This window comes from Coloeus monedula, assembly GCF_965178545.1.
Source record: "Coloeus monedula genome assembly, chromosome: 21".
Taxonomy (NCBI): domain Eukaryota; kingdom Metazoa; phylum Chordata; class Aves; order Passeriformes; family Corvidae; genus Coloeus; species Coloeus monedula.
The window spans coordinates 9,890,774-10,119,622 of NC_138801.1; the positions used below are offsets into that span (position 1 = coordinate 9,890,774).

Consider the following 228,849-nt stretch of genomic DNA (forward strand, 5'->3'; position numbering starts at 1 on the left):
TCCTTTTGAAAGAGCCCGATTTGGAAAAAATCAATTCTTGGCAGGGCAAACCCTCCTTCCAAGCATTGCTTGGCTTCTACCAGAGCCCCTGCCCCCGGGCAGCATGGGAAAGGTTAGGGATCCTTTCCATAGAACTCCCCTTAAGCAAAAGGAATCATTTTTCCAATTGTTTCCAGCACTGCCAAGTGGAGGAAAACCCCGGGCAGAGCTGCCCAAGGCACAGCCACACCAGGGAGGGACAGACAGATCCCTGAGCTCGTGGGATTCCCATGTCTGGGAATACCCAGGTCAGGTGTCGCTCAGTTTTGCTGGAGGAGCAAGGAGGGTCCAGCTCCCCTCCACAGACAGGGACACAGTGGGATGTCCTGGACAGTTGGTGTCTGCCAGGGCTCGTGCATTTGATAAAAATAGGTTTTTTTGATCATGCCTTTCCCTGTCACTACAGCCCCACTTCAGGCTCTGTGGCCCTTAAGCCACCAGGGCACTGACCCACATTCCATCAGGGGGCAAAGGACACAAACGGATCTCATTTTGAATAAGCAATGCTTAACTTTCTGCTCATTCCTCAGCATGTTCTTTAACAGCCACACTTCCATCCCTGCCCCAATCCATCCAGAATGGGCACAGACACCATTTTCCTAAAGGAAAATTCACAGCATGGGACAGGGACAAATCAAACCAGCACCAGAGTTTGCAGACAACTGGGTCTTTTATTAAAGTATTTAAAGTGCTACAAAAAACTGAAGGAGCCTGTTAAGTGGCAACTTCCTTTTCTGCAGTCTTAGCTCTGTAGGAAGAAGCAGACACAGCTCATTAGTGGAGTCTGTCAGTAATTAAACGTGATACAGCAATTTCATTTAGAGCTGGGCACTTACAGCCGGGCACTCGATGGCACCACTGTTGATGTCATCGATGATGTCGTGGGGGTGTCTCCCATCAATGCTGCAGCCCACGGACTGGGCAGTGCCAAGGATCTCCTTGATGGTCCCTGCAGCAGGGAGATGCAGCTGGTCAGTGCTTTACCACAGGAAAACATCCAAGGAACTTACCTGGAGCAACCTGGGCTAATGAAAGGTGTCCCTGCCCATGGCAAGGGGTGGAACTGAATGAGCTTTAAGGTCCCTTCCAACCCAAACCAGTCTGGATTCTGACACAGAGAACTCCTCACAGCTCTCAGCTGTCCCTTTTCCCTCTGGGGTTTGCAGGCTGGAGCCTCAGGGCTCACCAGGGAACATCAAGTCACGTACCCAGATCTCACACCCTGGATTCCCCCAGGAACACAATGGAGAGTGCTCCCTGTGCCTCTCCCCTCCCCAAGTGTTGAGGCTGCCTGTTCCCAACTCAGCTGTGAGCCCTCCCTCCTGGGATCCGCAGCAGGCAGAAGGAGCATTCCCTGAATCCCACCGCCAGGACTCACCCGAGAGCTCCCGGGCCAGGGAGCGGTGCCGCATCTGCCGCGCAATGTTCACGATCTCGTCGAAGGTGACGCTGCCGCTGTGCTTAACTGTGAAGGGAACAGCAGCACTGAGGCCACCTGGGCACTGCCAGCTCCTGGCTTCCTCTGGGAGCACCATTCCCAGCACTCGGACCACGTGGAGAGCTGGGAGTTTGCAGCTCCAGCAGGGCTGCTGTCAGTGCTGCAGCTCCCGGACTGCGGCACCGAATTATCCCCAACTCCTCTTTCTAAGCTGGAATTCTGCCAGCTCCCCTCTGGCTGTACCAGGCCCTGTGCTACAGCACAGCTACAGCTGCCTGTTCTACACCAGCTTTGCCCAAAGCAGCTGGGGCTGTCCCTGGATCCCTGGCAGTGTCCAAGGCCAGGCTGGACACTGGGGCTTGGAGCAGCCTGGGACAGTGGAAGGTGTCCCTGCCCATGGCAGAGGTAGAACTGATGAGCTTTAAGGTCCCTTCCAACCCAAACCAGTCCAAGATTCCGTAATCTCCTAAAACACAGAGCTCTGCTGATGTGCCATCTGTTGGTACCCTGGCACTGCAGGAATGGGGATGCCCAAAACCAGCCTCGTGTCCCCCATTTGCCAGTTTATGCTGAATAATCCCAGGGGAAGCTACTGGTATTTCCCCTCTTTTAGCCCCAAAACATTCAGAACCAGAGCCAAGGGAACACTTACTGTTCTTCTGCTTCTTCCTGTCACGAGGTGGCTCCTTCAGAGCTTTGATAATCAGAGCAGAGGCAGAAGGAACAACCTCTATCTAAATGGAAAGAGATTAATTTCCCCCCTATTCTACACGGAATTCTACTGCTAACAAACATAATCAAGCAGTCAATTATCTCAGCAAAGGTAATTCCCTCATGCTCCAGGTTTTTTTTTGTGCTGTAGGAATCTGTTCCCAGGTTTTCGGCACAGGCCTCCCCACATGCAGGAGAGGACTGCTTCCTGCCTGGGGCTTCCTCTCAGCTCACCACTGGAATGTACCAGCCACGGGCATCAGAACAGGTACGGTGGCAGGTGGCTACAGGAATTGGCAACATTTCAATTTATTTATTTCTGTGCTGCTTTAAGTAACGGGTTGTTTTTTTTTTTTTTTTTGCTGGTTGGAGGTTCTGTAGAAAGAACAATTCATCTGCAACAGGATCAAAGTTGAATTTTGGTACATGAGGATCATTTCTCAGGATCCTCCAGCCTGGCAAAGCCCCAGGCTCCACACACATCCCCCCCACCCACGTTTTAAGGTCTTCTCAGAAGACCCCCACACACCCCCTGTGTGGCACTCATTTTATCCACCTCGGAAGGATGAAGGGCTGAGTGGACCCTGCCGGGATCCCGGCTGGTGGCTGGAGCAGGCGGAGCTCGGGTGGGCTCCACGCCTGCAGCACCGGCCGGGCCCTGCGGCGTGCGGTACCTGCGCTTGCCTGTTCTGGATCGTCAGCTTCACCGTGATCCGCAGCCCCTTCCAGTCGCCCGTGGCCTTGGCGATGTCATCGCCCACCTTCTTGGGGGACTGAGGGACAACACGTGGAGGTCACAAAGGGCTCGGGTTAAAGCCGAGGGCCCCAGCGCTGCCCCGGCTTCTTCTCCGTGTGTGCTACTGCTGAACACCTTTACTCCAGGATAGAGCAGCACCGCCCCGGTGCTCCCCAAGGCACGCTTCCCACCACCTTCGGAACGCATTTTATCCCTCCTCCCCCCCCAGGACACGCTGAATTTCCCCCGGGATTCACTCATTCCCCTCAAGCAGGACATGCTTCCCACTCTGCTCGGGACATGTTTCATCCCTCTCCTCCCAGGCCACGCTCGCCCCCGACCTCCCACCTCTCTGCCCTCGCTCCCCCAAAACCCCGTCTCCGGTACGTACCAACCCCAGGGGTCCGATCTTGGGGGCCAGCGCGGACGTGGCTCCGACCTCGCCGCCGGTGCAGCGCAGGTAAACTGCGGGGACAGCGCCGCGTCAGCCGAGCCCCGCGGCCCCCGCCCCCCTCCCGCGCCCGCTGCCCGCTACGTACCGACTTTGATCTCGTTGGGGTCGAACTTGGGGGGCATCGCGACGGCGGATGGAGGCGGATGGAGGCGGATGGAGGCGGATGGAGGCGGATGGAGGCGGATGGAGGCCGGTGCCGAAACCGAGGCCTTCCGGGACAGCGAAAAAGGCGGGGATGGCGGCGTGGGCCCAAGATATACTGCCGAGATCTCGCGAGAGGACAGGCAAGTATAAATGAGGGCCGAGATCTCGCGAGAGGCGAAGAGCGGGCTGTGATGGGATATCTATCTATCTATCTATCTATCTATCTATCTATCTATCTATCTATCTATCTTTCTCTTCTTTCTCTTCTTTCTCTTCTTTCTCTTCTTTCTCTTCTTTCTCTTCTTCCTCTTCTCTCTCTTCTTTCACCTATCCCTGTTGCAAAATGTGGAAGGGTGGTTGGGCACTGAAGCGGCTGCCCAGGGCACTGGAGGAGCCCCCATCCGTGGAGGTGTCCAAGGAAGGCCTGGCCGTGGCGCTCCGTGGTCTGGGATGGGGACAAGGCGGGGATCAGTCACAGGCTGGACTCGGTGATCCCAGAGGAATCTTTCCCGACCCAAACAATTCTGGGATCCTGTGGCCGGCGGGGCGGTCCTCCAGCCGCATGGGGGCGCATGAACGCGGAGGGCAGAGCTCTGTGGTCGGGGGGGGACGCTCTGGCCGCGCCTCTCGCTGGTGCCGGTGGTCACGTGACGCGGCGGTGAGGCAGCGATGGCGGCGGCGAGCGGTGAGCGGGGCTGGGGAGGGAGGATTTGCTGTGGGACCCGCTGTGGGACACTGGGGCTGCCCCGGGCCGGCCCCGGCCACCGCGGCTCGGGGGTGCTCCTTTGAAAGGCTCGGACGCAGGCGGTGCCCGGAGCTGCGCCGTGTTCGCCGCGGAGCAGGCGCTGCCCTCGCTCACTGTCGCTGCTCTCCCCAGGTGTCGGGCCGGTGCCCGAGCGCTGCGAGCCAAAATCCCGGCAGGGTCGACTCAGTCCTTCATCCTTCCGAGTTTCTGGGCCCCCGTGCACAGAACGGCGCTGTTCTGGATGAGGGAAGGGTAAAGAAGACGAGGAGCTTGGAAGCTGTGTGACCCTGGGAGGGGGACCCTGCGGGACCTCCAGAGAGACGAAGAAGAGAATAGTGATGATGAGGGAAGGGAAGGACTGAGAGTCAGAGCTGGACTGGTGAAGACGAGCGGAGATTTGGTGTTGCCAGGGGAGGCCCCGGGCAGGCTCAGGCTGTGGCAGGGGCGGCAGCTCCAGCACAAAGAGCAAACGATGCAGGACAGCGAGTTCCAGAGCTGCAGTTCAGCTGTTGTCTCCTCTGTGGCTTGTTCCAGTGCCTGCAGGGCTGCCTACTGATAACCTGTCAGAGAGCCAGAGCAGCCTGTGGGTGTCCTCTGTCCCCCAGGGCCAGGCAGCCTCTTCAGGAGCCCACCCACATCCAGACCCTGGCTCGCTGCTCCCTCACTGTGCTCCCGAGTGTGTTTTCCCAGACTAAATAAAACATCTCTTCTTTCCACACCCCCATCGTATCTTGTTGCAGTGCCCAGATGCATTTACAGCCCAGGATTTTTTGAAAACTGGGGCTTCTTCCAGAGCTGTGTTGCTGCATTTTAATTACATTTGTTTGTAAAATGAGGGGGTTGGGTTTGTTTTGCTGACATCCCTCCAACAGCTGCAGGCTGGGAAGCACCCAGAGGACATTCCTGTGCCCTTCCCCACCCCGAGTGTGTGGCTGCTCCTCAGGCAGAGCTGGTGCCTGCAGAGAGCAGTGGGGGTGCAGGGCTTGGTGTCCATGGGGTGCAGGGTTTGGTGTCCATGGGGTGCAGGGTTTGGTGTCCATGGGTGCTCACTGCCTGCAGGGTGGGTGCTGGCCCCGGCACTTACAGACAGTTCTTTCAGTAACTGAATAAATAAAAATTACGTCATGCAATGGTCACATGCCAAGGGCCTTTCTCATTTCTGGCTGCTGAGTTTGATGTGTCTTCACTAATTTCCACTTTTGAAAGCTGTTCAATCTATTTAGCAAATGGATCCTTCATCTTCCAACCCCTGGTAGGATTCTTTTCCTGTTCACTGTCTGCCCTTCAGCCTTCATGTCTTTATCCATTTTCTTGGGTGAAAACTGATGATTTCCCTCTGTCCCCACGGCCAATGAGATCTGGCTGGAATAGAGAAAGGTGAGGTGGGACAAGGGGATGCAGAAGTGCTCAGCAAAGAGGTGAACATGGCCATCAGCTGAAGGATACCTTGCTGCAAGCACCTTGTCCTTCAGCTTTCTCATCTTTAAATCTCCTTTTGTTTCTGCCTCTGATGTCTTGCCCTTGATTACTCTCCTGCATTTCCCTGCTGTAGCTCCTGACAGACTCTTTCCCTTCTTGCTCAATCCTTTGAGTTCTGGCTCTTACCTCCCCTCCTGGGAGCTGGGTCTGAGGAGCATTTCAATGACCTGAACTGCCTGAGAAGACAGAAATGGGGATGGCAGGGAAAGAGGCCATGGAATGGTTGGAGATGAGTTTGTAGCCACCTCCTGCTGTGGCCCATGGCTTGTTGCAGTGAGTGGTGTGAGAGCAGGACAGTGACTCAGGATGTCTCTGCCTCCTTGTTCCTGGAGTGAAAGGAAGAGGGATGAATGAGACTTGGAGGAATTAGACTGAATTATTTTACTTTTACAGTGAGGATTTATCTCCATAAAGATTTTACAGCGTTTTTGGCAGAGCTCTCCCTGCTCAGGGAACACCCCTGGCTGGATCCTGTGGGTACCTGCTTTTCAGGAGAGTTTGAAGCCACTTTGCAGACACAGAGCTGGCAGAGAACCAGCATTTTGTGTCCAACACCTGAGCTCCTCTGAGCCCTGAGTTAACTGTTCTGTAGCTGTGCCAGTTACTGCTCCACTGGTGAAGTAGAGGTTCTCTTGTGCTGATTTTTAAATTGCTTAGGAAAACAGTGTTTAAAAAAGTCACTGCAAGTGTTTAAGATGTTATTTCCTGTTCAGGGCTCACTGTTGCCCTCCTGCCCTTCTCTCATCTTCTCCCAGTCTTATCTCCAAGCCAGATCCCTGTGTCAGGTCCCTCTGGGAGCTCCTGTTCACCTGCAACCCCAGCTCAGGCTCTTTCTGCATTGCCCATTTGTGCCCCCTGCTCTTATGCAGCCACAGATAAACCCCTTTTTCTCCTTGATTTCACTGCTCCACTGGCCCCATCTCTTTTCCAGCATCCTCACTGGTACCATTACCAGCTGCTCTCCCCGTTCCTTGTCCAGTCACAGCTTTCTGCCTTTCCCTCAAAACCTGCCAGCAGCTCCTTTTTTCTCCCCTGCTGGGTAAGAGCCCTGTCCCAGAGCTGCCTGGTGTCTGTACCTTTCCACCCACCTGCACTCCTGATTCCACCAGGCATCTTCCTGCACCCACTCTTTCCTCCCTCAGGTTCAACTTCTCTTCCCTTGACACTTGAACCAGCTGGAATCCTTGCTCTCAGTTCTTTATTGTTGTGCCAGAATTGACTGTGAGTTTAAATAGTTTGGGTTTTATCCCTGGTGCTTGATCTCTTGATACAGCTTTCTAATTCCTGGAGTGGACCCTGCATTTCTCTGATCCCTCAGTAACCTTTCTCTGTGCCTATTCCAGGGCTGACCCAGACAACCACAGCAGGGCTTGAGTGGCTCATGTTTGTACTTCCCTCTGCTGGAACCTGCCTGTGTGATGCAGCTAAACAAAGACAATTGCTGACACAATTATTTTCATTTAATCTTCTCCCCTGCCACTTACTAGGTCCCAGTTCTGCAGCCCAGGCTCCCCAGCAAACACAGACCCCAGGGTTCCTCAGCCTTTCTCTGCACTGACCATCCGTGCCCCTGGACAGAGCCAGAGTCAGGACTGAAGATGCCTCTCTTCTCCAGGAAGAAGAAACCCAGCGATGATGCCCGGAAGCGCCTTGAGTACCAGATGTGCCTGGTAAGCACTGCCAGGGTCATTTCTGTCCTGTCTGTCCAAAGCAGCCACAGGTTTACAGTTGGCTTCTGGCAGAAATCTGCTTTTGGGTCGCTTCACCTTCTCTACTGTGGGAGCTCTGGAGCAGTGCTGGCACAGGGAATCTCCCGAGGAAGGGAGGAGAGGCTGAGGGAGCAGGGGGGGCTCAGCCTGGAGAAAAGGAGGCTCAGGGGGGAACTTCTGGCTCTGCACAACTCCCTGACAGGAGGGGGCAGCCTTAAAGCCCATCCAGTGCCACCCCCTGCCACGGGCAGGGACACCTTCCACTGTCCCAGGCTGCTCCAAGCCCCATCAGCTTCCAGGGATGGGGAGTCAACGACCTCTCTGGGCAAGATGCAGCAAGAGGTGCTGTATTTTTGCATGGTCTGATTCTCTGGATGTGTATCTTCCCAGGCAAAAGAAGCTGGTGCTGATGACACCCTTGACATATCCAAATGTGAGCTCTCCGAGGTATGTCCTCTACAACTCCAGTCTTCACTCACTGCTCTGATTCTCTGTCTGCTTCTTGGTGCCAACTGGCATATTTAGTCTTGTGCATGTGAGCCTTAAAGCAGAAATTGTTGCTGGTCCACCTCTTCCTCTGAGCTCTGGCTTTTAGCAGGGGGCTTCTGCTCTATTTTTTTGGTGGGAGTTTGCCTGTCCTGCCTGATGCTTCAACACCATTTCTGTCCTGGGAATCTTTTAGTTTGACAAGCTGAGGAGGGCAGGGTGGTCTCATACCCTCCACCAGTACCCTGTTTGACCCTAGTTTGGGACCTCATGGCTTAATTTTGCTGGTCCTGAGGGAATTGGTTTGCCAAAGGCTGAGTATTTCTAATCTTAGAACTACACAGTCTGCCACCCGTGGTTATTTTTCTGTGTAAATGAAAATCCCAATCCTGCTTCCAAGCTGCTGATTAAGGAAGGAAATCTCACTCCCACTTTGGCTTCTTTTATGGCAGCCAACTAAATGAGAAACAATCCATCTGCTGGTGTGTGGGCAGGCAGTGACAGAGTGCCAGGCACCCAGACACAGCTTTTCCTGCTGCCAGCCCGGCCAGCCTCAGGCAGAAACCCATTTCTATTTCACTTTCAGTTTTTATTTCTTGTCTCATGCTTCTACAATGTCGATCCTGAATACAGGATGCCCTTGCCAAGCAGGCTGTTGTGGGGAAGATTTGGGACCATCCATAAAACTCTGTCTTGCTGTTTGATTTTAGCCACTGTTGTTTCAATAAATGAAGTGAGACATCAGTTTGGTTTTAAAATTAACCATGGACAGGAATTTGGCTGCTGCTGGGAAGGTCACAGTGCCCAGCTGTGCCTGGCAGGGGCTGAACTGGCGTCTCCTTTTTTGTGCCTGCCCCTCTCCTGGCACATCAGGGACACTCTGTCCTGCCTGGTGCTCACCTTTCTCTCTCAGCACACTGCAGCGTGGTTGTGAGGTTGCCAAACCACAGAATGCATTTCTGTGATGACTAAACTGAACCTCTGCCTGAACTCATCTGCACAATGAATATTAAATCACACAAGGCTTGAACTCCTGCCTAAGCCTCAGCCTGTTCTGTGGCACTGTTGTGTCATGGAGAGCCACTGGAAGCTGTTTAAATGGAAGCTCCCTGGGAAATACTGGGCCAAAATCAGGGGGCAGTAATTTTAACATCACTTTTATATTCAGTCAAGTTGTTCACACTTCACAGGCAGGAACAGTAAATTTATATATTTATAAATTTATATATCTATTTATAAATTTATATATCTATTTATAAATTTATATATAATTTACAGTACAGTGTAGAACTTCTTACAAGAGAAGTCTGACATGACTTTTTTAATTGCTTTTAGGTTCCTTATGGGGCCTTTGCAACTTGCAAGGTCTTGCAAAAAAAGGTAATGTTGCAATCAGAAATTATTAAATAATTCTGTTATTATGCTTGAGTATTATTGTTGTGTTTGAAATGACTGTGTGTGGTTGTTTTATGTGTGATGCTACACAGAGAGCAGTTTGAGTTGGATGAATCCTGTCTGTGTTCTTTAAAGTTAACTTTTGCCAGGAAAGATGAGGTGGTTGTTCCTGTCCTAGCCTATCTAAGGGCATTTCTCATGTGAGGAACTGGGCTCTGGTTTAGATCTCATGTAAAATGTCTGACCTCTCTGACAATCCATTTCCTACTTTAATATTTTATATGATGCTGAATAAGATATTGAGCTCTTATACAGCCTCCCCAGTTCAACCTCAACAGAAGTGCTTGTTCTGGTGTCTCTTGTGTTCATGTGTCAATGAGATTTTTCCCCCCCAGGTGCTGATTATTCATACAAATAATCTGACATCTTTAGTTCCAAAGTCCTGCAGCCTCCTGAGTCTCATAACTGTGAAGGTAATTGTGATTCTTAACAGCCTAGTTTGTTTGTTACTGATGCTTGCATTTCCAAAAGACCTCCAAGAATTAAGTACCCACGTCCCCTGAAAAGCTTGAGCTGCTCTTCAAAGCCCCATTGGAAGCAAAGTAATTTTCACTGTGAGGTAATTCATGACTCTTGTTGCCAACCTTGTTTGCTTTTCCAGGTTCTAGACCTGCATGACAACCAGCTGGCATCACTTCCTGCTGATATTGGTCAGCTGGCAGCTCTCCAGGTAAAAGATGTGCAGCTGCATCCCAGGTGTCTGTACAGGGCATGTTTGGGGTCAGCAGGGATGTGGGGTTACTGCTGCTTGGTTTATAATTAATCACAACGTCCATGATGCTGCCATTTTGTCAGATCTATCACATCAACCTGACTGTTGCTGTTGAGCTGGCTGGTTGGAGAAAGAGCAGGAAAAGAGGAGGAAAGGAGCAGGAGAGTAGCAGGAAAAGCCAGGCTTGGTTATGTTCTCCAAGCTTGGTGCAGCCCAAGTGGCTCCCATGGCCAAGCAAGCAGAGTCTGTTGATTTCCTCAAACATTCAGCTTTCGCCATTGTCCCTGGTGTGGTTATGTTGAGAACCCAGAGCGGTGTCTAAGGGCACACTCAGGGTCTCTCTGCTCAGGAGGCAGCTTTAGGCTCAGCCTGTGGGAGCTGGAGTTGGGGAGTGCTGCCCTGGATACTCCAATTCCCAGTTCCTGCATCTGGATTCAGCACCAGATGTTGGTGGTGAGCAGGGTTTCTCACTGCCCCTGGTAGCCTGGCATACCCTTCATCCAGGGCTAGTGGAAAATACATTTTTTTAACTGAGAAAGTATTGCCTAAACCAATTTCAAGTTGTCCTTCTGGGCCTGAAAGTCCCAGCAGCACAGATGTGTAGAAGACATGAGACTTGGATGAATATCTTGAATATCTTTTCTGTTAATACCTTAGGTCCTAAACCTTGAAAGGAATCTTTTAAAAAGCCTTCCACAATCTATAGGAGACCTCACCCAGCTCCAGGTCCTCAATGTGAAAGGTATGGAATGGGATTGCTCTGAGCAAAGCACATTTATTATCTGGGTTGTGTTGAGCTGCATTAGCAATTATTCCTTTCAACCAAGGCAAGCACCACATGGTTTACACTCTGAGGAAGAACACAAGGAAGGTTTGAATTCAAATAGTTGGTAAGGCAGAAGAAATCATCTAAGCAGAAAATGTGTCAGCCTCAAGCCCTCCAGTAAAGTAAGCAGAGCACTCAGCCAGATAAATCAAATCCCAGCTGGGTCCCCAACACCCAGAGCTGGGTCCTGTGAGTCTGTGCATCGCCACCAGGTTGGCACAGCCCAAGCACAAGGGTCACACCTCTTTTCCAGAGTCTTGGGCATTTTCCAGCTAGGCAGTGCCATAAATCTGTGAGAAAAAGGAGATTTAGTTACGTAGAGCTGTTGGTGAAACGGGGAAGGGAATGGAGGGTGAGGAACTTGGAAGGGCAGCTGGGCTCTGAGCCCTGGGTGTGCAGTCCCACTCAGTCCCCTTCCTCCCATCCCTGGGACTTTATACCAGAGGGGAGAAGACTCCATGGTACAAATACTCACCTCATAGAGAGCACAGATCCAGGCTGCAGCAGTGACCTCAGCTGTGAAGGAGATTTGCATCCCAAATTGCCCTTTGCAGTGGGCAGTGACATCCTCTGAGTCCTTGTGTGACCTGGGACAGCCCCGTCCCTGTGGAAATGAGCCGTACATGTGGTTGTGGATTGGTGTTGGAGCAGATGAGCTTGCTGGCTCCTGTCTTGGCAAGGTTCCATGGTTTTAACTGGCTTTTCTGTCTCTGAAGGGAACAAGCTGAGGGAGCTGCCCGGGAGCATGAGCGGCCTGCGGAGCCTGCGGGCTCTGGATGTCAGTGGGAACGTGCTGCAGGAGCTGCCGCGGGTGCTGGCCCACGTCCGCACCCTGCAGGTACCCAGCCCTGGCTCCATCCCTTCCCAGCCTGCTTCCCTCAGCTGGGCATAAACCCAGCCCAGGAGGGGAATGTTTAGGGTCTGGGCAGGATGCATTGCAGGGAATTGTAACAGGGCTGTTCACACTGTCCAAAATAACTTTTGTGTACCTGCTCTGGTCTTTTCTGATCATTTTTACCATTTAATCTGATCACTTTGCCAATTAATTCTGATAATTTTGTCATTTAATCATGACAAAAGTGATCCCCAGGGAGTGAACCCCTGGATTTTACCTGCCAGGGCTGTCTCTGAGAGCACAAACTGTGCCTCTGTCACCCTGAAAGATCTCCAGCTTGTTGTCAGCTTCCATGGGTTTATGGCTCCCTGAAATGCACATTCAGGATGGGAAAAGCATCAAGATTTTTATGGGTATGTTGCCTTCTGGCTGCCAAACCTGTCAGTACTAAATGGTGCAAGTGTGAGGCAACAGGGCTGCCTCAGACACCAGCAGGAAGGTGTGAACAAATGCTCTCTCCTGTCTCACACACAACATCGGGCTTCACTTCTCTTGTGGACAGCCCAAGTTGAGGGATCTGTGCAGCTTTGCCCCCTGTGCTTGATAAAGTGGTTCTTTTCCAGGCCTTCCTGCTATGTCCTTCCCTACAAAAGGCAACATTAGGTCCTTTTGGTGGCCACAGGAGGACAAAAACACTGGCTCTTCCCTTCATTCTTTATGGGACTCCTCTCCATGCCCTTGTATCATCCCCCCTTCCATGCCGAAGGGCTCCAGCTCCCTGACATGGAATAGGGAATGTCTGTAGCTGAGAAGTGCTGGGACCTCTGGTACCTAAACATGGAGTGCCAATGTCTGCATGAGGGGAATGTGCCAGTGAGTGGCCAGCTCAGAAGCTCCCAAATAAGGGACAGTGGAGTCACCTGTGAAAGGTGCCAGACACCCAGCAGGGATTCCATACAGCCTCGTATTTATGTCAGCATTTAGGGTAACATTAAGTAAAATTTTGGAGAGCTGCAAGGAGAACTACAGCTGGGCTCTGTCTGGGCCATCAGAATAACCTGGAGCTCTGTGTGTTCTCTTTTGCAGACGCTGACCCTGGATGCCTCTTCCATGACCTACCCATCCCCTGAGATCTGCAGCGCGGGTACAGAGGCCATCCAGCAGTTCCTCTGCAAGGGTGAGCCAGGAGCATCTGTGGTGTGCTCAGGGATGGCACTTCTGAAGGACAGGCATTGTGTGGGCTCTGCTTGGCATGGCTGCTGATGCCCTGCACTCCTGGTTACCTGTCTTTGTTGGCAAACAGCACAACACGAGTCCTTCCCTGAGCCCTGCCACAATAAAATCTAGAATGGTTTGTTAAAAATCAGAGTGGCTGGGTCAGGCTGTCTCAGTGACCGTAGGAAGTCAGTGCATCTCCTGTGTTATTTGGATTTTCTCCTGGGGGAAGTGTAGGCATTGTCCAGATGTCACTGCCTTGGGACAAGGAGAGAGACTCAGGAGTCACTTGAGGTCCTTTCTGCCCTCATTTTCTCTGAGGAAGGACCTGGGCCCTGCAGGGTGTTACGAGAATGGTGAAACCAGATGGAAAACTCAAATGACAAAGGAAATTTACTGGGAGTTTGTAGACACTGTGTTTACTACAGACAGGGAGCTTTGGTGGAGGTTTGATGCGGGGGAAGTGCCTTGCAAGGCATAGTCAGAACTTATTTTGGTCTGGGCAGTAACATCTGCAGGCCTGCAGAAGTCACCAAGCCTGTACCCATGTGCAGGGTGTGTTTCTGTCTCAGCAGGTCCTTGTCCTGGTGGGGATGGAGTGGCACCAGCTCCTCCCAGAGCTCCTTGTCCACCCTGCCTGAGCTGGAGTAGCCCTGCCGGGCACTCCTTGCTGTGTGGGCAGAGGGAGCACAGCTGGGAGCAGTCCCACACACCAGCCAGTCCTCAGCCATGCTGCCAAGGAGGTCTTTGATCCCCAAATATTCTTATTTCGTGTCTGGTGCCTTCCAGAGTGTGGAATTGCATACTACCCTCCCTCACAGTACCTGCTCCCCACGCTGGAGAGCAATGGAGGAGGAACTTCAGTGGATGGGGTGGACAGGACAGTGGAGAAGTACCTGGAGGAGGAGAGCAAGTGGCAGGTGAGGCTCCTCTGCACAAGAGGGTTTGGGATTTGTCTCTGTGTTCCATCACAGCACCTGGCACATGATCCCCCATCACCTTCCCCTCCATGAGATGTGTCTTTTGGGATCAAGGGAGCAGCCAGGCACAGTGTGTGCATGGGTGGCTCATCTCCTTCCTGAGCTGGGGCTGGTGTCGCCACGCTGACTCCTGGAAGACACAACCCAAGGAACTGTCTCCATCCTGAAAGCAATGATGGAGCCAAGGGATGGGGGTGAGGGTGAGACATGGAGTGTGCAGTGTGTGATGTGTATTTCTGGGGGACAGCAGCTGCAGAAGAACCTTGTGCTTCCCAGCCAAGTGCTAGACATGGGAAAGGGGAGGCTGGGCCAATAACTGCGTTAATTGTGCTAATTCCTGTGCTCTTTGGCAAGTGCAGAGTCAATGCCTGTGCCCCTGGAGAAGCCTGAGTGACTGGACTTTGGGCCTGTGTTCCTGTGCCTTTGGTTGATGTCTTCACTCAGGGGAAGATGTAATGAGGGCTAATAGCATCTACAAATAAAAGTCCTTCTGGGGGTAAATGTCTGCTTTGCTTATTTTTCAGAACAAATTCTTGGATTATGAGAAGAGGAAGGTAAGGATCAGCTCCTGCAAATGCTTTGTCTGCAGCATGGGTCTGCTTCTGGTTTTTGTTTTCCATCTTTTTACTTGGTTTTTCATTCCCCTCACCTGGCTGCACTTTCAGTTTGTTCATTTTGTTTCCCTGGTCTCTGTCTCTTCCCCTGTGCAAGACTCACTTTGAGATAACCAGCAGCTCCTGCCATGCAGTTCCCACTGCCTTTGGCTTGAGCTGCTCAGAGCTGGCTGCTTCCTTCAGACAAGGGAGTCCTGTGCCACGTGGAACTGAACCCAACCTGCATTTTGGGCTTCCCTCCACGTGTTTATATTGGCTGCTTTGGTATCAGTCGATGCCCAGGGACCTCAGCTTCACGACATGAAAGAGTTTGGAGACTGTGAAGAGAGCAGCAGCTTCTCCTTCCCAGTTTTTGGGTTCCTAAGGACTGAACGATTCCATCCCCTATGCAAGCCTCCTGTTTGCCATTTGGCTTCCCTTCCTCTCTGCAAGGAGGCTGCTGTGCCTTGCTTTACCTTTTTCCCCGAATATGTTCTTGCTTGGGAAGGAGATTCCTGTCATTAATCTTTCTCCTTATTCCTCTCAGGAAAAAAAAAAGCAGGAGAAGCTGGAATTTGAGCGGCGCCTGAACGTGGGGCAGCGAGAACAGGCCCTGCTCGTGCAGCAGCTCAACAGCCACAAGGATGAGATCCTGCAGACAGTGAGAGAGGTGGGTGTGCTGGGCAGGGCCCCTCCAGGGCATCCCCTGCCTTCCCCAAACCCAGCAGCTTCTCCTGGTTTCCCTGTGCTCTGGGCAGGAGCAGCAGAGGCTGGAGCAGGGTCTGTCGAAGCACCAGCGCTATTTGGAGGAGGAGAGGCTGAAGCTGCTGCAGCAGCTGAAGGACACAGAGCAGGGCATTGCCAGCCGGATCCAGAAGTTGCTGGAGGACAACCAAAGGTGGGGTCCCAGGGGGTCTTTCTCAGATTTTTTTTTTTTTGTCATGTTGTTTTGAGTGGTTCATTTCATCCCTGAATGTTTTGGACCTGGTCAGGATCAATGTCTGGAGGAGCTGCCTTAGCTCCTGGACTGCCAAAGACCCATTTAAAGCACATGGAATTTGCATCTTCAAAAAGCTGTTTCACACGTGTGATGTTGGGATTTTGCAGTGCTGTGGAACAAATTTGAATTCCTCATGGAAGGTGCAAATCTGAAGTGTTGAGGTGCCCCTGCCTGTGTCTGCTGGGTCTCCGTGTGGGCTGGTGCTGATGGGAGGTGCCCAGCCTGCTGAGAGCTGCTCTGCTGTGCATGACAGCAAAGTTGTTTTCTCTCAGGCACATGGGGGGATTGCTGGGGTTGTCCTGTGCAGGGCCAGGAGTTGGATGATCCTTGTGGGTCCCTTCCAAGTCAGGATATTCTGTGACTCTATGATTCTGCTCTCTGGGCAACCAGGATGTCCTGCTCAGCTTGATGAAAGCCTCTTGTTTTATCTTTTTTTTAGACAAAAACAAAGTTCAGACATTTTGAAGTCCTTGGAGAATGAGAGGTGAGTCTCCTTGAAACAAGATTGTCTGGAAAAGGGGCAAGAAGCTGGGAAGAGGGATGGGAGCTTCCTTTCAGAGTCAGCAGTCTTGAATCCACCCTAAGTCAGGAGAGGTTCATCTCATACCTGCAGCTGGCTCTGGTCACTGTTGGAGGCAAAACACTGGACTAGGTGTGCCTGGTCCTACCTAGTCTGGTACACCCAGCCATTGTCCCCGTGGTTTTGAGCAAAAATTATGTTGTCTCCCATAAAACTTAGAGGTTGCTCACCAAAAAATCACTGAGGCTTTGGTGTCTCTGATAAGCCCAGCTTTCCTGAGCAGGGTGAACCTGCCCAGCCTTGAGACCCTGAGCTGGGTGGGTGGAGGAGAAGGCCTTGTTTGAAGGAGTGGCTGAATTGTTGTTGTGTGTTGGCAGAATCAGGATGGAACAGCTGATGGCAATAACCCAGGAGGAGATGGAGCAGCTGCGCAGGCGGGAAGTGGCCTGTAAGTCCAGACAGGTCTTCCCCCAGAGGGTGCTGGGCACTGCCCAGGCTCCCCAGGGAATGGGCACGGCCCCGAGGCTGCCAGAGCTCCAGGAGCGTTTGGACAGCGCTGCCAGGGATGCCCAGGGTGGGGCTCTTGGGGGGTCTGTGCAGGGCCAGGGGCTGGACTCGGTGGGTCCCTTCCTACTTCCCAGGATATTCCGTGGTTCTGTGATCTCAGGGTTGGTAGACAGTGACTGGGTTCCTCTGAGCTCTGAAGAGGAGCAGGCACAGGCAGAGTGGAGTTTCCTGAGCTCTTTTCCCAGTGAAGAGCCACAGTTCTCAGGTGGATGGGTTGCTCTGGAATCAGTGAAATGGGAAGAGCAATGGGAGAGGAGTCACTGTTGGTTGCAGTGACTGCAGCAGCAGTGGTGGGTGAGTCCTGCTCTGCACACCCAAGCCAGGCAGGGACTGACAGCCCCTCTGTCCCCTCTGTCCCCAGCTGCCATGCAGCAGATGCTGGCTGAGACCTACAAGAACAAGCTCCTCCAAATGACCTCTGAGTCTCGTCGGCAGGACCTCGTCAGCCAGGCCTGCTCCAGGTGCAGGGGGGTGTCTGGGGCTGCTGGTGCTGGTGTTAAATCCCTTTCTTTCAGCACTGTAATTCCCCTAAGTACACCAGGAACTCCTGCAGCTGCTGGAATGCAGCAGGACAGTTGTAACAGCACAGGACAGTGCAAATTAAACTGTCAGACTCCCTTGAATGAGCTCCCTTCTAATGACCACAATATGCACGTTAATCACACTTGATGGGAGCTGTCACTTTTGTGCACTGTTTATTTTGCCTTATACATTCTGCTAAATATGGGATTAGACCAGCTGTCTTCCTGTTTCTTGAGGCACTCCAGTGCCAAACTGTGGCCCAGAGCTCCTTCCCTCCCCTCCCAGGCTGCCTCAAGGAGGCTGTGTGTGCACAAGTAGTACCTGTGTGTTGCTGCACATACTGAGAGCATCCTGGCTCACTGTTTACAACAAGGTGAGAAATTTTAATCTGGCAACATCTGACACTGACCAAAAACAGCCTTGTGACCCTGCTGAACAGGGGCCTGTGGTTCAGGTTTGGTTTGGGTGCAAGGAAGGTGTTAAATCCATGGCCTTCAGCTGTGTGGTGCCACGGCTCTTCCCCCTGGTCAGACAGAAATTTCTCCCCCTGCATTCCCCATTGCCTGCTTTTCCTCTGGTTTGCCTCAAGAGTCCCAGACCTGGCAGTAACTCCATGGCAAATCCATCTCCTTGCAGCCTAGCTGAGATGGATCAGAAGTTCCAGCAAATCCAGGCTTGGCAGCAGCTGGATCAGAACAAAGCTGTCAGTCAGATCTTGCAGCAGGTAGGCAAGGGAGTAAACTGCTCATGGGGGATTGAGGGAAAGAAGGATCCAGAGTGGCTCACAGGAGCAGCAGGGGCTGAGCTGGGCTGCATGCAGGAGTTATTTTATTGAACACTACATGCTAAACTTTGAGAATATCTGCTATTCTGGCAAACTAACTTGGGTGGCTGAAAGAAAATTACTTTTTATCTAGACAGCAAGTTTTCAGAGAAGACAGAAGCACAGACCAGGGGAAGCAAAACTGACACGATGATTAAGAGGGGACTTTGAGACAGAATTCCTGTCTTCTGGCAGATTTTCTGGGGGACTTGGGACAAGCATTTTCAAAGTTTGTTCTCAGAAGTGCTGGGCAGCTGTGCCCTGTTGCACAGCCTGGCTGCTCAGTGCTACTGAAGAGGAAAGGTGGAGTCACACAGAGCATTCCAGATGAATGTTTGAAGAACATTAATATTCCTCTGTGTGTCTCCAAGGTGGATTTTACCTGCTGGGCTTTCAGCTGTAGTTTCAGGACACTGTTGCTCAGAGCAAACACCAGTCAGGGACTTGTACCTGAGTCCCTGCAATGCAGCAGCTTCTTAGCCCATCACCAACCACCTCACTAAGCAGGATTTTGCCTGTCCCTTAGATTGAGATGCAGAAAGTTGCCTTTGAAGCTCTCCAGGTGAAGAAGGATCTTATGCACAGGCAGATCAGGAATCAGGTGAGTCAGCAACAGAGGAAAGAGCAACCAGCTGCTCAGCTCATCCTGCTGTTCAAGGAGACCCTGAGAGGAAGAACAAAGTGCTGTGAGCACAGAGCAGGGTCTGAGGCCATGGAGAGCTCTGGTGCTGCTGAGAGCTCTGGAACAGAGTTGGGCAGTGTTGGTTACACCCCAGTCTCCCAGCACCAAGGGAGGGAGTGTCAAAGCAGGTTTTAGATTCCTGGGGGTGGTGGCATCACCGTTGCTCCAGTCACCTCAGCACTGGTGGGTAAAGCACCGGAGGACAGACCTGTGCTGGCTCTGGGGGTGATCTGCAGTTGCACCTCTGATTTCCTTCAGGCCAGGTACTTGGCAGGGCTGCTGCTTCCACATGAGCCCGCTGCATCTCCATCCAGCACATCAGAGCTGCACCTTGAGCCATAAGTTCACCTTTTCTTTCCCATCCTCAGCCTGCCTTTCTGAGCTCCATTCTGCAGAAGGTGCAGTGATGTAGTCGGGGGAAGAGCAAGAGCTGGTGGAGAGAGTAGTGGTGGATGATGCAGGAAGGTGGGAATGTAGAGGTGGATGATGCAGGAAGATGGAAAAGTGGCAGTGGATGATGCAGGATGGTGGGAAGGTGGCAGTGCTGGATGCAGGAAGGTGGGGTGCTGGTTTCTGACACAGTGCTCCAGAATCTTCCCTGTCCTGATCTGACACAGCAGAAAGTCTCAGGTCAGGATTTGGTGGATAAACTTGAGGGCTTGGATATTCTGAGCCCCAGTGACAGTCTCTGCTGGCAGCCTGTGAACTGTCTGACAGCTCTCCATCATTGCCTGGGTTCACCCATAAGGGCCCTGCATTTTGCTCCCACTTGCTCTGTGAATGAAGGGAGTTTGTTCCTTGATGCCAAGGCTGGACCTTTCACCCTTGGGACCCCTCCTACTCTGTGCTGCACGGGCAGGGCAGGGGCAGAGCTCTGGGGTCAGCGGGAGCAGCGTGGCCTGGGGACAGTTGGTGGCCTGGCAGAGGAGTGAGCTGGGCTCTCATCTTGGCTTGGCTGTGGGACCTTGGGCAACTCACTTCACCTCTCTGTGTCTCAGTTGCCCCACCTGCAAGAGCAAGTGCTGTTCTGGGACTGCTGGAGTACCTGGAAACCAGGGCACTGTCCCAGGAATCTGGGGTTTGAGCCGTGGTGCTGGGAGGGCCTTGACTCTGCTTTCCAGAGTGGCTGCAAAAGGTTTGGGTGCACAAACTGATTGCAGTGAGGTTCTGGACTTGAACAGAAGGTGTTCAGAGTAGAGAGACAGTTGGAGAGCTGGGGACAGAGCTCCTCAGGCAAAGGAAGAGGGACCCTGAGCACAAACATCACCAAAGAGCACAAACAGCTCCTCCAAACCTCTGGGTGCTCTGCAGTGTTGCCCTTGCCAGGGCAGCAGTCAGACCTCATTTTAAAAGAGCATAAATTAAAGTCATTTTAAATGTCAGTAAAAAATGTTTCATCTTCTGTCTAGATTAAATTAATAGAAACAGAGTTATTGCAGCTGACACAGCTGGAGGTAAAGAGGCAAGAACTGGACACAGAGACGCTGCAGGTACGTGGGGCTCTGGGGCTGCCCCCCATCCTCTCTGCTCTGGGATTGCTTCCTTTGCTCCTGGCAGTTTCCAGATGGTTTTATGCTTAGTCAGAAGGTCCTTCTGCACAGGACACACCAACCCTCTGTGTCCTGGGAAAGTGGGACATCGCTGCTGGTCCTAAACATCCCCAGGCATTCTCAGAGGAGAGACAGAGGAGCCCTGATAGGGATGGGCAGTTCCAGGTGTGCTGGGTGGGGAAGGATTTTGCAACCCAGTTGTTGGCTGTCCCAAAACCACCTGCCTGCTGTGCCCTGCATGTCCTCTTACATTGTGTTGTGTTTTGGTTTTGACTTCATCAGCAGTCATGCATTGAGGAATACCAGGTTTAGCTTAAGCAGCTTGGCTTTAGATTTTATTTTGTGATGCTTTTGCACCAGTTGTTTTCTTCTGGTGCCATGTTCCAGGTCAGGTCAGCTGTTCAGTCAGCCCAAAATCAGTGACAAACCCCCAGAGCAGTGCTAAGTGCTGACTTGAGGCAGCAGTGCCTCCCAGCCCTGTCCTGGATCCTTCAGGTGTAAGGTTTGGGTTGTGCTACCTGAACTCACACAGCTCCTCTGTGTCACTCTGTGGTGTTGGAGGGCAGAGGGACTGCCCAGAGTTCATGGAGGGCAGACCAGATGTGACCCTGGTGAGCACAGGAGCTACAGGGCAGTGCAGGAAACAGGGCTCTGCCCAGGCACCCACCTGCAGCTTCAGCACCAGGAGCCAAGGAACGAGGAATGAACACCTGAATGTCTCTGGATGCCCCTGCCCTTGGTGCCCTGCAGCTCAAAGGGTCCCTGCTGGGGCTGGAGCAGCTTCCCCCTGTCATCAGTTGTCCCTGTCCCCTCCGTGGAGGTCCTGATGCTTCCTGCCTCTGTTCCTGTTAATCAGGGGCCTTGTCCCTGTGCAGGGTCCAGGTGCTGATCCCAGGCTGGATGGGGCTTGGAGCACCCTGGGATAGTGGGAAGTGTCCCTGCCCATGCCATGGAGTAGAACAAGATGAGCTTTAAGCTCCCTTCCAACCCAAACCAGTCTTAAGATTCCATGATTCTAAGGAGAGGGACCATGAATACTTCTGGCTGAACTTCTGATGGAGTGAGGAGGAGCTGCTGCAGCCAGGGTGGGCTGGGGCTGCTCAGAGTGGCACTGCAGGGCTGAAAGGAGTGGGTTCAGCTTGGCTCTGCCCTGCCAGCTGCTAGGAGAGGATCCGAGCTGTGGGGCACAGGGATTCCACAGCCACAGGGACTGGTTTGGGTCTGGCAGGGGCTCTGCTGGGAAGGGGACAGGGTGGCAGCAGTGTGGGGATGTGGCTGACAGAGCTCTCCTGTTGCAGGAGGCCGTCATGGAGCAGCGCCGGGTGCTCAGCTGCCTCCTGCAGCAGCTGCTCAAGGAGAAGAAGCAACGGGAGGAAGAACTGCAACAAATCCTGGTAATGAAGTCCCTCATGGAGTGCTGCCTGTGGATGAGGAAGCATTTGGCTTGGCTGCAGGGAAGAGTCCACAGCTCAGTGTGGGAGTGAAGGGGAGCAGAGCAGGGCTGTGTCCAGATCCAGAGGCAAATTTAACCCCGGAAAGTTCTGATGTCAACCTGGGGGCACAGCAGCGCTCTCTGGTGCAGCACGAGGCACCATCATCACCATCAGCGACCCTGCTGGAAAGGGAGTGGTCAGCAGGATGAGCACAAGGGATGGGAGTTGTGGTCTTGCAATCCTGAAGGTCTCCAGACTCTCCTGAGCCTCAGGAATCCAGGCCACAGGGTCTGGGGCAAAGGGGCAGGGGGAAGCACAGCCGTGCACTGGGTGGGAGGGGGGTCAAAGTGGGGCCAGCCTGCAGAAGCCAGAAATGCCTGTTTTACCCCCAGTACACTGCTCTGGCTGGGGGTTTCCTCCTGCACATCCATTCCTGAACCCCCCTGGCCACGTTCCCTCGGGCCGCTGAGTGAAGGAGTTTGTTTTTCAGCTGGAAATGGAGGCAAAGAGTGAAACCAAACAGGAGAACTACTGGCTGATCCAGTACCAGCGTCTGCTGAACCAGAAGCCCCTCTCCCTGAAGCTCCAGGTGCTGCTGCTGTTCCTGTTCCCACTGTGGCTCTGCTCTGCTGTGGGGGGAGCAAGGACAGCCCCCTGAGCTAAGGCTGGGAGCAGGGCACAGACCCATCACACAGATCCAATCCCAATGGATTGCCAAAGGGGAGGGGAGCTCCCCGGGGGCTGCAGCTCCTCCCGAGGGGCAGCTCCGATCTCTGCTCCTGGGCCAGGGACAGCACCCAGGGAGCGGCTGGAGCTGGGCCAGGGCAGGCTCAGGCTGAGAGCAGGGAAAGGTTCTTCCCCCAGAGGGTGCTGGGCACTGCCCAGGCTCCCCAGGGAATGGGCACGGCCCCGAGGCTGCCAGAGCTCCAGGAGCGTTTGGACAGCGCTCCCAGGGTGGGGCTGTTGGGGGGTCTGTGCAGGGCCAGGGGTTGGACTGGATGGTCCTGGTGGGCCCTTCCAGCTCAGGATATTCCATGATTCCCAGACCTCAACATTTTGAGCCGTGCTCATAAAACACCTGGGGCCAGAGCTGCTCCAGCTGCTGGGCTTCCAGGCTTTGGTGTGTTTGGGATGCAGAACACCTGGAGCAGGGCAGGGCAGGGATGAGCACACCCTGGCCTCAGGGGCACAGTCTGGGAGCTCATTCCATGTTTCGCAGGAGAAGGGTTTGGAGCAGCAGCTGGTGAACCTCCTGCTCGAGCTCTCTGCTGACCAGTACGTGCCAATCTTCGCTCACCACCGAATATCCTTGGAAATGCTCGGCACCATGAGTGCCAGTGACCTGGAAAAGGTACGAGACAGCAGAGCCACAGTGTGGGACAACAGCAGCAGGGATTGTCCCTGTCCCTGCCCCGAGCCCAGCTGTGCCTGGCGGGTCTGGCAGGACAAAGGTCTGGCTGGTGCTCTGCTGTGTCACCTCCCCACAGGGACAGGTGCCTGTGCTGCTCTGCCTGTCCCCATGGGCAGGGGCTCTCCCAGAGACTTGCAGGGTGAGCTGCAGCCTGGCTCCATCTTCCAACATCCTCCAGCTGCTCTTTGTGTAGAAATGGCACCGGGGAATTCCTGGTGTCTGGCAGAGGGGCTTTCCTTGGCATGGCCACATCTTGCCAGCAATGCCCAGGAGTCTTCAGTGTCCCCCTGGGGACATCAGCCCCCTGTCTCCTCTGGGGCCAACAGCCTCCTCTTGCCCCACAGCTCGGTGTGACAGAGGCTGGTCTGCAGCGTGCCATCCTCAGGCGGGCTCAGGAGATCCTGGCTGTGGCCGCGACCATCCCAGGTACCCCCAGTTAATTTCTGCCACAATTTTACACTCACAGCAGGCGCCTGAGCCTGGGGCAGGGAGCCCTGGGGGTCAGATACACTCTGTGGGTACAGTGTGAGGAGGGCAGGCAGGGCTGGGCCGGACCATGGGCAGCGGGCTCAGACCCGGCTGTGGTTGCAGAGCTGCGGAGGGAGGAGGACACCGCGGTCCCTGCGGCCCCAGAGCCCAGCGCTCCCCCGGAGGAGCCCGCGGGCCCCACGGCCCCTCCGCTGCCGTGGGACGAGAAGAAGTCGGAGTGCGTTGTGTGCATGGAGCAGGAGGTGAGACCCAGCTGGGGCTGGGGCTGGAGCAGGCGGCGGAGGGAGGGCGGGACCCAGCACACCCCCGGGTCTGTGTCCCCAGCCTGGCCCTGGCAGTGCTGGGTGCTCATCCCGGAGCTCCCGGCACCGCCGGACTCGGGCATCACGGCAGGGAGGGAGGGAAGGAAGGGCAGGGCAGGGAAGGGAAAGACAGGGCTCGCTGCGGGCTTGGGCAGGACCGCGCTGCGCTCCACCCACCGGCCATGGGAAGCGCTCCGGGGGCTGCTCAGTTCAGCCCCCCCGTGTCCTTCCCTGTGTCCCATCGCGCTCCTGCTCGGCACAGCCCAGGCCCTGCACACCCAGTGGGGACGGAGATCGGGGTGCGGGGCTCTGCCCCCCACGCTGAGATCCCCCCCCCGGCTGATCCCCAGCTCCCCCCGTGCTGGGACCAGCGTTCGGGGCCAGCAGCACTCTCCGTGTCCCCTCTCTGTCTCTTCCCCAGCCCCAGACGATTTTCCTGCCCTGTGGCCACGTCTGCTGCTGCCAGGGCTGCTGCGAGCGGCTGCACTCGTGTCCTCTGTGCCGCCGGGACATCGCGCAGCGCATTCGCATCTTCCAGAGCGCATAGGCCGGCCCGGAGGCACCGCCCGCGCTCCCGGGCTGTTCCCCGCTGCTGCTCACGCCCCTCTTGAGAGCCCCTCACCAGCCCGACCAGCACTGCCCTCCCCCTGCCCGGCCCCCCGGGAGCCTCGCATCCTCCCAGCTGGGGCTCATTTAATGAATCCCCTCCTCCTGCCTGCCTGCCCAGCATCCCCGTGCCTGGGAGCACTGGGTGACAAACTGGGAGCACCTGTGGCTCCCCCTCTCTTGCAGAGCTGTTTGCCTTCAGAAAGGGCCCGGGGAGTGCTTCCAGCAGTGGGGGAATTGCCCGTGGGAGTGCTCGACCAGGATGTGCTGTTCTTCGTGTGCTGACAGTGCCTTGCACCTCTGTCATGCCAAAGGTCTGGGGCTTCTGCTCTGGACACCCACAGGAGCGTGTCTGGGGCTTGCAGCCTCAGGCAGGGCAGTGCCAGGAGCTCCCCAGCCCCTAATTCCTGCTCCTGTGGGAGGGGAGAGTCTGCAACACCCCCAGGACTGGAGGGACCTGCCCTGGCCAGCGGAGCCCAGTGGGGTCCCTTGTCCAAAAATCAGGTAGGGAGCAGAAAGTGTTGCTGCCACTGGACAGCACTGACACAGGGCTGGGCCTGTGCCCAGCTCAGATCCACGGTGCCTCCATGCATTGGGGTGTGGGGCCTTCTCTGTTGTCATTAATTAGTAACAATTCCTGTCTGTCCCTCGGCTCTTGACCCTGAAATATAAAAATGCTGCTGTGACCCTGGTCCCACCACAGCCTTCCCCAGAAGCAGCCATTAAACTGCAGCTGGTTTCTGCTGGGAGTGTTTGCTGCCTCTTTCCTTCTGCAGGGGGGTGGCTGAAAGCTGGGGGTTGTGGAACAGTGACGGGGCCACCACGAGCCTGGCTGTCCCAGTGTCACCTCCTCCTTCTCATCTCCTCGTCAAACAGAGAAGAATTTGAGGCTCTGGGCCTTCTCCCAGGGTGTTGCTCACTGTGGAGCTGCCCCGGGGATGTCCAGGCAGACAGGAGACCTTGGACCCTGCGCTTGGGTTGCCTCACATGAGGTGCCCTGTGCAGAGAGCATCGCTGTGGGACACGTGTGTGGCCTCATGGAGGTGGCCTGTGCCCAGCACCCCGTGCCACCAGTGTCCTGGGGACGTGCCACAGCACCAGGCCCGGTGCCTCGGGAACATCCTGGGGCTGTTTCCAGCCTCTGTTTTCACGTTTTGCTGCTGCTGCACATCAGAGCAGGCAGGTCCTGTCTGGGGAAGGGCAAGGGGCTGTACCAGGAGCAGCCAGTGCTTGGGATGGAGGAGGGGAGCCCTGGCGGAGGTGCCTAAATGAGGCCAGGAAAGGTCGTGGAAAGGGTCACACACCCTCAATCCTCCCCGTTCCCCCTCGGCATTCCCTGGGATCGCGGAGGAGGAGGGAATCACAAGCCCTGGCCGGGGAGATGAGGCACGGCGAGGAGGAGGGAGAGTGGATCCAGCCCCCAAGGAGCCCCCCTGCGCCTCCCCCCTCCCCGGGGCAGTCAGGGACCACACGGGCACCACAGGGGAGCGGCCAGAGAGGGAGGAGAGTCCCAAGGGCTGCCCCGACACCTGGTCAGCAGCAGCGATGCTGCAACACCCCCTCCATCCCCTGTGCCCCGCTCCCATCCCACCGCCCCCGGCACCACCTCCCTCCCAGCCGGTGGCCGCCGGGCCGTGTTGGGGGTGGTAATGAGTGACAGGAGCTCAGGGCAAGGTCAGCTCGGGAACAGTGCCCGTAAAGAGGTGCCAGCGCTTCCCGGAGCGTCGGCAGTGCCGGGCTGTCCTTCCTGGCCAGGGCCACCTCCTGCACCGGGTGGCAAACAGACCCCAGGGCTGGTGGGAAATGGGTGCACGACGGGGCTGCTGTCCCCACTGCTGGCCTGGTCCTGAAGTAAATTAACTATAGAAACTGTGCTTGGGAAGTATTAAGAATATAATGGATTTGGAAAGGGAAAAGGGAAAGAGCAGCAGGTGTTTTAGGGGCAGCAGCCCTGCGATGGAGGAGGAGCGTTCCCTGTGCCGCTCCAGCGCCCGCCGGGCACCCTGAGGCCAGGCTGAAGTTCAGGGTGGGGCGGCCGCCCGGGCCCCTCTCCCCTCCCCGGGCTCGGCCATCGCCGCCCCCCGCCTTCAAAAGCGGCCGGGCCAGGCCGTGCCCGCGGAGCGCGATGGCAGCGGGGCCCGAGCCCGGCCGGGAGTGCGGCATCTGCTACGAGGCGTACTGGGGTGCCGGGGGGGGCCGCCAGCAGCTGCCCTGCCGCCACTCGCTGTGCCGCCGCTGCCTCCGCAGGCTCGTGTGTCGCGCTGCCAGCGTGGCCTTCGTCAGCTGCCCCTTCTGCAGGATGGTGACGCTGCTGCCCGAGCTGGCCCCGGCGGCTCCCGGGCTGACACCGGACCCGGGGACCCCGCGTGGGGAGCGGCAGGAGAACGGCGGCGGTGCCCCCCCGGACCCCGGCCAGGGCTCGTCGCGCTCCGTGGCCGCGGTGTGCTCGTCCCACGCTCCCGTGTTCACCGTGAGCAGCTCCGTGTCCCCCTGCGGCCTCCGCCGCGGCTCCGAGGCCCACCACGCCTTCGTGCTGGGGCTGCTGGGCCGGGGGCTGCTGCTGGACACGCAGCCCCCGCTGGCCTCCATGGAGAACCTGCGCCTCGGCTTCGCCGCCGGCATCCTCGTGCTCATCGTCTCCACCTTCTTCCTGCTCGTCTTCCTCAAGTAGGTCCGGATGGCGAAGGGGGGCTCCCATCCCACCCCACCCCACCCCAGCGGATGGACCCGGTCAGGGACATCTCGGGCCGTGGACACCTCGGTGGGCAGGGACACGGCCACGGCCAGGGCTCAGCACCGGCCTGGATGCAGCCCTGGGGCCCGCAGGACGCTCGGCTGCCCCGCACGAGAGCCCCCGGCCATCGGACTCTTTAAAAATTAACTTATTGCAGCGCTTCCCCCCCCCCCCCCGGGGTCCGGCTGTGCTCACGCTCCATCCCGCATGGCCCCGGCACAGCTCGGCGGGAGGCGCAGCCCGGGGCCAGCGTCGCTTCCCGGTGGCGCAGGCCCAGGGACCGGAACGCTCCCCGCCTGCGCCTCGGTGCAGCCCCGCCGGCAGCGAGGCCGGGCTCAGAGGGGACGGGAGGGTCCCGCAGTGCTGCCCTGGGGGCGAAGCTGTTCCAAGGCAACCCAGAGCCCTTTCCCGGGAGGAGGCAGCCGGGGACAGGCTCAGCCCCTCAGGGACACGAGACATTAAAGCCAGACATGGGCCCAGCTCCGTGTCCTGGTGGGGTTCTGTGGGTCCGTGAGCCTCGGCAGGCAGGGCAGGGGCTGAGCACCAGGGCCAGGATGGAGGAGGGGGTCCTCTCCTTCCCAGCCCCCAGCAACAGCCCCTGGGGCACAGCCTCAGCAAAGTCCTGCGTGATTCACCCACCTCTGGGTCAGAACTCCGCACCCGGGGACAGGCCAGACTAAAGTAAAGCCACTGCAAGCAAAAAATACAGGTTTAATTGCACTTTATTTTCCGAGAAGTGAAATGCGAATCCCTCAGGGTGTCTATGGGTAACGGGGAACAAGAAGTGGAACTTGTTAGTAGGAGCAGTGATGTCCCCTGGGACACTGATGGACGGGGCCAGAGGCCACTTCAGGGCCCTGACACTCAGAGCAGCACAAGGACCCTCAGAAAATCCAGTTTCAAACACCCTCATGTTCAGCACCGAGTAACTCCCAGGACAGCCCTGCTCAGGTCACCCTGCCTGGCAGCAGGGCACCTGTCACAGGCTTCAGTCTCTGCCCCACTTTCAGCTGCCTTTGGCAAGCTCTGGGACAGAGGGTGTGGCACAGGGACCTGCCACACACCCCAACAGGATCACCCAGTGCTCTTTTGGGTGTTTTCCTCCCAAGGAATCACCATTAGGGGAACACAAATCTAATTCCAATCAGAGATGGTAAAGACAGGTGTAGAAACTAAACCAGAGAATTAAGATAATTAGTTGAAGTTCTTTCCTTTTAGGAAGGGTTTAGACTTCTGGGGTGAAATTGTGTTAGTGCCCAGGAGTGGAGAATAAAAGTGCTGTGAGAACCCCAGGCTGTTTGCCCAGCTCTGTCCTCACTCCTTTCCCCTCCTGGTCCCCTCAGAGTGCAGGGTGACACCCCAAACTGCCCAGCCCAGCCCAGCCTGGGGCTTGTGTCCCACGCCCCTGTACAGTTTAACTTGGGCTGGGATGGTCACACCTTAGCAGCAGCAGAGCCAAAGGCAGGGGAGCAGAGCTGGGCTGAGGGGAAGGACTTCCCAAACAATCAGCACATCCCAGAGCTGCTGCTCCCACAGGGAAACACAGCCCAGCAAAAACCACCTCAGCTCTGAGCACCCGAGAGGAGCTGCCCCTGAGTGTCTGAGTAACACAGCAGGGATTGGGCTCCTTGCACCCAGCACAGCTGCTACAGCCCTGCCTTAACAGAGGCCCAGGGTCCAGCAGCACCCCAGGTCCAGCAGCACCTCTACCCCAGCTCTGAGTCGGTGCCCACCTGAACCACCTCAGCCCTCGGGGCTCCCCAGGCTGCTTGTGCAGAGCCAGGGGCTCACAAGAAACACCTGACTGGGAGTCCTGGGGGAATCTGCAGTAGCAGACAGAATCTCCCTATGGCTCAGACACAGTGGGGAAAGGGTGCCACGTCCCTGGGAGCCACCCTGGGGACTAAGAGAAATACTCCAAGGAGTTCTTCACTGGGGAAGGAGGTTTTAGATTCATTTTTTAACAGGCTGTTGCCACTGCAGGGTCCTGCCAGATTCACTCTACTGAAGCTCTTCATCAAGTTCCTATTTGCATAAAGTTTGAGGTTAATGAATCCAGGGCTCAGGGGAGGGGGACAGTGGTGGGATGTGCTGTGGGACTGGGTGGCTCCTGCACTCAGCCCAAGCCCAGAGTGTTTGGCAGCTCAGAGCAATGGGGTTGAGCACCCAGAGGTGCAAAAGGAGCCCCCCTGCTGCCAGCCCCCATCCATCTGCAGGACAAGAGCCCAGGAAGTCCCTGGTCATTCCCAATGTCCCACATGTGCAGCTTGCCAAGGGCTCAGAGCACAGGAAGAGGCCATGCCCAAAGGAGAGGGCTCAGCAGCCACATCTTCATCCCAGCCAGTCCAGGTCATCGTCATCATCGTCACCAAAGAGCGGCGCGGGAGGGGGACGCCCCTTCATGCTCTGCAAGCCACACCAGAGGGAAACTGCTCAGCCCCAGCAGCTTCCTGGGATGTCATAATCACAACACAAACTGCTCTGAAATCTCTGCCAGCTTTGAGGAGCTGGGAACAAGAAGCCTCATTACCCCAGCTTTTATTTCTCATGTGATGTCTTAAGTGTTTAGATTAGGTTTAGATTAGATACCAGGAAAAATTCTTGATGGAAAGGAATTTAAAGCATTGGCCCACTGCAAGCATTCAAAAGTGGGTGAATGTGGCACTTGAGGACATGGTTCAATGGTGAATGGTGCTACATGGATGGTTGGATGTGATCTTAAAGGTCTTTTCCAACCTTAAGGATTCTGTGGTTCTATGATTCCAGGAGCTGCTTACAGGCTGAAAGGGATTGGAGAGGGGCCAGACACAAAAACCCTTCAGTTAAACCTGGCAAGTCCCACTGATTTCATGCCAGCAGGAGTCTGCCACAACTCCCTCAGCCCAGCCAGCCCCGTCACCACCCCAGACACTCCTGATGTACACAGGGAATGGATGGGAAGCTCTGAGCTCAGCCAGGCCCCCAGTGCCACAGGGAGGATTTTACAGACAAGCTACAGACCCAGAACAAAGCCCCACATACCCAAATACCCAAATACATACCACTTCCTCCTCATCCTCCTCTTCAGAGGGAACTTGAGGCTTCAGCGGTTTAGGAGATGCCGTTTCAAAGAAGTTGTCATCCTCAAAGAGGCTGCAAGGAGATAAAGAATGAACAGCTCGCTCTCAGAGGATGGGATTTGCTTTTCCAAGTTCTGTCACAGAGAGATGGCAAAGCCCTGTCACTGGGGGAAACCTTTGTGGCAGGTACTGCTCAGCAGTGCAGGGCAATTCTGGGACCTGGCAGGCACCAGGAGCAGACTGTACAGGAACTGCACACTCCCCTGGGAATGTCCTCCACTGCCTCCCCCAGACACCAGGCTGCTCTGGGGCTGTTCCCAGTGGAATGTGCCCTGGGCAGCCTGGTCTGTGCCAGGTCCTGGCTGGTGCCACCCAGTGCCAGCACTATGAGGGGGCTGCAGCCCCCCAGCCTGTGCTGTCCTGCAGCAGGGGCACACCTGGCCCAGCCTCTGGGCCTGCTGCTGCCCCAGGCAGCCCAGCACCACCCCTCACCTGGAATCCGTGTGCCTGGGGCTGGAGCTCAGTTCCTGCAATCCTGGAGCTCCTCCCAGGACAGCTGAGCCTGGCTGTGCTGTGCTGGACACTGAGGCAGCTCCATCCCATGGATCTGTGCCACTCCCATTCTCCCCATTTAAGGGAGGAGGCTCTAAACCTCCCCCAGCCTCCTCTGCCTTCTGCTCCACAGCTGGATGTGCTGGAAGCATTGCCTCATCCACTGCTCCTGGCTTGGCTTCTGGAACAGAAGGTTCTGCAGCCTCTGCCTGCAAAGGCACTGCAGAGGGACCATGCTCTGGGTCAGCTTCCCTGATGGGAACACTCTCCAGCCTCTGCTGCAGCCCAGGAACAGCCTGTCCTGCAAGTACAGGCCCCTTCTCTGGATCCGGGCTGGATTCAGCTGTGGGAGGGAGATGCTCCTCTTGAACTTTCTCTTCTTCTGTGACCCCACTGCTCTGTGTCCCCTGCTCCTCCTCAGGAGCTCTGGGCCTGGCAGGGTGAGGAGCAGCCTGGCCTTCCTGCTCAGACTCCAGGGAGCCTCTGGCTGCTTCCCCAGGCTCAGCTGGTGGTGCAGTGCTCTGTGCTGGGCTGTGCTGCAGGGGCTCTTCGTGCTCAGTCTTTGCTCCAGGTGACCCCTCCTGTCTCCCTGCTCCTGTGCCAGATTCCCCATTTTCTCTGCCATGGTCTGGCTTCTCCTGCTGCCTGTTGAGCAGCTGCAGTGTCACAGTCTGGAAAAGGGAGTGAGAGAACACGGGTTATACCCTAAATACAAACCATCACAGATCCCTGCATCACCTCCTCCTACCAGGCTGCTTTGCCACCCACAACAAATTCTCCCTCAGTTATTTCAGTCTCACAGCACAGATTTGAGGTTTTAGCCCAAGGCTCTCTCTCTCTTCTCTGACCCCTGTCATACCTTGATAGTGTTCATGACAACCCCCAGGACTGTCCTGCCACTGTACATCTCATCCAGCTCAAATTCACCCCGAAGAGACTGAAATACACCATTCATTATCTTCTTGACCTGCAAAAGGGCAAGACAGGAAACAGATACAATTCATTGGCATGTGAACACTGCACTCAACATCAGGCACTTCTCCAGGGGAAGGAACAATAAATCCAAACACAAAAAGGTGTTTTTTCAAATAATCCACTTTTCAAACCAGAAATCCTCACAAGATCAGGCCACCTTAATTCAGAACCACTCCACGTGCACCAAACTCATCCCTCCAAACTAAGGCAGGCTGCACAAAGCCAAGGCAGACTGGCGCTGCTTTCTTACTTTAGTTTTTAAATCTAAACCTCAAATCTAGAGTTTTAACAACAACAGATAAAAGTCAGGCAACAAAGCGGGCAAGAGGAAGATGGAGAGGCTGTTTACAAGGGATGGAGGGACAGGACAAGGGGGAATGGCTTCCCACTGCCAGAGGGCAGGGTTAGCTGGGATCTTGGGAAGGAATTGTTCCCTGGGAGGGTGGGCAGGCCCTGGCACAGGGTGCCCAGAGCAGCTGTGGCTGCCCCTGGATCCCTGGCAGTGCCCAAGGCCAGGCTGGACATTGGGGCTTGGAGCAGCCTGGGACAGTGGGAGGTGTCCCTGCCCATGGCAGGGGTGGAATTGATGGGCTTTAAGGTCTCTTCCAACCCAAACCATCCTGTGTGACTGTAATTCTAGGTTAAGATCCCATCCTTTCTTCCTCTGTGGACTGTTACTACAAACACAGTGCTCTGTGGAGAAAATTCTATTTTTCCTTCTTATGTCAGTTCAAAAAGAAATAATTCAAGGTACATCCATTTGCTTAGGAAGGAAAAGTACTGAGGAGTCATCAAGCTCACTTGCTCAGTGAAGTCTGCAGGGGAAGATCCATCCTGATCCTGCTGCAGGTCTCGGATCCGTTCCTCGTAGCGAGCCTTCAGCAGCAGCACATCTGCCTGGAGGGCTGAGTACTGCCAAGGGAAACCCACCCTCCTCAGAGCAGCTCCTCACACCAGAGCCTCCCCTCGAGGGGTGAGCTGGGGAGGGTTCAAACTCTGAGTGGAGTTTTAAGCAGAGCTCTGATAGTGTCACAAAAGACTTGGCTGAAAGCAATGGCAGCAGAATAAGGACACCCAGCCCAGCCTGGGAGAGTCACAGTTGTGTCACCAGCTCCTCAAGTGCCAGCAAGAATGGAGGGGGGGGGGTGCAGCATCACTGAGATCCCAGTGAAATGAGGCCTGGGTCTCATTATTTGGCCTGTTCTGGTTTGCTGGAAACCCCATGCAATTGTCCTTCCCTACCATATTCTGAAACTCCCATCCTCATTACTCTGGACTAGCCTGAGGCTGGTGTTCCCTGCACTCCAGTTCCCATCCAGCTGCTGTTATTCCCTTACCTTCTCTTGGATAGGTTCCAGTTCCTCCAAACGTTGCTGAACCTCAGTCAATTTTTGCTCCTCTGCTTTTTTCGAGTGTTTGAGAGCCGTGAGCTGAAACACAAGAACCAGAGCAGGTACAGCCCCTGGCAGTGTCACCCACTCCAACCAGCCTCTGCTCACAAGCAGCTGCTCAGGACAGTGCAGACAAGTGGAAGTTGTAGCTGTTGCTGTAGTTCAGCCCTGTCAGCACCTTGGCTCTCCCTCCTCCATAAACCCACCAACCCAACAGAACAAGTGCACATTCCGATGGCTGAGATCAAACTCCACAACAGGCAAGAAATTAGAAAGTCAAGCCCCAGTAAGGTGGAGAAGACTGTTGGTAACAGCTACTGGTATTCAGTGCCCACTAGAGCAATGAAGAACAGCCCTTTACCTTCTCTTCCAGCTGGGCCACCTGGTGCTGCAGGGAGTCCCTCTGCTCACACAGCTCCTGGCACTGCCGGACGTGCTGCTCCTTGGCTGAGGCCAGGGCACGCTCACATTTGGCTTCACACTGGGACTCCAGCTCTGCCTGGATCAGTGACAGCTGTAAGAGACCACCAGGAACACACACACACGATCTGTGTTTGCACAAGAGGTGAAAGCCCGGGGCTGGACACCCACACAGAGTGCAGCACAGTGGCTGCCACCAGCTCCTGCCCACACCTCTCACTTCAGCTCCAGCCACAAACCCCAAGCTGGCCAGAAGGTCTGGTTAAGATTTCAGACCTCTTGGCATATTTCTAAACAACCTTTCACTCCTCAGAAGTCCCATATTCTTCTCTCTACTACAAGCTCAATCTGGTTCCTCTGCTTTCCTCAGTTTGACACTAACCCACAAATTCAAGCAAGTAACGCTTCCACTCTTCCCCTACTCGAGCCTCTTCACATTATTTCCCATGTGGAGGTTGCCACAAGCCCTCCAGACCTGGAGCAGCAGCTCCCCTGACTCCTCACCTGCTCTGCTGCTGCCTGGTCAGTCGAGGTCCGGGCCTTTTTCAGGAGCTGCCGGAGCTTGTCCAGCTCCTGCTGGTACGACCTGCGAATTTCTTCCATCTCTTCCTCTGCCTGAGCTCTCTCTGAGAGGGATTTCTTCTTCCTCTCTGCAAGATTCTGCAGGACAGAACATGACACAGAATAGGCCAGTCTGCACCAAAGCAGCTTCTCTCCCTCAAGCAGACAGAGCTGCTTTGGGCAGGGAACTTCATCACCTGAAATCAAGCTGAGGTTATCTCAGGGAAGGTCGACACATTACTGGGTAAGACGTTAAATAAATAAATAAAACCCACATAAGCACAAAGACCCACCAGCTTGCAGATGAGTCAAGCTTTACTTAACTTATATATTTAAAAGCAAGAACCTTTGGTTAGCCTTGGGTTAACCTTCAGTAAACAATTGAAACCTCCAGCTCTGCTGCTGGCACTGCACATACCCTTTCCAGAGTCTCCTTCTCCACTCTCAGGTCTGTCAGCTCTTCCTCCAGTGCTGCAATCTTCATATCCAGCTGTTTGCGGCTCTGCTTCTCGGCCTTGAACCTGCTCTGAGTGTCCTGAGAGGCTTCTTGGAGCTCTGCAAACAAACCCCCACAGTTCCCTGTGGCTTTGGGTGCAACTCCCACTGCAGGGGAGTACATTTTGGGGCTGATAGGGAGGAACAGCGTCTCCTACACAGTGCAGCCAACAACTCAGCTTGTGCCTGCAGTGGGGACTGGAATTTATCAAGAGCAGCCTGTTCCAATCCTTTACAACCATTTCTGTGAAGACATTTTCCCTAAGATCCAACCTAAATTTCCCCTGGCCCAGCCTGAGGCCGTTCCCTCTCCTCCTGTCCCTGTTCCCTGCGAGCAGAGCCCGACCCCCCCGGCTGCCCCCTCCTGTCAGGGACTTGTGCAGAGCCACAAGGTCCCCCCTGAGCCTCCTTTGCTCCAGCCTGAGCCCCTTTCCCAGCTCCCTCAGCCTCTCCTGGGGCTCCAGACCCTTCCCCAGCTCCATTCCCTTCCCTGGAGTTGCTCCAGCCCCTCAGTGACTTTCTTGTCATGAGGAGCCCAGAACTGACCCCAGGATTGAGGGTGGGGCCACACCCGTGCCCAGCACAGAGGAATGTGGCCATAAAACACCTCAGCTTTTAACTTTCCATCCACTGGGACATCTCTGGCTGCTCTACAGGATGTTGGACAGAAAAGCCAAGAGATTGTTCTACAAAAGGCATCCCTGTAACAGGATGATTTTGTTTGTAGAGTCACCCCACTTTGCCTTTAGTGGTGACAAGGATGCACATCCTTCAGACATTTCAGTGCATCCATATCCCTCTTCCATCCCCTGTGACTGATCCTAGTGAAAGCAGGAAGGTACCCCAAGAAGACAGGAAAAACCTATGACTGATAGAAGAGCCATGAAGGAGCTCTCAGGGGATGGGCAGGAGCAGCCTCACCTGCCACCTGTGCCTGCAGCTTGTTGAGCTGTGCCTCCTGTCTCTCTGCATCCTGCACAGCACAGGAGAGCTGCTTCCTCAGGTCCATCTCCTTCTTCTGGTGGGCAGTGAGCTCCAGCTGCAGCTGGGAAACCTGGGCTGTGGCAGCTGCCAGCTCCTCTGCAACTTTGGCCTGGAGCACAAAATGGAGCAGGGAAAAAAAGGGAAGTGTGAGGAAGCAGCAGAATTATTCTCTCAGGAAGAGCTGGAAAAGGGCTGGAGGCCCTATCAGGGAAGACATCTCCAAATTGAAAAGGCAGCAATGACTTTTTTGCCATGTCACTTTTGTCCAGACTGACCAGAAAGCTGCCCGAGGCCACCAACAACCTCATCACCACATCAGTTCAAGCCAGTGAGATTTCCTGGAAAGGTTAAAGGTGTTTAAGCCTGGTACCAGTGCCTGGTGGCTCTACTCAGTTTTAAGGCTATGAAAACATCTATTTGAGTAAAAAGCCTGGGCTCCAACATTTAATTGTCTTCCATAAGCTTACAAATCACTGAAGAGCCACTTAAAACACAGGCTTGTCCCAGCCAAAAGAGCACCTTGTCCCCAGAGCACACAGCACGAGGTCACCTCAGCTGCCCATGGGCAAGGCTGGCATTTCCCAGCAGTTCTCAGTCATTTGTGGACCTGTTTGGATTTAGGATTGCTGAGAGGCAGTGACTCAGCTAAAACCAGGCACTAGCACAGCTTGTTAGACACCTTGCAAACAACGTTAGCAGGGGCTCAAGGCATCAAGACCGACACAAAGTCCCGTTCCCAGTCTTGTTGAGTGACACACAAATTTCAGAGGATGCTCTGCAAAGACAGAACTTGCACAAGGAATCCCTGAACAGCTTCCACACCTCTGCCTGTTTTGAGATTCCCAACAGACTTTTCACATTCTTGTAACAGGTGAGTTCAGGGGAACTGGATTTTCTCTCTGCTTTATCCCCCCTAAAAGAACTCCCTCCACACTAGGACCAACACTTTGTGGCAGAGAAGAGGTGTGAGCAAAATTGTTCCAACTACGGTGAGAATGAGGATGTGCTGACCTGGAGGGCTGGGATACCACACCACTCATTCTAAAGAGGAGGCAGCATTTCAGAGAGTGGCCAAAACCAGATCTGCTTTCCTCTCGTGTTTCCATAAATGTCCCACTGCTCTACTAACCCCTGGCATGCTAAAACCAAACCCCATGGCATAGCTAAAGACACCTAAAGGTTATTTTAACCCTGGCCTCTGTCTTTAATGGCAAAGAAAGAAAACAAAAATAGGAAATCCTACAACAGGAAGTGTTACTAGACAGAAGTTTCTACAGAGGATGCTTCATGTCCACAGGTCAGCTCCAGCCTCCAGCTTTCAGGCACCAAGAATCCAGGGTGACCTGTACCTGCTCTGACAGTGATCCTGTTCTCCCATGGGGAGTGGAACAAGCAGCAATGTGAGAGAATTCTTGGAAAGGGCTCCCCAAGAAAGAGGGGGCCAGTGGGGAGACACTGCCAGTTACAAAGCCCTTTCCCCCCAGTGAAGGATCTGTGCTAATTCAAGCTCTGAGACAATTCTTTTCACGCCAATCAGTTTCTAGTTCAAGAGGAAGCTGGGCTGGCACTACCTAGGGCACAACCATCTACCACCTACACAGTCAGCAGACACTGCCTCACCTGGTCCCAGCCCCGATCCACTGGCAGCATGTGCTGGGAAGAGAAAGCAGTGACAGGAAACAGGAAGGGTTAAGAACACAACTTGAAAGGCAGAGGCATTCATCAGCAGAAAAGCAAAATGCTTCACAGCAGGAGCCTAAGGCATGCCAGAGAAGCCTTTAAATTACTCCAAGAACTGTAAAAGCTCAGACAGGAAAAGGGAGTGAAGCCTGATGTAAAAGAAAGACACTAAAGGTATCCTTAGGGTATGTCACACACCACAGGTGGGAGCAGTCCTGGGTGTGACCTGCACTGGAGAGGTGGGGAATTACTGATGGTACACAGAGCCTTCACCTAAAGCCTGTGGGCCAAGGATCCATAACCCAAAAGCAGTGAGTTACCAACACCTCAGTGATCCTGCCTACAACCAAATAAATGCTGGGTCCCTATCTGTGTGTGAACAGTGGATAAAACAGCTTCCAGTTCTCTTCCCTGGATTTGTCTGTCCCTGGGGATTCAGTGACTGCAGTCCCAGGGCAAGCTGGGTTAGATAAAGGGAAGAGGAAGGAATACCAGCCTTCATATTTACAGCCAATACTCTCCCAGAACCAGGGGAAATCTCCCAGTGCAAGTCAGGGCTTTGCTGGAACAGCCTGAAGCCTGCTCCTGTAACATCAACCCTGGGCAGCAACTGCTCAGTCAGTGGGGTCCTGCTGAAGATGAGGCCCAAGACACTCCTGAGGATCTTCTACCTCCACAACATGATTCCTCCCCAAGTTATTTACTGCACCAGCAGGATGCTGTCCTCACTGAGAAAGGAATTTAATTTCTTATTTCAGTCTGACTTATTCCTGGTTAGAATCTCTCACACTCCTACATATTATGGGTATACAACCTGGGCTGGGGGTGGAAAACCAGCCCCCTTCCCTGTCTGCTCTCACCACCATCAGCCATTCACTGCTCTGCTCTTTACCACACTTTGGAAAGCTGCAGTTTTGGTCAGTTTTAGGTGCACCAAGTTACGGTTCTCATGCAGAGGAAGCATTTGTCACCTCCCATTTGAACTGGAAAGAGACACATCTCAGCAGGAGAGCACAGTGCAAGGCTGAACTTGGTGTAATTTAAGAAGCCAGTGCTTGAGAAAGCAGAGCAGGCACCATGCAATGGCAGAGCCAGGGCAGCACACCTGGGCTAGGCTGGCCTGCAGGGATGGTTCAGGATATGCAGCCATGCATAAACACACTGCACTGGTTTAAAGCTATTTCCCAACAGTCCCTCTCCCAAAAGCACAACGTGCTACTGGGAGAAACAAACAGCTTTTGATTAGCATTAAAACAAGCACAAAAGTGCAATGAAGAAACTCCAGTAGGAAATAATTATTCTTCACTCTATGTCAGTTCAATAGGAGGAATTAAACTCTTCTGGAACTATCAGTGCAACTAAATAACTGAAGTATTTCCAGCTTAAAAGCCCTGTGATACACAATTCCTCAACACATTGGCCACATGCCTACTCAGTTAAAAAATAAATCAGTCACTTTCCTACAAGATAAGAACATTAAAGTTATGACGGCATGAAATGGTTATATCCTCTGTGATGCTTTTGTCATGAAAGCCATCAAAACATTCCATTTTTTTCTCAAAACAAAGTTCAGAACTGCAGTTGCTTTCTAAGAAAACTGCCTTGACTAACAAGGCTTCAGCATCTTTTAATGCAACAACCCTGGCTTTGTTCATGCCACCATTACCTTCTCCTGCTCTGCATGCAACACTCTTGCCTGTGTGCTCTCGTTTGTTGTCTGCAGGGAGTGGTTCCTCTGCTCCATCAGCAGGTTACTCTGCTCCACGTACCTGTGAACAGGGAGACCCCGTGAGCATTCCTGGGAACACAGGGCTTGGAGCCAAGGCCTCAGACAGAAAAGGGGACATTTCAAAGCACAGAAGCTCTCTGTGGAACTCATGGCAAGTCCCAGACAATTTTGCAGGATGTGCTGATCTCAGAGGGGTGGGAGAGCTGTGCCTGGCACAGCAGAGATTTTATCAGCTGGGGTAAGTGCTTTACCTCTCTGAAAACGTCTCATGTTCCAAGAGTTTTGATAACTTGGTATCAGCTGAACTTCACCAAGGATACCACATCCCCTACAATTTCTTCAACCTCACTAAAAAGCCAGCAAAATTAAAGCAACTCCCAGAAGCAGGGCAAGTGTGCTTGAGAACAGCATGAGGGATTTTGTTCCCCTTTTACACATTCATGTTTACTGTAAATCAGAGTTTTGGGGATAAGCCCTGCAAAGAGGGGGTGGGGGGAATCCCACACTTTTAATACCTTAGAAAAAAAATTTAAAATATCAGAATATGGCTCTCTCCTAACAAACACCCCTCAGTTATGCCCAAGTGTAAAATGGAGAGTCTGGAAATGCAGTGAGGTTCCCACCCCTTACCTCTGGTTGCGCTCAATCAACTCACTGATCTTCTCATTCTGCTCCTCAATCCGACTGCTCTTCTCAAATATCTCCTGCTTCAGTCTCTCATTCTCCTAAAGCACAGCTCAGCATGAGTATTCAGCTTACTCAGATTTCCTTGCAGCAGCTGTTAAACTTTTGTTTTGCACAGCTGCAGGACAATGGTGAGGCTTGTCCCTCCTGTGGTAACAGCCCAGGAAGGCACCGTGCCATGTTTAGCAGATCCTGGCACAGGACAGTGGCTGCCAAATCACATTCTAGAAAATATGGCGTCTGGTTGACTTTTTTACCCACAACCCCCAAGTTTTTAAATCTGCTGCTTAGAAAGGCTTCAAAGCATAAAAGTAAGTAGTGAATACCAGAAGCAGGTGGTTTTTACAACATGGTACTTCAGCTGTGAAGCTGTTTTGCAGGAGGCTGGGGGTTAAATCCATAACTGTTTGAGAAGTTGAACTTCTCCCACATGAACCTTTTGCCAAGGCCTATCAAATACCAACAAGTCCAGCTCAGAAAGTACCCAAACCCCAAAGTGTTGAGAAGAGCTTTTTGGAGGGGGAAAGAGGGCTGGGAATCATAAGTCTCATCCTCATTCTGGCCAAACGAAAACAGAACCCATGGGTGGATGGACATTTGCTCTCATTAGGGATAACACTCTGAGCCCCAGCTCCTGATGGAAGTGAGAGCTCACCTGGATGATGCGCTGGATATTGCTCATGATCATGGAGGCTTCCATGGTGACAGAGGAGATGCCAGGCAGCAGGGAGCTGTTAGCAGTGCTTTGCTTCTTCAGCTCCTCCACCTGCAGGGATAAGCCATTCTTAAGCCATTTGGAATGAATTTATGGATGCAGGTATGAGTCAGACATGTGCAAAGGGGCACTTCACTGTTCCTTCTGCTCAGCTGCAGGGAACAGGCTACTAAATCAAGCTAGACTCCTCCCAGGATAAGGAATCCCTCCAAACAATGCAGCACATGATATTCAAGACAGTAAGACAGCACCTTTCCCCAAGCCTAAGCTTGGCTTTTTCACAGTAGCTGAAATGCTGCCACTTCAACGTGATCATATTGGAATTTTGCTCATTTACTGTATCACTTAAACTTAATGCAGGCATTTAAACAGAGCCAACTGCTCTCAGCACACCTGGAGAGCAGGAAGGACAGGAGCAGGCCATACCTTGGCAGCCAGGTGATCCATTTTATCCACGACTTTGCTCACAGCCAGTCGGATTTCAGTGTTGTGCTGCCGAGCTTCTGTCATCAAAAAGGAAGTGACATCTCCAGGTGCTTGAAGGGAAAGGAGAGAGATTTATAGCAACAAGGGGAAATACCTGCACACAGACACAGCAAAAGCATGGCACCATGAAGCCTGCCACCAGGAAAGCCACTCTCTGCCCAGAAATAAAAGGGATGTGGTATTTGGAAAACTAATAATGTAGGTATTTCCCAAATAACCTCAGCAGGCAGGCTGATGAGTACAGAAAATTCTGGAGCCACGTGACAGCTCAGCTCAACAAGAGCAAAGCCCCCAGAGGAGCAGAGGTACAATCAAAGCAGAGGCACAATCAAACCACAGCAATGAAGGTCAGCTTCTGAAACTGCACTGAAAAAACAGGCTCAGCTACACTCAAGACTTCACCAACTGTGATGACTTCAACGGTTCTTTAAATGCCTTTAGTCCTTTCTGGCTTATGCCTTTTACACTTCAATTCTTTCCTTGGCTGGTAGGAGCTGGTTACTTTTACAGTTTTATTTATAACTGGAAACACCAGCTACCAAATTCCTTTAGTAATACCCAGTCTTGGGAAGACCCAGAAATTCCAGCCCCTTTCCCACTGCACAAATCTCCTTAAGGTAAGAAAGAGATGGATATTTATTGGGAAGTGTTTGCCCCTATTTGCTATTAAAAAATAAACATTTGTGAAACAGCAAAGTGCTACCACAGCTACTAAATCATCATCACCAACAGTTTTCTGCAGGAATTGTAGCCCTCTGAGAAGCAGAGGCTTCTTTTAAAACATACCTTGGTAAGGAGCAGGATACATCTGACCCACAGGCTGGAGCTGAGAAGCAGATGCAGCAGTTTGGGGGTAAGCAAATGCCACTCCTGGATATGCCTTGCAGGACAAGTTCAATAGGTTAGAATGTGTTTTGCTATGTCCCCATGTCCTCACAGTTTCACACTTTTTTTAAGCCCAAGAGCAAGGATGATGTTTGGAAAGAAAAAAAAACCCAAGAATTAAGGAGTTGGAAAATCAAAATACACAACAGTCATTGTGAAAGGAAAATAATACTCTTCTTTTGAGGCTTAGTTAGTTCCCATCTTCACTCAAATTTAAGCAAAACCATGTTACCCTACATTTGTGAGAGTCAGAGATCAGTACATGAACAGCACCCTCGGAAGTTATGCTAATTTGAACACAAGGTTATTGCCTAAAAAGGGCTCAAAAAGCACAACACAGTTTAATTGCAATTCTACTGCTCATTGCTCAAGTACTTGGAAGCTTTTATGGTATCCCGTACAAAACCAGGTATTAACAAAGCCTGGTTCATCCTTAGTTTAAGGAACATAAACAGAAAATAAGCCCTTTCTGAATGAATTTGATAGGCATGTGATGAAAACCTGAGAATGCCAAAGAGTCACAGGAAACAGCCTGGAATTCTCATCCTTATGTTAAAGTCCTTGCTCCAAGCAATGGAGAAGACACAGGAGAAAGGACAAAAGTGCCAATATTCTCCTTGATTCCATTTTGGTACCTGAAAGCCCTGTGCTCCTCCAGGCAGAGCTGAATGGGGCTGGATCGTTGCAGGAATTAAAGCAGCAGAAGATACTGAGGGTGCAGCACCAGATGCTTGAGGTACTGAAAAGGAAGAAATAAATTCAGCATGCCATAAAGCAGCTCGAAAGAATTTAATTCACCTAGTGTGAAATGGCAAAAAAAAAAAAATCACTAAATAGGCAAAAGTTTAACAAAAGCCTTTCTGCAACCTCATGAAATGAAATTCAGTCAAGAAAAGAGTAACCTTTCTTAGAAATCCCACTTCTAGCTACACTTAAACAACCTCTTTTCATTCAGCAGAGACAGCTCTGAAGTTTATTGACACAAGGTGACCGACTCCAAAGTCTGCTCAGCTGACCATCAGCTGATGTGACCATTCCATCATGGGAAGACACATCCAGCCCTGCACAGCTGCCAGCCCTCTGCTGCCCTTCACTTGGATTTCCATCATTCCTAAAAGCTGCTGTTCACTGGGAAAGGATTCATAGCATTCCATTTACATATCCCATGTCCTGCACATCTCAGTGCCCAGTGACAGAACAGCTCAGGCACAGTGGCTGCTTTTCCTCAAGCACAAGACCCCAGTGAAGAAACACTCCAAGGATTCAGTCTTGTGCTTCATAGATTAGTGGCTTGTGGATCAGCAAGCCTTATAAGCTTTCAGTTCATATTTCGGTTCCTGGAAGGAATCCTCCATTCCCACAGCCCTCATGGAGTGGAATGGGAGTGCAGCAGCTCCCCAGCACGTTACCTTGTGTGGACACTGTGGGCAGCACTGCCTGAGCTGGCTGGGAGGGTCTGGTTGAAGCCAGTGGCTGTGTTGTCCCTCTCAGAGTATTTGGATCCTAAAAAAATATTTCTGCATGTTACAAGATACACCAAAGAACAAGCCAACAGCCTGAGCCCAAGGTCACTTGAGACAAGGTGTTAACCCATGAACCCAAGTGGAACCTTTCTGACCCAGAACCAGAGCAGACTTTCCCTGGACAAGGGGAGAGTCACTGCTACAGATTCCACTTTAAGCAACCCCCAGTGTAGGAAAAGCAGTGCAAGAGTCACCCTGCTGTGACCAACTGGTACCTCTATTTCCGAGTCACTGGAGTCCAGCTGACTCCCTGCTGTCCCAGCAAGGAAAGGCAGCATGGGCTGTCCCATTTTGGCCATCCGAGAAATCAGCTTTGCCTTTGCTACATCGGGGTTCTAAAAGAAACATTTAGTTACCTTCCCTTTGTCTCAGCCCAGGCTTTTGAGGTATTACAAACACTTCTAAATCTCCGACTTCATTTTGACTCAATTTTTCAATGACTGGGTGAAAATCGACTCTTCAAGCACACAAGTAGCACCAGGATTTGCTAATCTGGCTTGTTTTAGATATCCTCCTTCTGGGATGACAGTGCTGTCATCACAGAGAAAAATCTATCCCTGCACAAAACACCAACAAGAAAATGTGTGAGTTCAGGAAGCTGCTTAGCAGCTTTTTCTGTCTGGAAGCACACACACAAAGTCTTCTCATGCAGCTATATAAACTTATCCTGAATGACCCAATTCCTTTGTCATCTATTTTAAATTTGTCCATTTATCTCAAAAGTAGCCTTGTGAACATCCACATGGTCAAAGTCGCTTTGCATTTAAGAGTGGCAACTGGGATTGAGATTCCTGTGGTCCTGGTAATCACAGAATCATTAAGGTTGGAAAAGACCCTTAAGGTCATAGAGTCCAAGCATTAATCATCAAGTCCAACCATTAATTCCTTCAAAACAAGGCCCTAAGCTGCTGTAAGGTGAACATTCCAGTGTCTTGCTTGCATGATGCTCACTTTATCTTCAGCAGTAGCCAATGCTAAGGTGAAAACAAATCAACTTCCCTACTCAGGCTTCAAATTAGGAAAAGCCAGCACTTACTGCGAGCTGCTCACTGATGGAGTTGGACTTGGCCCGAACAGCTGGCTCCCTGCAAAGCCAAACAGGTGTGGAGATTAACCAGGAGGAAATTCAGGAGCCAACATTCTGGATTAATAAATACCATTAAATACCCCTCTCCTTAGGAAAGCTGTTTTCTTACACCATGAGCATTTATTTTAGCCTACACTTCTGGGAGATTTTTGCAGTGTTATCCATAGATATGTTCAGGACATCACTGTGGCAACAGGGGACTATAGAAAGATGATTTTGTTAATTGCTGTAATGACCACATTCTGCTACAAACAATTTTAGCCAAGTCCAATAACAAACTATTTATGGCAACAAGAGCAGAACTTACTTGGACTCCCTAAAAAGGCTGGCTGACCCATTTAATTTAAGGAGCAGAACACAGCATTGTTAAGGTTGGGAAATACATCTAAGTTTGAATCACCAAACACTAACCCAGCACCAGCACATTCACCAGTAAACCCCATCCCCAAGTGCCACATTTGCATTTTTTGAAGCCTCCAGGGATGGTAACTCCACCCTGGGCAGCCTGTGCCAATTGCCTGACCACTCTGTCAGTGAAGGTTTTCCTAACATCCAACATAAACCTCCCCTGGAGTAACTTAAGAGGCGATTTCCTCTCCCCAGTCACTTGTTACCTGGGAAAAGAACCCGACCCCACCTGGCTACACCCTCTTTTCAGGGAGTTGTAGAGACTGAGAAGGTCCAAAGTGATGACAACAATGCCAGCTGAGATGAGACAGCTGTTAGAGCAGCACCCGCACAGCTCAATCCCATGGGATCTCAGGAATGCTGGAGAGGAATTACTTCCTTCACTGGAGCCCATTCCAGCTGCTTTAATCTGGAAGCCAGCACTCAAGCAGAAAATTCCAGCAAGTCCTGTTAGCAAGCACTGCTCTGCCACATGGAGGGCACTGAGCTGGCACACAGAGGCCCCACATTTGCCAAATGCTGTGTTAGTGCAGCACTGTGCTGATGGGCATCCCCACCCTTAACACAGAAAGCTGTTTAAACCATGCTGCTTCTTACCCAGGCTTTGGAGGGATGGTGGAGGGAGGCAGTAAACCCGTGTCTGAGGAGAAGCCATCTGAGCTGGGAACTGGAGAAGGTGCAGGGGAATCCCTCGAACTGACACTCAGCCCATCCGAAGCAGAGCACTCCTTTGCCAGCTTCACCTTAAAAAGCAGGTAGCAAAAAAACCATTGTTTTTCTGGGTTCCTGTAAAAATTTTCATCAATTTGTTTGTGATGCCACTCCCCGTGGAGCTCCTGCACTTCAAGGAAAAGCAGCCAATTCATTCAGAGCCGGAGAAGCTGAATCTTTACACCCTCTCATTCCTCCCACAGTATTTTTTTTTCCCAAGTGACTCACAAATGAGACAACTAAAAAGTCCCAAGACAGTTACAACAGACAAACAGCCTTGAGGGATTTTCTGGGTTTAGGGGTCTACTTTGGGTTTGTTTGTTTGTTTTAATTAAAGATATATATCTTGCTGAGGTTTCTAATAGCTTCTGAGCTGGAGTCCTCACACTGAGAGCTGGTTCCCACCTTGCAGTCACAAAAGAGATGTAAACCAAACATTTGGCAGGAAACACTCACCCGCCTGACTTCCACCTCAAACACCAACGTGGAGTCTGGAGGGACACGACCAGCCACGCCCTGAGCCCCGTAGGCCCAGGCTGGGGGAATGATGAGGAACCTTCGGCCCCCTTTCTTCATGCCCAGCATTCCTTCTTCCCAGCCCTTTGGTTTGCAGAGGCAACAGAAGAGAAAGCAACAGCTGGATCAGTGACATTAGTTTAGTTCAGAGAGATAGAGAGAGATCCTTGCAAAATCCTGTTTCTTTTCAGTGAGCAGCACTAAACCTTTGTCTTGCCACGAATCACGACAGCCAGTTGTAAATTCCAGTGTTAACTTAAGAATAAAGATGCAGCTTCACCACAGAGTTGTGGCCTCACTCAGCAGTCTGGGGAAGAACTGCGTTCCAAAGAGATCTGAATTGCTCTGGTTAGATTGACAAAGCACCTAAAGAAAATAGTTGTAACGAGGGACGTGAAGTCAGAGCAATGCAAACTTCCCAAGGGATGCCAGCACTGAACCAGATGGCTTTAACAGCCTGGCAAAATTAGTAAGATACAGGATAAAATAAATAAAATAGACCAGGATAAAATAAATAAAATAGACAAATAGCACATGTTCAATAAAGGACAACTTGTAACAGAGCATACATTAATTACTCAGGTCATGGAAGTGTCCTGAACAAAAGCATCTCTGGCTCAAACCCTGATTTTATGGGATAACATCACACCACCCAGACAAAAAATTAGTTCCTTTAGAAACAGAGTTCCCCAAGAACAAGGGAATGGACTAAGTGGCTTCCAGAAAAACAAAGACAATAAAACCCCAGCTCCTGAAAACAGGAAGTTTTCTTTTTCCCAGGGAGGACAACTCCTGTCTAACACTGGTGTTGAAAAGGAGACTGGGCTCTATTGCACAAACGAAGAAGGAAAAGCTTGAGTGAGTCACTGAGTGTTTGCTAATAAATGGAACAGAAATAGCACATATGAATCCTGAACAAGATCTGCAGTAATTCAAAGCTCTGAGACTTCAATTATTATAATGAAAGTGCCAGAAGTTGTACCTTGATGACCTTTCCAGATCCCAGCTTCAGCCGTAGGAGCTTGTCTTTGTTAACATTAGAGTCAAACACCTGGAGAGTTGAACAAGAACACAGAATACATGGACTTCCCAACTGTTTCAAGATTCTGAACACTACTTTACACATTCCATAAACTCCTAGAACCTCTGGTTAAATGCTATTTCCCATCCCACTAGTACCAAAATTAATTCTGAGCCATAAGACAGAGCTTTAGTCCACTTCCTCAAGTACAATTTCATGGAGTGAATGACAACTGGAGACTCAGATTTTAGACCTGCTTTAGGACAGGACTGGGCCAGCAAAACATAACATTAAATACTCGTGTGTGAGAGTGCCTAGGAAGTTTAAAAGTATTTCAGTCACCTCCCCTGAACAGTAATAGAAACATTAAGGTTGGAAAAGCCCTCTGATATTACCAAGCCAAACCATTCCCCCAGCACTGCCATACTCATCACCAAACCATGTCGCAAGCACCACATGCAGATGGTTCTTGAACACTTCCAGGGATGGTGACTCCCCTGCTGCCCTGGGCAGCCTGTGCCAATGCTCAACAACCCTTTCAGTGAGGAAATTTTTTTGTAATGTGCCAGAATCCCTTAATATTCTATAGGCAATACATATGACCCCACCTACAGTGCCATAAATGCCCAAAATACACCTTTAACATCAACACCAGTACTATGCCAGATGTGCAAGTTCCTTCCAAGGACTGTCCAACTCAGCATTAGGAGGTGGCAGAAATGTCTTTACCTGTCCAAGCCCGTTGTTCTGGAACAGCCACCCCGTGTAGGCAACCTCCAGGGAGTCTCCTCCTTCCACTCCCTGCCCTTCTCCAAGGAGGAGATCCTGGCAGAGGACTGAGTCCAGTGCTGGGGAGCTGTTGCATTTGGCAATGCACACCTGCAGAGGGAAAGCCTGGCAGTGTCTCTGGCCCTTAATGGACAAGTTCCACTCATTAATCTGATGCATTCCTTGCTGTGCTGATCGAGCCCCCATTAGAAATGCACTCCCAGGGCATTCCATGTTTCCTTGTGCTGAATTTTGCTGATTAAACACCCTCTGCTCTACAGTACTTGAGAACCAACAGGCTCCCTGCCTGGAAGAGATTTGTTTTAATGAACAAAACTCAGGGCAGGCTCCTCTCAGCTCTGTCTCCATCATAGTTATGCAGACACTCAAAGCTGAACTCCAATGAAAATAAAACTTGACTTGCCCCTGTTGTAAACAAGCCATCAAGAACTGCCTGGCCCAGAGGTGAGCAGTTACCTGCTTACTGAAATCCACTGCTGCCTTTTCTGACTCAAACATGATGGACCAGTTCTGCCTCTGATCATCATAGAACGTGCTGTAATTGTTGGGCTGAACCTGTGGGAAAGGAAATCAGTCCTATCTTAGGCATTAAGTGATGCATTCCACATCCCACATCCAAAAGCAGCTTAAAATAAGAGCTCCTGAAATTAAGCAGGAAGAACCCTGCTGTTCTACTGCCCAAGTTCAGAATTTGCTTTTATTTATGTGCTCATTATAATGGAAGAATTATTATAACTCAAATACTTGAGCAAATATTAAGTTCTTCCTAGATGCTGCAATTCACACAGGAAGGTGAAACATTCCAGAAACTTCCTTGAAGTCTGGTTCTTTAATATATACTGAGAATTTTTAAGTGTAAATAATTTACATTTCATAATTTATTCTATTTAGACTTCCAGAATCAATTGGAGAAGTCACTTCTTCCTCACTTCTAAAAACCCACGTCACCAGAAGTGACTACATAACCCATTAATTTTTCAAGAACGTGCTTATAGAACTAGAGAGCAAGGTCTAAGCTGGGACAGAAGTTTCATTATTTTGGAGTGAAATTTCTATCCATCATACCAAGAAATTTGAAGAAGAACAGCAAACCAGCACATCAATGTTCTGTAGAACTGGCAGAAACCAACTCCCTGAGAGATCCCATTTTAGGGCTTACAATGTTCCAGATTGTTCTCAACAGCAGGAAAATGCTGAGTGTCAATTTTCTGAGAGAAAACACTTCCTTGCTGTCATTTCCTCCTGCTTACTCAGTTGTATTCTCTCAGACACTTAATTAGAAATTCTCAGCAGAAGGAATTTTGCTGGTTTTATCCATCACAGGGCTGCAAACCCCAAAACACCTCTGTGAGCACAGGTAATCCTTTACCTCCTACAGGGGTTTTGGTTTGGAAATCTCCTGAGGAGGTGCTCTGCAAAAGGCAGCTCTCAGGGCCTCTTGTGCAATACATGAGAACAGTCACTGGGACACCTCCTGCTCGGTCACTCAGATGTTTGATCTCAAAGGTTACAAACCAAGGCTTCAGGAAGAATTTTAGAGCCAACCCTGTGTTTGCTGTGATCAACAAATGCTTTTCTAAGCCAGAGCCTCACCGTGAGCACGAAGCCTGGATGGATCCTTGCAGAGGTGATCTGTTGCTGCTGACTGATGTAAAGGAGGATCCTGTACTGGATTCCACAAGGAATTGGACAGGGAAAAAGAACAGAAACTCTAAATGCCTTCAATTCTAAGGTGCTTTGTCACACACAGAGCCTGAGGCTCGGTATTTATTTGTCAAATATACCACAGCAAAAATACTTAACAGAGTTTTGTGACACCTATTAAAACTGGCTTATTCTCAAGGGTTTTATTTAACTGCAGTAACCAAGCAAGTCAAACTCATTGGTTTGTAATAAGCAACATGCTTTAACTAATTCCACATTTTTCACAGTTCCAGTGGAAAAAGATGGTGCACTAACCCTCCCAGACACAGAACTCACTACACACGGCATAAAACCATCACAGAGTCATTCAGGTTGGAACAGACATCCAAAATCCTTCCCCCAGCACTTCCAAGGTTACCACTGACCCATGTCCCCAGGTACCACATCCACATGGCTTTTAAACCTTCCAGGGATGGGGACTCCACCACTGCCCTGGGCAGCTGTGCCAATGCCTGACCACGCTTTTGGGAAAGACATTTTCCCCAATATCCAGCCTCAAGATGTCTGTGTGTGTAATCTTTTTTCTTTGCATAAGCCCATTAACGTGTAACAGACTGAGTTGGAGGGAGCTTTCCTAGTACTAAACAACACAGATATGATATTTATTGACATATCTGGCTCTACTAAACACAATCTATTAAGGAAATGTGTTTTCCTTTGTGCACCTGCACTGCTGGCACAACGTGGCACAGCTCAGTGGTGAACTGGGAGTGACCCACTAACTGCTCCCAGCTGGATGTGATATCTCACAGCCTGAGGAAGGCTGCTTCAGCTTCCTCCTGCACTCCCTGTCCTCCCCAGCTCACCCAGAACAACACAGCTCAACACTTCCCAGATCACTGACTCAGGAATTTAGTTACCAAACTAAGATATATTTTATTCTTGCCAAATCAGAAGCAACTTAGTGAGACATGAATCAGGACTTGGGGAATATGAAACATCACAGATGCCAGCATCAAGGATGGATGAGAGTTTTCAAAGTAGCTTTCAAACACACCAATTTACTGGGCATACCAGTGAGCCCTCAGCATGAGAGTTAGAGAAGGAAGTGTTTCTCACCTCTTTGGCAGCGTGGTTCCCCACAACAGCTGCTCCATACTTGCCTTGCTTCAAGTACTGCCCATTTGTACTGGAAGATAAAGGAGACATTCAGCTGCAGAACTGTCCCTAACTCAGAATTCTTTAGAGTTCAGGTCCCTTTCCTCAGGCCTAAAATGTCAGGCAGCCTCGCTTAGCTTAGAGACATTCCTGCTTGCCCACAAGCAAGAGCACACACTGTGGAGTGAATTGAAAACTGCTCTCACAGGTCCAGGGCAGAAGAGTTCTTCCATGATGGCAGCATCAGACAGGCAGTTTTAGTGCTCTCACTCTGCTCATGCCTCAATTCTCAAATGCATGAGCCACAGGCCCCTAACAGAGCCACCTGAAGCAGTGCACATATCAGCCCAGCAGCCAGCAACAGCTCCCAGCAACAGCCAAACCCACAACTTGCTCTTTATGTCAGAACTGCCCTACCCAGAGCTGCAGCGCAGCAACTGAAACTGTTCTCGAGCAGAAGCTTCCACTTGCAGCATTTCTACCATGCAGGTATGTCTGAAAACAACTGTCTCTTCCCATTTAGCCAAAAAAAAAAAATCTCCCCTCTGGGATTAGGGACACAGAGTGCACCAGGTCAGCAGAAGTCACTTACTATCGATACGCGAGCACCGCGGTGGCCACCAACACCGAGGGGGCTCCTGAGGCTGCCGGGGCCACAGGCGCCTTCTGGGCCTGGCCTGCTGGGGACAGAGAGCAGAACATCTGTCAGAGGCACAGAACTGGCCAGTGGCACCACCACGACACATTCCTTCCCCAGAGAAAAAATAACTCCAGAAGGAAATTACAAAAAAACCCCAAAGACTTGTGTTCAAAAATTACCAAATCAAATTGAAAATGCAGGTGTAGGAGGGCGCTGGAGGACAACATCGCTGAGGAAAGCTCAGGGAATGATTTGTTCTGCTGCTCTTCACAAGGGGCCTTGTTCTCATCACACACATGTGCTGCTGAGTGTGTTCCCCACTCTCAAGCCCCGTTACTCACCAGCTGCTGTTTGACCCTTCTTGGGCTGCTTTGGCGCAGTGAACTGGAAGAATTCATTTCCCGGGCTTGAGACTGTTTGATCCAGGCCAAACAGGGAGGCTAATCTGGCTCTAGAAAGGGAAATAAAACCATTTAGCCTCATTTAAGACAGGCATTATAGATCATGAACACCCTTATTTAGAAGTTATATCAAAGTATTTACCATCACTTTGGAAGTTAACAAAGGGCTGCAGGTTAAGTTGCTCTATGCTAATTAACCATTTAACTTTGAATAGGAAGAACTTGTAGATAAAGAGGTTGGGAAAGTGGTACAATTGTGTTTCATTTCCTCAAAAATCGACTGAAGGTTTAAGAACTGAAACTACTCAGAAAAGAAGGTACTTTGAAGCAATGACTAGAACTAGCTTCACATAAAATAGTTGATTCTTAAAATACCGCCCCAAAAAATGTGACAGAGAAACTACACATTCAGCTCCTGAAGTTTTTTTTCTTTAATTGTCCAGGAAACACATTCTCCCATTAAGTTTTAAGAGGGCAGAAGCTCTCCCAGCTAAGGGCAGAGGGTTTAATGCTGGAGGTTATTCCTTCAGGATATGATGTTTGCAATTTCACTGCTTGAAGGCCAGTTAGGCTCAGCTATGCCTGGTATCACGGGACAAGGGAATAATTCAAACAAATGATGACACCACTGTCAGTGAGTCTGCTTTAAAAAATAACTAAACTTTCTAAAAAGAGGATTAGTTTATAAGAACTGCTAAAGAGAAGCTCCTGGAAGGGGGTGGGGAATACACAGAGCTGGAATCGCGGCTCTTGGAGCGGCAGCAAGTCAGCGATACAAGAACCTGGATGTGCTTACACACAGACACGATCCAAGCGGAGCCCTGGTGAAGAGCCTGGGAGGAGCCACCAGTGGTCGAACAGCCCCAAAGCGGCACTTCAGGGACCTTCCGCCCACTCCTTGTTGAAGTGAAAACACCGGGACCCCGGGGCGGTTCCGCCTCCCCCTGCGGGAGGAGCTCCCCGAGCAAAGCGGAGCCAGGGGTCCCCGGGCGGGGTCTCAAACCCCAGACCCCTGTCCCGGGCACACCGGAGGCCCCTCCGAGCCCCGCCGGCAGCCGGACCCCTCCCGGGCTGCCCCTACGCCGCTCCCACAGCGGGACAGGAGAGGGGCACTGCCCCGGCGGCACCCCCAGTCACAGGAGGGCAGCCCCGGCCGCGGGCCCGGCTGCACGGGAGGCGGCCTGCCCGCCCCTCACCGCCGCGGGCCTTCACCGGAGCCGGGGCCACGGCCCCGCGGCCTGCCAGGGCCGCCACGCCCTCCCGTTGGCGGGGAAGGGGTCCCGCCGCGCCCCGGGCGCTCACCCGCTGGCCGGGGACAGGAAATCGGCGTCGTCCTCCTCGGCCGCCGCGAACATCACCAGCGAGCACCGGGGCGGGCGGGCGGACGGGCGCTTCACGGCCCGGAGGCACCGGCACGGGGCGGGGGGCGGGGCTTCGTCACAGGGCAGCGTCTACGTCACAGGGGCGGGGCTTCAGCAGCACCGCGGGGAGCGGGGCCGGCGGGGCGGGGCCGTGGCTTGGCGGGAGCGAAGAGGCGGGGCTGGGGGCCCACGCGTGTGGGGCGGAGCCTTGGGGCTCTGGGTGGCTGCGGTAGGGGCGGGGCTGAGGGGTTGCTGAGGGGGCGTGGATTTGCCATAGCCGTGGGGCGGGGCGAAGGCGGCGGGGTCGTGGCGGGCTCGTGGCGGTCTCGCGGTGAGTGACGAGTGGGGTCGGGGGGGGGTTTCGTGCCCCCTTCCCCCCCCTAACCCGCCTGAGGGGGCCCCATGGCCGCCCCCCTCCCCTCAGGCCGGGACGCGGGACTTCGGGCCGGGGGCACCGGGGGGGCCCCAAGGGGATGGGCAGCCCTGGGACGTGGGGGTGGAGGTGAGGGGCGAGCTCGGTGTGGGTGCGGACAGCGCTGCCGGGGCTCCACGGGAGGCGCCCGGCCCGGCCCTGCGGTTCCCAAGGTGACAGCCGGGCCCCGCGGCCGCCGTGCTGCCCTTGCCGGGGCTCCGGGCTGAGCCAGAGGGCCGCGCATGGCTCCTCTGAGGGCCCTGCGGGTCCGTGGGGCGCTCGGGAGGGAATGTTGGGGACACCGGAGCGCTGCTGTGCTCCAGGTTTGGCTCTCGTGTCTCTGAGCTACCCAGGGACATCAGCAATGCGTTGTGTTCTTAACATCGGAGTCCTTGCGTGGTTAAATGTCTGAGCTGGCCCGCCGAAGCAGTTTTCCACGTTCGCCTTGTACCTTGAGAAACACACCTTTCTGTTAGTTTGTTTAATGAGGTTTTTGTGGTTTGTTGTGGTTTTTCTGTGTTTTTCCCCTCTTGGAAAAGTGGTATCTCTGTGTGCTTTGTGAGACCCACTGGCTTTAATTCCACCTTAGATCCAAGTGATGTTGAAATGCAGACAAACAATGCATGGGAGGTCAGAGTGGCAATAAGGGTTGAATAATTTCCTGGCTTTGAGTATTGGCACTGGTTAGAAATTTGTACTGTCAGTTACTTACTGGATGTTTGAGCAGGAAGTTGCCAGGTCTGTTGCAGAGCTGAGTTTGCAGTAACAGGGGAGGTTATTGCAACGATTGAGATATCAGTGATTCCATTTCTAAAGGGATAAGATAAAGGGGAGTGTTAAGCAGATGTATATTGTGGAATGTGTGATGAATGTAGAGTGAAACCTGGAAAAGGTCAGAATCTTATTTGTGTTTAAAAACTACAATAATTTGGTGTAAATTCGTGGTGGGAGCTGATTGTTCCAATCTTGGTAAGGCAAGTGGACATGAACTTCCTTCCAATGGGAAATGTGGTCGCTTGGATGAAGAGTTTGTTGCTTTGGCTCCTGTATTTTTATCAGGTTGATTGTCAAGATAGTTGTGTTTTTTAAATGGTGAAGACCCATGTGGCTAAGTCCTGGTGTGGCACTTCGGTTTAGGTTTTTTAGGTACAGGTATGCCAGAATATCCTGAGCTGGAAGGGACCCACCAGGACCATCAATCCTGGCCCTGCCCAGGACACCCCAGCAACCCCACCCTGGGCATCCCTGGCAGCGCTGTCCAAACGCTCCTGGAGCTCTGGCAGCCTCGGGGCTGTGCCCATTCCCTGGGGAGCCTGGGCAGTGCCCAGCACCCTCTGGAGGAAGAACCTTTCCCTGCTCTCAGCCTGGGATAACTTCAGGCCATTCCCTCAGGACCTGTCACAGAGCAAAGATCACAGCTGCCCCTTGGGAGGAGCTGCAACCCCTGGTGAGTTCTGACCTCAGTTTCCCCTTCAGGATGAACAATCCCAGTGCCCTCAGCTGCTCCTTGTGTGCCCTTTGACACTCTTCACCATCTTCCTAGCCCAATGTTAGATCTGTATATATTTCCTATTTTTTTTTCACTGGTATTCAGCACTGGCCAGTTTTAATGCCAGTGTAGTGGGGAAGAGGCTGTAGCAGCACATCCTGCAGCAGTCAGCAAGCATCGCATCTTAATCACTTGTCCTTTTTTAATTTAAGCTTTGTTCATAATTCTCATCTATATTTGAGTGTGCAGTGGGCTTGTGGTTCCACACAGTTCCCAGGCAGAGGCCAATTCTTCCTGTTGGTGCTCGAATCCCAAGCTCCAGAATGCTTACTAGTCCTGCTTCTTGTGCCCAGGTGGATGAAATGCTCCTCTCAAGTGTTTATTAAATTGGCTTTCAGTCTTTTTGATCTTAACTTGCCTCTGCTTGAGCCTGAGGTCAGCAAAGCTTTTGCAGGATTTTGCATGAGTAACCATATGGGATCTTATAGGGTAAGTTAGCATTCAAGTTAACAATCCCAAATCCTGTAATTTGTGATGTAATGTTTCCTGAGGCTTTCATCAGGCTTTGGACTCTGCATTTTTTTCCCCCTATCCTTCATTAAAAAGGGGGTACTGGGAATAATGTGTAAATGTTGCTGTTTAAATGAGAATTGGTTTTATAACTAAGGATTTGTTGGTGAAGCTCTGACTGCTCTGCTATACAATGTGAAACTAAAGTCATGCTTTTTGCTACAAACACAGCAATTGCTAGAATAAGCAGGTTTTTGCTTCTGCTCTCCTCCCCCCACCAAAAGCAAGGTAATAAAGAAAATATAAGTACTGGCAGGAGTTGCAGGCTCCCACACAACTTTGTGGTGAGAATGGAGAAATTTTCTACAACCGTTTCCTACTGAGATTTGGCTGCTTTTCATTTCATATCATATCAGATTTCTCATCTAGGCCAGGTTGTTAACTAAGCTGAGAGTTAGGATAATTTCTGCCAGTAGAGAGGAGGAATTAAATCACCTTTCCAAGTCACTTTTGCATGTTTGCTTTTTTATTTTAAAGGTATCATCCCTGCCACTGACTCAGACTTGCAGTGGTACAAGGACAAGGTTTGTGGGGTGGGTTTTTTTTGTTTTTTCTTTTGAAAAGAGGTTTGGGAGGATTTTTCACTTCTCCCTTTACAGTGTAACTTCAAGGTTTGGATTAGTGAGACACTCTATCCCTGAATGAAAGCTTAATGCCTGAGAAGGGAGGGCACTGAGAATAATCTTTTCCAGTTTTATATTACAAGTAAATGACAAAATCTACCACGTTCACACAGTGAGTTTTGAGCAGGGCCCTGAGGAGTTTCCTTTCAGCTGGCTTGTTTTCCAGCTAGGCATTAGGTCCAACACAGAACTTTTTGGTCTTTGAACTAAAATGTGCTATTTTCTCCTTTCTTTCTTGGTTTTTCTATTGGCTACGAAGACCCCTCTACCCAACAGAAAGCTGCCATGGTTCTGCAGACCTGCCTTCCCTGCCCTGGCCTGAAGGTCACCTGAAAGTTAGCAGGAGCCTGCAGCAGAATTTTGGGAAGTTGAGCTGAAGCACATTGTCAGCATGAACTTCTCCACAAGTCTGCCTGGAAATCACTGGGAGTCTTGGCAACTTTTTCTTAGGGAAGGATGAAAAAGACTCAATCTAGTTTATGTTGTTTTTCTCTGGGAAATCCAATCTTAGTTAATCAACTCCATTGCCTTTTGTTTCAATCTAATTTTCTGGAAATGTTCCCAATCAGGTCCTGAGGAACCAATGATTTTTTCATTAACCTTTTTCTTCATCTGAAAGCTGGAATCTGCTAATGCAACTGTGATTGCAGCCAGAACAACGGCTTTGCTTCCTGCACTTTTCCTCTCTGTGTATATAACCTTAGAAAATCATACACTTGCTGTATCACAGATGTAAATGTCATTTATCATCTGTTAAAAAGGTTGTACAAGCATATAATCTTTTCACTTTAATATTTATCTAAATGAATATAGCAGTGCATGGTAGCTCTAGAGCACAGGCCAAATGCTGTAAGTGACCAAGGCTCTTCTGTTCTCACTGCTTGCTCAGCATGTCCTGGTATGAAACTGGGAGAAAACTGGGAACAGAATACAGGTGTTCTGGTGTGGAACTCACAGTGAGTGCCCCAAGCTGAGACTTCATGAGAACCACTTCACTTCCATAAACCTTCTTTTCCCACACTTACTCATTAGTTATCATGGATTCAGATCTCATTCCTCTGATGAAGGTAGAGGAGCTTGGAATATGAGCTTTGTGATATATTTAGCTGATCTTCTTGCTAACCTGGGTAAAGAGGAACCCTGACAGTCTTGGCTGTTCTTCTTTTCTAAGCACTGCATCTGTTGGGGGAAGGAGTGTCTGGCAAATACACTTTCAGGCTTTTTTCACATTAAAGGTGATGTAATTGGACTTGCTCTGTAGGATTAAGAAGTGCTTTGAGGCCACCTGTGAGGTGCAGTGCAGCTAATGCAGTGCAGCTAATGCAGTGCAGCTAATGCTGTGAGCTCCAGAGAGCTGGGAAAAGCAGCTCTTGGAAAGGGATACGACTCCAGCCTCCTTAGGGAGAGGCTCCTCCCTGTGACCCAACCTGCTCCTTATCTGATGTCTTTAAATGGTGGCTGCACTCTGGGTGGGAGAACAGCAGCAGCTCGTGCCACCCTGGCTGCTCCTGGTGGGATCTTCCAGAGGCTGCACTGGGAGCCAGGGATCCCCTTACTCACTTGCTTTCCCCTTTAACCTTCCCTGCTCCGAAAGGCATTCTACTGAAGAGACTCAAACCACTCATTGGCACAGCTGCTCTGCATTTTCAGGCTTGCACCTTTGGCTCGGGAAGGAGAAACACTAACGAACGTGGAGCAGACTCAAAGGCAGTGCTCCCAGTGGGAGCCATCCCAGTTCACTCTCCTGCAGCCCTCGGGCAGTGACCGCAGCGCTGCCATCAGTGTGGCTCCGTGGGAGGGTATTTCCGATAGGTAAATCAGCCCTTGTACATCAAAGTGATAAGGGAAGTGGGAGCACAAGCTCCCGAGGAGCACACCCAGCCTCGGGATACTGTGCAAGTGAAATGCAATCAGTGTTGGTCTGGTTTTCTCAGCTCCCGTGTTTGTCTGAGCTCCTGGTCTAATGGATTTGACAAGAGACTGAGTCAGGATTTCTGGGTTCTCTGCCAGGACGGTTTTATACAAATCAACTTACCATTGGCTTTGATGCCCTTCATTAACTTGGGATAAGACATTATCTCACAAGGACGTGCTGAACTTTAGTGTTTAAGGTGGTGTCAGGTGAGACTGAAGTGTGCTGGAGGAGTATGTTATAGATACTGAAACCTGAACAGCTGGAAACAAAGCTAGTTGGGAGTTTTACAGCTGTCCTCATGTTCCTGTTACAGGCTTGCTTGTACTTGTAAAGCCATTTTTGTGCTCTTTTCATACAGGGCACAGAGCAGTGTCTGTGGGATCTCCTGCTGTATGGGTGGTAAAGCCTAATGCACTTACTCTGATTATTTTGCTTCTAGTTTAAAAAATCTCTTGGCAGCAGCATGACTTAACTTAATTTTCTGAATTCCTCCAGTGAAACCCTCCAGGACATCCTAAGAGCAGGATCCATGTGCACTGCTTGTCAGTTGATCCCGTTTTGTGTAACTCTTGCTTTTGATCTTGGTTGAAACCTCAGCCCCCACCACGAGGCCCCTTGTATTGCAGGGCACAGCACAGCTGTTCTTGCACTTTTTCTGCTTTGTCACTTTTTTTTCCATAGCAGTTGTTGGCTCCAGCCTTCCAAGCAGAGGGGTCCCAGTGCCAGCTACCCCGACAGGGTTTGTCTTGTACATGGTGTTGAAGAATTTCTGCACAATTGATGGTTTATCTGCCTTGTTATTTTTTTCTCATTTCCCAATGCTCCTAAAAACTGATAGCTTTGAAAACATCACATTTCTTCATTATGGGACAGATAGAATCACAGAATGGTTTGGGGTGGAATTACCTTAGAGCTCATTTTGTTCCACCCCTGCCATGGGCAGGGACACCTTCCACTGTCCCAGGCTGCTCCCAGCCCCAATGTCCAGCCTGGCCTTGGGCACTGCCAGGGATCCAGGGGCAGCCCCAGCTGCTCTGGGCACCCTGTGCCAGGGCCTGCCCACCCTGCCAGGGAACAATTCCTTCCTAATATTTTATCTAAACCTTCTCTCTTTCAGTTGAATACTAAAATACTTAAATACTAATGGCAAAATAAACTAAGCTTGCTTTGTTATCCAAAAACAAGCAAACCACTAATATATCTGATGGAGGTATGAATGTTTCAAATGTGTTTTGGTTAATGTGTTGGAAAGTAATCTCTGCAATGCACTTAATCAGATCAGGGAGTTCTAAAATCTCTTTGCATTTTTGCAAAGATCTCATGGGGGAGACTCAGGAGCTGCTTTTGCTACTCTGTGGATCTCTATGTGAGCATCCCAGTGCTCGGTCTGGTCCTAAGCTCATCTGAGCAGTAGTTAATGATTAGCCTTTGATAGAGATAATGATGTGCTTGTCAGCATTATGTGAGGGTTGAGAAACTTTGGTCAGTCTCAGACTTGTTGCCTCTCTGGAGAAAAAGGCTCTCCTGGAGTCGGTAGATGGAAAACCTGTCTCTGGAAGAGTAAGTACTCAGCATTTTTTAGCTCTGAATCATTTCTGCTGTGGATTAGCAGCTCTGTGGCCATCCAGGGGTTTGAAAATGATGAAAAAGGCAGCTCTTTCCCAGAGTGATTTTTTGTTACTCACAGAAAAATTGTTGATGGCTCTCGTTCCAACTTTCCATGCCCTACAGTCACTGCTCTTCCTGTCAGAAGAGTGTCACGAGGCCAAGGCTCTTCCAAAGATAAGTTCCTTTCCAGAGAATTGAGTTGATTGCTCTTTTCCTCTTCTTGATATTGGAGGTCTTCTACCTTGCTGAGATTGTATTTTCAGTGATTCAGTAATTTCAATAATAATTCTAATAGTTCAGTTGCATTTTCAAAAGGAGAATGTGCAGATGCTCTGTTCCATGGATTGAGGCTATGAATTTGTGCTCTGAACCCTTACAAGTATTTGCATCACTACCTGGAAGCTGTTTTATATGTCACTGTGCCATCCTATTGCTGTTTGCCAAGATCATGGATCAAGAGTAGGAAGGTGCCTCTGGTGATGGATATTTGGCCTTAACCATCTGCCAAAACAGAGGTCGACTTCCTGGGCTTAATTAAAAACCCACTGGAATGGATTTTGCTGCTGGTGACCTGAGTTCTACCTTGCATTTTACTCATGAGCAGCTTGAGGCTTCTGAAAACAAGTGTTTGGAGGCACAAAAGAATTTGATTCTTGGCTGTGGTAGAACAAGTTCTTGTGTTGAGGGACAGTCATGGATGGTGCTGCAAAATGAAATGAACACGCATCCGTATCTCCTCTGCAAGAAAAGGCATTTTTCCAAAAGTCAGTCTTGTGAACTCTTAGGATTTTAGTCAAAGCCTGCATTCCAGAGCTGACCCTGACATGCCAGAGCAGGAGCTGGAAATCCCAGGGTATCCCAGTAGGAGCTGACATCAACACGTCACTGTTGCGACAACGTTTGACACAGGCTGGAACACGGCAGCTCCAGGGAAGGGGAAGGGTTGAGTGGCCACCTTAAAACACTGTGTCTGCACATGGACACGCTTCTGAGGAGTAATTACAGACAAACAACTGCTTAAATATGAAAAGAAAGGAGTGAAGTGGAATTGCTCTGCAAGGACACTTTCCCATGTGGTGGAAGGTAGTAATGAGTGTGTGGCTGTCCTGGACATGGAAAAACGTGTGTGCATTGCTTAAACCAGTGTGTCTCATATACATGTGAAACAGCCTCCTAAAAATTAACCAGGAGTTCTGAAGTGTGGTTTTCTTGTTATTCAGAGTCTCAAAACACCTGAAAGCCAGTTCAGAACTTGTACAAGTGTTGCCTTTTCTGGGCTGAGTCTGATGATGATGTTGAAGAGCAGCCAGAGAGGGAGAATGAGCTGTGTGAAAATGGGCAAGTGGTGTGAGATGTGGGGATCTCCTGTGAATCACCTGTGCTGGACTCCCTTTTATGAGGCCTCTAATAAATCAGTGCCGTCCATTTATTACCCTCAGCTTTAGTTTTATCTGCATGGGACAAAGGTATTTATGCTGTTGCTAGACAACATTTATAATGAGATAATAGCAGATAACTCTTGTTCTCCACCTGTATTAAAGGCCACTAATGCACTTCTAGGACACACGGAATCACTTTTTCCCCTGAGGCCCTGCTTTCTTGGCAATGCACTTTTTGACTCTGGTTTCATTTTGTGTCTCCTGAGATTATTTTATAGTTTTACAGGGTTTAAGGCTTGAAGGCACCATAAAATCCATCTGGTCAGAGCTGTTTATGCTGTGTAGCCTGGTGTGTGTCCTTCCCACTCCAGCAAACCACGGAGCAATGGTTTATCAGGATTAACTTGCAGGTAGTTCCCTGTCTTGCATCCTGACATATCTGTCATTCCTTATAGATGGAATGCTTCTGCCTGTGGCTACTGAACACCCACAAACAATAGTCTGTGTCCTTACCCTGTGGACAGACACATTTTTGGCTTCTTTCCATAGGTGTACAGGTGGTGCAGGAGGTGTTGAACCTGCAGGAATCTGGGGGCTGAATTAGTGAGCACGATGAAGAATCTTGTATGCAAAAGGTGGTTTTCTTTTTTCATTTGAAGAGAAAACTCTCCCTTTATTTAAAAAGAGCTGTTATAGTAGAGGAATAAATGCTAGGAGCTGTTCTTGATCAGGGCATGTGAAATAGGAAGTGAAATTGTCCACTAGGCCTGGTTTTTCTAAGGCAGCAGAAGTTGCCTAATCTTACAGGATACACATCTTGCAAGATGGAGTTTTAAATATTAATATATTTTTATATTAAAAAGTTGTTGAAGAGTATCACAAGGTTCAGGACTCTGTCCCATTTGTTCTGAGCTTCCCCCGAGGCAGCAGGATGGTTCCTGCTCTCTGGCCATATGGATCACATCTGCCTGGTCACCATTCCTGTGTTTGGTTGTGTAACAGCTGAGCAAAAACCGCCACTGAGGATAAGGAAGTATCATCTGTTTATTCAGAACTACATAATCTTGGAAAATATGGGTCACATGGCCCTGCTTTTCTGTCTCCTCCTCCCAGTGCTGTCCTGTGTCTCCTCACTACTCAGCATCCTCAGTTGTCCTCAGCTGATGAGTGGGTGCTGAGAGTTCTAGCAGGAGCTTCCCAGGTGATTCCTGCCTGAGCACCACCCACCCTCCTGCTCCTCTATCCCAGCACGGCTCTTACACCCCTGCCCTTTGAGCCATTCTGCCTTACCTCTGCCTAAACTTCCTCCCTTCCTGCCAGGAAGGGAAGGCCCTCAGGTTTCTCCTCCCTGAGAGCTGAATCCCAGGGGCTTTGTGAGCTGGGTTTGTGTTCCTGTGTCATGCCTTCAATGACGTGAGGAAGAGAGGTGAAGCTCTGATGGTGTGGCCTGCTGGTCTGCAGACCTGGGGTGACTGCTTGCTTCAGAAGGCTCTCACATGCCCAGGGAGTGCTGAAGTGCTTCTGTAGATGCCTCCTGGGGATTGCCTTTGATGGAAACTTGTCAGTTCTAGCTCTGAATTCACGCTGGCATTGGCTATAAGGAATTTTGGTGTCTGCCATGCCTTTCCTCTGATGTTATCAGGCTTAGAGTCTGAGGTGTTCTGCTCTGCAGGATTGTTTTCAGCTGCCTTTCACTCCATTGGGCCTGTGGGTAGTGACATGGTGTGTGCTTCACTTAATGAAGTCCAGTGCATTGTCCTGTAAAGAACAATCTGTCCTGGGTTATTTTTTTTTCTTGTTCAAAGATTACAGATTTCCTGAGGTGTCTGCAGAAGCTGGGAGATTAGGAATGACCGTCCCCTTCTAGGGAAGCCTCTAACAGAGAGTTTGCTATGAAAATAAACTCCATCAAAGGGACATTATTGTAGCCATGCCGAGAGGAAGAGCTCTGGCCCCTCCTCAAGTAACAGGGATTGTGCTGAGTGACTGTGACCAGCTTTGCTTTAGTTGGACAGCTGAAAGATGCTTTGATTCAGAGCAGAGGACAGCACCTTAAGGATTGAACATATGCTGATACTTCGTCATTAATTAATGTATATAACTGCATCAAGCTGCCAAATGATGTGGTGCAGCTCCAGGAAGTTTGTGTGAGCCTGGAACTGGAGCCCACAGTCTGGAACCGGAGCAGTGTTTGGGGTTTTTGCCATGTCAGTGTGACAGCTCCATGTGGAGGGGGCAGCCTGAGCCTTGGGGAAACAGCAGCCCAATAAAGAGAGGGACAAATGTGTATTGGTACAAGAAACGCAAGGATTTTGTAAGAATAAAATAAGCACATGATGGCAGCCAGGAGGCCTGAAGGATGGGTGTTTGGAGGAGCACATACTGCAGGGTGTGATTGTCAGCCCCAGCCCTGTGATCTGGCTGTGAACCTCAGCTCAACTCTGGCTTAAGGTGTCACCCCCAAACCTCCCTGTGTGGGTGACATGGTTTTGCTTCATTCTTCTCCCACATCCTGCCTGTGGGGTTTGTCAGGATCACCTTAATAAGGGTCTGTCTCAGCCTGGGCAAATCCCATCAGCTGTGGGCACGGCTCATGGACAGCAGAGTGGTTTTGATGTGCCAAAACTTAGTCATTGCTTTCAGCATCCACAGCTGTGCTATAATGGTTCCAGGTGGGGTCCTCAGTGGAGGATCAGATCTCCTGTGTGGATTTCTCCCCTCACAAAACCTGAAAGCCCTGCATGTCATTGTAAAAGCCCATTCTTTGCTTGTGTTGTACATTCCAGCTGTGAGAGCTGGGCTCTGGGTGCTCCCAGCTTGGCTTCCTGTCCCTGCTGATGTCCCTGCTGACTGCTTCCATCCTGGTATGTCACAGGCTGCTCAGGCATTGTCCCCTTTTGACCCTGAACACAAGATGTTGTCTGCAGCCCTGCTCAGCTCTTTTTTGCCCATTCTCTGCTCCCCGCACTGCACCCTGTGGCGTCTCAGGCTGGACATCCTGCAGAGTGCCTGTCATCCTTCAGAACTTCTGAAACCCATGGCTGTGAAGAGCTCAGCCTGCTTACAGGTAGACATGGAGAATGTGCCCTGTGTCACACTGTGTTCCTGCCTGGCTCTGCTCGTCCAGCCTGAGTCCATTTTCAAGCTTCTGTGGTCAGGGACAAGCCCCAGGAAATGCAAACTTGTACAGCCTGACCCTCAGCGTGTATTGGAGGTGCTGAGCTGTGCCCTTCCCTTTCCCTTTATCCGAACCCCTTCTGGTGTGTTCAGCTTTTGGGAAGCCTTAAACTTCTGGGAAAAGCTTTAGGATGAGACTCTTAAGAGGTAGTGAGGCAGTACCAGGGCAAGCCACAGTTCTTCTGTGATCTCACAAACATTCCTTGAATTCTTAATATAGCTCTAAGAGTTCCTTCTTCAGGAATTGTGCAAGGGAAAAACAGAGGTGTGCAATTAAGTGTGCTGGGCACAGCACAGTCCCTCCCTGTGTCTCAGTGCCAGCCTGGGGTTGCTGAAGCTGCTTGGGAGAGTTCCAAGAGGAATTTTCACACTGGGAAACAGCAGTGTGTGTCTGTAACACGTGTTCTGCTGCATTACTGAAAAATGTAGTGTTTGTTCTCTGTGTCTTTTAAAGTGTGTCTTTATAACTGGCCCGGGGTGCTGGGTGCTCCTACAGCATGAACAGGTAGAATTGGTCTGTCCCACAGTGGTGCCTTTAAGCAGCTCTGGAGCTATGCCCGGGATCCTGGAAGAATCACAAGTCCACCCATTTGGAAAGGAAGCAGTTAAAGGAGAAAAGTTTGCCAGGAAATTGAATAAACTAGAAGCAGTACTTAGGTCTCCTGATGACGAGCTCAGTGGAGCCCACAGCTAGAGCCAGTGAACAGAGCTGCAGTGTCTGCAGGCTCCTGCTTCCCTCCCACTCCATTTACAGCACTGCTAAACAAAAAAAGGGATTGGGCTTGGGACCACAAGCTGGGAGCCAGTGGAGCTCGGTCTGCCAGGGGCACTGCTGTAAGTAGAGCACCAAGAACTCCTGGGTGCCTTTTCCATTCCTTCTGTGTTTTTGCTGTAGCATTCCTTTGTGTCACGCAGCACTGAGCCATGTGTGATGTGTAAGCAAGAGATTTTTGCTTTTCCAGCTGGCTGTTCGTAATTATTTTCCCTTCCCTTTCTCTCAGGAACTTTGATTTTAATTCTTAGTAAATATTACCAAGTCTTTCTGACTCCTTCAGAAGAGAGGGACCTCCTGACCCTGTTCTTGCTACCAGACATGTTGGTGGAGAGACGCTGGGTACAAATCACTCCAGCTGTGCTGAGAGGAGTTGGGAGGGTTCCGAGCAGGAGCCAGTCCTGTGCTGGCCACTGCAGCAGCACCCTCTCTGTGGGACAAATAACTGCTCTAAAGAAGACTGAAGAGGTGATTTTTAAGGCTCTGGTCCTTCTGGGCAGAGCCAGTGGAATTAGTTTTATTTCTTGTGTTTTCTGAACTGGCTTGGGAAAGATGAGGCACTGCTTAGAAGGGAAGAGTTGGTGCTGTAATGGGTATTGCTTTAGGGCTCCAGTGTTAATCCTGTTAGACTTCTGATTTGGAAAGGGGCATAATTCCCTTGGAGTGTGACTTTAAGGAAGATCTGTTTGACACTGAGCTGACTTTCTGGGAGCTTGGTAGATCCTTCCCATAGTGTGTCCTGTTTCTGCATTGAAAGGTGTATTTTCCTTGGGTGTTTGCCACAGGAAAAACTGTGATTTGCTGTGAAGCTGCAGGACTCTGGATGAACACAGCAGAAGCAATAGATTGGGAAGCTGTGGAGGGGCTTATGTGTAATGGCAGTGATCTTGTGGCTGAGACCTGCTTGAAAAGACTGCTTTGGCTTTGGCATCTCATCAGGTCCAGCTCCTTTACCTGCACTCATGTGTGCCCGGCCATCTCCTGCCTGTCCTCCCCTTCTCTGTGCCCTGGAGTTGCAAACGTGGCCTCCTGGTATGTGTGAGGTGAGGCAGCACCGGTTTTGTGTTGGTGGAGGGTGAAGGTGAGTCCTGGTGCTGACAGTGGCTGCTGTCAGATCCTGCTCCTGGCTGCACCTGTCCTGAGCCAGCCTGGTTTGCAGAGCTGCCACGGTGGCATTGCAGGGCTGGGACAGAAACCTCTGTGTGAGCAGGGCCTGCCTGAGGTCCTGCTTAAAGGAAGAGGAGTCCTGGGTGGAGCTCTGAGTCTTGCAGTTTTCCTTAAAAATCTGAGGGGTTGTGAAATGGAGGCTGTGGCTTCTCTCACCTGGGGTAACAGCACTGAGAGGGGAAAGAAAGAAGCCCTGGAGGAGAATGTCCTCATTCCTCTCTCCTGTTCCTCCTGTTTGTTTTCTTAGGCAGTAGGTTACTGCAGAGCACAAAGTATCACTCTGTGTGTGTGTGTCCCTTGTGACAGGGACACCCTGGGGTCTGTCCCCTTCAGGTGTTCAAAGTACCTGAGCCTGATGCAGCCACGGGCTGTGGCAGATCCCTCTCCAGGGCTCCATGCTCAGGAATCCACTGCAATGCCTCTCCCTCTCAGTGCAAACATCTGGAGCAAGCAGCAGCCAGAGATCAAGTCACCCATTCAGACAGAAATACCTGCTGAACGCTGGCTTTGTACAAGGCTAAACCTATTTAAAGAATTTACAGTAATAGAAACTGGGGGAGGGCTAGGGGGGCAGATTTTTTTCCTTCAGGTATGGAGTCAGTCTTGTTAAACCACCACCTTCTGGTGACACACAGAGCTCCACATCTCTGTCAGCTTGTTTCTTAGGAGTTGTGCGAGCCAGCCAGGGATTTGCTGCTTGGAATATTACACACCCATTAACCTATTGCTGCCCTATATATTGTTTTTTACCTCAAGGCATAGATAGAAATCTCCTAAGTTGTAAATCAGAGTCTGACTGTCCACTGGAACTGATTTCTTTTAAAACAGAAATTTATCCACTGTTTGTTACCTTCAGTGACACAAAACACAGCTGAAGTGGCTCAGATGAGCCACTGATTTCCTCTTAAGCTGCTTAATACCCTATCCTTTCAGGATCTCTTGAAATGTCCTTCAGTGTTGGGTAACTGCAGCAAGAGGTTGGATTTGGTGTTGGAGCACTGGGATAGCAGGGCAGGAAGGAGATACACAGGTGAGGGTTAAACTTGCCTGCCCAGCCACAGGCAGCCACTCCTGAACACCTGATTGTATTCTTTGTTCTTACAGAGTAAATATCCTGAGAACACAGCCACTGTTTCTCCCTTTCTGCAGACAAATGATGATGAGTGAGAAGGAAAGGAGTGAAAAGCTGACACAGCCCAGCCACGAAGGCAGTTTTTTCATCTGGTAACCAGCCAGGGCTTCTGTGGAGCGTTTCGGAACCTGCTGAGCTTGGCAGGAATGTGAAATCCTAAAAGGAATAAATAATCATTGGACAGTAGTCACTAGTGAGGATGTTGTATCCAAAGGAAAAGCAAAGGATCAGTCAACTGAGAGGAGAAGAGGGAGGAGACAGAGGGGCAGCTCTGATCTCTGCTCTGTGTTGAACAGGGACAGCACCCAGGGAGCGGCTGGAGCTGGGCCAGGGCAGGCTCAGGCTGAGAGCAGGGAAAGGTTCTTCCCCCAGAGGGTGCTGGGCACTGCCCAGGCTCCCCAGGGAATGGGCACGGCCCCGAGGCTGCCAGAGCTCCAGGAGCGTTTGGACAGCGCTGCCAGGGATGCCCAGGGTGGGGCTGCTGGGGGGTCTGTGCAGGGCCAGGGGTTGGACTGGATGGTCCTGGTGGGTCCCTCCAGCTCAGGATATTCCATGGTTCTATGATTCCAGGAGATTTTGGCTGGGGGAGAGGGGAAGTTCTTGTGTGATGTCTTTCCTTTGATCCTGTGCATAAAGCACTTGGGCTATTCTTCTTCCTTCCCTGATGCAAAAGACAATTTGATGTTTATGTGTCTTGGCAGAGGATTCCTTTCCCAAGTGTTTGTATTTTGGGACTGCAGTTCTGGAGCCTGGACGTTTCAGCTCTGGAACAGGATAATCTTCCAAGCTGTGCCATATGGAAATCACACTGGGCATTCTGCAGGTGTCCCTTGGTGAAGTGTTTCTGTGTCAGCTGAGCTGCTGCTTGCATTGGTCTCCTTTTTATCTCCCCATAAACATTTTTCTGGTCTCAATATTTAAGCACAAATCAGGGGCAAAGTGAGCTAAAAAATCTTAGCAGAAATGTGGACAGGGAATTCATTGTGCTTTAGCCAGTACCCTTAGATTCCATGACAAGTTATTTTCCAGGGGATTATTGTGAAGTCGTCTGATGCAATAAGGGATGGGGTACAAACTTCATCTGCACAGAGATGCAGAACATACCTGAGCTGTGGGTTCCTGGTGTCGCTAATCGGGCTTCCCTGCATTATTTAATTTCAGTGTTTGCAGGGTATTACTTCTGTCTTTCTCTTGAGTCCCTCCCCAGCACTGCTGACTTAGTTTCCTTATCTTTCCCAAATCTTTTAATTTCTCTCATTTCTCTCCTTAATTTAACCCTAAAGCCCTTAGATATCACCCCTGTCAGGGATGCTCCACGGGGCTGCACTGGCACTCATGTTCTGGGCTACCAGTGACCCCTGCTCAGGGTTGCTGTCACATTGACCCAGCTCCACCACCAGCTGCCTTTAGGGGTTTTATTTGCTATTTTCAGTTTTGAAAGCTCTTCTAGAGTGTCACTTCCTCTCTCCAATCTAAATACAGCCATGCCTCCCTGTTCAAACACCATGCTGCCTTTTGACTTAAAAAACTGAAAAAACACACTTGTAAACTCTTATGATGGTTTATGTGGAAGGAAGTAAGTCTCTCATTTCTTTCTAAACTTTAATTTGATAAAGTGTCCGAACTTTGCTTTTTATTTCACTTGGTTTTACTTTAGTGCAGGACTGAAGTGGGAGGGTACAGATTATTCCAGGCAGGGCCCAGCAGGACAGATGCTGTGCTTGCAGGACTGACTGGTATTCCCAGGTTATTTTCTCTCCCATTGCTGTTTCTACCTGATGATTTTCATTTCCCACCAGCAATTGCCAGGCAGTGCTGGGGCAGAGTGCAGCAGCCATGCCCACAGCTAACCATGGATTTTTATTTATTTATTTGTAGTGTGCCCAGACATCCCTGATTTGTGGTAACCAGATTAGGGATTGGGACTGGCAGTCTCTTGAGTGTTTCTCTCACTGTGGGTAATGTGATTAGAGGGGAGATGTGGCAATGTAAAGCTCATGGAAATGAAATTGGATTGCCTGTGGCTGTTGCAGACCTTTGCCTGGCAGTAGGTCTTGTACCAACTAACACAATTTCTGTGTTAAACATGTTCCAAATAAAATGCATAACTGTCAATTAAGAGAAACTCCATAATCTGATCTTTAGTATATGCAATTTAAAGTGGTGATTGTGATATTTTTGCCTCTTGCAAGACTGCACTTGGGAAGGGGCTCTGGTTTTTTCCTCATGTAGATAAGAAATGTTCCTTTATGCTGAGCACTTGTCCCCAGGCGCCACCTCAATCAAATTAGGCTGCAGAGGGACACACCTCCTTTAAACTGTCCTGCTGTGTGCTCTCTGTAGCCAGAGCAGGACCGTGAGGATGCTCCAGGAGTTCTCCAGAGGCAGCAGTTCTCAGTGGCCTGGAATATTTTCTCTTGCAGTAGCAGTAGAGAAACCACATTCTGTTTAGAAAAGGGCTTCATTTTTTGTTTGTTTTTCAGGGTCCCACTTTTCTATGTGCCTTTCTGAACCGCTCTGTCCTCAAGATGTCTCACCACATGAACAGCTCCATGCTGCCAACCTCGCATCCTCCTGAGCATCACCACTCCTCCAGCACAGCCCCAGGACACAGTCATGGACCTGACATGATGATGATGGTAAGTGGAGAAGTCAGGATTAACCAGAGAATTTTTCCTTGTCTGTGGTTCAGAGTAACTTGTCATCTTAAAGACTGTGCTCTTGAGAACTGGGAATTAACCTGAGCTTTGGAAGGTGGGAATACTTCCAGGTAAAACCCAGATCCCACTGTGGGTCTTCTGGAGTGAAGGAGCAGCATGAGGGGATACGGAGCAGGAAATGGATTTCAGAGCTGGAGATCCTTTGGCAAAATTGTCTTCTCTTGCAAAAGCCTTTCCAGCAGCCAGCCTGGTGTCTGCTTGACAGCCAACTAAGGGCAGAAATGCAAAGCAAGCATTCTCCTGCAGGAAGTGGATGAATGGAGTTCTCCAGGCTGGCAGTGAGAGCTGAGAGGATTGCCCAGCAGCGTGAGGGGCTCTGCTGAGCTCCCTCTGTGCCCTTCCCTCCTGAACTCTGAGAGCACGCTCGGTTTGGGGAGCAAAGCACTGCCAGGGCTCTTTGCCATGTTGGTATTAAGGCTGGACTGGTCCTGATCCCTGCTGCTGCAGCAGACTTTGATTCCAACAGGTTCAGACTTGTGCATTTGGCATCACTGGGGCTTTGCAGAGATCCTGGCCAGAGTTTCCATGGAGATGGCCATAGGATCAGTGTTTGTGTGTAGCCAGTTCTAGGAACTTTTTCAGCTTTTTCTCCTTTGCCTAAATACTTTTGGAGTGAGTTTCAGATTATTAAAACATGTCTGTTTCTGGTTAAATTTCAAAAGAAGGGGAGAGAGGGCACATTTCCATTTCAAATGAGAATGTTCTCAAGGAGTAGATTTTACAAACCTTCAGTTGGAGTTTGTGTGCCTGAGGAGAGAACCAAGAATCTCTGCTTCTACTTCTATTGCAACCAGTATCACAGCAGGAGAAGAGAGCACTAGAACAGCCTTGGTGGGCATGGCCCACGTGGAGCTCTCAGTCCAGCACTGCCACTGCTCTCCTTGTGAAGCTCTCCCCATCATCTCACAGCTCAGTATTGGCATCCCTGGGCCATTACTTTCCATGAAAATGTCATTTCTTTACACATGTCAAGTGTTCCCTGGATCGTTACAGGACCCTGCCTTGCCCTGCAGCTGAAAACTGTGAGTAATTGCACAAGATTTTGAATTCATACTGCAAATAAATCTGTCAGGGAAGGCAGTACATAGGTACAGCATCTTAGGTAACAGACTGAGCACATTTAATGTGTGTTTTCCCATTCCTCACTGGCACCAAGTAACAGGCTCAGGCTCAGCTGCAGTTCTTTGATTTATGTGGCTTTTGTTTTAAATATAAAGATGTTAAATTCATTGAAGAGATGAAATTACTCTCTAAAAGCTATTTTACAGTAATTTCTGCTCTGGGGAAAAATGAGTGTCTGCTGATTCTTATGGATGCTGAAATGAACCATAATTCTGAGCTTCAGCAAATAACCTTAATTAAGCAATGAGGGAAGTTCAAAGAGAAGTTCCTCTTGGTTGGTCAGTACTTGCCATGTGAAAACACTGTGCAGCTGTGCCCAAGACATGCCAAGCTGTATTTACCTAGATGGGAAGTTTGTATCACCTCCACTGGCCTGGGGATCATTGATGGCTCCCCTTCCCCTTCACTGTGCAGGCTCAGGAGCCCTTTTTTTCACCCATGGAAGCTGCAGTCCTGCTTTACCTCCTTGTGGTAGCTGTGTTTAGGCCTCTGTTTCCCTTAGGATATTGGGAATTCCATAGAGAGACAACCATGCTGGGTTGCACAGTGCAGGAGGGGAGCAGGGGACTTACCTGTACAGCCCTTACCTGCGTCCTACAAACAGAGTCAAAGTGGGGAAGGGAAAGTGCCCTGTCCCCAGTTCCTGAGGGGATGGAAGGCAAGGAGGAGCTCCATGAGGACATCCCCAATCCCTGACTGCTGCTGATGCTGAGGGGAAAAGGAGCTCCAAAAGCAAGGAGAAGGCACTTACCTGGAGTTCTGTGAAGGACAGGGCCTCCTGCCCAGGGCTGCCTGAAGGAGCTGGGAACTGGAACATCTCATCCCTGTCTCACCTGTGTGTGTTACACCAGATTTACTGGAGACTTTCTTGGTGTTTAGGTGGTGACCAAATAAACTCATCTGAGTTCTTGTTCTGATACAAACCCCATTGCTACACCTTGCTGTGAGCTCCATCTTGGGATGAGCTCTTCAGGCTCACTTTGGTGTTCTTTGTGTTTTGGGCAGGCCATGACTTTCCACTTCAGCTGTGAGAATGTGCCATTGCTGTTCTCTGGACTTACAATCAATTCTCCTGGAGGTTAGTAACACTGTCTTGTGCAGTCCAAACAAAAGGTGTACAGTTGGTGTTTCAGGATTCATAGTTCAGGAATTACCCTGTTCCTTGTGCTAAAAATACATGGACACGCTGTGTTGAATCCGGTTTAAATGGCATCTGTGGGGTGAAAGAAAAAAGATGTTTGTACAGTTCAAGAATTTGGTTTTGTTAGCAAAAGTGATTGCTGGTTCTGCTTTATGGGTCAAATTGCAGTGAGTGTCTGGCTAAAATTCCCATTTCCCACCTATCTATGCATGCACACAGAGCCATAGCCTATGCAGCACAGTGGGGCTGTTCAATCATGCAGTGACTCTGCTGACACATTTTCTTGCCCAGAGACAATAATGTTTCCTCTCTTGTCAGAAATGGCTGGTGCTTTTGTGGCCGTCTTCTTCCTGGCCATGTTTTATGAAGGCCTTAAGATTGCCCGGGAGTGTCTGCTCCGTAAATCCCAAGTCAGCATCCGCTATAACTCCATGCCAGTGCCAGGCCCCAATGGCACCATCCTGATGGAGACACACAAAACCGTGGGGTAAGGACTGCACTTCATTTTAAAGCAAAGCTCTGCAGGTGAAACTGGCACAGAAGAAACTTTGTGCAGCCAGTTTTGATCTCTGGAGGGTGTCCTGGTTCCAGACTGGGATGCTGTGTGGCACTGGAGGATGGGGGACACCTGGGCACCTTTGAGGATGGAGACAAAAGGAGGAAAGCAGCAAGGAGCCAGATGAGCTTGGGGTTTTTGTAATGCATGTGTTTGGGGGAGTTCTCAGGAACAGAGTTTGGGTGTTACATCCAGTGACCCCGACAGAAAACACTCAGGATCCTTTTGCTGACAGGTTGTCAAGGCCTCTGTGCAGAACAGGAGCCAGTCAGCTGTTGAATGAGGGGGTAAAAGAAGCTTGGTGGAGTCTGTTTCTCAGCTAAAAGTTGTGTCCTCCCAGCAAGCTCCGTGCTTGCTTTGCTCTGTGAGCAAAACCAGCTCCAGGTGCCAGCTGCATGCAGGAGTCCCTGCCCAGGCTGGTGTCACCTTCTCTGCCATCGCACACCCACCTTGCTGTCCTGGCAGCTTTCTCTTTGGGGATGTGCATTTCCCACCTGTCCTGTGTTTGCTGACTTGTTTGGGTTTGTGTTCCCAGCCAGCAGATGCTGAGCTTGCCCCACCTGCTGCAGACTGTGCTGCACATCATCCAGGTGGTGGTCAGCTACTTCCTCATGCTGATCTTCATGACCTACAACGGGTACCTCTGCATCGCCGTGGCAGCGGGAGCGGGCACCGGATACTTCTTCTTCAGCTGGAAAAAGGCCGTGGTGGTGGATATCACAGAGCACTGCCACTAACACTGGATGTGCCCACAGGCCTCTCTACCCCAATGCTCCCTGCAAGTGCAGCCAGCCCCGAGGACTGGAGCATTCCTAAGCTGCCAAGAGAATCATGATAAAGAAAATCAACTGGAGTTCACCACAAGTTCCTGGAGGGGTGCAGGGATGTGAGGAGCTGGGACACGCTGCTCCCCTTGACTCTTGAGAGCCCCTTCTTGGCCAGGATTTGCTTTATTTTTAGATTATGCTGTGATTGAAATTAGTTGGCTGACAGAACTGTAGAAATTATTGTTTTAAAAAGAAAACAAAACCATATTATTTTTAAATTGTAAATGCTCATCAGTGAGGGTTTAATGAACAGTAGGAAAAGATCAAAGTTGTCAATAATGTGTGAATGACTGTTATAATTTTGATTTTTTTCAATGTGTACATAATGCCAGGGGAGGAGATTGCCCTGGCATTGTGGCTTTTGGGGCCAATGACACATTTTGCTCTAGGACTCAGCCTCTGAGGAAGATTTGGTGCTGCACATCAGACACGCTCAGGTGTGTTCTGGTAAGGGAGGACTTTGACCCAAGGATGTGAGCTGTGTGCTTCAGGGGCTGGATGAACCTGCCCTCCAAGCCCACCAGAGGATGATGATGAGTGTTGTTAATCTGATGTATCCAGCAGCTTTACTCAGCCTCCGGGGAGAACACTCGAGTTTGGCTGCTTTCCCTTCCCAATTATGGAGCAGATGCAGGATAATAGTTCTGTATTTACAGGGCAAAAAGCTTCTAAATAAACCATTGAACCCACAGATACTTCATGTGGAACTGCACCTGGATGGAACTAGAGCTAAGCTTTGGGTTACTAGGACTGGCTCTGTAAATGAGGCAAGAGCTAAATAATGATTTCATGACACGAAAGTTAAACTGGCTGAAGAAGGTATTCCTAGATGGAGGTGAAGGGGGAAAACAACCATGTTCCTGTAAAGGAGAGATTTGGGGAAGAGGAGAAGGAAAATACAGGACTACAGCAGCCTTCAGTGTCTTCTCAGGTGAAATTTGGAGCAGTGTGGGCTGAAAAAAAGGTATTCCTGACCCAGATGACTCCTCTTTGTCTTAATAATCACAGTGTGCCCATGCTGGAGCTGCAGGTTCTCAGTGCCAGGGGGGGACAGGTGCTTTGGTGCAGTGAAGAACTCGGTCAGTGCTGTGGGCTCTGCCCGGTGCCCAGGCGGGACAGGCTGTGAGGGGGCAGAACCTGCCTGGTGCCAGGACAGGCTTGGGGAGCAGCTCTGGTGTAGCACCTGGATGTTAATAAAAGTTGTGCAGAGTGTGGTGCAGAGCTGGAGTCTTCCCTCTACCCAGTTTGCCCAGTTTGTGCCTGTAATTGGCTGGAAAAGAAGACAGTGGGAATTAGAGAAGGGCCCTGAGAACAGGCTCCACTTTCAGACTGGGGCTGATGTCTGGGACATGCCATGAGAACAGGGAATCCTGCTGGGATAAAGCCTCTGGGCACACACAGGAAGGTTTTTTCCTCTGGAGATGCTGCTGGTGGCTGCTGGCAGCAGCTGTGTGAGGAAAGCTGATCTTTGGAATGACATTTTTTAGCTCCTGAGCCTTCGAGGGTGAGGCCATCCCTGTGTACATGGGTGCTCCACAGTGCTGGTGCTGCTGTCCCTGCACAGAGCCCACCCTCCCACCCTAAGGAAATCCGGTACTGCTGCTACCAGGACTTGAATTGCACCTCCTGAAGTCAGCCCTCCTGGGCTGATGCCAAGTGTTTATTTGGACATCTTGTTTTCTCTGGACAGTGTAAATAGAGAATAAAAGGAGCTGAGTTAAAAGCAGGCTTAGGTTCCTAAATAGCTGCTTTCTGTAGCAAATTCGCATCTGCGTGAAGGAGGCAAAGTTATTTTCATGGAAAAGTTCTAGCCACCTCCTGCTGAGAGACAGGAAAAGTGCTTCCTTCCCCAGTCTGATCTTTGAAGGGAGTTCTGTCTGGGACAGAACCTACTGCTGCCCTCTCTGCACCTGTCACAAAGGTAAAACTCCTGTGCCCTCTAAGCAATCATGGGAGGGGAAACCTGACCCTCCCCATCCCTGGAGAGCTGGGAGGAATGTTAGTGTTGGACAAAGAAAATGGACAATCCCTTCCCACTCCTGCTGGAACTGAGAGGAAACCTGAGTGTTTGTCAGAGAAAACGAGCTGTTAAAAGCTGGAGATGGTGGTTGGTGGTGTGGGAGGTTTGCACTGCAGGGCTTGACCCTGAAGGAGCTCAGGGTGACATTGCCACTGCTGCCGCTGGTTTTTCTGGAAGGGGCTGGAATTGTTGCCATTACAATCACAGGTGGAGTGAGGAGTGGCTTTGTGTGGTGACACTGGTCACCTCATACACCTCTTGCTGTGTCTTTCTTTGAAACAGAAGCTGCTTGGCCTCACCTTGCTGTCACCTTTTAGCCATCTTTCTGTGTATCCAAGTGACCAGACTTGAATTCTCTGAGGGATGACTTGGGGATCAGGCTGTGGCTCGTGCAGTGTCAATCTGGTTCTTGTTAAGCTTTTCTGCCTCGTTCTACTTGTACCACCTGTGCCCCTGGAATTGTTTCCCCACCAGGATGAGCTCCCAAGGCTCATGTCCCGCCCATGCTCTTCCCAGAGAGGGCACACAGCTTTCTGCAGCATGCACTGGGAAGGGACACTGACCTAGCAGGGGTCACCTGGGCAGAAGTGTCTCAGGTGCCCCAGCTGCTCCCACAGCCTGCACGAGGGGTGCTTTGAGCACCCTGGACTGCCCAGGGAACGTCAGAAGGGAAGCGGCTGAGGAGAGCAGGGCGAGGCTGTGTCTCCTCTGCTCCTGAGCTCCCTGACGTGCAGCTGGGGAGGGGCATGTCCAGGCTGCTCCCTCCTGCCATGGCCCTGCTTTCCTCAGTTAATGGGACAATCCAGAGAAGCCACTGACCTCCCCGTGTCCCAGCCTCCCCCTTGCCACCCGGTGCCACCACGGTGCCTTCTCAGCCCGGGTTGCTGCGTGCTGTGGCAGAGCCTGAGCAAAGCCTGAGCTCCCTCTGGGTGGGATCGGCAGCTCTGGGGCAGCCCCAGCCCCTCTGCTGAATGTAAAGTTGTCCAGGTAACACGGGAAGGGGAGGGCTGGAAGGATTTCCAGACCTGGGTACATTAAATTCCTGTGTTGACACACATGTAGCATGCTTGGGTGTGCTGTCCTGCTTGGGGGTGACATCCTGTGCGTGTCTTTGTGTCCTGATGTTTGTTCTCCACATGCTGTGCCTCCGCATTGTCATCAAGGGGGGAGCACAGAGCATCCAGGCTGTGGCCCTCAGCAGGCTTTTGTTGCTTTTCTTTGAGTGCCTTTTGAGTTTGTCTGGAGCCAGTCCCACCCAATCCAGCAGGATTTCTAGTTTTGTTTACAGTGGACTGTCAGTTTTGTTTTTACTCTTGCTCTTTGTGGCTGTAACTTGTCTGATGTTACTGTGAAAATCAAGAATCTCGTGTACATAATTAACCAATAAAATAGATTGCATTTTACTGTGGTGGGGGTGTGTTTTGGGAACAAGCCTCAGTGCATCCCTCAGAGGGAGCAGCAGGGCCCAGTGTCCCTGTTCAGGTGCTCTGGGATGGGAGTGAGGAGCAGCATCCTCTGTGCCTCCCCAGCTTCCAGGAATGCACCCTGAAGCTCCTGGAATGGGAATGTGGGGATTCACTGAGAAGTTTCTGTTTGTTCCAGCCCAGTCACACTTTGCAGTATGGAATTGGTGCCTCCCAGATCTGCCTGCCCTGGAGCAGGAAGAGTTGGGGAGAGGAGTTTTAGGGAGCTGTAACAACCTCCTGAGCTGGGGCCTGCTGGGAATGCCAGAACAGCAGAGCTATCCCTGATCATTTTATGTTGTGTTAGACAGGAACAGCAGCTCTTTTCTAGGCCAGGCTGGGGCTCTTTCCAGTTGGAAAAGTTCGAAGTTCTTTACATTTTCCCAGCCTGACCTGAAATTTGATGCACCTACAACACAGGAAGCCTGAATTTGACTAACTCCAGTTTGGAGCATTGCTTGGAACACTGAAAAATCAGAACTGGTCATTGTGCTGAAGATGGCAGGAAACAGCCCTGGCCAGAGGCAGGGAGAACCTCCAGCTCCTGAATTCCCTGCAGGTGTCCTGGGCCTGCCCTGCTCCTTCCCCAGGCTGCAGGCAGCAGAGTTCCCTAAACACCAAGAAGCTGCTCAGGTTTTTAAGTTGCTTCCTTCAGCTCACCCCACTGTGTGCCAGACTCCTGGGTGGGCTCTGCCCCAAATCTCACCTCACCCTGCCCAGGCAGCTGATGAGGGTAAATCCAGGGACCTGCTGAAGAAATGAGTGTGCCCCCCTTGGCCTTTTCACATGACACTATCCATTGGGAACTATTTGGTGAGCTTTGATCTGAGCAGCAAACAGCCCTGAAGCTCCATTCCAAGGGTGACAAACCAGGGCAGCTGGGGTGACACTGAGCAGGGCTGAATGGAGGTAGAACAAGGAAGTATGAAGGAAAAGTGGCTCAGAAAATACAGGATATAATTCCACATCCATGTGCCCAGTACATCATCCAGGTCTGCAGCCATTCCCAGGGCCCAAACCACATCCCAGCTGTGACATGGACTGGGAAGCAGTTCTGGGACATATTTAGGACTGGGTGATTTAATAGATAGGGGATTCTTTCCTGGCCGCCTCAGGAAAGGACAGAGGCACCCAGAACCGTGGCACCTTTATCCCAAAACACTCATCAGGCACTTCCAGGACCTTCTCAGTGGGGTCACCAGCGGGTAGAGCTGGAGGTTCAGGTGGCCCCACTCCACTGTCTGGTTTAAAATCACGATCCCAGAGGATCCTCCTGCAGTGTTTTACCCCCCTGCTCAGAGGAGCAGGAGACGGGTGGTCCAGGTGTTCCCATCCCCACCTGGTCACTGCAGCCATTTATAGCAGCTCGTGGGATTATTGTTCTTTTCTTTAAAAAAAAAAAAAAAAAAAAAAAAAAAAAAAAAAGTATTTATTTAAACCAAAACACTCGGCCAAGGGGCGTTCACGGGCATGTTAACCAAGCTTAAAAACCAAAACTGTAACAGCTCAAAGGCGGAGCGGCGCGGCCCGTCCGGCTGAGCGGGGCCGGGGCTGGCGGGGTCCCGGGGCAGCCCCGTCAGAACTCGAAGGTGCCGAAGTGCGCGGTGCGGCCGCCGGCCTTGGGCTGCGGCTTGTACCCGATGCGGTCATTGATGAGCTGCTCGCGGCTCTTGTGCTCCGTGCCCAGCGCTCCGATCGCTGCCGCCTCCTCGCCGCCCGCCGCTGCCTCCGCCTCGTCCCGCTGCTTCCTGCGGCTCTGCGGGCGAACGCGCCGGTCAGGGCCGGGCGCGGGCCGAGCCTCCCGCGCCCGGCCCTGCGCGCACCTCCAGCTCCTTCCGGACGCTCTCGAACTCCTCGATGTCGTCCAGCTTCAGCTCCAGCCGCGTCGGCTTCCGACGGAGCATCGCGACCCGGGACACCGCGACCCGGGACACCGCGACCCGCGCCAGGCCCGAGCGCTCCCGCCCTCAGCGGGCCCCGCCCGCCCCGCCACACCTCCCGGCATGCTGCGCGCGTCCCGCCCCCAGGGGCACTGCATTTCCCGGCGCGCCCCGCGCACACCACTTCCCTCCCGCCACACCTCCCGGCGTGCCTTGCGTGTTCATCCCTTAAAGGGCGAGGCAGTTCCCGGCATGCCCTGCGCAACCCGCCCGCAGCCCGTCCGCCACGCCTCCCGGCATGCCCTGCGCGACCCGGAAGCGGCTGTGAGGTGCCGGAGCCCGAGCGCGGCGGGTCTCGTCCCGTTCACGTTCTCCAGTCTTGGTATCGGTTCCTGGTCTTGTTCCCGGTCCCGCTCCCGCCATGGCCACCGCGCGGGCACCGGCCGCGCGAGGCGGGGCCCGGCCCCCCGAGGTGAGTGGTGGGGGCGCCTCCGGGCCCGCCGGAGCGGGAGAGGCCGCGGGGGTCGCGGCTGCTGTTGCTGTGTGGGGTTTGCGATGCACCGGTGACGCCGGAGCCATTTAAAGGAGCCGGAACGCTCACGTGTTTTCCTGCATTTTTGCACAATCCTGATTGATTTCCCGGGAAGGTCGTGTGACGCCCTCCGGGGAGAGGGAGCCGGGCACCGTTCACTTTCCCCGGGCTTCCTGGGAGGCCGCCGGGAGCTGGAGCGTGGCATCGCTCCTGGCTGTGCTGGCGCTCAGCAGGAGGAGGAAAAGCTTCATGTTCTAAAGCTTTTTCAAAGAATAAATCTGTAGATAATAAATAATAGGAACACAGCACAGCCTGATTTAAGCGATTTAATGTGGCATTTTACTTCTGCACTTTGGCCTTCAGGCAGAAACCTCAATGTCCAGTGGCTGCCCCCTCCCTGGAAGTGTCCAAGGCCAGGCTGGATGGGGCTTGGAGCAACCTGGGACAGTGGAAGGTGTCCCTGCCCATGGCAGGGGATGGAATGGGATGGGCTTTAAGGTCCCTTCCAACCCAGTCCAGTCTGGGATTCTGAGAGGATCTTTGCATGGTGCACAGCTCAGCTCTGTGGCATGCCCAGGCTGTTTGTTGGCTCCTCTGTCCCCAAACACTCCAAACTGTGCCTCTCCCTGCAGCCCCCCAAGCCCAAGCCTGCAGAGGAGAGCGATGGACCCCCGGCCAAGCGGGCACCCATCTTCTACGGGAGCCTGGAGGAGAAGGAGCGGGAGCGCCTGGCCAAGGGCGAGTCGGGGCTGCTGGGCAAGGAAGGCATGAAGGCTGCCATGGAGGCTGGGAACATCAACATCAGCAGTGGTGAGGCTGTGGAACCACCCTTTGTTATCCCTCCCTGGAGGCAGGACACTTCCAGATGTCTCTCATTGCTCACTGGGCATCACCTCAAACCAGACCGGGATGGGCAGCTCCTTGGATCTTCCCACTTGAGAGGGATCCAGGGGCAGAGAGGTTCTGGAACAGCTGCCCGGGGAGGGGGTGGAGTGTCCCTCTCTTGAGACATCCCACACCCACCTGGACACGTTCCTGTGTCACCTGCTCTGGGTGGCCGTGCCGTGGTAGGGGGATGCACTGCGTGGTCCCCAGAGGTCCCTCCCAACCCCAGCTGTTGTGTGATCCGTGGTGGATGTGCTGTGCTCAGGGCTGTGTCTGTGTCCAGGGGAGGTGTTTGACCTCGAGGACCACATGAGCGAGCGCCAGGCCGAAGTGCTGGCAGAGTTCGAGCGCCGCAAGCGCGCCCGGCAGATCAACGTCTCCACCGACGACTCCGAGGTCAAGGCCTGCCTGAGGGCCCTGGGGGAGCCCATCACGCTCTTCGGAGAGGGGCCTGCGGAGCGCAGGGAGAGGTGCTGTGTCTGCAAACAGGGAATGGCCGCTTAGCAAATCCCTGAGCTTTTCCGGGGAGCTGGGGCGCAGCGAGTGCTGCTGGTCAGCAGTGCTGTGCCACAGGGCAGCTGGGAGAGCTGGGGGTGTTCAGTCTGGGGAAGAGAAGGCTCCAGAGAGACCTTAGAGCCCCTTCCAGGGCCTAAAGGGGCTCCAGGAGAGCTGGAGAGGGACTGGGGACAAGGGATGGAGGGACAGGACACAGGGAATGGCTTCCCACTGCCAGAGGGCAGGGCTGGATGGGATCTTGGGAAGGAATTGTTCCCTGGGAGGGTGGGCAGGCCCTGGCACAGGGTGCCCAGAGCAGCTGGGGCTGCCCCTGGATCCCTGGCAGTGCCCAAGGCCAGGCTGGACATTGGGGCTTGGAGCAGCCTGGGACAGTGGAAGGTGTCCCTGCCCATGGCAGGGGTGGCAACAGGATGGGCTTTAAGGTCCCTCCCAGCCCAGACCAGTCTGTATTTCTGTTCTAAGAACCCCAAGGTAGAGGGAATGTCACACTGGTATTTGTCAGGTGAGCTGAGAATTCACTGGCTAAATCCAGCTTCATGACTTTTTTCCAGGTTAAGGAACATCCTCTCCGTGGTCGGCACAGACGCGTTAAAAAAGACCAGGAAAGATGATGACAGGTCAAAAAAGTCCAAAGAAGAGGTAGGGGTGTCTGCTGTCCCCTCAGTGCTCAGGGAGGGATGGTATATCCAGGGCTGATATATCCAGGACTCCTGGCTTTGGCCAGCCTGTGGATTCTCGTGTCATCCCTTCAGGCTTTTTCTGTGTTGCCCATTTCAGCAAACCTGTGGCAATGTTTGGCCTCAGTGAGGAGCACTGAGTGTGGTTTTTTACTCCCAGACTGAGCTCTGTGCTGCACTCAGTGTGCAAACCAGGAGAGCAGGTGTGTGGGCTCTTATTCATTATAGCAAGTCCCTTACTTTTGTTCATGCTTGGGAAGAAAAAATATGTTCCTGCTGCTGCATCTGTTTCTGCCTTTGATTACTCTTTCTGCTGCTGTCTCTCTTCTGAGTCTATTTTTTCCTTATTATTTTTGAGTTGTGCTGTTAGAAATAATTTCTGCAGCTCTGGGCTTTCTGTTTACTGGGTGATGTGTAAACAAGGAGGGAGTTGCATGTCAGTGAATGCAGATGAGTCAGGGCTCAGCTGGAACACTGAGTGAAGTGGCAGCATGTCAGGATCGGATCTGTAGGGCAGAGAGTTTGGTTTATCTCTCTTAATCCCTTTTCCTGGGGCTTACAGTTGTGCAGAAGGCCCTTAAAAAGAGGCCAGAGCACAGCAGGGTTTGGGGGCAGGTGCTGGGAAGAGGCAGCTGAGGGGAATGAATGCAGGGGCAGCAGCACCAGAGCTTTTCCATCAGTTTTATTCCTTTTTTTTACAGTATCAGCAAACCTGGTACCACGAGGGCCCACGCAGTCTGAAAACAGCCAGGCTGTGGCTGGCCAACTACTCACTCCCCAGGTGAGAGAAAACAGCACAGAGGAGGAGGGAGATGCAGCCGTGTGTCAAATCCAAGTGCTGATCCCTCTGGGGGTAGCACAGGAAATCCAAGGAGTGGGGAGGCAAGTCCAGTGAGCCCAGAGCTCTCAGGGGCTGATCCAGCATTAGCCCAGTTTGGGGGAAGAGCAGGGAAAGGCCTGTTGCCAGCAGCAGGAAGGGGGAATGCTGGCAGTTGTCACTCCACCTTTGCTCTCCCCAGGGCAGCGAAGCGGCTGGAGGAGGCCCGGCTGCTCAAGGAGATTCCCGAGGCCACCAGGACATCCCAGAGGCAGGAACTGCACAAATCCCTGCGGGTAGGTTTGGCAGCTGCTCCACTGCTGTGTTCACAAGCAGTGTTTGGCTGATCCTCCAAAGAGCTCAGCAGGAATTCAGCTGCATGTGGTGCTGTCCAGATGCACATCAGTCTCTGCAATCTTGGGAGGTTCTGCTTTTCCTGTTTCCTTGTGTCTCTAAAGCATGCTCTGATTCCTTCAGAGTGATCCAGGGAGATGTATTTCGTTCTTGTGGGTGGCAGGAGGCAGAGGCATCCCTGCCTTGCCTTGGCACTCTCCTGTGAAGCTAAAGGAATGCATTCCTGGCTTTGGCATGGGTTTGGCTGGCTGGGAAGCCAGGGAATCCAAGGGAAATACCCAACTCTGGGTGCAGAATGTGGTTGGGATGACTCTGAGATGCCCTTTCCGAGCATGCTAAGCCAGATTCCCAGCTTAACCAAACAGAGAGGCTCAGGCACACCGTGTGCTCCCCCCTAATCCTGTTTACACCAGAGGCAGCAGCTGCCAGAGGATTTGCTTCTCCCCTCTGCCCTGTCTGTCTGGTTGGATTCTTTGGATGAGTTGTGGAAAGATGCCCAACTCCAGCCAGTTCTGTGTCAGAGCTGCAGCTGCAGAGCTCTGGGGCTGGGGGGGCCCATACCATGGGTGGCCCTGGGGGGCTGAGCTGTCACCTGAGGCTGTGCTGGGCCACCTGGGCCAGGCTGGCCCTGGAGTGGCTCTGAGGCAACTCCTCCCATTGAAAGTGACTTTCCAAAGGCCTCTGCCTCCTCCTGTGCACATTTGCCTCCCTCACCTCAGGCTTTGGCTGGGAATAGCTCTGGGCTGGTTGTACTTTAGTCATTTATTGATGGTTTTCTTTGGTTTTTTTGCAGTCCTTGAATAACTTCTGCAGTCAGATCGGGGACGATCGCCCACTGTCCTACTGCCACTTCAGCCCCAACTCCAAACTCCTGGCCACAGCCTGCTGGTGAGACAGCCTTGACAGCACCTGCTTTGGGGGCTGGGAGAGCACACCAGGGAAAGACAGGGATGTTACTGGAGGCTTGGGAATTGTGCTTCTTCCTACCCTGAGCTCTCATCACTCCATTTTAGAGCTGAGCAGAGGTTCATTGATCTGAGCTGGTTGCCCCAAATGTGTTGGTGTTTTAGCCAGTGCAGAACCTCGGGGTGGCTTTGCAGCTCTGTTTGATGAGTTCCTTGATGTTCCTTCTCCACTGACATCTATTCCTTGTCTTCCACAGGAGTGGGCTGTGCAAGCTCTGGTCCGTGCCCGACTGCAACCTGGTTCACACCTTACGAGGTAGCGAGCGGCTCTCACTGAGGCTTTTGGTTCTTTTGTTCCTCTCTGTGCTGAGCTCCCACATCTGAATTACTTTGTGACTCAAAATGTTGTGTTTGGGCAGATTTTTCTCTTGCTGAGGGCATCCCTTGGCTTGAGAGCATGGGAATGTGTCAGATAATGAGGGAGACCTGGCCTTTAGCTCCGACCTCAGCTCCCAGTTTGCTGTTTCTATTTCTGAACGGTTTTGTTTTGTTTCCAAACTTGGTTTAAGTACTTGAGTTACAAACAGCAGCAGTTTTGGGCAGGTCACTTGACAACAGTGAGGTTCTTTGAGCAGTGGTCACAACTTGGACTATATACAGATGGGAGGACAAATCTCTTTGATTTATATGTTGAGTTTTGTCTGCACTTTGAGAGTTCCAAACCTTGGTGTTGGTGTTGGATGCTCTGTGTTGGGTGCTCCTGGAAGTGCAGTTTGCCTGTGGATTACAGGGCAGTGTCACCCAGCACTGAGGGCACAGTGAAGGTGTCCGCTCACCTCACGCAGCAGTACCAAGGAAATGCTGCTTTTCTGAGGAACTGCCCAAGATCCCATGGCAGATTCTGAATTTTGGTTTTCCTTCCCCTTCAGGGCACAGCACCAATGTGGGGGCAGTCGTGTTCCACCCCAAGGCCACAGTGTCCCTGGACAAGAAGGACGTCAGCCTGGCCTCGTGTGCGGCCGATGGCTCCGTCAAACTCTGGAACCTGGAAAGGTCAGAACTGTTCCAGATGTGCACAGCTGCAGCATTGCTGTTCTGGGGTTTATTCCATGTTCCTCCAGACATTTACCATCCTCCTGCCAATATGAACTTTTGCTGTGGTTACCCCAGTGCAATCCCTGGCCTCAGTACGTGCCAGCCTCTTCAGCAGGGAGAGAGATCTCCCTGATTAGGGAGTCGAGGGAGATTGTCTGAAAGGGATTGAGGCAGAATTGCTGCTGGGCACTGCTGAACTGCTGGGGGTGATGGATGGAAGGTTTGGGGACTGTTTCATTCTAACATCTCACTTAGAAGAAAATTGCCCCTCTTGGATATTAAGAAATGAATTTGTGTGGTTGGGAAGCACCAGGATTTGGAGAGGGACTGACCAAATACACAACCAGGCAGAGAAACTTCTGCCTGTGCTGCAGACAAGCAGCTGTCACTGCACAGAGTAGCTGTGGCAGATGGGCAGCACCTCTCTCAGGCCTGGGAAGAGGAGACTGGTTCAGGTACTGAGCCCCAGCATCACCTGATTGAGGAGTGGAGCCTGCAGTGCTCCTGGGCAGGGCAGGCAGCTCCCAGAGCCCCAGCTGTTTATCCCTGGCTGAAAATCAGAGTTTCTAACAGCAAGAGGGCCCCTGTGCCAAGCAACAGGGGGGTTGTTAGGCTCATGTGACCACATCTCTTAATTAACCTGTTGGAAAGAAACTTCACTGCTGTTCAGGTCGTGTATGAAGGCTCCTGACCTGCTGCCTGTCATTCTGGGAGAATAAGTATTCCCTCCATCCTGTGTCCTTCAGAACAGCAGGATTTGCTGCAGTTCAGGATGTTTCTGTTCTCAGAAGAACTCCCTGCAGTACAGGTGGTCTCTGGTTTGTTTCTGTACTTCCAAAAGTGCTCATAACAAGGGCCTTGTTAATTTTCATTATTATTCATCATCCCAGAAGAGCTTTACAACCAACAGGAGTGTGGAGAAAGGGTTTCACTCTGAGCTTTAGGAGTGTGACCCAAAGGCAGAATTCAGAGCCAGTAGCTACAGCTCTGATGTTCCTTTCTGGTTTGATTTCATCAGCAGAGCTTTTGCTGCCATCACAATGTGTGGGCAAAGGCCTGGCTTGAGGCAGCCCCCTGTGGCCAGTGCCCAATGGTTTGTTGTGTGTTTCAGTGATGAGCCTGTGGCAGACATCGAGGGACACAGCATGAGAGTGGCCCGTGTGATGTGGCACCCGTCCGGGAGGTTCCTGGGCACCACCTGGTATGGACACCTGGGGAGTGGCTTTCAGAAGTGACCATGGGCTGCCCAGCTGGTGGCCCTGTGGTGCCAGGGCGTGTCCACATCAGGGCAGGGCTTGGCCATTCGTGACCACAGCTGGGCTGTTGCAGTGTCAGTGACAGCAGGTCACTGGGATTCCTTTCCCTGTTCCTGTGTGAGACACTGTTGGGCTCCAGCTGGCAGTAAAATACCCCCAGAGTTGGTGAAATACCCTGTTACTCTCCCTGGAGTTACATGGAGACCAGGGGAAACGGCCTCAAGTTACACCAGGGAGGGTTTAGGTTGGGTATTGGGAAAAAATGTCTTCACAGAAAGGGTGGTCAGGCACTGGAACAGGCTGCCCAGGGGTGGACTCACCATCCTGGGAGTGTTCAAAAAACATCCAGATTGCACTGGGGACATGGGCTAGTGGTGCTGGGTTAACACTTGGATTCAGTGTCTCGGAGGGCTTTTCCAACCTGAATGGCTCCGTGGTTTAACACGTGCTTTGTTCTTGCAGCTACGATCACTCGTGGCGCCTGTGGGACCTGGAGGCCCAGGAGGAGATCCTGCACCAGGAGGGGCACAGCAAGGGGGTCTACGACATCGCCTTCCACACCGACGGCTCCCTCGCCGGCACGGGGTGAGCTGCCCTTGGCTCAGGGTGGGGGGGAAACGTTACCAAGGGCTTGCTGTGACCAGAGATTTCTGCTGGGGGAATGGCCTCCCAGTGCCAGAGGGCAGGGATGGATGGGATATTGGGAAGGAATTGTTCCCTGGGAGGGTGGGCAGGCCCTGGCACAGGGTGCCCAGAGCAGCTGGGGCTGCCCCTGGATCCCTGGCAGTGCCCAAGGCCAGGCTGGACATTGGGGCTTGGAGCAGCCTGGCACAGTGGAAGCTGTCCCTGCCCATGGACTGAATGATCTGTAAGGTCCTTCCCAGCCCAACCCAGTGTGTGATCCTGTGATTCCAGAGGCCTGGATGCCTTTGGCCGGGTGTGGGATCTGCGCACGGGACGCTGTATCATGTTCCTGGAAGGGCACCTGAAGGAGATCTACGGGATCAACTTCTCCCCAAATGGGTAAGGAGGAAGCTGGCGTTGATGTGGGAGCTCTGGGTGCAAACCCCAGTCCCTAAACACTGCTCTCCCCTCCCTGGCAGGTACCACGTGGCCACGGGCAGTGGGGACAACACCTGCAAGGTGTGGGACCTGCGGCAGAGGAAGTGCATCTACACCATCCCTGCCCACCAGAACCTGGTCACTGGCGTCAGGTTCGAACGTGAGTCCCTGCTGCTCCCTGCCCCTCCAGCAGCTCAAACCCACACCTGCAGCTCGGGAAGGCCTGTGCTGGTGAGCAGAGATGTCCTGTTTTTATTTCCAAGTCTCACTTCTCCCCTTTTCTCCTCCTGTGCAGCCAACCACGGGAATTTCCTGCTCACAGGCGCCTACGACAACACGGCCAAGATCTGGACCCACCCTGGCTGGTCCCCGCTGAAGACGCTGGCGGGGCACGAGGGGAAGGTGATGGGCCTGGACATCTCCCTGGATGGGCAGCTCATTGCCACCTGCTCCTACGACAGAACCTTCAAGCTCTGGACAGCCGAGTAGCTCAGAGGGGCCAGTTGTGGACTGGGATGGGGACGTTAATGACTTCCAGTTGCTTTTTTATATTAAAGAAAAAAATAGGAATCAACAATTCCAATGTGTTACAGCAGCTGCAGTCATGGCTGCTCTGGAGTTTGGGTGTGTTTGAAGCACCAGTGTTGGCCAGGGCTTGGTTGGAGTCAAGTCTTGGGGGTTTTCCCAGTTTTTGGACTGTTTTTGTACTGCAGGTACCACTTTCTGCTGTAATTTTGATCCATGTACTTCCACCCTCCCTTGCAAGTTTGGCTCCCAGGTGTCCTTCAGACATTTGCGGTAACCAGCGAGCACCTCAGGTTTGGTGTGTGGGTCAGCCTCTGTCACTGCCCTTCTCACCTTCCTTTTTGGCAGGAGTGTGACTTCAAACTTGATTTGCATTTAGAGAAAGAGCTCAGAGGGAGAGGCAGTGGTGCCTTCCTGCCCCTGCCTGCACATGGATGTCTCTGGATGGAGATCTGCATCCCTCTGGATTCATTTACAGTAGATGTCCAAGGCCAGGGAATCTTCCAGGTACCACCTTGTGTCCTACTCCTTGAGCTGTCCCCTGGACGGGTGTTGCAAATCCATGTCAGCATCTCCTGTTCAGGGTTTGTTGTGTGAGGTCATTCAGTGTAGGATTGTCTTGTTCTGCCCTACCCTGGGGAGAGCTTTTGTACTTGTTTGCTCTTTAAACTGAGGTTTTACAAATGTTGTGCCCTGGAAAATCTAAACACGTTTTGAATGTGTATCCTGAGTTCTGGGTCTGACAAGGAATGGAGAAATTACAGGAATTCCACAATGCTCAGTTTGATTTCTGCTGGTGTAAGAAACAGCTGAGGAGGGGGTGAGGTCTCTGGGAAGAGGAGGCTGAGGGGAGGGAGACTTATCAGGGGCTACAACCCCTCCTGAGGGGCAGCTCCGCTCTCTGCTCTGTGGGCCAGGGACAGCACCCAGGGAGCGGCTGGAGCTGGGCCAGGGCAGGCTCAGGCTGAGAGCAGGGAAAGGTTCTTCCCCCAGAGGGTGCTGGGCACTGCCCAGGCTCCCCAGGGAATGGGCACGGCCCCGAGGCTGCCAGAGCTCCAGGAGCGTTTGGACAGCGCTGCCAGGGATGCCCAGGGTGGGGCTGTTGGGGGGTCTGGGCAGGGCCAGGGGCTGGGCTGGATGGTCCTGGACTTCTTGTGATTGGATGAAAACCTTCAGGAGTAAAGAGAAGGTGGATTCACCTCCCTGTTGTCAGCTGGAGAGCAGCTGTCTCTTCCTTGGGAATGTGAGCACAGTTCCTTCCAGGGAAAATACTGAGAGGCCAGCAACTAACAGAATTATTTAATGCAGTCTCTGGTCCAAGCCCAGGTCTGGCTGTGTGTGCTCAGCCTGATGCTCAGGTTCCTTGGTCCTGGCATCTCATCTCCTCCCTCTGGCCATCCCCTGCCTCTGGCTCTGCAAGGAGGCTTTGTAAGGAAAATGCAGGAGGCTCAGTCAGGAGCAAGAGCTTGGCCTGAAGGCTCCCAGGGTTTGGCTCTTCTTCTGGACAGCCCTGGTGCCTCCCTGCCACCCCCAAACCAACCAGCAGCTCCCCCAGCTCCTGCTCACACATCCCCACTCCACAGGCACGGAGTCCCTGCTGCCCGTGGTCGGGGAGCTCTTGGGGGTCACGTCCCCTCCTGGGACAGTCTCGGACAGGAGGTTCCAGTGCTCAGAACGCTGCCACCTCCTCCAGGGCCGGCTCTGCGCCGCCGCTGACGCGGAGCACGTGGATGCCGGAGTTGGAGCTGGCACAGAGCAGGGTGGAGCTGTCGCAGGCGGCCAGCGAGGCCAGCGGGCCCGAGCCCTCGAGGCGCAGCGTGGCCAGGCAGGCTGCAAGGGAAGGGACAAGGGAGGGACGCTGGGTTTGCTGAGATAAGGCAGGGCCACACCAATCTCCCACCTCCAGGCTCTCTTCACCTGAGGTGAGTGAGCTGCTGCCCTCACTGTCCTGGATCCACACATCCAATTGGGATGTGCCCCCTGGAGAAGAGGCCCTCACCCCTGTGCATTGCCCAGGCAGGCAGTGGCTGACAGGGATCCAGACTGGGGTCAGGCTCTGCCCCTTCCTGGGAGAGGAAGCAGGGCTGGCTGGACTTACAGCCCCCACTGCAGAGCTGCAGGGTGTGCCTGGAGCCATTCCCAACACACCTTTCTCTCCCAAAATTAAGTTTTCCTAAGGGCTGTGCTATGCTCACCATGCAGTTTTGATGAATCTCCAAAAGAGAAATAAGATTTACAATATCCAGTGTCACATGAGCCTTTCTGTTTGTGTCTGTTATTAAACCCCCTGAGCCAGTTTGTGAGACATCAGCCTGAGCTGCACTTGGCATGGCCCCACAGGCAGCTGCCCCTCCTGGTGCCCTGCACCCTTCCCAGAGCAGCTGGATTATGGCTCACCCAGCTGGGAAGGCAAGAGGATCAAAGCTGCTGCCAGCCCCACAGGCACCAGGCAAAGGAACAGGTAAGAGAACAGAAGGTCCTTCTCTGCAGGAGAGCCTCAGGTTTCTATTTTCATCCCATCTTAAGTAAGTTCCCTTGGAGAGGGGCTTAGCTCCAGGGAGTGTCTAATGCTGTGAACCTGAACAGCTTCCCAGGAGGTCTCTGCCTGCAGCACAAGGGTTCCTAAGAACCTGCTGCCATGGCAGGGCTTGGCAGGTAAACAAACACCTTTGTGTCCAGCTCAGAGAAGGACTCACCCTCACCACCAGGTTTAATCCCAAAATGCCCACGATTCCCCTTCAAGAGGACAATGAAAATGAGGGTGTTGGCTGACCAGCCCTCTGTCCTCCAACAAAAATTCTGCTCCTTACAACTTCCACCTGCAGAAATCTCTGGAGTTCCCCTGATCTTTTTTCTTTTTGTCATTTGTCCTTTCATGGCTTAACTTGGATGTATCTTTAAAAGCTGCTCTTCCTTTTAGCTGAGGGAGGTCCCCTGTCGCCTCTGACATGCAAGTCCTTCATGCTTTGGGGCATTTCTCCACCCCACCCTGCAGCTGGGTTGGAGTAAACTCCAGAGATTGCAGCAGTCACCCTGCCCATCACCACCAGGAGACAGAACTGAGGGAAGTGGATTTGTTATCCGAGAGAAAGGAACACGGAGTGGGCAGGAGCCTCCCCTACCTGCAGTGTCTTGGTCCCAGACCTTCACTGTGCTGTCGCTGGAGGATGTGGCAATGCTGGGGGCGAGTGCTGGGCCCCGGGGCAGGAAAACACACGAGGTGGTGGTCTGAAAATGCCCTTTGTACTCACACACTCGGCCCCTGGTCTGCCTCAGGTCCCAGAGCTGCAGGAAACAGGCACTGTTAGAGCCCAGCTCTGCCAGCATGGGACTGTTTTACCAGGACAGGAAGGTGGGTTGGGATAAAGAGCTCCTTGCCAATCTTCAGAGTACCCTGGCTACTGCCCTTGTTCCTGCTCGTGCTCACAGGCCTGGAGAACATCAATATCTGAAGGATTTTCACCACTGGTGACTGAGCACATGCCCACACCCATTAGAGCCAACAAGCTAAGACTATGCAGGCAGATAAGAAGTGTCCAGCCTGCTCCCATCCTCAGCCCTGCCCTCCCTGGGATGGGATAGTTTCATCCTCTTGAGCCCCACACAAAGGCATGAGAACCTGCAGGACTGAATCCCTGGTTTGGAAACACCTGGAACAAGGGGTCCCTCACAGGCTTTCTGCAAGAACCTTGTGCTCTTCAAAGCCCTCCATTGTTTTTTCCTTGTGTGTTTTGCTGAAATGAAATTCCAGACTGGTTTGGGGTGGAAGGGACCTTAAAGACCATCTCGTTTCAACTCCCTACCATGGGTATGGATGCCACTCACTAGATCAGGTTGCTCCAAGCCCCCATCCAACCTGGCCTTGGACATTTCCAGGGATGGGGCAGATCCCAGTGCTTTAATCAGGCACAATAACTGCTGATAATCTCTGAGCAGAACTTCCCAAAGGGACAGGCAGGAAGGCACCAAGCACTGGCCCTGGCTGGTGACACCAGCACAAGGCCAAGGCAGTGGGAGCACTCAGACCCTTGGAGCACTGATGTGCTGCTCTCCCCTGTCTGCCATGGACAGGGGAGGGAAAGGGAGCAGGAGCCCAGCTCTCGCTGCCCTGGCACTCACGGTGGCCTCGGCGCCGTGGCCGGCGCAGCCGCTGCTGCTGCTGAGGCAGTACCGCCCGTCCTGGCTCACGTCACAGCACGTCTGGATGTGCTGCTTGGCTGGGAACGTGTGTGCCACCTGCAGCTCCCGGCTGTCCCACACCCTGCAGGGAACAGCAGAGGCCAAGGATGCCCTGAGACATCATCACCACGATGGTTTCCCTCTGTGCCTCCCACACACCCCAGCTGTGCCCATGCGCTCTGGCTGCTCCCAAACTCTGTCTGCATCCCTGCATTTATCCATGCTGGATCACTCTCCAGCTTTCTTTTTCACAAATTCTCCTTTTCACCCAGGGCTGCTCCCAGCCCCTGTCCCTGGCTGGAGACTGCACTCCAAGGCCCAGGTGAGCTGGCAGGTGGCTTGTAGCTACACCAGCAGGGGTCATGACAACCAACCAAACAACAGCCTCACGTGCCTCAGGCTGCACCTCCCTTCTCTCTGGCCACAGGGAGAATTTACCTGGTGGTTTTATCCTCTGAGGTCTGGATGACATAACGCTCCCCAGGAACCCAGCACAGGTGTGTGACCTGTGGAGAGGGAAGGATGAGCGGGAGCCACCTGTGTGCACAGCCCAGGCTCTGTCTGCCTGAGGATAGAACCGCTGAGCTCCCATCCTCTCCCTCCCTGTGCTGGGAGCTGGAAATGTTGGATCAAGACATTTTCTGCTGCCCTGCCAGGTGCAGACCCAGTGGGGTTACTGGGGGTGATTCAGGTGGGGAGGTATTGGGATGGGATTTGAGGAACCAGCAGATCCTACCAGATTCCTGGAGATTGCAGCTCTGCCCAGACACTCCCCGGTCTCGGTGTCCCACTTGCACACGGTGTTGTCCCTGGAGCCCGTGCACAGCTGGGAGGCGTCTGCAACCACAAATCAACATCAGAAACAAGGCAGGAAACGTTGTCACTCAGTCCCTGGGGACTGGGAATGTGTTGTCCCTCACCTGGGCTCACAGCCAGTCCAGTAACAACCAGGTCATGTCCTGGGAAGTGTTGGCTTGGCTCCGAAGCCCCGTGAAGCTCCCACATCATCACTGTCTTGTCCCGGGATGCGCTGAAGACTCTGTTGGAGTCAAGGGCTGAGGTGACCTGCCAAGGACCAGAAGGAGAAGCTGCTCATCCTCCACCGAGCTCACAGGGAGAGCACAACTCTGCTGCTGTCCTGCCACAGCCCAAGACATGCAAGAATGTGTCTGGGGAGAGCCTGGCCTTCCACCTCTGTTCCTTGTTCCCTCAGAGCCAGGGGGCTCGATGGTGGATGGGTGCTCTGAGGTCTCGTTCTTAGAAACCATTCATTTTACAGGAAAAACTTCCCTACAAGCCCAAATGAACCCAGTGCAGAGTTGCTTTGAGCACTGGGGTGAACAAAGCTCCCTTTGTCCCTGCAGTACCCAGAGCCCAGGGGACCCACTGGGGCTGTCCCCAGTGGAGGTGCACTGGCCACACCATGCACAGCTACAGCCCCCCTGCACGTCTGCTCTCCCAGGAGCCTGCCTGGCTTTGTCATTCCAGTCCCAGAAAGGAAATTAAAGCCCTGATATTCCCAGAATAGTCCAGCTATGGCACATGGTATGGGTATTCCCAGAATGTATCAGCCAGGTATGGCTGATTTGTGGAATAATGTCAAGTCTAGCAGAATGAGACCTGAAGAAAAGTAAATGGCATCTCTACATCAAAAACTTGGCCTCATAATTCGTCCTGAGCTTTTGCTACACAGTGTCTTGGAGGGGAAGACAAGCTCACATCCAGACCTCCTGCAGCCCTGTTTAGTCTGGATGCACCACTCCGTGCTGCTTCCCAAAGGATCTGTTGGGACCTTGGGAAAAACCTGACGTGTTCTGATCACAGAATCATGAATCGTGAAGGTTGGAAAAGACCTTTAAGGTCATCAAGTCCAACTGCCCCCAGCTGGATACCAGAAATAGCCTGATCCCACCTTCTGTGTGGATGACAAACCAGTCCTGGCTCCCCAGCTCCTGAGGGAGACCCCGGCGCTCTCACCTTGGTGACCTCGCGCTCGTGGCCGATGAAGCGGCGCAGGGCAGCCCCAGACCTCCAGCTGGACACGGCCACGCTCTGCAGGGACAGGGACAGCGGTCAGCACGAGAGCAGGGTAGGGAGGATTTTTCACATCCTTGGTTACATCATACCAAGGTTCAGTCCACAGGACAGGGAACAGGTTCCTCTGGTTTGCAGCGCCTAGAGCTGTCCTTAAAGCCAAGTGATGTAAGAGTCAGTCCAGCGATCCCAAGCCTGGGTGGGAGCATTTGATGTGATATGAGCTCTGGAGAGGTTATAAAATTTGATTCCATGTGCTTCAGTGCGTGCCCTCACTCTAAGCTCATTTTTCCAGTCTAAATTCAGGGACCGACAGAGTCACCATCCACGGAAATGTTCAAAGCTCACATTTCACCCTTATTTTTGACCCATTGATACATTTTCCTGCCCCAGGGGATCCCTCACCTTATCCCTTCCTCCTGACACACACAGGTCTGGTCTGAGAGCAGCCACAGAGGTGACAGCGTCTGTGTGAGCAGGGCTGTGCTGCTGGGGGGCACCAGCGGGTCCCGTCTGTCCCACGGAGCCATCGGCCCTGCAGAGAACAGGGACAGCACCGGGGGCTGCAGGGGGCTGGGAGGCGAGGTCAGGGTGCCGTTCCCTGGCACCAGGGGCTGGGAGATGGCACCTCTGGCATCTTCTGACTTGACAACATCTGTCTTAGAAAGCCAGAGAGAGGCTGTGAGTGAGATGGAGCAGACACAACAAAGCAGTTTGGATATTTGGGCCAAAGAGCCACTCCCGGAGCTGTTCCCCTTCAGGTCTCTGCCTCAGCCATCACAGAGCACAACCACTGGCCATGGTTATGTGCTTGGCCACTCCTGTGAGCGACATTTGGGATATCAATCCCCCAGAGAAGCTGAGCAGACTTTAGAAGTGAGGGTTAGGAATAAAAACCTGATTCAAACATGCAATAATGAAACTAAACTCTTGTGCTTGCTATATTCTCTGCTCATATACGTTCTCTCTTCTCTCTCACACCTGGTTTATTAACAAGAACTGATCTCCCAGCGTTGCTTTACCTGTATTTGGTGGTGTGGAAGCTGATTTTACTCTGCAGTTTCCCCATAGCCCTGGCAACGAGCAGGCAGTGGTGGGTGTCACATCAGCACCGTGGGGACACGACCTGTGGGTGAGGGGACACGGCATCACCAGGGATCCAGAGGAGTTTCTGTTTATTACACAAACAGGATAAGGTGCTGGTGACATGTAATCCACATTAACTCCATCCAGAGTAAGAAGAAAACCTCGGGGAGGGGACATCCAGAGGTCCTGAGTGGAGCCTTTAGCTTAGAGCAGAGCCAGCAGCAGGGTGAGGTCACTGGGACCTCACACTGAGCTTAAAAATACCCCATCTTGGTGAGGCCACAACAGAGATGGAGCTGATGCCTGTCATTCTTTACACCTCCTCTTACTCCTGGATCTGGTCTGGACTTCCATATATCCTGGAGATCCCAGTTTTTGGATTGGTGAAGGCAAACACCTTCAGACTGGAGCTCGTACAGCAACTGCTGGGACCAAGTGCAGGCACAGGCAGCCCCCGCTCAGCTGAGACAGCCTGGCAATCCTTGAAGTGACCTTTCCACGAGCTGAGGAACACTTTGGGAAGAGTTTCCATGTCCAAACGCCAATTCCAACAAGGCAGGGCCGTGTGGATAACCCAGATGCATTCAGCAAACACTTGCTGGCCAGGCTGGGGCCAGGCTGCCCTGTCCCTTTCCAGAGGGGTCAGCACAGCCAGACCCTGTACCAGCATCCATCCAGGTGAGGAGCAGCATCTCTCCTTCCTGTCCTCACAGGTCACAGACAGAGCAGAAACCAGACTCAGTGACAGTGAATTGTCACAGGCAATAACTGGCTGCTGCTTAGCTCGAGGCACGCTAATTGGATTTAGTCTGCTGGCATCCCCATCTTCCGTGGCTGCAGCATTTTGCTAATCAAAATCAGGATAAAACCTCCACACCTTCTTTTTCCAGCAAAAAACTGCTTGAAGGCTCTGGCAGTGAAAAACAAATCCTGGAAGCACTGAGCAAAAGGGGTTGGGTTTCTACAGAATTCCCTTTCTAATTTTACCCTGCCAGCCTTTGTGATTAGCAATTAGTAATAGCCAGTTAATCTCCTGCTGTTCTATCCATGAGTTTGCATGTTCCAAAGATGTGAGGAATGACCAATCTCACAGCTGAGGGGCTGTGATAATTTGTGCCCCAATCGTTTCAGTCCATCAGGAATGTGATTTTTCTCTGACAGTGGGAGAACTCTGGAAGTTGCAAAGCAAGATTCTAGGAAAAGCTAAGGTGTGAGTTCTAATTCTGATGGTTACTGATTCCAGCCAGCAGTTAGTTAATGTTCATCCCTACCTGCACATTAGCTCACAGGCAGCTGCCAGAGGCCAAGGGAGGCTGCAGGGAAGGTGGGAGCTCTGTCCTGGGTCTCACTGGGTTCTCCTGCCTCTTCCCCACTGCAAGAAAGAGCAGATTTTTCTGCATCCTGGATGAGAACAGCACTCAGACAGGATGTTCATCCAAGGTTTTGCTGTCTGTATCCCAACACACGTTTATCCAGCACCTGCTCCACCAGAAAGCTCCAAAAACTCAGGGATCCTACAACAACTGATCCACATCAAGTTTCACTTCCAGCAGCCCCAGTTTCATGCTGGAGGATCCCCTTATCCTCCCGTCCCCGCAAATGCATTGCTTGACAGAAATCAAACACATTTTTTACTGAATTTGTTTTAAAAAATGAGCCACGCTGCTGCCTCCACCTGTACCGTGGGATAGGGAATATCAGCAACCACAGCAGCAGCACGGGGACCCCAGCAGAGCCACCCCATCCTCACAGGGGAATGAGCCTCCCTTCGAGGAGGGTGTTTGGCCAGCTTTGGAGAAAACTGGGGACATCCTGGATTCCTAGAGCTGGGGGTGAGCCTGTGGGGGTCAAATGGGAGCATCCCGAATCCCTATGGATGGGGGTGAGCCTGTGGGGGGCAATGGGAGCATCCCGGGTCCCTGCGGATGGGGGTGGCCGTGTGGGGGGCAATGGGAGCATCCCGGGTCCCTGCGGATGGGGGTGGCCGTGTGGGGGGCAATGGGAGCATCCTGAGGGAGCCCCTCAATTGCCGTGTGGGGCAGCCTGGCAGGGGCGAGGCGGGGCAGCCCTCGGGAAAGGTTTGTGAAGAACCGCGTCCCTGTGCGGGGGCAGCCCCGCGGCCCGGCCCGGCCCCGCCGCGCACTCACCGGCCCCGGAGCGTCCCGCCCGTGCCGCCGCCCGCTCCAGGCTCCCGCCGGGGCCGGGCCGGGGCGGAGCCGAGCCGGGAGCGCCGAGCGCGGCCGGGCGGAGCCGCCGCCGCCCCCGCGGCAGGTGCGGGCACAGCATGGCCCGGGCCGAGCGGCTGCGGGTGAGCGGCGTGGACCCCGGCCCGGCCCGGCGGCGGCTGAGGGGAGCCCGGGGCGGGCGGGGGCAGAGGGACCGCGTGGGTCTGGGGAGTTCCGGCGGGACGGGGGGTCCCGGGGGGTGTCCCGGAGGGTGTAAGGGCTCCTGGGTGGTTATGGGCGTCCCTGGGGGAATGTGGGGGTCCCTGGGGGTGTGTGGGGGTCCCTGCGGTGGTTTGGGGCCACAGGGGACCCTGGCGGGGTGTGGGGGTGCCTCGGGAGCTGTGGGACCCTGGGGGTCCCTGGCAGGGTGTGGGGTCCCTGGCAGAGCGTGTGGGGCCGTGGGGGTGGTTCCCACGGGGAGCTGGGTTCTCTGGGGAGCCCCTGGGAGATGTGGGCCCACCCAAGGATGGGGATGGGGGCTCTGCGAGGGGCTCCTGGCAGGTGTGAGGCCCTGGTGGGGTGTGGGGCTGTTCAGGGGTCCCCCCTGGGGAAGGGGCTCTCTGTGGGGTGGTGCAGGGGGAGCGGGGAGGTGTGGGTGTGGGATGGCTGCCGGGGGGCTCGGGGCCCCGTCCAGGCCCGCATCCCTCACCCCGCTGCTCCGTGTCCCAGAACAAGCTCGTGGAGCGGTGCGAGCGGCTCCAGCTGCAGAGCGCGGCCATCGCCCGGCACGTGGACGAGGTGCTGCCTGCCAAGGACCAAGGCGTCCTGGTGAGTCCCTAGGGCTGGCCCAGCCTGCTCCCTGCTCGCCATTCCCAGCAGGGATGTTCAGCTGCCGGGGGGGGGGGAATCATCGGGATGCGGCTGTGGAAATGGAGTGCCAGGGTGTGCCTGCAATTCCTGCTTCATTTGCCTGAAAAATGTGCACAGTCAATGGTGTGAGTGTACAGCAATCAAACATCCCACTAGGATCAGTGCCTTAGAATTCCTGGGTTTATTTGTTTCTTGCTGTCACTGAGGATGGGGACGAAGGACAGTGATGGAATCACAGAATCCCAGACTGGTTTGGGTTGGAAGGAACCTTAAAGACCACCTAGGTTCCAACCCCCTACCATGGGCAGGGACACTTCCCACTGTCTCAGGTTGATCCAAGTTCTATCCAGCCTGGCCTTGGACACTTCCAGGGATGGGGCAGCCACAGCTTCTCTGGGCACCCTGTGCCAGGGCCTTCCCACCCTCGCAGGGAAAATTTCTTCCCAATATCCCATCTAACCCTGCCCTCAGGCAGTGGGAAGCCATTCCCTGTGTCCTGTCCCAGGCTCTTGTCCCAGGTGTCTCTCCAGCTCTTCTGGATTCCCTTTAAGCACTGGAAGGGGCTCTAAATTCTCCCTGGAACCTTTTCTTCAGGCTGAACATCCCCAGCTGTCTCAGCCTGTTCTCATGTTTCTCACCAACAGTGAATCTATGGAGATTTGCTGAGGGACAGGACTCTGATCCCTCGCAGGTTGTCACTTAGGTACCGGGGCTGGCTGAGGAGGCAGTGGGCAGATTTGGGACTGGTATCATGCCAATTGCTGTGGCCTGGGCTCAGTTAACAGAGCAGCACTAATGCCTGAGCCCATGGAGAGCCAGCCAGAAGCAGCTGGGGCTCTTCTTGGGGCTGGAGCAGGGCTGATGCTCCTGCTGTGTCCTTGCCGTGGCAGAGCGCGGCCAGCGCGGCGCGGGAGCTGGTGATCCAGAGGCTGCTCTTCGTGGGGAAGGCCTGTGAGAATGAGGAGCAGCGGCTGCTGGAGAGGGTGCACGCCGAGGAGGAGCGGGCACACCAGAGCATCCTCACCCAGCAGGTGCACTGGACAGAGGCTCTGCACAAGCTGGGTGCCCTCCGCACCTACCTGGTGGACATGATCACCAGCCTGGATGACCGGGGCCTGCTGGTGAGTACTGTGAGTCAGGGAGCCCAGAACTGACCAGACTTTTTGTTATGGGATTTACATGTGGTGTTCAGCAGCTGCTGTGCTGACAGCAGGGAGGTGGAGGTGGACAGGACGTACATTTGCAGGTCTGGCTCAGGGAACCTCCTTGACCTGGTCCTGATAAGCCCCTGTGGTTTCCTGGTGATTCCCAGAGCATCTGCTCTGCCCGATCCTGCTCTTGCTTGCAGTGAGGTCCAGAACCACCCAGGCTCAGGTCTCCAAGCTGTGGGCTTGTAGCTGCCTTTAGGCTGGACAGCCAGAACAGCTCTGGGTTGAGAGCTGCTCTTGCAAGTGTTGATTGTGCTATCCATTTTCTAGTATTGTGTGCAGTTTTAATCAAAACTGACCCTTGGAAGCACCTGCAGCTCTGCTGGAAAGTCCCCATGTGTTGCCTGGCTTAGCTCTGTTAGGGATATTTGCCGTGCAAAGCAGCCTGTGCTTCCCCTTGCTCAGTTCCTTCTCTGGTTATTGAATCATCTGGGTTCACCCAAGTGATTCCTCTCATTTTAGATGTGAGCAGGTCTGCCTTGCACCACCATGCTCAGCCTCTGCTTCCCACGTGTAACTTTGTGAGGAGGGGAACAGCAGCTCAGCTTGGAAAACAGACCCAATCCCATGGAAAGAGGGCAGATGTTCCTTTGATGGGAAAGGCAGTTTCTGTCTCAGTGTGCTGGGCGGTAGCTGCACCATAAAGAGGAGAGGCTGGAGAGCAGGATCCATCAGCTGCCTGTGGCAGAGAACAGCCACACCCTCAGTTTCTTCTTTTGGAGGGGAGTTCGGGGATCATGTGTTCTCCCCCTTGGACTGTTGGTGTTGCTACTTTTGCCTGTCTGGAATCGACACATGCCATGCCACAGGGAAGCTGAAGGCATGCAAAGTGCTCAAAGTGGATTTGAGCAGGGATCAGGTATTTTCTTATCACTTTGCTGTATCTTGAGAATGCCTCATGCCCGGCAGGTACAGAAACAAGTGGGACTGACCGTGAGGTCACCTGACTCTTGGCTTAGTCCCTCTGCAGCCTCCCTCCTTTGCTGAAAGCCCTGGGGTTGTTTTCTGGGAGCGCAGGCTGTTCCTGCAGCCTGTCCTTGTGGGGTGGGGCAGAGAGGGGACAGCAGACAGTGCCCCAGCCACATGTGCAATGTATTGCCTTCAGCCATTCCCACTCATTTTCTGAGTCGGGAAGTGCTGCAGCTGAAGAAAACGGATGTTGGATGCTCCCGCTGCTCCCCAGGGCTGGTGTCGGGGTGAGGGGTGGCTTCTCTGGGTCAGGAAGGGGGAACACTGCTCCCTGGGTCCCAGGTTTGCTGTGTTTGGGGTGTCATCTGTGGGGATTTCAGCTGTGATGACTCTTTCTCTCCTTGTCCCCAGCATGCAGAACAAGAGATCTTCGAGAGGTCAGTACCCAGCTGCTCCTGGTCCTTTCCCTGACCCTGCTCCAAGCTTTGCCTGCTCCTGCTCCACACCTGCATCCTCACAGCTCCTGTGCTGTGTGCTGTGACTCAGGCACCCCATGACACCTCTTTTGTCCCTCGTGCTGCTTTTGCTGTGGACAAGGACAGAGCGAAGAGATGCCGGCGTGGTCTCTTGTCTCTGCTCCATGTGCTGCGCTGCACCTGGAGATGCTCCATGTGCTTTGCCAGAGCAGCAGCCCTTGCTTATGGGAGAACTCCTCCAGCTCCTTAGAAAACCACAGGACTTGCTGGGGGATGGAGCAGGCCTGTGCCAGGCTGTTGGCAGGAGGTGGGATGCTCTCTGCTCCATGCTAGGGGTGGCTGGCACAGCATCTCCCCAGCTCTGCATGGGCAGGGAGAGCCAGGTGCAGGTGTCAGCGTCCCCAACAGCCCCACTGGTGACACCGGGCTGCCCTTCCTGAGGAGGCACCTTGGTGGCTCTGTTTTTATTTTATCTATTTAATTTTATTTAAGGAATTGATTTCTGTGGCTGCTGCAAGGGTGCTGGCCCTGGCTGCACCGTGCTGCCCAGAGGGTCTGTGGGGGTATTTGTGCCTGTGGAGAGTATGGAATGTGCCACAACACATCCCCAGCAGCCTGTGCCACAGCCTGTCCTTGGAACCATCAGTTCTGTGGGTGGTGCAGGCCACAGGAGCCAGCAAACCCCTGGGTGAAACTTGGTGTCCTGGCTTGCGCTGTGCTCAGACTGTGGGGCTCTGGCAATAGAGGGAAATCAGATTCTCTCCCTGTTCATTGTGCTCCCCTGGTACCCTGGTGGCTGCTCTCAGACACATTTATTTACCCTGTGTCTGCTGAGTGAGGAGCTGTTGACTCAGGCTGCTGGGATGTGTTTTACAACACTGCAGCCCTTTCACGAGGAACTGTGAGCAAAGCCAACTGAAAGTATCGCTCAGGGTGAGAGCTGGCCCAGACACCCCTGCTGTGGTTTCTCTGCAGCCAGAGCTCCTCTTTAACCTCTGCCATACCTCCTTGTGATCTTTATAAACACCTCCCAGCACAATAAATCATTGTATTTTGAAACAACTCTTGTTTCCCTTTGCTAGGACAGAGGTGGCGGAGGGAATCTTGGAGCCACAGGAGTCCCTGAAGTTAAACTTTAATCAGACCTGTGTTCAGAGTCCACTGCTGCATCGACTGTGGGCCTCTGCTGTGCTCTGCAGCCTCGCAGGTCAGTGTCTCGCTCACATCTCACGTGCTCCAGGGATTCCTGCACCCTCGCTCGTGTGGTGCCCAAAGAAACACCCTCGTGCTGTGTCAAAACTCCCTCATGCTGTGTCCTGCCCCTCTGCTCTCCCAGCCCCTGCTTGTTTCTTGGAGCCCTCCATTCAGGGAGGTGGCAGCAGCAGCTGTGGGAGGTTTAGGGAAAGCAACAGCTCCAAGCAGGCTGTGGCTCAGGGAAGAACTGGAGTTTGAAAAGACTGTGTGTGTTTTATCAGCTCTGTGGCTTTAATGTTGTGTGGTTTCTTTTGCTGTTTCCTGGGTCTCTTGGTGACAGCAGTGAAGCTGATGCTGCTGGGGGAGTCTCTGTCACACAAATCTCCGTTCACAACGTTTAGCATCGGGCTGCCGGGGACTTTGAGAGGGTGATTTCATCTGTGAGGTGTCTGTGAGACCCTGACCAGTGCAGGGAGCAGTGAGTAGATGGAGCAGCTTTCTGATCACAAGCTGAGGTTGTGGCTGTGCACGAGCTGGTGGTTCTAGAGGTGTTTGTGCTCTGGCTCAGCTCTTGCTGTACAGCTGAGGCTGCACTGGAGGCATTTGCCAGGCCCCTGACAGGCTCTGGGACCGGTTTACCTGGTTGGTGCTGGCTGTGTTAAGCAGGGAAAGACATTTTTCTTCTGGCTATGATGTGCTTGGATGGTTGGTTGTGAAATGTTTGCTTTTACTCTGGCTTTCAGTCTGTTGTTAGAGTATTTCAATTGTATTTTTTGTTTCTCAGAGATGGCAACATCCTTCATAATTTGCCTTGTGAACAATCCCTAGGGTGGTTTTCCCAAAGCTTCTGTACAAACTTCTGATTTCTGCTCATCTTGCTGTGACTCTGATGAGTTGTTTCCAGTTTTCCCTGTTTCCAGGCCTCCCTCCAAGGTCTGCACTTCAGGCTTTTACTGCTCTCATGGTTTCAAGTGTTAGCTTGAGAATCTGTGCCTGCCAAGCACTACCATCATATGTTTCTTCTACTGCAAACTCTGGTGTTGCTCTCCCTTTGTGATTCACTTCCCTCTTTGGAATCTGTGAGTGCTGGCAGTCATGGAAGGTATCCCTACAGGGGGTTGGGACTCAGTGAGCTTTAAGGTCCCTTCCAACCCAAATCACTCTGTGATTCTATGCCACCCCTGCAGTGGTGCACTGACAGTGTCACACAGAATCCCAGAGCTGTTCAGGTTGGGAAAGACCTCTAAGACCATCAAATCCAACCTGTGATCACCACCTTGTCACCCAGCCCAGAGCATTGACTGCCACACCCAGTCATGGCTTGGACACCTCCAGGGGTGGTTATTCCACCACCTCCCTGGGCAGCCCTTTCCAGTATTTACCAGCCCATTCAGTGAAGAAATTCTTCCTGAAAGAATCAGTTGAGCAGGTTCTCAATGTTCAGAGCCATGGAGTCAAGCAGGAAGCCTTTCCATAATTTTCTTTGTTGTGACACGGAGATTTTCAGGATTCCTCTCCCAACAGCATCCTTGTGAAATGTAATGACTTTAAGGCATTTGATTCTTGTGGTGGGTGTGCTGCTGCACTTACTACACAGGAATTTCATTCTGTTTGGGTTTTTTGAGCGTGTGGTTACATTTCACGTGTCCTTACTGCATGCTGAGGATGCCTGGTGTATCCTTGTGGATCTCTGCAGTCCACAGTCTGCCCTGGACCAAGCCTTAGAGATTTATTATTAACTGCAGAGTGGTCTGAGCTTTCCTTAAGACACAGGAACGTTAAGTGTCACTCTGTGGTCCTTCTCCCAAAGGCAGGTGAGCAGGTGGCTGTCTTATTTATTTGCTTGAAAACACAAAATTCCAAGCCTTGATGGCTCGTTCCCTAACCTCTCAAAAACTTGGAAAGCAGTAGCAAAAAGGCCTCCATTTCACTCTCAAAAATAAATACGATTCCTTTGATGCCTTCACTTGGCATCCAGGCTTCTGCATCACTTCTGTTTGGGGTTGGCAGTTTCTTCCTTACACCACGAGATGATGTAAATCTCCTGGCACCGTTTTGGGAGGGATCTCGGTTCATGGGAAGTTGGATTTTTAAAAGCAGTCAGGTGTGCTGCAGCTCACACAAATGTGCTCCCCAGACCTGTTAACCATGGGAATTTATTGTCCCAGTATCCGTCGTGTCCAAGGCCACCCCGATGGATGCAGGACACAGAAAATAGACTTGGGGGCAAGATGAATTCCTGGTGGAATCATTCATCAGGATTGTATGTTAAAATCCAGATTTAGTCATGACAAAATACTTGTGTGAGGGGCAAAATCTGCTGATCTGAACTACTCTGCTGTTCCTCTGCCAGCACTTCCCCTCCCTCAGATGCTCCCCTGGAGCTGCAATTCCACAGCAAAGCAGCGTGGGTGTCACCAGGGTGGTGTTTCCCTGCATGGACCACCAGAATGCAGCCCTAGGTTAGCTGTGTGTTGCACAAGAGGAGGTTTAGTGCCCTCCTTCTGCCAGAGGAAGATAAAGTCTGGTGCTGCTCTGTTTTCTATGAATTCAGAGCAGCATTTGGCTTCCTGGAAAGCCGCCCTGCACCGAGCAGAGCAGCGTGGGCAGCCCCAGAACCCTGTGGAGAGCTCAGGTTTGGCTGCTGTGTGGGGAAATAAATCATCAGATGAATGAGGCTGGCAGCTCCTGCTGAAGGAAATGCTGGCTTCAGCTCCTCTTTGGGCTCACTCTTGCTTGCAATAACTCCTATTTAACATCCACAGGTGCATGGCACTGACTTGCAAAGGGGTAATTCAGCCTCAGTTCCTCTGCCACAGAGCACCTGGGCAGGTGCAGCCTGAGGCAGCCCTGGAGTGTTGCTGCTGCTGCTGGGTGCTGTTTGCTGTTAGAGGGATGCTGACCTGGGTCCTGGAGCAGCTTGGGCTCTGGGATGACCCTGTTCAGGTCATCCTTTGGTTCTTTAAGGGCTCATCCTGCTGTGTGCTGGATGCTGAGCAGAGGGTGTTGGGCAATGGCTGGTGCTGGCGTGACAGGGTAGAGCTGCTGACAGGGCTGGGAGAGCCGCTGACTCACCCACTCTATCCTTGTTTTCATGGTGGTTTAAAACCTAAAATTAATAAAGTGAGGGTGGGAGAAGGCAGGGCAAGGAGGGGCACCTGCTGGCAGGAACTGGGTCTCCTTGGGAGCAGTTGAGTCCACTGGGCATCAGCTTCATCCCTGCTTCACAAATTTAGGGAGTGAGGGACACACTTGAGCAGTTCCACAGTCTGAGACACTGAGGGGTCTCAGGGGGAAGCGTGCAGCCAGGGCAGGGCACCATGATCTTAGAGGTCTTTCCAACCTTAACAATCCTAGGATTCCATGATTTTGAAGTGGTGCAGACCCACAGTGGGTGCAGTGTCCTCTGGCCAACCTTGTTCACCCTGGGCTGCTGCTGGCGGGGTTTGTGCAGCTGGGTCCCCCCTTCTTTCACAGCAAAGCCAAATCTGGGAACAGCCATGCCACCTCCCCCCACTGCTGTTCCCAGCGCATCAGGGTGGGTTAATCAACACCTGGGGCTTTGTAGCAGGAAAGAGATTTCCCTGCCCAGCCCTCTCCAGTCCTGTTTTTCCAGCTTTGCAGGTTTTCTGCATGCAGCCCTCCCATTGTCGCCAGGCTCTTGGCTCCCCTGGCTGGGGGAGGAGTAGCCAGGTCCTGCTCACCCACTGAGAGGGTGGGAAAGGACACGAATTGAGATTTGGATCTCTCCCAAAAATGGGGTGCACCAAACCTGCTGAGTTCTGTTTTGTGGGGAGTCACACCAGGGTCAGACAAAGAGGAGCAGGGCTTCTAGTGCAAGGTGGAGAGGTGTCTGGTGAATGTGGGCTTTGGTGTCTCTGCCTTGTTCTGGCCCTGGCTGAGAGGAGAAGCTGTGGCACCCAGCCTGAGTCCCCAGCACTGTCACCCTGGGGAGCAGATGGGGTCCTAGGAGCGATGTGTGAGGAGAGGGTGGTTGCACTTATGTTCCTGATGGCCATGACTACCTCAGGTGGTTCAGGTGGTGGCCACCGAGTCAGTGCTCACCACGTGGCTTCTCTTGCAGGCTCACAGGAGATTCACATTGATGAGAAAACCCTGAGCCCCCACCTCAGCCTGTCAGAAGACAAGAGAACCCTGACCTTCAGCCCCAAGAAAGCAAAGGTGGACTCGGACTGCCCTGAGCGGTTTGACCACTGGCCCAACGCTTTGGCCACTGCACCTTTCCACTCGGGGGTCTGTGCCTGGAAGGTCAGCGTGGAGCAGAGCTGTGCCTACAAGCTGGGGGTTTGCTACAGCTCCGTGCCCAGGAAGGGCTCTGCCAACGAAGGCCGCCTGGGCTTCAACGCTGCCTCCTGGGTGTTCTCGCGCTACGACAAAGAATTCCGGTTCCTGCACGCGGGGCAGCCGCAGCCCGTGGAGCTGATCAAGGCCCCAGCAGAGATCGGGGTCCTGCTGGACTTTGCAGGGGGAGAGCTGCTCTTCTACGACCCCGACTCCTGCGCCATCCTCTTCTCCCACCGCCAGGCCTTCCCGGAGCCCGTCTACCCCGTCTTTGCCGTGGCACACCAGAGCATCTCGCTCGCCCCGTGAGCGGCCGTGTGTGACTATGTGTGCTCTGCACAGTGCCCAGGGGAAAGGAGCCTGGGCAGGGCTGTGGGCTGTGTACAGGGGCCTTCAGACAACACCTGCCTTCACACCACACCTGTTCCTCGCGTGTTTTCCGCAGCTTTCTTCCCCTCCCGGAGCCTAAACCCTGTGCTGGGGTGAAGGGTCTGGGAATGCCTGGCTGGGCCAGCTGCTCTTAGGTGAATGGTTTAATTTCCGCCCCACTAAAGGCAGCTTTCCAGCCTGCTGGTGGGCTGGAGAAAGGGGAGAAATAGTAAGAGGTATATATGGAGAAATGGCAGGGAGGAGGCCTGTGGAAAGGAACATACCGTGCTCTACAACTCCCTGAAAAGAGGGTGGAGCCAGGTGGGGGTCACGCAACAGTGAAAGGACAAGAGGAAATGGCTTCAAGTTGTGCCAGGAGAGGTTTAGGTTGGATAGTGGAGAAAATGTCTTCACTGAAAGGGTGGCCAGGCATTGGCACAGGCTGCCCAGGGCAGTGATGGAGTCACCGTCCCTGGAGGGGTTTAAAAGGTGGTGTGGATGTTGCACTTGGGGACGTGGTTTAATGGTGGCCTAGGCAGTGTTGGGGGAACAGCTGGACTCCATTTTAAAGGTCTTTTCCAGCTGAAATGATTCTGTGATTCTCTGATTGGGACACAGCTGGAGGCACTTTGGGGGGAGCTACCCCACTGCAGAGCTGGTACAGTGCAGGAGGCTGCCCCTGTGGGGGAACCACGCTGGGACTGGGGCACTGCTGAGGGGCTGTGGCCCTGTCTGAGCAGAGGAACAAGCAAAGAGAAGCAGAAAGAAACCAAACCTGAGTGTCCCAAGGGAGTGGGGTTTGAATGTAACATGGTGCAAACACGGGGAGCTGATGGCAGCAGGCAGGGAGGAAGGAGAGGTGTTGGCCTGGAGTTGAGCCAAAGAACGGGGTTTAAAATGGCCATCTTTATTTCTCACTACCCAAATCAGTAAAGTTTGTTAATTGGCAATTCATTAAGTGAAACTGCCCAACTCCAGACTGTTTTGCCCATAGCAGGAGACCTGCAGGCACCTCCTGCCTGCCCACTGCTGTTGGGAAGGGGGAGATGTTGGTGAGGTGGCAAAGCTGGGATACACTGAGGGGTGCAGGGCCTGGGCAGGGGTGTCCTGGGTGCTCTGTGTGGGCAAACCTTGCCTGGGACAGGGCCAGCACTTGCACTGGGGGATGCTTGAGCCCGAGAAGGGATAAACCTCAGTATTTGCCTCTGTCTCCTGCCAGAATGAGACTCTGGAGTAACCCACTTGCAGCCCCATTAGGGGAAGACACCATTGCTGACCCCCTTCTGTGGTGTTCTTAGAGCCATGAAACACATCAGCAGCACTGCTGGGTGTCAGAAATGTTTTATTGCATGAACACTCCTGCTCCACAGGCAGCTCGGACCTGCTTGCCGCTCTTCCCTGCCCATCTGGCAGCAAGAAATCCCGTGTCAGGACAGTTCAGCACTCGGCAGCAGCACTGGACCCCTCCGAACCGCAGCTACCCCTTCTCGATACGAGCCAGGAGGTGGCTGAGCGTGGGCAGGACGTGCTCGGGAGGCAGCTCTGGCCCCTCGCCCTGCCCGGCCGCCCGCAGCAGGAAGCTGTGCATGCCCGCGGCCCGGGCTGCCCGGTAATCGCGGCTGTAGTCATCCCCGATGTGCGCCGCCTGCTCCGGGCGGACCCCGCCGAGCCGCAGCGCCTGCTCGAAGATCCTCCCGTCCGGCTTGGCGAAGCCCGCGGCCTCGGAGGTGAGCACGAACTCGAAGTGGTGCCGCAGGTCGCACTGCGAGAGGATGACTTCCAGCCGGTTGTCGAAGTTGGAGACGACTCCCATGCGGAAGCCGAGCTCGCGGCACCGGCTCAGGGTCTCGGCGGCGCCCGGCAGCACCTCCCAGTTGTGGGAGCCGCAGTAGTCGCGGTAGAGCTTTTCCGCCAGCTTCGTCAGCGCTGCCTCGTCCTGCACGCCCGAGAGCCTGAAGCTCTGTTTGATGACATCCAGCCACCACTGCCGGGAGCTGAGTCCCTGGCCGTGGCCGTAGTTGGGGAGGCGCCGGCTCTGGGCTCCGTACACCTCCCCGAAGGAGCGCGCCAGAGCCTCGGGCTGCGCCTGCAGCCCATGGGCCCGGGCCTCGGCCGCGTAGCTGTGGCCCACGGGCTGCCGCAGCCGCAGCAGCGTGTCCTTCACGTCCCAAGTCAGCAGGCGCAGCCTGAGCATGGCCTCAGCAACGCCGGGGACACGGCTGAGCCAGCTGCCCCCCGCCGTGCCAGTCACATCGGGGGGCTGCGGGCACGCCAGCCCTTTGTCCACCTCAGTCCAAGTGTCGGTGTCCCTCGGGGGGTGCGGGGGCTCAGGGCCCCTCTGGGATCAGCATGGAGACGCGGCAGGGAGGGCAAACCCTGCTCCGAGTCCCAGGGGCAAAGGCTGCCAGGCCGGGGCAGTGACACTCCCCACGCGGCTGCTGCAGACGGGGCGGGCGGGGGCGCCGGGGCTGGATCCGGGGTGGGGGTCCGGGGCACGGCCGGGGTATCTGGGGAGGGTGGCCGGAGCGGGAGCGCCGGTGGAACGTAGGTGCAGACTCGCGGTATCCCCGCGGGTCTCCCGGGGCCCGGAGGTGCGGGGCGGTCCCGGCGCTCACCGGGCCGAGCTCCCGGTGCGCGGGGGCTGCGGGCTGGGGGTACGCGCGGCGCCGGGGCCCACCTGCGCCGCTGCCCGGAAATGGCGCCGCTGCCTGGAAATGCCGCCCCTCCCGGAATTCCCGCCCCCCCGGGGAACCCTCCCATCCAGGAGGACCCTCCCATCCAGGAGGACCCTCCCATCCAGGAGGACCCTCCCATCCAGGAGGACCCGCCCCGGCCGCAATGGCGGCGCTCAGGGCCGGCCCGCCGCCTCCCGCAGCCAGCGCAGCAGCTGCGGTGTGAAGTAGGTGATGATGATGTCGGCCCCTGCGGAGAGATGAGACGCTGGAGCCAGCCCGGGGAGACACGGGGGGATAGAGGGGGAGCACGGGGGTCGCAGCCTCACCTGCGCGCCTGAAGGCCGTGATCGCCTCTTGCACCGCCACCTCCAGGCTGAAGGCGCCGGCCTGCGCCCCGTGCCACAGCATGGCGAACTCCCCCGAGACGTGGTACACGGCCAGCGGGTGCGTGGGGTGCTGCGGGAGCGGGTCAGCGGCGGGGACAGCAACCCCGCACCCCGCCGCGATGCTCCAGCGCCCGCCCCGGCACACAGAGCCCACAGCCCCTCCCCAGAGCCCTCCCTGCCAGCCGGGAGCTCACCCGAGCCTTGACGTCCCTCACGAGGTCCAGATAGAGCATCCCCGGCTTCACCATCAGCATGTCCGCACCCTCCCGCACGTCCCGGTCCTGCCATGGCAGCGCGGGGACAAGAACGGGTTGTTTTTCCGCAGCAGTGTGGAGCCGGTGGTTGTTTTCCCAGGAGGGATCACAGGAGGCTGTGAGCCCCTCATGGTGAAGAGGGCTGGTGCTCCCTCGCCACACACGTGGTGCCCGGGGAGAGCTGATGGCTGCGTGTCCCTGGACCTGACACCCCAAGCCACAGCAGGGCACAGGGACAGCAACCGCACAGCTCCCAGTGCCCAGTCCTCGGGCACACACTGGAACCAGCTCTGCCAGGCTGGAGGACCTTGTGTTTCTTTAACTCACGGAAGGGGAAGATCCTTGACCATTTACCTCCCACCCTCTTGCTCTCCCCAAGCCCTGCTGGGTGTGATCACCCAGCCCCAGTGAGGGTGTCCCACCCCACAGCCATAACCCCACACCCCACACTCACCACGGCGCGCATGGCCAGGCCCCGGGCGCCCGGGGGCAGCTGGTAACAGCGCCGGTCCCCAAAGGCGGGTTTGGACAGCGCCGCGTCCCTACACAGGAACAGAGGGCAGGGGGTGGGTGAGGAACCCCTGCCTCCCACCTCGTGCAGCTTCAGAAACACGAGGACAGGCCAGGACAAGCATCTGAGTCATTGAGCCAGAGAAAGGGGGCACTCCCGACCCGATTCAACACCCAGGGATTGCTCTGGGAGGTCCTACAGGCCCAGGCTGGCCCTGGGAGCTGTTTCAACACCCACTGCCCTCCCCATGCCCAGAGTCTGGGTAAAATTGTGTCAGACTCTTTTCCAAGGTTGGTTCCTCGGGGATACCCCACTGGGGTTAGGCTGTTCTTGGGACAAGGTCTAACAGCTGACTGCCCCTGTGGGGCAACACTGATTCCTGTGACTCCTGACCGCTCCTGAAAGCTGCAGGCAGCTCTCTCCCTGCCTGCCTTGCCACCAGCACCCCAGAGGAGCAGGTGAAGGGTGGGATGGAAGATCACCCTTCAGTGACCTTCCCGCCAGCCAGCCCCCTCCCCTTAGTGCTGAGAAACTGCATGATGCCGCTTTTGCATGGAGAGGATACAGAGCTGCTCTCTGTGATCCTGAGGTACATTTGTCTCCTTTTTGCATGGAGAAGTAGGAGAAGGGTGCTGCAAAGTGACCAGTGTGGCCCCAGGTATGGCCCAGGCTCTGGGCAAGCCCCTTTCCCAAGTAACTCCCTGGGAACACCCTCCCAGCCAGCCTGGCCCCAGCTGGGCACACCTGGCTGAGGGACAGACCCACCTGAAGGGGCCGTAAAAGCACGAGGCGAACTTGGCGCTGTAGCTCATCACTGAGACCTGCAGGGCAGACAGGGGCCGTGAGGGCTGGGAGAGCTCAGGGCAGCAGAGATTGCCTCCCACGGCTGCTTTAGCCTCCCCCTGCCAGAGGCCTGGCACCTCACCGTGCCTGGGCCCAGCCAAGGACATTCCCCTCCTGCGTGCGCTGGGGCAGGGAAGTGCCCGTGGCACCAAGGTGGGGTTTGCCCCTCCTGCCACTCGCCCTGCCCCACGGTGCTGCAGCCTCCCGTGGGTGTGGCTCCTGCCTGTGGCACACGCAGCTCCCTGGCTCACCTTGTTGCCCAGGTCGTTGGAGATCAGCGCCTGCTTCATGGCCGCGATGCGCCCGTCCATCATGTCCGAGGGGGCCACGATGTGGCAGCCTGCAGGGACGGACAGGACGGGGATGTTGGGAAGCACCCGAGGCTTTGGCGCTGCCAGAACAGCGCGAGGAGGGCAGGGGAGCACTCCTGGTTGGAGCCAGGCCCAGTTTGCTTTTGGGTCTGCCCAAAGCCAGAGAGGGGCAGCTCTGTGAGGGCCAAACTGGGGTGTCACTGCCCGGGGCTCCCCACCTGCTTTGGCGTAAGCCAGTGCCACCTCTGCCAGCCGCTGGCAGCTGAGCTCGTTCTGGATGGTGCCATCTTCACGCAGGATGCCTGGGAGACAAACCCGGGGTTACACAGGGGAGGGACAGCTGGTGCCTCAGTCGCCAGGGCTGTGTGGCTCTGGGGACAAGCTCAGAGCAGCAGTGGGCAACTCGATGTGTTAAGGGAGGTGGATGAGGACCAGGAGCCCTCCAGGGACTGGGCACAACATGTGGGTGCTCCATGGAAGGGAAGGCAGAGATGGGGGACACGGATGGGTGCTCAGACTCAGGTGGCCTGAGGGAGGGTCTGAACCAGCTGTGCCTCCCTCCCTGTGGTCAAAACCCAGGAGAGGTCACCCAAGCTCAACTACACCAGTACAGGGAAGCCAGGTCTTGGAGCAGGAGCTGGCCAGACCCTCAGCAGAAAATGACAAATCCCAGAGGCTCCCAGAAGCAGGAAAGGGCCCGGAGTGCAGCCCAGCCCCACAGTCCGTGCTCACCGCAGTGCCCATGCGAGGTGTAAGGGCACAGGCAGACATCGCAGGCAATCAGCAGCTCCGGGAAGGTGGAGCGGATCTTCCTGATGGCCTGGATGGCAGGAGTGCCCTCAGCATCAGCAGCAGAGCCTCTCTCATCCTGTGAGGACAGAAACATCTCAGCGTGCACAGCTGACACTTCCCACCGGCTGCTCTGTGGCCGCAGCTCTGCCCAGGAAGCACTTCCTGAACTGTGGGACCCTATAAGGCCAGATGGTGTGACCCCAGTGAGGGAAAAGGGCACTGGAGAAGCTGCCTCTGGGCAGCGAGGGCAGGTTTTAGGGTCACCTGCAGAGCTCTGGGGGCTTTCTAGGTGCCATTGCAATGTCCCATCCCCATCTGCTGTTCTATTCTAAGTGGGCTGTAAGCACAGCCAGAGACCCCAAACCGCTCCTGTTTGATCAGGAGACCCCTGCTGCCCAGCCCCACACTGCTCTGACAGCCCTGTGGCTACCCCAGCATCCCCACACACATGCACTGACCTTGTGGACCTTGCTGGGCACCCCAAAGATGAGCACACACTTGAGGCCGTCTTCGACGAGGGGCCGCAGCATCCCCTCCAGCTTGTTCACCCCATACCTGAGCAGGGCAAAAGAAAGCAGCTGCCAGGCACCCAGACCTGCTCCCTGGGGAGAGCTGGCCTGGGACTGGGATGCTGCTCTGGGAGCAATCCAGCAGCACCAGGCAGTGGCTGGAGGTACGGGGGGGTGTTGCCTGAACACTGGGAGGAACAATCTGAGGCCTTATCTGAGCTCCAGGAGTGCTGTCTGCCCGGCAGGGACACTGCTCTGGGAGGATGGGCATAGCCTGCCCTTGGATCCCTTACCTTGGTGTCCCTGTTGCAGACCCAGCCCCCTTTCCCATCAGAGCACCCCTGCCCAAAGCCCTGCTAATGTGGCAGCAGAAGCAGACAGGAGCTGCCAGCGCAGTGGGATCCAGTGCAGGAGCAGATCCCACATCCTTGCAGAGGTTTTCTGGCTGCTCCTGTTCACTTCCAGCCTCCCTGTGTGCCCAGCCCACACAGCCTGGGAGTGCTCTGGGACAGAGCCAGACCCTGGTGCTGTCCCTCCCTGTGCTGATACTTTTGCAGCATTCCCTGCATGATTCCCTCCACTCCCTCAGTGGATGAACATTCCCACTTTGCCTGATGCTGGGAGATCTCCAAAGCAGGAACCAGAGGGTTGGAAGCCTCGCCCATGGCTCATGCTCAGGGCATAAATCAACCCTCCTCACAGGGCACAGCAGCGACTGGGGGGCTGGATTCATACCTGGCTTGTCCAGGAAGGCTGGGAATTGGCTCCACGGCATCAGGGCTGTCACTGTGGGAGGTGGATGGGACAGACATGAGGACTCAGTGTGAGAAGGAAGGCCCTCTCCCACACGTGTGCACAGGGACTCTGAACCTCTCGAAGAGCTCAGGGGGCCGCAGGGATGGCCCCAGCCAGGCACCCTGAGCCAGGTCCATCCCTGCCCCGAGAGCTGGGGCTCACTCACGTGACAAAAATGGGGTAGATGAGGTTGGAGGCGTTGAAGGTGGTGGCCGTGCACTGCCAGGAGCGCAGTACAGGGTGGAAGTAGCCACTGTGGAGAACGGAGTCTGCCTGCATGGTGGGCTCTGCTGCCAGGGAAGGAGACTCTGAAACACCAGAACAAACCAGCAGGGTCCTGGTGAGCTGCTCACGTTGGCACACGTGAGGAGGGGGCTGGGATCCAGGCAGCCACTGCAGGACTGACCCCCTCCCATGCCAGGCCATGAGCTGAAGCCCAGGCAGCTCCACCCCACCTACCCCGGGCACCCTGGGGTGCTGCAGGACCCCCAGCAGCAGTCACAGCACGGCCCTTCCCATTAACAGGGATGTCAGTGACTCCTCCCCACAAGCCCCCCCAGTTCTGTGTATGAAACCCCCATTTCCAGCCACTGACAACCTCCCCCAGCAGAATCACGTCCACCCCCCACAGGCTCCTTTCCCTGAGCCCCACGAGGGTCATTCTTCATCCATTTTGCTTTTCCTTAGTGCTGAGAAACCGTATGATGCAGCTTTTGCATGGAGAGGATACAGAGCTGCTCTGTGTGATCCTGAAGGTCCCTTCCAACGCAAACCATTCCGTGATTCCGTGTAGCACAACACATTTATGGCTGCAGTGTGAAGGTGCAGTTACAAAGAGTAGGGGCACTGCAGGAGAGGGGCAAGGGATCATCCTGAGGGCTCTAAAGCTACCACACAACTTTCACAGTTACACAGCTCCAGTGGCCACTTGCTGCTGGATAAAGAAAACTGTGGAGTTGGGCAAAACTGATTTCAGAGATAACAAAACTTACACACAAATCAATCATTATCACTATGTCATGGCTGAAACGTCTTCTGTAGCAATGTTTTCTTCTCTAGCAGACCTAGTAGTAATTCTGTGATTCACCATTAAGAATTCCATTTCCATGAGGGCTCAGTTCCCACCACCATGCTGCTGGTGGATGCGATGGAAGGGGCTGTGGGAAGGGAGCTCTCCTGGGACGAGGTGTTTGGCTGCAGTGCAGAGGAGCAGCTGTGCAGAGCAGCTCCAATGACTTCTGCTGGCTGCTCACACGGGGCCACATCCCCTGAACACCCCGTGCAGAGGAGCTGGGGTGCCCTGGGAGACAAAGCCAAGTTCCTGCTGGAGAACATGGATTTTTGGGAACTGGAGCCTGAGGGAGGTGGGCAGGAGCAGAGCTGAGACAGGGTTCTGGAAGAGCAGGCGGATTCCTGTGAGTATCCTTGGCAGGGCAGGGCTTCCCTGGGGAGGGAATCCCAGGAGGGATTCCCCAGGCAATAAACCTCGATGACCCCCAGCCTGCATCCAATTCTCCCCAGAGAGCAGAGTGGGATCAGAGTCTCTCTGGAGGCACAGCTCACAGCACAAAATCCAGGGGACAAAGTTTTACGCCAGCACCCACGACACCAGCCAGTAACAGAGCTGGGCAGGAGATGGCTCAGTGCTTCTGGAAAACCTTTAATATGAGGTGTTTCACCTATTTTATACACTCAAGACCCTTAAGATGTTCTAATATGGAGCCAAACTCTGTCAGAGCACCCCAGAGCACAGGACACTTGGAACAAAGGGGAATTGTATTCAGTCCAGGGCTGGAACAGAGCCTCTCATACCCCAAAGAATCACTTCTGCTTGAGGATGGGGAAAGGCCCCTCTTGGTTAGAGGCTTACATGTATAAAAACCCTGAATAAAAACATCAGGTGGTGCTCGTGGGGGATGCAGAGCAGCTGACGGGCATGCTGGCAGCGTCATGGCGTCCCTTGGCAAGTAATTTTTAGCCCTTGGAAAGCTGCCGCCCCAGTCTTTACTCCAGGGAAGGGGACAGCCCTCGGGTGAACCGGAGCTGGCAGCTCCAGCAGGCGCCTGGCTCCAGGCAGGGCTCCAGGCAATGGCAAACAAAGGGCTCAGTGAACAAAACCCATCTCGAGAATCCAAAAAATGCTTTAAACAGTTAATCCCACCAGAGGCACCTGCCTGTATGGGACAGATAGAGGCCACAGCTCCAGAAACTGCTCGCTGGAGCGAGGAGGGGCCGGGACCGGGTGGGATTGCAGTGTGGAGATAAGAGCGGGACCGGGTGGGTCCCAGGCTGCTGGGGCAGGTCCTCCTTCCCAGCCCCACGTCCAGGACAAGCTGCTGCCCACGCAGGGCACCGGGGTGGCACAGCCGGGGACATCGGGGAAGGAGCGCAGGGACGCGGAGCGAGGGCTGCGGGAGTGTGCAATGGGGACATTGCGCCGCTGCGCCCCGGGCTGGGGCTGCTCCCCGCGACATCCCGCAGGGCTCCCGGCAGAGCAAATTAACCTTTCTTCAACATCCAAGGCCCAAACCGGTCTTTGTAAAGCTCTTCGCTCCGTGCGCTCCAGAGGAGTTCAAGGAGAGCTCGGCAGCAGAGCGGCTTCACCTTTGCTCCTTCTCACCGGGACCAGCCCAGAGCCGCAGCAGCCGAAGCCGCAGCTGCGCCCAGCCCGTGCCCGCGGCAGTGCCCGGCTGCCTCGCTGCTCTCGGGGGACGCGCAGCGACTTCCCAGCGGGAGAACCCGGCACACGCCGGGCCTCGGCACCGGCACCAACCGGACAATTTTCGGGGACGGGCTGGAGCCAGATGCGACGCTGCTCCGGCTCCTGACAGCCCCCCACGAGCTGGGAGTGTTTGTTCCCTCTCGTCTCATCTCGGCAGCAAGCTGTGTCCCAGCATTTCGGGACACACAAGCCCACGTGGCCCCAGCCTTCGCCGCACAACCATTTAGCTAAATCCCACGGATATTTAAGATCCCAAAATCCCTGCTGGGAACGGACTGGGGTGTTCTAGGAAAGTGGAGCTCCCTAGGCAGACAGCGGAGCTGTGGGTTAATTAACAGCCAGTAACGAAGGCCAAGCAGGGTTAATTAAGAACTACCAAACTGTTAGGGCAGGTTTCCTGTTCCACGATGGAAACGGGGATGCTCAGGGGTCTGGAATTACACCCCAGGACAAGCGTGAGTTCAGGACCGACGCCAGCTCGCAGCATCACACGTTGCTCGGTGCTTCCCCCGCCGTTGCCACGGTTACCGAGCAAAAACCGAGCAAAAACCGAACAAAACTGAGCAAAACCTGGGTTGTCCTTGCTGCGTTACCCGGGGCTGCCCTTCCTGCCTGCACCCAAGCGCGGCCGGGGGCCCGTCCCTGGAGTCATTCCCCGGCAGTCTTGCAAGGGAGCGGGGTCGGGGACCGGAGGAGGGGCAGACACCCCGGCCCCGGCTCCGGTGCCCGCTCCCAGTCCCATTCCCAGCCCCATTCCCGGTCCGGTTCCCGGTCCCGGCACTCACCGATCGCCGCGTCCGCTCCGGCCGTGCGACAGTGCCCGCGCTATTTGCATAACCGCGCCCCCTAATCAGCATAGCCCCGCCCCCGCGGAGGGGCTGGCGGGAAGGCTCGCGCGGGGCAGCGCGGGAAAGGCGGCGCGGGGGGACGGGGCGATGGCGGAGCGGGGCTGCGGGGACGGGGCTGCGGGGATGGGGCTGCGGGGGCGGGGAGCGCGGCTTCGGGGTGCTGCGGGGCGGGAGGCAGGCTTCCGGTGCGGGGGGCCAAGCAATCCAGTTTTGGGGTGCTGTAGGGGCACCTGGAGCCAGGTTTGGCGGTGCTGCAGGGAGACTCAGCCAGGTTTTTGGGGTTCTGGGGGGCATGGAGCAGCGTTTTGGGGTGCTGGGGTTTCATGCAGTCCAGTTCTAGGGTGCTGTGGGAGGAGCTGGAGCAGGGCACTGGGGTGCTGTGAGGGTTTGGTTTAAGGAGCACGGCTGAGAGGCTCTGGCGGTGTGGAGCAGGGTTTTGCGGTGCTGCAGAGGGACCTGGAGCTGGGCTTTGGGGTGCTGGGGGTCTTCCAGGCCTAGGGAAGCCCAGACCCCTGCCTTGGTCTCTCAGAGCAGGGGACATGGCCAAGATGAGGTTTAGTGCAGGACGTTCTGCAGCTCCCACACCAAAGCATCATTCCCTGACTCACTCCAGCGCAGAAACCCTGGATCCAGATCCTGGGTCTTCCCCCCCAGCCTAGAGCCTGTCCCTGGAGCGAGGGTGAGCTGAAGGCTCCTTCCCCCAGCAAACATCAGCACTCCAACCTCACTTCTGAGACCTGGAAATCCCCTCCTTCTTCACAGTCTCCACAATTCCCTCCTTCCTCTCACAGAGGCCAAGCTGCAGCAGCCTTCATCCTCCCCTCATCCTCCCCTCATCCTTCTGCACTGTCAGCTGCTCAAGAAACCGTTTTCCAGAGCATTTGCTGCTGCCTTGGCAGCATGCTCCCATCCCAATTATGCAACCACAACCTGCTCATTTTATAACTGACCGAAATACGAGACTCCATTTCTGTAAAAAAAAAAAATCCGGCTTTTATTTAGATCTTGTTCCCTTCTGGAATATGCACCCCAGATATGTGCTGAGGAGAAAAAAAAAGAAAGGAAAAGAGCTGGAAGGTCGGTGTTTGTCAGAGATGTTGGGAACACATCATCAGCTCAGGCTTTCCACAGCCTCACTGAATGCCAGCAGAAAGCAAAACAGCAGAAAATCCGTGTTGGTTCAGTTCTTTTCAGAAGCTGGGCTTGTGTGCGTGTGAAAATCCAGTGTGCCAGAAAAGCAGCAAGGCAGGGTGGTTCTTGTGGGTGGCTCTGTGACAGTTTTTTGGTGGAAAGGATCCAGGATTCCTCACAAGTGCTATTTTAAAACTGCACATCGTCAAAACTTGGGGGTTTTAAATGTACCTAAAACTTTCTGAGGGAGAAAGGCATCAGCACTAACAGTTCAGGTGGAAAAGCACAAACCTACATGAGCACAAGGGATACCAACAGCTTCTTTCAACCCTTCTTTCTTGCAGGAGCCTTTTTCTGAACCCCCACGGGCTCCTGGCTGGGGACGTCCTGCCCCTGCTGCCCTCCCAGAGGCATCTGTGTCCCTGGAATGACCAGTGAAGGCTACAGAGGGACCTTGGATGGAATTAGCTCATTCCAGCTGGGAAAAGGGGAAAAAACAACCACCACGATTCACCACTCTGTTCTACCACACTTCAACTTGCTCCAGGGGCTGCTCCTGCAGGGAACAGGCGAGACACCAGACCCCAGTGCCACCAGTGACCTGTCACACCCCCAGCACTGCACAGAGCCACCTGTTTCCAGCCCTGCTCCTCACTGTAGCCCCTCATGGTGCTTCAGATTTTAAATCAATCTCCTCTTTGTCTCTCAGGGCTCTCAAAGACACTTTCAGTGTGCAGTTTACATTGTCAGCACTGTGAGTTTTTTGGCTTTGGGTTGGTTTGGGTGAGTGAGTGAGTAAACTCATGGTCCCTGTACAGCCAGCCTGCACTGCTGCTCAGGCTGAAGGACACAGCGTCACTGTCACAGTACAGCAGGGGAAGAAGGCACAGCCAGGATGCAAGGAAACAAAGGGAAAAAACCAACTCACTTGGATCAACACCTTCAACGTGCAGCTTCCATGCCTCTGGACATCATCATCTGTGTTCTACACCCCAGAAGTGCTCTACTAACGATCTACTGGATTCAGCCCCTCATACTCAAGAGTCTCATGTTCTCCTGGCCAGTTTCTGCACTGAGCACTCACCAGTTCTTTTTTCCTCTCTTTCAGAGCCAGCCCAGCATCAAAAGCCCAGAGCCTGGGGAGGGCCAAAGCGCTCCAGGCACGGGGAGGAGCCACCCTGCCACGGGAAAAGCCTCAGCACAAGTCCTTTATGTACAAATTAAAGGCCAAAAGGGACAGGCCACAGAGGGGCAGCACAAAGCTCTACTGGAAACACGAGGGGACACAGCAAGGTTGATTTACAGCGTTTATGTCCCTCTGAGCACACCCCAGCCCCTGCCCACGAGCGAGCTCAGTTGTCCACCTCTTCCTCATCGTTTTGTTCTTCCTCCTCCATCCTTTCGTCATCGTCATCATTGTCCTCCTCTCGGCTCTTATCTTGCTCCTCCGAGTCTGCCTTCTTGTCTTTATCTTTCCTGGCCTCTTTCTTTCCTTTCTGCTCACGCCTGTAAACTGGAGGAGAGGGAACAGTGAGGGGTTGGAGCTGGCATGGACAGGTCAGTGGCTGAGGTCCAACGTCCACTTGCTCTCCCGGCTTTCGAGGGGAGCAGGGAACTCAGAGCACAACTCACCCTATGAGCTGAGCTGTGCTGAGCAGCTCCATAGGAAATCAGGTTAAATTTCAGCAGAAAAATGCTGAAAAGGACGCAGGAGGTCACATTTACAGGCAGCACCTACGGCTTTCCTTAGATAAACATAATAGGGGAGTGAGAGCAGATGAGACTTTCTCAATCCTCATCAGTTGTGCAATAATGTTATCCCAGTCCCGTTAAGGTGCACATTAGTTATTCCCCAGGCAAACTGCAGTGTAGGATGCTGGGCAAAGAGAAGAGAAACAAGACAGGCAATAAGTGTTGCTTGTCCAGCGTTTGAGCAAAACAGGACTTGCTGCTACTCAGAGTCCCTGGCCACCCACGGAGCACGGTACCTTCCAGGGACTCCTTCAGAGGGGCCACGAATCTCTGGAACTCCATCTCCTCCATGGCAGAGAGCACGTCCCCAGCATTCAGGGTTTTCCTCTTCCCCTTCATGGCAAAGTTATTTGCACTAGGCAGAACCAAAAAGAGAGGTAATTGGAAACTGTTGTCAATTCCATCTTATTAAAGTCATGAGCAACTTAAAAAAGCCATCTCCTAAACATTTAGGGTTTTTTATCACTTACTAACAGAGGTTTGAAACACTTCTCTGTTTACACTGGCTAGCTGTGCTTGCCCACAATGTTAGTTTCTGCTTGCACAGACCTTTTCTACAAACAGAAGGAGAAAGCCTGAACCTTGGCTGTGACAGTTCCACACAGCCCTGGAAGCACGTGACACCAGAGAAATGGTCCCTGCACAGCCAAGCCACCCCAAAAATGTGACTGTGTCCTCTGTGGCAGCTCTTGCCCTAACACAGCTTCATAATGAGGAGCCTGAAAAGTGAGTCTGGTGCTCCTGCCTTTGCCAGGAAGGCTGTGCAGCCACACTCTAAGGTTAATGGCAGTTTGGGACCCCTCCTTTTGGGACATGTCTGTGTCCAGAGCCCAGCTACCTTCCCATGGGCTGCTCTAGGCAGTCCAAACCCACCTGCTGCAGCCTGGCAGACTGGTTTATTTATATAAACAGACAATACAGAAACAAACACTGGGAAAGAGTCCCCAGGCCAGCAGAGAGGTGAATTATCAATCAACTGCCCCAGTGACTGCTGCACCAAAGCCTTACCATGATGTTGCATACAGCACAAACACACTCGCCGCTCGGGAGATCGCACTCCGGGCTTCTTTGGAAATATTGACTCCATCAGGAAGCTGAAAAACAAGTCCAACTTTTATCAGCAGCTGCTAGAAATGACTTAAACTCACATAATTCATGTTCCAGTTCGTTAAGGCACGCAGAGGACTCAGAACTGGGAACTGCTCTTGGGTGCTGTCACAGGAGCTCTGCTCCCAGCTGGAAGCCAAGGGCAGTAGGAATGTGTCCCTCAAAGGCACCGACTGAGCAGAAGCCCAGTGACTCTGGAGTCTGGCCACTGTCTCCAGGTCACTCATTCTGTGACTACCCAGCTCCTGACACCCCTGCCAGACCCAGATCCACCAGCAACACCTCACAGCTCCAGACCAAACATACCAAATTAACCGCTGGGAATTATTCTGGATTTTTATATAGACATGGACTTGTGCGCTGAGGTTTTGGGGGGGGCCTGGTTCTGACAGTGCCACTGCGGGAGCTGTGCTGGTGGAGCATCCCTGCGAGTGCTGCAGCCCCCGGTACCCGAGGGGGAACGGCGCCAGGACAGAGCCCCGCGGGCGGGGCCACAGCACGGCCGGGGCCTCCCGGGGCCGGATCCTCCCGGAGCCGGGGTCTCAAGAGGCCGGGATCTCCCGGGGCCGGGGTCTCAAGAGGCCGGGATCTCCCGGGGCCAGGGTCTCCAGACGCCCCGCTCCGCTGGGCCGCGGGGCCCGGCACCCACCGCCTCCTTGATGATGCGGGTGATGACGGCGTTGGGCAGGTTCAGGTCCTCCGGTCTCTCCGCCATCCTGGGCCTCCTGCAAGGCAAACGCGGCGTCAGGAGCGCGGGGACAGGAGGGATCCCGGTGGGACGCGGGGGATCCCGGTGGGACGCGGGGATCCCCTCAGGACACGCGGGATTCCGGGGTTACACGGGGGATCCCGGCCCGGCCCGGCCGTACCCAGCCCGCGCTCCGCCGCCGCCCCGCCCGCTCCCGGCGCGCACCGCGGCCCTGCCCCCGGAGCGGCGGGAAATGGCGGCCGCGGCGTGAGGGACAGGGAGGGAGGGGAAGGGAACGGAGACGGAGAGGGGGAAGGAGCAGGACAAGGAGGAGGGGGAGAAGGAGAGGCAGGGATAGGGATAAGGGCAGGGATAAGGACAGGCGTAGCTATAGGTGTAGATGCAAGTGTAGGGACAAGTGTAGGTGTAGGGGCAGGTGACGGGACAGGGGGCGGTGTAGGAGTACGGGTAGGGACAGGGACAGGTGTAGGTGATGGGACAGGGGCAGGGACAGGAGTAGGTGATGGAACAGGGACAGGAGTAGGTGATGGGACAGGGACAGGAGTAGGTGGTGGGACAGGGACAGGTGTAGGTGATGGAACAGGGACAGGAGTAGGTGATGGGACAGGGACAGGTGTAGGTGATGGAACAGGGACAGGTGTAGGTGATGGAACAGGGGCAGGGACAGGTGTAGGTGTAGGTGGTGTTACACCAGAGGCACCAGCAGCTCGTGGGGCCTCAGGGGCTCTCGGGGCTGGGAGCAGAGCGAGGGCACGGGGCAGCCTGGGGAGGGGGAATTGGTGGAGCCCTGGGGCAGAGCTGGTGCCCGTGGGAGTGTTACCGAAATCCTCCAAAATCCTTTGGATGAGTAAGATTCCCTCTAACGCTGTCTGGTGCTGTTAGCGAGTAAGGCATTACTGTATCCTTGGGTGACAAAGTTCCAGCCTCCACACCGACGCAGATGCAAAACTTTTTCACTAATTTATACATCTTTAGCAAACAAATTAATGTTTATTGGTTCTAAGTTACATAATTCTCTTCATTACTTAGTGTTCTATCCACTATTGGTTATTAATTTCTCACTCTTCATGTTAATGTGGTCCACATTCCTTATTCTTTTTATCATCTTTTTTCTCAGACAGGGAATCACCAGCTTTCCAGGCCTTAATCTCCTCTGTGTTTTCTGGTTACTCCAACCCCCTTGGACTCTTGGAGGGTCATAAATTTAAGATCCCAGATGTCCAATCTACAACTCCCTTTGTCTTTGTTTATTGAAGCTTGGCAAGGTTAGTTTTAGCAAACTTGAGGTTTTGGTGATTTAATGATCAAAGTAATTGTGAGAGCCTGTGAAGAAACTTAACTGATGCTGGTTAAAAGTGGGCACTGCTTACAATTAATTAAAACAATTAGTTAGGAAAGTTACATCATTTCCAACAGGAAATAACAGCTGTTTTCCCCCACACTGGTTTCTGGCCTCTTCCCTCGGTGCTGTGTGAGGGCACAGGGTGTGTGAGCTCCTCCATCACTGCCCCTCTGGCTCCATGCCTGGCCTGAACCCTGTAATTCCATGAGACTGTATTGCTGTTGATAACCTGACCAGGTAAGTAAGCTCAGAGCACAAGAAAGCAGATTAATTAGGTGCTGTGTTGGGGTGATACTTGAAACTGTGAGCAGTGATTGACAGTGCAGCTCTTTCCCATGGAAAAAGGCAGTGTTATTGTTGTGGGGAGAGCTCACAGAAACTTGTGAGCCCAGGAAAAGGTAATTGTTGTGGACATAACGCTGTGCTGGGAGAAGCCCACACTGAATACACAAGGGCCAGGCCTGTGTGAGCCCTGGGTGACAGTTCCAGTGACTGGATTAATAAACACCATCCCTGCGTGTACAAACCGTGTCTGAGTTTCGTTTTTAGCTCCTTTTCCTGTGCTCTGTTGTTAAGCCTGGCTGCTCTGTGTCCCTGGGCAGGTGTAGCAGTGCTGGCAGTGGGGAGGGTGCACTCACACCGTGGCAGATTGAGCTGTCGTGACAGTGACCGTGACAGAGTCGGCTCCTGGACTCGCTGCTGGCTCAGAGCTGTTGGAGCCTTTGGGAGCTGCTGCTGCTCATTTTGGTTTCTGTTTTTTAGAGCGTGAGGTGTTTTTGTCCATGAATTGAGAACCAGGTGAGGCGGTGGTGTGGGACTGCCCAGGGAAGGGGGGGATGGAGCAGAGCCAGGGATGGGGCTGCCCAAATCCAGGGGTATGGCCCAAAGCTGCCCCACTCACCAGCAAAGCCTGGGCTGGGACCATCCAGCTCCGTGCATCTTCTTGACACACCAGACTCTCCTCCTTGGTCACTGGTGTGAGTCTGTATTTGTTTTTAATTATTACAGTGTCTGGAGGTTGGTACACTGAATCCCAGGAAGGGACCTTAAAGCTCATCCAGTGCCACCCCTGCCATGGGCAGGGACACCTTCCACTATCCCAGGTTGCTCTAAGCCCCGTCCAACCTGGCCTTGGGGTGGGATGAAATGAGCTTTAAGGTCCCTTCCAGAGTCTGTGACTCTGTTCTGTGACTCTGCACTGATGTCAGGAGATGAACACTGTGAGCTTTAAGCCTGCAGTGAGGGTGGGCACTCCCTTAGCCTGCTTGTTTTTCACAAAATTGCACCAAAATGTGACATTTACATGTTAGCTGCAGGCACAGAGCTTACCCAGCAGTGCTTGTACTCCTCAGAACCCACTGTTAGTACAGAGGGGCTTGAATCTCACTTGACTTCTGTGGAAATGACATTTCAGTATCATCATGGCCAGAGAAATATCAATACAAAAATACAGATTATTCCGGTGGAGAACAGTCCTTGTGGAACCCCTGTATTGTTTCCAGCACTCTCGAAGCCCTGCTTTGATGGGTGCCATACAAGTCCTGTAAAGAGGAGGCTGTTGATGTGGAAGATTAACCCTTCCTCTCGTAAAATCAGGGATGAGGTGTGCCAGGACGTGGTGCACAGGCGAGCTGACGTTCTGAACTGCAAACCTTTCCCTCTCGGCACTCCCTGGCTCTGCTCGGAATGTTTTGGGGTTGTAGGATTAACCGTGAGGTCTTGGGCCTGAGAATCGTTCAGTGCGTTCCTAATCCCGTGAGTCATTTCACACCTCTTCCCGCTCATTAGTGCTGAAGAGATCTGCTCCAGCTGCTGCTGAGAGCTGGCTCTGCGTGACTCAGAGGGACAGGGAAGTGCTGGAGAGAGTCAAAACAAACAAGAAGAGACTCAGTGTTCACAAAGCAGAAGGTGAGGACACAGGGACACATCCCAAACTGGTGTTGGATGAAGGAAGGGACACAGGGACACATCCCAAACTGGTGTGGATAGTTTGCACTTACCAGTTTAAATTTCCTTGGGAGATTGTCCACGACTGATCTGTTTTACAAAAGTGGTTTTTTCCCTTTTGGCTATGGAAGAGGAATGAATGTGAAACACTTGGCGGCATCCTTTTAAAAAGGAAGTAAGCTTTTATGTCGTCATTATAATCTCTAAATTTTTAAGTGCATCAGGCCTCTACCTTAGAGCTAGTGCCTGGGATCATTCCATTTTTCCTTTCCCTAGAGACAAGCCAGGCATTGCAGCCAGGAGCCTGGTTCCAGAGGATGGAGCTGTCCCATGGAGGTGTCACTCACACCCTTCTCTTCTACCTCAGGCCCTCTAAGTTTAGCTCACCTCTGACGAAGGCCTCCGAGTGCAGCACTTTCACTCTCAAAATATCTTCCTGGCATTCTTTTTTTAACCATAAACTAATGCAGCAGTTTTAACTGTCAAAAAAGTGCCAGCCTAAAATTCTGCTGATTGAGTGGACTCTCCTGTGTGACCTCAGACAGAGACTTGGACAAATCCTGTGCACCAGGTCAGGAGCTATTTTCAGCTGCGTGGACCGACTATTGCATTAACTGTAACTTTGTTATTCCCTTTGGAAAGTGCTTTGGGAAGGAAAGCTGTGGGGTAACCTCTGGGTTACCTTTCGTGGTGCTCACTCGGGTTTGTGACACCATGAATCTTGCTTCTGTTTGCTCCAGAGCTGGACTCTGCAGCAGGGTCAGCCTCTGTCTCACCTGGACACGTGAAGCTGGTGCTCTCTAATAACACTGGCAGAGTGGGTGCTCTCAGCTCCGAGGGAAGGGAATGCCTCCCTGACTGCAGATAATGGGATCTTGGTTAAACAATATAGGCAATAATCAGGCTGTGCTCGGCTAATTGATCCAGAGTGCAAATTAATCTACACAGGTGGCTTAAAGGGGCCCCAGTAAGGCTGGGCTAATGGTGTGCCACTACCCAATTGGGATCCAACTGCTTCTATGTCTGCCAAGTGTGCATTAAAGTTGACCCTACAGGAGTGGAAAGTCCTTGAATTTAAAACGGTCTGGGGCTGGGCAGCTATTGTGGGAAAATGTCTCATGTGCCTGCTCTATTGTTTTGTTCATCACCTTCTGACACGAAACAGGAGCTTTTTCTGACCCAATGGGTCTGGTTTTATTTTCTTAAATATTCTTGATTATTGTTATCTCCTTAAACATTCTTGTAGAGATTCCTCGCTGAGAGGGTGGTGGGTCACTGGCACAAGCTCCCTGGGGAAGTGGTCATGGCACCAAGGCTGCCAGAGCTCCAGAAACATCTGGGGGATGTGATTAGTCATAGATTTTAATTCTAGTCCTGCAAGGGAGTGGGGCTTGATGATTCTTCTGGATCCCTTCTAGCTGGAGAGACTCTGTGTGCCTGTTCCCACGCTTGGGCTAAAGGGGGGACTCAGGATCACAGTTGTGGGGAGAGAAAGGAGGCAGCTGCCCTTGGAGCAGCAGCTTCATTCTAGACCAGCTTAATCTGAACATAAAAGCGTTGGAGAACCTTGATTTACCTTGTCCAGCCTGGGAATGGGGCCTCACCAGATGACAAAGGAGAGCTCTGTCAAGAAAAAGGGAAACTTAACCCCCTTCTGTTGTGCCCCAGGACAAGGGACAATGGCTTTAAACTGAAGGAGGGTACATTCAGTTAGATATTGGGGAGGAATTGTTCCCTGGGAGGGTGGGCAGGCCCTGGCACAGGGTGCCCAGAGCAGCTGGGGCTGCCCCTGGATCCCTGGCAGTGCCCAAGGCCAGGCTGGACATTGGGGCTTGGAGCAGCCTGGGACAGTGGGAGGTGTCCCTGCCCATGGCAGGGGGTGGGATGGGATGAGCTTTAAGGTCTCTCCCAGCTCAAACCAGTCGAAGATTTGGTGCCAAATGCCAGAAATATTTGATTTTCTGTGAAATTAGTGAGCTAACCTGGCTGACTGGGAGGACAGTGTCAGACCCTGGGGAGCAGAGCCTGTGTGAGGTACCTGAGAGGAGAGCTCTGCTATTTCCTGCAGCTCCAGACTGAGCTCTGCAGTTCAGCTCAGGTGACAGGCAATAACTTCCTAAGCTGTTTTAACTTCATTACTTTGATCCATTTGACCATTCTAAGGCCAAAAGCATAATTCCCAAGAGACCTTTTGCTACATTGAAACTGATCTCTTTTATGAGAAGTGTCACTAAAGACCCAGCTTGGTTATTACATTGTTTTTATTGCATTAAAATAAATCAACAATGGATTAACACTCAGCATTTGTCAAAATGCTGCAGCAGGACTGGATGCTCAGATCAGACATCCTCTAAGAGACCTGGAATGTCTCATGGTGCTGCTCTTCTGTGTCATTGAGTGTTCAGAGTGCAGAAGAATTGTGCTGTGAGCTGATGTGCTGCTGTAATTCACTGGGCTTTTCATCAAGTTAAGGCTGTGAGACAGGTATGTGTTAAACACCTGGCCTGAGAAAGTCCCACTGCCCCAAGGAAATGCAAAACCAAGGACAAAGCCTTCAGCTGGGAAAATTGTGAGGTGTTTGGGTACTAAGTCAAGTGTGTGCCCAACCTACTGTTATCCTGCAGGCTAGACATGGCAAAAGGGGAAAAGGAGAAAAAAAAGAAAGAAGAAAAACATAGTTTATGATGCCCCGTTAGTGCTTTGGGGTCAGCATCTCCTCTCAGCCTGCTCAGAGGGAATCACAGGGAATCATTCCTTTCCTGAGGAGAGAATCATGGAATCCCAGACTGGCTTGGGGTGGAAGGACCTTAAAGCCCATCCAGTGCCACCCCTGCCATGGGCAGGGACACCTCCCACTGTGCCAGGCTGCTCCAAGCCCCAATGTCCAGCCTGGCCTTGGGCACTGCCAGGGATGAGGAATCCACAACCCACAGATAACCCACAGTGCTCTGATGGCCACTGTCCTCTCTAATTGCTGTTTCCTCACTGTGAAGGGTGACAGTGGGAGGCTCTGCCAGCCCTAAAGGAGATGTTCTGTACAGGATGTTTCTGGAGTGATCAGGGGGCCTCCCTGTGCCTCAAAGGGATCCCTCTCCTGAGTTAACCCTGGATATCTCCCTTACCAGCCCCAGGGCAGGCAAGGGAAGCAGCCAGGCAGTTTGTGCAGCTTTAGAGTGTTCAAGACAGGTGAAAATCTGAACTGAAATAAGACAAGAGCTTCTCGCTGTCCCACTTTTTCCCTGCTGCTCTCCTCCTGGAGAGGAGCTGGTTTATGGAGCAGCTCTAATACAAACCATGCTGTGGTCACAGCTGCCTTAGTCTCAGCCACAGTTTAGCAATGGCAAAGGGACAAGATGAACTGTTTCCAGCAAGCTTGGCCCTGCCAAAGGATGGGCACAGGAACAAGTGGCAGTGCACGGAGACTGTTCTGTGCTCTGCATCCCTGGTGAGCCACCGAGGGGCTGTGCCAGCTCCTGCTCACGTGGGGTTTCTTACACAGCCTCTGCCTGCCCTAGAAATACTCTGTGCTTCCAGCCATGGGCATCCTGAGTTCTTACAGCAACGCCTCAGAGCCCAGGAACCACTGTGGACTGCTCCCTTTGCACGTTCAGAGTGGTCAGTTTGTGGGCAAGGGGCAGAGAGGGAGATTTAGAAAAGATCAGCCAAAGAAGTTTGTTAGGCAAAATGATGGGTGCAAAATGCCAAACACATCAAGTCCTATTCAGAGGCAGAGACACAGTTCTTGTAAGACTCTGGATGTTGCCAAGACTCCGATATTTTGGCAAAGCAGCAGTGCTGAGCTGAGTGCTGGGCTGGGATCCTGGGCTGGGATCCTGTGCGGGCTGTGGGGACACTGGGGAAGGGGATGGATGGTTTTGTGCAGTGAGCAGGAGCTGCCCATGAGGTCGGGTCAGTGCTGGTTTAATCCTCAGTGCGCTGTCCTCTCCCAGCTGGGAGGGGCAATTTTCCAGGAATGTGGACTCCCAAGTTCATCTGCCTCAAAAGCAGATGCCAAGGGAGCTGCAGGGTGGCAAAGGCAGCAGCAAAGACCACGCTGGGGATGTTGCTGCTGCTCTGGCTCAGATCTGGGCTCCAACAGTGGGTTCACACTCTGGGATGTGAGCAAAACACCCTGGCGGGAAGAGAAATCTTTCTTGGGCCTCAGTTTGGAAAAGGATTTGCTAATGAGCCAGTCTGCCTCTTTGCTGGGTTCCTAATTGGAGTTTTCCAGGGGAAGGCTCAGCTGTGCCTGCTGCAGAGGTGGTGTCAGGGACAGCAGAACCTCAGCTGGGCCCTGGGGCTGCAGCATTCCTACTGCTGGAAGGCGCTGTGGTTTGTGTGTCTGCCCTATATGGCAGGTTGTGCTAATCCCAGAAATCTGCCCTTAGGATTGCCCAGAAATAGCCCGAACCCTCCTTCTTGCAATCGTCTTACCATCTGGGAAGCCAGATAATTTTTCCCAGTCTGATTTAGTTTCTTTAGTTCCAAAGGCAGCCCCAACCTTGTGGGTTTTCTGTGTGCATATGTTACCCTTTTGCCTGGAATAACTGTCTAAGCACGTGTTTGGATTTGAATATCCAACCAAAGGCAGACCCTGGTGCTGGCAGACTGAAATTTGTGATGGAGAACGGTGTTAAATTTTAAAAGAAAGTCATTAACTCCCAGGCCAACCAGCTGAATGGGCAGTTTGCTGGAGACTCCAACAAAACTGCAGGTTAAGGTCAGTCCCGGGGCTGGAATGTGAGGAGGGAAGTTAGAAGGAGTCGATTCCTCGCTGTTGGGAGCCAGGAGAGAACGGGGCTGTTCCAACTCCACCATCTCTTCCCAGCTTACAATTTAATTTGTAGCTTCCCAGACTGAATCTCTGCTCCCTTGGGACATTTATATACTGGTTTAGGTTTGGGGTTTTCCCCCCTCCTTTGCAGTGGTACCACCATCAAAGGCTCGTGGCAGCTCAGTCACAGCTTGGGCATTGCTGGAGAGGATCCTGACGCTGCGTGGGAGCCATGGAACAGCTGGGAGAGCCGGGGCTCAGGCGTGAGTGCTCAGGTGATTTCCCCACTGCCTTTGCAGCACCGCTTTCTCCTGGGGGGAGGATGGATGATGGCTCTGTGGCTGGTGGTTGTGGGAGCCAGATCCTGGTGGCTGGAGGAGATGAGGGTCTGTATCTCCCCTGTGCCTGCTGGGGGGGGCTGGAGATGCCCAGCTCCGTGTGGGATTGTGTTTGATCTCGCGGTTCTCTGTGCTGCAGGATGGAGCAGATTTGAATCTCCTGGGTTTGTGTGTTAGGAGTGATTTCTGCAGCCAGCGAGCCTCAAACCCTCTGGGTGGGTGGGGGGAATTCCATGGCCTGGGAGTCCAACAGAGACTCTTTACTATAATTTATTTATTATTATTTTGAAAGCCCTGTCCGCTGGGATTCTTTCACCCAAAGCTATGAGACTGCCTGCTTTAGCTGGAGAGACAGAGCATTTGTTACAGTCCTGTTTGCCTCTTAAAAGCCTTTTGCAGTGAAGGCATGGAGAGAGAGGAGGCTTTGTGTGAGCCTGGGGAGCTCCTGGGAGACAGGGAGGGTGTAAACACCTCTGTGTGCTGGGAGAGCTGCGGGCGCTGCTGAGAGGAACCACACAAATCATGGTGCTGGGGCTGCCGAGGTGCTGTGCTGTGACAGGGACCAGAATACGGCAAGGCTGGGCGGGTACATGCTCTGCTCCCACTCCAGAGCTGCAGGGTACCTGGGATTGTGGAGGGAATTGTTTGCTGTTCACTCAGGAGGCTGCTCGGTGTTGTCTGTCCCGCGGGCTGAGCTTCAGCGTGGTGAAAAAGGCAATCCCAGATTGGTTTGGTTTTTCCCAGGGGGAAATAAATTTGCTGGGAAAAAAGCTTTAATTTTGATGGGAGGCAGATAGAGATCAGTGGGAATGTCAGCAAATGGGTTCAGCTGAACAAATGAAGAGTTTTTGGTTATCCTGAACGCAGGAACATTTGGAAGTGAAAGGAATGGGGATCCAGCTTCCCCTTGGACTCAGATCCAGCAGTGAGAAAAGGCAAATGTGCTGGAGCTGCTGGTGCTGTCTCGCAGATGCTCCTGCTTGCTGACACGTCCTGCACTGCTTGTGCATCCCCTGCACTTCGATGAGGGCAGCAAAGGCCACAGCTGTGCTGAACAAACGAGCAGCAATTACAGAATAAATCATGTCTTTGTTCGGGGCCCCCTCCTCACCCCACCCTGAGCTCTGGATCCCAGTGGCTGGAGACAGCGGGAGGTGATGGGGAGCTGTAGGAGGGCTGGGCAGCTCAGCTGTGCCCGCGGCTGGGAGTGCCCTCGGTGCAGGAGGCTCCAGCAGCACAGCATCCACAGGAATGGATCTGGGTGCTTCCCGGAGCAGGAAAGGGACTCTCACAGCCTGAGTGGACTCAGCTCTGAGCCCTTTCTGCCCCACGGGTCACTGAGCTGCACATTGCCCTGCTCCCATCCTGGCTCGTGCCTCGCTGCTGTGCTGTGTGAAGGAGGGAGGAGGAGGCACCTGGCCCCTTTCCACCAGGAAAGCAGGAGCTTTGCGTGGGAGCTGGCAGCACAAACCCTGCCGGGCCTTCCCCAGCTCTGAACACCTCCTGAGGCACCAGACCCTGGGCTGTGCCTCCCAAGGCCCCTGCAGGGTGCCAAGCTCGGGCTGACACTGCAGGGACAGGCAGCCCAGAGAAGCTGTGGCTGCCCCTGGATTCCTGGAAGTGTCCAAGGCCAGGTTGGACAGGGACTTGGAAAAATCTGGGAATAGTTGAAGCAGGGATGGAACTGGATGGCCTTTAAGGTCTCTTCCAACCCAGACCATTCTGTGATTCTAAGCCTGTCCTGAACATCCAGTTCAGGGCAGCATCTGCAGTGTCCTGGACAGCTGCTTACAGATTAATGAAGTCCTGACAGGACTGGTCATCTGTTTTAAATAAAATAAAATGGTGCTGAGCAGAGCCTCTGGGACGCACTTGGTGCATGGGATGGGAAGGGCCACGGCCAGAGCTGCAGCTGGGGCTCCTGCCAGGGGTGACTCCCTCTGAACGTGGGTCTGTCTCCTGCTGTGACACTGCATGGGGTGAGCGGCCATCGTTCATCTCCTTTGTGTTCACAGGGAAGGCTGGGGCAAGGTGGGGACAAAGCCCTGTGGCAGGTGAAACTGTGGGTACAGCAGAGCCTGTGGTGTCCCTGGTGTCCCCGCTCCCTGTCCTGCCGTGTCCTGCTCTCACCTCCTCTTTTCCCTGGCAGGGACAGGGCAGAGTCCCCCGGTGCTGGAGCATCTGCCAGCAGCGACCGGGTGGCCACACCGGGCTGGACAATCCTCCCGGCGGGGCCGGCGGGGACCCTCGGGGAGCAGGAGGAGGATCAGCCGTGCCCGAGTGAAAGGGAAAGGTGAGCGAGGGGGTGTGGGAGGGGCTGTGGCCAGCCGGGGCTCAGCGCTGGCCAGGGCTGTGTGGAGGGGCCACCACGGGCAGGGGTGGGGGTGTGTGTCCAGCGCCCTGGGCTGTACAGGAGATCTTGTTCTTTTTCATCCCGGAGAGTTCTGGGACAGTCCAGCCTTTGGGGACGGATTTTTCCCCCAGAAACCCTCTCATCGTTCCTCCACACCCTCCGGAGCTGGTGCTCAGCTCTGGTGCCTCCCGGTGAGCCGCGGGGCAGCACCCAGAGCCGGTGGGTGCCTTGCCAGCTCCCGGGGGATGGAATGGGCTGTTCTGGGGTCCTGCAGGGTGACCCCATAACCCTGGGGGGGCTGCGTGCCTCTCTCCTTGTCACGAGAGCCAGGCAGGTCACCCGTGCGCTGCCACCCGCCCTTTCCTGCCTCACTCTCAGAGATCAGTTCTCCTGCCGGCAGTGGTTTCCCCGGGGTGCTGTGAATGCTCCTGTCCCGTGGGACAGTTCCTTAAACAGCTGAGAATGTGCCAGCAAACCTGATGGACGGCCAGTGCCAGCGACTGCTTACGGCAGGGAGGGTTTCCCCCTTCCCCAGCAGCTCATTCCTGGGGCACCATCGGCAGCGTGGCCGCGGCTCCGGGGTCCGCGGGGGCGGGCAGGGCACTGTCCCCAGCCTGGCACTGTCCCCGTCCTGGCACAGGGGTGGGCAGGGCACTGTCCCCAGCCTGGCACTGTCCCCGTCCTGGCACAGGGGTGGGCAGGGCACTGTCCCTATCCTGGCACTGTCCCCGTCCTGGCACAGGGGCGGGCAGGGCACTGTCCCCACCCTGCCACAGGTGCGGTCCCCGTTCAAACCCGCGGGGCCGATGGGAGCCGCTCCATTCAAACCGCGGCGGTTGTTCCGCGTCCCGTGGAAACGCCGCTCCCTGCGGGCTCGGCAGACACGGCTCCAGCTCCTGCAGCTCCTAATTCGAGGTGTCGTGCCATGGAGGCCGGCAACGCGCACAGAGTCTCGCTCTGCTCCCGCCGGGCCGGTGCCCTGCCGGGAGCTTCCTTCTGCCTCAGCACGTTCGGTAAGCGCGGAACCCCTGCTCGGGCTGCCGTGGGAAGGGGCTGGGGAGCCGCTCCCTGAAGGAATCAGGGCCGGGCAGCAGCTTCTGCCTCGCAGAGCCGCAATAATGCCGGGAACCCGGAGCGCCCTGGGCCCCGGTGCAGCCGCTGCGGTGTGGGCAGCGCTCTCCAGGTGTCCCATGCCGGGCTCGTTCTGCCCCCTGGATGGACACGAGCTGGGGTAGGGCTGGCTGGAGCTGTGCCCTCAGTTTCCTTTTTGCTCCCTGGGGGTCCGTCTGTGGCTGCCTCAGGTGTGCGGCGCGGCTCCGAGAAGCCCCCGGCCCTGCGGGTGGAGCCGGCCCGGCCACGGCTCGGCTGCGAGCCCCGAGTGCCCCCCTGGAGCAGGAGGATTTGGATGTCCTGTGGATGTCCTGGCCGCTCGTGGTGTGTGATGGCTGTGCACACAGGGCAGGACAGTCCCCAAACTGGCATCCCCCCAAATCATCCAGCACAAAGCTTCCCTTCTCCTTCCCCTCTCCCTCTCATTCCCGCTGACTCCTCATCATGCTTGGCCGCACAGGGACAGTTTCCTTTCGTGCTGTAACATCTGTTGTGTGCTAACAGGGGAGCAGGGAGATTCCCACAGCCTCAGAGATCTGCAGATTGCAGAGGAGTTCAAACCTCGTGCCCAAAGCCTGGAGTGGGAGGATGAAACCGGGGGACAGCGCTCTCTCTGTTGCAAAGCAGTGTTGGAGCTGTCCTGACCCATCCCACCCGGCTCCCGTCTTTGCCCTCTCACCTTGCACTTGTACAAATGCACTCACACACCATTTCCATGAGTCCATGCACACGTGAGCTGCTCAGAGGTTGGACTTTTTTTTTCTCTTTGAGTGAAAAATGTGTTCTCTGAATTGTTTCAGGCTAAACAATCCCATCAGATATCCCCTCCCAAGCCAGCCCGAGCCCTTGGGCGTGTCTTTGGCAAAATGAAATGTTGGGTTTTAACTTGCAAGATGTTTGTGTGTCTGTACATTATGTTTACTCGCCTGGAAATTAAGTTTACTCACTTGTTGGTTGTGTTTTGTAAACTGGGGAAGAAGTGAAAATGGAGTATTTTGCTTTGGACTAAGGGAAACATTGTAGTAGTAGTGATGGCTTCAGCCTTTGGATTCTCCAGGGCCATTGAGAAATGTTTAGTTTTGGGCTGATCTGGAACAATTACATGATTACAGACCCTTCACTGCCGTTCAAATCTGCACGTCCCATCGAGGCTGGCAGGCCCAGCTCCCAGGGAACCTTTTCGGAGGAGATTCAGAGGGGAGGCTGCCCATCCTGCACCTCTTAACCATTGCACCAGACCCTGACAAACACCATGGCCTGACTCTGCATGCCAGTCTGAGCCTTGTGGGGAGATTTTTGGGCTGATGCAGAGTTGCCAGTGCATGGAAAAGCAAGGGAATGGGTGTGAGCAGGCTAGCAGAGCAGTGGTGCTGCCCTGGGAGCCGTGCCTTCACTCAGCAGGGCACACCTTGGCTCTCCTGGCACTGACCTCCTGCACAGGGGCTGGGACCCGATGGGTTTTCAGTGCTGGCAGACAGTGCTGAGCTCCAGCCTGCCCCTCTATGAGGTGGGATGTTTCCCCTCAGCTCCCTGGGTGGGGAGGCAGGATGTGTCTGGCCCTGTGTGAGCCTTGGAGTTGTGGGGTGGGTGAGTCCTGCCTCCTCCAGCCTGTCCTCCAGCCTCTCCTCCAGCCTGTCCTCTCCTGTCCCCAGGCCAGCTGAAGCTGTCCATCGAGGTGCGGGGCCGGATGCTGATGCTGCACGGTGAGTGTGTCCCTGGAGCATCCCAAAGTGTCCCCAGAGCCACAGTGGGCTGGTGGTGGGGACAGCAATTCCATGCTCTTCCTTTAAGCTCTTTGGAGCTTCATGGCAGCTGTTGGGAACAACTCTGTGGTGTGGTGGCACAACTGGGAGCTCTTTGATTGAGAGAACAAACTGAAATTTCCAGAGACCTTCATTCCAGGGTGAACACTGTGCTTGCACCCATGTGTATGACTTATTTTCCTTTTATTCCATATGAAGAGAAAAAAGGCAAACACAGGCTCCTGGAGGAACCTTACAAACCCCTTCATGAAGCACCAGAGGGGCTGGCAGAGCCCCTTTCCCCTCATGCCCTGGGCTTTCCTTCGGGCTGGATGAGTTTATTAGGAGCACAATCAGCTCGTGACAGAGACAGAGCCACTGCTGCCTTGCTGGGCTTGTGAGGAGGGAGCTTGGCCTTGTTCTGACAGCCCATCCTGTGCTCTCCAGCTCTGCTGCACATCCCTGGCACATCCCTGGCACATCCCTGGCACATCCTTTGCCCCAGGCAGCCGTGGGGTCCCGGCAGCAGGATCGGGGCAGCAGCGCCAGGCTGCGGCCATTGATATTTTACTGGATGATACATTTGGCTCCAGGGCAGGGAGACCAAGGCTGGGGGAAGTCAGGCAGAGGGAATGCAATTTGCCATCTGGATGCTGAACTGCCTCTGCCACTGAGCTCACCCACAGCCTGTATTTATAGCACGGGTGTGTTAAAGGGAAAGTACAATAAACCCCTGCCCCTGCTTGTGGCTTCTGCCCCGCAAGGAGGGACCCCCCTGTAGAGCAGAGCAGTGTGGAGTAGGAAGATGCCTTCCCTGCTGCTTTGGGATGTGACCATTTCATTTCCTTTCCTTTCCAGTCATGGAAGCAAAAGGTCTGATGGGAACGGAGTGCTCTGCATGCGACTCCTACGTGAAGGTGGGTTCTCCTGGGGCTTTGTGCTTTTTTTGGGAATTTTGTGGTTGGCTCCTCCAGGCTTGCTCTGCACTGTTTGTCCCTTCCCCTTCCTTCTCCATCCTGCTCTGGAAGAGCATCTCCAGCTCGCATGGAGCTGGCTGGGCTCTTGCCCAGCCCTGGACAGCTCATGGGTTTTGTTGGCAGTGTCTGCATGAAGTAGGAAAGGGGAGGACAGGACCCTGCTGAGGGCTGTGCCAACCATTCATTGCAAGAATGTCCCAGTGGGTGCCCAGAGCCTGGTGGGGATGTTTGCTGGCACAGGGTGGGTCTCGTGCTGGGATGTGCACAGTGCAGGAAGCAGCTCCCCTGAGAGGGAGTGCAAGTCAGACACCAGCTGGACACTCTGTGCATCACTCCTTGATTTTTCTGCTCTTTTCCCTCCCTCCCCTGCCCCGAGCAGTTTTGTGATGCAATTACCTGACAGGCAGAAGGGTGAGGTGACCCTAAGCACCCGTTAGCACCAGCTCAGCAGGGTCTTTGAGCTCAGCCATCCATACAAGTGGCTGTGCCAGTCTCCTGCCACGGCAGCTGGGGCCGGTGCATGCTCTGGGAACGTTAACACACTGCTTGTTTCCCTCCCAAAGATGTCCATTGTGCCAGATGCTGATTGGAAGTGCAGGCAAAAGACGAAGACTGTGCCAGACAGCAAAAATCCTGTGTTCCATGAGCACTTTGTGTTGTGAGTATGGCAGGGCAGAGGCAGCTCTGGGCCATCCCCCAGTGCCTGCTGTCCCGGGGCTCCCTCCCCACGCCAAGACCCCGTGTTTGCTTTTGCTTTGTGATCTCTAATAAACACTCAGCACGCCTGAGCAGCTCTGCTGCTGAGATGAGGAGTGACAGACATTATTCTGCTGGCTTTTGTAGCTGAAGTGCCTTGAACTTTCGGGCAGAGCTCTGCAGAGCTGTCAGCACACACAGCATGGCAGTGCTGCTCCTGCATGCTCAGACTTTCTTGCTGGGCAGGAGTTGGACAAACACACTGTGTTTCCTAGACCTTGCACCTGCAATAGTGTGAATGAGGAAGGTAAAAGGGTTTCCTACAGCTCCAGCATGGAAAAAGAGCTGCATGACTTAGTGTTTGAGTAGAGCTTGTCACTGCTGGTGGCTGAGGCTGTGCCAGCCCTCTGACCCGTGCAGCGTTTGATTTGGCACAGGGTGGTGGTTTCAGAGCATGAACTGTGGCTTGTTCCTTGCATTTACCCTTTGATGGTGGATGTGTGTCTTCCTGCAAGATTATTTCCCCCCTGAAACCGTGTGAGTGGTGTCCCCACATCTGCCTGGGAGAGGTCACATCCCCTTGCAGGTGTCTGCCAGGAATGAGCAGATTGCTGTTTGGGGAGCTGCTGCAGTGCTCTGTGCAGAGACCGGAGGAGAAGACCTGGCTCTGAGGACGCTGAGGAGTCTGTGGCTGCAAGGGCAGCCCTTGCTGAGTGCTCCTGGGGAGGCTGATGAGCTGTGCCCTCCTCTTGTTCCAGCCCAGTGCAAGAGGAAGATGAGCAGAAGCGTCTCCTGGTCACAGTCTGGAACAGAGAGAGGAATTCCAGGTAAGGGGCTGCCAGCTGTCATATGATCCTTTTCAAAGGGGGCTCTTGTGGCAGATAACCTGCCCCCTGCTCTGGTCACCCCATGTGAGCTCCTCCAGGGCCCTGGGCCCTGAGGGCTGGCTCTGGGAAGAGCTTGGGCCAGGAATGTCCCAGCTGGGGTCACACTCAGGGGCAGCCAGTGCTGTCAGAGAGCAAACACTGCCCTTGGCACTCTCTTGCCATTGCTGCTGCTTGGTACCCATCAGCTGGGCCAGCATTTAACCCCCTGCAGCCACTCGTGCCTGCACTGCTGGCCAAAGCCAGGTGGGGCTGGAGTGGGCTGGGACCTCCCCTCCCTCTGGGGACAGTGCAGCGAGGGGCACCAAGGGGTCTGGCACCTTGCAGGCTGTGCTGCCAGCCCAGGCAAGTGCCATCTGCCTCCTTGGCCAAGCTGCTGCCAGCACCAGGATGCACCAGGGTGCTTCTGCCCAGCTCCTCCTTGCCCTGCTGCAGCTGAGCTGTGTGGTTACACCGTGCCTGCTCACACCACGGGGCAGGGGCACATCCTGGGCACTGCCTGGCTCTCAGCATGGGCAGGGATGTTTGGGGGCTCCCTGGAAAGGGGTGCAAGGGGGGATGTGGTTCTTCAACAGGCGTGTGCTGACAGTCCCTGAACTCTGGTTGTCCTGCAGGCAGAGTGAACTGATCGGCTGCATGAGCTTTGGGGTGAAGTCCCTCCTGTCCCTGGACAAGGTACCTCTGTGTCTGGGTGTGGGGCTGGGGCCTGGCTCTCTGGTCTATCTGGCCCGGTGGGTGGATCAAAACAGGCTTTTCCCACCATGGGAGAAGGTTCCTAGGGAATTCCCTGCTCCCATTCCCAGTACGGATGGCCAGTGTGAGACTGGTGTTAGCGTGGTTGTTGGAGATGGGTGGGGAGGCTGTTAGAGGAGGGATCCTGGCACAGGGGATGTCACCCCCTTCGGCAGGGGCACAGAGTGGACTGGGGGTGCACAGAGGTGTCCCCAGTACGTGCTCCCTGCCCAGTTTGCAGGAGGGGACACAGGACACGGTGCCAGCCTGGTATGGGTCACATCTGACACGTGGGTGAGGGGGTGTGATGGTGGGGACACATTCCTCCCAGGAGCCTGCCTGATTCCCAGCACCGTGCTGGTGGGCAGAGGGCAGACAACAGAGGTTTTTTGGCTGTTCCTGCAGGAATTCTGTGCCAGAATCCCTGTCCCTGCTGCGGGTTTGTCACAGTGCTGCTGCCCCAGCCTGGCTGCTGCTCGTTAGTACAGCTGGCTCTGCCTTCCTGGGGCAAGGCTCCCGTGGGAACAGCTCCCAGCCACCACCAAAGCATGGGAATGCTTCATCCCGGTGGTCTCTGGTGAGGGATTCTGTCCCTGGGCAGCAGAATATCTCGGCAAGCTGGAGGGGCTGCATGGAAGTGTTAATACATCCCCTGAGCTCACAGAATCACAGAATATCCTGAGCTGGAATCAGGGATCATCAAGTCCAACTCCTGCACAAACAATCCCACCCTGTGCCTGAGAGCCTTGTCCAAATGCTCCTTGATTTTTTAAACTTCCACACCTGAGGTGGGGACATTTTCTTCATAGCAGGAGAATAAAAAGGAGCTGGTGGCCTGAGAGGTGGGTGAGAGGTGGCTTAAGCACGGCCTCCTCTGAAATGTGGACAAGTGAGGGGCAGCTTTTTTAAAGCAGTGCAGTGCTCCTGGGACCTCAGCAAGGCTGAGATGAGGTGGCCCTGTCCCCCATCTGCTGCATGATGCTGCTGGATATCCCTGTAAAAACCTGGGATCTTCTTACTTCACTGTTGCTCATTCCCTCTGTGCAGGAGGATGGAATTTCAGCTGCTGCTGAGAGAAGGGCTGTGGGCTCTGTGTGTGTCTGGGCACCTCTGTGTGCTGCTCCTGGGGCACCTCCCGCCCTGGCTGGGTGAAATGGGGCTGAGCATCTGCCCCTGCACCCACAGCTGCTTCCCTCCCCACAGGAGATCAGTGGCTGGTATTACCTGCTCGGGGAGGAGCTGGGCAGGACCAAGCACCTGAAGGTGGCCATGAGGAGGCTGAAGCAGAGCACAGGTGTGTCCCATCACAGGAATATCCCAGGGGGTGTTGGCAAGGCTTGGAAGAGGAGTCACTCCTGTGTCTGAGCGTGTGCTGGTGTGGAGCAGCCCCAGCCCCACTGCACCCCCACAGGCACTGCTCAGCCCTCTGGTGCCCAGTGGGCACTGGGATCCCAAAATCTTGTAGGGTGGGGATCCTGGATGGTTCAGCAGCCTCTGCTCTCCCCTTCAGCTGCACTTCTGGGGCTCTGTGGGGACCCTGACACTGCAGCCACGTCTCTTCCTCTTGCTTGGCCTTGTCCTCGTGCTGCCTCTGCCCCTCAGGAGCTCATTGGGGAGCTCTTGGGGCTCATTGCTGTGACCACGCTCTGTTTGCCCCTAGGGTGCTGGAGCTTTTTCTCCTGCCTTGCTCCTGCAGTGCTGCCAGGGTGTGGAGGAGCAGAGGCTGGCACGGGGCAGGGTGGGACAGCAGTGCCCGTCTCAGGTGTGCAGCCACCCCTGAGCTGGAGGGGATGTGCCCGTGACATGTGAAGGTCTCATCTGCAGTGTGGGATTGTCAGATGTGCTGTCACACTCATGGGGCCTTGTCCTTTATAAAAATTCTTTTAAAAATTGTTTCAGAGGTCAACCCAGGAAGTCAAAGTGCAGCCCAGGAGAGCCAGGATGCTGTGACCCTGCAGCAGCTGAAGGTGGGTGTGACAGGGCTGTGACCCACCAGCACTGGGAAGAGGTGAGGTCAGGTGCCTGCTTGGGGGGTTCCAGATGAGCCAAGGGACGGTGTGTTGGTGAGGGAGCTCTGTCACCTCTCTGTCACACCACAGCTGCCACAGGCAATTTGTTACCCCAGTCAGGCCCCAGCTGGTGGAGGGTGTGATTTGGGTGCTAACCCCCATTGCCTCAGGGACCTCCTGTTTTTCCAGTGTATTCCCACTGAAGACAAAGCACCAGCACTGCCTGGGATGGGGGGGGCTGGGGCTGGCCGGCTCCTGCCCCACGGCATCGGCTCCTGCCTGGCCCCGTGGCTCCTTGGACACGTGTGCTCCTCTCCTCCTCCCAGGACCGCGTGCTCTGGGGAGGGAAAGGCCCATGGTGGAGCCTGGGTGATTTATAGGAGAGGCAAGGATGGGAAATGGGAACACAAACACATGGTTCGCATCGGAAACGGGGCTCGGGCGGCCCCGTGATTTATCTGTGCTGAATTCCGCCCTGTGCTTCCCTCAGCTGCATTTGCAGTTATTTGTTTTACAGCGCAGGGCTGAGCAAGACAAACAAAGCCAGCGCCCCTCTCCTCCCTTCCTCTCCGGCAGTCGCCACCGACTTGAAAGGTGGTGGCTGGGAAGGAAGGCTGCTCCTCGCTCCAGCTCCAGCCTGGCAGCGCGGCCGCCCGGGACAATGCTGCGATGGCTCTGCCGCTGCCAGCTCCCCTGGGAGCACTGAGGCTCCTCAGCTCCCTCCCTGGCCTCCCTGGCCCTGCCACCCCAGCTGCTCTGCAAGACAATCTGGATTTTGGGTTCCCTGCAGCCTTCCCTCCTTTTCCATCCCCATGTAGGAGTGTGGAAGGTGTTTTCTCCTCTGGTGGAGCCCCATCTCCAAGGAGTTGTGCCCAACTCTGGCAGTGGGGCAGCTGAGCCCTGCTGTGTGCCCTGCTGCTGGCTGTGCTCAGAGTTCCTCTTGGCCTATAATTCCCAAATCCCACCATGGATGCAGCTCAGTTGACCTCGGTGCTTCCCGCTCGGTGACTTTACGAGCACAAAGCACGGGGACGTGCGTATCCTCTGGGTCCGTGCTTTCAAAAACAAACTCTGCTTTTTCTTTTTTTTTTTTTGCTTCCATAAACCCAAACCTCCGATTTTTTTATGAGCTTGGAGTCATGTCTTTCATGGAGCGAGGCTCTCACAGCCGGTGCCTGTGAAACGCTGCTCAAACATCCTCCGAGTGTTTGTGAGAACGTCGCAATAACAAAGTGCTCCGTGCGCCTGAAGAATGCCACGGGAACAAAAGCCACATCAACAGAGCGGGGACTAGGGAATACTAAAGAGTTGACAGGAATTTTAATATAAAACTCTCTCCCTTCCTCGTCAGTGAGGGTTTTCAGGAAGCCTCTGGCTTATCGTAAAGCGGCATACAGCGCTCGCAGGGGCCGGGGAGGTGAAAGGTGGCTTCCTGCCATTCTTCTCGGGAGCTGGGTTCCCATGGGCGGTCATGCCAGTTTGACTGGGGCTCCTTCCACGCTCGTGCGCTGCGACGAGTTCGGGATCACGGCGGCTCCGGGGAGCTGCGGGGTTTTCATGGGCTCGCGGCGATTCCAGCCATGAACCGCTTCAATGGACTCTGCAAGGTGTGCTCGGAGCGGAGGTACAGGCAGGTCTGTATCCCCCCTGCCATAAATCCCCGTGCCAGCGTGTGGCTGTGAGCCTTGGATAGATTTCGGAGTGTCTGGGAGGTCTCTTGCCGTGGCTGGGCTCTGTGGCTGTTGGTGGTGAGGCATCGACTTGATACCATTATAATTTGTAAACTGTAGTGAGAACATGAGGAAAGCATCTTCACATGGGTGCCTGTGGCTGGTCTCTGCCTGTTGCTGCAGTGGAGAAATGGGCAGAGAGGGGTGCTTTTTAAATAGATATCAATTATTCAAATATATAAATATATTTGAATATAAAGTTCATATTTACTGTGCAACTTGCAGGCAGCATGCTGACGGTAACAGCATTAAGCTGCAAGGTGTTGTCTTAATTTCCCCCTTATTAGAGAAGAAGCAGGCACAGCAGGCTGCTACTGCCTCTTTTAAAATTATTTAAAATTATTTTAAATTACTTTAAGTTTTTAAATGATTTTAGTGGTTTTGGGAGCCAACAGCACTTGTTTCCTGAGGAGTAGCTTGTGCTGGTTCCAGTTCTCCCAGTGTGTGATGCCAGGTGCTGCTTTTCCATGGGCAGGTTCCAGTCTCCTGCAAAGAAATATTTCCTTTATCAAAGAAATATTTCCTTTTTCAAAGAAATATTCCCTCCATGGTCTGGATTGGGACTCCCAGCTCAGGGTCAGCCTCTCCCTGTGCTCATCTTTTGGGTTATTCCAAAGCTGCTGTGGGGAACAGCAAATATTGGGAATTACAAAAGCAGCAGAATTCCAAACCTGACGGCCCCCTTCTTGCCAGGGCTGTGGTGACCATCTCGTGCAGGAAAGCTGCTCTGCCTCGGCTGAATAACAACTGACTCTGGTTTGTCTCTGAGACCTCCTCAAGTCTTTATTTTGAAAATTTCCTCTGCATTTTTTGGCAAAGTTTGGGTACAGCAAACCTCCCCACCCACCTCCCAGCTCAAGCTCACAGTTCTTTAGTGCTGTGCACAGCAGCAAAAATGGGCAAAAAATGGGCAAAAAATGGGCCATCACTGCCTGGGATGGCCGTGGTGGTGGGGGGTGAGGAGCATCAGCAGGGAGAATCTGCTCTTCAGGTGGGGGACAAGCCAGCCAGCTCAGGGAGGAGTGGGAGATCAGGCACAGGGGAAACCTTGGGCTGGGAAGTGCCCATGGAGTCTCCATGGTGGGAGAGACGCTGGGCTGGCTCCTGAGGTGCCAGTGGTTGGTATTGGAGGTGGAATCATAGGATATGGAATATCCTGAGCTGGAAGGGACCACGGAGTCCAGCTCTGGGTTGGACCAAGCTGCAAGGTTCATTCATGCAGAGCCACCTCTTTGAGAATCCAGGGAACTCCAGAGAGAAAAATACTCAGTGTAGTGGGACTGGATCTGTGTTTTGATCCTGCCAGGGAAGCCAGTTTCTCTTTTGAAGCCTGATTTTATGCTGAGCAATCACACAGGGACAAGGTGCAGGGAAATGAAATCTCGCTGCCTTTGCCCTCCCATGGTAAAGGAGTGAGGAACCAGATCTCCTCCTTGGCAACTTCTGCTGAATTCCTCCTCTTCCTTCTGCCTGTTTGTTCTCCAAATAATACAGGTCAGACGTTGGATTTTTAATTTTCTTTTCTCTGTCAGTAAAACAGGCATCTTGACTAATGTCTTGGGGGCTAATCAGGTATTTACAGGATCTGTCACACTGAGCTGCTGCTGGAAGCCAACATCAAAAAATAAGCATCATTTTATTAATAAGCTCAATGCTCCTCGAATCAGGTGGAAAATGAGCCCAAATCAACCCAGCATCCATCCTCTCCAAACTCAGTGAGGGAAAACACGCTCAGCCCAGGGAAGGGGGTGATACACACAGATGTCTGGAGGACGGGAGCGTGCCGAGCTCGCAGCTCCCTCCGGAGCAGGGGAGTGCTGCTATTTCTGTATTCTCTAACAGGAAATGAAATGTTTAAGTGACTTGCTTAGCGAAGTCAGTGTCAGAGCCAGACTGCCAGGTTTTCCTTTCCAATGGCCTTTCCTTACACTTGGAAGAGCTGGGAGCAGAGTGTGTGCTAAACAAACGCTCCTTTTGTGGCTTTCCAGAGATCCTTGGCTTGATCTGGCACTGCCTTTTTGCACCCTTTCCACCCGTTATCTGTGGGGGTCACAGTGACAGCCCTTCCCCATCTCTAAATGCCGTGTGCCAGCATTTCCAGAGGCTGTGGGGCAGGGTGGGAATGCGGGGGGATCATCACACACCGTGGCTGCTTTCCCACCTAACAGGCAGCTCCGGTGTCTCCCCGCAGATCACGATCCCTCGAGGCACTGATGGCTTTGGCTTCACAATCTGCTGCGACTCCCCAGTCCGTGTGCAGGCAGTGGACTCTGGTAAGAGACTGGATCCTTTTCATCCCCCTTGATTTGAATGAACTATTGCTCCTGTTTTGCTTCCCAGAGCTGGTTGTGATTCTGGAGCTCCCATGCCTTGCAGGACTCTGGGTACCTCCAAGGAACTTCATTTGATGAATTCTCCGTTGCCTCTAACGGGGTCACAGGCCACTGAATTAGCACTGTGTCACTATTTTGGCAGTGTTTTGCGGTAATTTGCAGGGATTTTGTTCCCTTCCCTCTCCAGCCTGAGACTGTCTGTCTGGTTGAGTGAGCTTCGGAAATCATTTGGGGGGGATGCAGGTCAGAGGGGAGCAGGATTGTGGGAATCCTCAGTTCCCTGAGTAGATCCTCCTGCTGTGGACCTGTGGGATGGACTGGTGTCCCCATTGTGCCCTGATGCTCCCCACTGCACCCCAGGAAACACGAGAAGTTCGTGCAGTAGCTCTGAGGGAGCACTGATGGCTCCACCCTGGTGCTCTGTGTGTGTGAATGGGGAAGCTCCAGGTTGGCTGACCCCTCTTCGTTTTCAGGTGTGGGTGTCAGATGGGATTTGGGGGAGGGAATAGTGCAAGCTGTGGAGCTCTCTGGGCATCTCCAAGCTCCAGGGCTTCTCCTCCCCCTCCCACTCAGCCTCCTGCCTGGCAGGTGACTGGCATTTGTCCCTCGCAGGTGGCCCAGCAGAGAAGGCAGGTCTGCAGCAACTCGACACGGTGCTGCAGCTGAACGAGCAGCCTGTGGAGCACTGGAAATGTGTGGAGCTGGCACACGAAATCCGGTGAGGGTTCCCCCAAAACCCCAGGGCAGGGAGAGGAGGTTTGAGGGAGCCCAGGGCAGGGCGGTGGGGCCACTGAGTGACTGTGGGAAGGGGAAGGCTCTGAGGGCTTCAGGACACTGGGAAAGGGTTCCCTGGAGGAGAAGGAAGGATGCAGGAGCTGGGGAGCATGGGAGAGGGGCAGAGGCTTTGGAGGGAGGAAGGGCTGCGGGGCTCATGCCTGGACACGGGCGCTCCACCCCTGATTTCCCCATCCCATCTCTCCCAGGAACTGTCCCACGGAGATCATCCTGCTGGTGTGGAGGCTGGTGCCTCAGGTGAAGCCGGCCCACGAGGGCATGACCCGCAGATCCTCCTGCAAATCCACCTACGACCTGCAGTCCCCTCCCAACAAGCGGGAGAAGAACGGCCCCGCGCAGGCGGAGCAGCGCCGCAGCTGCCACATCCTCTACGATGGCACCGAGGGGCTGGGGCTGCACACCTGGGACAGGTACACGGAGCTGGGCAAGCGGGGCCAGAACACCCTGCCGGCCCTGTCCCGGGTGCCCTCGGCTGCAGACCAGAACTACATCATCCTAGCTCCGCTGAACCCCGGCAGCCAGGTAGGGCTCAGGGGCTGCACTTGGCTCAGGGATCTGTGCTGCAGCCTCTCCTGGCCCCTGCTTCAGCCTTATCCAGCACCATCTCTAAATATTTGTGAGAGCGGTGCCAAGTTTACAAGCCACACCTCTGTCCCTCGGTGGAACTTTCACAGTTTTGCTAAAATATTTCCCTGCTGCCTCCCCTCAGGGCTTGCCCTGGGGATATGGGGAGGATGTGGGGAGCGTTCCCACTGCACACACCACACTGAAAGTCATGGCTCTCATTTTCTGCTGCAAAAATGGTTTTTCTCCTCTCTGAAGTGCTTTGGCTTGGCTGGGTTTGGCATGTTAAGATTTGTAGTTGTTGTCACTGCACCTGAGGGCTGCTGCAGGTGACCTTGTCCCCTCTGTCCCCTACAGCTGCTGAGGCCCGTGTATCAAGAGGACAGCACTACTGTGGGTAAGTTGTCCCTGTGCTGGGAATGCTGCTCAGAGCACCCAGCTCTAAGCTGGTCTTCCTGGCACCCTCAAATCCTTGTCCTGAGCCCTGCAAAGTGCTCATGTTTTGAGGGCACCAGCAGCAACCTGGGGCTCTTTGTGGGATCATCTTCCCACCGTGGCTCAAACCTAAAAGCAGAGGTGGAACTGGGTGAGCCTCATGTGAGAAGGTCTGTGGGAGCTCACAGAGGGCTGCTGGGGACTTTCCATCAGGGGCAGGGTGAGAACATGAAGCGTGAAAGCTCTGAGCATCATAGCTCCCCACGTGTCGTGGGCCTGTCCGTGATGTGTTTCCCTTCCCATCCATGGGGCCGTGCTGGGAGAGCTGATCCCCTGCTCTGAGGTTCCCTTCAGTGCTACAGCAGTGAGGGTGGCTGTGGCTCAGATCAGGGCCAGCAGAAGTTCACGTGGTTTTGCCAGATTTGGGGGATATTCAAGCCCTGGGCTGCTGCAAAGTCTCTGGCAGTCTCTGGGCCAGCTCTCCCCAAAAAACCTTTGAAACATAAACTCATAAACCATACCTGTGACAGGTGTGCTGGGTTTTCCTGGAGCTCCCTGGGGATGGTTGGACCTGTGGGAGGAGTGGGCTGAGGTGGGCTGGGCACTGCAGGAATCCAGGTCCATGTGGAAATACTCCTTGTCTGCTCATGGGTTTGGGAGTTTTGGGAGGCTGTGCTTGCACCCTGGCCTGTCTGGATGGCCTTAGCATGAGCTGTGTGTCCCCAGGAGAGCTGAGCTCTTGTAGGAGTGTGTATCCCCCAGCATTCCCTCTCTGCTGAGGGTACAGCTGGAAAACTTGGTGCTGTCTCTGAGGTGGGGCAGTGTCCATGGAAAGCAAAGTGTGGGGCTGGCAGAGCCATGGGGGGAGTGCTGGGGAGCAGGAGGGAGCAGTGTGGGTGCCAGACCCCCGTGCCTTGGGTGCTCCCTGCCCTGCAGCTCTGCAGCCAGGAGAGTTTTCCACTCTCAGCTGCAGGGGATGTTTTGTTCCATGGATAATTGCAGCCCTTTCCTGCTGTTTGTGGATCCTGTGAAAAGATGAGCTGGGCCATGGGGACTTGTCCTTACAGTGGGGTGGGATTTGAAAGGCTTGGGATTCTTCCCATAACAAATTTTGGGTTTTTCTGGATTTGTTTTTAATTATGTAATGTTAAGTTCAGAGGGAGGAAGGTATTGGTTAACATGAGCAGGGATGAAGTGTGGCAGCACAGAGCTGCCCACCCAGTGACAGGAGCTGACATTTGGGTGTGTTTCTGTGCCTGGACTTGTGCAGGTGATTATTTCCTCTGATAAAACGAGGTGATTCAGGGATAAGAGCAAAAGCAAATCCTGAACAGCCCAGACAGATCTTATCTGCCCTGTGCTGAGCGGTCTCTTGTGCCCCGATGTTATCTGGCAGTGCAACCATGAAAAAGGGAAAAGGGAAAATGTCAGGATTAATGCACTTAGAGGTGGAAACAACCTGTTAGGTCACGAGGGTCCCCCCCAGCAAAGGCAGCTGCTACAGCAGCCGTAAACAGCAGGGCTGGCTTCCCAGCCCAGCGCTGGCTGGCTCTGCTGCCTTTATCTGGGAGTAAATGTGCTATTTCCTAATACTTAATGGAATATGTAATGCTAGGCAGGTTTGTGTGTTTGCTTTGGACGAGACCTTATCTGCCCCAGGCCGTGGTCAGGAGGGTTTGGGCTCATTCCTGCCTGGGAAGGTTCTGGGCATCCGTTACAGCGCGAGGGTGAAAAGCTGCTGTGGTGGGAGCAGGAGCTCCGGGGGGGCTGCAGGGAGGGAAGGAGGGGGATGCTGGGGGTCCCCAGGGAGCTGCAGGAGGGATGCTCATTCCTTTTCCTGAACATCCCTGTGGGGGAGAAGGAGAACGCTCCAGCTCCTCACCTGGATATGTTCAATCCCAGGGGAGAGCTCTGCCTGCAGCCCCGAGCTGGCTCAGTTCATCCGCTACAGGAGGAGGGCGGAAGGAAATATTTTGATTGTTCAGTGGGGTTTCTTTTGAAGAAGACGTGAATTTTTGGTTAGAGAGCCATTCAGCTCCTGTTGGAGCTGTTGCCTGTGAGTTTTAGGGCAGAGTACAGGTTGCTGGTGTCCAGCAGGATGTGGTCTGGGCTCTGCTGAGCAGCTGAGGTGGGAGTGTGCAGCTTCCTGTAATCCCTGCTTTGAGTGAGGATAATGCTCTGCAGGGAAGAGGGACAGACTGAAACCCAGTGAGGCTGCTCGGACCTTTTCCAGCCCCAGAATGTAATGCTGAAAAGCAGAGGATGATGTGGTGCCAGCCTCATGAACAGTGAGGTCATCCTTTATAAATACCCCCAATGTCCGAATAGCTACCGCTGGCAGCAGCAGGGATTCCAGCCACAAATGTGTTTATAACTTCTGCCTCTTTCTCTGACACCTCCAATCTCAGTATCTCCTGAAAACTGGGATTAACCCACTGCCCTTTGTCATGACATTCCTGCACTTTGCTAACTTCCATGCCTGGAATCCAGAGCAGGCAGCACTTGTGTGGATAAAAATGTCCAAGTCCCTCTCCAGCTCTCCTGGAGCCCCTTTAGGCCCTGCCAGGGGCTCTGAGGTCTCCCTGGAGCCTTCTCCTCTCCAGGTGAACACTCCCAGCTCTCCCAACCTGGCTCCAGAGGGGTTCCAGCCCTCAGAGCATCTCTGTGGCCTCCTCTGGACCTGCTCCATGTCCTTCCCGTGCTGGGACACAGCTCTACAGGTGCAGACACACAAGGGCAGATCAGAGGGCAGAGCACCTGGTGGGATGTGCTGGCCTGAAGCAGAGCTTGCTGTGGCCTCCCTGGGGCTCTTTTTGTCCCTTCCCAGCCGTGTCTGTGCTGCTGGTGCCACCCACTGAGGTCCTTGGGTCACCGAGCGAGCAGCTCTGGAGCAAAACCAACCAGGGACAACTTGTTTCCCATTAGAAGAAAATTGAATCAGTGCTGTTATTCCATGAATCCCTGGGACTCCTGGATAGCTGAGAAATGCCTGTCCCTGCAGCTCTTGGCTCCAGTGGTTCCCCAGGATTTCCATTCCCTCCTCCAGCCTGGGAGAGCAGGACCGAGCTGGAGTGGGCAGAGCTGGAGCTCTCTCCTCATCCTGTGTTTCCTTTTGCCTCCTCTGTCCATCCAGGGAATGCCTGTAAAGGGAAATCCCACACGGGCGCTGGGAGGAAATCCAGGCTGATGAAGACTGTGCAGACCATGAAGAGCTACGGGAACTACCAGAACTGCACCATAGTGAGGCCCCACATCCCCCACTCCTACGGCACCTACGTGACCCTGGCTCCCAAAGTGCTGGTGTTCCCCATCTTCGTGCAGGTCAGTGCAGCTGGGAGGGGGCTGGGATGTGCTCAGTGCCCAGGCTGGGGCCAGGCAGCCATGCAGGGATCTCTTTCCCAGCAGTATCTCCCATGAATTCATGGATCCCTGTCACCCTCAGCTCTCCTCTGGAGCTGGCTGTACTTGACACAGTGCTGGGGGCTGTCTCAAAGGGAATTGTGTCCTGCCCAAGCAATTCTCTGTTGGATTTTTGTCTCCTTTTCAGCTTTCAAATCTGGCCCTTGGTGCTTGCTTGAGTTAGGAGAAGGTGTCCCAGCTTTTGGGCTTCAGAGCCAGCTTTGGAATTGCAGATCAGTGTGGTTCTTCTTGAGGTTCTTTGTGCAGTCGGTGTGCAAACAAAGGGGTTTTAGTTTAGCAGGTGGTCACACTAAAATCTGGGCACCCTGTGCCAGGGCCTGCCCACCCTCCCAGGGAACAATTCCTGCCCAATCTCCCATCCAGCCCTGCCCTCTGGCAGTGGGAAGCCATTCCCTATGTCCTGTTCCTCCATCCCTTGTCCCCAGTCCCTCTCCAGCTCTCCTGGAGCCCCTTTAGGCCCTGCGAGGGGCTCTGAGCTCTCCCTGGAGCCTTCTCCTCTCCAGGTGAACACCCCCAGCTCTCCCAGCCTGGTTCCAGAGCAGGGGACAAGGACCCAGAGCAGTAATGGCTTGACAGGGAATGTTCTGCCTCCACAATTCCATGTTTTAAGAAAACAGCCCTGAATTTGGTGGTAGTAGCTCTAACTCCCTCTGTGTCCTTCATTTTGTCCTTCATATGGCCAGAACCCCACAAAATCTCATCCTCTCCATATGTTTTAGTACATTGCTGATGAATCTCTTCCTTTCTGAGCCTGTGGAGAACCCTTGGTCCTCCCCTGCCAGTGGCAGTGTCACTGGTGTCACTGGCAGCTCAGACTGGTGACTTCCTCTGGGCTGAAACCATGGTCCTTGTTCCCTGTGGCTCCAGCCTGAGCCATGGGCTGCCTGGGGCCAGTGTGGGCTGGGCTGGAGCCGGGGGCAGGTGTTTGGTCACCTCCCTCCTCCCTGATGGCACCTGAGTGGGTGACCACTCACCTTGTGCCCACCTGCCTGGGCTCTGCATGGGCGGCCTTTGGGAGGAACACAGCTGGTACTTTCTGCCTCCTTACTCCCAAAACTCATCTTGGATTGTGCCTGGGACTCTGCCACTTCAGGAGCTGGTTTTTCTCTTTGCACTGTCTCATCTGCAGGGCCCTGTGCAGGTCCCCTCTTGTTCCCACTGTGCTGCTCCCGAGGGTGGTCCCAGGCTGGAGGTGCAGGGTTTGTTCTGGCCTCAGGACACCTGAGCCTGTCCCATTCTCCAGCACTGACTGGGGAGCTGGGTGTGGCACGGGAAGGGACAGGAATTCTTAAAAGTTGCAGTAGGAGTGATCCAAACCATCGGCTACAAATATTGGTGGCTGAGGGACGCGGGGACCTGACGTGCCAGCGCTGTGGTTGTGCTTCCTGCTGACAAACACCCGTAACCCCCCCGTGCAGAGCAGCCCCTGAGCAGAGGCAAGGGCTGGCTGTCTTTCCACAGCTGGGCTGACGTAGGTGTGAGTGCAAGGCTTTGTTTTCTGCTCTCACTGGACTGCAGATTTTGTGTCCCTCTGAGCACAGTGAGGGGTGGCTTCTCCCCGGGTGAGTTACAGCTCAAAGTGAAGACATAGTGGGTTTGGTGGGTGGAAAGTTTATCTCACAAACCACGCTGCCACTGGAAGGTTTGACTGTTTCTTTTGTTTTCTTTTTTTTTTTTTGTTCTGTCCAAATGCAGCCCCTGGATCTTTGCAACCCAGCCCGGACTCTGCTGCTGTCGGAGGAGCTGCTCCTTCACGAGAGCAGGAACAGGACTACACAGGTAAAACTCTTCCTTGTTGTCTGAGCTCTCCAAATCTGCTCTTCTGCTGTCTTATACAGAGGATAGAATTATAGAATCACCATGGTTTGGGTTGGGAGGGACCTTAAAGCTCATCCAGTGCCACCCCTGCCATGGGCAGGGACACCTCCCACTGTGCCAGGCTGCTCCAAGCCCCAATGTCCAGCCTGGCCTTGGGCACTGCCAGGGATCCAGGGGCAGCCCCAGCTGCTCTGGGCACCCTGTGCCAGGGCCTGCCCACCCTCCCAGGGAACAATTCCTTCCCAATCTCCCATCCAGCCCTGCCCTCTGGCAGTGGGAAGCCATTCCCTGTGTCCTGTCACTCCATACTCTTTTCCTTGTCTCCAGCTCTCCTGGAGCCCCTTTAGGCCCTGGAGGGGACTTTGTGAAGGGACTGGAAGGGACACCTCATTACATTGAGAAGGGAAATGTTTTGTTGTGCAGTAATGATATTGATGTGATCCTTGGAAAGACTTGTAGTCAGTGTATTGTGGGATAAACTAAAGATCAAAGTTCTCCTGTGCTAGAAATCAGCTGTTGTTCCTGTTTCCTTTGGGCTCACAGAGAGGAAACTGTGGGTGGCAAACACACATCAGTGGCAGCCCAGCAGACTCAGGAGGAGGGGGTTTAAGGATATTTTGTGCCAGGTTAGAGAAGCATAGAATGACAGAATGGTTCGGACACCTCTGGAGGCCACCCAGTCCCACCTCCCTGCTCAGGCAGGATTCCCTGGAGCAGTCACTGCCCCAGGATTGTGTCCACATGGCTTTGCAGCATCTCTAGGGAAGGAGAATCCACAACCTAGAACTAGAACTAGACAGAGAACTTGCTACAGGTGTCCTCAGAATTTCAGTTCCTGAAACAGCTCACATGTCCTGTCCAAATTCCTCTCGTTCTTCTTACTTCAGCTTTTCTGCCATGTTGTTGGAAAGCTCCTAGAAGTCTGGGGGCTTTGGCACCCTGAGGATGTGACAACTTTACAGAGTTTGGATGCGTTGATCACATTTGCTGCTGGCTCCACTTGCATCCAACTGCAAAGTCTGCAAAGTCTGCAAAGCCTTGGAATTTGGGAGAGAGGCAGAGCCCACTCATGCACTGCTCTCCAGGGCTGTTTCCTTTGGGGCAGTTTCAGAGGATTTCACCACTGCACAGAGTAATTTGGGGCTGAATTCAGCTGGAGTGAGCAGTGGGTCATCTTCACAGATCTCTAAAGGAAGTTCTATTTCACTTGTTCCGGTTTCTGGGTGGCCAACAGTAGAAGCCCAGGGCCACTTCCCATCACTGGCCAGTACAAACCAGTACAGGGTTGTGCTAAGTGACTTATCTCTCTTTCTGGTTTTCATGGTGTAATTCATCCCTTGCTTTGACTTGAATTACTTGAGGTATTTTTCTGCCAAAAAGTACATGAAAACAAATCAAAATACATGAAAAACTCCATGATTGATTAGAGGAAAATGTCTCAGGGAAAGGACTCTGCTTATGATGCTTCTGGGATGAGCGTGGAGCTGAGAGAGGATTTCCCAGTTGGAGCTGGTGCCAGGAAAGGGCAGGATGCTGGCCAGGAATGTGAGACAGCGTTTGGGAATGCTGGTGCCCTGGGGCTGTGGTGTCTGGGTGAGCTGGCACAGGGCAGGGCAGGAGGGGCTGAGTCAGTGGGGTGAGAACAGAGCTGTGGGGAAGGGAAACACCCCGCGGTGCTGAGCCCGTGCTGGCAGTGACAGTGGAGGCAGCAACACCAGGATGTCACCCGTGGCCCTTGGGAAGGGCTCTGAGTGTGTGGCACAGCCATGGAAGGCTTTGTGGAGCTTCAAGGAAGCCATGCAGGTCTCTCTGGAATGCCAGGCTCCTGTTCTCCAGCCGAGCAGGGCTGTCTGCTGTGATCCTGCTGGGCTGTTAGGGGAGAGAACCTCTGGAGCCAGCAAGACCTAACCAGCCTGGACACACCAGAGCTGCCCCTGGTGCAGGAGGGCTCCCACTCCTCTCTTTGCTGGACTTGAGTTCTTTCCCTCTCCAGCCTCCTCTGATGCTTGGACAGAGCCTGTCTTGTGTCCAGTCAGTCCCTTTTTCCTTGCTCCGTGTGGTTTTCCATTTTCCCACTGCTCTTCCCACCCAGCCCCTCTCAAGCTGGGCTCTGTGGTTTGCAGGACCAAGTGGCTTGAGAGAGGAGGGCCCAGGTGAATTTGCTGGAGCTGGAGGTCCTGCTCCTTTCTTTCCCAGCCCTGCAGAATCATTTCCCTGTGGCCGTTCCCACATCAGGCACTGCATCCTTGTCCCTGAGCAAACTCTCCCATCTCCTGAAGGAGTCAACCTATCTCTCTGGAGGCTTGCCAGGGTCTGTCCTTTCCCTGACCTTACCTCTGGGGCAATCCTTATTCAGGCTTTAATCACATCCTGTCTAGACTTTGCTGCAATTCCCGCTTTTATGGTCTCCTGAAATCCCTCCAGCCCATGGAGTGCCAGAGGAGCCAGCGGGCAATGGCACACGAGGTGTCCAGCGTGGGCTTTGGCCTTGTCCATCCATCTCCAATGGACCTGGAGGCCTCCCAAAGCCCTGAGGTGTCTGCCCAGTGTGGACCACACTCGTCCTCTTCTCATCCCTCCATTCTGCCACCCTGGCAGGTCAGGATGGGCCTCCCTGGAGTCCTGAAACCTCATGGATGGGCATGGCCAGGTTTGTTCTCTTCTCCATAGAGCAGGAGGCCTTCCTCTCTCTCTCTCTCTCTCTCTCTCTCTCTCTCTCTCTCTCTTCCTAAGTGCTGCACTCCAAATTCCCAGCACTGCTGGCCTGGAGAGGTTGCCAGCAGCCTGCTGTGGTGAGTGACTGAGTTTGGCCAACACAGTGGCTTGACCCAAAATCTACTCCTTGGCACAGGTGTTTCAAACTCGCTTTCAGCTTTTTTTAGACACTTCAATCATGTAATTCTATTTCCAGGATTCCCTATTGAAACCTGCATGGTGTTGAAGTGATTTTCCTGCTGATCCCAGTCTTTTTCCTGCCCTTTAAACTTCCGCAGGTAGCAGGTCTTCAGTTTCTTTCCTCCCTTTCCATGTGACCATTTGCTGATCATGCTTTTATCTCCTTCACTTTGGGTTGCTATTCCCCAAATCCCTTCAGCATCTCTTCTTTGGGGTTGAGGGAGCTGAGGTGGCACCAGACACATCCCAGAAAAGCCACCTTTTGGCACAAGGTGGGCATGGGATGAAGGTTATAGTGCAGTTTGTACCTGGTTATTCCTTGTATTACCAACAAGATCAGAAGGAATGAAGAGGGTGGATGTGGGCGCTGGGCCAGCAGAGTGTTGAGAGCAGAGGAAGGGATTTTCCAAATAACACAGAGAAGACAGCCCCTCCCTGGTTTCATTGTCAGCTAAAGCTCCACCAGCAGCTTTGTACTTACTGAGAATCCCACAAAAAAGAACTTGCACTGCGAGGAGAAATCTTGTGGCAAGGGCTTGGTTTTGAATTTGGAGCCAGGTGCTGCTGCCCTGATGTGAGGCTCCCCAGCATGTGATAACTGTTACCCAGCCTGTCCTCCTCAGGATGTGTCCATCAGCCCCTGGGCAGGGACACAAACTGTGCTGGCAGTGGGGACTCGGTCCCTGTGGGGGCAGAGGCACCTCTTGGTGCTCTCTCCCACCCCTCTGGGACTCTGGGTGTCTCCTTTTGCTCCTTTTAGCGTTGCTAAAAGGCCACAAACCCTTCCTTGCTGTGGCTCAGTGTTGCAAAGCTTTCCCTTTGCTGTGGGAGGTTTTGGGGGGTACCTCAAGGGCCTCACACTGAGCAAGTGAGGCCCCCACTGTGCCACTGTGCCAGGCACTGTGCCACTGCCACATCGCAGCTGTCCCTGGCATCTCTGGTGACCAGGGACAGAGGGAATGCCTGGAGCTCTGTCAGGAAGGGTCAGGCTGGAGAGCAGGGAAAGGAGATCAGGGAAAAGTTCTTCCTCCAGAGGGTGCTGGGCACTGCCCAGGCTCCCCAGGGAATGGGCACGGCCCCGAGGCTGCCAGAGCTCCAGGAGCGTTTGGACAGCGCTGCCAGGGATGCCCAGGGTGGGGCTGTTGGGGGGTCTGTGCAGGGCCAGGAGCTGGAATCGATGGTCCTGGTGGGTCCCTTCCAGCTCAGGATATTCTATTATTCCATGATTCTGTGATCTTTGAGGTTTTTTGTGTGCCCCAGCTCCTGGAGGGCAGGACAGGCTCACACCTCAGCTGCGGCACCAAGCTACTCGTCCCTGGCAGGCTTCTGGGTCCAGGATCTCCAGTGCAGTGGAGAAGCTCATTCTTATATTAAAGGTCTCATTAATCTGAACTGATTGGACTGGGGACCTCGGGCAAGACTTTCCCCCCCCGGTCTGGAGTAGCTCAAAGCCCCTGGGACTCTTGAGGCACTGCTTGAGCCCAGCTCTGGGCAGACACTTGGGCTGCTGTTTCCCTTCCACCCCTGCTGTGGTTTGAGGTGTCGGGTTTGTTCCCTGCAGCTGCTCTTGTGGGTCCTGCTCTTGTAAAAACCACATTTTACTTTCTCACTGAGAAAAATGAGAAGCTCCTCCGTGAGGGTGCTCAGGGTGATCGGATTTGCTTTCAGGCTGCAACTTCTGCAGTGTGCTGGGATTAGTCGGCAACTTACTCCCTCCTCCTGCTCTGATTTGTAACCCCTGGAAGTGGGAAGTGACAGGAGGGAGCAGAGGGTGTGTTTGTGTGGCGTGGAACTGTTGGGCAGGTTTATCCCTCCTGTCGCAGGACTCCACAAGCCCCAGGAAGCGGCTGCCAGGTGAGGGGAGCCTCGTCCGAAGCTTGCTGGGTGCAGCAGCAGCAATCAGCCCCTGGGAAGGGCTCTCTGGGCTCCCTGTTGTGGCTGCTGCCTCTCCCCAGGGCAGAGGACATTCCCAGGACACTCTCAGTGCCAAGAGATTAATTCCTTACAGCTTCTCTGCTGCTCCTGTGCCTCCAGGTGACTCTCTTTGTCTACTCTGACCTGCTGCTCTTCACCAAGGAGGATGAGCCCGGGCGCTGCAACGTGTTGAGGAACCCTCTGTACCTGCAGAGTGTCAAGCTCCAGGAAGGTGAGTGTCTGCAGCAGCAGTTGGAGGCATTTTGGGGCTTTTGTGGCTGCTAGCTGCCAAGGTTTGTGGCCAGCAGCAGGAGAGTATCCCGTTGTCCTGCTGCTTCCAGTGCCATCCAACCGGTGCTTCCAGGTCATCCTTCCCTGCTATCCCTGCGTTAACCAGGCCCTGGGAGCTCCATCTCCTGGGACACCTCAGGAGCTCTCAGGCCCTTTCCAGGCCTTTTTGGGTGCATGTCCCAGGATTTGGGCTGCTGTTCCCTGGGGTCTGTTCCCCTGGCTGGTGTCATGCTGTGACAGTAGGGACTGGCCGAGGCTGGGAAAGGGAACCAAAGGCTTGAGGTTTCCCCCGTGGTGCCTCGAGGGAGTTCAGAGATTGGCTCCAAGGGTGGCTGGCCAAGCTCTGATGACCTTTACTTGGCTGCTTTGCTTTGCTGCTTCTCTCTTCAGCCACCCACGGTTTCCCTGCTGCTTGCATCCTTCCCCCTGCTCACCCCTCTGGGGAGCAAAGAGCAAACCCTCAGAGCAGGGCTGGGGACCTTGCCCTCCCTCTCCACCTTGGCTGACACCTTTTGTGCCCGGCTGAGGGCTCAGAGAGGGCTCCTAGGGCAGGGGATGACTGGAAATGGGTTATTTCAGGTTGAAATGCTGAGGCTGTACAAAAGACTCCCTTTAGCTCCTCGGGGTCAAAAGAGGAACGAGGGAATTGCTCTACCACGTCCTATTTGCTATGGTGGAACCCTGTCTTGGCCCTGGGCCCAGTTTCACCTTGTTCCTTGTGTGGTGTGGTTGCTTTTGGGGCATGGGCTTGATTTATGCACAGTTACCTGACTGTGCCACAGCCCCTCCTCCAGCCCAGGCAGCTGCGCTGGGACCCCATGGGGAAAATCGGGATGAGACAGAAGGAAAAACTTTCCTGGCATGAGGTTGGTCAGATATTGAGCTGTCCAGAGAGGTTGTGGGATCTCCATCCCTGAAAGCATTCAGGCCTCAATGGGCGGGCACAGCCCTGATGCTGGGTGCTTTGGGCAGGGGATTGGACTCCAGAGCCCGCCAGAGAGGCCTCTTCACATTCAAATTACTCTGGAACTGCTGACTTTATACAGTCCTGTGGCCCTGACCAAAAGGAATGAATCCAGTTCTGGGCTGCTTCTCCAAAAGGATCATTTTCTGGATGAATTTTGCTGCTTCCCGTGACTTCTCCAGCTGAGCCACGAGCTTTGTGGATGGACTGTGTCTCTCCATGTGCCCCACGTTCTGAGCCTCAGTGCTGGACACCACAGGCTGCCTGTCAGCTGTTATTTCCCATTTCCAGCAACGTTTCTGCTTCCAGATGAATTCCCTGACCTATTTGGTGGGAGCAGAAACACAAGTGAGGGAGATGGGGCACGACAGCCACGAGCCATTGAGAAAAGCCATTGAAGCCTCCCTGGGCTTTGTCGAGTGTGTTCTCAACACTGCTTATTTCTAAGAAAGGGACAAAAGAAATTGTTCCTTGTTCAAGTGCCCCTGGCTGCTCCCAAAGGCTGGGGAATAGCTCTGCTCGTGTTCACCTGCTTGGAGAAATCAGCTCCCCTGGTGCTGCTGCTGGCTCTGCACCCCGAGGTCTGTTTGCAGCTCGGCACAGGACTGTGCCTCCTCACCTCAGGCATGGTGGGTTTCTGAGCAGTTTTCTGCCACTTATATCCTTGTTGCCGTAATAACTTGGCTGGATCACATCTGGAATAGCTTCCCAAGGCCCTCCAAAAGGGATGGAGTCCCTACAGCGCCGATCCACCCCCCGTACACTGACAGTCCAGCACAGCTGGTGCCCGGGCAGCTCAAACCCTCCTGCTTCGGGCAGGGCTCCTTCACAGGCGGGTGGAGAGAGCGAGGAGATGTCTGTCCCTTTTGGCAGGGCTTTGCTGCCGCTCTCCTGAATGACTGAATGGCACATGAATAGGAACAGGCGTGTGGCTGCCTCCAACAATTGAGACATCTCCGGTGCGCTCAGGACCATTGTGCTGTTTCCTGTTCCTGCCGCTCGCTGCTCTGTGCGAAAGCAAATCAGTCTGATCTGCCTCACAATGCTCTGTCTTCCTGCTTTACAAGCCCGGCACGGCTGATGAGCACCACGCCAGCCCAGGTTCCCAGTGACACAGGGCTGGCTTCCTCACCAGACACTGTGGGAATTTCCACGCGCCGGGATCCTGGCTCCCCCCTGGGTGGGTGAGCTCATCTTTGGGACAGAGAGAAGCATTCCTTTATCCCCACGCTGGAACCCCATCCCCAGCTGGGATCCTGCAAATGAGGGCTTCTCATGTGCTGCTCCCTGGCCTTGACCCCCCCAACCTGCAGTGTCAGGCAGCTCCAAGGGAGTCAAGGGCCGAGAGTGGGATTTGTGGGCCTTCTGTCCTTCCTTGGGATGCTGGGGAGCACCCAGGGCTTGCACCCTGCCACATTCCCCCAGGGACGTGTGCTGCAGTGGGACAAGCTTGTCCCCTCCTGGCAGCCAGGTTTGGATATGCTCAGCAGCCTCCCTCCCTTCCCACACATCCAGGGCTGCTGGACGCAGTCCCAGCCTCGCTGAGCAGATCTGAGGCTCTGGGGGGTAAGGGTGCCTGCCCTCACCAGGGCATTGCCACAGCCTTTGGGCCGTGCAAAGGAGCAGGACCAGCTTCCCCTTTCCCCATCTTTTTGACCCAACACCAAGCATGCAGCCCCTAGATCCTGTGGGCAGTGGGTGCTTTCCGTGGGCTGCACAGGGCAGTGGCAGAGCAGGGCGGTGCTGGGAGTGCTGCTGTGCTGGGTGAGGCAGTGTGGGTGTGCAGGATGGGGCTCAGCTGCAGAGGGGACATGTCCCCACAGAGATCCCACTGTGCTTCGTGCCCAGCCTGGCACAGGGACAGTTCACGTTCCTCTGGAAGCCAAGCCAGTCCCCACCACAGCACATCAGGAAGAGAAGGAAATATCTCCGAGTGAGTTTTTTCCTCCTGCTTATTTCCTTTCAGCTTTTCCCCAAGTTTGGCTGAGAGAATGTGCTGTGCTGTTGTCACGAGAGATGTGAGGAGCAGAGCTGCTCTGCCCCTCATCCCACGCATCTGCCACCTCTTCAGTGCCAGGTTGTGCCTCTCCCATGTTTTTCCTGGGCTCTGGGGCACATGAGGCTCTGCTGTTCCACCCTGATCCTCCAGAGACTTGAAAAAGTGGAATGAATCCTGGCAAACCTGGTTTGTGGTAAAATCTGCACCCAGGTCTGCCCTCCCTGGCTCTGCCATCGCCTTCCAGCCTCCCCTGTGCCTCACCAGGGATGGGCCCTGGCTCCAGCCCAGCTGCTGGCATGGGCAGCCAGTTTATTGCTAAAGTTGTCCCTAAAGGCTGGCAGAAAATGGGATTTAAGCCATTCCTTAGCTCAGACAGGCTCCCTGCTTTGTATGTCCTTCAGGCACTGAGTTGCTGGGCCTTGCGTAGCAGCGAGTCTTGGAGGGACAGGGAACAGGAGCTGCTGGCTCTGGAGGTCCCTGGTGCCAGGATTCACAGCTCAGTGGAGAGGAATTTGGAAGGGAACTTAATTCTGATGGGTTTGGAGCTTGTCAGCGTCTCTTTATTGTCACTGTTACTGCAGAAGGAATCCACGGAGGCCCAAGAGGAGCGGGGTCAATAGACATCCAGCAAAGGGCTCCAGGCCATTTCTTCATGGGTTTCACACTGCCCAGGGAGTGACTCAAGAGGCAGCTGAGTCCCTCAGTGGGTCCCAGCTCTTACCTTGACATTTGGGCTGCTGCCTGCAGCGGAAGAATTGTTTTCCTCCAGGGAACAGGGTGTTTCCAGCCCTGTGCAGAGCCTGCTCCCATCGAGCAGCTCAGGCTGCTGAAATGAAGCAGAGCTTGTGCTGACACCACTTCCAGTGGGATCTGCAGCCATGCCCAGGCTGCAGTCCTGAGCTCCTGGCACAGATAATGGCATTAGGAGCGTTTGGGAAGCAGCAGGAGCCAAAGGCCTGTGAAGGAGCCAGCCAGCTCCTGGAGATGGGGTGTCCTGCTCTGGAGAAGGGACGGTCCCGCTCCAGAGCCGAGGTGACCCTGTCCTGGGGCAGCTCTGTGTCCTCCTGTGAGGCTGGTGTGTGTTCAGAGCTGGCTTCCCTCGGGGCTGGGAATGACGTGTAGGAACAGGAGCTTCCCTGTCAGTCCTCCTGGGAGCAAAGTGCCCACAGGGATAAGATGGGAGAGGCCCATCCCTGATTCCCAGGATGGCTGTGTGGGTGCTGCAGGACCTGTGCAGCGCCTGGGAAGCTCCCACAGGCTGCAGGTGTCAAGGCAGGTTGGGCAGCAGAGCCTGCACGTGGCCTGTGAATGAAACAAACACTTTTCCAAAGGAGAAGCCCACGGGAGAATCCCTGACAGGGCAGTGAGGCCCTGCAGGATCCCGCCTGTGCCCGGCCCCGGCAGATGCCACATACATCACCCAGGTCACAGCCTGGTACTGGGGGGGGCAACAACAAACACTCATTCAGTGCTGTCTCTTGGCCAGTTCCTCTGCCAGTGGCTCCACTTGCAGAAATGCAGCTGCAGCTTCACTCTGATCCTGGTTTTTCTTCTCTGCAGGTTCCGAAGATCGGAAGTTCTGCATCCTTTACCTGGCAGAGGTGAGTGGTGCTGTTTTCCACTTTAACTTTCCAGTGGCAGCTGGACAGGTACTGACAGTTCTGATCCTTTCTGCTGGGGCAAGGAGCACTGAAAGAACTGATTTTAACTTCCCTTTAAATGAATTTGCCAGAAGCCTGGAAAAGAAATGTAATGGCTGTAGAATACATGAGTAAGAAGCTGCTGAAAGGAGCTGTGAACAGGGAGTTTGGGCAGCACTAGGACAGGTCTTTTCCCCTTCCCCCTGTGGATCTTCCTTGAAGCATCTCACTTTTGTTTTCTCTTGGGATTCTTTCCCCTGGGGGCAGATTTCTTTGCCAAATGTTTTGTCGTTATTTAGGCACCTTGCTCTTCTTGTCTTCAAACATCCAGGTTTGGAGCCCTCAAATAAAATAAGGAAGCCCAGTCTAAAAGACAGAATCATAGCTCGAAACCCCTATGTGCCTGAGCGCTTTAAGCAGATTTGGGGTCACCCAGGCAGTGGCACAGTCCCTCTTGTCAAGTCAAGGACTCTGCAGAATTGGTTCCCGCTGGACCTCCCCAATCATTGAAGGCTGCAGGTTTTTTTTCCTTTTCCAGTGGCTTTACTGTGTTCCTGCTTTCAAGGCCTTGTATTTTCCGAGGTGGGAAGGTGGGTCTGGGAAAGCTCCCCAGGGCACAGAGGAGAAAGACAAACATTGCTCAGCAGCACTGTGGAATAATGAACCATTGTGAGAGTTGGGTGCAAAGGCTCAGCATGGAAATTGTTCACCTTGAGTGGCTGGAGCTGGGCCAGGGCACGACTCACTGCAGAATCCTCGACTCCTCTCTTGTTCCTTCCCTCCTGTTCCTTCCTTGTCTCCTGTGTTTCTGCCCGGGGTGGCTGGGCAGGAGCTGAGCCTCTCCTGAGGTGTGCTCGGTTCGTGTCCCAAGGCAATGTCACCCCAGGCTGGTGACAGCTGATCCTGGGCTGTGACTCAGCCAGGCTTCGCTGGGGGTTTGGATGAGGCTCTCCAGCATTTTCTCAGGCACTTGGAAAAATGCACTCACTCAGAGCCTGCTATTTGATTTAGAAGCTTAGTGTGCCTAAGTAGAAGTGACCAAAAGAAAGCTGGCTGTGTTTCATGAGATCTGGAGAGGTGAAGAGGTGTCTTTGTCAGGCTGTAATGAAGTGCTGGGCTTTCTTCTGAGGGGCCTAATTGGCTGTGAGAGCTCTGGTGATGGAGGTCCCTGGCATCTGTGGTGGTTGGAGTGGAGTAGTTGGATAGAAAATGTGAGACTTTTGCTTTCCTACTTCCTGTTCCCCCACAGACTTCAGTAGACCTGGACTGGCCATGCTGTGGGATTCTGCAAATCCTTCCTGTTCCTCCTGGGGTATTTTGGAGCAGGTCACAAGGAGAGTGGAATTTCCCAACCCGTGGTGACCAGCAGCTCTGCCTCATGCTGGACCCCAGGAGTGGCTGTTCACCCCCTGCACTGGCCAGCCCAGGCTTTGAGGTGACATGGGGGCAGCCCCTGGCTCAGGGACAGCACCTTGCCAAGCAGGACGTGCCCTGTGCCACCCCTTCCCTGCCAGCCCCACGGGGTGGTCTGTCCTGAGCCAGAGGGACCAGCTGGCCCCAGGGTGAAGGGGACAGTGACCTTCCAGCTGCAGGTGCCATGGGGCTCTCCAGCAGTGGGAGATTCGGGTTCCAAAGGGGAACAGAATGGGGGATGTGCCTGTGAGTCAGCAGTGAGCCAGGGCAGGACGGGGCTCTCCCACCAGACTTGTCCAAGACTTCTCTTCTGGGAAACACTGACCAGCAGGTCCCCTCCCCAGGAGCCACGTGGAGGGGGTGACTGGGCTGCAGGGGCTGGGGATGGAGGCGGAGAGCAGGAACCTCCCAGCTGTGCAGCACAGGGGTTGTGCGGCTCAGTGAACTGCCCTTGGCCCCAGGTGAACAGAGATGAAATAACGGGATGTTCTGGGAGCCAGCCTGGGAGCCTCCCAGCATCTGATTCCTGCAGGGAAGCGAAGAAGAGCGTTTCCTTCAGGTTGTCTCTCTTTTATTCTTTGTATTCACATTGTGGGAGCAAATCTGCTTACAGGGGCTGGCTCTGCCCTGGGAACATGGATTCCCCTGAGAGGGGCTGGCTGTGCCCTGGGGACACATTCAGGCTGTGGGAATTGGGCTGCAGGGGGTCAGGACTGTCTGGCTGCCCACCCTGTGACCGCTGGTGGCAGCTAGAAAGGATAAGGATGGGTAAGGGAAGGATGTGGGAGCTGACATGGCTTTTCGGCCCCATGTCACCCTGAGGGGTCCCTCCCTGCCCTGACCTGCTCCATCCCTGCCCTGTCAGCAGCTCTGTGTGTGCCCAGAGCCCTCTCCTGGCTCAGCCCTCCCTGCTGAGCATCGCTGGTGGCTCAGGGGGCTGGTGGCCACTCTCAGCAGGGCTCCTGTCGCCGTGGGCTGGGCAGACACATCCGTCGTGCTGCTGCCACGGGGCTGGGAGGTTGGAGGAAGCTCTCGAGCTGCTGTTTGTTGCCCACAAATCATCTGCAATGAGCGCTAATGTGTTTAGTGCTGCTGTGAGCTGCGAGGAGCCCACGGGGCCGGGCTGACACTGCCTTTGCTGCAGGAAGAGCTCTCTGCTGAAGCCTTGAGCTGCAGGCTCCTGCTGTTGCTCATCGTGAGGGTTTCTGAGTAATGTTCTGACCCATACGGTCACAGATTTGCACTTGGATCTGACGTGTCACAAAATGAAAATATGTTCTAATACCTGTGAATTGCTTAATTTATTATAAACAAGAGAGAAAATTCCAACCTTCAGGAAGTGGCACAGAAAAGCTCCTGCTGGTCATCCTGTCTAATTGTGTGTAATAAATCTCTGCACAGAGGTTAAACCCTGGGCAATTTGGTTGTTTGCAGGCAGAGCTAACAGGAGCTGCAGAGCCTGGTGTGGGGTCCAGCACAAAGGGTGTTTGTTTTACAGCCTCTCCAAGCTGTGAATTGCAGGGTTTGGAGATCCTGAGTGCAGATGGACCCGGTTCTGGGGGGCACTTGGCATCCTGAAAAGGCTAAATGTAGAATGGGATTGGAAAGACTGCAAACGTAGAGGGAGGTTCTGCACTGAGCTGCCCCTTTTGGGGGTTTTGTTCCTTCTGAGGGGCAGCTGTGACACGAGCCAGGGCTTTGGAAGGGAAGGTGGTACCTTTTGATCTCAGGAATGCTGGGCATAGCTGGAATCACAGAATCCCAGAACAGGTGGGGTTGGAAGGGACCTCTGGAGATCATCCAGTCCAGCCCCCTGCCACGGCACGGTCACCCGGAGCAGGTGACACAGGAACGTGTCCAGGTGGGTTTGGAATGTTTCCAGAGAAGGAGACTCCACACCCTCCCTGGGCAGCTGTTCCAGAGCTCTGCCATCCTCATGGAAAGAATTTCTTCCTCATGTTGGGTGGAACTCCTTGGGTTGTAGCTTATGGCCATTACAGCTGCTCTAACTTTTCTATTTGCCAGCTGCTATGTGGAAAAGTCCTGCCAGTGCATCGAGACCTGGCCTGGGCATCTTTCCTTTCAGGATTTTAAATATGAAGAGCACAGTTTAAAGTTGGACAGACCCTGCCTGTGGTGACAACAGCTTCTGTGGCTGATTTGAGCACTGCAATAGGTGGAACTGGCACAGGGTGCCCAGAGAAGCTGTGGCTGCCCCATCCCTGGCAGTGCCCAAGTGTTGGATGGGGCTGGGAGCAGCCTGGGACAGTGGAAGGTGTCCCTGCCCATGGCAGGGGTGGCACTGGATGGGCTTTAAGGTCCCTTCCAACCCAGACCAGTCTGGGATTCTGGGATTCAATGTGGACCCATATTTCTGCACCCCACAGGATTTGGGGTGTGGGAGTTCAGCCCCATTTTCCCCATCCCACCCCATCCCCTGCAGGACACACACACCTCGTGGGATGTGTAAAACCTGTCAGAAGGAAATGGGCAGCCTCACAGGGAGCCATGTGGAGCTGTGAGCGTGGTCCAGGATTGTATTCACACCCTTCCCTGCTCCGGAAATATCCTGCTGAGAGGAAACTGCAGGTCAGGGGTTTAATGCATTGTTACAAGTGTTTGATTCGAACCCAACATATTCAGACCAAATCGACTCAAAACCAAACAGCTCTGTAAGTTTTTCCTTTGAAAAGCTCTGGCAAATTTGATCTTTTTTTTTTTTCCTCTGAAAGTTTTCATCTGCAGACAGATGATGTGATGAACAGAAAATCCTTCCAGTAGCAGCTCCTTGTGCTGCTGTGGTGAGCAACCCATCCAGAGCTGAGCGAATTAATGCTGTGAATCTGTGCCTGAGCTGGCTTGGCCTTGGAGATGCCCCTCCTGACTGCATGGGAGAGCCTCTGGACAAGTGCCAGAGGAATGCCACTGTCCCCCACCTTGCCCCATCATAGAATCCCAGACAGGTTTGGGTTGGAAGGGACTTTAAAGATCATCTTGTCCCACCCAGCCATGGCCAAGGATGCCACTCACTATCCCTTGGACGCTTGCAGGGATGGGGCAGCCACAGCCTGGCTCTGTGTGGACACACCCCTGCACCCTGCAGAGGGTCCCTGTGGGCACTGCTCCTGTTCCCACCCTCAGGCTGTGTCTCAGCTGCTGCCAAGGGAGTACTTTGAACAAATGGATCACAGCAGTGCTGTAGCCTCTCTAAATGTGCTTCACTCCATCCTGGTCCCAGCTCATTCCGTAGGAGCATTCATTCCCCAGAGTGTTCTCTGCTCCTGCTGGGAGTCAGCACTGCTCACTGAATGCCCTTTGGGATGTGGCATTGTCCAAAGGGAGATGTCAGGGAGAGCCCAGGTTCCTGTCTCCAAACAGCAAAGCTGAATGTTGGGAAAAACAATTTACTGATGGCACAGAGGACACGTCTCAGGGGCACTCTGGGGCCTGGCAGATACTGTACACCTGGGTAATTCTGGAGTTGGCTGTTTTGGACATGTCAGCAGGAGAGTTTGCAAGGAGCATTTTGGGCACTGTCTTGGGCAGATGGTTTGGTGATAGGGAAGAGGGCAAAAGGGCTGGGCAGGGGCTGTCATCAAATCTATGAGAGCAAGGGAACAGCTGAGAGGAATTTGTTTAGTGAGGAGCTGTAGGATGGGAGAAGGGAGTGGAGATGAGCCTTTGTCTGGGAAATGGGCTGTGTGCTCTGTTGGAATTGTACCTCAACTTCCTCTCATTCACAAAAGGACAAGAGATGGTGTTTGTGAGATTTGTGGCTGTAATTTGTCCGATGGGCTTGTCCTGCATGGGGGGAAGGATCCCCTGGGCTGTGGGGGAGTGGGCACTGCACTTCAGGTAGAGACAGCCTGGAGACTCCTTGCCCTCCCCAGTTCTGTGACATGCATATTCTGAGAGAACAGAAGTGTGTTCTCTCTGCTCCAGTCCTGTTCAGTGGAAGGGGGGACTCCCTTTGCTTCGGCCATTCTGCTGCTGCTGGCCAGGAGATGTTCTCAGATGGAGAATCCTTCCCTGCTCTCTGACATTTCCTTTGTTTCCTCCGTGGCTCATTTCTGGGGTGCCGAGAGGTTCCCCAAGCCTTGAGTCACCCAGCTCACGTGAGAGCTGGACACTGAGTCCCTCTGCCATGTCACACTCACAGCAGCAGCTTAACTCTTTCCTGAACAGAGCTTTCCATTTTCCTCCCTCCAAAGGACATCAGGTCCCAGCCCCTGGATTTCCCTGCGTGGTGCTGAGCAGTCCAAGCTGCAGGAGCTGTGAGACACCGTTAGAGCAATGCCAGCATTCGGGAAAGCCCTTCTGGAGGGTGCTGTGCCATGAACCCAAGTGCCCCAGAGGCTGAGGCGTTCCTGAACTGCCCTACCCAGCATCCCCACGGCCGCCCCAAATTCCAGCTGTAGCTGAAATGTTCCCCTGGTCCAAGCTGTCTCGGGGATGTCCCTGGAGCTGGAGTGCCCATGGCTGTGGCTCTGGGGTTGGTGGCCAGGCTGCTGCTCTATGCAAACAGACCCTGGGCTTCACCTCCTCTGCCCAGGGGGGTTACCTGGGTCAGATGTTGAGTGACACTGGTAGCAGAAGCCCCAGGCTGGCATCACCCAGAGCAGGGGCACAGGGCAGCTCCTGGGCACTGCCAGCTCCCAGTTCAGGGCTCTTCAGGCAGAGCAGGGAGTGCTCGTGTCCCATCTGGAGGAACAGATAAACAGAGACACTCAGCTTTCCTGGTTTTGTGCATCTTTACACAGCTCAGCCTGAACCTGAGTGTTGAGATAACCAAAAAACATGGGGGTTTCCCCCCCCAGCTTTAATTTTGGGGTCACATTTCCCAGATGTTGGCAAAAAGAAGAGTTGATATGGTGCAGTCACAGTGCTGGAGAGATTTTAAAAAGGCCCAGATGCCACGGGCTGATGATTTCAGATGGTCCTGGGGCTGTTTGCAGAGGCTGGAGCTCGCTGTCCATGGGGCTGTGCCAGGGAAGAGGCATGGGAATCTCTGGGGCTGTGCTGGGTGAGCTGGGTAAGCTTGGTGTTGCTGGGGCCTCAGCTCTGAGCTGTTTTCCTCTTCCAGGAGAGGAAAGGATGTTTGCAGAGCTGGAAGGTGCTGGCCCTGCTCTCTGTTTGCAGCAGGAGCTCTGTGCCTGGCTCCCCTCAGGGATTCCTCTGAAGGCTTTTACCTGATGAGCCACTTAGGGACAACTGCCTGGCCTGGGAAAACAGCCCTGTGTCCTCACTGGCTGCTCCACAGTGGGTGGAAAAGGTTCTTCAGGCTGGCTTTTCCTCCAAGAGGTTTAAGAGAGAGCCACGGAATCACAGAATGGTTTGGGTTGGAAGGGACCTTAAAGCTCATCTTGTTCCACCCCTGCCATGGCCAGGATGCCACTCCCTAGATCAGGGTCCTGTCCAACCTGGCCTTGAACACTTCCAGGTCCCTCTGGGCATCCCCCAGGCTGTGCCATCATCAGTGCTCCCAAAACCAAGCCCCACAGCAGAGCCCCGCAGAGATTGCTGTGTCCTGCCCGTGTTATCTCCATGCACATCCTCCCCTGCAGCACCCCTGGCACCTTTTGGGCATCCCAGCTCTAGCAGGGCTCTGCTGTTACTGCCAGGGTTTTTTTTATGGGCGTCACCAGTGTGCCCAGCAGTCCAAAAGCCACAGGAAGAGCCGTGGTCCCCCCATTCCCCCCCAGCATGGGAGCAAACAGAACTTTCTCACCAGCCCTGGGTTGGTGGTGCATGAAGTCAGCAGGCAGCAGCTGCCCGTGTTTTGTGCACAGGATATTCCCAGGGCTGGCTGTTTCTCCTTGGGAAGGTTTGCTCCGTGATTTGGAGCCATTGTAGTCTGGAGCAGTTTCCGAGGTACTTCCCCTCTGGGATCTCTGCTGCTTTGGCCACGGACCAACACCCGGAGCGCTGGAGGCCAGGGGCTGGCAGGGCTGGGCTGGGAGCCCTGACCCCAAACCACCCTGCCACAAACCCTGTGCAGAGAGGAGCCCGGGAAGGAGCACAAGTGCATCCCTGCATCTGTGGCAGGAGATTGCCCAGCGCAGCTGTGGCTGCCCCATCCCTGGAAATGTCCAAGGCCAGGTTGGAGCAGCCTGGGATAGTGGAAGCTGTCCCTGCCCCTGGACTGGATGGAACTGGATGAGCCTTAAGGTCCCTTCCAAACCAAACCATTCTGTGATTCTGTGACAGGACCCCTCCCTCTCACCCTGGAAATGTGTCCCTGACACAGCCAGCGGAGACAGCGGTGAGAGAACAGCCCTGGGCTCTGCTGGGCACTGAGCTCAGGGCACCAGAGGTGTCAGATTGAGTCTGGCTCGTTGTTCCTGTGATTTCTCAGCTTGGCAGTGTCACACAGAGCCCCACGTGTGTGCTGGGCCCTGCAAGCAGGGGATGTCTGCACTGAGGGGTCTCGGTGTGTAGGGTCTGGGGGCTCCTCCTGTGATGCTGTCATTCTCTGGGAGCTCCTCACATGATTTATGGGCTACAGAGCCCACAGGCCCTCCCTGTGTGGTGTGTGCTGGGGTAGCCAGGAGCTCTGCTTGGCCAGACCTCTCAGCTGGCTGCTGTGGGGTTGGGTCTCAGCCTGGGGGAGCTGTTCCCATGGAGCAGAAGGAACCTTTTCCTGCAGATAATCCTTGGCTGTAGCAGGGCCTGTTTGGGGCTGGTGTTGGTAGGTTTGGGTCATTCTCTGCAATACCTGCTGTGTTTTCCTGCTCTCCCATGGGCAGGGTGGGGGGTCTCACGCTGGTGCTGCCCTGGAGCCGTGGGCTCACCAGCAGCCCCTGAGCTCAGCACACAGCACCTGCAATAACATGTTTGTCACTGGGGCAAGGCAGGCAGAAAGCCACTGGCAGCCACTTCAGTCGCTGCCTTTATCTGGTGGCAAACACCCCCTTCACGCCATCTGCATCCTCCTTTCCCAGCACCGGGAGATTAAACCCTGTTTTCTCTCTGTAAACATTGGCAGGCCCAGCAGCAGCCTCCCTGAAGGAAAACAATAGCAGGGAGGCTGTGCCCAGCTCGTGGGGCAGCTCCCTGTCCCCCCTGCCCAGCCTCCCCTGTGTGGGCAGCTCGGTGCCCAGCATGGACCACCAGGTTCCAGGGACACGTACCACGAGCTTGGTCCCAAATAACACCCAGCCCTTCATCTGGCTGCATCCCAAAAGACTTTGCCTTGGTTTGGAGGCAGCTGTGGGTGCTCAGCCTGTGTGGGCTGGGCTTTCCCCAATCCAGGTGAAAGTTTTTGGGAGAGCAGGTTAATGGAAGAGGGAAAACCAGAGCTCTTTCCTTGGGAAATGTACGTTGGAGAAGTTAAATGGCACCATGAAGGAATAAAAGTGATGGTCAAATATGTACAGGTTGGATAGATGTAATTTTGGCTGTTCACGTCCCCCCTCAGCCTTGCCTGCAATCCCTGGGATACACATTGGGGTGGTTGCCTTTCCCTGACTTCTGGAGCAGAGGGAGATCTTCTCTCCTGGCTGTGACATTCCCTGTGGCCGAGGTCAGGGAGCCTGCAGCAGCTGAGGGGGAGGAGAGGGGCGCTTTGCTCTCAGCAGCCAGCGGGAGCTGAGCATCTGTGCTGAATTCAATCAAAGAGATGGGCTGTTAATTGAATCAGCGAGGGGCTCAGGGCAGGGCCAGGTGAGCTCTGTGTCTGTCACAGCAAGGGGACACGGGATGTCCTTGGAATTGCTTTGAGCCTCCCGCCAGGGGAGCCTGGCAGGGCTGGGAGTGTGCAGCAGGTACAGCATCAGGGTGGGCTCCTCACAGCTGCCCTGATGGCTTTGAGGCTTTGCTGAGTTCTTGCTTCATTCTCTTCTGACCACAAGAGTGGGGCAGGGAAATGCCAGCCTGGATTTTCATTCCAGCAAATGGGTGCTCATCCTCTACTCTGAAAGTGGGAACGACTTCTTAGGGTGTCACAGTGCTCCAGCCTGGTGACCTGCTGGTGTGAGGCTGGGAGGGACTGGGACATCTGGGATGGGAAAGAGCACTGTCACACTCCAGAGATGCTCAGAGCATCACTGGATCACAGGATCTGTGGGAGAAGAGGGAGCCCACCACCCTGTGTCCCTGAATCCCAAACCTCTGTTCATTCTGACTGTGCTCAGGAAGCCCGAGCAGGAATTTTCAGTGCTTAGGCCTGTAGGAATAAGTGTGGGGACAAGGCACAGGAAAGCTCAAACTTTCTCCTTCATGGAAGTCTCCTTGTAGGGGCAAAGGACTGAACCAGAGCTGTCTTTCCCAGGAGCTTGGTTTATTTACCACTTCAGGGGATTTTGGATGAAACGTGAATAATTCCCATCCAATGCAAACAGTGATTTAAATGGTGTGACTAAAGAGCATTTCCCCTTCTGGCTGTGTTGTGTCTCTGGAGTCACAAAGCTGCAGGTTCTCTCTGACCTTTCTGGGAAAAACAGCTATTGGGGACCTGCCCTTCTGGAAGGAAATTCTAGGGGGAAAGAAAAGGCCCTTTTTATGACCCTTAGTGAAAGACTCTTTTTCCTTTCTTTGCGGTCTGTCCTAAAGTTCTGCTTTTATTTTTTTTTCCTCTTCCCATCTGGCCACTTAAGGAGATGATCCAACCTTGGGCATTTCTGGACCCTTTTTAAAGTGAAACATGCAAAATCCCAGCAGGCAGCAGATGTTATAATGCTTAATTTTTAGCATGAGAGAGAAGCAGTTGAAGGGCTGGGAGGCAGCTGCTGAGAGAACTTGGTCAGACAGTTCCGTAAGTGAGTGAGATTTGGCCCAAAGAAAACCTGTGCAAGAGGAACAGGGCTGTACCACAAAGGACATGTGCAGCAAGAGGAGGTGGGTTCAGTTGGGATGGCTTCCCATAATTTCTCTTAATTCCTTCCTTGCTGCATGTTGCTCTCAGGCAGTGTGTGACCAGAGCTGGAGCTTCATCCCCAAATTCACCCTGGTGTTAAGTGAGGAGCAGGACGGGGACGCTGCTCTGGAGCTTCATCCCCAAATTCACCCTGGTGTTAAGTGAGGAGCAGGACGGGGACGCTGCTCTGGAGCTTCCCTGAGCTCTTCTTCCTGGATCCACCCAGCCCAAAGGCTCTTGTTCTCACCAGTTCATGCTCTGGTGCCTCATTAGTGTTTGCATATGGCAAAGAGCAATTTCCACCCTCGGAATGGGTTTCATAGACACATTTCCACCGCAGTGGCACAGGGTGCAGGGCCCCCTGCGCTCTGCCCGTGCTGCTCCACTCCTGCTCCTGGAAGCAAACCCAGCTCCCCAGCACCACTCCCTGTCTGGAGGGAGCTGATTTCCAGTCTCTTTTACTTTCCCGTGCCCAGGGTGTAGGACAGGTGTGTGAGGTGTCCCCTCATGTGCTGTGGTGTGTAGGGAGCAAGGAGTTTGCAAAGCCAGGCAGGGCCTGCGACACACGGCTAATGACCTTCTCCCTGCCTGTGTTTCCTTTACGTCAGAAGTCGGAGTGCTTATTAAGTTTGGAGGCTTACTCCCAGGAGCAGAAGAAGAGGATCTGCTGGTGTCTGGCTGAGAACATCACCAAGCAGCAACATCCAGCAGCAGCTCCTACGGAGAGCAAGGTAAGAGACCCACGCGGGAGCTGGAAATTCCTGCCTGGAGCATGGCAGAGCGGGGCTTTGCTCAGTGATGCTCCTGCCAGGAGGGCTGTGCAGGAGGCTCTTTGTTTGCCAGGTGAGGAGTGAGTTTGTATTCAGGCACTGCTGCGCCTGCAGCTTCCTGCCCTGCCTGGGGAGCATTGGCTGTGTTTGCATCCGCTGGCTGGAGCCGAGGCAGGCTGGGCTGACACCTCCCAGCCTCTGCATTTGGATATTTGGGTTGCTGAGGCTGTACAACCCCCGTGGCCAGCCTGCTCCGAGAGCTCGGCTCTGGGGCAGGACTGAAAGCAGGAGGAGAGGTTCAAGCTGTGATCTCTGGGTGCTGATTTAAAGGCCGAGGTCAGGGGAGTAGCGGGGCAGAGATTTACCCCTTCTGTGCACTTAGGTGAGCTCAGGTGTTTGATCCTGACCCCACAGATGTCCTCAAAGCACAGAGGGGTCATTTGGAGAGTGCTTTTTGTCATGCTCAGCGAGGCAGCCCCAGCACTTTTCCCACACGGAGGAGCTCCAGCCTGGCCCGGGAGCGCTGTCTCAGCAGCTCTGGCAGAGAAATGTGTGTGGAGGGCTTTGAGGCACTGTCACACACGCCTGCCCTGCGTGGGTGGAGAGAACACCCTCATCTGCCTCCTCTGGGGCTGGGGCTACCCCACGGAGCTGTCTGGGCCAGCGGCAGTCTCTGCTGGGTCATATTGTGTCTGGGGGTGAGGTTTGAGTTGTTGGTGGGTGATGCTGCTCTGGGAGAAGAGAAACCCCTGTGCTGAGTGTTTGAAGAGCTTTAAGTGCTGCAGATGGGGATTTCGGGGGTAAAACCCCCGGATCCCTCCCTTGGCTGGTACAGGGTGGTGGAGCAGCTCCTGCCCCACGTCACTGTCCGTGTGTGGGTGCCTGGCCGGGCTGGCTCCGGGGCAGGTGACTCGTCCTTGGAGCCGCGGCACAGCCGGAGCCTCACTGGCCGGTCCTGGAGCAGGGAGATGCAGCTCTGGCTCTGCAGCCTCCCAAACTGGGTCAGCACAAACATCTCCGCAGGAGACAGAGCCTCTGGATTCCTTTTCCTGCACGTTTCAGGCGGACTAAAATAGCAACAGCAGCGCACAAAGCCTGAGAACCTCGTTACCAGCCAAACCTCCCACTCTGCGAGCGGCTCCGGGCAGCTGATTCATGGAGGTGACAGCGCTCAGCCGCGGCTCCTGCTGTCCTGTGGTGCATCTGACTGGCACAACTCCGTGCCCAGGCATGGGGGCCCTGTTGGAATCCACGGGATGGAGCTGGATGCTGCCAGGGGCTCTGTGCTAGGCTGGGTGCGATCCCACCACGGGCTGGAGATCATCCAGGGTGAAGCTGTGCAGGGACATTTCCAACCTGAGTATCTCTAACAGGTCCTGAAAAGGGGCATCTTGGTGGCTCTCCATCATGACAGGAGCTCTGGGCTGTTTGGGCTTTCAGGGGATGGTGCTGTTTGCCCTCCCCAGCCCAGACTGTTCATGGCAGGACGTGGGGCTCTGCTCAGAGCAAAGCCCTGGAGCATCTGCTCAGAGCAAAGCCCTGGAGCATCTGCTCGCCGAGTTGTGGAAGGAGTCTGGCCGCTGGACAGGTGAAAAAGCATTCCAGAAGACATCACATCTCTTTCAAAGGCTTTTCTGTGCCTCAATAGCCAAGAGGGTGTTCTTTGGGTGCTGTGCAGAGCCAGCATGGGCCCTCCAAAGCTGTGACAAAGGGGGTTTGTCTTGGCTTGCCAAAACTGATGGAAATCCCGCTGGTGGGGTGTGGGGCCAGGAGGTAGAAAAGGAGCGTGACAGCAACTACCAGGCACTTTAAATTGAGTTTATAGCACCATACCCAGCAAGGTGTGAAGTGCCCAGGATGCAATTTTAATGCAAACTTGGTGTGAAATGCAAGAAGGAGCAGCGTGGGGAAGGAGCTCCCAAGGGGACAGGTGAGGGTGCTTGGGGCAGGGTGGGCACACAGGGCTGGGCAGGAGCCTGACCTGGGAGAGCTGCAGCTGGGGCTGTGCCCAGGCTGGTTTGCCAGGGCAGACCTCTCTGGGGATGCCAGAGCAGAGGCAGGTAGGAGCTGGGAAAATCATCTGCTTCTTGCAAGGGAGAACTGATCCATTAGCTTTGCTTACAGGGCATCTGATACCAGGGCTATTTAGGGAAAAAACCCAGTGTCTGTGCTCTGCGAACAGACAAATTAAGCTGGAAATATCAGCCTGGTCAGGAATCTGATTTGCAAAGCCTTCAGAACTGCTCCAGCTCAGCAAGAGGCAGCTTTTTGCTGTGGCCACAGTCTGGCCAAGGGGATGTGGGCTTTGCTGTGGGGTGGGAGAGAAGGGCCAGCACAGCCTCGGTGCCAGGCAGAGCTGTGCCATGTGCCAGCTCCGTGCTGGAGCCAGGGAAAGGGACACTGTCCGAGCAGAGAGCAGCTCCTCAGGAGCCTCCATGGCTGCCACCAGTGGCAACCTTCAGCCTGCACAGAAATCAGACAGGTTTGGGGCTTTGGGATGGTACCTCCTGTGTTTCAAGGCCCCCCTGAGCTTTGCCTGGGCAGGGCAGCAGTAAGGGCAGGAAGGTGCCTTGGCTCAGGGACAGGGCTCTGCAGAGCTGTCACTGCCTCTGGCAGTGCCTCTGGCAGTGTCTCTAGGGAGGATGGTGTCAGGCTGGGGGATGATCCCTGCAGGGGCTGTGTTGGCACTGCTGCTTTCAGAGCAGCTGGGTTTGGAGCAAAGCTGCCGTTTTCTGGGGGATTTGAGCACATGGTGAATGCAGCATCTGCTTCTGGAGATGGAGGAAGAGAAATCCACGAGGGATGCAGCTGTGATAGTCCAGCCCTGCTCCCAGTGGGCTTTTCCTGCCAGAGTCAGTGCAGGAGGAGCTCCAGGGATAACGTGGCTGTTGTTGTGGTCCCTCTCTCTACCCCCAGTGTCCAGGAGATGTGGTGCAAGTGGGGCTTCTCTGCTGCCGCTCTAAGACTTGGCTGAACTTCCCTGAGCCCACGCTGGCAGCTGCAGCAGCTCCCAGGAATTACTCTATGGATATTTTCTCCATCTGCAGAGCCTTCCCCCCTCTTGTGTGTCCGGGTCTGCTCCGGGATGCTGCTCCCTGCCCTGTGCCTGTAAAACACGTCCAGGGTGAGCCAGCTTGGCAGCAAACCTTCCCCACTGGGGCTGTGTGGAGCCTGGAGGTTGGCTGGGGCTGCCAGGAACCGCAGCCATGGCAATGTGATTAGAGAGGAGCAGCTTTGAGCATTAACTGAGTTAACAGGGCAGCCTCCCCGGGCCGGGTGCTGACCATCAGTGCTGCCACCCTCAAGTTGCTGCACCAGCTTGGGGTGCTTCAGCCTGACTGAAGAGAAGGCAAACTGCAGAGCAGGGACAAGGCAAGGCACAGGGGCTGGAGCTGCTCCAGCTGCTTTGGCTGCCAGGGAAAAGATTCCCAGCACAACCCCCTGCGTGTAATGGACCTGCTGCCACCATCTGATTCTCACTGCTTCTTTCTTTGTGTCTTCCACACTCAGAACGGCTGATTACTCTTCCCTTCTGGCTCCGTGACCTGAGATTACCTCGGAGATGATGGCTGGCTGTATCTGAAAGATGCAGATTATCCTTAAGCTAAATAATTACGGACACTCGGTGGCGTGGACTTTGGGAGTCCAGGACGGGTGCTCCCCTTGTTTCCCGAGGGAGGTGGTGGATGCTCAGCACTGCCCCAACCCTGGCTGCCGTCCCCTGTGCCACGGCTGTGAGCAGGCGTGGATGACCCTGGCCCTTCCTGGCAGCGCTGGCTCCGGTGCTGGGAATGAGCGGCCGGTGGGTGCGCGGCCGGGGGGGACCGGCCGGCCCCTTCCTGGCCGTCCCTGTGGTCAGGAAGGGCAAGGCTGTTTCTCTCACTTATTTACAACGTGCTTGACAAGTGCGAGTAAATGAGCTGTCAGCAAAAGCAAACAGTGTGTGACCGAGGGCTGATTGGAACCAGGGCCGGTGGGGCGGGAGGGCTCCGGGGGGTGCGGGGACAGCCCTGCTCCCCGGGCACCTGCAGCTGCGGATGGGTCAGTGTGGGTCACCCCTCTCCTGTCCCATCTCCTGCCTCCTCTTCCTTGTCCCAGGTACCCACCCTGTTGTCCCTCCACAATCCCTGCTCCTCGGCACCTCCCTGCCCCAGCAACTCCCTTTCCTTACACTGGGGTATCTCCCGGGCCTTCCTTGCACGGTCAAGGGGCTACTGGCCCTGGGGTGGCTGTGACAAACACTTGGGGACAAGGTTGTGGCCAACCCCATTCCTCCTTGTCCCTCTGAGCAGGTGCTTCACTCACAGCAGTTCAGTCAGAGTGTGATCAGCTCTTCGATGGGGAAGGAGGGGAGGATTTCGTATTTTCTTAATTTGTTTTTGGCCAAAGTCTTTCCATTTTGGGCTGGGAACCTGCTGCCCCATCTGTGCCAGCTCTGCTCCAGGGCGTCCTGCTGATCTGCTGCTGTGGGGCAGGGCATGGCCAAGGGGCAGGAAACCTGGATCTTCACCAGAGACTGCTTTCCTTCCACGATACCGACACAAGAGACTGGGCAGGGCTGAGCACATCACAGCAGCCCCTGGAGAGCCAACCTGTCCCTGGCCACAGCCTCCAGCACCTTGTTTGTGCTGTCAGGGGGCTCGAATAGGGGAGAAACCTTGAGGGTGATTCTGCCCCAGTGAGGGTTAAAGCATCAGCTGGCAGGACGTGCAGCCAGGTCACAAATCCAAAGCTCTGTGTTGTTGCACTGTTCCACACCAGGGAGCACAGCCCAGCTCGCCCTGGACTGGGAAAACTCCTTACTGAGGACAGCCAAAGGCTCCATGGATTTGTGAGGCCGTGGCACCAGAGACGCTCTTCCTCTCTGAGGCTCCAGTTCAGCTCTGTCCACTCTAATCTCTGGAGGAAGCTGTCCCTCCTGGAATAGTCATGGAACCACAGACTGGTTCGGGTCGGAAGGAATCTTTAAGATTATCCAGTGCCACCCCCTGCCATGGGCAGGGACACCTTCCACTGTCCCAGGCTGCTCCAAGCCCCATCCAACCTGGCCTTGGGCACTGCCAGGGATCCAGGGGCAGCCACAGCTTCTCTGGGCACCCTGTGCCAGGGCCTCCTCACCTCTGTAGTAAAGAATTTTGTCCTAATATCTGACTTAACCCTGCCTTCCTTCAGCTTAAGGCCATTCCCCCTTGTCCTGTCACTCCATGCCCTTATCCGAAGTCCCTCTCCAGCTCCCTTGGAGCCCCTTTAGACACTGGAAGGGGCTCTAAGGTCTCCCCAGAACCTTCTCTTCCCCAGGCTGAACAGTTGCACATCAGTTGGCTTCCAGCCCTCACTGCCAGGGCACAATCCAAGGCCCCAGGAAGCTGGGATGTGCCTGTGGGGCTGAGCTGGCGTACGGATCTGTTTGTCACCTCCCCTGAGCCCTGGGTCACTGAACCCTGGCTCCACCTGGCCTCTCTGCGCAGCCCGGAGGTTCTTGGTGCTGCTGCTGGTGGCACCGAGGCTCCGGGGGCTCCCAGCTGGCTCCCAGAGCCCGAGGTGTGGAGCAGATGGGCCAGCTGAGAGCCACAGCTCCCCTGGGCTCGTTCGTTTGCTTAGCTGGGCTCCAGAGCCATGAGGAGAGCGGAGCTCTCCCAGCCAAACAGCGGCTCCCGTTCCTCTGGGTGCTTCCCGTTCCTCTGGGTGATCGATTCCCGTTCCTCTGGGCGATTCCCGTTCCTCTGGGTGATTCCCGTTCTCCCAGCTTGCATCCAGCGAGCCCGCATCCCCCCGCCCACCAGAGCAGGAGGGCTCGGGGTTGGAGCCGGGCAGGAGCAGCCGCCAACACTTCCATCATGGCCAGAGGCAATTTTAAACCCTGGAAGGAATCCCCAGAAGGGCTGGTGAGAGGGAAAGTGCCGGCAGGAGCGGCGCCGGCAGCCCGGGGGGGTTGAGCGGTGTGAGATCATTTGCACAGGGTGGTCAAAGGCACAGACTGAGTGCTCCGAGCCACCGCTGCTGTGATTTAATGAAGGTGCTGGAAGTGCTTTGTTGCAGCCTGCCAGGCTGGAGCCCTGCTCCAACCTTGTCCCCAAACACCTCCTGCCTCGGGTGACTGCTCCTCCTCTTCCCTCCCAGCATGGCAGGGGCTGTGCGTGTGTGGTCGGGCAGCCAATGAAGTCCAGTTCAAGTAACTCCTTGCAAAAGTTACTCAAACCCCGATATCTTTGCAGAGTCAAAGGACCTATTCAAAATTCCAGGGACCTTTGGGTATTGATGCCTAGAGTGGTGTGGGACTGATAGGCACAGCTTCATCCTGCCCCTGTGGCATCCCCTGGCCCTCCACGAGGCTTGGTGTCCTGCCCTGGAACGAGCACCTTCCTGCTGGAGCAGCAGGGCACTGCCAGCACCACTGCAGGAGGGCTGTGCATGGCTTTGGAGCCAACAGTGTTGGTTTTGGGACCTTTTGGGATTCCTCCCTCCTGTGTGTGGCTCTGGCCACAGCCCTGTTGGAGGCAGTGACAGCAGAGCTGCTCTGCCAGGCCCTCTCCTCTCGGTGGATGTTTTCTTCCAGTGATCTCTGCTGGCAGCAGGGGCAACTTCCAGCACCAACCTCGTGGTCCTGTGTAAGTGGTGTTGGGATGAGTTCTTCCCAGTGGATCTGCAGTGGCTGAGTGCATCAGGCTCTGGATGTCACCTCCCTCATCCCTCCCAGGGGACAGAGCTCTGCCCCAGCCCATAATGCTGCAGAGATTCCCCCTCTGAGCAGCACCGAAGGGAAAGGGTGCTGAGGGTTGTGGGCTGAATGGCAGTGACAGGATCTGCTCCTTCCTCCCCCTTTCCCACCACTCTGGATTTTTACTGCCAGGGATATTTATGACCCAGACATCATCTCACAGCTCTGGGTCCCCCGGCATTCACCCTGCGGTGATGAGGCTGCAGGCAGCAGCTGGAGCCCGGCTCAGGAGCTGTATCCCCATCACAATGGGCACAGAGCAGTGGGTACGGGCAGGTTTGGGTGGTGGCTGGGTCATTCCTGACTGAGAGGGGCTAGGGACCCTCAGGCTGGGGGTGCTCTAAGTCTCAGGGACATCCAGGTACCCCCAGTGTGGTGACATCCTGTGTCCCACAGACCTGCAGCCACCCAGGTGGCCTCGGGGAGGGAACAGGCACAAGCCCCAGCAGGCCCAGCTCCCTTCACCAGCACAGGCAGGATGGGAGCCAAGCACAGCTGTGGCGGTGACTGTGCCATGTCACTGCTGTCCGTGGTGACAGAGGGTGTCCAGTGAGACCAGGGAGCTCCCACATTTCCTGTGCCACTGCAAAGCTGTGGCTGCCTGTGAGGCAGAGCAGGCAGCACAGGTCCTCTGCTCCATCGCAGGAGCATTCACGGGGCTGCAGTTGGCCGGAGCACGGGGACATGTGTGTGCCCGAAGTCTGTGCTGGAGGAGAGCTGAGCACAGCGAGGACCCGTCAGTGAACGGTGGCTGTGGGGCAGATAAAACCAGCACGTGTCTGAGAGTGGCTGTGCACACACCCCTCACTGTGCTCTCTCTCTGGAGCCGTCAGGACAACTTGCCTGCCTTGGTCAGTGAAGTGTAATCTCAGGAGGAGAAATGCCCAGTCACGTCCCCAGCCCGGTGTGCACGGGGCTGTCACGAGAGGGCACTGGCCTTGCAGGAGAAGATGAGGAGCAGATGGTCATGCGTGGGCTGTCCCCTGGATGGACACTGTCCACCATCCTGCCTGTTTATTATCCCTGTCCCTGCCCATTGGGGTCGAGCCGCTCACAGAGATTGGGATGCAAAGGGCAAAGCGCCCCATTGCAGAGCATCCCCCACTTCAGAGGTGTCCCTTCGCCACCGAAAACAGTTGGGGGGAAAACCCCACAAACAGCGAACTTGCAGCAGAGTTTCATTAAGCAGGAAGCACCGGGATCTCTGCGCTCGGTGTCGCTCGGGGGCAGGACAGGGCAGCAGAAGGGGAGCGCGGCGGCTCTCAGGGTGATGCAGGCCCTTCCTCAGGGCACGGCGGCCGTCCGCTGCTGTCAGCAGGTAACAGCACCTCCAGGGAGAGCCGGCAGAGCCATAAATAGCACGAGGGGCACGAGGGAGCCGTGCCTGGGAGAGGCTGGGGCGGTTTCAGCCGCCGCTTGACACGGACATTAATAACGGCGGGGGCAGAGCCAGAGCGCTGCGCCAGCAGCAGCCGAGCGCCGCCGCGGGCACATGGCGGGGCCGGGGCTGCCGGGGGAGATGCCGCTCGCTCGGCCCGGGGGATGCAGCTGAGAGCCCGCATTTGGTAGGTTTTACTCGCAAAGATTGCGGCCTGAAGGCCGGACCCTTCGCTGGGCAGGATCCGGCTCAGGCTGAGGCAGAGGCACCGGGCGTCAGGGGCGCTGATGTCCTTGGGGATCCGAGGCACTTGCTCCGCTCCCGGCCCTGCTCTCTCCTGGGAGACCTGTGGCTCCTGCACAGCTCATTTGGCACCAGGCTGGGCTTGAGGGTTGGTGAGGAGCACCCGGGAGGAGCGCAGGGGCATTTGTAGCGGCGGGGACGTTTCGAGGTTGCCTCTCAAATTTGGGCTGTGCACGGCTGTGCCGTCGGCACCAGCTGGCTCCTGCTGTGGGACCAGCATTGCAATGTGCCCACAGTGTGGGTTTTCTGCTCCAGGACTTTTGCAGCCTTTTGGATACCCTCCCTGGACTGGCACGGGGGAACAACCAGCAGGTCCAGCCTGGATCTGCAGCCGTGACACGCTCGGAGCCTCGCTGGGAATGGAGGGCACCGGGCAGGGGACGGGTTGGGATCCGGAGCTGGGACTGCCGGGGCAGCTGCGGGTCGGGGCTGGCAGCCCGGAGCTGCGGCGGTGACGGCGTGGCGAGGGTTGGTCCCGGGTTGGTGGCCGCACCTTTAGCAGGTGGTGACACCGAGGTGCGGGGTGCAAGCTGAGCCCGCAGCCGGGCTCCTCTCCCCGGGCACGGGCCGGGCTGCTGCCCTCGGAGAAGCGTCGGCTCCTTCCCGCTGAGTTTCGGGAGCGGAGCGGCCCCGGGAGCGGCGCAGGGCTGGGGCTGGGCAGAGCCCCGTGGGCAGCGACCCGCTGGGAATGCAGGGATGGGGAGCGGGATTTGTGCGGGGACCACGGGATCGCTTCCTCCCTCGTGAGGGCTTCTCCCGCCAGCGCTCTGAGGCAGCCCACGGCCAGGTTTTTGGGGTGGTACAAACATTTCCCCCCGCAGCGTCCCATCTGTGCTTCCACCCTCAGCGCCCTGCCCCAGGCACTGCTGGCCCTGCTGTTCGGGCTGATACACCCGCGCTGCTTTTGCTGTTACACTAATTGCTCGGGATCAATTATTCATTGTGCAGTAATGAAGCAGGGAGAGGGTAGAAAACCCGGCTGTGCAGCCAGCCCCGGGCCCTGGCCGGCCCCGCAGAGGGTGAGGAGCAGAGCTCGGGGAGTGCTCCTCGTGAGCACTTTCACAATGACTCCCATGAAGATTTTCTCAGGTTTTGGTAGTTCTGCTTTGCACTCCTGGCTTTGCTTTCTTCCCCTCATCCATGCTGTGCATTAGATGCTGTTCCCTGGAGCTGTGAGCTTCCTTGGTTCTTTGTTGTCACTTTTAAAATCCTGAGGTGCTCATCACCAGCAGCATTTCAGAGTTATGAAACTGATCTGGTGCATCTGGGCACAGTTTGTCCCATGCTAAGAACCGGAATTGTAAAATATTTCCCTTCTGCTTTAGGAAAAACCTACTTTGGAAAGGTTGATGGGGCCCTGGATGATGTAGGTGCTCTTTTCCCTGCAACCCCTCTGCTGTGGGGTGGGATGTTGCCTCCAGCACAGGGAACCCACTGCTGTCTGCATCTCTCCCAAAATAACCCTGGAGAGAGAGTTGGTCTCATTCCCATGGAGTTAAATGCTTTTGGGGACAGGCGAGGCACCTTGGAGCAAAGGCCCTTTGAAGGGCAGCAGGAGCCAGAGAGGTTCTCCCATGGGACACACAGAGCATGGCGCTGCCATGGTCTGGGACAGCCACAAGATCAGCTCCTCCTGCAGCATCCCAGGACGTCCATTTGCTCCTCCTGGGTGAGAGCACAGCTGCAGCAGCACATCCCTTGCTCTCCTGCTCACATCCATGTCCAACAGGCTTGCAGGGACTTCCCTGCTTTTCCCAATCCCCGAGTTTGGCTGAGGAGGTACCTGGGTGCAGGGCAGCTCTCTGAGCTGTGTTTTGCCTCCTCTTCCTCAGCATCACCACAAAAGAAAGACAAAACTCGAGCATCCCCATCAGGAGCCAGGGGAGACTCAATTAGATGTTCCCATGGCCAGGCATTCCTTGAGCCACGGTGGCTCCATGACTGAGAAGAGCAGAGGCTTTGAAATGAGAAGCTGAGAGCCTCAAAACAATCCCTGACCTCCCTGAGCTGGGGATTTCAGGGAATGCCACTCCTGGCAGTGGGAGGGCTGGCAGCACCAGGGCAAGGGCAGGGCAGGCTGCAGCTCCCAGCTGTGCTGTCTCCATGGCTGGGGTTTTCCCAGCTGGAAGTCCTAGCTGTGGGCCACCAGCAAGGCCATATTATTTAAAGAAATGCTGGAGAAGTCGATGTTGTGCTGACAGTTGCTGGAATTTTCTCTGCTGGTCAACTGGAACAGTCCTGGTTGTGAGAGCAACTGGGAAAAAGCTGCTCGAGGTACAGACCAAGGAGCAGAGGGTTTGCAGTACTTCTGCCATGCCTTGGTTTCAATAAAACTTAAAAAACCTTGAAAAAACCCTTAATTTTTTGGGTCAGGGAGTGATCCTTGAAGGCACAGAGAACCCAGGAAGTGGGTAATAGGTGCAAGGTTTGAGGATGTTGGAGCAGGCAGGGCAGTGTTGGCTTTTTTTGGAGTGTGTTGACACTTGTTGAATGAGGAGATAATTCTTAGGAACTCTCTTGCTCTGGTCTCAGACCCATCATCCTCCTTCCCTAAAATGACCCCAGAGAGCCATCCTGGGGTTTGGAGGCAGCTCTTGCTTCTGCTTTCTCTTCCCCTTCTCAGGAAATGCTGCTTTGACCTCTCAGTCTGAGAGAGACTGAAACAGTGAAGTGTGAGATCCTCCAGGGAGGATGGAATAAAACTCCACAGTCCCTTGACCTGCCTGGATCCAGACAGGGAAATCCAGATGCTGGGAATGGGAAGAGCAACTTGTGGAGTGCAGGGAAAGATGCAGATGGTGAAAAAAGGGAAAGCTGCACATGGAGAACAGGGACACCCAGATGTTGAGAGCAGTGAGAGCAAGGCATTGAGAATGGAGAGATCCAGATGTTGGCTGCTGGCTCCTGAGCTGCTGCTGCAGTGAGAGCATGGAATGTGTTGGGTGCGTCTGTGAGGTGGAAGGACAGCACCTCCCTGCTCAGACAGCCTCAGCACTGCCTCCACTGCTGCCTGGAGGGACAGGACACAGGGAATGGCTTCCCACTGCCAGGGGGCAGGGCTGGATGGGATCTTGGGAAGGAATTGTTCCCTGGGAGGGTGGGCAGGCCCTGGCACAGGGTGCCCAGAGCAGCTGTGGCTACCCCTGGATCCCTGGCAGTGCCCAAGGCCAGGTTGGACACTGGGGCTTGGAGCAGCCTGGGACAGTGGAAGGTGTCCCTGTCCATGGCAGGGGGTGGGACTGGATGAGCTTTAAGGTCCCGTCCACCCCTAACCATCCTGTGAGTCTGTGAAACCTGGTCCCATCCCCATCCTTGAGGTCCCAAGTCAGCTTTGGGCAGCAAGGTGGCCTTGGCTTCGTGCTGATGAAGTCCCTGGTGCCTCCAGCCAGGAGCAGTGATGGCATTGCTGCCTCTCCTCCCCTGTCTCTCCCCACCCCAGGTGATGTTGAGCAGAGCTCAGCCCTGTGCAGACAGGATTTCACAGCCCTGGTGATGCTCTCAGCCCGAGATGGAACCAACCCTTGCTTGTGGTGAGGCTGCTGCTCATCCCCTCCATGCCAGAGAAGAGCAGCAGAGGCTCTGATTGAATTAGTGCAAGGATTTAATTTAATCCCCGAACGTCTCTCATTTTAAAGGAGCCTGTTCATTTCCCTCTAGGACCTTATCTGATGCAGGCACCCAGCAATGTGAGCAGAAGGACTGGGCAGATCGGCAGCGTTGGGGGGAGGGCTTTGTGGGGAGTGACTCGAGGGCTTTGTGGGTTTTTCCTCTAATTATTTCATGAGATAATGATGACAGTGATTGCAAATAAAACATCAGCAGCATCACTGAGGCACACGCTGGTGCCAATGGCAGCCTGGCCTGGCAAGGCTGGGAGCATTCCCTTCTTACAAGGAATGACTGTGAGGGGAGTGAAACAGCCCCAAGGATGGGGTGAAAGGATCATCTGCTTTGTGCCTGACACTAAATCCAGTTGTTTCATGGATGGGGCGATGTCGTGAAGGGGCCAAGGACATGGTGGTCTCTGAATTTTAGTCTTCAGACTCACTGGGGGAGTTCAGGTGATGCTGAGTTGCAGCTGGGGCGAGTCAGGCTGGGTGTCTCTGTGCTACAGGTGTCACAGGGGCCCTTTGGGTGGGATAAAACAGGACAAGGCACAGCTGGACACATGTGGGCTCCTGCCCAGCTGGCTGTGGCACCTTCCTGGAAACCTGCCTGGCTCTTTGCCCCTGAGCTCAGGCAGCTACTGCTGGGCAGTGTCAGTGCTGTCCCCTCTGTGCACATGGGGCTCACACAGCCCCGGGTGTTTCCTGGCGGTGACAGCAGCTTCTGCAGCCCAACATGTGCTCACAGCTGCCCGGGGATGTGCAGGGGTGGTTGTCACCTCCATGCCCTCCAGCAGCAGGGTGGCTGTCCCAGGGGATGCTGTCCCAGGCTGGGGCCTCCAGGGGGACACAACCTCTGTCCACTCCATGGGTGCCCCTTCCCGATGGGATGTGAGGCTGGATGGGTTCATTCCTGGGGCTGCTGCCCTTTTTGAAGCTGAAGTCAACTTAATTTATACAGAGGGGGTGTTTGTTAACTCCAGCTTTCTGGTTGCCGCTGGGTTTGTGCAAATGCTTGGATCTCAGCTGGGGACACAGTGACTTTTCTGGGTGACTTGTTAGCTCGGGGTGGTCCTGTGGAACAGCCCCTGCCCAGGATGTGCGTAGGAGGGAATTACTTCCTAAAGGGAGGATTTTTCTCTCCTTTGGTCTTTTTTCCCTGCTGGGCTGGTTTTGCCCCTTTGGCTTATACAGAAAAATCACACAGGACCCTACACTGGCAGGGGAGGGCTCATCCCCCTGCTCACAAAAACAGCCTTGGAAGTTTTTTGCTTGGGCTTTTCTCTTTGAAAGGACAGAGCTTGCTCAGGCCTTCTCCAGCTGCAAAGAAACCTGGAAAAACCAGCCCCAAGGGCTAAAAACCCAACAGGAGCTGGCAGGAATGGCTGTGGTTTTGTAGGGCTTACCCAGAGCCACGGGCTGAGCTGGGACAATCCAGGGATGGGCTGAGCCCGGCGCTTCCCTTCGGCATTTGCTAACGTGGTGCAGGAGGGGCCAGAGCTGCTGGACGAGCTGCTGGATTTCTCTGCAGCCCTTGGGGAAGATCCTTGCAGGGCAGCAGCTCCCAGGGGACACGGAGCCATCGGGGTGAGGATGCTGTTACAGCTCTGCCGCTGCGCCTGGAGCCGAGCTGGCACCCTGGGGACCCTCAAAACCCACCGGTGCTGCCGGGTGCTGGAGGGGGGAGCTGAGCACCACCATCGCACTCCTGCCAGCTGGGGGAAGCTGGTGTTCCAGGGCTCAGGAGCAGGGCTGGGTGTTGACAGAGCAATGGGTGACCTGGCACCACCTGGGGACACGGGGACGATGCCGTCCTGCCCCACTAGAGCACTGCTAGGGTGGTACAAATCGGTGCCAGCCTTGTAGGTGGGGTATTAGGAGGGGAAAGGCTCCTCAGGAAGGAGGCCAGAGAGATTTGGGGTGCTTCTGCTTTCATCCCTCTTTATCTTCCCCTCTGGCAGATGCTGGAGACGGACGCCGAGAAGCCGGGGCAGATGCACTCGGAAGATGGGAAGGCAGCAGCAGTGGGTGATGCCCCTCTGGTTGCCAAGGCAGCGGCTCCGGCCAAGCCCTGGGACGCTCTGGGAGCCACCCAGGCTCCTCTCCTGGCGGAAAAGCAGCCAGTGGCCACCGCAAAGGGAGAGGAGCAGCCCAGCTCCCTGCCAGCCTTTGTCATCCCCGAGCTGCGCCTCGACAGCACCTTCAGCCAGGACCCGGTGGGCCCGGTGGGCAGCACCACGGACGGCGAGGACGAGGAGGAGGACGAGGAGGAAGACGAGGATGAGGAGGACGAGGAGGAGGAGGACAGCGACGAGCAGTACCTGGACAGGAACGAGCTGAAGCGCAGCAGCATGATCGAGACGTCGGGCGGGCAGCCCGGCTACACCCTGAGCGTGCAGGGCTCGCTGCGGCGCCGCACCCACAGCGAGGGCAGCCTCCTGCAGGAGGCCAAGGGCCACTGCTTCACCTCCGACACCACCCTCAACTGCTCCGACAGCCAGGGCACCGCCGCACACTGGGCACTGCCCTCCCCCAGGACCCTCAAGAAAGAGCTCGTCAAAAACGGCGGCTCCATCCACCAGCTCACGCTGCTCTTCTCCGGCCACAGGAAGGTACGTGAGCCATGGCCGGCCGTGGTGGTGGGAGAGCTCCTGGGGTGGAGATGTCCTGGCACGTGGTCCCTGTCTCCATGACCATGGCCAAGCTGCCTTCTGAGCGGTCAGGAAGGTCCCTGGTCTGGCAGCAGCTGCGGGAGCACCTGGGGCGTGTCACCCAGAGCAGCGCTGGGGCCGTGGGTGACCATTCCCACCGCTGCACCCAGATCCTGCAGGTCCCATGGCCTGGGCAGCCGCTGTCTGCTGGGACTGGTGGTGGCAGAGGTGCAGAGGGGGTCTGTGCTTGCGAGGGGCTGCTCACAGCAGCAGTGGGGAGAGTCCCTGGTCACAGAGTCCCCAGTGTGCAGGGGATGCCAGCAGCAGTGTGACCCTCTGCCCCCACCAGCCTCCCGCAGGGCTTTGGCCCCTGTGGGGGTCCATCTCATGCGAGAGCTGTGGTCAGCAGCGAGGTGTGACCCCACCACGCAGGAGGAGCAGTGGAGGCTGTGCCGAGGGAGCTCTGCATGGGACTGACCTGTGCAAGCCCAGGGGTCTGGGGGGCTCCCTGAGCCCCCGGAGCAGAGCTGGTCCTGGCTGCACTGTTGTAGGAAACGAGGTGCCAGTGCAGAGATCATTCATGGGAAGTGCTGCTGTTCCTGTTCTCCCCGGGTGACACTGGCATGGTGCTGAGAGTGGCCTCTGGTCCCACACCCTGCCCTGCCCCCTGAGCCCCCACCAGCTCCATCCCTGCCTTGCCTCTGGGTGCTTCTTGGGGCTCTGGGTGCTGCTTGAAAAGCCACCCTGATGCTGTTTCCTGGAGCACTTTTTGGGCTCAGAGTCCCTGCCCAGCTGGTGAGAGCTCCTCCTGGGGTTACAGGTGCTGGGATGGGGCTGCTGTCCAAGAGGTGATCCAAACTCTCTCGGAGACTGATGCCAACAGTTGTGTGCAGGAGAAGAAGGGGGGTTCAGACCCGCCCTATCCCCGATAAAGAAAAGCCATCCTCGTGTCAGGGGCACGGCCGCTGCCTCTGCCGCACGTGCGAGGGAGGTGGTGACACTGTCAGTGTCCTGGTAGAGCTGCTGTGAGCAGTGCCCTGAAGGAGGGCTCACAGTGCCGCTGTGTGTGCAGCTCTGAGCCTGCAGCCCTGCAGCCCTGCAACACTGCAGCCCTGAGCCTGCAGCCCTGCAGACCTGCAACACTGCAGCCCTGAGCCTGCAGCCCTGCAGACCTGCAACACTACAGCCCTGAGCCTGCAGCCCTGCAGACCTGCAACACTGCAGCCCTGAGCCTGCAACCATGCAACACTGCAGCTCTGAGCCTGCAACCCTGCAGCCTTGCACCCCTGAGCCTGCAGCCCTGCAGCCCTGCAACCCTGCACCTGCAACCATGCAACACTGCAGCCCTGCAGCCCTGCAGCCCCACAGCCCGGCAGCCCTGCAGCCCTGAGTCTGCAGCCCTGCAGCCCTGCAGCCCCGCAGCCCTGCGGTGCTGTCCGAGCCGGGGCACCCAGGTCGTGCCCCACCCTGCTCCGGGGAGCCTCCAGCTGCGCTCCCTGCTCTCACCTGGGTGGATGCTCTCCGCAGAGGTGAACGGAGCTCCTCCTGCGTTAAACTGCTCTGGTGCACATTAGACTGGATTTTTGGGGCGGGGATCGGGCAGCCTGTGCCGGCGAGGAGGGCAGTGTGGTGGCTGCACCTCCTGCGGCTCCCACTTCCAAGCCTGCAGCAGCTCTGGCTGCCTGGAGCCTAAATCCCTGGCCCTGTGTCCTCCTGGGCACACCTGCCTGTTCCTACTGCCCCGTTCCCACTGCCTGCTCACACCACCCCGTTCCCACTGCCCCTTTCCCATTGCCCTGCTGCTACTGCCCCATTCCCACTCCGCTCCCACTGCCCTGCTCCCCTTGCCCTGCCTCTCCAGCTGCCTGTGGAGGGTCTGCAGCAGTCAGGGAAGCCGGACACGGGGCTGAGCCACTGTGGGATTGGGCTACTGCCACCCCCTGCCTACACTTTGGAGGCACTTTTATTGGTCTGTGCCTTTGAATAATTCAATGAAACCTCCGAGGTTTTTAGAGCAGGACACTGATGCACAATTCCCATACGGAATTCCCCCACCAAGCTGTCAAGCACTGGCAACGCCTGCACCCGGCGGCCTCGGCTGCAGGGCCATCACATCCATCAAGGTTCTCGGTTATTTTCCCAGCTGGGAGTGTTCCAGAGGGGCTCATTGCAGAGCCCTGTTTAACACCATCGTGCCCGGTGTGCCTCCCGCTCCCCTCCTTCCCGCACAGCTGCTCGTTTTATTGGGCCTTGTGGCGAGCGCTGGGACTCCTCGGGAGAGCTCTGCTGCTGCCTTTTGTCCCCGAGCACGGAGCCTCTCCGGACAATGGCAGGAAGCCCCGGCCAGCCCGTCTGCCGGGGCCGGAGCGGCCCGGGGAAGGTGCTCGGCGAGGGCCGCATTGTTCGGGGCCGATAAACTCCGGAAACCCGGGCGCAGAATGGAAGGAAGTGTCCGAAACCTCGGGCCCGGGGCTGCGGGGCTGAGCACAGGGTTCCCACGGCCCGGCCGCGGGGTGATGATCCTGGAAAGCGCCTGGCAGCCCCGGGAGCACGGGGATGAGGCGGCGGGGGTCGGGTGGATGCAGGGCTGGCTGTGAGCGTCTGCAGCGGTCAGGAATGGATGGAATGCTAAAGCCCCCGAGCTATGGTGATCCCGGGGGTGTCCCCGCCCGGTGCCAGGCTTTGTGGCTCAGAGGCTGTGCTGGCGCCGCCCTGAACTCATGGCACATCCCAGGTCCCCTTGGTTTGTCCAGGCTGCCCCGGAGCAGTGCTCAGAGAGCAGACTTGTAAACTGCAACGATAGGATTCAATTATGGGCGAACTGTTCTGATTTCTCCTGCCTGGGGACTGCTGGGAACTCCTGGCTGATTTTGGGTGCCCAGCCTGGTTCTGGGGGGCTCTTTGGGTGGTGGCAGGATCCCTGTGCCCACTCAGGAGCATAAGTAGGAGCAGCAGGAGCTGCTGTGATTTGAATGCCGTCCCTGTAGGAGATACCACTCCTTGAACCTGGAGGGCACCTGGGCCACCAGCTGTGGGGCCTCCTTGGATGCTCCAGGAACGCCACGGGCTGAAGGAGGCAGAGGATGAGTGAGGGGAGGGAGGTTCCTGCATCAGGAGCTTGTCTCGTGTCATTGCCATCACGAGGAAGGAGCCCTGGGGGTGCCGTGGGTTTGGTCTATGTGGCTGTGGGGACCATGGGGATGCTGGCCCTGCTAGTTGGTGACACAAAGTGACACTGTGGGCACGTCCTGGTGTGATGACACAGTCGCTGTTTCTCTGTTCCCCCCCAGCTGAGTGGAGCAGACCCTGAGTGCAGCTGTGACGAAGGGGACGAGACCTCCCGCAAGAAACGGAGCAGGAGCCTGTAAGTGTTACATTGGGGGTGGCATCAGGGTGTGCCAGGGCTGTTTGTGGGGTCAGACACCTCGGCTGAGCCCTGCTGGTACCAGGAGCCCTCAGGATCCCCGTCTTTTCCCCTGACTTTTTCCAGCAGCAAAGCCATGAACCAGAGTCTCACTTCAGATGGAATTGTGTCCAGGGAGGGTGGTGGGGTGTGCTGTGGGCACTGCCCAGCCCAGCTGGGAGCACCCCCTTCCACCGCGCCCTGACAGGGGGAAGACACCAGCTCTTGGGAAAAACAGCTTGCCCGGGTTCAGGGAGAGGACATGGAAGCGGTGAAATCTGAGCTGGGGGCCTCCTTCCCGCTGGCCCCATGCCGGGAGGAGGAATGGGGAGGTGGAATGGGGAGGTTTCCCACCGCGGGTCAGGCTCAGCCCTCGCGGCACATCCGCGGCAGCGCGGTGGGAGCAGGGACCGCAGGGACCCCGAGGGACACCGGCAGCCCCTCTGCTGCTCCCGGTAAGGCTTTGGGGTGCCAAAAAGTGGGTGCAAGCAAGGACAAGGCTGCCGTGGCCTTTGCTCTCCTCAAACACAGCTGCAGCTGAGGCGGGGCAGGCGCACGAGTGAGGATGTTCGGGAGCGAACTCCTCCGGAACGCGGATCCGGCCGGGTGCCAGGGCCACGGCGGTGCCCGTGGCTGCGTGTCCTGTGCCCCGGGCCACGTGTGGCGGGCAGGTGGAGGAGCCACACGTGGTTCGAGCGGCTCAGGGTGCGAGGGGGCTGCGCACGCAGCTGCCCGGCCTCGCCGGCCGTGCCAGCGAGCGGCACTGTCGGCCCGCGCTGCCTCATCGCTGCCGCCTATTTTTAGCTCTTTTTATTATTTCCCCCCCCCCAGCACTCGAAATGAAAGCGAAGCCCTTGCAGCAGGGACGTCCCCCCGGCCGCGTGGCAGAGCCGGGGGACGGGGCTGGCGGGGGAGGCTCGGCCCCCCCGGCGCGGAGCGGGTTCTGCGCTCACCTTGAGCCTGCGGGGGATGCTCCGGGGAGCTCTTGGCACCGCATTGGCTGCGCGGCGCGGTCCCGGCCGGCTCCGGGGGTATTTATGGTGCGGGGGCCGTGGGTCGGCACTGGCTCCTTGCCTGGCGCCGGCACACGCTGCCGGCCCCGATGTACCACGCCATGGTGGACTTTTCGGAAAAATACCTGGAAAGGTAGGACAGCCAGCATCCTGCCAGGAACGGGGATGTGCTGCCCAGGGGATGGTTTGGAAGCAGCGCGGGGTGATGGTGCTGGGCCTCGTGGTCATTCTGGGGTGCCGGGGAAAATCACTTTATAGAGGCAACTCCAGAGTGAAACCAGCAATTTTTTATGGAATTATTTTTGCTGTGGCATTTATTGTGCACTGTGGCTGCAGCTGGGGGCTGTCACAGCCTGGGTTGGTGCCACTTGCTCTTTCTTTGCAAGGGTGTGCAAGAGGAGCAGCACGTGGAAGTTGGGGAACTTCCTTAGGAGGTGCTTGCCTGGTGTGTTCCAGCTGGAAAATCCACCCAGCAGCCGCGATCACCTGCCTGGTGTGGGCCAGCTGGCCTTGTGCCGAGGGCTGTGCTGTGGAGGTGACCCACGTGTGTCACACAAGGGGTGTTCAGTGCTCTGCCAGCCCCGCCGACTGGTGCCCCGCTAAACTGGGAACGCTGCTGGAATTGTTGTTTGAGGCTGTATGGGGTGGCTTGTCCTGTGTGCTGGCGGGTCCCCGGCTGCCGGTGGCGCTGGCAGCGCATTGATGGGAGGCAGATGGTGTTTGGAGCGTGAGGCTCCGTGTTTGGATCCGCTTTTCCCACGTTAGCGGGTGCTGGCAGCTGGCAGCAGCGGGACGTGTGTCCTGCTGGGAGCACAGCCCAGGGTGTGAAGGCAGTGAAACTGTCCCTGCCCGTGAGGGTACGGATGGCACCAGGGACTGGGGGGAGCGATTGCCCTCTACATTCTGTCTCCTTGGTCTGAGCCCTGGTGTTGTTGCAGGTCTTTTTTTTCCCCTCCGGTGGCTGTTTTTTACTCTCCTGGGACTGGAGAGAGCTGTGGATCTGGAGAACATCACCTGGGGGTGGGGTGGTGCATTCATGCTCTGAATCCCTCCTGTCCCCCTTGTGTCCCTCACCAGGCTGGGCATGACTTGGCCAGGCAGAGGTGGCTCCCCTGAGCATCCCCGTTTAGACCTGTGTGACCCCTGGGAGGTCCTGTAACATTAAATTTGCAGAGTCAGAAAGAGCAAGAAGTGAAAACTGAAGCCACTTGCCCAATGAGATGTTGTCAGGTAAGGAGCTTCAGATTTAGAGGGCAGAGCCCACATGTGTTATGTAAAGGCTCTTAAGTTTTGATAAATACATTATATCCATAGGCAGTGAAATACTGTCTGTGTGCACTTAGCGGCGAGATCGAGGAGAGGTATTTTAAATGGAAGAAATTAAAAACACAGATGGAAGCTGTAATTCTTTCCATTATAAACGTCCCGGCCACATGTAATTAAGATAGCGTTATACTCGCTTTTTAATGAGTGTCAAATCACTGCCATTGGGAGAAGATTGCCAGAGAAGGGAGTGAGAAGCAAGGCCCAAGCGCTAGAACTTGTCATGGCTGCATTTTGTGGGGTTTTTGGGAGGTGTTCGGTACCGGCCCCATCCCGGTGCCCCCGGGTGTCCCCGTCCCCGCTGTGTGCGGCTGCAGTGACCGCGCTGTGCCACGCGGGGGCAGCACCGCCCGCGCGTCCCGTCCCTGCCCGCGCCCGGGGCTGCTCCGGGGGGGCTCCGGCGCCTTTTCCCACGGAGCTTCCCAAAAATCTGTCCCGCTTCGTGTTGCTGGCAGCTCCCGGGGGCAACCGCGAGCCCCGTGCCCGTGTGTCCGTCAGTCTGTCTGTGCAGGGATGCTGCAGCGGGTAGACCCGTGCTGGGGTGACAGAGTGGGGTGTCTTTGCGTCAGTGCCCCGCGCTGCCAGTCCCGGCCACCCCCTTATGGAAATGTCCCCACGGCCATGCCCGACACGGGCTGGCACCGCAGGCATGTGAACAGCCGTGGGGAATGTGTGGGTGCACCCACATGGGGGGGGGGGGGACACAGGGCAGCGAGGGGACACCGGGCAGCGCCGCCGTCCCCGCTCCGCTCCTCAGCCCGCTCCGCCCCGCCGCCGGCCCCGCTGCCTTCCCGGGATGCCTGCGCTCTATAAATAGCCCTCGTAAATCCTCGCCGTGATTATTTTTCCCCCGCCGTCTCTTGAAAGGCCCCACTATCCGCCTCGGCGCTGATTTTTCCACCTTTCCTCAAGTTTCCCCAGCAACGGCAGAGCCGTCCCAAACAGCGGCGGGGCTGACACAGCTTTTACTCACTCACACGCTCCGCGGCCGCCCCACGCCGCATTTAAAGCTCTCGGGGCTGAACCCTCCCACTTCCCGTTCCGCGCTGGCCGGGGCGGGCAGGAGCGCGGCTCGGGGCGGGCGGCAGAGCGCCCGAGCGTCCCGGCAGCACGGGCTGTCCCCGCATCACGGGCTGTCCCCGCAGCACCGGCTGTCCCCGCATCACGGGCTGTCCCCGCAGCCATGCCCTTCTTCCGCGACCTGTCCAAGCCGCCGCCGCTGGAGTTCCACGCGGAGATGCTGCTGGCGGTGCAGAGGCCGCACACGGGCAGCCTGCAGCGCCGGCACACCATGAAGGAGTAGGTGCTGGGCGCGGGGGGACGCGGCTGCCGGAGGGTCCCCGCGGGGCTGGCGGTCCCCACGTCCCCTCGCCCGCCCGCTCACACTCGCTCTTCTCTCTAGAGCCAAGGACATGAAGAACCGGCTGGGGATTTTTCGGCGGCGGAACGAGTCGCCCGGGGCCAACCCCTCCGGCAAGCTGGACAAAGTGCTCAAATCTCTCAAGTAGGTGCTGCGAGTGGGTGGCGTGGGCATGGGGACCATGGGGGCTTGGGGACAAGCTATAGTCTGGAGCTCCTCACCCCGTTCAACGCGTTCACCCCGTTTGGGGAAGCTGTGGACAAAGTTTTTGTATCTGGAGGAGCATTTAAAATATTTTTTGGCTGAAAATCTCCTGCTGGAGAGTGAGAGGTCCTGCCTGGGCAGTGGCACGGCAGCAGCTTGGGCTGGAAATTTACCTGACGGCAGCGTTCTCCCAATGCCTGTCTGTGGAACTTTGACTGGCCAGAGGATGGTTTGAAAAACCACTTTGCTCTGGAGATGCTCCAGCAGCTGGAGACGAGCCCTCCCTGCTCTTGCTCCTGGCAGCTTCTCCGGCTGCTTGAACGGGACAGCTGAAATCGCACTTCCCGCAGCTCCGCATCACCCGGAGCTTCTCCAGTTCTTGCTCAGACACCCGAAGTGCCACAGCTGCCTGCACAGACCTCCTGGGGTCGGATTTTCTTCCTGCCAGCCTGAAGGCAGCGGTTTCCTTCCGGCAGAGCTGCTGTGGTGCTGCCTGGTGCAGAGCCTGGCTCTGCCTTCAGCTGCTCTGCCAGTGCCAGTGCCAGGGTGGGAGCCAGGGCCAGCCCCACCGGGCACACAGCGTGGCTTTATCCCCTGGAAACATTTAGCAGGAGGCCGATTTGGGAGCTGGGAGCAGCCGTGCTGGGCTCACAGCCTGGCTTTTAATCCACTGGAAATGTTTAGCAGGCAGCAAAAGCAGCTTTTGCTGCTGAGCTTTGCCAATGTGCCGTCCTTTTTCCACAGGCCCACTCCCGAGGAAGCGCTCAAGTGGGGGGACTCCCTGGAGAAGCTGCTGCTGCACAAATGTGAGTGTGTGTCCATCCCTTCCACTTGTGTTTGCTGCCAGGGGAATATCCAGACACGTGCCTGGATAAAGATGGGATTTCCTCTGTTAATCCCTTCTGGTGTTTGGGGTTACACAAAGGGAAATTAGCGTGGTTCTTGTCTGCACCCCTCCTGCTCCTGCCTGGCCCTGGGGGAACTTGGTGACAGGGGCAGGTCGGGGCTGCAGCCCCCCAGCTTGGGGAGGAGGAGGCAGAGATCTGTGTCTGTGCCCAGTTTGGGGCTGTGCAGAGGGTCCGTGGAGCAGGAGCTGCTTTAGAACATCCCAAAGATGGAGGGACAGTCCTTCTCAGGCACCCCGTCCTACATCCAGCCCATGGGGATGGCTGCGGGGTGCTGTCCCCACTCCAGCCCAGCCTCCCTTCTGGCTCTCCATGCGGCAGCCAGGCTGGGGATGTGGCTGCAGCTCCTGGCTGGGCTGTGCTGGCCTGGCAATGCCATCGCTGCCCGTTTGCACAGGGGGGTTTTTCGGGCAGTGCAGGGAGGTGGTTTGGGCTGCAGCTTTGCAGAGTTGCTGAGGGTCTTGTGGAGTGTTCCCTGTCGGAGAGCGGGAGTAGAGCCGTGTCCCTGTCCCCACAGATGGGCTCGCTGCCTTCAGGGCCTTCCTGCGCACCGAGTTCAGCGAGGAGAACCTGGAGTTCTGGCTGGCCTGTGAGGAGTTCAAGAAGATCAAATCCCAGTCCAAGATGGTCTCCAAGGCCAAGAAGATCTTCGCTGAGTACATTGCCATCCAGTCCTGCAAGGAGGTGAGGGCTGGCTCCCATGCTGGTGTGCGGCTCGCCGGCACCGTGGCTGCCTGGGGAGCTGCTCACCAGCCCTGGTGTCTCTGCCCACAGGTCAACCTGGACTCCTACACACGGGAACACACCAAGGAGAACCTGCAGAACATCACCCGCAGCTGCTTTGACCTGGCACAGAAGAGGATTTACGGGCTCATGGAGAAGGACTCGTACCCCCGCTTCCTCCGCTCCGACCTGTACTTGGACATAATCAACCAGAAGAAAGGCAGCTCCCCGCTGTAGGCCCAAGGACTGTCTCGGGGCAGGCTGGGAGCTGTGTGTTTACATGGAATTGGGCAGTGGAGGCCTCCTCGGGAGCTGGTGGGAGCTTGCGGCCCTGCTCGTGCCCCCAGGCCATGGACGTGGGGCAGCTGAAGGCACCGAGCTTGGGGCTGAGGGGACCAACAGGCCGAGCAGTCTGGTACTGCTGCACCACCCCGAGCCACCATCGCTGGTACGACGCTGTCGGGGTGGCCCCGGCATGGATTTAGCCAGGAGGCAAGCTCCCACGAGACTACTGTGAAGCACCTGCCCCAGCCACGAGCGTTGCTGGAAGGCGCAGAGTGAGCCCAGCTCGGCGAGCAGGAGGAGGGATTCTCGTGCAGGGCTCTGGCGAGGGGACAGCAGCACCGACACGAACGTGGTCCCAGATCAAAGCCTTGTGAGCTGGAGCAGCCCCAGGATGCTGCTGTGCTTCCCCGTGCCACGGGGCCTCCCGGCTGCCCCCGAGCAGCTCTGACAGGAGCCCGGCGCTTCCTCGGCTCGTGGTGGGTCCCCCCGGGAGCGACGAGAGCCGGGTCCTTGCCCTGCGCTGGAGGTGTGCAAAGCACCCCCTCCTGCCCTCACCCCTGGTTTATTTATTGCCCTCCTGTAGCTGGACACGTTGCTGTGTGATAGGAACCCCCTTGTCCTCCCCATCCCCAAGTTACAAGTGCAATATTCGTGTGTGTCGCGGCCGAGTTCTCCGGCGGAGCGGATGCCTTTTTCTTTTTCCAGGTGTGTAGATTTTGTAAGGTAGCAGATTTAGTGTGCCAGACCCATTCCCTGGCAGCGGGCCGCCGGGGGAGCGTGGTGTAAATATCACTATATCCATGCCCTGACGACGGAGGGGTTGGTGATGGAGAAAAGCCACTCTGTGCAGCAGCCGCTCTCCTGACTCTGGATAACAATGCTGTGTTTGGGAAGGGGGGTTCCTGCTGGCCCTGGCAGGGCGGGATGCACTGCCTGCCTCCCAGTTTACAGTGCAAAACATCTCTGCAGCTAGGAAAAAACCTACATTGTCATGGTCATAGGTAAATAAAAGGAGAATATAATTTCTTGTAGATGCCTTTTGTTCGTGCCGTGTTTGTCAGTGCTGGTGGAGCCGCGCGGCCCTCGCCTCACTGAGGAGTGTAAAATCCTATTACTGCGTGGCTGAAGAAGGGAAAATCTGGTTCTGTGAATTTCTGAGCTGTTATTTGTGATGGAGCAGCTGCCACATGCTCCTGAGGCCAGGTCTGGGTGTAGGAACAGAGTTTTGCCCAAAGCGAGACTGTTCCCAAGGACAGCGGTCGCTGTTCAACACAGCAGGGCACGAACCTCTGACCACGGAAATCCCAAACACACCAGTGACCAACCTCCTGTGGCTCCGGGTCCCTCTGGGGACACACCAAAAGCAGCAACAAAAAGCTATTGCAGGTCCATGCACAGCTTGGCAGGGCTGTTTCTCCCCAGCAAGGGCAGTGCTCGGCTGTGGGATGCGAATGTTTCGTGTTTGGTACCTGAAGTGTCACCTGGTTGTGGTCAGCCTGGGATGGCTCAGGGATGTGATTGTGGTGTCACAGGGCTGTGCTGGGCTGTGCTGTGGCTGCCCAGAGGTGCTGCTGGTGATGCCCAGGGATGTGTGGCTGCCCCACCTGAGCACAGCTCCCCCAGCAGGTACCATCTCTCCTGGAGAGCCGCCTGCTTTCCCTCTTCAACAACCAGCAGGTGATGCCAGGTGGGGACACTGAGGCACAGCTGAGGGCTGGAGACAGCAGGGTCGGTGATGTGGCTCTCCTGGAGATGCTGCTGGCGCCCCAGGGTCAAGGTCCATGGATGGTGTCCCAGTGGTGACCCAGTCACTGACCCGGAGCTGCTGGGACCCAGTGGGGGCTGCACCCTCCCAGCTGCCTCTCCAGGAGACCCTTCCTCTTTCTCCTGGCATTGCCCAGAGCCTTCATCTCCTCTTCCTCGCAGCTGGGAGGGTTTCCCTTCATGTCTGAACTCGACACAGATTTTCTCGCACCTCCCCCCTCTCTCCCTCCATGAGCTCCCCTCACTCCATCCCAAACCATCAATGTTAGGAAACTCACAGCAGGGACCCTTCATTGCCCCCCCACTTTTCCACGTCCTCAGGCTCACTGGGGCACCCAACAGAGGGTCTGGGCTCGGGGGCTCAGTCCCTGCTGTCACCTTCTCCCTGCCCTGAGCACAGCCCCAGCAGCCCTGGTGCATCCCATGGTGCTGGTGATGCCCAGGACCATCCCAACCCTATAACCATGCTGGGTGCTGAGCCTGGAACCTGCCTTCCCTCCAGGAATTATCCCAGCCCAGTGAGCCAGGCAGGCAGGGAGGGCTGGAGCTGCCGTGGGATGTGTGGGGTGGGAATCTGGTGCTCGGCTTTGATCCCTGCAGGGGACAAAGGCACTGTGGGGGTGGAGAAATGGGGAGCTGGGGTGACTCCCTGGAAAGCTGGGAATAGCCCTGGGTGAGTGGCAGGAGCTGGGTTATTGCTGTAAGAGAATTTATTGCTGGTTCCAGGCTGGCGTCACTCGGCAAACGCCATCCCCACGTGCTCAGAGACACTCGATTCCCTGGAGAGACGGGGCTGGGGGAAAGCTGCAAGTGCCATGTGCTTGTCCCGTGTTTTCCTGGGATGGGCAGTGCCCCCGCAGCAGGACAGGTCTCACAATGAACTCGGGTCTCATCGTGGACTCTGTGGTGAGAGCGAAACCACAGCTTTGTCCTCGCCGTGCTGCGGGAGAGGGGCTGTGACAGCTGCTCCGAGGCTTCGTGCTGCAGAGCAAAAGGTGTGAGGAGCTTGGAGCATCTGGGTGGGAGCTGGGTGAGGGAAGTCAGCCCGTGGAGGGAGGGTTTGTTCTGGGGACATTGGTTGGGATGGAGATCCTGCCCCACTGCCCCGAGGGGACACAGGGAGCTCTTCCAGGACACTGAGCTTACAGAAGGGGAAGAAAAATGTCCTTATTTAGCACAAAATCAGATGTCCAGGGCAAAATCCAATCATGCCAAGAGAAGAAATTCCTGACTTGTCGATGCCAATGCCCCAAGTCTGTGTGATGGGAATGGGAATTAGGTGTATTCCTAATTTGAGTCACAGCCTCAGCACAACTGGCACTGCTGGAGGGACGTTCCCGTGGCAGCAGTGCTGGAATCATGGGAGTCACCTGGCTGGGGATGGCTCTGGGGGAGGAGGGGGGACGTCACCTGCAATGAAGCCATCCCTGAAGGGTGACAGCAGGAGCTGCTGCCTGTCCCAGGCTCATCCCAAGGCTCAGGGATGTGGGGAAGAGCTGCCTGAGGACATCGCCTGTGCCACAGCCAAAGGGAATTTCCCAGTGTGGAAACTGGTGCCTTCCAAAATAGGGAGGACCTTATCTCAGCAGATAACAGGGATTTATCTCTGGGCTAAAAATTAGCGGTTGCTGAGTTGCAAATAGTCACAACTCAGCCGTGTTTGTTGTGTGCAAACAGGGCAAAGTCCACCAAGGTGCTCCTGGTTCATCCATGGGACAAAGCTCACCCAGCTGGAGGCAAAGCTCCCCAGGGAAGGGATTTACATGGGAAAATGGGAATTATCCCCAGACAGAGCCGAAAGGTCCAAAACCTGACGTGATTCTGGGTGTGAAAAAGGTAAAATGTCCTAAGGTCCTGGGTTTAACGTGATGGTTCCCTCACACCCTCAGGGATGAGGAGGTTGGCATGAACCAAAAGCACTTGGAGAAGCTGGAAAATGTTTCACCTGTCCCAGGTGATGGCCTTGACCCTTCAGGTGTCTCTCAGCTGATGTGGCAGCCAGGGACAGGTGCTGGGGTCACCTGTGGTTTACAAAAGCAAAGGAAGCTCTGAACGTGGCAGCCCCAGGAAAATGCAGCTCAAGCTGCTGAGCACCTCTGGGATGAAGATTTATTGGGAGAAGGGAATGAGGAGCGTGGTCATCCCAGGTGAGCATCTTGGGCTGCAAGGAGCCTCATTCCAGAGCTGGCTGGAAGCCAGGAGCATAAAGCTTTTCTCTTATTTCTGCAGAAACAGAAGTTTGCCTTTTTTACAGATGTGCCCTGTGCCCCAAGAGGCTCCAGCACTGCCCAGCCTTCACTGGGCTTTTCCAAGGCACCCATCCTGGAGGACAAACTTGCCCAAATCAACATCACTTCCTCCTGAGCAGAACCATTCCTCAGACCCCTGATTAGCCAAATACTCTCAGAATAGAAGCCAGGCTGCTTTCCAGCCCCAGACTAAACACAGCTCAGCAGTTTGATACTGAAACCACTGACACAAGAGTTCCCTGCCCGGAGTAAACAGCGGAGCTGCTGTGAGAGTCCCTTCACCCTGCTCAGGGCTACTGAGGCTTATCAGGAGCACGTTGAGCTCTAATTTGGGTGGCTGAGATGCCCAGGAGCTGTCTGGAGCCCCACCACGGGAACACCCAGCTGTCTGCACGGTGGGGATGGAGGTCAGGCTTTGTCTGGGTTTGTTTGGGGACTTTGGCACCCTCTGGGTGTGATAAGGGTAAGAGGGTGCAGGGTGTGTTTGAGGGCTCTTGTCCTTCCGGGTGGTGACCCCGGGGCTCAGAAAAGCTGGCTGGGGTGGGTGAGGGGGTACCCAGCTCACTGTCCTGCCCAGGGTGCCAAGGATGCTCTTCCAAAGCATCCTTGGATTGAGGCTGGCAGCACAAGTGCCACCGACACTGCAGGTGGCATTAACGATGTCACCCCTAAACAATCCAAGGGAGCAAACACAGAGAAAGTAAAAGGCTTCTGAGGTAAAAATAAAACCAGACTCAGAGGCTTCTGTCAAGGATACAAACACAGCTCGGCTGGGCCGGTGCCAGGGCAGGAAATGCAGCGGTGGTCAGAGTCCCCTGGGTGCCTCCAGCTCATGGGGGAAGCATTGTTGTGTCCCTCTCATTGCCCATTTTCTGATTCTTCCCTGCATGAGGTCATTTTTACTCAGCCCCTCCAGCTCACACATTCCCTGGGGCTGGGAAGGAAAGTGGATAACGCCAAGAGCAGCCAGCCGGAGGCCTGGGGGAGGCTGGAGCAAAGGAGGGCGAGAAATACTTTCCTTTGTGGCTGAGCAGGGCTGGGACACAGGGAGGGGACAAGGGGGACCTGCTCCTCAGGGTGCCCCACTGCCAGCACGGGGCACAGGCAGGGAGGGAGCTGATAACGGGATTCTCACCTTGGAAAAATCTGGGACCCCCCATTTTCCCTGCCTTCGTCCCCTGGCAGAGGGAGAGGTGGAGGGAGGTGGGGGAGAGGAAGAAGAGCCAAGCAGGAGCAGGCGGGGGCTGTGGAGGGGGTGTTTGCACAGGAGCCATTTGCAAGTGATTTCTCGTCCCTTCCCGAACTAATGGGACAATTATTTTGGGCCACACGTGTTCCTCATGGAAAGTTCCACCCAGGCCATGCGTCAGCTCCTGGGGGAGCAGCCCTGCTGTCCCTAAGGTGATTTTCTAGACAAAGACAAGCAGGTGGAACTCCTGCTCCTGGGTCTGGGGACAGCTGGGATGGGTCACAGAGCACCAAAGAATCCTCCCAGGGCAGGATGGGCTCACGAGCTGAGAGCTGATCCCCGGAGCCAAACCAGCACTGCTCTGCTCCTGGATGGAGCTCCTGTGCTTGACACGGGCGTTTTGGATGGGTCCATCTGATTTTGTGCCCTGTTCCCTCCAGCCAGCTCAAGAAGGGTGTGGAGAAATCAGAGGGAATCCTGGAGAAGCTGCTGAGGTGGTCATGGATCTGTGAGGGGTGGAGAGGGGTGGGCTATAACAGCACCCACAGCTTTGGGAGGACAGCTGGAAAGGTGATGGAGCCACACTTTTCTCGGTAGCAGAAGGTGACACAATAAGGGACAACAGCCACAGCGTGTGGCAGCTGGCACCACAGGACAGATGTTCTCCTGGCAAAGCTGGCACAGCAGAAAAACAGGGCCCAGAGGAGGAGGGGTCTTGCTGCTGCGAGTGGCCCAGACTTGACCCCAGCCCCAGCTGACCTGTCCAGGCGCTGGGGACATCCCTGGTCCTTGGGAGGGTTGGGGCAGAGAGCCCAGGGATGCACCCCTGGCACACCGAGCAGCTTCGCAGGTGGACATGGACAATGTCCCCCAGGACAGAGCTGCAGGAGGCCAAAGGCCTCACGTGAAAACAAATCCTGTGGTTTTCTACAAGGTAAAATTTCAATTCCACAGCCTGAGGATGGGCCCATGGTGTTAACGCTGGAGCTGAGGGAGGGCATCCCTTTGCCCTCTGACCACTCGGAACCTGTTTGGTTCTGGGTAAAAGATGGGAGCTGAGAGCCAAATTTTTGCGTGGGTTGGGCTGTGGGATGGCCCCGTGGAGCTCAGGGTGATGTCCCTGCTGCCTCCAGCTGCCCTGTCCCCTATCACAAAAGATGGGGCTGCACAGTTTTCATCTGCACATTGCCATGTTTTCTAGAAATAACTCCTAAAATCTTTTTATTTGGCCACCCCAGGCCTGAGCAGCACCAATAGCTGCACAGGGCTCAGCTGTGGGATGGGGATCCTGGATGGCTCTTGCAGCTATTGCCCTACGTATTTTATTTAATTTGTCATCTGTATGCAAACAATCGAGTTAATTAACGAGATGATCTTTCAGGGAGCACAAGTGTTGCCAGAGGTAGGAAGTCTGATAAGTTGATCCAGCCAATCTTTCCTAAAATAAATAGAGGGGAAGGAAGTAGGATGGGAGCCCCTGCAAATCACATTTTAAATAGTGTCAGCTTTTATGGCTGAGCCATAAAACCGTAGTTCCTGAAGCACTGGCACGGCATTAATGAGATGATAATTATGGACACGCTCATTACTGCAGCTTCATTACAGCCCAGGAATTGACTCTGGCAAGGAGCTTGGGGGCTCTGCCCTCTCTCCTCTGCTGTGTCCACGTGCCAGGGAAGTTATTCCCGGGAGAGCTCCCACCCCTCTGCCTGCTCTTCCCCCAGCTGAGGCTCCAGCCAGGTTGGTCTCAGCACGCAGGGCAATGCTCTGGCTCCCTGTGGGCAGCTTTGGGACTCTGGGGAATTTGGAGTCCCCAGCACAGGGCTCCGAGCACGGTGGCAGAGGGGGATTCTGATTCCATCCCCAGTACTTCCCCCAGGCACCACAAATTCAAAGCCTTCTGCTGTTGAGCACCCTGTTTGCTCTGCTCTGAGACCATCCTGCTCGTGTTCCCCACTTTTCCATGGCTGCACAGAGTCATCAGGAAATGCCAGACTCCTCCAGGGTGAGGGGACAGGGATGGAAAGCCCCGGGCTGGAGCAGGGATTGTGTGGAGCCCCACTGGCTGCCCTGTGCTCTCTGTGGTGCTGTGCTTGGTTATTTCCAGCTGTGGCTTCTGGAAACCTTCAGTGCTTTTGCCACTTTTAGCCCTGGTGGCTCAGTAACTGCTCCTGGCAGGGCTGAGGCTGCTCCTCATTTTCTGGAAAAACTTTAAAATGCTGCAGAGTGTCAGAGAATTCCAGCTAAGGAAAAAAATAACAACCAGAAAAACAAAACCTGGTCTTTTTCCAATCAAGCTACACTGTTGTTGTATTTTTCTTAAAGAAAAACACATCTCCTTTTTTCCTGGATCCAACTGGCCCCTGCAAACGCACTCTCCATTGCGCCAAGCTCCCAAAAGAACTGCAGCTGTCAATGGAAATAAAGCCCTGGGAGAATCTCCCCTTCCTGTCTCACCCTCCTGAGCTCCTGACGTGCCACACACTCTGTGTGGGTGACAAATCTTCGCTGTGACAGTTCCTGGATGTTTGAACCCCAGTGTTGTGAGGAGCCATCCCCAGATGTGTCTGTTCCAAGGCTGGCACAAATCAAGTGCAGCACAAGGCTGGCAGCTTGGGTTTGTTGGTGGATCTCAGCAGGGTTTAACCCCTTTGGCTCTGGGGCTGGCAGTGCCTGAATCTTGGCCAGGGTAGGGTTTGGGGTATTCCTGGGCTCCACTCCATCCCACCACATCCATCCTTGGTCCAGCCAGTGATTCCCAGATTAATTTGTTTGGACATGGGAGTGCTGAAGGTCTGTGTGTTCCAGGTCAGGAAAACGAACAGTCACAGCCCTCGTTCCTCTTGATGAAATCCCTCAAATTATTGTTTGGTTCTTTTTAAAAATTCCTATTCACAAATGTTTTCCTGGCCTCCTGCTGCCTCCCCTAAGAGGGGTCTGGAAGCCTGGGGGGCTCTCCTCGGGGGTGGCTGCTCCTCCAGAGGCACAGGTGTGTTTACAGGGGCCGCTTGAGGCTCCTTTTCCCATAAACTCCAGAAATGCCCTGGAAAAGCAGAGTCAAGCCCAAAATTTGCCCAGCTCCCTGGCAAGGATGCCCAGGATTGGAGCTGCAGAACTCCATGGCTCTGGTTTCCCATGGAAGGACCGAGCTCTGCCAGGGCTTTTGGAACCAGAGCCTCTCTGTGAGCAGGGCTGGGAGCCGGGGCTGGGGCTGCTCTGGGCTGACATCACCCACAGGGCGATGGGGCCTCGATTCCACCTTGTTGTTCCCCCCTGCTCTTCACCCTGCCTTCGTTGCTTTTCTCCTGCCTTTGTTGTGCTCTCCCATTTCTGCAGCCCGGGATCATTTCCGCTCCATGGGGCTGCACCATGGGCTGGTGCCTGGGTGTGGAAAACAGCAGGGATGGGGCAGGAGGTGGGAATGTGGAGGGTAAAGGGCTGGACCTGCTGGGTGCCTCCCACAGCGTCCCCAGGTGATGAGGCTCCTCCTGGACATGATGGAGGTGACGCCACTCCCAATGTCCAAACCCTCGCTGTCCTTTGGCCTCGGTGTGGCTGTCCTGCAGCAGGGCTCCTCCAAAGGCAGAAGAGCCAAGGTCAGAACGGGCATGAGGTGGAGCTGTTATCACCCAGGGCTGGGCAGGGAAGGGAGCGCCAGCCTGGCCAGGTCCTGCCTGGTGGCACTGTGGGATGAGTCACAAGGGACATGGCAGGCTCAGGGCTGTGGGGTGATTCAGCCCCAGGAGTTGCCACTGCACTGCCTGTGCCACGTGGCTGAGGCTGGCACCGGGCACAGGAGTGGCCCTTGTCCTGCAGAGCTGCAGCAAACCCATGGCCAGAGCAGCACCGTGGGGCTGCAGGGGGGCACTGGGTCCTGGCAGCTCCCAAGTGAATCCAAGGCAGCTCCTGACCGCTCTTGAATGGACAGCATGGGCTGGGTGCTGCTACTCTTTAAAACTATGGGCTATAAATTGGGGAGGTGCCTGGCAGTGAGGGAGTGCAGGGGCTGGGGCCAAGGCCGGTGGTCTTGTGTGGTTCCCAGCTCCTGAACTTGCTGCTGCCTCATAAGGACACACATCCTGGTGGGCCCATCCTGGTGGGTTCCTCCTGAACTGGGGGTTGCTGGTGCCAGGGCATGTGGTGGGGTTTGGCAGAGCAGGCCCTCGACTGATTGAGGAGGTGGAGGAAAAGGGGCTGGGGCTTTGTCAGCTGAAACCACTGAGAGCCTGAGGCAGCCCCGTGCCTGGAGCAGGGAGGGGTGAATCCTGGTCTCTGCTCCAGGGACTTCCAGCACCTCGTGGGCAGCTCCATGGGAGGTGTTGTGCAGTGTGCTGGCCCAGCTCATGCAAGGGGTTGTCCCCTGTGTCCCCTCCATGGCTCTGTGCTCTGGGAGGAGCTGCTGGAAGGGGTGAATACTCCAAACAGGGGGGACTGAGCCCTTGGAGCCAGTGGTGGGGCAGGAGGTGCTGCTGTGGCTGCAGGAAGTCCCTCATGCTGGACTGCACTGATCTGATGAGTCTGAAAATGCAGCTGCTCTGGGGGTGATCCCAGAGGTCCCTCTCCAGACAGCATTCCCTGGAATTGCAGCAGGACACGGCACTGCTGGAGGCTGTGCAGCTCCAGAGCAATTCCCGCTGGCCCCAGTGGGACCAGAGCCCATCCCTGGTGACCACCTGCCCCTTCCACCACCCCTCTGCTCTCTCCTCCACCTTCCACTCGCTGCTGGGGCTGTTGCTGCTTCTGTCCTCTCTCCTGTCTCTGCTGCACTCCATGGGTTTGTCCCCAGGCTGTTCCCACTGCCTGTTCCCAGTCTGCTCAGTTTCTTGGCATTATTTTTTCCTGCAAATCTGAGCCAGGCTGGTGCTTCCAGGGGGTTTCTGCAGGGTGGAGATTCCATCACTTTGTTGTCTCATACTGTGCTGATGGCAAGGCTCGAAGCCTTTGGAGGTGAGGTTTGTGTTTGGGTGTTACCAGAGCAACCCCGGCAGGCTGGGAGCCTTTGCCTGTCTGCAGCACATCTGTCCAACAGCTGTTCCCAGTCTGTACCTGGGGGCTCGGGGCCTGCCAGGGGGGCTCTGCTCTGCTGGGAGCCTTCAGGGGGTGGGACCTGGTGGGAAGCCAACAACTGGCCCTTGGCTGTGATTCCCTGTTTGCCCCAAGGACTGGAGCAGGCTCTGGAAAGCGAATTTACAGTAAAAGGCTGAACTCAGCATAACGACCCCAGGTACAGGCGGGGAGTGGGACAGGGTTGGACACACAGACTGAGGGGTGTAGGGGGTAAATCCCACCAGGAGTGGCTGAGGGAGCTGGGAAAGGGGCTCAGCCTGGAGCAAAGGAGGCTCAGGGGGGACCTTGTGGCTCTGCACAAGTCCCTGACAGGAGGGGGCAGCCGGGGGGGTCGGGCTCTGCTCGCAGGGAACAGGGACAGGAGGAGAGGGAACGGCCTCAGGCTGGGCCAGGGCAGGCTCAGGGTGGACAGCAGCAGGAATTTCTCCATGGAAAGGGTGGTCAGGCCTTGGTAGGGGCTGCCCAGGGCTAGGGTGGAGTCCCCATCCCTGGAGGTGTCCGAGGCCAGGCTGGACGGGGCTTGGAGCAGCCTGGGACAGTGGAAGGTGTCCCTGCCCATGGCAAGGCTGGCACTGGATGGGCTTTAAGGTTCCTTCCAAACCAAACCAGTCTGGGATTCTGGGATTTGATGATTCTATGAAATAGAATAGATTTATCTGGGGGTCCTGGAATGAAGAGGAATGAAGAAGTTCAGGAATGTTGTTCACCATCGCTTTCAGAGGAGGATCCCTCAGATTTCCTTCACCATCCTTCACAAGGTGCAAATTCCTAATAACTGTATTTCAAAGAGCTGCTTGTGTTTGTTGTGAACCTGCATTTGAACAGGAGCAGAACAACTGCAAAGGAACAATGAGACATTTTGAACATCAGAAACTCAGGAGATGGAAAAAAAAAGTTACCCTCACTTTCTTTGGGCTCCATCCCAGCTCCAGGACAATTAATTCTGTGTTTCTCCCAAACACACTGGATGTTCCCTCCTCCTGCAGCAACTGCAGAAGATAAGAGCCATGACCTGGCACCAGCTCTGGGTGCTGAGGAATTTCTAAGCTCATTTTCTGATAAGAGCCTTCCCAGGATGGTTGGAAACAGTCTGTTTTCATGGGCACTCTCCAAGGTCAGGTTGTTTAGCAAGGACCAACCCACAGCAACGCTGAACAGACTGAATTTAGGGTGGGAAACTGTGGCACTGCAGACCTTGCAGCTCATGGCAGTTTAGGCATGAGGCAGGTCCTGCTCACCCAGGAAGAGCAGAGGGAAGGAGAGGAATTCAAGCTGTAAAACTGCTGAAGGAAGCATGGACATTGTGCCTCTGCAAGGGGAAGGGGTTTCTGCTCCAGGGGTTGGGGTCACCCACCCTGGCCAGCAGAGATTGGCTTCGGTGTGTCTGAAGCACAGCAATATTTGCTGCCTTTGGGAGCTGCAGAGTAACAGGTTCTCCCCACTGAATTTTGTGACCAAATCCAACCTCTGCATGCCCAGGAGGGGAGCAATCCTGCTGCCCTGGGCAGGGGGAAGCTCCTGCTTCCCTGCCATGTGCTGCAGATCCATAACTCCATTTCCAGCTCCAGCCTCCCACCACTGCTGGCTCAGTCCAGCAAGGACACAACTCCTTATCCCTTAAAGCAGCACCCTCAGGGGTGCCCTGCCTGCTCCCAGCTGTGCTGTGGAGCTGAGCTACCCCTCCCTGCTGTCTCCAACAGATTCCATGGAGCAGACGGCTCGTGCCGGGCAGGGCAGTGACCCCGTGGCAGGACACTCATGGGCTGAGAGGACAGAGCTGCCTGGGCTGGATATTGGGGGAAAACCCTTCCTGCTGCCAGGAGCAGAAGGGAGAATCCAGCAGGATCCTGCATCGCCCACAGCGCTGTGGTACAGGAAAGGTGTTAGAAAAACCCCACTGGCTGAGAAGTGTCCATCAGCTGGGCCTGCTGCACCCTGCAGTGTGGGATCCCCCATCTCTCCCTGCCCATCCAGCTGGAAAAGGACTTGGCAGCTCCGGAGGAGTGGCCATTTGCTGGGAATTTATGCAGAAGAGGCCAGGGCGTCACCCCACTTCCCAAGCCCTCGTTAAAGGGACAAAAAGGAGAACAGATGTGCCTTGGCCTGTGAGCAAAGAGCCCCCAGAGGCTGTGAAGCCTGGGGTCACCCTGCTGGGGGCTGGCTGGTGGGAGCTGCGAGGAGAACACCTGGGACCCCAGGAGCAGCACTGCAAGGGGGCTTTGGCACCGCTGCACACAGGCTGCTTGTCTGGAAGCTGATCCAGTCCAGTCCTGGAGCACAGAGGTGTCACTGACCACAGAGGGACTGGGCACCTCCTTGAAGGAGGTACTTGTGTGTTTGAGGCTCTGCAGTGGGCTGAGTTTGCTGGATGGGGGCTCAGGGTGTAACTGCAGGATACTGAAATGCCTCAGGGCTGAGATCACTCTTGGCCCTGTGGAATGACTGTGGAAGATTTATTGACGTTTATCTTCATTGCTGCAGAAAAATGAGTGGTGTGTTTGAGCCAGAAAGCCAAAATCAGGCTCTTGGAAAAGCAGCAGGGAGAGCTTCCAAAGCTGCCGGGGGCTTCAGCAAAGGTTCCCCCACCCCGAGCCTCGAAATGCTCCTGCAGTGAAATCCCAGCTGGGGAGAGAGTGGGACTATGAAGCTGTGTCTGGAGTCAGGGATGGCCAGAGGGGCCGGGGCTGGCTCTGATGTGCTGCTCCTATGGGGAATGGACACTTTCCCTGCCAGAATATCCCACGGGGGCCTGGGGATAGGGGGGGGTTTACACTTCTTTGTCCCAGATTGTGCTGAAGAGTTCATGTCTTGCCCTTCTGGGGAGCGGACCTGGGCAGAGCATCACCAGCACCATGTCCTGGGCAAGCTCTGCCCTCCAGGGTTTGGAGCAGCCCAGAGGCAGCCCAGAGGCTTTTGGCCTTTAAATACAAACAGTTAAATAATGTCAAGGAACAGCTGGGAAAAGGAGAGGGAGGAATGGCTCATAGGGAAGTGATGGCAGGCCACAACTGATTGTGCACTGTTTGTGGGATGCTCCATGTGCATGGAGAGGGGGTGAAGGGCACCTCTGGGACCTGCTTGGAGCTGCTGCTCACCTGGTTCCCTGTTGTCCCTGCTGCCAGGACGGAGCATGGCTGTGGAGCAGGGCTGGCACACAGCTCCCCACCACTGGTGCCAGGAGGGCTGGGGGTGGGGTTGGGCTGGTGGTCAGGAAACACTGGACCTCATGCCAGGAGACTCTCTGGGAAGCAAAAAGATTCCCAGGGTTGGGTGGATGGAAGAGGTGGCACAAGGAAGGCTCTGTGTGTGTGTCCTCCGAGTGCCCACCCTGCATCCCAGCAGCAGGAAAAGCATCGGGGTTGTTTGTTTGGATGACACAAACATTTTGTCTGAGGGCTCTGGGAGAGCCAACCAAAGCTGTGGCTGATGCAGCCTCCTTGGCTGGCTGTTGCTGCCCTGGGGCTTGGATCCCTGGGGCTCTGCTCCCCGTCTGCAGGGAGCCCTGAACAACCCCCAGAGACCACGGAATGCCGGGCTCTGGGGAGACCTTGTGCTCATCCCAGCCCCTTTTGGAGTCTCCCTGCCTGTGGATTCCTGCCCTCTGCTCCCTTCCCAAAGGAAATCTCCAGAGAGCACCTCAGGGGGGCTGAAATGTGCCCAGAGGCAAGGGAGGGACACCCCCTGGCACCCTCACCCAACACCTGGAGCCCTTGTCCAGCGTGGCTGGTGGCCCTGCGTGTCCGGTGGCCCTGCGTGTCCGAGAGCTTCGCCAATGCCCTTCGCAGCCCCGCCGGCGTCTGCTGCTCCTCGCTCCAAGGTATTTTTAGCAGGAGCTGCATCTGCTCTGGCTGCGGCTCTGCCCGCGAGTCCTGCGGAGCAGATAAGGGAGCAGCGAGGAAACAATCGCGGCCTCAGTTATTTTTGGCTCCGAGGAGCTCCTCAGCAGCAGCATGACTTTTTAATAAACAAAATCCCCCTTCACTGAGGGCGCGGGGGAACAATCGCCCCATTGATCCCCCGCACTAACGAGGCTGCAGAAAAGGAGTTAATGAGGGCTGGGCAGACAAGGGGCTTCAGAACAACGCGGCCATTCTGGGAAGGGCAGGAAAGGCTCCCGGGACAGGAGGCTGAGTTTCCTCTCTGTCCCGGGGTCTGTTCCTCCCTGGGCAGCTGCGAGAGGACAGAGCCTGTGGGTCGGATCCCATCCATCCCAAGGGATTGGGCTCGGAGGTTTGGGGGGATGTGCCCAGATGGGATCTGGGGAGGTTTGGGCTCTGCAGGAAAAGGAGCCAGAGGAGGCTGGGTGGGTGCTGTGGGTGGCACAGGGACAGTGGCCAGGAGAGGGCTGATGGAGGCCAGGACCTCCTGCCCCACTGCTACCACGGGGGCTGCTCTGCTCCCACACTTCATTATCCTGAGCTGGAAGGGACCCACAAGGATCAGCGAGTCTGACTCGAGCAAATGGCCCACACAGGGATCAAACCCCCAGCGAAGTGTCATCAGCACATGTCCTAAACAATGGGACAGCTAAAGAGGGTTTTGGGACGCTTCTGTTGAAGCAGACGGGGTTTTGGGAAACCAGAGAGCAGCCGTGTTCGGGGCAGGTGAAATCTCTGTGTCTGTGCTGGCTTGCCTGGGTTAGCTGGAGGTTTTGGGATGTGCTGTGGGTTCCTTTCCTGTGCCTCACAAGGGAGGTTTGCTCACTGGGAATGGCTCAGGCAGCAACACGAGATGAAGACATCTGATAAAAGGGTTTAGGGGTGAGGAACACCAGTGCTGGGACCTTGTCTGGAGACGCCCTTTTTATCAGCCCTGGGTCTGGCATCAAGATGTCCTGAGGATTTGGCTCTTTGCCACAGGAGCCAGAGTAGCAGGAGGGGGGGTCTCTGCTCCCAGCATCAAACTCAGATCTCTGCTGAGCTACTCAGCTCTTCCCCGTGCACTTGGCCAGCATTAAAAGGGGAATCAAGTCTCCTCTGAAGAGATGTGGGGCTTATTTATAAACATTTTCAAGTGTTCTGAGCTCTGCAGATGAGAGGGGCTGTTAAAGTGCAAACCAAAGTCTTCTCATCAGTCCTTAACTGTGTGATAACAGCTCCATTCACCCTGCTACAGGAACTTTCCAGCTCCTTGTGATTGCTCTGACAGCTGATTGCTGCAGTTGGAGGGATGCTCAAATGTCTGCAGCAGTGACAACTTTCTGCAGCACCCAGCCTCCTCCTCAGCCCAGTGCTGGTGTCCAGAGCTGCCTTCCTGGGTGTTTCCTGGGAAAGAATGCACCTTGGAACCAGCAAGGCAGCCAGGCAGGATGATAAAATCAGGGTTTTCATTTATTTACATGCCAAAAATGTGGTTTTTTGGGCTGTGGGGGATCATGGTCATGTCTGACTTGACATGGGCTTGAGGAACAGGCAGACTCCAGACTCCCTGGTGAGGGTCAGGACCAGCTCCCAGGGGAGTCCCCGGCTGTGTCATCCAACTTCTCTGGGCATTTTCCACGTGCTGGTGAAGCTGCTCCTGCCATGAGCTGTTTGGGTCAGTGACAGTTCTCCTTCCTCACGATGTCTGTGTGAAAACTCCAGGGAGAGCTGGTCCTGCCCCTGTGGCTGGAGGAACAGGAGAGAGCACCAAGGATTCAAGCAGGGCCTGACTTGTTATCTGCTGGCATCTGCTCAGTCCTGTGCTGTTCTGGGAGCCTCAGATGTGGTCAGGGCTCTGGAGGAGGTGGGGAGGGCTGGCAGGCAGATGAGCATGACTGGGGCTCTGGGGATGTGATTTCCAATCAAGTGATCACCCCCAGGCTGGGTAAACATCCTTTGATTGGGGCAGACAAAGAGCTGCTGTCCCTGAGCTGCACTGGAGCCGCAGGTCCCAGCACCACCACGCTGCTGCTCAGCTTCCAGCCCACCCCAAACCCACCCTCCCAGTAAAACCCACAGGAATCACCCTGCTGGACTCAAAGCTGCCAGGCTGGCTCCAGAAAGAGGTGAGGTTCTTCTTGTTTTCCTCGCAAAGGGACACCAACTTTCAGGAAAGTGGCTGGAGGTGCGAGAGGGCCGAGCCCAAGGGATGAGACCTCCGCCTCTGGCACAAATCCTGTGGCCACTCATCCCTGGACGAGCAGCTGTTTCCCATCAGAGAGCTGGGATGGTGACTCAGGTGCTCCAGTGCTACTCCAGAACACTTTTTCCCCCCAGTCCTGGTTCCAGTGTCCCCTGTCTGGAGCCTCTCAGGGGGCTGTGTGGAAGTGGGGGAGGCCTGACTCGTTCCCTGCTCTGGGGCTCTGATTTTGGCTGCTTGAGCCCTTGCCTGGAGGTTCCTGTGTCAGTCCTGGTGGTCATCCTGCCCAGAGCCCCCTCCTGGCTGGGGTAGGGTGACCCACGGCCCTGAGGACAAGGACAATGTGTATTTCCTGTGGGATGCTGGTGCTGAGCGTGCCCTTGTGCCAGACCGTCTCACCCTGAGATGTTTCTGTTCCGTCTCTCTCATCTCCTGCTGTCTTGGCTGACCTTCATCCCCAGCTGAGGAGGAAGCTGTGCAGAGAAATGCCAAATACCAGGTGGGAAATAAGATCAGGGTAGGAAAATTACCACTGCTGAGTCCTTGGGGGAGCAGAGTAACAAATCCTTGCACCGAGAGCCTGGCAAGAGGCCACCTCTGCAGACAGGAAAATGCTCTGCACTTCCATGTCCAGGGGGAGGGCTGGGGTGATGGCACGGAGACCAAACATCCTGCAGGGAGGGCTGAGAGCTCAGGTATCCCTCCCTGTGTGTGAGGGGAACACCCTTTGTAGGATCCAAAACCCCATCAGCTGCCTCTCCTTCAGCTTCCAGGCTTGAGGATTTCCAGTGGCCCAGGCTGGTGGCCCCAATGCTGGGCCTTAGCACATAAACATTGGCCCCCACTGCCTGCAGAGATGGCCTGGGTGGTTCTACCCAACTTCCATCTCCTGATCAGGTCTGCAGGAGCTCTGGGATGTGTCCTGGCTGCTTTAGCTGCCCTGATGTGTCTGGAACAGCAATGGGGGCCCAGGGCCAAGCACCCGACTCCCACCCCAGGCTGCTGCTCTGGGTGTTCTCCAGGTAAAGAGGCTGTGGTTTGACACAGGGAGAGCTGGAGAGGTTCTAATCAAGGTGGGGCTGATCTGTAGGGTACCAGCAACATTGCTTGGTCCCTCTGGTTCAGACAGGAGAGGGAGGGAATCATTGGGCAAAAAAGTTAAAACGAAGGAGGGCAAATGTTCTTCACTCAGCACATGCACAGCCTGAGGAACTCCCACAGAGGAGGATGGTGCTGGAAGCTCTTTCGGATTGGAAAGGAGGTTGGAGCCTTTCACACTGCACTTCTGGCCCCACAGACTCCCAGAGGGATAAGGTGTCCCCTGGCCACGGCTGGGGACGGGGCTGTCCCTGGCAGCTCCATAGCACTCAGTGAAGCGTCATTTCTGTGCAGTGACACAGCAGCTGTGCCACTGCAGCTCTCCCAGGGCAGGGTAAAGGCCAGAGGCTCTGCCCCCAGTGTCCCCAGGGGGGGTGATGGCTGTCACAGCACTCTAGGAGCCTTCTGGGGCAATCTTGCAAGAGCTCACTGAGAGTGGCTGCCGAGTTAAGGCGGTTTTCATGGAAGCTGGGGAAGGTCTGTGGTGGAGCAGCAGGAATGTCGGGGTCAGTTGGGGGAGAGGGATGTTTCCAGTGTGTCTGTCCAGTGACTGAGTCCACAGCCAGATGTGTGGGGACAGGGAGCAGTGCTAGGAATATCTGCTGATTAATCCAGGAAATGTGATACCCTGTGGAGAAGTGGGTAAACGTTCCTGGATCTTCCTTCAGCCCCATCTCTGGGAAAGGAAGTTACCCAAAGGCAAGGGAGCAATCTCAGCCCCAGGTCCTGCCCTGTGGCTGGGAGCTTGAGTGCCAAGAGCCTGCACAGGACACTTGGCCAGGGGACAGAGGAGAGTGAGAGAAGCCTTTGGCTCATCTTGGCAGGCCCAGGTCTGGTTTGCTTTTGCTTCTCTGTCTCTTTATAGCACTTGTGGATGTGTTGCTCCTGATGGACTCTTGGGAATAGATATCTGCTTGCTCCATCAGCCTGGCTTATGTTCATGGGAACTTCCCAGCTGGCTGCCAGACTGTGAGTCACTCCATCCCTGTGGGCACAGCAATCCCCAAAATCAGGGCCTGGGCCTCTCCTGCAGCCCTGGCAGGCCCTGGCTGCCTGATCTGGAGAGAGAGAGACACACAAACTGTGCCCAGCTGGGAGCCCAAGTGCAGAGCTGGGGTGCGAGAGCACCTTGAGGAGCAGCTGAGCTGCAGCACAGGGCCAGGGAGCTCTGCTCTCACTCAGGAGCTTGGATTCCCTCTGTGAAAGCCTCCTGGAAGGATTTTAGCTCAGGTGTGAGCCCGTGGGTGCCAGGGCCAAAGCAGGCTGGGCTGGGGCTGCCTCGCTGCAGGGCACAGAGGGTGTTGCTTTGCTGGCCCTGCCTGGCACCAGGAACAAGTCCAGGGGCTGCCCAGAGGTGCAGGAACGAGGAGAGACAAAGCCCAGCACTTTCTAGAGGAGCTGGAGGTCTTGGCAGCTGTGGGGAAGCTGAGGCAGAGCTGAACCAGGGGTGACTCTTGGGGCTGAGGGGGCACAGGAGGGGGTGGGTGAGGAGGGGCAGTGCCCCTGGTACAGCCTGGGCACGTCACCACTGCCAGCTGAGGCCATGCAGGGACATGGGATGCCCAGAGACCTTCTCACCCCCAGAGAGCCTGGGGGTGTCCAGTGCTGGGTGGGAACAGCAGCGGCGAGGAGGATGTGATAAATCCCTATCAGTTTCCCACAGCCCTGTTTCCCAACTTTTCCCCTCAGGACTGGAAGCAGTGGGCCTGGAGAGGAGTCCCAGGAGCATGGGACAGAGGCCATGCAAGGGCAGCAGGGCCTGGGTAGGATCCTGGGTGTAAATGTTTGGTGCCACTCCAGCATGGGCGCAGGGAAAGAGAAAATGCAAACTTCCCAGTGCTTTCAATATTTTACACCTCTGTTTTGGGAGCAAGGAGACAATTCCAGCAGTGATTTACTTCTGTCCATTGATGTTTTCTTTATGGATCCAGAGTCATGAGGACAAGTTTTTCTGTGCCATCACAACCCAAATAACCCCACTCTGCTGAGAGATCCAGCTGTGAGTGCCAGGCACTGGCCTGTCCTCACTCTGCTGCAGTAAATCCATGAATGCCAAGGCTTCCCTCAGACACTTTAATATCCATAAAACATCAGCACTGTTATCCCCAGGAAAGGGTGTGAATGTTGGGTATCATAAGGCACCAACTGGGAGTGTTGTAATGACAAACAGCCCCTTTTCCCTGGGGTTTCTGGAGGCAATAAAGCACAATTAGAAAAGCATAAAGATAAAAGCACCCCAGCCGTGCTGCAGTGGGGGAGCAGAGCCAGGGCTGAGCTCACAGGAAGGGGTTTCACTGGGTCCTTGTGCTGGGCCTGAGCTTTGGGATGCCTGGGGTGGGACTGTTGGGGTGTCTGTCAGGGCCAGGGGTTCACTGATCCTGGTGGGCCCTTCCAGCTCAGGAGTTCTGCGATTCTGTGTTCACAGTGGAGCAGACCAAGCAGTGTGGTCACTGCCTTTGCTCTGCTCTGCAAGGGTGGACTAAGGCTGAGTCCCAGGCAAACAAGACAGGGCTTGAAGAAGCTGCTTTTGTAGCTGTGCTGGTCACGAGCAGGAAGCTCCTGGCCTCAGCACTCGCCTTTGGTGCTGGCACCCAGCAGCTGCTCTGCCAGAGGGCTTGGCTGGTTTGCTGTAAATAACTCCTGGAGCCTGTGTGCTGTGCCCAGGCCTGTGACGGCAGGAGCTGGGAACTGAATCCCGAGCACATGATCCCACTGGCTCCTGTCCATGGCAGAAATACCTCAGGGGGGATCAAGAACTGCCCTGTATCCAGGACAATCTCGAACAAGCAGCCAGGCATTATCTGCCCACAGAGCACTGCTGCTGAGGGATGTCAGGAGCCCAGCAGATGCCACATGACCGGGGAAATTGAGGACTGAGCCTGGAAGTCTGGCTGCTGCCTCAGCCCTGAGGAGCAGCCCAAAGACACAGCTTCCAGAGCCTGAAGCCATCCAGACAGCTCCAACCAAGGCCTGTCTTCCCTTGCCCTCTCTGCCTCCAGATCTTTTCCATCTTTTGTTGGCTCTTCCTGCCAGGAGCCCCCTGATTCCTCCCCTCTTCCTATGGGGCTCTCACAGCTGTTGGCAGCAGCACTCCTGACTCTGCTCTGTGGGGGCTGGTGACAAAGGGAGCTTCTCTGGTCACTGCTTGTGCTGCTCTTGCCCTCCCTGACCATTCCCATCTTTGCTGTCCAGAGGATGCTCTCTGGAAGGAGCTGCTGGACAGGCTGGACAGCTACTGCCAACTCACCAAGCTGGGCAGGAAACCTTCTCTCCTCTCTTCCAGAGGAACATCAAAACATTCTTCCAAACCCACATTCAACTCCCTTTAGGAAAGGTTTCCTAAGCAAATGGGTGAGAAAGAGAAGAGGAAGGACCTTTATTGTGAATTGACCTCATCTCATCTCCGCACGGATTGGAGTGAGGTTCCTTCCTCTGCCTTTGTCAGTCTAGAGAGAAGCAGTTCTTGGACATGATCTAAGGGGTACCTGTGGGAAGGGGCAGCCAGATGGGCAGGATCAGGGAAAATGTCCTGTTCCCCACCACCTTTGGGCTGCTGAACTTCACAAATCCTGCCAAAGGCCACCTGACTGCAAGAAGAGCTTGAAAAAGGCTCTGGAAGGCCAACACATCAAAGATAATGGGCTGGGGGTCTGGAGGAGGGGGACTGATGAACACTGATGGAGAAGAGGCTGCAGGGGAGGAAGGCAGGATAAAAATGTGAGATGGTGCCCGGGGCAGGGTTAAAAGCTGCTGAGGACTGAGGGAAGAGGGAATTTCCATGGCTCAGTCTTACTCTGCACACTGCCTGCCCCCAGCCTGTGAGATCAATCACTGCCTCTCATCAACATCAGAACAAAAAGATCCCTCCCCACCATGATATAATAATCTGAAAATTCCACAGCTCCAGTTTAGCCAGAGCCAAAAACCTCATTCTGGAGATCTTGCTCCATTTTTCACAGTCCTTACGCCTTTGAAAGCAGCTCCTGATTTCAGTGGGATGACGCTCCCTTCCCAGGGAGCAATCCAGCTCAGTCAAACCCTGTGAATCACTCTGGCCTCGGGGAATTGCCACAAGTCACTTGAGTGGCTAAAAATATCTCTGAGGAAGCAGCTCAAAAATCCCCATATCCGCTGCTGTGACGATGGGCTGGGAGGGCACACTCCAGATTAACCTGGTCCCTTTTCTGCCTCCTCGTTCCCTGCAGGGTTATTCCTTAGTGGGAGCAGATCCCAGCAAACACAGAGGTTTGTAGGACACTCGGTTGCTGTTTAGGGGGAGAGGGGTGGTGGAAAAAACATTGGTGTGGCTCAAAGGTGGCCCTCAGCTCTGGTTTCCAGGGGATTCTGAAGTACAGGGGCTTCTTCCAGAGTCAGGAGTGGAGCCCTGCTGAGCAAGGGGGCTGGTGGTACTCTTAGAATCATGGAGTTAAGCTTGGAAAAGGCCTGTAAGATCATGAGTCTGACCATTCCCCCTGGAATGCACTGCCAAGACCACCACTAACGATGTCCCCAAGTGCCACATCACACATCTTTTAAATCCAGGGATGGTGGCCCCATCGCTGCCCTGCACAGTTGCCATTCCTCATCACCCTTTCCACTGGGAATTTTCCCCTAATATCCAAACTAAACCTACCCTGAACAACTTGAGGCTGTTTCATCTTGTCTTGATGGTCTCCAGGGCTGGGTGTGATTCACCTCCCCCGGAGCTGCTTCCAGCAGTGTCCGTGTGTTGATCTGAACCAATCCTGGAAGATTTCATCCCAACAACTTCTCAGAAGCTACAGGTGACAGAGGGACAGGTGGGCGTGGATGGCTGTGGCAGTGCCATAATGCCAAAGCCAACCAAGCTCTCCATGCTGGTTCTATATATTGAACACACACTTCGACTTTATGGCAACTTGGAAAGATGTCACGTCCCAAATAGAAACTGGTTCCAGGGAAGGAGGTTGGCTGTTCCCCAAATTCTGGAGCAAGAGATGCTGAAATGACAGGGGGAAGACATTTAGGTTGGGAAAAGTACATATATATATATATATTAAGTTTGACTGCAAACAAAGCAAAGAATGAGAAAAAAATTTGGAAAGAGTCAAGTAAACATCCTCCATGATGATATTTCCAGACAGTGCATCTATGGTGCAAAGCTGGCCTGGATTTGTTTATGCTGGAGACAGTCATATCCGAGTGGAAGACTGTTGCGTTCACTTCCAGAAATAGCTGGAGATTACAACCACCAAACATCACCCTTGTACAGAGGTTACATCTGCTGGAGGCACGGCACAGATCACCAGGCAGCCAAAGCCCAGGGACTGATGTTATGGACAGCAGCAGGAATATTTCTGTGGGTACAGGGTACCTGGTATCTCCTTAACTCACAGGAATCTGGACAAATGATTAAAACAGAGCCTATTTCCCTGTGGTTTTTACTGATTCCACACTAAGTCCCTCCAAGTCACTGAAATTATTTCTGTTCCCCAGCTCTAACGAGGTGACGTCTGAGCACTCAGGATCTGCTGTATCCTCGCTTTGCCCACCGAAAGAAAATCAAGAAAACACCACCACAACAGAAAGCAAAGCAAAATAACAAAAAATAATCCATTTCAGCCCTTTAACCCATTAACATTTGCTTTATTTAGGTGGCCCTTGATTCCCCCTCCCCAAAGGCAGGTGGGAGAGGGGCTGGAGCTGCACGTCCTGGGGGTGAGCCTGGGGCCAGCTGCTGCCCACTGGCACAAGGCCAAAGAGCCCAGGCACCAAAGCCAAAGGAGAAAAGCAGCTCCAATCTGTTTGCCCCATGCTGGCCCACGGCAGGGAAGTGTTTTTCCTTGTGAAGGACTCGCTGGGATCAAGAAACGCGTTAATAACCGAGCGGAGCCTGTCTCGCTGCCCAGAGCCGCCTGGCTCCCTGCCAGCCCCTGCTGGGATTGAATTACCGAGGAGAGACGAGGAAAGAGCCCCTCATGGCTGCTCTGCAGTGGGATTTGGGTCTGGTTTGTGCCAATCAGCCCTGCAGCGAGAGCCAGGCAGTGGGGACACCAGGGTCAGGCAATGGGGACACCAGGGCCAGGCAATGGGGACACCAGAGCCAGGCAGTGGGGGACACCAGAGCCAGGCAGTGGGGACACCAGAGCCAGGCAGTGGGGATACCTCTGTGATGTCCCGTGTGGGGATCTCACGGGCCCCACACAGCCCAGGTGGCAGCTGAGACTGGCTCCATGTCACTGCCACGGCCAGAGCTGTGACCCCAGGAGCACCAAGGGAATGATTTGGTGCCACTGGGAGTGGGGTGCATCAGTTTCTCAAATCCAGGTTAGTTTTCTGCAGGGCAGCCAATGTCCCCTGGCTGTCTGTGCTGGTGGCAGCTGCTCCAGCCAAGGCCTGGGCTCTGAGGTCCCCCTCACCCCAGTGGAGTTGCTACTCCCTCTGCAACGTGATCTGGGGTGGGAAAAGCAGTTTGGAGGTGCTGGGCTTGTTTAAGGAATATCTGCCATGGACACAGCAGGGAGCGGGGCTTGGAGGGGTTCTCTGGGCATTAAGAGCCCTCATCCCATTATGGAATCACAGAATCCCTTGGGCTGGAAGGGAGCCACAGAAATCATCCAGTGCAGCCCCAGCCCTGCACAGACCCCCCAACAACCCCACCCTGGGCATCCCTGGCAGCGCTGTCCAAACACTCCTGGAGCTCTGGCAGCCTCGGGGCCGTGCCCATTCCCTGGGGAGCCTGGGCAGTGCCCAGCACCCTCTGGAGGAGGAACCTTTGATGCCTCATTTAAAAAGTTAATGGCAGGATGACAATGAGGTTTCCATTCCTCTTGTATTTTTATTTTTGTATCAAGCCATAAAACACTTCCTATGGACAAATGATGTTAATTTGGGACTCATCCTTTGGCAGAATCAGGGTTTATCAGAAGGTTGCAGCCTGTCCAGATCTGCTTCTACCTGGCACTCATGGACTCATCCCTGACAGCTGCAGGAGATCCAGGAGGTTTGGAGCAACAGAGAGGCCTGGGATTCACTGTTTCATAATCAGACCCTTCCATAATTAAACCCCTGTAAAACATGTGTGTGCTCAGTCTGATACACAGCAAGCCTGCTCTAAAAACTCACCCCTCCTCTGATGTATGTGATGAGAAGTCAGTGTGGATTTCAGAGAAAATGATTGATTCAGGTTAAGTGAGTGTCACGTGCTGAGATCCCTGGGAAGTCAGGTGTCTGAGGATAACACACCCAGGCAAACAAAACCCTTTGCTGCTGATTCTGCTCTGCACTGTTTGGTTTTTCTTTCAGAGAAGGTCGGCGTTTATGGCCAAGGAATTTGTTGTCAGTCCTTGGCTGTAATTTACGCTTCAGTGGATGAATTTTGGCATGCAAAGATTAATGCAGGCTCGTTTTTAAAGGATTCTTGTGCATTTTAAAATGAACACTGAAAGCCTTCAGCACTTGCATACCAAGCACTTTCCACCTCTCTTGCCATCTGTATTGTATTAAAGAATACAAAACTTCAGCCGGGCTATTCCTGCTGAATTCCCTGGGATAACTCTCAGGAAGAGAGGGCCATTTTTCCATGGGATCCCTCCACATTTCTTTGTATTTAATAGGAAAAAGATCCCAAATCCTCTGCAATTCTTCAGCCCTTTGCCAGGGGAAGGAAATCCTAAATTTGTGTTCCTCAACACAGTGCATGTACACCGTACTTTGCTGTTTTACACACGTGGGTTGAGAACCTGGGAGCAAATATTCAGCCTTCTTCCCCCCCCCCCCCCCCTTTTAATTTCTGACTTTGAAAATTAAAATTTTAGTGGCAAGTGATGAATCATCATCAGGAGGCAAACCATATGGTGGGAGCACTTCTCACATTTTCAGCTCTTCCTAGGGCTGCTTCTTCCTTGAACATAGCTCGACAATAGATGATTTCCCTCTTAGCTCAGCTGTAATGAGCCACATGAAATGCTTTGAAATCCTCATGGTTTGAGACTTCTGAAACCACAAATAAAAGTATGAATATTTCAGCCAAGTCTTCCGTGATTCTCTCCAAAGAGCAGTTAATACATTACTGGTGATACAAGGAGCTTTTGTGCTACAAAAGGATCATTTTGGACATGGAAAACAACTGTGTTTAGCTGGCTGCCATGAGCATGTCCATGGATGATGGACTGTGCTGCACATCTGTGTCCTCCGCAGCGCTCCTCTGCTTATTCTCATGTTTTGCTATTTCTTAGCAACAAAAGGAAGTTTGAGGAGCTTTTTGTCCCTAGAAATTGCACCAGAACTGTCTTTACTTTCCACTTTTACACTTGACAGTGCACCGCGAGCATTTGAGGCATTTCCTTTGCTCATCCTGGGAAATGCCTTTCGAGTGTCACCACTGTCTGTGCTCACTCCTGCATCCATGGCCATGCAAAAGGCAGCAGCACTTCCAACACCTTCATTTGGAAACTGAAAATTGCTCTTGGAGCCAGTCACGGGCTAAGTAATGACACGAATACAAGATGTCATTGGCCAGGCACGGAGGAGTCTTCAGGGCAGCTTTGGGCCTGCCCTGCACGAGGGGCTGCTCTCCCCTTCCTCTGCTGGAGCAGGGCCTGGTTCAAGGCTGTGGCAGCTTCAGGTTCTGTTCTTCTGCTCAGACCTGGGGTGTCCTGGAGCCCAGAGAAATTCCTCTGCTCTGGAGCCAGGCTGGGAGAGCTGGGGGTGTTCAGTCTGGGGAGGAGAAGGCTCCAGGGAGAGCTCAGAGCCCCTTGCAGGGCCTAAAGGGGCTCCAGGAGAGCTGCAGAGGGATTTTGGATAGGGGCCTGGAGTGAGAGAACACAGGGAATGGCTTCCCACTGCCAGAGGGCAGGGCTGGATGGGAGATTGGGAAGGAATTGTTCCCTGGGAGGGTGGGCAGGCCCTGGCACAGGGTGCCCAGAGCAGCTGGGGCTGCCCCTGGATCCCTGGCAGTGCCCAAGGCCAGGCTGGACATTGGGGCTTGGAGCAGCCTGGGACAGTGGGAGGTGCCCCTGTCCATGGCAGGGGGTGGCACTGGATGAGCTTTAAGGTCCCTCTCAACCAAACCTTTCTGTGATTCTGTGATTCAATAACCTCTGTTGGGGGCCCTAAGGAGCCCAAGTGCATCTGCTGGGTGTTTCAGTTCCCTGAGGTTTGACTCAGTAGAAGAAACATTTAGAAACTTTTTTTTCTGTACCAAACTCCCTAAATTTTGATTCAGAAATGAAATTCTGATTTGCTGTCCTTGGGCTGTCCCCTGGCTCAAATCCAGTGAGATGAGGGGTCCAATCCATCTCCTCCCTCTGCTGTGACGAGCTTTGCTCTTGACATGATCCTCTTTTCAAACAAAAACATTTTCATTTTTTGGGGGGGTTGGTTCTTAAACCAGGCCCTTTTCAAGGCAATGTCAGAATGGGGGGGGGGGGGGGGGATGGTGTAAAAAAGAGAAGGTTCTTCTGGGAAAAAAGGCCATTCTGAGAGTTTTCCTCCCCCTGTCTCCAAGGACCCTCTCAGCACGGGCCTGTTGTTTCCCCAGAAATGTGGAGAAGTTGCTCTGGGGCTTCCAGGCCTGGCTGGAAAAGCATTTGCTCCGTAAATCGCCCCGTTCCGGCTCGGGAAGGTCACACCAGGCTGTTCCCAGGAGCACCCTTCCCACACAGATCCCAGGGCTCAGTGCCCATCCCACAGCCCATCCAGCCCCACGGTGCCCCTGGCCTGACCCGCGGTGCCCAGGGGTGACTCCAGTGAGGATTTGGGGGCAGAGGGGCTCTGCTCCATCCGTGTCAGCCCCATGTTTCCATCCTGACTCCTCCCTTCCTGCCTTTCCAGGCTGCATGTTCTCAAAATATCCCCCTGCTCCTGATCAGAGAGACAGAAGGTAGCCTTGCTCCTGATCTGTTTTGCAGACGGTGGCTGCTCCTCCCCATGGCCTCAAAAAGTCTCTATCAGCAGCTGTTAAAAGCAAAGAAATCACACCAGGTCCAGGATTTTACACATTTATTATATTATGATTGTTTTTTTTCTTTTCCTTGACAGGAGTGTTGAGATTTCCTCTGCTGGGTTGATCTTAAAAATTCCTTGTATTAGAATTATGATTTTTTTCCCACCTAAAGAGGAAGGTTGAGATTGCCTCTACTGGGTTTGCATTGAGTGGAAGAAGGATCCTGACTATGCCTTGCTTCCCACTGGATTCAACCCCACACAAGCCCTGAGCAGGGGCCACACTGCACAAAGAGCTGCTGTAAATCAGCAATAAAATCTGACAGCACCAGCAGAGCCCCTCTGCAGTGTTGGCTCTGCACACTGGAAAGCTCAGGCCCCGTGGTTTGTATTTAGAAATGCTCCTCGCTCATTTGCCCACAGCCTAGTTTATGTATTTATTTCTGTATCCTGAGCAGTGCTGTTTGCTTTGGCCACCCCGAGGGGCTCTCTCTGGGCTTGGTTTCCAAAGCACAGCCGTGGAAAGGGAAGGGGCAAACTGCTGCAGCAGGCAGACGTACTCATGTGTCAGCACCGCCTCCAGGATTGTTTTTCCAGGTGGATTTTGTAAGAGGCACAAGGCAGGAGAGGCTTCTTTGGAACCAAGCCAGTCTTGGCCCGTCCTTGAGGGGGGATCCTCTGCAGTATGAGAGCAGCACAGATGCAGCAGCCAGGTTAAAAATGCACCTCTGGTTCCCTGGCAGTGGGAGGGAGGGAGGGTCCGGGGGCTGCGGGAGGTTTTGGGGTTGGTCTCTGCTGGCTCTCATGGATGTGACAGTTGGATGTGGAATGGTCAGTTCTGCAGCACCCTTGGGACATTCCCCAGGGCTCCCGGGAGGGCAGTGGCCGGGAAAGGGGGCCTGGAGCCTGTGCAGGGAGCAGAGCTGCCCTGGGGAAGCTTCTGGGGCAGTTTGGAACCTTTCAGTGGGAAACTGGAGCCAAGCAGGTGCTCACAGGGCAGTGGGTGCCTGGGCTGGCCAGGGGTGGGACTGTCCCTCCCAGGGCAGGACAAAGGGAGGGGAGGCCAGAGAACGCAGCCCACAGCGATTCCTGCCCCACTGGCCCGATGGCCGGGCCCGGGACACGCTCGTGGCTCGGGGATGGTGCTCGGACAGGCTCCTCCGGCCTGGGGTGCTCCTCAGGGTGCTTTGCTCCTGGCCCTGCTGCCTCCAGAGGCTCTGGGTGGGCTCTCTCCACACTCCTGCTCTGGCCAGCTCCTCCGCTCTTCCTCTGGACCTCAGATGTGCCTCGGTGTGGCCAAGGACCTGCCCTGCAGGAGATTTAACTCAAGCACACCCAGGACGTTCTGTGTGCAGTCAGCCCGGTGTCCTTGACAAGGCAGCAAAAGCTTCTCCTCTCCCAGGGACCCAACGTGGATTTTCCAAAGGAGCTCAGTTTCTCCTCTGCAGATGGTCTCTGCTGAGGGCACAAATCCCTCTCTGATGCTATTCTGGGGTTTCCTGCTGCTCCATACATTACCGGGGGATACTTGCATAATTTTAAACTCGGTCCTATGTAGGCCACTTCTTATTTTTAAAAAGGAAGTTCAAAGTCAAATCCTCCCCAAAACTCCTTGAGAAGTCTATTAAGGTGTGTCCTACTTTCTGACAAGTCCAGAAACTCAACCAGAACATTCCCCCATCAACGTCCTCCTCCAGCCATTCCTCCTCAGCAGGACCGCGGCTACCACACCAGTTGTGTCCCCTGGCTGGGGGTGGCCGTGCCTGCATTCCCAATCTTCTTCTCCTTAGCCGTGCTGGATGCTCACCAGATGTGCTGCCAGATCTCTGCAGAGCAGCAAACTGAGAGCTCAGCACAGCTCAGGCAGGAGGAAGAGGAAGGGGAAGGGGAAGGGGAAGGGGAAGGGGAAGGGGAAGGGGAAGAACGTGTGTGAGGTGAAGCATTGGGTCCTCCTCAAAGGAGATCATTGGCTTCCAAGGGTCTGGGTTTCACTCAACCCTGACAAATCAAAGGAAGAGACTCCCTGGAGGAAGGGAATTATCACCTAAAACCGTTATTAAAACCATCAACATCATGGAGTTGATTAAAGTAACGCCAACTGCATAGATGTGTTAATGATGACAACACAAACTGCAGTGCTTGGGCTGACTCACAGGAAACCAAGCATTTTCCTTCTCCCCAGTCACGGGCCTGCTCCCAGAGAGCCACTTGCTGCAAGCCAGGATCCCAAAATCTGAGTGAAAACTGTTCATGAGAGCTGGGAGAGCCAAGGTGTGAGTCACGGTGTCCTTGGATACCTACAAGATTTTCCTGAATGACAGTGGATGCTAGAAATAGAAAATGCAGTTAGGAGAGACCAAAATAGAGATAAATCACCCCAAACCCTGATTCATCACTTTTTTGGCCATGAGCTCTGTGGGAAAAAAGCCCTTGGCCTGCACAGGAACAGCCCTGTGTCCTTAACAATCATGCAGCTGAGGAGAGAGGTTCCAGGCAGCACAGAAACCCTCGGCTGTGCGAGGCTGGAGCTGTGTCCATAGCACTGGGGATTTTTAGAAGTGGCAGGAATGTTATCTGGACACTTAAGAAACCTCTCCTGGTGCTTGCCCTGCCTGCTGCAGCTGCAGCAGCACTTGGAGAAGCTGTCCCTGGGGAAGAGAGAGCTTGGGGATGAGGGTTTGCTTGCATAATGTCCTGGAAGCTTCCCAATAGAGCAGGTTCCCAGTGAGGAAAATCAGACTTTCAAGGGTACTTTCCTGGAAAGCAGGATGGGAAGTCCTTTTCCCTGTCCCTGGGCTCTCTGTATTTCTGATGATAGGTGCTTCAGGAGAGTTTCAGCCTGTCCTTTCCTCCCTTGAACTCAGTCAGGTTTCCTTTTGTTTTATTATTAAATCAGCCCAATCCTTGTTGGATATAGAGCAACAATTTTTCATAGAATTGTGGAATCGCAGACTGGATTGGGTTGGAAAGGAACTTAATGATCAATTTGTTCCACGCCCTGCCATGGGCAGGGACACCTCCCACTGTCCCAGGCTGCTCCAAGCCCCAATGTCCAGCCTGGCCTTGGGCACTGCCAGGGATCCAGGGGCAGCCACAGCTGCTCTGGGCACCCTGTGCCAGGGCCTGCCCACCCTCCCAGGGAACAATTCCTTCCCAATCTCCCATCCAGCCCTGCCCTCTGGCAGTGGGAAGCCATTCCCTGTGTCCTGTCCCTCCATCCCTTGTCCCCAGTCCCTCTCCAGCTCTCCTGGAGCCCCTTTAGGCCCTGGAAGGGGCTCTGAGCCCTCCCTGGAGCCTTCTCCTCCCCAGACTGAACACCCCCAGCTCTCCCAGCCTGGCTCCAGAGCAGAGGAGCTCCAGCCCTCAGAGCATCTCCATGGCCTCCTCTGGACTCTCTCCAACAGTTCCACATCTTTCCTGTGCCAGGCCCCAGGGCTGGGGCAGCTCTGCAGGTGGGGTCTCACCTGAGTGGGCAGAGGGGCAGAGTCCCCCTCCCCTGCTGCCCACGCCGGGGCTCAGCCCAGGGCAGGGGGGCTCTGGGTCCCGGCTCAGTCTGGGAGCTTCTGAACACGGCCCAGTGTGATGTCACAGTTATTTATTGATCTGCATCCCTCTCCTGGAGACCCTGGGGCAGGAGTCCTGAGGGATTCTCAGGAACACCCAGCTGCAGGCACTGGAGTGGCAGCAATCTGCTCCTGTTGAAGGCCCAACCTCTGCCTTTATTATTAGCTTGATAATTACTTTGTTGTAAAAACTCGTCACCCTTGGAAGTAATTAATTTCTTGGAACCGAGCGCAGCAGATGGACCCCTAATTTATTTGAAATCACGTAGGAAACAAGGGAGTCTCTCCCTCAGTTTGATAAACATGGCATTTGAACCTGGCACTTTATTTCCTTCCAGAGTTCCTCAGAAATCTCCCTTTGGGGATCGATGCTGACTCACTGCAGGGCTGAAAGGCTCAGGATGGCATCAATTTGTGAAGCGTGGCCTTGCTTTAATCCCTTCTGGGCACATTTCCTGTGGGCAGGATGTGCAAATAGCCCTGGAGGAGCCACCCTGCTGTGCTGGCAGTCGGTGCTGCTGGGTTTGGGACAGATTTACTGGGCTGGCCAGGTGCAGAGGTTCCCTGCAAACAGCTGGAGCTCTCCTCGTGCCTCCCTGACGAGGAGGATTTTTCCCAGATGCCAGCCTTGCTCCAGCCCCTGCTGCCGGGTAATTCACTGCCCTGCAGGGCTCTGGGGTGGGATTTCAGCTCCTCAATGGCAAAGGTTTCCATTCATGCTTCAATCTGCCCATCTGTTCTCTGGCTCGCAGAGTCCTGAATTCGTGGACAGCTGAACTTGGAATATTGGGCTGGGAGTAACCAGGCAGCTGAGAGAGAGAGAGAGAGCAAAGCTCCCAGTGGGGAAAATGAGGATGAAACAAGAGCAGGAGAGCTTGGGCTGCACTGGAGCACAGTGGAGGCACCTCGGGCTCATCAGTTTTGGACAAAATCTGTGTGGGAGTGAGCCCAGTGAAGGAATAAATCCAATGCCTGGGGAAAGGAGGTCTGGCATGCAGGGATCTCCTGTCTTGATGGGGATGAAACTCCTCTCTCTGCCCTGGTTTGGGCTGGAAAGGTTCTTAACGATCATCCTTTAATTAATGCTCATCCCACCCCTGCCGTGAGCAGGGACACCTTCCACTGTCCCAGGCTGCTCCAAGCCCCAATGTCCAGCCTGGCCTTGGGCACTGCCAGGGATCCAGGGGCAGCCCCAGCTGCTCTGGGCACCCTGTGCCAGGGCCAATTTTTGCTCCTCAAGGGCCACTCAGCTGGAGAAATTGTGACCCCATAACCCACAGGGCCTGGAAAAATGTTTTTTGAAAAATTCCAGCAGTGGCAGTAGAAATTTCTAAAGGAAATTACAGTGGAAATACCTACATTTTTTTCCCTTTGCTCAGTAGAAAAATACCTTCCCCTCCCAATTTTTCAACATTTCTGAAGAAATCAGAGCTCTTCCTGGAACTGGGTTTTTAAAATTTTGTGGAAATCCTTGGCAAATGCTTTGTGTGGGAGGCTTCCGGCCAGTTGCTGTCTGTCTG

At 54.8% G+C, this 228,849-nt stretch overlaps 12 protein-coding genes across 19 annotated transcripts; 5 read left to right on the top strand and 7 right to left on the bottom strand.

Moving 5' to 3' along the window:
* Positions 1 to 690: 690 nt before the first annotated feature.
* On the bottom strand, positions 691 to 3,626 carry RPL12 (ribosomal protein L12; the record flags this gene model as incomplete). 2 transcript variants are annotated; one of them, XM_082295108.1, is made up of 7 exons in its annotated part: positions 3,464 to 3,626; positions 3,316 to 3,389; positions 2,863 to 2,961; positions 2,130 to 2,211; positions 1,418 to 1,504; positions 876 to 988; positions 691 to 787 (listed from the first exon to the last, which is right to left on the bottom strand). In XM_082295108.1, the coding sequence occupies exons 1-7, from the start codon at positions 3,498 to 3,500 to the stop codon at positions 782 to 784; spliced, it is 498 nt and encodes a 165-aa protein (XP_082151234.1). In that variant the 5' UTR covers positions 3,501 to 3,626. The 2 variants fall into 2 exon arrangements, with proteins under 2 accessions (XP_082151234.1, XP_082151233.1); XM_082295107.1 differs by lacking the exon at positions 691 to 787 and having other exon boundaries at positions 858 to 988.
* A 289-nt stretch (positions 3,627 to 3,915) lies between these two features.
* LRSAM1 (leucine rich repeat and sterile alpha motif containing 1) lies at positions 3,916 to 25,148 on the top strand. The gene is made up of 25 exons (XM_082295010.1): positions 3,916 to 4,207; positions 7,234 to 7,416; positions 7,846 to 7,902; positions 9,277 to 9,321; positions 9,732 to 9,809; positions 9,998 to 10,066; positions 10,766 to 10,850; positions 11,651 to 11,772; positions 12,856 to 12,946; positions 13,774 to 13,904; positions 14,489 to 14,518; positions 15,105 to 15,227; positions 15,316 to 15,455; positions 15,997 to 16,041; positions 16,455 to 16,525; positions 17,006 to 17,105; positions 17,803 to 17,890; positions 18,516 to 18,590; positions 20,081 to 20,161; positions 21,520 to 21,615; positions 22,145 to 22,243; positions 22,874 to 23,005; positions 23,410 to 23,491; positions 23,657 to 23,796; positions 24,278 to 25,148. Exons 1-25 carry the CDS (start codon positions 4,085 to 4,087, stop codon positions 24,401 to 24,403), a joined length of 2,412 nt encoding a protein of 803 aa, XP_082151136.1. The 5' UTR covers positions 3,916 to 4,084; the 3' UTR covers positions 24,404 to 25,148.
* Positions 25,149 to 27,958: 2,810 nt separating this feature from the next.
* On the bottom strand, positions 27,959 to 53,121 carry FKBP15 (FKBP prolyl isomerase family member 15). 4 transcript variants are annotated; one of them, XM_082295131.1, is made up of 30 exons: positions 53,013 to 53,121; positions 51,651 to 51,760; positions 51,262 to 51,346; positions 50,631 to 50,700; positions 49,461 to 49,535; positions 48,324 to 48,422; positions 47,808 to 47,957; positions 47,040 to 47,108; positions 45,998 to 46,141; positions 45,428 to 45,573; positions 44,372 to 44,420; positions 43,551 to 43,670; positions 43,222 to 43,315; positions 42,448 to 42,551; positions 41,714 to 41,807; positions 40,868 to 40,977; positions 40,382 to 40,492; positions 39,673 to 39,767; positions 38,980 to 39,082; positions 37,254 to 37,286; positions 35,571 to 35,742; positions 34,573 to 34,709; positions 34,098 to 34,253; positions 33,535 to 33,687; positions 33,120 to 33,212; positions 32,584 to 32,694; positions 31,667 to 31,774; positions 30,748 to 31,478; positions 30,238 to 30,328; positions 27,959 to 29,602 (listed from the first exon to the last, which is right to left on the bottom strand). In XM_082295131.1, exons 1-30 carry the CDS (start codon positions 53,063 to 53,065, stop codon positions 29,528 to 29,530), a joined length of 3,741 nt encoding a protein of 1,246 aa, XP_082151257.1. In that variant the 5' UTR covers positions 53,066 to 53,121; the 3' UTR covers positions 27,959 to 29,527. The 4 variants fall into 4 exon arrangements, with proteins under 4 accessions (XP_082151257.1, XP_082151258.1, XP_082151256.1 ...); XM_082295132.1 differs by having other exon boundaries at positions 33,535 to 33,672; positions 51,262 to 51,349; XM_082295130.1 differs by having other exon boundaries at positions 51,262 to 51,349.
* Positions 53,122 to 53,353: 232 nt separating this feature from the next.
* SLC31A1 (solute carrier family 31 member 1) lies at positions 53,354 to 77,021 on the top strand. Of its 2 annotated transcripts, none has more exons than XM_082295303.1 (5): positions 53,354 to 53,402; positions 69,799 to 69,954; positions 72,163 to 72,235; positions 72,617 to 72,785; positions 73,390 to 77,021. In XM_082295303.1, exons 2-5 carry the CDS (start codon positions 69,844 to 69,846, stop codon positions 73,589 to 73,591), a joined length of 555 nt encoding a protein of 184 aa, XP_082151429.1. In that variant the 5' UTR covers positions 53,354 to 53,402; positions 69,799 to 69,843; the 3' UTR covers positions 73,592 to 77,021. The 2 variants fall into 2 exon arrangements, with proteins under 2 accessions (XP_082151429.1, XP_082151430.1); XM_082295304.1 differs by lacking the exon at positions 53,354 to 53,402 and adding an exon at positions 56,826 to 56,926.
* Positions 77,022 to 78,572: 1,551 nt separating this feature from the next.
* On the bottom strand, positions 78,573 to 79,140 carry CDC26 (cell division cycle 26). Its single transcript, XM_082295252.1, has 2 exons — positions 78,988 to 79,140; positions 78,573 to 78,920 (listed from the first exon to the last, which is right to left on the bottom strand). Exons 1-2 carry the CDS (start codon positions 79,066 to 79,068, stop codon positions 78,741 to 78,743), a joined length of 261 nt encoding a protein of 86 aa, XP_082151378.1. The 5' UTR covers positions 79,069 to 79,140; the 3' UTR covers positions 78,573 to 78,740.
* Positions 79,141 to 79,380: 240 nt separating this feature from the next.
* Positions 79,381 to 88,338, top strand: PRPF4 (pre-mRNA splicing tri-snRNP complex factor PRPF4). 2 transcript variants are annotated; one of them, XM_082295212.1, is made up of 14 exons: positions 79,381 to 79,516; positions 80,209 to 80,386; positions 80,745 to 80,931; positions 81,529 to 81,616; positions 82,356 to 82,435; positions 82,674 to 82,767; positions 83,619 to 83,713; positions 83,988 to 84,046; positions 84,660 to 84,783; positions 85,937 to 86,026; positions 86,544 to 86,666; positions 86,997 to 87,104; positions 87,185 to 87,295; positions 87,439 to 88,338. In XM_082295212.1, exons 1-14 carry the CDS (start codon positions 79,466 to 79,468, stop codon positions 88,022 to 88,024), a joined length of 1,974 nt encoding a protein of 657 aa, XP_082151338.1. In that variant the 5' UTR covers positions 79,381 to 79,465; the 3' UTR covers positions 88,025 to 88,338. The 2 variants fall into 2 exon arrangements, with proteins under 2 accessions (XP_082151338.1, XP_082151339.1); XM_082295213.1 differs by having other exon boundaries at positions 87,185 to 87,303; positions 87,439 to 87,740.
* Positions 88,339 to 89,337: 999 nt separating this feature from the next.
* On the bottom strand, positions 89,338 to 94,950 carry WDR31 (WD repeat domain 31; the record flags this gene model as incomplete). Its single annotated transcript, XM_082295446.1, has 9 exons — positions 89,338 to 89,498; positions 90,791 to 90,953; positions 91,788 to 91,929; positions 92,286 to 92,353; positions 92,584 to 92,684; positions 92,768 to 92,912; positions 93,825 to 93,899; positions 94,287 to 94,416; positions 94,904 to 94,950. The coding sequence occupies 9 exons, from the start codon at positions 94,948 to 94,950 to the stop codon at positions 89,338 to 89,340; spliced, it is 1,032 nt and encodes a 343-aa protein (XP_082151572.1).
* Positions 94,951 to 97,251: 2,301 nt separating this feature from the next.
* On the top strand, positions 97,252 to 106,400 carry BSPRY (B-box and SPRY domain containing; the record flags this gene model as incomplete). Its single annotated transcript, XM_082295494.1, has 6 exons — positions 97,252 to 97,275; positions 97,862 to 97,960; positions 98,893 to 99,123; positions 100,531 to 100,556; positions 101,678 to 101,802; positions 105,874 to 106,400. 6 exons carry the CDS (start codon positions 97,252 to 97,254, stop codon positions 106,398 to 106,400), a joined length of 1,032 nt encoding a protein of 343 aa, XP_082151620.1.
* A 1,385-nt stretch (positions 106,401 to 107,785) lies between these two features.
* Positions 107,786 to 108,662, bottom strand: HDHD3 (haloacid dehalogenase like hydrolase domain containing 3). Its single transcript, XM_082295043.1, has one exon. It carries the CDS (start codon positions 108,652 to 108,654, stop codon positions 107,938 to 107,940), a length of 717 nt encoding a protein of 238 aa, XP_082151169.1. The 5' UTR covers positions 108,655 to 108,662; the 3' UTR covers positions 107,786 to 107,937.
* A 594-nt stretch (positions 108,663 to 109,256) lies between these two features.
* ALAD (aminolevulinate dehydratase) lies at positions 109,257 to 117,098 on the bottom strand. The gene is made up of 12 exons (XM_082295041.1): positions 117,044 to 117,098; positions 113,703 to 113,844; positions 113,477 to 113,527; positions 112,691 to 112,787; positions 112,173 to 112,308; positions 111,659 to 111,742; positions 111,381 to 111,469; positions 111,052 to 111,107; positions 110,230 to 110,317; positions 109,716 to 109,802; positions 109,462 to 109,591; positions 109,257 to 109,382 (listed from the first exon to the last, which is right to left on the bottom strand). The coding sequence occupies exons 2-12, from the start codon at positions 113,813 to 113,815 to the stop codon at positions 109,309 to 109,311; spliced, it is 1,005 nt and encodes a 334-aa protein (XP_082151167.1). The 5' UTR covers positions 113,816 to 113,844; positions 117,044 to 117,098; the 3' UTR covers positions 109,257 to 109,308.
* A 1,340-nt stretch (positions 117,099 to 118,438) lies between these two features.
* On the bottom strand, positions 118,439 to 121,984 carry POLE3 (DNA polymerase epsilon 3, accessory subunit). The gene is made up of 5 exons (XM_082295056.1): positions 121,966 to 121,984; positions 121,746 to 121,821; positions 120,998 to 121,083; positions 120,226 to 120,344; positions 118,439 to 119,750 (listed from the first exon to the last, which is right to left on the bottom strand). Exons 2-5 carry the CDS (start codon positions 121,809 to 121,811, stop codon positions 119,590 to 119,592), a joined length of 432 nt encoding a protein of 143 aa, XP_082151182.1. The 5' UTR covers positions 121,812 to 121,821; positions 121,966 to 121,984; the 3' UTR covers positions 118,439 to 119,589.
* Positions 121,985 to 142,243: 20,259 nt separating this feature from the next.
* On the top strand, positions 142,244 to 197,368 carry RGS3 (regulator of G protein signaling 3). 2 transcript variants are annotated; one of them, XM_082295401.1, is made up of 16 exons: positions 142,244 to 142,343; positions 144,631 to 144,712; positions 145,385 to 145,490; positions 145,756 to 146,089; positions 146,489 to 146,528; positions 149,700 to 149,887; positions 151,682 to 151,765; positions 156,734 to 156,845; positions 161,428 to 161,468; positions 172,383 to 172,505; positions 186,510 to 187,160; positions 190,490 to 190,563; positions 194,341 to 194,442; positions 195,247 to 195,308; positions 195,925 to 196,091; positions 196,182 to 197,368. In XM_082295401.1, the coding sequence occupies exons 1-16, from the start codon at positions 142,290 to 142,292 to the stop codon at positions 196,365 to 196,367; spliced, it is 2,406 nt and encodes an 801-aa protein (XP_082151527.1). In that variant the 5' UTR covers positions 142,244 to 142,289; the 3' UTR covers positions 196,368 to 197,368. The 2 variants fall into 2 exon arrangements, with proteins under 2 accessions (XP_082151527.1, XP_082151528.1); XM_082295402.1 differs by lacking the exons at positions 142,244 to 142,343; positions 144,631 to 144,712; positions 145,385 to 145,490; ... (7 more) ...; positions 186,510 to 187,160; positions 190,490 to 190,563 and adding an exon at positions 194,080 to 194,237.
* The last annotated feature ends 31,481 nt before the right edge of the window (positions 197,369 to 228,849 follow it).

Bases quoted from the DNA above. Each gene is read 5' to 3' on its own strand.
- LRSAM1 (XM_082295010.1), top strand. From the start codon at position 4,085: ATGGGGGCGCATGAACGCGGAGGGCAGAGCTCTGTGGTCGGGGGGGGA. The intron at 9,322-9,731 runs GTAATGTTGCAA...TTTCCCCCCCAG, and splicing joins GCAAGGTCTTGCAAAAAAAG to GTGCTGATTATTCATACAAA. The intron at 13,905-14,488 runs GTGAGGCTCCTC...CTTATTTTTCAG, and splicing joins AGGAGGAGAGCAAGTGGCAG to AACAAATTCTTGGATTATGA.
- FKBP15 (XM_082295130.1), bottom strand. From the start codon at position 53,065: ATGTTCGCGGCGGCCGAGGAGGACGACGCCGATTTCCTGTCCCCGGCC. The intron at 43,671-44,371 runs GTAAGTGCTGGC...TGTTTCTTTTAG, and splicing joins CCATCAGTGAGCAGCTCGCA to AACCCCGATGTAGCAAAGGC. The intron at 39,768-40,381 runs GTGAGCTCTCAC...GCTGTGCTTTAG, and splicing joins ATATCCAGCGCATCATCCAG to GAGAATGAGAGACTGAAGCA.
- SLC31A1 (XM_082295303.1), top strand. From the start codon at position 69,844: ATGTCTCACCACATGAACAGCTCCATGCTGCCAACCTCGCATCCTCCT. The intron at 69,955-72,162 runs GTAAGTGGAGAA...TGTTTTGGGCAG, and splicing joins GACCTGACATGATGATGATG to GCCATGACTTTCCACTTCAG. The intron at 72,786-73,389 runs GTAAGGACTGCA...TTGTGTTCCCAG, and splicing joins GAGACACACAAAACCGTGGG to CCAGCAGATGCTGAGCTTGC.
- CDC26 (XM_082295252.1), bottom strand. From the start codon at position 79,068: ATGCTCCGTCGGAAGCCGACGCGGCTGGAGCTGAAGCTGGACGACATC. The intron at 78,921-78,987 runs GTGCGCGCAGGG...GTTCGCCCGCAG, and splicing joins GCGTCCGGAAGGAGCTGGAG to AGCCGCAGGAAGCAGCGGGA.
- PRPF4 (XM_082295212.1), top strand. From the start codon at position 79,466: ATGGCCACCGCGCGGGCACCGGCCGCGCGAGGCGGGGCCCGGCCCCCC. The intron at 80,932-81,528 runs GTGCTGTGTCTG...ACTTTTTTCCAG, and splicing joins CCTGCGGAGCGCAGGGAGAG to GTTAAGGAACATCCTCTCCG. The intron at 82,436-82,673 runs GTGAGAGAAAAC...TGCTCTCCCCAG, and splicing joins GCCAACTACTCACTCCCCAG to GGCAGCGAAGCGGCTGGAGG.
- HDHD3 (XM_082295043.1), bottom strand. From the start codon at position 108,654: ATGCTCAGGCTGCGCCTGCTGACTTGGGACGTGAAGGACACGCTGCTG.
- ALAD (XM_082295041.1), bottom strand. From the start codon at position 113,815: ATGCAGGCAGACTCCGTTCTCCACAGTGGCTACTTCCACCCTGTACTG. The intron at 111,470-111,658 runs GTGGGGAGCCCC...CCGTCCCTGCAG, and splicing joins ACTGGCTTACGCCAAAGCAG to GCTGCCACATCGTGGCCCCC. The intron at 109,592-109,715 runs GTGAGCTCCCGG...CCGCTCCCGCAG, and splicing joins TGAGGGACGTCAAGGCTCGG to CACCCCACGCACCCGCTGGC.
- POLE3 (XM_082295056.1), bottom strand. From the start codon at position 121,811: ATGGCGGAGAGACCGGAGGACCTGAACCTGCCCAACGCCGTCATCACC. The intron at 120,345-120,997 runs GTAAGGCTTTGG...GGTTCTGCCTAG, and splicing joins GTGCTGTATGCAACATCATG to TGCAAATAACTTTGCCATGA. The intron at 119,751-120,225 runs GTACCGTGCTCC...CCTCTCCTCCAG, and splicing joins TCTGAAGGAGTCCCTGGAAG to TTTACAGGCGTGAGCAGAAA.
- RGS3 (XM_082295401.1), top strand. From the start codon at position 142,290: ATGAACCGCTTCAATGGACTCTGCAAGGTGTGCTCGGAGCGGAGGTAC. The intron at 172,506-186,509 runs GTAAGAGACCCA...CCCCTCTGGCAG, and splicing joins CAGCTCCTACGGAGAGCAAG to ATGCTGGAGACGGACGCCGA. The intron at 194,443-195,246 runs GTAGGTGCTGCG...CTTTTTCCACAG, and splicing joins AAAGTGCTCAAATCTCTCAA to GCCCACTCCCGAGGAAGCGC.